The sequence below is a fragment of the Myxozyma melibiosi genome (assembly GCF_037950935.1).
Source record: "Myxozyma melibiosi strain Phaff 52-87 chromosome Unknown BZA70scaffold_15, whole genome shotgun sequence".
Classification (NCBI taxonomy): domain Eukaryota; kingdom Fungi; phylum Ascomycota; class Lipomycetes; order Lipomycetales; family Lipomycetaceae; genus Myxozyma; species Myxozyma melibiosi.
This window is the reverse complement of record NW_027042929.1, coordinates 1-252,251: the sequence shown is the minus strand read 5'-3', so window position 1 is coordinate 252,251 and position 252,251 is coordinate 1. Positions and strand designations below refer to the sequence as shown.

At 50.2% G+C, this 252,251-nt stretch overlaps 90 protein-coding genes and 1 non-coding gene across 91 annotated transcripts in view; 39 read left to right on the top strand and 52 right to left on the bottom strand.

The window, feature by feature from the left end:
• Positions 1-829, bottom strand: part of BZA70DRAFT_93682 (histone deacetylase domain-containing protein) — a 2,546-nt gene extending 1,717 nt beyond the window's left edge. The window contains exon 1 of the mRNA XM_064915549.1: positions 1-829. This exon is cut by the window's left edge and continues 303 nt beyond it. Within this exon, the coding sequence (XP_064765822.1) occupies positions 1-688 (688 nt within the window). The 5' untranslated portion in view covers positions 689-829.
• Positions 830-981: 152 nt separating this feature from the next.
• Positions 982-1,932, top strand: BZA70DRAFT_285028 (uncharacterized protein). The gene has a single exon (XM_064913663.1). The coding sequence runs from the start codon at positions 1,023-1,025 to the stop codon at positions 1,899-1,901; it is 879 nt and encodes a 292-aa protein (XP_064765821.1). The 5' UTR covers positions 982-1,022; the 3' UTR covers positions 1,902-1,932.
• BZA70DRAFT_285027 (uncharacterized protein) lies at positions 1,930-4,245 on the bottom strand. Its single transcript, XM_064913662.1, has 3 exons — positions 4,125-4,245; positions 3,810-4,013; positions 1,930-3,731 (listed from the first exon to the last, which is right to left on the bottom strand). Exons 2-3 carry the CDS (start codon positions 3,945-3,947, stop codon positions 1,959-1,961), a joined length of 1,911 nt encoding a protein of 636 aa, XP_064765820.1. The 5' UTR covers positions 3,948-4,013; positions 4,125-4,245; the 3' UTR covers positions 1,930-1,958.
• A 289-nt stretch (positions 4,246-4,534) lies between these two features.
• BZA70DRAFT_t94 lies at positions 4,535-4,606 on the top strand. The gene has a single exon. It is a non-coding gene; the product is annotated as a tRNA-Asp (tRNA).
• Positions 4,607-4,683: 77 nt separating this feature from the next.
• BZA70DRAFT_285024 (uncharacterized protein) lies at positions 4,684-5,873 on the top strand. Its single transcript, XM_064913661.1, has one exon. The coding sequence runs from the start codon at positions 4,962-4,964 to the stop codon at positions 5,775-5,777; it is 816 nt and encodes a 271-aa protein (XP_064765819.1). The 5' UTR covers positions 4,684-4,961; the 3' UTR covers positions 5,778-5,873.
• On the bottom strand, positions 5,874-7,235 carry BZA70DRAFT_285023 (inner centromere protein). The gene is made up of 2 exons (XM_064913660.1): positions 6,421-7,235; positions 5,874-6,366 (listed from the first exon to the last, which is right to left on the bottom strand). Exons 1-2 carry the CDS (start codon positions 6,954-6,956, stop codon positions 6,069-6,071), a joined length of 834 nt encoding a protein of 277 aa, XP_064765818.1. The 5' UTR covers positions 6,957-7,235; the 3' UTR covers positions 5,874-6,068.
• On the bottom strand, positions 6,868-10,181 carry BZA70DRAFT_93535 (uncharacterized protein). The gene has a single exon (XM_064915548.1). It carries the CDS (start codon positions 9,907-9,909, stop codon positions 7,024-7,026), a length of 2,886 nt encoding a protein of 961 aa, XP_064765817.1. The 5' UTR covers positions 9,910-10,181; the 3' UTR covers positions 6,868-7,023.
• A 1,069-nt stretch (positions 10,182-11,250) lies between these two features.
• On the top strand, positions 11,251-12,686 carry BZA70DRAFT_285019 (uncharacterized protein). Its single transcript, XM_064913659.1, has one exon. It carries the CDS (start codon positions 11,610-11,612, stop codon positions 12,657-12,659), a length of 1,050 nt encoding a protein of 349 aa, XP_064765816.1. The 5' UTR covers positions 11,251-11,609; the 3' UTR covers positions 12,660-12,686.
• A 481-nt stretch (positions 12,687-13,167) lies between these two features.
• BZA70DRAFT_285017 (uncharacterized protein) lies at positions 13,168-14,064 on the bottom strand. The gene has a single exon (XM_064913658.1). The coding sequence runs from the start codon at positions 13,922-13,924 to the stop codon at positions 13,322-13,324; it is 603 nt and encodes a 200-aa protein (XP_064765815.1). The 5' UTR covers positions 13,925-14,064; the 3' UTR covers positions 13,168-13,321.
• A 226-nt stretch (positions 14,065-14,290) lies between these two features.
• Positions 14,291-17,364, bottom strand: BZA70DRAFT_307718 (fungal-specific transcription factor domain-containing protein). The gene is made up of 2 exons (XM_064914837.1): positions 16,976-17,364; positions 14,291-16,895 (listed from the first exon to the last, which is right to left on the bottom strand). The coding sequence occupies exons 1-2, from the start codon at positions 17,121-17,123 to the stop codon at positions 14,368-14,370; spliced, it is 2,676 nt and encodes an 891-aa protein (XP_064765814.1). The 5' UTR covers positions 17,124-17,364; the 3' UTR covers positions 14,291-14,367.
• Positions 17,284-18,548, bottom strand: BZA70DRAFT_300277 (Arv1-like family-domain-containing protein; the record flags this gene model as incomplete). The annotated part of the gene is made up of 2 exons (XM_064914700.1): positions 17,284-17,364; positions 17,793-18,548. The coding sequence occupies 2 exons, from the start codon at positions 18,546-18,548 to the stop codon at positions 17,284-17,286; spliced, it is 837 nt and encodes a 278-aa protein (XP_064765813.1).
• A 203-nt stretch (positions 18,549-18,751) lies between these two features.
• On the top strand, positions 18,752-20,698 carry BZA70DRAFT_93499 (phosphatidylinositol-glycan biosynthesis class S protein). The gene is made up of 2 exons (XM_064915547.1): positions 18,752-18,944; positions 19,017-20,698. Exons 1-2 carry the CDS (start codon positions 18,879-18,881, stop codon positions 20,523-20,525), a joined length of 1,575 nt encoding a protein of 524 aa, XP_064765812.1. The 5' UTR covers positions 18,752-18,878; the 3' UTR covers positions 20,526-20,698.
• A 236-nt stretch (positions 20,699-20,934) lies between these two features.
• Positions 20,935-21,842, bottom strand: BZA70DRAFT_297631 (uncharacterized protein). The gene is made up of 2 exons (XM_064914570.1): positions 21,353-21,842; positions 20,935-21,284 (listed from the first exon to the last, which is right to left on the bottom strand). Exons 1-2 carry the CDS (start codon positions 21,768-21,770, stop codon positions 20,974-20,976), a joined length of 729 nt encoding a protein of 242 aa, XP_064765811.1. The 5' UTR covers positions 21,771-21,842; the 3' UTR covers positions 20,935-20,973.
• Positions 21,843-21,964: 122 nt separating this feature from the next.
• BZA70DRAFT_285008 (uncharacterized protein) lies at positions 21,965-22,963 on the bottom strand. The gene has a single exon (XM_064913657.1). It carries the CDS (start codon positions 22,800-22,802, stop codon positions 22,308-22,310), a length of 495 nt encoding a protein of 164 aa, XP_064765810.1. The 5' UTR covers positions 22,803-22,963; the 3' UTR covers positions 21,965-22,307.
• Positions 22,964-22,998: 35 nt separating this feature from the next.
• BZA70DRAFT_285006 (protein arginine N-methyltransferase) lies at positions 22,999-24,591 on the top strand. The gene is made up of 4 exons (XM_064913656.1): positions 22,999-23,343; positions 23,425-23,719; positions 23,782-24,116; positions 24,188-24,591. Exons 1-4 carry the CDS (start codon positions 23,083-23,085, stop codon positions 24,347-24,349), a joined length of 1,053 nt encoding a protein of 350 aa, XP_064765809.1. The 5' UTR covers positions 22,999-23,082; the 3' UTR covers positions 24,350-24,591.
• BZA70DRAFT_261153 (uncharacterized protein) lies at positions 24,592-43,344 on the bottom strand. The gene is made up of 24 exons (XM_064910894.1): positions 42,035-43,344; positions 39,635-41,969; positions 37,109-39,573; positions 36,352-37,051; positions 36,225-36,295; positions 35,517-36,169; positions 35,067-35,459; positions 34,113-35,008; positions 33,174-34,052; positions 32,780-33,115; positions 31,887-32,723; positions 31,800-31,821; positions 31,665-31,742; positions 31,434-31,614; positions 31,130-31,381; positions 30,415-31,067; positions 29,452-30,359; positions 29,070-29,393; positions 28,381-29,031; positions 27,937-28,308; positions 27,251-27,877; positions 26,913-27,194; positions 26,777-26,857; positions 24,592-26,720 (listed from the first exon to the last, which is right to left on the bottom strand). The coding sequence occupies exons 1-24, from the start codon at positions 42,961-42,963 to the stop codon at positions 24,723-24,725; spliced, it is 16,923 nt and encodes a 5,640-aa protein (XP_064765808.1). The 5' UTR covers positions 42,964-43,344; the 3' UTR covers positions 24,592-24,722.
• Positions 43,345-44,167: 823 nt separating this feature from the next.
• Positions 44,168-46,028, bottom strand: BZA70DRAFT_285004 (L-lysine 6-monooxygenase (NADPH-requiring)-domain-containing protein). The gene has a single exon (XM_064913655.1). The coding sequence runs from the start codon at positions 45,759-45,761 to the stop codon at positions 44,217-44,219; it is 1,545 nt and encodes a 514-aa protein (XP_064765807.1). The 5' UTR covers positions 45,762-46,028; the 3' UTR covers positions 44,168-44,216.
• A 1,353-nt stretch (positions 46,029-47,381) lies between these two features.
• Positions 47,382-49,041, bottom strand: BZA70DRAFT_285002 (RNA polymerase II transcription factor SIII subunit A-domain-containing protein). The gene is made up of 4 exons (XM_064913654.1): positions 48,590-49,041; positions 48,462-48,535; positions 48,375-48,398; positions 47,382-48,300 (listed from the first exon to the last, which is right to left on the bottom strand). Exons 1-4 carry the CDS (start codon positions 48,804-48,806, stop codon positions 47,590-47,592), a joined length of 1,026 nt encoding a protein of 341 aa, XP_064765806.1. The 5' UTR covers positions 48,807-49,041; the 3' UTR covers positions 47,382-47,589.
• A 28-nt stretch (positions 49,042-49,069) lies between these two features.
• On the top strand, positions 49,070-52,099 carry BZA70DRAFT_251773 (uncharacterized protein). The gene is made up of 4 exons (XM_064910716.1): positions 49,070-49,260; positions 49,323-49,668; positions 49,739-50,313; positions 50,374-52,099. Exons 1-4 carry the CDS (start codon positions 49,250-49,252, stop codon positions 51,842-51,844), a joined length of 2,403 nt encoding a protein of 800 aa, XP_064765805.1. The 5' UTR covers positions 49,070-49,249; the 3' UTR covers positions 51,845-52,099.
• A 24,971-nt stretch (positions 52,100-77,070) lies between these two features.
• On the bottom strand, positions 77,071-78,251 carry BZA70DRAFT_225235 (putative sodium bile acid cotransporter; the record flags this gene model as incomplete). Its single annotated transcript, XM_064910210.1, has 2 exons — positions 77,071-77,753; positions 77,828-78,251. Coding segments are annotated over 2 exons (1,107 nt in total), but the record flags the coding sequence as incomplete, so codon positions are not given.
• Positions 78,252-79,314: 1,063 nt separating this feature from the next.
• Positions 79,315-81,259, bottom strand: BZA70DRAFT_284922 (ribose-phosphate pyrophosphokinase 1). Its single transcript, XM_064913653.1, has 5 exons — positions 80,885-81,259; positions 80,770-80,821; positions 80,635-80,708; positions 80,477-80,548; positions 79,315-80,392 (listed from the first exon to the last, which is right to left on the bottom strand). Exons 1-5 carry the CDS (start codon positions 81,015-81,017, stop codon positions 79,470-79,472), a joined length of 1,254 nt encoding a protein of 417 aa, XP_064765803.1. The 5' UTR covers positions 81,018-81,259; the 3' UTR covers positions 79,315-79,469.
• Positions 81,260-82,520, top strand: BZA70DRAFT_284919 (uncharacterized protein). Its single transcript, XM_064913652.1, has 4 exons — positions 81,260-81,365; positions 81,436-81,847; positions 81,909-82,014; positions 82,087-82,520. The coding sequence occupies exons 1-4, from the start codon at positions 81,340-81,342 to the stop codon at positions 82,434-82,436; spliced, it is 894 nt and encodes a 297-aa protein (XP_064765802.1). The 5' UTR covers positions 81,260-81,339; the 3' UTR covers positions 82,437-82,520.
• Positions 82,521-82,529: 9 nt separating this feature from the next.
• BZA70DRAFT_93166 (P-loop containing nucleoside triphosphate hydrolase protein) lies at positions 82,530-84,624 on the bottom strand. Its single transcript, XM_064915546.1, has 2 exons — positions 84,104-84,624; positions 82,530-84,027 (listed from the first exon to the last, which is right to left on the bottom strand). Exons 1-2 carry the CDS (start codon positions 84,527-84,529, stop codon positions 82,624-82,626), a joined length of 1,830 nt encoding a protein of 609 aa, XP_064765801.1. The 5' UTR covers positions 84,530-84,624; the 3' UTR covers positions 82,530-82,623.
• Positions 84,625-84,660: 36 nt separating this feature from the next.
• On the top strand, positions 84,661-85,562 carry BZA70DRAFT_93106 (uncharacterized protein). Its single transcript, XM_064915545.1, has 3 exons — positions 84,661-84,987; positions 85,044-85,258; positions 85,338-85,562. Exons 1-3 carry the CDS (start codon positions 84,918-84,920, stop codon positions 85,470-85,472), a joined length of 420 nt encoding a protein of 139 aa, XP_064765800.1. The 5' UTR covers positions 84,661-84,917; the 3' UTR covers positions 85,473-85,562.
• Positions 85,563-86,010: 448 nt separating this feature from the next.
• Positions 86,011-87,516, top strand: BZA70DRAFT_300273 (uncharacterized protein; the record flags this gene model as incomplete). Its single annotated transcript, XM_064914699.1, has 2 exons — positions 86,011-86,178; positions 86,296-87,516. 2 exons carry the CDS (start codon positions 86,011-86,013, stop codon positions 87,514-87,516), a joined length of 1,389 nt encoding a protein of 462 aa, XP_064765799.1.
• Positions 87,517-87,583: 67 nt separating this feature from the next.
• On the bottom strand, positions 87,584-89,201 carry BZA70DRAFT_284911 (uncharacterized protein). The gene is made up of 4 exons (XM_064913651.1): positions 88,778-89,201; positions 88,663-88,708; positions 88,386-88,598; positions 87,584-88,332 (listed from the first exon to the last, which is right to left on the bottom strand). The coding sequence occupies exons 1-4, from the start codon at positions 88,784-88,786 to the stop codon at positions 87,626-87,628; spliced, it is 975 nt and encodes a 324-aa protein (XP_064765798.1). The 5' UTR covers positions 88,787-89,201; the 3' UTR covers positions 87,584-87,625.
• A 414-nt stretch (positions 89,202-89,615) lies between these two features.
• Positions 89,616-91,461, top strand: BZA70DRAFT_269706 (major facilitator superfamily domain-containing protein; the record flags this gene model as incomplete). Its single annotated transcript, XM_064911233.1, has 3 exons — positions 89,616-89,670; positions 89,744-89,864; positions 89,931-91,461. 3 exons carry the CDS (start codon positions 89,616-89,618, stop codon positions 91,459-91,461), a joined length of 1,707 nt encoding a protein of 568 aa, XP_064765797.1.
• Positions 91,462-92,250: 789 nt separating this feature from the next.
• BZA70DRAFT_284902 (UNC-50 family-domain-containing protein) lies at positions 92,251-93,834 on the bottom strand. Its single transcript, XM_064913650.1, has 6 exons — positions 93,472-93,834; positions 93,308-93,407; positions 92,896-93,167; positions 92,737-92,835; positions 92,604-92,683; positions 92,251-92,548 (listed from the first exon to the last, which is right to left on the bottom strand). The coding sequence occupies exons 1-6, from the start codon at positions 93,711-93,713 to the stop codon at positions 92,424-92,426; spliced, it is 918 nt and encodes a 305-aa protein (XP_064765796.1). The 5' UTR covers positions 93,714-93,834; the 3' UTR covers positions 92,251-92,423.
• Positions 93,835-93,881: 47 nt separating this feature from the next.
• Positions 93,882-95,854, top strand: BZA70DRAFT_312896 (uncharacterized protein; the record flags this gene model as incomplete). The annotated part of the gene is made up of 3 exons (XM_064915002.1): positions 93,882-94,124; positions 94,187-94,852; positions 94,914-95,854. The coding sequence occupies exons 1-3, from the start codon at positions 94,034-94,036 to the stop codon at positions 95,852-95,854; spliced, it is 1,698 nt and encodes a 565-aa protein (XP_064765795.1). The 5' UTR covers positions 93,882-94,033.
• Positions 95,855-96,033: 179 nt separating this feature from the next.
• Positions 96,034-96,434, bottom strand: BZA70DRAFT_229807 (ParB/Sulfiredoxin; the record flags this gene model as incomplete). Its single annotated transcript, XM_064910237.1, has 2 exons — positions 96,034-96,166; positions 96,229-96,434. Coding segments are annotated over 2 exons (339 nt in total), but the record flags the coding sequence as incomplete, so codon positions are not given.
• Positions 96,435-96,573: 139 nt separating this feature from the next.
• On the bottom strand, positions 96,574-98,816 carry BZA70DRAFT_93028 (beta-lactamase-like protein). The gene is made up of 5 exons (XM_064915544.1): positions 98,744-98,816; positions 98,438-98,680; positions 98,280-98,381; positions 97,552-98,221; positions 96,574-97,498 (listed from the first exon to the last, which is right to left on the bottom strand). Exons 2-5 carry the CDS (start codon positions 98,510-98,512, stop codon positions 96,714-96,716), a joined length of 1,632 nt encoding a protein of 543 aa, XP_064765793.1. The 5' UTR covers positions 98,513-98,680; positions 98,744-98,816; the 3' UTR covers positions 96,574-96,713.
• Positions 98,817-98,822: 6 nt separating this feature from the next.
• BZA70DRAFT_92973 (uncharacterized protein) lies at positions 98,823-100,512 on the top strand. Its single transcript, XM_064915543.1, has 2 exons — positions 98,823-99,533; positions 99,594-100,512. Exons 1-2 carry the CDS (start codon positions 99,004-99,006, stop codon positions 100,468-100,470), a joined length of 1,407 nt encoding a protein of 468 aa, XP_064765792.1. The 5' UTR covers positions 98,823-99,003; the 3' UTR covers positions 100,471-100,512.
• On the bottom strand, positions 100,512-102,696 carry BZA70DRAFT_92926 (Catenin-beta-like protein). Its single transcript, XM_064915542.1, has 3 exons — positions 102,655-102,696; positions 102,509-102,590; positions 100,512-102,454 (listed from the first exon to the last, which is right to left on the bottom strand). Exons 1-3 carry the CDS (start codon positions 102,676-102,678, stop codon positions 100,554-100,556), a joined length of 2,007 nt encoding a protein of 668 aa, XP_064765791.1. The 5' UTR covers positions 102,679-102,696; the 3' UTR covers positions 100,512-100,553.
• Positions 102,697-102,853: 157 nt separating this feature from the next.
• Positions 102,854-103,650, top strand: BZA70DRAFT_284871 (DNA polymerase epsilon subunit C). The gene is made up of 2 exons (XM_064913649.1): positions 102,854-102,988; positions 103,044-103,650. Exons 1-2 carry the CDS (start codon positions 102,908-102,910, stop codon positions 103,344-103,346), a joined length of 384 nt encoding a protein of 127 aa, XP_064765790.1. The 5' UTR covers positions 102,854-102,907; the 3' UTR covers positions 103,347-103,650.
• BZA70DRAFT_284869 (DNA-directed RNA polymerase II subunit RPB1) lies at positions 103,651-109,753 on the top strand. Its single transcript, XM_064913648.1, has 7 exons — positions 103,651-103,964; positions 104,048-104,080; positions 104,159-104,284; positions 104,407-104,479; positions 104,562-104,632; positions 104,698-109,129; positions 109,186-109,753. Exons 1-7 carry the CDS (start codon positions 103,911-103,913, stop codon positions 109,629-109,631), a joined length of 5,235 nt encoding a protein of 1,744 aa, XP_064765789.1. The 5' UTR covers positions 103,651-103,910; the 3' UTR covers positions 109,632-109,753.
• Positions 109,732-110,349, bottom strand: BZA70DRAFT_242182 (uncharacterized protein; the record flags this gene model as incomplete). The annotated part of the gene is made up of 1 exon (XM_064910558.1): positions 109,732-110,349. One exon carries the CDS (start codon positions 110,347-110,349, stop codon positions 109,732-109,734), a length of 618 nt encoding a protein of 205 aa, XP_064765788.1.
• A 76-nt stretch (positions 110,350-110,425) lies between these two features.
• Positions 110,426-111,826, top strand: BZA70DRAFT_92306 (uncharacterized protein). Its single transcript, XM_064915538.1, has one exon. It carries the CDS (start codon positions 110,511-110,513, stop codon positions 111,648-111,650), a length of 1,140 nt encoding a protein of 379 aa, XP_064765787.1. The 5' UTR covers positions 110,426-110,510; the 3' UTR covers positions 111,651-111,826.
• On the bottom strand, positions 111,826-114,617 carry BZA70DRAFT_92370 (PP-loop family-domain-containing protein). The gene is made up of 2 exons (XM_064915539.1): positions 114,388-114,617; positions 111,826-114,316 (listed from the first exon to the last, which is right to left on the bottom strand). The coding sequence occupies exons 1-2, from the start codon at positions 114,512-114,514 to the stop codon at positions 112,002-112,004; spliced, it is 2,442 nt and encodes an 813-aa protein (XP_064765786.1). The 5' UTR covers positions 114,515-114,617; the 3' UTR covers positions 111,826-112,001.
• A 39-nt stretch (positions 114,618-114,656) lies between these two features.
• On the bottom strand, positions 114,657-116,613 carry BZA70DRAFT_284863 (mis12-mtw1 family protein). Its single transcript, XM_064913647.1, has 3 exons — positions 115,342-116,613; positions 115,200-115,285; positions 114,657-115,146 (listed from the first exon to the last, which is right to left on the bottom strand). Exons 1-3 carry the CDS (start codon positions 116,131-116,133, stop codon positions 114,750-114,752), a joined length of 1,275 nt encoding a protein of 424 aa, XP_064765785.1. The 5' UTR covers positions 116,134-116,613; the 3' UTR covers positions 114,657-114,749.
• Positions 116,526-119,461, bottom strand: BZA70DRAFT_302677 (ATP-dependent protease La 2; the record flags this gene model as incomplete). The annotated part of the gene is made up of 5 exons (XM_064914743.1): positions 116,526-116,658; positions 116,720-118,424; positions 118,471-118,903; positions 118,955-119,108; positions 119,171-119,461. 5 exons carry the CDS (start codon positions 119,459-119,461, stop codon positions 116,608-116,610), a joined length of 2,634 nt encoding a protein of 877 aa, XP_064765784.1. The 3' UTR covers positions 116,526-116,607.
• Positions 119,462-119,622: 161 nt separating this feature from the next.
• BZA70DRAFT_92382 (uncharacterized protein) lies at positions 119,623-120,574 on the bottom strand. The gene has a single exon (XM_064915541.1). It carries the CDS (start codon positions 120,461-120,463, stop codon positions 119,966-119,968), a length of 498 nt encoding a protein of 165 aa, XP_064765783.1. The 5' UTR covers positions 120,464-120,574; the 3' UTR covers positions 119,623-119,965.
• Positions 120,272-122,396, top strand: BZA70DRAFT_261115 (putative nitrogen permease regulator). Its single transcript, XM_064910893.1, has 3 exons — positions 120,272-120,702; positions 120,751-120,821; positions 120,876-122,396. Exons 1-3 carry the CDS (start codon positions 120,687-120,689, stop codon positions 122,247-122,249), a joined length of 1,461 nt encoding a protein of 486 aa, XP_064765782.1. The 5' UTR covers positions 120,272-120,686; the 3' UTR covers positions 122,250-122,396.
• On the bottom strand, positions 122,297-126,917 carry BZA70DRAFT_92380 (SNF2 family N-terminal domain-containing protein). Its single transcript, XM_064915540.1, has 3 exons — positions 126,704-126,917; positions 123,572-126,635; positions 122,297-123,513 (listed from the first exon to the last, which is right to left on the bottom strand). Exons 1-3 carry the CDS (start codon positions 126,713-126,715, stop codon positions 122,345-122,347), a joined length of 4,245 nt encoding a protein of 1,414 aa, XP_064765781.1. The 5' UTR covers positions 126,716-126,917; the 3' UTR covers positions 122,297-122,344.
• Positions 126,918-126,950: 33 nt separating this feature from the next.
• Positions 126,951-128,552, top strand: BZA70DRAFT_269691 (putative zinc finger motif, C2HC5-type-domain-containing protein; the record flags this gene model as incomplete). The annotated part of the gene is made up of 3 exons (XM_064911232.1): positions 126,951-127,082; positions 127,140-127,441; positions 127,496-128,552. 3 exons carry the CDS (start codon positions 126,951-126,953, stop codon positions 128,550-128,552), a joined length of 1,491 nt encoding a protein of 496 aa, XP_064765780.1.
• A 203-nt stretch (positions 128,553-128,755) lies between these two features.
• Positions 128,756-129,613, bottom strand: BZA70DRAFT_300266 (ribosomal protein S6e-domain-containing protein; the record flags this gene model as incomplete). The annotated part of the gene is made up of 3 exons (XM_064914698.1): positions 128,756-129,290; positions 129,359-129,546; positions 129,608-129,613. The coding sequence occupies 3 exons, from the start codon at positions 129,611-129,613 to the stop codon at positions 128,756-128,758; spliced, it is 729 nt and encodes a 242-aa protein (XP_064765779.1).
• A 232-nt stretch (positions 129,614-129,845) lies between these two features.
• Positions 129,846-130,786, top strand: BZA70DRAFT_284851 (uncharacterized protein). Its single transcript, XM_064913646.1, has one exon. The coding sequence runs from the start codon at positions 129,907-129,909 to the stop codon at positions 130,780-130,782; it is 876 nt and encodes a 291-aa protein (XP_064765778.1). The 5' UTR covers positions 129,846-129,906; the 3' UTR covers positions 130,783-130,786.
• BZA70DRAFT_297598 (P-loop containing nucleoside triphosphate hydrolase protein) lies at positions 130,787-134,503 on the bottom strand. Its single transcript, XM_064914569.1, has 4 exons — positions 134,050-134,503; positions 133,824-133,977; positions 131,738-133,759; positions 130,787-131,684 (listed from the first exon to the last, which is right to left on the bottom strand). The coding sequence occupies exons 1-4, from the start codon at positions 134,350-134,352 to the stop codon at positions 130,834-130,836; spliced, it is 3,330 nt and encodes a 1,109-aa protein (XP_064765777.1). The 5' UTR covers positions 134,353-134,503; the 3' UTR covers positions 130,787-130,833.
• Positions 134,504-134,531: 28 nt separating this feature from the next.
• On the top strand, positions 134,532-135,983 carry BZA70DRAFT_284846 (phosphoribosyltransferase-like protein). The gene is made up of 3 exons (XM_064913645.1): positions 134,532-134,686; positions 134,844-134,935; positions 134,989-135,983. Exons 1-3 carry the CDS (start codon positions 134,616-134,618, stop codon positions 135,783-135,785), a joined length of 960 nt encoding a protein of 319 aa, XP_064765776.1. The 5' UTR covers positions 134,532-134,615; the 3' UTR covers positions 135,786-135,983.
• Positions 135,965-139,812, bottom strand: BZA70DRAFT_284843 (uncharacterized protein). Its single transcript, XM_064913644.1, has 4 exons — positions 139,795-139,812; positions 139,487-139,743; positions 139,117-139,419; positions 135,965-139,057 (listed from the first exon to the last, which is right to left on the bottom strand). Exons 2-4 carry the CDS (start codon positions 139,538-139,540, stop codon positions 136,109-136,111), a joined length of 3,306 nt encoding a protein of 1,101 aa, XP_064765775.1. The 5' UTR covers positions 139,541-139,743; positions 139,795-139,812; the 3' UTR covers positions 135,965-136,108.
• On the top strand, positions 139,588-140,763 carry BZA70DRAFT_91861 (histidine phosphatase superfamily). Its single transcript, XM_064915536.1, has 3 exons — positions 139,588-139,743; positions 139,795-140,451; positions 140,629-140,763. The coding sequence occupies exons 1-2, from the start codon at positions 139,716-139,718 to the stop codon at positions 140,427-140,429; spliced, it is 663 nt and encodes a 220-aa protein (XP_064765774.1). The 5' UTR covers positions 139,588-139,715; the 3' UTR covers positions 140,430-140,451; positions 140,629-140,763.
• Positions 140,691-141,498, bottom strand: BZA70DRAFT_284838 (Ctf8-domain-containing protein). The gene has a single exon (XM_064913643.1). It carries the CDS (start codon positions 141,132-141,134, stop codon positions 140,730-140,732), a length of 405 nt encoding a protein of 134 aa, XP_064765773.1. The 5' UTR covers positions 141,135-141,498; the 3' UTR covers positions 140,691-140,729.
• BZA70DRAFT_291888 (uncharacterized protein) lies at positions 141,440-143,927 on the top strand (the record flags this gene model as incomplete). The annotated part of the gene is made up of 4 exons (XM_064914338.1): positions 141,440-141,586; positions 141,670-141,754; positions 141,806-143,364; positions 143,550-143,927. The coding sequence occupies 4 exons, from the start codon at positions 141,440-141,442 to the stop codon at positions 143,925-143,927; spliced, it is 2,169 nt and encodes a 722-aa protein (XP_064765772.1).
• A 37-nt stretch (positions 143,928-143,964) lies between these two features.
• BZA70DRAFT_284835 (ribosomal protein S8e/ribosomal biogenesis NSA2) lies at positions 143,965-145,019 on the bottom strand. The gene is made up of 3 exons (XM_064913642.1): positions 144,997-145,019; positions 144,733-144,911; positions 143,965-144,668 (listed from the first exon to the last, which is right to left on the bottom strand). The coding sequence occupies exons 2-3, from the start codon at positions 144,845-144,847 to the stop codon at positions 144,187-144,189; spliced, it is 597 nt and encodes a 198-aa protein (XP_064765771.1). The 5' UTR covers positions 144,848-144,911; positions 144,997-145,019; the 3' UTR covers positions 143,965-144,186.
• Positions 145,020-145,089: 70 nt separating this feature from the next.
• On the top strand, positions 145,090-145,970 carry BZA70DRAFT_91865 (uncharacterized protein). The gene is made up of 2 exons (XM_064915537.1): positions 145,090-145,447; positions 145,513-145,970. The coding sequence occupies exons 1-2, from the start codon at positions 145,268-145,270 to the stop codon at positions 145,585-145,587; spliced, it is 255 nt and encodes an 84-aa protein (XP_064765770.1). The 5' UTR covers positions 145,090-145,267; the 3' UTR covers positions 145,588-145,970.
• Positions 145,971-146,419: 449 nt separating this feature from the next.
• BZA70DRAFT_291885 (uncharacterized protein) lies at positions 146,420-147,601 on the top strand (the record flags this gene model as incomplete). The annotated part of the gene is made up of 2 exons (XM_064914337.1): positions 146,420-146,710; positions 146,795-147,601. The coding sequence occupies 2 exons, from the start codon at positions 146,420-146,422 to the stop codon at positions 147,599-147,601; spliced, it is 1,098 nt and encodes a 365-aa protein (XP_064765769.1).
• A 307-nt stretch (positions 147,602-147,908) lies between these two features.
• On the bottom strand, positions 147,909-149,350 carry BZA70DRAFT_284831 (rab geranylgeranyltransferase alpha subunit). The gene is made up of 6 exons (XM_064913641.1): positions 149,287-149,350; positions 149,120-149,230; positions 148,914-149,038; positions 148,441-148,841; positions 148,201-148,383; positions 147,909-148,122 (listed from the first exon to the last, which is right to left on the bottom strand). The coding sequence occupies exons 1-6, from the start codon at positions 149,287-149,289 to the stop codon at positions 147,965-147,967; spliced, it is 981 nt and encodes a 326-aa protein (XP_064765768.1). The 5' UTR covers positions 149,290-149,350; the 3' UTR covers positions 147,909-147,964.
• A 113-nt stretch (positions 149,351-149,463) lies between these two features.
• BZA70DRAFT_284829 (uncharacterized protein) lies at positions 149,464-150,140 on the bottom strand. Its single transcript, XM_064913640.1, has one exon. It carries the CDS (start codon positions 149,718-149,720, stop codon positions 149,481-149,483), a length of 240 nt encoding a protein of 79 aa, XP_064765767.1. The 5' UTR covers positions 149,721-150,140; the 3' UTR covers positions 149,464-149,480.
• Positions 150,141-150,408: 268 nt separating this feature from the next.
• BZA70DRAFT_284828 (general substrate transporter) lies at positions 150,409-152,320 on the top strand. Its single transcript, XM_064913639.1, has one exon. The coding sequence runs from the start codon at positions 150,611-150,613 to the stop codon at positions 152,183-152,185; it is 1,575 nt and encodes a 524-aa protein (XP_064765766.1). The 5' UTR covers positions 150,409-150,610; the 3' UTR covers positions 152,186-152,320.
• Positions 152,321-156,367: 4,047 nt separating this feature from the next.
• On the bottom strand, positions 156,368-158,141 carry BZA70DRAFT_251713 (general substrate transporter). The gene is made up of 2 exons (XM_064910715.1): positions 157,906-158,141; positions 156,368-157,847 (listed from the first exon to the last, which is right to left on the bottom strand). The coding sequence occupies exons 1-2, from the start codon at positions 158,130-158,132 to the stop codon at positions 156,461-156,463; spliced, it is 1,614 nt and encodes a 537-aa protein (XP_064765765.1). The 5' UTR covers positions 158,133-158,141; the 3' UTR covers positions 156,368-156,460.
• A 1,523-nt stretch (positions 158,142-159,664) lies between these two features.
• BZA70DRAFT_284815 (hexose transporter) lies at positions 159,665-161,062 on the bottom strand (the record flags this gene model as incomplete). Its single annotated transcript, XM_064913638.1, has 1 exon — positions 159,665-161,062. A coding segment is annotated over one exon (1,398 nt), but the record flags the coding sequence as incomplete, so codon positions are not given.
• On the bottom strand, positions 160,792-161,458 carry BZA70DRAFT_284814 (uncharacterized protein). Its single transcript, XM_064913637.1, has one exon. It carries the CDS (start codon positions 161,351-161,353, stop codon positions 161,099-161,101), a length of 255 nt encoding a protein of 84 aa, XP_064765763.1. The 5' UTR covers positions 161,354-161,458; the 3' UTR covers positions 160,792-161,098.
• An 853-nt stretch (positions 161,459-162,311) lies between these two features.
• BZA70DRAFT_269676 (general substrate transporter) lies at positions 162,312-163,877 on the bottom strand (the record flags this gene model as incomplete). Its single annotated transcript, XM_064911231.1, has 1 exon — positions 162,312-163,877. One exon carries the CDS (start codon positions 163,875-163,877, stop codon positions 162,312-162,314), a length of 1,566 nt encoding a protein of 521 aa, XP_064765762.1.
• A 3,365-nt stretch (positions 163,878-167,242) lies between these two features.
• On the top strand, positions 167,243-173,332 carry BZA70DRAFT_91407 (CNH domain-containing protein). The gene is made up of 3 exons (XM_064915534.1): positions 167,243-167,634; positions 167,689-172,315; positions 172,369-173,332. Exons 1-3 carry the CDS (start codon positions 167,305-167,307, stop codon positions 172,890-172,892), a joined length of 5,481 nt encoding a protein of 1,826 aa, XP_064765761.1. The 5' UTR covers positions 167,243-167,304; the 3' UTR covers positions 172,893-173,332.
• A 1-nt stretch (position 173,333) lies between these two features.
• On the top strand, positions 173,334-175,489 carry BZA70DRAFT_91408 (Isochorismatase-like protein). The gene is made up of 2 exons (XM_064915535.1): positions 173,334-173,977; positions 174,034-175,489. Exons 1-2 carry the CDS (start codon positions 173,457-173,459, stop codon positions 175,289-175,291), a joined length of 1,779 nt encoding a protein of 592 aa, XP_064765760.1. The 5' UTR covers positions 173,334-173,456; the 3' UTR covers positions 175,292-175,489.
• A 1,281-nt stretch (positions 175,490-176,770) lies between these two features.
• On the bottom strand, positions 176,771-179,378 carry BZA70DRAFT_242238 (transcriptional regulatory protein; the record flags this gene model as incomplete). The annotated part of the gene is made up of 6 exons (XM_064910561.1): positions 176,771-177,282; positions 177,388-177,499; positions 177,584-178,111; positions 178,161-178,279; positions 178,409-178,600; positions 178,991-179,378. Coding segments are annotated over 6 exons (1,851 nt in total), but the record flags the coding sequence as incomplete, so codon positions are not given.
• Positions 179,379-180,006: 628 nt separating this feature from the next.
• BZA70DRAFT_91376 (plasminogen-binding protein pgbB) lies at positions 180,007-181,556 on the bottom strand. Its single transcript, XM_064915533.1, has 2 exons — positions 180,782-181,556; positions 180,007-180,724 (listed from the first exon to the last, which is right to left on the bottom strand). The coding sequence occupies exons 1-2, from the start codon at positions 181,180-181,182 to the stop codon at positions 180,088-180,090; spliced, it is 1,038 nt and encodes a 345-aa protein (XP_064765758.1). The 5' UTR covers positions 181,183-181,556; the 3' UTR covers positions 180,007-180,087.
• Positions 181,557-181,714: 158 nt separating this feature from the next.
• BZA70DRAFT_251704 (L-Aspartase-like protein) lies at positions 181,715-183,692 on the top strand. Its single transcript, XM_064910714.1, has 2 exons — positions 181,715-181,963; positions 182,243-183,692. The coding sequence occupies exons 1-2, from the start codon at positions 181,838-181,840 to the stop codon at positions 183,632-183,634; spliced, it is 1,518 nt and encodes a 505-aa protein (XP_064765757.1). The 5' UTR covers positions 181,715-181,837; the 3' UTR covers positions 183,635-183,692.
• Positions 183,693-183,769: 77 nt separating this feature from the next.
• BZA70DRAFT_251700 (putative phosphoinositide phosphatase) lies at positions 183,770-186,101 on the top strand. Its single transcript, XM_064910713.1, has 3 exons — positions 183,770-184,438; positions 184,509-184,614; positions 184,663-186,101. The coding sequence occupies exons 1-3, from the start codon at positions 183,911-183,913 to the stop codon at positions 185,988-185,990; spliced, it is 1,962 nt and encodes a 653-aa protein (XP_064765756.1). The 5' UTR covers positions 183,770-183,910; the 3' UTR covers positions 185,991-186,101.
• BZA70DRAFT_307699 (Pescadillo) lies at positions 186,102-188,311 on the bottom strand. Its single transcript, XM_064914836.1, has 2 exons — positions 188,109-188,311; positions 186,102-188,048 (listed from the first exon to the last, which is right to left on the bottom strand). Exons 1-2 carry the CDS (start codon positions 188,204-188,206, stop codon positions 186,176-186,178), a joined length of 1,971 nt encoding a protein of 656 aa, XP_064765755.1. The 5' UTR covers positions 188,207-188,311; the 3' UTR covers positions 186,102-186,175.
• A 178-nt stretch (positions 188,312-188,489) lies between these two features.
• On the top strand, positions 188,490-191,328 carry BZA70DRAFT_284798 (uncharacterized protein). Its single transcript, XM_064913636.1, has 3 exons — positions 188,490-188,627; positions 188,689-189,493; positions 189,549-191,328. The coding sequence occupies exons 2-3, from the start codon at positions 188,875-188,877 to the stop codon at positions 191,291-191,293; spliced, it is 2,364 nt and encodes a 787-aa protein (XP_064765754.1). The 5' UTR covers positions 188,490-188,627; positions 188,689-188,874; the 3' UTR covers positions 191,294-191,328.
• On the bottom strand, positions 191,329-192,687 carry BZA70DRAFT_261064 (programmed cell death protein 2; the record flags this gene model as incomplete). Its single annotated transcript, XM_064910892.1, has 2 exons — positions 192,491-192,687; positions 191,329-192,427 (listed from the first exon to the last, which is right to left on the bottom strand). Exons 1-2 carry the CDS (start codon positions 192,626-192,628, stop codon positions 191,330-191,332), a joined length of 1,236 nt encoding a protein of 411 aa, XP_064765753.1. The 5' UTR covers positions 192,629-192,687.
• Positions 192,688-193,081: 394 nt separating this feature from the next.
• Positions 193,082-195,105, top strand: BZA70DRAFT_284794 (uncharacterized protein). The gene is made up of 2 exons (XM_064913635.1): positions 193,082-194,180; positions 194,238-195,105. Exons 1-2 carry the CDS (start codon positions 193,179-193,181, stop codon positions 195,051-195,053), a joined length of 1,818 nt encoding a protein of 605 aa, XP_064765752.1. The 5' UTR covers positions 193,082-193,178; the 3' UTR covers positions 195,054-195,105.
• A 102-nt stretch (positions 195,106-195,207) lies between these two features.
• BZA70DRAFT_284792 (uncharacterized protein) lies at positions 195,208-197,485 on the top strand. The gene is made up of 4 exons (XM_064913634.1): positions 195,208-195,373; positions 195,438-196,913; positions 196,965-197,141; positions 197,201-197,485. Exons 1-4 carry the CDS (start codon positions 195,371-195,373, stop codon positions 197,336-197,338), a joined length of 1,794 nt encoding a protein of 597 aa, XP_064765751.1. The 5' UTR covers positions 195,208-195,370; the 3' UTR covers positions 197,339-197,485.
• BZA70DRAFT_284788 (uncharacterized protein) lies at positions 197,486-200,180 on the top strand (the record flags this gene model as incomplete). The annotated part of the gene is made up of 3 exons (XM_064913633.1): positions 197,486-198,777; positions 198,826-199,518; positions 199,577-200,180. Coding segments are annotated over exons 1-3 (2,000 nt in total), but the record flags the coding sequence as incomplete, so codon positions are not given.
• Positions 200,181-200,543: 363 nt separating this feature from the next.
• BZA70DRAFT_300255 (major facilitator superfamily domain-containing protein) lies at positions 200,544-202,263 on the bottom strand (the record flags this gene model as incomplete). The annotated part of the gene is made up of 4 exons (XM_064914697.1): positions 200,544-200,702; positions 200,736-201,851; positions 201,910-202,101; positions 202,153-202,263. The coding sequence occupies 4 exons, from the start codon at positions 202,261-202,263 to the stop codon at positions 200,544-200,546; spliced, it is 1,578 nt and encodes a 525-aa protein (XP_064765749.1).
• Positions 202,264-203,162: 899 nt separating this feature from the next.
• Positions 203,163-205,364, bottom strand: BZA70DRAFT_91137 (Metallo-dependent phosphatase-like protein). The gene is made up of 3 exons (XM_064915531.1): positions 205,256-205,364; positions 203,643-205,198; positions 203,163-203,582 (listed from the first exon to the last, which is right to left on the bottom strand). The coding sequence occupies exons 2-3, from the start codon at positions 205,191-205,193 to the stop codon at positions 203,553-203,555; spliced, it is 1,581 nt and encodes a 526-aa protein (XP_064765748.1). The 5' UTR covers positions 205,194-205,198; positions 205,256-205,364; the 3' UTR covers positions 203,163-203,552.
• Positions 205,365-206,612: 1,248 nt separating this feature from the next.
• On the bottom strand, positions 206,613-207,702 carry BZA70DRAFT_284777 (uncharacterized protein). Its single transcript, XM_064913632.1, has 3 exons — positions 207,538-207,702; positions 207,310-207,429; positions 206,613-207,234 (listed from the first exon to the last, which is right to left on the bottom strand). Exons 2-3 carry the CDS (start codon positions 207,382-207,384, stop codon positions 206,674-206,676), a joined length of 636 nt encoding a protein of 211 aa, XP_064765747.1. The 5' UTR covers positions 207,385-207,429; positions 207,538-207,702; the 3' UTR covers positions 206,613-206,673.
• Positions 207,703-207,822: 120 nt separating this feature from the next.
• On the bottom strand, positions 207,823-209,731 carry BZA70DRAFT_284776 (uncharacterized protein). The gene is made up of 2 exons (XM_064913631.1): positions 209,074-209,731; positions 207,823-209,002 (listed from the first exon to the last, which is right to left on the bottom strand). The coding sequence occupies exons 1-2, from the start codon at positions 209,460-209,462 to the stop codon at positions 207,964-207,966; spliced, it is 1,428 nt and encodes a 475-aa protein (XP_064765746.1). The 5' UTR covers positions 209,463-209,731; the 3' UTR covers positions 207,823-207,963.
• Positions 209,732-209,815: 84 nt separating this feature from the next.
• Positions 209,816-210,467, bottom strand: BZA70DRAFT_284774 (Lg-Hsp12p). The gene is made up of 2 exons (XM_064913630.1): positions 210,301-210,467; positions 209,816-210,234 (listed from the first exon to the last, which is right to left on the bottom strand). The coding sequence occupies exons 1-2, from the start codon at positions 210,308-210,310 to the stop codon at positions 209,918-209,920; spliced, it is 327 nt and encodes a 108-aa protein (XP_064765745.1). The 5' UTR covers positions 210,311-210,467; the 3' UTR covers positions 209,816-209,917.
• A 1,206-nt stretch (positions 210,468-211,673) lies between these two features.
• On the bottom strand, positions 211,674-214,128 carry BZA70DRAFT_91074 (fungal-specific transcription factor domain-containing protein). The gene is made up of 4 exons (XM_064915529.1): positions 213,948-214,128; positions 213,806-213,897; positions 213,394-213,751; positions 211,674-213,330 (listed from the first exon to the last, which is right to left on the bottom strand). The coding sequence occupies exons 1-4, from the start codon at positions 213,986-213,988 to the stop codon at positions 211,776-211,778; spliced, it is 2,046 nt and encodes a 681-aa protein (XP_064765744.1). The 5' UTR covers positions 213,989-214,128; the 3' UTR covers positions 211,674-211,775.
• Positions 214,129-215,547: 1,419 nt separating this feature from the next.
• Positions 215,548-217,242, top strand: BZA70DRAFT_300252 (general substrate transporter; the record flags this gene model as incomplete). The annotated part of the gene is made up of 4 exons (XM_064914696.1): positions 215,548-215,664; positions 215,728-215,870; positions 215,938-216,116; positions 216,155-217,242. The coding sequence occupies 4 exons, from the start codon at positions 215,548-215,550 to the stop codon at positions 217,240-217,242; spliced, it is 1,527 nt and encodes a 508-aa protein (XP_064765743.1).
• A 290-nt stretch (positions 217,243-217,532) lies between these two features.
• BZA70DRAFT_90937 (putative cytochrome P450 oxidoreductase) lies at positions 217,533-220,047 on the bottom strand. Its single transcript, XM_064915528.1, has 4 exons — positions 219,427-220,047; positions 219,081-219,365; positions 218,849-219,008; positions 217,533-218,788 (listed from the first exon to the last, which is right to left on the bottom strand). Exons 1-4 carry the CDS (start codon positions 219,639-219,641, stop codon positions 217,823-217,825), a joined length of 1,626 nt encoding a protein of 541 aa, XP_064765742.1. The 5' UTR covers positions 219,642-220,047; the 3' UTR covers positions 217,533-217,822.
• Positions 220,048-224,539: 4,492 nt separating this feature from the next.
• Positions 224,540-225,546, bottom strand: BZA70DRAFT_300250 (putative short chain dehydrogenase/ reductase; the record flags this gene model as incomplete). Its single annotated transcript, XM_064914695.1, has 5 exons — positions 224,540-224,577; positions 224,635-224,798; positions 224,860-225,104; positions 225,163-225,326; positions 225,396-225,546. The coding sequence occupies 5 exons, from the start codon at positions 225,544-225,546 to the stop codon at positions 224,540-224,542; spliced, it is 762 nt and encodes a 253-aa protein (XP_064765741.1).
• Positions 225,547-226,063: 517 nt separating this feature from the next.
• BZA70DRAFT_90854 (uncharacterized protein) lies at positions 226,064-227,665 on the bottom strand. Its single transcript, XM_064915527.1, has one exon. It carries the CDS (start codon positions 227,265-227,267, stop codon positions 226,392-226,394), a length of 876 nt encoding a protein of 291 aa, XP_064765740.1. The 5' UTR covers positions 227,268-227,665; the 3' UTR covers positions 226,064-226,391.
• Positions 227,666-229,226: 1,561 nt separating this feature from the next.
• On the top strand, positions 229,227-231,688 carry BZA70DRAFT_284748 (putative cytochrome P450 oxidoreductase). The gene is made up of 5 exons (XM_064913629.1): positions 229,227-229,686; positions 229,756-230,711; positions 230,765-230,822; positions 230,883-231,001; positions 231,069-231,688. Exons 1-5 carry the CDS (start codon positions 229,505-229,507, stop codon positions 231,353-231,355), a joined length of 1,602 nt encoding a protein of 533 aa, XP_064765739.1. The 5' UTR covers positions 229,227-229,504; the 3' UTR covers positions 231,356-231,688.
• Positions 231,567-232,980, bottom strand: BZA70DRAFT_90806 (uncharacterized protein). Its single transcript, XM_064915525.1, has 3 exons — positions 232,620-232,980; positions 232,058-232,545; positions 231,567-231,980 (listed from the first exon to the last, which is right to left on the bottom strand). The coding sequence occupies exons 1-3, from the start codon at positions 232,680-232,682 to the stop codon at positions 231,830-231,832; spliced, it is 702 nt and encodes a 233-aa protein (XP_064765738.1). The 5' UTR covers positions 232,683-232,980; the 3' UTR covers positions 231,567-231,829.
• A 298-nt stretch (positions 232,981-233,278) lies between these two features.
• BZA70DRAFT_269653 (general substrate transporter) lies at positions 233,279-234,993 on the top strand (the record flags this gene model as incomplete). Its single annotated transcript, XM_064911230.1, has 4 exons — positions 233,279-233,410; positions 233,485-233,627; positions 233,684-234,873; positions 234,938-234,993. The coding sequence occupies 4 exons, from the start codon at positions 233,279-233,281 to the stop codon at positions 234,991-234,993; spliced, it is 1,521 nt and encodes a 506-aa protein (XP_064765737.1).
• A 762-nt stretch (positions 234,994-235,755) lies between these two features.
• On the top strand, positions 235,756-239,132 carry BZA70DRAFT_90814 (uncharacterized protein). Its single transcript, XM_064915526.1, has 3 exons — positions 235,756-237,345; positions 237,406-238,683; positions 238,740-239,132. The coding sequence occupies exons 1-3, from the start codon at positions 235,897-235,899 to the stop codon at positions 238,926-238,928; spliced, it is 2,916 nt and encodes a 971-aa protein (XP_064765736.1). The 5' UTR covers positions 235,756-235,896; the 3' UTR covers positions 238,929-239,132.
• A 792-nt stretch (positions 239,133-239,924) lies between these two features.
• BZA70DRAFT_269651 (uncharacterized protein) lies at positions 239,925-240,662 on the top strand (the record flags this gene model as incomplete). The annotated part of the gene is made up of 3 exons (XM_064911229.1): positions 239,925-240,050; positions 240,301-240,324; positions 240,381-240,662. The coding sequence occupies 3 exons, from the start codon at positions 239,925-239,927 to the stop codon at positions 240,660-240,662; spliced, it is 432 nt and encodes a 143-aa protein (XP_064765735.1).
• Positions 240,663-242,031: 1,369 nt separating this feature from the next.
• BZA70DRAFT_284724 (uncharacterized protein) lies at positions 242,032-242,344 on the bottom strand (the record flags this gene model as incomplete). Its single annotated transcript, XM_064913628.1, has 1 exon — positions 242,032-242,344. A coding segment is annotated over one exon (313 nt), but the record flags the coding sequence as incomplete, so codon positions are not given.
• A 2,490-nt stretch (positions 242,345-244,834) lies between these two features.
• On the top strand, positions 244,835-246,209 carry BZA70DRAFT_284715 (uncharacterized protein). Its single transcript, XM_064913627.1, has 2 exons — positions 244,835-246,023; positions 246,045-246,209. Exons 1-2 carry the CDS (start codon positions 245,105-245,107, stop codon positions 246,080-246,082), a joined length of 957 nt encoding a protein of 318 aa, XP_064765733.1. The 5' UTR covers positions 244,835-245,104; the 3' UTR covers positions 246,083-246,209.
• The last annotated feature ends 6,042 nt before the right edge of the window (positions 246,210-252,251 follow it).

The following is a 252,251-nucleotide window of genomic DNA, read 5'->3' as shown; positions in this document are numbered from 1 at the left end:
CCTTGCTGTCATCATCGTCGACTAGCGTCATCGCAGCCCCGATTCCCAGCGCGGTAGCATTTAACCGCTGCGGCCGCTCGACGATCGATGAGAGATACCGCTTGGCAACCCATTTGCGCGAGAAAACGTGATTGTAAGATAAGGGCGACAACAGCAGCATCGTCTTTCCCGAGCTATCTTCTTCCTCCTTTGGCGGCTCCTCTGGCTCACGCTTGCTGCTGTCGTCGATTCGTAGACCGGAGATCGCGTCGGCAAGATCTATTGTTCCAGGCGTAGACGGCGCAGGTGTCTCAGGCGCGTTCTTCTCCCCCTCGTCCTCCATTTTAACAGGCGTCGCAGGCGTCCGTAGAGACTCTGCTCCGCCGAGGTGGATAGGCAGCCCAGGAACCCAAACGCCAGACTTACTCGCCTCACTCCCCCTCCCCATATCCGCCAACGTCTGCGCGACAAACTCGCGCTCTGCCTGCGACGCGTTATCACCGCCCTCGGCCGCGGCCCCTATCGACGCGCCTTCAGACGCGGTATTGTACGAGGCCGAGTCGCCTGCGCTGTAGGAATCGCTTGTCGATTCGGCGTAGGTGTAGAAAGCATCGTCTTCTTCGTCGTCGTCTGATGCGTTGAGCAAGTCCGTGAACGTGAACGAGGGGAAGGGCGGGTGCTGATCCGGAGCAGGAGGATCAGAGGTCATTGTGATAGTAAGTAGTTGCCTTTGCAAAGCGAAGAATAATTATCTTGATCTGCAAATCAGATTGTTTACGCGTTCCGAATACGGCCGACACGTCGCGCGTTGTGAGCCTTTGTGATCCAAACTAGAAGAAAAAAGGAAAACAATAACAGCCGCGATGCGATCAGGGCCCAGCGGCGATGTTTTGGTTTTGGTTTCGGGCAGCGCTGCGGGCAAGGGTTTGGACCCGGGAACCGCGACCCAGAATAAACCGCCGCCCCTGAACCACTTCGCCCGGCAATGACGCAACTGCCCCGCGAACACCTTCCGCTCGACAAGAAGAGAAGAGAAAGAGACCATGGCGACCGGAGTGCTCCACCAATACACCCCCAGGCTCGTTGCCTTTGAGTACGGCACCGCGACACACGACAACGTTCTTCTCTTCGTAGGCGGCCTCGGCGACGGGCTCGAGACAGTGCCCTACGTGCCGTTGCTCGCGGACAAACTCGCGCCGATGGGATGGTCCGTCGCGCAGGTCCTTATCTCGTCCTCCTACCGCGGCTGGGGCACCGGCACGCTCGCTCGCGACGCAGACGAAATTGCGCAGGCGGTTGACTATTTCCGTCGGCGGAAACCTGCAGGGAGCAAGATCGCGCTCATGGGACACTCGACCGGGTGCCAGGACACGATGCAGCTTCTCGTGCGCAGGTCATCATCATCAGACTCCACCTCCCCCCTCCTTTCCGGTGCAATCCTTCAAGCCCCCGTCTCAGATCGCGAGGCAATGCACCTTCTCTTCCCCGACCAAGCCGCCCCTCTCCTAACCTACGCTCTCGCGCAGCAAGCCGCCGGCAACGGCGCCGAAATCCTTCCCAAACGATACTCCGATCTCTTTTTCGACACCCCAATCACCGCCGACCGCTGGATCTCCCTCGCAAAAAAAGAAGGCGACGATGATTTCTTCTCCTCCGATCTTGACGACACCGTGCTCAGCTCGACGTTTGGCGCAGTGTCGTGCCCGCTACTTGTCCTTGTCTCGGGAGCGGACGAGTTCATGCCTGCTGAAGTGAGCAAACCGGATTTGGTCGGCCGATGGAAACGCTTCGTCAAGCCCGAGTATTGGGCGGAGAAAAGTGGTGTTGTTGCTGGTGGAAGACATAATCTCGGGCCTGGCTCTGCGTCCGACGCAGCTGAGGACGCCATCGCTCGCGTAGCAGCTTTTCTCTCCTCTTTATAACTACAATCTTACAAATATAAAGCATCATGTGAAATTATTGGTTTATTATTACTTGCTCTAAGCCGTGAAGTTATACTTCATCTTGTACGTGCTATACAGCAACTCCTGCGCCTCCAGCGCCTTCTCACTCGCACTCTGCTGTCCCTCCGCGCGCTGGACTGGGTAAAAGAAAAACCTCCCGACATAGGCCTTGTAATCCATCGTCGCCAGCGCCTTAGCCTGCTCCTGTGTTCGCTCAATCTCAACTTCTGGTTCAGGTTGTTTGCTCACTGCCGTAACAGGAATAGCAGCTGCAGTAGCTGTTATCTTGGGTGGACCACTGAATCCGGGAAGAGGTGTAACTTTGAATTCGGTCGTCTCTGTCTTCTTCTCCTCCGCCTTCTTCTCCTCCTTCTTCGTCGGGCTCTGAGGTGGACTCATCACCACGCTCTCACGCAGACTAGACGATTTCGAAGGCCTAAACTTGTCAAACGAAAACGCAGGCGGCGGCGTCGTCGTCTTTGCCTCCGTATCCTTCACCCCCACAGCCGCAGGGACCTCGTCAGGTTCCCTCTCTATCTTCTCCAGCGTCGTCAGCGGGCTACTCTCAGCCACCGGCGCCTTCACCGGCGTAGCCGTCGAAACAGCCTTCTCAAACGCCGACACCGACGCCCTCTCCTCGCTCGGCATCGTCCGCTCAATCTCCTCAATCGCACTCCTCTTCGCCACCGGCGTCTCGCTCGTATTCGTGCGCTTTCGCTGCACGCTCGCGCTCAGTCCCAGCACGGACTCCTTCCTCTTCGCACGCTTGGGCGTCCGATGAATCGTGCCCGAGGCAGCGTACGGGTTCACGAACGGACGGAGCGCAGGGTCGATCACGCGCTCGCGGTCTTCCTCGATCGCCGCCGCGACTTCCTGCGATGTGCCAACAGGACTGATTAGTGACAACAGAGTGCTCGCTGTCGTCGAGATTCGCTTCGGAGTAGGCGCGGGCACAACGGCGGCGGCGGCAGTGGCACCAGCAGTCTCTTTACTTTCTGATAAAGCTCGCGGAGAAGTCGACGAAGGCGAGGAAATCGCCGGAGTGGATGCGCTAGTAGCTCTAGGTGTACGAGCTCTGAACGGTGTCGAGTGCGACGGCAGCTCGACCTCGCGCGGGCGAATATGAGTAGGCGTCATTGCTCGCCGTCTCTGGGGCGTCAGGATCGGATTATACCGCGGCGCGCGCACAGTCTGCGACTCCAGCACCAACGGCCGGCGACGAGAAGGAGTCGCAAACGTCGGCACGGAAGGATACAGGCGCTCAGCTACCGACATTGGCGGCGTCTGCTCGCGCGGCTGTGAGATCTCTGTAGCCAAGGGCGAGCCGCTGGTTTTCGCCTTCTCATCCGCATTTCCGTTCTGCTCTTTTTGCGCCTCTTCGGCCGCCTGGCGTATCAACGCCAGCACGCCTTCCGTTTCGATCTCCGACAACGGTTCATTGCCTTTTATGCGGAAAAACTTCTCCAGCTTCTGAGTTGGCGACGAGGCGGACGGCGACTCTAATCCCCGCGACGGACGACTCGCTACCGGTGTCGCAGACTCTTCTGGATTGAATCTGAACGGCGACGGAGGGTTCGCAGATGGCGTGGTAAACTGCTGGTACGAACGCGGTTGCGCGGGCGAGAATAGGTATGGCAATTTAGAAGGCTTTGCCGTGCTTCCCTCGTCGGTCGATTTCTCAGTCTCGTCTTCTACCGCACCTGATTCCAGCCCATCTTCCGCCGTCTCCTCTTCTCCATCCTGCTGCTGTGGATTCCTGCCAGGCGTAAACATCGTCCAGATCTTTGAGAAAATACTTCCACCCGGTGTCTATCACCCTCGACCTCGTTAGCGTTCCACGAATCTCTCTCGACACCAACCGCCAGCACCCAACCCACAGAAACTTACCCGCGTAGGCGTCGCGCCGCTCTCATCATTCCTTTGCGCTGCTCGCTGAGGCGTGGCCGTCGCCGTCGCCGGTCTCGCGTATGGCTTCGTGCCGCGGGCCGAGTTGGTGAACGTTGATCTCGGGGCCTTGCGTTCCATTTTTATCGTGTCTATACTGCCCAATTCTTTTCTTTGCAATTTCAATGTAAACAGAGGCTGTAGTATCTGCGACGCAGTCAAGTCTTAGTAGACAATCAATCAATGACAGGTGCTCCTCAAAAAATAAACAAATCAAGATCCTCGACAAGCACTCCTCCCGCCATCCAAAACACATACCAAAAATCCAAACACTACCAAAAATATATCGTAACAAAGCCACACAGCACAGCCTTAGATTTAGAAAAAATCAAAGCCGAATCGGGAGACGAGACTATGCGCTTTGTGGTGTTAACTGGTGCCTGGCTCAGCGAAGAGAGCGTAGATTGTTTCTCGAGATGATTTTTGAGTACGAACCCCTTTATTCTTATCCAGCCCTTCCAGGTATTGCCCTGGTCCACCGTTCACTACAAAGCACCACATACCCTCTAAATATCATATCAATCCAATTTCCACATCTATTCCAAAACCTACAGAGTCTGAAATACCCTCCCCATCTCCTTCCCACCCAAAATCATCGACAAAACGAGCAAAACCTTCTACGTGCACACCAGCTTATAATGGCACATAAATTTTTTTTTGATAACAAGTCGGTAATAGTTTAGTGGCTAGAATTTCCGCCTGTCACGCGGGGGACCGGGGTTCAATTCCCCGTTACCGAGATAAAAGAGTCTCGCGACTTGTTTTCTTTTTTTTTTTTTTTTTTTGCGTTTTTGTTTTTTAGTTTATTGTCGGTGATTATTGATGAAAGCGTGTATATTTTTTTTCATTATAATTTTTTCTATATATTGTGTAGAGAGACGGGGTTATGTGTTGTGTATTTTCGAGATTTGAAGAGACTACAAAAAATCACTGATCCAGAAACTCTTGGGAGGAAAGCGAAACTTGGAACTCCCATCGAATTTTTTATTTTGTTTTTGAAGAACTTGGATATTCTGACTATTTCATCAGCCACTCCCCTCCACCCACCAAGGCAATCCCCTCAAATCAAGAAATCGAAACTATCTAGAACCAGAGATGGCATCAACAGCAGGCCCACAACTCAAATACGCCGACAGCTCGACCGACGAGCTCATGCGGGACCTCAACCGTCTCCCGCTCTTCATGACCGAGCTCGACCAGACCGACGGCGAAGGCGGCTCGAATCTGATGCTGGAGGCGCTGCAGGCGCTCGCGTACGAAGGCTCGCCGGTCGAGATTGCGCGGAACTTCAAGAGTCAGGGGAATGAGCGGTTCCAGGTGAAGAGTTTTAAGGACGCGGTGGAGTTTTATACAAAGGCGATTATGACGGGGCTTGGGAAGCCTGAGGTTAAGCCTACGCAGGGAGAGGGAGCGGACTCGACAAATTCCTCGCGGATCGAGGAGTTGCCGGACAACATGACTGCAGAACAAGAGAAGGAAATCGCAGAAGCATACTTTGACTCGAAAGCCACCTCGGGAACAAAGATCAACCTAAACACCACCGACACCTCCGAAGCCGCCGCCAAAGACGCCAAAGAACTGGCAGACATCGTAACCTCCTGCTACCTCAACCGCGCGGCCTGCAACCTCGAGCTGCAAAACTACCGCCGCGTGATCAACGACTGCGCAGAGGTGCTCAAGCGGCAGCCTGCAAACGCAAAAGCGTACTACCGCACCGCGAAGGCGTGTCTTGCGATCGACAAGATTAGCGAGGCGCAGGAGTGCATCGAGCGCGGGCTCAAGCTTGAGCCGAAGAGTTCGTATTTTAAAGAGCTGGGGATCAAAGTCTTTCAGAGAGAAAATTATTTGCTCAAGTTGGAACAGCAGCAGAACAAGCGCGAGATCATGTCCAAACACGTCGTGCATATATAATCTTCTACTCACTCCTGCATTTTTTTTGTACTGGCGCATTCATCGGAGTTCATCATCATTTATCACTTCTAATCTACATCCTACTTTAGGCCAATAAACAACTTTTGATAAATCCGTAATATGCTATTGGTATACTAAACTCAATCTTTTCACCTCCCAGAGGTTCAAATAAACGATATCTAATATCGATGCAGTCCAGAACCAGTTTATATCTCAAGCAAACGAAACGCACATCGTTCTTCGCGACAAAAACACAAAAACAAACACAATGATCAAAAATTACAAACATCATCACTCTGCATCCTGCTGCTGTGGCTGCGGTCGATTATACCCCATCTCTTGCGCATAGGCTTCGATCTCCTGCGGCGTCAGACGGTCATTGTTTGACCAATTGGCCGACGATGAGCGAGGTCGGAATCTAGCTGCCGACACGCCGGCTCGGTTCCTGAATACCTCCTCCATAGACAGTGGAGGAACAGGACCGAACACAGTGTCCGGATCGATCGGTTGCTGTTTTCGTAAAGTTTCTCTGAGGTATGGTGAGTGCGCCCAGTCCAGGATTACAGAGTCCTCCTCATCATCTTCCGATCTATTAATCTCTTGTTAGCAACTATACAAACTGCACAAATCACAAAGCACTTACTCGCTATAGATCTCGGGAAGAACAATATGATCTCCGCTGTTAACCGGCATAGCCGCCAGCTGCGACAACCGCACATGACTACCGTGCTGCGAAGCATTCTTCAAGTTAGGCCGACCAGGCGTGGTCGAAGGCAGCGCACCGTTTTCACCCGAATTGGTCGTCCGTCGCGCAGGACCGCCAACCGAGCCGGTAGCCGTCGACGAGGATGTAGGTTGAACGTTGCTCTCCTGGGACGACGCGGTCGAAGAAGCAGCACTGGCAGACCCAGCGAATCGAATCTTTTCGTTTGAGAACTTGACGCCCTCGACAATCGGCACCTGCCTTCCACCAATCGCTTTACTACCAGGCGCCGACGCACCACCGCCTTGCAGATGATCCTTGCGCACGACAGAGTGTCGCACTTTAGCCTCGATCGGAGAACCGCTCATTTCGTCCGTGCGACGACGCTTGCTCTGGTCTTGCATCGAAGCAGTAGTCGGCACAAGAGAGTTCTTCAGCCGACCAGGCTCTCCATCGATCTGGAAATTCCGCTTCATAGGCTTCGTCGCTTCCTCAATCTCGGTGCGCTATTAATATAAAAATTAATAAGACTCACTTTTCTTTTCAACAGCAGAAAGTACTTACCACCAAATTAGCAACTGCCCGCGTTTGAGGTACTCGACTATTTCTATTAGCCAGAGCAAACTTCCGACGCGCCTGTTCCTCCTCATCCGCTCTCTTCTTCTCCTCAGCCTGCTGTTGTTGCTGCTGCTGCTGCATCGCCGCCCGTCGTGCATTCTCCTGTCGTCGTCTATCAATCTCGCGTTTCTGTTCCGTCTTCTTCGCAGGCTGCGACTCATCCTCGTTGCTAACGCTCGGCTGTTGGTGCGCCACTTCAGCGGGAGCAGGTTCCTGAGAAGTGCTGGCAGGCACTGTCGCTGTAGCGGTCTGCGCGAACTTTCGCTGCTGCTCGAGCTCGCGTTGGGCTCCCATCGGCACACGAACCACCACCGGCGCCTGCTTGGCCCGAGTAGCAGGTTTGCGCACGACAGACTTGACACGCTTGGTTGTCGGTTGCTGCTTGTTGTCCCTCAGTCCAAGACTGCTACTACTGCTGGCTGATCCTGCCGTCGCAGAGTTGATAGCCGCGGCGGCAGCAGCCACAGTTCCTGCAGCAGCGCCGGTCGGCTTTGAGTGTGCGGGCGACAGCTTCAGATCTCCACTTTCAGGACCGCTGTCGAACGACGTCCGTTGAGTGCTTGCGGTCCCGTCTGAAGCCGTAGATGCTTGAGAGGTAGATGTGATTGAGGAAGCAGCAGCCGTCGAGCGGAAAGCGTTTGGCGCCTGAAACAATGCTTTGGCAGGATTAGATGCAGACATATACCCCTGGTTCGAAGACGAGGCACCTTCAGCGTAGCCATGGTTATTGGCCGGCCGACCTGGTGACCCTGCGTTATCGACGAGCAAAGCAGATATATCGGGGTACATGTTCTTGGATGCCTTCCCACTCGACTGCTCGGAGCTTTCTTTTGTCGAATTCTGCACTTTCTTTGCTGGACTAAGCGATCCCGCACCAGACACATGCACAAGCTCTTTCCCAGAACTAGACTGCTGCTGCTGTTTCCCACCAGATTTATTATTTGCTTCATTGTCAAATAGAAGCATCCGGGCACGCCTAAAGACATCAGCAGTAGAGCTCTTCATATTTCGCAGCGCGCTGGTCATCGGCGAGTGACCGTTAACCTGGACGGCGGCCGCAGCCGCGACGGCGATCGAGCTGGCTTGGTTGATGGTCAACTGCGACGCACTTCGACTGAGGTTTGAGCGCGCGGGTGACATCTGAAGACGGATAGAGGGCTGCTGACGAAGAGGGGAGACTGCGGTCGAGGTGGGTAGTTTCGATACGGTCTCAGGCTTCTTGGCTTGTTTGTCTTCATCACTCGCTTTTCGCTGAGGGGATGCAGGTCTGGAGACTGTGTTTCTCAGAGGCGATCGATTGCGAACGGGTGAGCCTTGAGGTCTTGTTGAGAAAGACATCGGTGGTCGGAGAGGCGACCCACGACCAGTGAGTGTTGCTCCATTCTGTGGACGCAGAGGAGAAGCAGGAGGCAGGCCGGTGACAACAGACTTGGTGGGAGACGACTTGAGTCTGGAGGAGGTAGTGCTGGTGAGGTATCTGGGAACTTCCTTGGTGGTCGTAGCAGTGTTCACCGAAGGGTTACGCTCAGACTCATCAGTGCCGTTCTTGGTCTCAGTAGTAGGGACAGCAGGACGAGCGTCAGACGCAGAAGCAGCTTGCTTGGTCTCTACCGCCTTTTCCAGCACTTGAGGCTCCTCCTCATTCTCCTCCTCGACAACAGCTCGCTGCGTGTCGCGGCCGGCTACCTTTTCAGAAGCATCTTTATACAAAGCAGTGTTCAAGAATCTGGATCGAGGTGCTGGCGTGGTCTTTGACAGAGGAATCCAGTCTTCTTCCTCGTCGTCGCGAGTATCGTCGCTATGACTCTGCAGATTGTTGTAGAGCATACGTGCCGGCGTCATCCCCGACTGCTGAGAAGTAGCGCTAGGCTTGACTACCGTCTTTTGAGTCTCGTCGGCGGCAGCGGCAGAGGAAACAGCAACAGGAGTAGACTGATTAGGCGCACTTTGCGGTGAAGAACGAGACGACTCGGATCTGTGATTTGAAATCTGCTGCTCGTCACTGAAATCCGAAGACTTGTGGGTCATTGATGACTTTGCACTGCTGAGATCCGACACACGTTTTCCAAGAGATTTCTTGGTGGTCAACGGTGCCTTTGCCGGAAGAGAAGCGAAAGTGACCTGAGGTGAAGCAGGCGAGTTTTTGAGCGGCACGGTGGTGACGGTGGTGGATTGGTGCACAGCAGTGGTAGTGGCCGGGACGGTAGCTGAAGAAGCGGTGGTGGAGGGCTTAGGAGTTGTAGGGGTCTGGCTCAAATTGTGGGTAGCAGGAGAGCGCAAAATGCCACGAGGGGAAGAGGCGACGGCAGGAGAGTATGGCTCGCGACGAGCGCTGCTCGCGCTGATTGGAGTAGAGCGAGGAGCAGGCTGATTGAAAGGGGTGCTTTGGGCGAGAGGATTGATATGCATAGGCGTGAAGGTGTTTGGTGAAGATTGAGGATGGAGACCAGAGCGATGAGCACTGGAGGTAGGGGCGGCGCTAGATCTGGTGTTTGGGGTGGTACGTGGATCCGCCGGGCTCTGCTTGTCGTTTGCAGAGTAGAAGGAGGCGTCATGCTGAGAGGATGAGAGTGAGCTTTCGCTAAAGAGACTCTGCAAAGATCTGTTTGTCTTGACGGGAGGCTGCATGTTTGAATCCAAAAAGGAAGAGTGGTGAGAAGGTGGCTGAGCGGGGGAAGAAGGAAGATGCTCGGAGCGGAAGGGAGACGAATTGTTATTTGATCTTCTGTCGGCAGGGAAGTTGACAGATTTGTTATCGTCATAGTGGACCGAGGTCTCGAGTTCGTCGAGGAGGCCAGAGTCGACGTCCATTGCTTCGGCTGGGTCAGAGTGGTGCGGAGAATGAGTGATGCTGCTACTGCTGTGATGGTCGAGAATGGAGCCATTGCCGGGATCGAGGGCGAGGATCTCACGCTCGCGGGTGCCAAAGAAGTCACCTTCAATGTAGTGATCATGGCCGGGAATAGGAGATGAGGAAGAGACAGGGTCGGCGGGTTCGGGAGCGAATTCGGCCACGGCAGAGAGGATTGACTGGCGGGCGAGGATGGGAGAGGTAATGAGAGAGGAGATGGAGGAGTTGTATTGGCGGCGGGGGCTCGAGTGCTGCTAGATGTGTGTGAGTAGACGTGATGAGATGAAAAGAATTGAGACGCATACCTCGACGTTTTCCTTGTCGTGAGCGGCGGGAGATGGCAGTGGTTTACTGCTGGACTTTAAGCGACTGTCGTCGATTGATTGTCTGAGGAATTAGAATGGATAGGCGACAGTGAGCAATGGGTTAATAGTAGTAACAACATACGGGACGAAGTTGGAGTCATGGAGGATGCCGTCCATTCGATCAGAGATCCAGTCGAGTTCATCGTTTGCGGCAAAGACAAAGTCTTCGTATAGATCGTCGACCATTTCCTGCGCGGAGGCGAGCTCGGAGCGCATCCATTGCGTCGACAGCATCGCGTGGACAGTGCGTTGGGTGCAGTAGAGTAAGGAAGGAGGGAGGGGGTGGAGGAGAGAGGTGAGTGTAGATGAGGAGTGGTGAGTGAGGATGAGTGAAGAGTATGTTTGTGTGCGTGTTTACGCGCGTTGCCGTGGTAACTGAGAGGTATGTAAATAGAAGGGGATTGTACTGAGTATGTAAGAGGTTAGTCATGAACAAGAACCAAGAGTAGCGGGTTAGGGTGTCAGCCTCGGCAGATTGCCGAGAGATGTCAAGACAGGTTGTATATTTGGGAGTATGAGGTGATATGAATTAAAGAGAATGAGTGGCAAAGTAGAGTAGAAGAGATGGATGATGTAAATACAGTATACAGCACAATAAGAGGGATCGAGATAGTAGAACGTGCAGAAGAGATCTGCAGGGCGGAAGCGAGGCGAAGATAAGAAGATCGCCAGATGTTCGATGAGGTTGCCACTGATTGAAGAAGTTATGAACAACAGAAGCAGTAATCTAAGCGGTTATAAACAGAACAGAACAACAACACGATATTCAGCAACTGTGAACAACTTCAGAACACCGGCCGAGGGTTCGGTCGGGCTCAGTCGGGCTCAGTCGGGCTCAGTCGGGCGCAGTCGGAGACTCAGCTGAGCACCAGCACTTTCACATGTAAAATGGCTGTGCGGCGCAGAGCAGAAACGCGCGGCTTTAAGTTTTCCTACCACGCTCACTGCTCTCCAGCCCGCATCGCGATCCTTGTTCCCTTCCTCTTCCTCGCCTTCACCACCGCTTCTCCACTCAGCTGCTCTGGTTCTGTATCCTTAGTTGGTTATTGTAGAAGATATCTCAGAGTCTTCTTCTTTATCGTCTTCACAGCCTTCACTTTCCTCTACTTCCTCTTCTCTTCCACCTCCGTGCCTCTGCCGATCGTAAGTCTGTCTCGCACCTCGCCACCCACCTTCTCTTCTTCTCGGCTTTAGACCCACTTTCACGTGTGTCGTTTTCTTATATATTCTCTTCTCTTCCTCTTTCTTTTCTCTTCTTCATCCTCATCTAACAAGCAAACCACATTCAGATCAAAATGTCCGAACCCGTCGAGACCCCCGAGGCCACTGCCACTGCTACTCCCTCCCTCTCCCCCAAGTCCTCCGCCTTCGTCTCCCACCTGCTCTCCTACCCCGTCGTCGGCGCGACCGTCTCCTACACTGCCTCATTGCCACTTGTGCAGCGTGCGTCTGCGACCGCAAAGCCGTACGTGTCAAAGTACGTCGAACCCGCAGTCGCCCGTGCGTCGCCCGTGCTCGCCCGCGTGGACATGCTCGGCGACTCGACGCTGTCGACGGTGGACAAGTACGTGCCCGCGTTCAAGTCGACGCAGGCGCCTGATATTCCGGCGCAGGTGCAAAAGTCTGTGGAGTCGGTGAAGTCGACGACGCACCTCTACAGCGAGGCAGCCAAGAGCAAGGTCAACGACACCGTCGTCGAGCCCACGAAGCAGGCGGTCGACAAGGCCAAGCAGCGCACTGCTTCTTTCTATGACGCCAAGGGACGTCCGTTTGTTCGCGCCAAGCTCGATCCCGTGCTTGCGCCTATCAACACTCGCCTGGTTGCGCTTGTGGATGCGTACCTGCCTGCGGCGAAGGCAGACACCGACGGAGCGACTGCTGCTGCGGCGTCGACGACCGCTAGCTCTGGAGCACCGAGCACGGAGCTGTCGAGACTGTACTACATTGGAGCTAATGCGGTATACAGAGTGAAGCCTATTGTGGAGAGCCGGGTTGCGTCGACGAAGGCGCATGCGGAGGAGAATGCGGCGTACGTGCTGTCGATTCCGCAGGCGGCAAAGTCGCGGGCGCTGGCGGTGTGGGAGGACAAGAAGAGTAAGACTGATATCAAGAGCAAGCCGTTGACGGGGAGATTGTATGTGTCGCTGTCGACAGGGAAGCAGCTTTTGTTTGAGGTTATTGGACTGGCGGAGGGATTTGCGCACGAGCAGTTTGACCATGCAAAGAGCTTGGCGAAGGTGCCGCTGGGGATCGTGCATGAGCACAGCAACGGCAAGACGGTGACTGAGGTTGTGCAAGAAAACGTGCCAGAGTCGGTTGAGGGCGTTGTTGCCGAGAGTCACTAGATGTTGTGTTTGTGTTTGTGTTTGTGTTTGTGTTTGTGTTTGTGTTTGTGTTTGTTTGATTGTGTTTGATTGATTGTATTCTCGTTATTACCTTGGGTTATGCTTATTGCTGGCTGGATATGAGTTTGATGTCCTCTTTTTCTCACGAGCCGAGGTGAGAGGATAGGAGAGAGAGATTGATAAGAGTGTTATATCTGATATCGGATGGATTCTTCCATCATTGTTTAGTTCAGGTGTATTTTAATGCGAATAATATGTTTCCCTACTTCTCCTTGTAGTAAAGTGTAGAGTAGTGTAGTAGTGTAAAGAGTGAGTGATAGCGGATCCCTAACCGCATGAGACTTAATTTACTACGTCATCGATGAGTAAGAGATTACATAAGATGACGTAGGGCAGAACTGAGGAGAACGTGGCCTTTTTATTTGTGTTTGCACCCTGCCGGTTACTGACTGCTGAGTTGAGATCGGATCGAGATCGCGCAGGGGCTTCTTTAGACCTCCTTTAGACTACGTGGAATGTAGATGATTTGACAATTGATTGATTTTCAATTATATTCTAACAATGTACAATGCAGTATTCAGGATAAGTAATCAATAGTAAACACCGGCCTTTTGTGGTTTTCTGTGTGTGTAAAAGGTGAAGTAGCGACGCGATGATGGTGCTTACCAGCGTCCACCCTGCTGGCCACCGTATCCTCCCTGCGGACCACCGGGTCCACCGAATCCTCCAGGACCACCGGGACCTCCAGGGCCACCGGGGCCGCCAGGACCACCGAATCCACCCTGCTGCCCTCCAGGACCTCCGAATCCGCCCTGCTGGCCGCCGTATCCACCCTGCTGTCCGCCGTATCCGCCCTGCTGACCGCCGAATCCGCCCTCGGGACCGCCGCGTCCGCCAGGGGGAGGACCACCGGGCCCGCCGAAACCACCCTGCTGGCCGCCGTATCCACCCTGCTGGCCGCCGTAGCCACCCTGCTGGCCGCCGTTGTGGCCGCCCTGCTTGTGCTCGCCAAACTTGTTGGAGATGAAATCAGTCAGGCCCGCGCCCGCGACGACACCGCCGAGGGTTCCGAGCGTGCCGTGGCCGGAGTTCTCGCCGACCTTGTGGCCGAGGAAGCCACCGGCGGCGGCTCCGAGCAGATCCTTTCCGAGACCGCGCTCGCCGGACTGGCCCTCGCCGCCCTGCTGCTGCTGGTCGTAGCCCTGGTTGTCGCCCTCGTTGGGACGGTAGCCCTCCGAGTTGCCGTAGAAGTCGTTGTTTGACATTGTGATGGTGAGATGTGTGGATGAGAGGGTCAATTGATCTCGAGTGAAGATGTGATGATGAGAGGAAGAGAAGAGAACTCGCGGAAAGGGGCCTCTTTATAGCCCCGACCCGCGGTGATTTCGGCCGCGTCAGTCACAGCCTTCGCCGCGTTTCAGGGCCACCGACGAGCGCCGCGCGCCGCTGTGCGGACGCATGCCGCCATCCGAACCCTGGCCCTGTCGCCCGATCGGGATTAGTGCCAAAGCTTGTTTGCAGGCGCTGCGGCCTTCCATTCGCCCTTCGACGGCTTCCACGCACAGCCTCAGCCCGCACAGCCCGCACAGCCGCTGCACAGCCTCTGGTCACGTGGATGTGACAATACAATGGCAGAAACGCATCATCGTCAACACCGACATCGTCATCACCATTTTATACAGTAAATATACACAAATAGTAGAAAACACTACTCCTCGTAATACTCCCGCCCGCCCCTCACGCTCGCCTCGTCCCGGCCCAGACTCCGCTGGATGCAGCACTTGAGCACATCGCACACCTCGTGCACAAGCTGCCACTTGCTCGACTGCAGCGCCTCGATCACAACCCGCAGCAACCCCACCGTCCTGCTCTTGCCCCGCAGCTTCGCCATCTCCCGCGCAGTGCCACACGCGCACATCCGCTCCAGAAACGCGCGGCCTGGCTCGGCCGCCCCAATCGCCCGCTCGTCCTCGCCCTCCGACGTCGACGTCGCGGGGACCCGGCCCGCCGCCGCCGCAGCCGCCACCTCGCGGTCCCGCTCGCCCAACGCACCCGACTCCGGTCCCTCGAGACAATACCCGTAAGCCCACACCAGCATCGCCGAGTGCGCGAGAATGTACGCCCGGTGCACGAACGCGTCCTGGCCCGCCACGTAGCCCTCGGCCCGGTAGTAGGACCCTAAGTCCCCGACCACGATCGCCTCGTACAGCCCCTGAGCCGCATGGAACGCCGCGTCCGGGGCCCGCTCCGATATCGCCCAGTCCGTCATCCGCCGCTTCGCCGCCGCAAAGTCTTCGTACCGCGTCGGCCGCCCCAGCACCCGGTGCACCCCGCAGAATATCTCGAGATCGTAGATCGACACCCGCATAGAGATGTGCGCCATGTGCCACATCGGCGGCACCAGTCGCTGCAGGTGCGCGCTGCTCCCATAGCCCCCTTCCTCGACGCTCCGCCCCGCCCGCTGCATCTCATGCTCCTCCAGCGCTGGATATCGCCGGTCGTAGTCCGCCTTCCAAAAGTCCAGCGCCGGCGCGAGCGTCGTCCGCCACGTGTCCCGGAACGCGCCCCATCCCAGCGACGATATCTGCAAATCGAGCTGCTCCATCTGATACGACAGCGACATCAGCCCGCACAGCAGCACCACGCTTCCAAACCGGCCCGTCGCCACCGACTGCTGGTTCAGCAGCTTCTTCAGCGCCTTCAGAAACGGCATCGTCGGCGTCCGCACCACATGGCTCCGGTCCCCTGGCACCGTGTCCCACGCGCTGTCGTCGCACGGAAGCGACAGCCGGATCTCGTGCGTCGACAGCACTACCGAGTGCGCAAACAATGCCGCATGACACACGTCAAGAATAAACGCCATGAAGGCCGCTCGCTTCGCCATCTCCGCATCAATCCACCGCTTCCACACCTCCGAGCTCCCGTCCATCCCGGCATTGGATGCCGTCGTGGACGACGACGACGTCGACGCCGACGTTGACCCAAGCAGCGTCGATCCTCGCCTAATCAACTGCAGCGTCGTAGCGTGATGGATATGCGCCCGTTCATGAAACTTTCGCGTAGACATTGTCTTTTCAAAAACCTCCAAAAACAGTAAACTCTGAATAATCCAAATCTTCGCCGGCGGATGAAACCCCGGACTCCCAAAAATCACCCACCGCAAGTGCTCCGCAATCTTCAGCGCCAGCCCGTGCGCTCCTCCATAGTGACTGCCTATCATTATAATACTCCACAGCAGCGGGCCCGGCGTCGCATCCGCTTCAAACGACGGACGGTGCAGGATCGGGAACTGGAAATGAAACCGGTCCCAGAATAAGTTGATGAACCGGTGGATCGCGTCGAGCTCCATGTCCGGCTCGCCTTCCAGCGACGGAATCAGCCCTAGTATGTCCAGTCTTTTCGTCTCTGACATCTGCCGCGTTGGCGGCGGCGTGGGCGGCGTCAGCAGATTAGGAAGATCCATCGGCGATTCAAACGCAGAGTAGAAACTAGTGGGGAGAAACAGGTCGCGCGTGTTTGACAACATGCTGTCTGAAAACAGCCAGTTGATCAAATCCGTCGTGTTCGACGCCTCGTTCGAAGGCGACCCGCTCTCCACCGTCGTCCCGGCCTGCTGCTGCTGCAGTAGACCGTGTGTGCTGTGCGGACTGCCAAGAAATCGTGGCGAGTTGGAGTGTGTCGACGACGGCGGGTTTTTGGGCGCATGCATTTGATCGTGCTCGCTAAACTGTGGAGAAACCGCGTGCGGGAACCGTGGACTCGTCATTGAAAATCGACTGCTAGCGTGCGCCATCGGAGATTGCCCGGGTAGATGATGATCGTGTTCACTAAACTGCGGAGACACCGCCGCTTGAAACCTCGGGCTCGTCATTGAGAATCGACCACTCGCAGCTTGACTCATCGGCGACTGCGCAGGAATATATACTGAATCAATCATCGGCTGCTGCTGTGGTGGTTGAGATACACTTGAAGTCGAGTACCTCCGATCAATGTCCATAGCATCCCCTCCAACCATACCCAAACCTTCCATCCCTTGTCGCTGTTGTTGTTGTTGCTGTTGTGTTGGATGAAGTATACCATCCTGTTGTAAACTCCCTGCCCTTCCCTGACTCTCCTCGGCTTCGTTCAGTTTGCTGCGTCGGCTGTGTCGTTTCATGTGCCGCAGTCGTAAATCGTCTCGCACAAACGACTTTGTACAATACGGCCATGTGCATCTGTAAATTTCTTTCGGGGAGTCTAAAATAAAACATTACCTAGTCAGTAATTCCTCCTTCCTTCCCTCAAAAATCAATAGAAACAAAAAAAAGTGGACCCACGATTCAGCTGATGCCGAGCCAAATGCTCAGGCCTCGTAAAACTTTTCCCGCAATCCGGCGCATCGCACGCATACAACTTCTCAAGTCCCTTGCGCGACCGCTGTCTCTTCCGCTTCGCACCCGACGGCGTCTGCTCCCCCTCGGCCATGCTGTCCGACAGATTCGGCTGCGCATCGCCGTGCTGCAACACGTGCGTCGAGGTCGAAGACGTCGACTCTGCCGGCGTGGTCGACGCTGCCGCCGACGCTGCCGACGACGGCGGGCCGGCGGGGTGTGTTGATTTCGAGGATATGGCAGTGACGTAGGGACTAGTCGCCGCCGCGGCGGGACCAGAGCTCGACAAAGACGGGTTTGCTAGAGCAGCAGCGGAAGGCGAGCGCGGGTTCGCGCTATTCGCAGGAGCGGTAGAAGAAGAATTGACGGTCGGCGGAAGCCTGTGCGGAGTCGTTCTAGACGGAGCAGCAGCTGTTTCTGACGGCGTCTGCGCCGAGTCCATTCTCTCGAACTTTCCCCGGGCTCTAATTTTGGTCTGCGCTGAGTTCCGGGACTGCGCTGCGCTGCTCTGCCCGGTGCTGGATTAGCAAAGATTGTGGAGTCAAACTGTGGCCTGTACCTGGCCTCCCACGCCCATCTCCGCACATCGCTTGCGTGGGGGTCAGATGAGTAATCGATTTGTCATGCGTACACATTCTCATTCAGTCATCACTACGGTCTGTAAATATATGAAAGACTGTAATTACCACTACCACTGCTGCTATAATACATGCTGAAATAATCCCTCGATCACACTCAGCTCATCAAACACACCGCCGCCTACGCTCCGGCTGATGAACGCCCACACCAGAATCCTCACCACCGCCCGCCGTACAAACACCGCAGCGCCCATCAGCGCAATCGCCTTCACATGCCCGCACATCAGCACGATATTCAGCGCCTCGATCGTGCTCACGTTCACCGCCCAGCCTATCGCCTTCGCCGCGGCAGGGATGTCGTACGTCCAGATCACCATCAGCATCGGAAACATCTTTGTCGCGGACGATATCAGCAGCGCTATCGTCACTATGTTTGGGTCGTATTCTGATTCTGACTTGCCGTCGTCGTCTGCCGTGGTCAGCCTCCTTCTCGAGACCGCATACCGTGCGAGAAATCGTAGAGCAAAGTGCGTGACTACCGTCTCCGTCACGCAGTAGGCTAGGAAAAACAGGTATTGGCCCAGCACGGGGAACTGCAGAATCCGCGCCTCAGTCTCCGCCCTCCCGCTCGAGACATCCATCCGCGCAGCCTCCTTCTCTACCCGCGCCCACGTAAGATACACATCAAACAGCGTAATCAGCAGGAAAAACCTGCGCACGGTCGAATGCAGGTGCGGCGAGATGGCGAGCCGGTTGAAGGCAAGGTGTCGGTAGACCTGCGGCTTAATGAGCACAAGGTCGATGAATATCAGCACGCTGTCGTGCTCAATGTATTTGTCGGCGAATTTGTTGCAGTTCGGGCATGCTGTCAGTCGGATGTTGTTGGACGAGTAGGCTGTGTAGAGGGAGGTTACCGGATGAGCGCATTCTATGCACATCATCTTGCGCGCTGCTGTTTGTTAGCTCTAGCTCTTCAAGTTTATCTGGATACAGCACGTACATAGTTGATTATCTATACAGTCCTGACCTGCCCGTGTTGTACTTCCATCGACGGCGAGAACACACTCTGCGCTGATAGAATCTCTCGATGGATTCCAGGTTGAGAGTTTCGGTCGCCAACGCGCAGCCTGCCCCTGAATAAACACAAACTTAGTCAACTGCCACCTACTCTTTCCACATCAGCATCAGACCATGCTGTCCTCTTTATAGAGCCTTATGAAGAGCAATTACAGATAGGAATAAGGAACCGAATACTATATACTGCTCTTAACATGGCTCTTTCTCCCGAACCTGCGGAAGCGGTTTCGCTCCGTCGGAACGTGGTGTTTTCATTTTGGGTATGGAGATCCCTTCCATACAGACCGACCGTCGAATCATGGCAAACATCTCACTAACTGCTCTTCTCACAGGCCGTGTTTTTATTTCTCGGACTTCCGCTCTGGTACCAAACCACCGCTATCCACAGAACTCCACTACCCCTCTCCAAGGTCCCAAAACTGAACGCGCTGCTCGAATCCGGACTGGGTCTGGCTGACCATTCGTTACCGATAGCCGTCAACCTCGACTCTTCATGTGTCGCTGACGCCGGCACTGTCGCAGCAGTAAACGAGCGACTTGGGCAGAGCTTACTAAAAAGCAGCGGAGATCGAAACCCGGCGTTCACTATCAAGGTAAGAGACAAAGCTAGCGACGAACAAGCCCACGCCGCGGTAGAGACAGCTTACGAAGCGGACTGTACCTGGACCAAAAAGACTCCCCTGCCAAAGACGCGCATCTCGAAAACGGATAAAATATCAATCTACATTCCCGAAGATGGTGGTAATCAGGTCGATCGAATCGTCGAGGGACTCGAGAGTATATTCAAGGCCGATATCTTGTTCTTCAATCGCCATCGTCTGGGATCGGTTGAGGACGCTCCGGGATCAATCTTAGTGAAGGGATCGCCTTACTCTGAGCAGGTTCACTTTTCGTTTACTCTCCTAGTCGCCTACGGACAGGATTCTGAGCAATCACTAGCGTCGCGCACAGACAGCGTTCTCGATTCTCAGACCCAGAAATCATGGCGCTCCCAGATATCAGCTCTAGTTTCCAGTTTAGAAAACAGTGAACTCAGCAGATATCTGTCGTCGATAACCTACGACTCTGACATTGGATTCCAGTACATCTCAAAGTCCGACGCGGACATGCTAGCCGGATCGACGGTCACAGCAGACCAACTTTCTTCCCTCATGGACTCATTCGAACTCCAGCCTGTCACATTCAAATCAGAAGACTCAGCCGAAGTCGGGTTTTTCCAATTCATCTATCTGCTCTTGCCAGACTCGGAAAAAACAACTCGCTCTCGTCCCATGAGTTTCACAATCGCAAACTGGGGTGGCGTCATCTTATCGCCTGCTCTGGAGATCGCGTCCGCGACCAAGATCTTTGAAAAGCAAATCGACAAGCTTCTTTCGCCCGTATCCTTCATTCTCACCGACCCCACCACCGGCTCCACCAGCACGCTCCGACCTATGCGGCACGAATTCGCCCGCATCGCAACAATCACAAACCTGCGAGCTGCAAGCGACACGCTCTCGGCTCTCTCGCACCTCGTCACTTCGCTCAAGGAAATGGCCGTTCCCCAGACCGTCCGCGATCTATTCGACAGCTCTTTTTTCGAATGGCGCGAGTCAGTCGCCGTCCTTCACGGCCGGAGGAGGGGCGCGTATAATAAAGTCTCTGAACAGCTCAGCTTACGGCGCGCAGCGGCGGCGGCTAGGGTGGCGAAGAAGGCGGTGTTTGAGAAGAATATGATGTTGAACATGTTTGTTCCGTTTCAGCATAAGGTCGCAGTGTATTTACCGCTTCTGGGACCGGGGCTTGTGCCGTTGTTTATTAGTTTGAAAAGGGTGCTGAAGGAGCGGAGGAATCAGCAGTGAGTTTTGTAATTATAGATCTTGCTTTGTGTAAGAAGGCAGTGAGTAAATATCGACATAAATACGAACACAAGCCAGCAAGACAGGGGAACGGAGCGGGTGCTGCAGGTAACCGTAGATAGATCAACGACAGCGTTGACATATACAGGCACCACAGAAATACTGAATTCCTACAAGGATCTACGATGCAGATTTACAGAAGAGATTGGGGTGATGGGAGCCACTAGCAATCTAATGCTAATGAGAAGATCCCTAGTGAACTCCCGTAATGAATTGTAAAAAAAAAGGGAAAGTGGAAAGCAAAAATAATAAGGAAAGGAACGCGACAAGCTCGACGAGAGGATGCACGCGTGAAAATCAAGCGACAGAGCCCGGTTCAATGATTCGCCTCCGGCTCTGCGCGATTCGGTACTTTTTTTTGGGTTTTGGCGGGATCAAAGATAACCCTATTTCACAGGAAAGGAAAGAATGATATTCCGAGCCAGTACATTGCAGAGGCCAAAGGTTTCAACGCCCGATGACGACCGTACAGCAGGGAAGAAGGGGGGCAGACAGACAGTAAGGTTACTTCTTTAGGCAGATACCAACATGTAGTTCGATGAGATAACTTCAGCAAGGGTATTCTGTACAGTGGCAAGACAGGAATACAGTAGAGGTAGACCACTTCTCTCATGAGATGTTGGGGTATTAGCCTGAGCAGTAGTCGAAGTATAGGACTCTTCTGGTTCGTTCCAGGAAGGGATATGCTGCGGGGGGAGACAGCTAGATCAACAAGGGAAAGTCAGTCACAGCTCAGAGGAACAAGGGAACAAGGAAGAGAGTATACATACGTTGGCTGCTATGACAGCGAAGCCTTGATAACCAGCGATTGAAAATCTCTATAAACAGAGCACGATCATAGGCAGTTAAAAACAGAAACCCGGACTCGATCCTGGCGGTTAATCCGTTGCCTAGCTGGTCCTTATTGTTGCCGGTTGTCGATACGAGAGGCGATATTGTCGTACGCAAGGTTGAGCGCGTTGGATAACATACGCGGGTCGGGCCGGCGGGAGTAAAAGAGCACCCTGTCAAGATGAAATTCGTTGATGTGCTCTTTCCATTGATCGTCGAGTTCGCGGTGTTCGTCGACATCGCAGGAGGGGCGGCGTCCGTTGCCTCTCTCGGCCGTCGAGGAGCTCTGCGATGAGGACTGCGGTTGCGCGTGCGTCGTATTCGGTGGGCTATCGTGCTTGGGACTCGCAGCAGCATGTTGCGATGCACGAGAAGAACGTGCTTTCTTCTTGCCGAAAAACACCATTGTTTGGGGTGGGGACACGAGAGAAAGTTGTTGCTGAAGTGTGGAAGTAGTGAGAGGTGAGGAAAGAAAAGAGGAGAGAAGGAGGAAGAGCGAAAGGGCGCCTTTTAATGTCTGCCATTGTGCCTTGTTCGAACAAGCAGAGAGCCTTGTAGGAACTTGCACTGGCACAGTGATGTCACACACACTTCAAAGCTTAATTCAGATCACGTGATTGGATCAAGCAAGCACTACTCGAACATACTGAGGACTACATTGGATGCACTTTTGAGATGAATTCAATTTATAGCGAAGAAGAGTAAGTATACATTATATAGAGATCAGAAACTGTCCAGGAAATGACAGAAAAGCCAGCACAACCACCTGCCCAGCGAGCAGGCCGCATCCTGTATTCTCGCTAAGCATATAATACACGACACAGAGACAGACCTCTGGCTCTTAGACCACAGCAAACACCTTAGAGTAACGCCTGAAACAATAAAAAGCAATATTCAACTGTACTGGAACTCTCCCAGCAGTGAATTTCCATTCCAGATATAGACATTTGCAAGTATCAGTTCGTCGCCAAGTTTGTTACTGACAAGACATGGCATGCGCGAATTCGTGCGTCCCTCGTCCTCCCAGGAATCTAGCCGCGACAGCTTGTCGGATGCGACAAAGCACAACGATCCTTCAACGAACGAGTCGTCGCTGCGTTCGTTCAATGCAGGCGCCACATAGACTTTACCAGGTCCGTACTTTGGGCGAAAGGTTTCGAATCCGGTCAACACGTAGTCCGCATCGGTGGTCATAACCGTAATGTCCCCTAATATCTCGCTCGGCGGTGCTCTTGACTGTGTGGGTATAAATACAGGTACAGACTGCGCATCAAAGTCAGTCGGATACGCAGGCGTTGATGGGGTATCTATATCTCCGGGAGTGCGCGGCGAGCTGCCCGAGGAGCAAGAAGAAGAATCGTCCCAGGTCTCAGGTAGCTCAAACTTCATCTCAGGACGCGAACTAGAAACAGACAGGAAGCAAGCGGTTGAGTGCACACTGTCGAGTGTTTGTTGACGCAGGCTGAAAGCGTTTGGTTGGGACTTTTCTACCAAACCCCCTTTACGTGTTTTGATTTCACGTTAACTTTTTACGCCGCCGCACTTTTCTCCCAACTTTTTTTTTTGTTTTCACAAAACTTATCAACCCAACTCTGCATCTCACATCAAGAAGAACCGCTCATTCCCTCTCCTCCATAGACTACCCACAAATTCTTCTAATACAGACATTATGTCCACCTCAGACTCAACCGCCCCGCAGGCTATCGGAGACGATGGCCTCACCTTCAGCGAGCGACACTACTTCTCTTCCTACGACCATTTTGGCATCCACGAGGAGATGCTCAAGGATGAGACCAGAACTCTTTCCTACCGAAATGCCATCTACCAGAACAGCCATATGTTCAGAGGAAAGGTTGTTTTGGATGTCGGCTGCGGAACTGGTATTCTGTCGATGTTTGCTGCTCGTGCTGGAGCTAAGCACGTTATTGGAGTAAGTTCTTCATTTAATCTCTGTTCCTGTTATAAGAGTTCCTCTTCCCCTGTTCTTCAATACTAAACTCGTGTTTAATAGGTCGATATGTCTACGATTATTGACATGGCCAAGAAAATCGTTGATATCAACGGCCTGTCTGATAAGATCACCCTCCTGAAGGGCAAGATGGAGGAAGTCGAACTCCCATTTCCCAAAGTCGACATCATCATCTCTGAGTGGATGGGATACTTCCTTCTCTACGAGTCCATGCTCGACACCGTTCTCTTGGCCAGAGACAAGTACCTCGCTCCTGATGGCTTGATCTTCCCCGACAAGGCGACTCTTCACATTGCTGGAATCGAGGACGGCGAGTACAAGGAAGAAAAGATTGGCTGTACGTACCTTCCAGGTACTTTAACAATTCCGAAGCACATTACTAACAACTCTTGATAACAGTCTGGAACGACGTCTACGGATTCAACTACACCCCCTTCCAATCCGTTGCCTTGACCGAACCCCTCGTCGACACCGTTGACATGAAAGCTGTCGTTACCGATCAGAGCACTCTTCTGAGCCTCGATCTCTACACATGTACCAAGGAAGATCTTGCATTTTCCAGCGACTTTTCTATTCGTGCCCGTAGAAACGACTTCGTGCATGCCTTCATCTCCTGGTTCGACATCGAGTTCTCAAAGTGCCACAAGCCCATCAAGTTCTCTACCGGCCCGCACGCAAAGTACACCCACTGGAAGCAGACCGTCTTCTACACTCGCGAGACCCTGACCATCAACGTAAGTCTCCCTATACCTAGCTGAACAGAGCCATTTTTAGCGGACCAATGAACTGACTTTGTTCTATCTAGTACGGAGAGGAAATCACCGGAAACCTCACCAGCAAACCGAACGCAACCAACCCCCGCGATCTCGACATCACCATCGATTACAAGTTCGAGCCCGAGCCGATTGATTCCGACAATGCAAACACGCGAAACGTCATAGGCCACTGCGAATACAGAATGTGCTAAGTTTTATATAGACACCGATAAAAGCGTTTGAGTTAAAGTTGTAGTTGTCATTTTTGCTTTCCAGTTTGGTCTAGTTCAGTTTTGCTTGGTTTATCTTGTCTTGTTTGATTTCTCGTTATACTTGCGCATGTACATTAGTTAATTCGATCCAGTTAGTGAAGTGAAATCATGATCACTGTAAACCGGGCGCATCCTAGAGCTATTTTGTCATCTAAACATATTTTTGGAATTGCATGAGTGTATTATTAATATAATCTCTAATTCACGATCCGAGTTGTATCATATAACATATAGAATTTTTGTATCGTTAACAATGCAGAAAAAAGTCATAAACATGTATAGCAAGAAAGCAAAAACAAACAAATCATCACAATCAGGCAGCCTGTGCCAATTCAGCATCAATCAAGCCTGCCATCTTCTCTATGAATGCATCCCCTTCCATTTCGTCCCCTAGAACACCCTCATGGTAGAACACTCCGATATCCACTCTACCGTCCACAAACGCAAACTCAACATCCAGGTTGAGAATAGAAGAGCTCTGCGCGCGATTTCCATCGACACACCGACCAAATCTATCATCTTCTCTCCTCACCGACCCAACCGTCCTATCAGACTGACGGAAAACCCCACGTCCATCACCGCCAATCTCGGAAACACCTTCCAACACGTTCACAGCGCAGTCAATATCGACGCCTGTCCACTCCTTCACCTGCCATAGCGCAACTTGAGACCGGTACCCCTGACTAACCTCTCTGAGCGAGTTCTGGATAGTTTTCGCGACGGTAACCAGAGCCTTTCCAGTAGTATCCACAATCAATGGGTGGATGTTAACTGTAGGGAACGCCAGGTCTAGAACCCCTGCGCAGTCAACTGTTCGGCCGGAATTATACATTCCAAACGCCACCGGTTCAGTGGTGTTTCGTACAATCTCGTCGTTGTAAATGACCGAGAACGCTGCAAGCAATAGAGTACTAACAGTTATGTCGTTCTTCTTCACAAATGAAGTCAGGCTATCCGCATGCTTAACCGCATTTCTTCTCAAAAGCTCGGCTCGAGAAGTCTTGAGCTGCACCTTTGAGATTTTCGGTACAGCTGCCATCTGAGCCTTCCAGAACTTGCCGTTGTCGTTCTCATTGGAAATGATTCCGTTGATGAACTTATCGCGCACCTGGCCTTCAAACTCAGGCACAGCAAGCCCCTCATACAACGCAGACAAACGGGAAACAATCATCCTAAGCGACCACGCATCGTACAAAGAATGGTGGATTGTCAGATAAATTGCCGGGTTCTTTCCAGACTGATAATGCAATCTCACTGGGACAACTCCAACGACAGCATCCTGATCCGGATCAAACGTATCGCCCGCAGAGCAGCAAACATCAGCATTCTCAGCTCTTAGAATCAGCTGCAGAACCGGATGTTTCTCAGACTGACTCGCGACAAACGTAGTGCGCAAAATAGGCTGTGTACGAACTAATTCCTTCCACGCTTCAAGAAGACGCACTTCGTCAATCTGATCAGCACACCCAAAGCAGAACGTGGGGAACAGTAGAGTTCGGCTCGATGACTGCCATCCCGAAAGCATATAAACTTGGCCGGAAGTAGCTGGGAGAACGGTTTCGATTGCACTGCGATCGATCCCTGTAGCACCCAGGATGTCTTCACTTAGAAGACTTGAGTAGTCTCTCGTCTTCTCAGAAGGCTCCATCAGCGATCGAGATTCCCGTGCCAACTGACCTAAGCGGTAGCTAATGGTACGAATATTGCCACAATTGATGATCTCACTCACGCTGATCAGTAACCCCTCTTGTCGCAAGAGATTCGAAACCTGGATACAGCTAATCGAATCCAGACCCATCTGGAACAAGCTCTGATCCTTCGATATCTCCTCAGTCGAGATATTTGAAACGCGCGACAAAACCTCTCTGATCTTGGTCTCGATATAACTCCATGAATCGGCCGAGTGGATATAGTCACGATGATACTTTTGTCTAGTCTGCACATCCAAGCTCACGAAATGCCTTCTCATCGACTCTGTATCCTCCATATTCACCGTCTGATTACCGGGCTCAATAGGAATCACATAGGAAGGTATCTTGCCGTACGTAAATGTACTCTTTAGAGCAGAAAAGATGATCGAAGAAATCATACTATAATCATGACTCTTGAGAAAAGCATACACAATCAACGACGAGTCAAGTATGAAGGTCTTAGCAGCAAAAATTTCTGTTGAAGAGCCACATATCACGTCGGAGATTGCGTTCGTGTCGAGACTTAAACCGTTGTAGCTCAGAATGGAACTGACCATGCCAAGATATAATAGCTTCCCTGAACTCAAGAGTCTGGTTCTAAGTCCCGTTCGAATAGGCGTCTATTACCAGTTAGCTGAGATTTCATCCCGTAAACAGAGTACAACAAAAGGCTTACCTGGCTATCGTATTTCAAAAGCGAAAGCTCACCAGCGCACCCGATCGGAAGCACAGAGCCGTCATGATCAACAACAAGGATCTATTGGCTGTTAGCAGGTTTCACATTTTTGGCATCTCATCATTAGCAGACTTACGGTCTTGATGGAATCAAGATCTGACAAGAAATCTTTCATCTCCGTCGGCAGCTCAACAGCATTGAAATCGGCGCGAGACAGTGTTGATCTCCCTTTACTGCCAACAAATTTCGATTCTGATAGGTAATCAGAGGAGTCGGTTTCAGAGACCATGCTGTAAAGAACACCATCAAGTTGCGCAGCCAGAACACCAACATCATCACTTGAGATCTCAGATGCTTGAGCTGCGACACTCCACCTTAGTCCATCGGGCAATTGCTCAAACTCCACAGCAACGGAATACTAGTTTTAGTTAGTATCAGAAAACTCTTCCTCGCACCGCAAAAAACCCGACTAACCTCAACTGCAGAAGAGCCATCAATTGACGTCCAGATCGTCGACTCATCAGGGGGCGGACGCTGAAAGATGAACAAAGTATCAAACAGTCGATGCCCTTCAGCTGCCGTTTTGTAGATGTCAATCAACGGACAGTACTGATAGTCTCGCGCAAGGTTGAAAAATGCGTGCACCCTGCCAATGATAGAGGTGAACGAGCCATTAACTGAGACCCGCGTGGGCACAGTGACCATGCTCGGGAATTGAACATTTTCGTCATCCTCCGTTGTTCTGCCAGACAAAACAGTTCCAAATGCAACGTCATTTGTGCCCAGATATCTTGAGAGCAAAATACTCCAGCACACCTGCGCAATCGTTTGCAGCGTTGTTCCGCGCTCTCTAGCAAATGCTAGGCATTGAGCAAGCGACAACTTGCTGCGCAACGAAGAACGGCTCATACCTCGGGAGGGTTCACTGGAGCCTGTGAGTTGACCTGATAGCTTAGGAAATCTTTCAATCTCAAACCCTGCAAAGGCTGAATTCCAGAAAGCTATACTTGATGCCTTTTGAGACTCTCCAAGCACCCTAGACAGTAGAGGAGCAAAGTGTGGCCGTTCTATACTGGCACCGCTTTTGTAAACGTTCACGACCTATAGTTCAGGGTTAGCACAGTTTCAACAGTCAATCAAGTCTGAAAGAGTAGTCATACATCATCCAAGAACAAACCGAGAGAATGTCCGTCATAAAGAGCGTGGGAGATTGTCAAGACTAGTGCCCTGCGAGTCTCAGACTGAGCAATACAGATAGATAAAGGAGGCGCAGGAAAATGATCGATAGCAGACGCCGCATTATCGCATAGTCCCTTCATCTCGTTATCCCAGTTTTCATCCGACAGCCAGTTTGAATCCCAAGCAAGATGATTAGACCTCAATACGATAAGACCGTAATGAGACTTTGGCTGCGGTAGCAGACCATCGAGCGTAATGAAAACTGACCGATAGATTGCGTTGGACTGTATCACCTTTTCAAATGAGTTCTGGAGACGTGCAACATCGATACCAGAATCCAACAGAAGAACATTCTGCAATAAGCTGGTTAGCACAAGCTTCCCAAAGATATATCAAAACACTTCCATAGTTTAGTTAGTACTTACTTGATTGACATACAGCTTGTTGTTTGTTGTCAAGGCTTGAAATATGATTCCGTCTTGAAGAGGAGTACAGTAATAAGCACCTTCGCAATCAGGCAGTGACGTCACGTCCCGCAAGAACTCTTCAATCGAGAAGTCCCGCGCACCATCCTTTGGTTTTGACTCCACATGCATTAATCGCGCATGCCATTGAGCCATAGCAAGTGCCGACGGATGTTTGAGAATGGTGCTCAGTGGCATCGAAATACCTCGTTTCTTTAGAGCCGAAGATAATCTGATGCCATCGATACTATCAAGTCCATACTGGAATACAGTCTTTCGTTCATCAATGTTCAACGGATCAGCACCAGCTATTTTGGCAATCTCATCCCTAATTGCAGTAACAATATCTGGGTCGACCTGATTACGTTCCAACATCTGCAGTTCTTCCGATTGTAATTCTCCCCGATCTTGCGCAATTGCCGATTGGGAGAGTGGGAGTTGAGCGTAAGCTCCCAGAGTAGATTCAGGATCGGACACTAAACGTTCAAGATTTTGGAGGATCTGTGACTGGAACTCTCTGGCGCCATCAGAAGTGAGGACTCTGTTCAGATAGCCGAGGTTGAATTTGACCTTTCCAGTTGATTCCGGTGAAACTTCGAAAGAGATAGGATACTGAAAAATATACGTTAGCAGCTGAAGATCATGAAAACAAAGAGCAATCGGTTACGTGCATCGGTTGTATACTCTCCAATCTCCTCGTTAATCCACAAAGAGTCTGCAAATTCTGACTCCTGATCTCCTTGAAACACAAAAACAGCATCAAAGAGGTTTTGATTGTTGGAAACGTTCACCAATTTTCTGATTTGGCGAAGAGGAAAATGCTGGAAAGCAGTTAAAGAAGACGAGTAGTCCTGCAATCTCTTCACCATATCCCTATGGCTTTCAAACCCACTGATGTCCAATGCAACCGGCAGAGTGTTGAACAAGGGACCTGCAACATCATCCAATGAATCCTGGAAAGATCGACCGGAGACCTGTGTATACACTCATTGTTAACATCACGAAACTCTGCAGAAGACCAGATATACATACCACAACACCGAAAGATATCACACTTCCCATAAGAGTAGCGAGAGAGAGCGAAAAAGCTGCTTGGAATAGAACCTGAGGAGTGCATGAAAGAGATCGAGCTGAAGCCTTAATAACATCATATGAAAAAGTAGAAACGAACGACAGCAACGTGCTCCTTTGATCGCCAACAGGGTTGTCCAAGAGAGGTCTCATTTGTAGACGAGAAAACATATCAGTCCAGAACAGCTCCGCTTTAGCTATATCGTATGATCGCTGCATACGGTAAACAGCTTCAACAAATGAGGGACGTTTTGGGACACCCAAATAGAAATAGAGCTTTACCACATCATTCAACACCTGCTGCAATGACACTGCATCATAGAGAGCGTGGAATATACTTAGAGTCAAAAGTCTCGACCCTGAGCAGCGAACAAGATGTAGAATCATAGGAGGCCTTGACAGTTGAATATTTGACCAATGATCGATCAACGAAGACTCAACTAGGCCGTCAATATCATCGCTATCTGTTGAAGACTCTATCCAGAACGGCTTCCAGTCGCGCAGAATCACTTGAAGAACTCCATCTGCGGTTTCCAGAAAGCAAGCACGTAGAGCCTGATTTTGGGATACAACAGTATTCCAGCAGAGCTGAAGACGCGCCTCATCCACTTCATCGAAAAGATTGAAGCGATATCGGTTGAGGTACATAGGAATGCGAGTTTCGGAGCTCATAGCACGTGCAATGATTCCTTCTTGCAAAGAGGTGCACGGAAGAATATACTCAATATCATCCGTCGCCAGATCCAGAGTTTGGCTGGCCTGGTCGTGGTAGTTTAGCAAATTGACTTCCTCGCTTTCACGCGTGAACTGTGCAGATTTTTCGGACGATTTGCTGGATAGATATGAAGCAAGAAGTCTTATCGACGGGTCTGTTGAAAAATTAGTAGAGAGGTCAGAACAACAAACAGATTGCTAGTTACTCACATTGCATAAGCGCGGAGAGCCTTATGGACGGAAACACCTGTCGTAACTTCTTCAATAGTGGGACCATAGAGATAGAATCCAAACCGCACTGAAAGAAAGTGGTGTTTCTGTCAATTGTGGATTTATCAATTCCATCTAGCGATTCAAGCTCTGCTAGTATGCGCTTCTCTGTATCTGTCCAGTCTTCATCTCCTGAACCTCCGCTTTCCGCATATTTTGCGATCTCATCCATATTAGCGTCACTGTAAAGCTTCGCCAAAGCTTTCACATCAACCTTGTTATTAACAGAAAGTGGAATTCGAGAGAGCGGGAGAATATATGTAGGAATCATGTAGTTCGGCAGCTTTGATAGACAGCGATCGCGCGCGGTCTGAAGCACATGACGTACGCTTTCTGAAGCAATAAGGAGTCCTTGAATCGGTTCAGAGTCGCGCACAACTATGAAGCTAACGAGCAGGTCGCGGTGGTTTGCAGGATGCTTCAAGATTAAGGTGACCGCATCGACGATACCCTCTTCTGGAGCCTTCATAACTGCATTGATCTCACCAATTTCCAGGCGCTGGCCGCGTAATTTGACTTGCGTATCTTTCCGACCTACAAAATCAAACGAGTCGTCTGAAAGAAGCCGAACAAGATCTCCCGTGCGATACATTCTGGTGGTGATTATAAATGATCAGTCAAAACTCCAAGATAAGATTAAAGGACGAGAACTTACTTGTCTCCTAGTAGATCACTATGCATAAAACAGAGTGCCGTAGTGTCAGGTTGATTGATATATCCATCGCCGACCAGGGCTCCGGAAACGCATAGCTCTCCTATGGCACCTCGAGGGACAGGAACTTCGGTCCCCGGATAAAAGACCGCACTACCCACATTTGAAAATTGACTTCCAATATTTGATGGTCGGATAGTCCTTGGTGCTCGTTGGCGCATAGTCACACCTATCGTAGCTTCCGTAGGTCCATATCTAATAAAGGAGTGAGCACATATTCGACCACAAGAAATAGATGAAGACATACGCATTGTAGATAACGCCTTTATCTCCCCAAGTATCCAGTACTTCCTGTTTGAGAAGGTCGCCTCCAGTAATGAATAAACCTCTACACAGAGACGGTGCAGTTTCGGGACTGACCAAAACCGCCAAAGAAGGGGTGAGATCTATATGAGTGACACCGAGAGCGCGAATGCTCAATGGTAGATCTGGTACAGTTAGACAATAGTACCAAGTAAAAGCAATTAAATTCACGTACCTTTCAATATAAGGTCTCGAGGCGCCGAAACTACTGCGATGCCGACTGACCAACTCCAAAACTGCTCAAGGACGCTCACTGGAATGCAATTAGCAAAATCGACCAAGCTAATATATATGATAGACCAATACTAACCATCGAAGTGAAACGAGGCAAACTAAAAAGGGAAGAGACAACATTAGTTTTGATCTTTGAATTAATATATCATAGGTTCATTTGTACCTGCATGAACTTTGAGCTGGAAGTCCATGTTCCTGCAAACTGCTGCTGAAATGCCAGCATGCCTTGTACAGCATTTTCATGCGACAACATGCAACCTTTCGGGTTTCCAGTAGATCCCGAAGTATAAAGACAATAAGCGGTATTCTCCGGTAATAAATCTTGTTTGAGCAATGGTGCCTCTGGTGACGACCGTACTATATCGATCGAGGTTGCGGATATCACCGGCACCTTTATCGTGCTCAGTGCTTCGAGCAGAGAATCACTGCTCAAAAGACATTTCACTCCAGCATCTGCACAAATATACCCTTTCCTGTCTATGGGGGAGGTAGGATCAAGAGCCAAGAAAGAACAGCCAGCCTTCAAAATCCCGACAAATGCAAAAGAGGCCTCTGGACACTTATCAAAACAGACGGCAATTCTGTCACCAGGCCTAACCTCAAAAGTTGTAAGCAAGAAGTTGGCAATCTTATTTGCTTCGCGATCAATGTCCCGGAAGCTCCATCTCGTAACTTCCAACTCATCTTCCTCAATTACAGTAGCAAACTCCAGAGCCGTGCGAGAAGGGTCTAGAGCAGCCTGACGCTCAACAAATTCATGCAAAAATCGAACATCCGTGGGAATCGAAGTAACGCGAGGGAGCAAAACAGAGCTCAAATCGACAGGAATGTGGGGGTGCACACAGATCTCTTGAGTGTGATCCAAAAAGTCTAGCAAAACACTTTCAAACTGTCTGAGCATCAGAGCCGCCTGTTCTGTAGGGACCAGCGAGTTATCATAAGAGAGCCGCGCCGAATAAGTGCCATTCATTGAAGGCTCAAGCTCCAAAGATAGCGAATACTGATTTGTCATGTGAGAATATTGTCCTGTCGACAAGAAAAAGCAATCATACATACCTCCGTAGTTCCTTTGTCCAGTACGTAGTTCCACGTCTTAATGCGGTTACTATCTGACTGCGTCTTCTGGTATAAAAAAACCGAATCGTACAGACTACCCCGCGAGTCGCTGGCTTCACGAATAGTACTGTATGGTGTATGTTGGAACTCCAAGATTTGGGTTGCTGTTTGGTGCACAGATCGGATATATTTTTCATTCGAACCATCAAGAGTAGATCTGAACGGCACAGTCGTGAGGCACGGGAAGACACTGGAGTCTGCACTTTTCAAACCTGTTCGTCCAGATAGGACTAAGCCAAAAAGAACATCTGTCTCACCAACATAAAGAGAGAGCAGCTGTAATATGATATTAGTATCAATAAATTGAATGAGCAACAGTCAGGAATCGACTCACCTTAGCCCACGCAGCAACGCAGATTGTTTGAATAGAAACGTCCAGCTTTGATGAAAAGTCCTGCAGAGTCTTCTGCGACACCGACAAAACGTTCTCTGTGCATAGCTTGGCAGAAACAGTTCTCTCACTAACAAACGGATTCAGGTTTGGTATCCGCGTCACTGGAGCATCACTGAGCAGACTCCGCCAGAAACTGGCCGACCCAGACGAGGAAGACTTCTGAAGCTGTAGTATCTCGTTCAGCGTATCTTTGAACTCGGGAGAGTATCCATTGGGCTCAAAATCTGGCTGACAAAGTTCTTCCATTTCACCCATGATCATCGATAATGAGTTGGCGTCAAAAATCGCATGATTTGCGGCGAACAGCAAAAAAGATTTTCCATCTCGCTCTGATATATATTCAAGAAAAACCTGGGGTTCATTAAGATGCTCCAATGCCACCTTGGAATAATTATCGCAAGTAACAGGCGCGTATGAACTGATGTCATCGACTACGCGCGATGCGAATCTTATATCCGATGTCCCGTAGATCAATTGGGCATATGCGAACCCATCGACCTCAATCTCTTTGAAACCCGTACGCAAGATGTCGTATTTCGAGTAGACTCTAGCCCATGCTCGGCGAACTCTTTCTTGTTCAACAGAATTGGGAATGCTCAGCACAAAGTAGTTGAAATACAAGGTACCTTCGCTGCTCTGGAACTGAGAAAGAATTCCCTCCTGAGTATGCGTGCACGGATAAATATGTTTGACATCGGAAGAAACATCGTCCCAAGCCATTTTGCGGCAAGACGTTTCGAAAGTCGAACACACATCCGTATCATCAGAGAGCTCCGAACTGGTCTCAACCAGGGCAGATAATTTCGAAATGTTCATGCACTAAAATTGAAATAGAAGTTAGCAACGGGCGCAAGCAGAGCTGAAGCATTTTCGACATACCTTTAAAACATCTAAGGCCGTCGCACGTAGCCCTGCTCTTCTCATAGCTGCGGATATTTGAGTAGCCGATATGCTATCCATTCCCAGCTGATAGATGCTCGTCTCCAGTTTAACCGTCTCAACAGGAAGTCCACTCACATCAGAGAATATCTGCTGTAACTTCTGCTGGGTCTCCGTTAGCTCCGCCATATCATTATCTGGCATGAGCTGATCTTCAACCATTCGAGAAACAAAATCATTGTAAATTCCTTGAAGACGCTTGCGAGATAATTTTCCAGCAGGTGACAGTGGGATAGTAGTTATGGGAATGAAAGCTGAAGGTACCATATACCGTGGAAGAAATGACTCGCAGCAAGTGCGCGCCAACGAAAGCGCCTTTGAAAGATCCTCGCCACTCTGGATAATTTCGCAGCCGTCAAGCGGACTACCAATACTGATGAAAGAAACCAACTGGGGCTGAGATGTCCCGAGGATGACTGTGCATATATCCTTGAGGTCAATGAGACCACTCGTCGACAGGGCTTCTCGTATAACGGCGTTCACTTCTTGAAGCTCAATACGAAGACCTCGGAGTTTCACTTGGTCATCTTTCCTTCCGATAAAATCAACTGTTGCACCCTCTAACATGCGAACCAAGTCACCTGTACGGTAAACTCTGGGATGATTTTCAGCACTGTTCAAATGAATGAATTTGCTAGCAGAAAGCTCAGGATTCTTGAAATACTCGCGAGCAACCTGATAGCCACCAATAGCTAGTTCTCCAACGCTGTAAGTTGGAAGTATTCGCTGGCTCTCAGGGTCCAAAACGTAGAATTCGGTTGTTCCAAACGAACGACCTACGATCGAGCTCTTGGTTCCTTTCAAGGTTTTGGTGATTGTGCAACACATCGCCGCTTCTGTTAGAAGAGTTAACAAAATGCTATAATCATACTAGAAAGCAACGTGACAACGTACCGGTCGGGCCATATGAATTAACACACGCACCATCCCATTCATCCACAACACTTTGCGGAAGCGCTTCTCCAATACAGTAGAGGCACTCGACGCATGCCACACTACTTCTTCGCAATGTCGAAGCCACGCTAGGTGTCAGATCCAGTAATGTGATTTGGAGCTGGTTGATAACACTTTCCAGATCTGAAATGACGTGACTTTGTTGGGCGGCACATAAAGTTAGGCCGTATTCCCAAGCAATAAAACAGTCATATATCGACATATCAAAAGTAGTAGACGCAAATTGAAGAAGTCGGCTATTTTCGTGATGTGGAAGAAGAGCGTCAGACGCAAGAATAGTCTGTACAGAATTTCTAACTTCTACCGAGACGGCCTTGGGCTTTCCAGTTGTTCCTAGACGTATGGTAGTTAGCTCCTGATAATCTTATAACTAAAACTATCCTTACATACCTGATGTATAGATCCTATATGCGGTCGCAGAATCACTATAGCCATCAATAACCCGATTATCACTTCCTAGATCATCAATATTTAGAGCAGACACATCGATAATAGAAACAGACAAACCACTCCCAGCAACCGCAGCTTCTATAGCTGACCTCGAGCCACTATCGACCAGAATGACGGAAGCTCCCAGCTCTGAGATCATATAAGCAACGCGATCAGAAGGGGTAGCTGGATCAATGGGGCAAAACGCTGCTCCAGATTTCAAGACAGCCAGCAGACTTGCATAATACTCAGGTGACTTTGGCAAACATAACGGAACAGACTGTTCAATAGTCACCCCATGTTCCAGGCTCAGATACTTCGAAAGCTTATTGGCCCACGAGTTAAGTTGACTATACGTCCACATTCGAATAGAGCCGTCCTCCTGCAAAAACTCCAATGCAGATTTGTTCTGCTTTTGTGAAGCATTAAGTTCAAAGCCAGAGTGCAGATATTTTGCAGTTACAATTCTCGACGCTGGACTGGAGATAGAAAGCTGTCCACTCGCAAGTCCCAGAAGATCCGACGGCGAGCTTGTCGGATGATCCACCACATTCTTAAGTAGACAGTCTAGAATTGAAAGAAGGTGCAAAGCCTGACTGACGTCCAAAACTGATCTATAATATTGAGATTAATTGATGGGTTACGTACATATTCGTTTGACAAACTTACCTGTCGTGCGAAGCCAAAAACTCGATAGAGTCATCTTTAATATTCCGGCGGATTTCAAGAATAACAGACATCTAGAAAGCAAGTTAGTTTTTCACTTCAAATCGATTGCTTAACAAAAGGCACATACATCGTTGTCATCTCGTTCACTGTGATATGACCAGAACGAATTGTTGAGACCGTCCGCATCGTCCGAATCAAGAACGCTCTGAATGACAACCATCGTGTCATACAGTCGTAAATTCGGATTTCCATCATTTGCGCGATTGTACTCCTTTATAACGTCCCGCATTGGCGTGAAGGGATATCGCGAGCACTCTGTTGACTGTTTCTCCAGCTCTTGTAGCGCATCTTTATTCGACTGTAGCTCCTTCAAGTTGCAGCGAATGGGATAACTGTGAAAAACTGGAGCAATTGTGTCTTGACATCCTGGGAAAGATGCACGTCCGCTTGTAATTGCTCCAAACACAATGTCAGATGATCCACAAACCAGCGCCATTAGCTTCGCCCACGAGGTATATACGGCTGCTGATAAAGAGACAGCCATACCTCGGCATTGAGCATCCACATGCGCCAAAGAGGAAGTAGATCGATAGATTGTGCTCATTCGTCCATTAGGTCTACCTGACAAACACGATTGCATTAGATCAGGGAACTCTTGTGGCTCGTAATGCAGTAAAAGATCCGAGTAATGGCGAACGCCCGCGCTAGTATCAACATTATGAATTGCGTATATCGCTGAAAGATATGAAGGTCTGGGATCCACCTTTCCGAGCGTTATGAGCTGCCAGACATCATTCAGAAGTAGGTTCAGAGCGTGTAAGTCAAACCTAAACGGAGTTAGTACATAGTCGGAAACCAAAAACAAATATAAGAAAGGGCCTTACAATGCATGATGAAATTCCATAGCCAAATAAGTTCCGTTGTCACATTTGAGCTCAGTAATGCGATATGGCGGCACAGACATGTCCTCGAACGCGATTTCACCCAAGGGATAATCAGATGGGTGTCTTAGCATTTTTTCGTGCCAGTGGCGACCAAAGTCTACGCCACTTTCTCGCAGGATAACTTGAGCAAACGAGCAATTGTACGAGTTTGCTCCGATGGGAATAAAACATGTACGCAGCATCTCCCTATGCGACGGCATAACGGCCCACGCATTCTTGATCAGCTCGGTATGATCTGGAGAAGAGAGCTTTAACACGAAACTACTCAGATATGATTTCTGAGATCCAAGTAGCATATCCTGCATAGAAGTCACCGGCAGAGTGCACTCGACTGAAGACACGTCAATCCCATGGCTGGTGATGAATGGTTCAACATCCTCAGCAAACTTTGAGAACTTGTACAGCATCTCGCGCTCACTCGGCCCATCGTTGAGCTTGGCTGACCGAAGCTTAGCTGCCAGTTCTGTAACGACTGTATCGCGACGAATGTCACCGATTGACAACAGGAAACCTCTTTGCAATAAGAGATTGATCAACTTCACAGCCAATACAGAGTCCAGTCCATAATAGAAAAGGGACTTTGTCTTCCGGATCTCTTCCAGTGTCAGACCCTTGATCAGCTGCACCAGCACTTCTGCTAGCAGCCGCTCATTCTCACTCCCTGATACAACCACAAGTTCATCTCGAGGGAAGTCGACTGTGCGCTTGTTTCCGTTCTCCATAAAAAGGCTGAGCTTTTTCAAGTCAGTCTTTCCGTTTGTAGTAATAGGGAACTTGGGAACAATAGCGATCGTCCAAGGCTGCATATAAACTGGCAATCTCAACTCCAAGCTTCGCCTGATTTTTGCCTCAAGAGCCGATGCCTCCTGTGATGATTGCACGAAAACGACAATACGACCATCCATCACTGTCGACGCAGACTCGAGCACGCCAGAAGTCTGCAAGACTGCAGAATTGATCTCGCCGAGCTCAACGCGCTGGCCTGCAATCTTCACTTGACTATCCAGACGGCCAAGATACAGAATACTCCCGTCAGCTAGCATTCTGGCGCGATCGCCAGTTCTATAGACACGGCCGTAGTCTTTCCCAAGATGTATGAACTTTTCGCGACTTAGTTCTGGGGCGTGGAGATAGCCAGCTGTGACTTGGTATCCACCAAACGCTAGCTCGCCAACGCTACCGATAGGAAGTATCTTCGTCGATTCAGGATCCAGAATGAAACACGACGTATTGGCGAAAGACTTTCCGATGTTGCGAAAGTCATCCTTTGGTGTCAAGCCCAATAGACCATTGCAGACATTTGTCATTTCCGTAGGTCCGTATGAGTTGGCGACGACAGCAGGTAAACCCCTCCAGAATTCAATGGTTGAGGGATTAATAGCTTCACCAGCGAAAATGACCAGCTCGACACCTCCCATAAAATCCTTTTCCAAGAGAGAACCGACTGTTGGCGTCATACTCAAATGGGTTATCTTTCGCTCGTGAATAACTTTCGAGAGCTGTGGAAGTATGACAGAGTTGGGAGCTGAAACCAATGTCATGTTGTTGTGGAAAGCATAAAGCACCTCAAAAATCGAGACATCAAAGCTGATCGAGCATAGCTGGAGCATTTTTGAGTCGCGTGAAGGAGCAGGATAGTATTGGGAAAGCAGGAGAATGTTGTTGACAACGCAATCATGAGGTACCACGACACCTTTGGGGGTTCCAGTGGATCCAGACGTGAAGATAACATACGCCACATCATTGGGAGAGATCTTCACAGGCGCAAGCATTTCTGATGGCTTTTTGATGTTTTGATAAGATACCACAACTTTAGAATTGCGAATTGACAAAGTTTCCAGTGTCTTTGAGATTAGACACAGTTTGGCACCTGCACTGGACATGACGATATTGATGCGATCGACAGGTGTGCTAGGATCAACTGGAACATAAACAGCACCCATCGACCAGATTGCAAGAACCACCACATAAAGCTCAATCGACTTTGGCAATACCACACCGACATAATCACCTTTGTCAATTCCACATTGCCGGAGCATAGAGGCATAAGACTGATATGCAGATCTCAGCTGGTCATAAGTCACCGATTCATAACCATGGTCATTCACTATCTCAATAGCCATTTTCCCAGAGTCAAAACCAACCAGATCAATAGCAGATAGACAGCCAGGATTGAAGCTGACTGGCGTGGGATTGCGTACTGAAAGCAAAGAATCATCGACTGTAAGCTGTTCCAAAGTCAATTTAAGAGAGCTTTCGTCACGGGTAAGCTGCTGAATATATTCATTGATCAACTTGAGAATAGATTCAGCCTGAGTTGACGCAATTTGATCTGTGTGGAATGTAATGCTTCCATTAACCAACCCAGTGCCAAATTGAGGCTCGAATTCAACAAGTAGCTCAAACTAAACCAGAATCCATTAGTAAGTCTTCCAATTCAATACGCATCAGAGAATCAATTCTTACCTCCAAGTGATCCAAAGAATCTATTATATGCACCATATCACTTTTTGTTTTGTCAGATTGCTGCCATACCACCAAAGTATGGAAAGCGTTGGCATGACTCCCCATCGTTTTTCCAACATCTGCCAAAGACACATCAGCATGCTGCATAATGCGTAAGGAAGCATCCGTCAGCTCGCGAAGAGTGTCGATTATGGGAGCAGTCAAAGGAACCCGAAGAGGAAGAGTGTTGATCATGGGTCCCAAAGCATCCTCTAATCCCGCTTCAACTAGCTGCGCTCGACGAGATATAACCGTTCCAAAGACAACATCGGAAGCATCGCTCTCAGCCTGGAGGATGCGCAACACCTGAGCCCATGCCAAATGAAATATGCTCTGAGGAGAGACTCGGTATTTCTTACTGAAGTTTTGAATATCCGAGAAAGGCGTGGAAAGTAGGAGGTGTGCTTTCTTTGCAAACGGAGTAGCAATCTCACTCCCGGGAGGTATGAGCTTCGGTAGTGTTGATACAGAGGCACCGTCCAGGTAATTTTTCCAGAAGTCGATACTACCTTCACTCCTGTACAATAATGGCACAGCATGCCTGAACTGAGATGAAGAAACGCGTTTGAGCTCTGGATCCTTGAGTGCTCTCTCCAGCTCGCCCAGCAATTTATCAAATGCCCAGCCGTCGTAAAGAACATGGTGAATCATGATATCTGCCAAACATTCTTGATCGGATGAGCCAGATCTGAGGGAGATTTGCAGCGGCGGTAGATCTACCCTCTCAAATCTATCACTTTCCGGACCGTCAAAAACCTGGAACGAGGAGTCACGGTAAACTATCTGTACAAACATTCTACCGTCTTGAACTTCAAGAAAACCGGTTCGCAGGATCTCGTGCTTGTCAATCAGGTAACGGAATGCCTTAATGATTGCAGCTTGTCCAGAAACATTCCTGATCCGGACAGTGATTCGATTGCTGTAAAGACGATGGTCGCGAGACCACTCGAACAGCATACCTAGCTGCAGAGGAGTCACCTCGTAAACTCCTGTTACACCCTGCGGAACGTCACTGTAGCTCTGAAGAAGATTATCCATTGGCCGGATCTCCTCACTCAGATGATGCAAAAAGGTGTTCGTGAGAGATCGAATAGAGTCAGCCAGCAGAATATCCACAACTCTGAACCGTTTTTCAGTGAATGACTGTTTCAGTAACGCTGCCAGACGCATGGCATGAATTGAATCGAGACCAATGCTTCTGAATGAAACTTCAGGTCCTGGAGAAACCCCTAAAATGCTGTGTATCGACTTTGCAATCGCACTTTCCGCTTCATTGGCGTACTCCACATCAGCCGTCTGCTGCAAGTTCTGGGCAAATTCCCGCTCGGCTATAGCTTTAACTAGCTTCCTGTTCGTTTTTCCAGATTCCAGAAGTGGAATTTTCTCGACAACGAAATAATAGTCAGGAAGCATATAACCAGGAAGAAACTTCTCGCAGTTCTCTCGCGCCGTAATAGACTCAGATTCGACAGCGACGACTAGCTGGCTGTTGAGAACCAGAGCGACGGCAGGCACGCGACAGGCATATTCAATCTCTCCAAGCTCGATACGACGGCCTCGAACCTTCACCTGGCCTTCTGCTATACGCCCAGCAAACGCTATACGGCCATTAGGTAGAACACGTGCTAAATCCCCGGTTCTGTAGCATAGACCATATTTCGAGTGATGCATGAATGCTTTGGCAGTGAGATCAGGTCGATTGAGATAGCCTTTGGAAACTTGGACTCCAGCAATAACAAGTTCACCCCGCCATCCAACAGGCAAGCAATCGATACGATCTTGAATAGATGAGTCGCATATCAAGATCGTGGTAGTGGTGAGGGGTACTCCGATATCGCTTTCATAGAAGTCACGACAAGTTCCTTCAGTCGCTGCAGTACACTGGATTGCGGCTTCGGTAGGTCCGTAAGTGTTATACAGAATTCTCGCACCTCCAAGTTTGTCGATTACGTCTCTCGTCAGCTTCTCTCCGATCGTCATGACGATCTTTAATGAATTGTGAGTCTCATAAGAGAGCAAACTTGCGACGGTAGGCGTTAGCTCACAAGCATCAACGTTCAACTTGAGTATGACATCTGAGAGATCTGTCAATAACAAGGAACGCGAGGCTGACACCAATGTAGCTCCACGGAACCAAGGGAGGAAGATCTCAAGCACAGAGACGTCGAAAGTCAGGGAAGCAAAGTTGAGAAATTTCTTGAAGTGCGGGACAAAGGAGTGCGCAAGAAGCGCCTGGCACGCATTCTTATGGGAAACGAGAACACCCTTCGGAGTTCCAGTTGATCCAGATGTAAACCTGCGAAAATTTAGTCAGAATAACGAACAAGCAACGTGTATTAGAGAGACTGTGGCGAAGCTTACATGCAATAAGCGATCGAGTCGCCATCGACAACCTTATCTTGATAAGGAGTGTCATCCTTACGATCGGTGAGAAGCTCATCATTGACAGCGATTGTACTGACATCAATGCCTCTAACCAAGCTCTCGGTTTCGTTGGTCACCAAAATGACGTCAGCCGCAGTATCGCGTACAACAAAGCTGATTCTTTCTTTCGGCGTATCGAAAGCTGAAAGAGGACAGAAGGCTTTCCCTGCGCGCAAAATTCCGAGAACAGCGATGTACATCTCAACTGACTGAGGAATCATCAGAGGAACCACAGACGCTTCGAATTTGACTAACTTTCTCGCTACCTTGGCGGAGAGGGCGCTGAGCTCTTCGTAGGAGATTCTGGTGATCTCTCCCGACTCATTCAAGAATTCAAGCGCAATAGAAGAAGAGCTGAACTGAGACAAGTTATGAAGAGTACCAGGACCCGGAAGCTCACGGCTAGGGAAGTTGAGAACACCTGCAGTCGTATTCTTATCGCGGAGCAACTGACTACCCATCTCGCCCACAAAGTCATCCGGAATCAAAGATCGGCGACACACAAGCGTTACATTCCCAGATGAGGAGAAAGCCGCCACAATATCGCAATCAGGAGGCAAATAGTGATCAACGTCGAACGCAACCGTGGTTCCGGAACGAGAGATTGAGTATGCATCTGGAGCAGGGTGGAGCGTGTAATCTGCCGATTCGGAGTCATACACGACGACATAGGTCTTAGATTTCTCAACGTAGGTAAAGACCACAGAGGACTCAAGAGTGTATCTGACCAGCAAATTGCCCCAGGCTCGAATGATATCAGCTTCGCACTGAAAGGAATGGGACAGCTCGTTGGAAGAGAAGGCATGATCCGTAATTTGCGTTGTATGCATCAGCGACGGGAACGGGGTAGGCGTGATTTCCTCCATGCTGTCGTTATTAGGCAGGTTGAAGAATTGGATAGTGGGATAGGAATTATCAGAGTGAGCTGTAAGTCCGGTTGGTGGTGTTGAAGTGGTAAGAGTCAGTGTGGGATATGGTTGATTTGACGCGTAACTTGATTTCACGAGAACGAATTTGGATTCAGGCGGTTATTCGACATCATCGATCTCGGAAGCAAAGCAAGCGTCTTCTCCGGCTGCTCTCGACCACCTTTGCAAGACAGGTGAGGGCTCTGTAAAGGTCAAAGCGAAGTGAACGACAAGATCAGAGGCTCTAGACTCGCTTCCGAGTAATTGCTGGAACCATGATTAGAGAATTTGAATTTGTGGAGGGTTTGTACTCAAACGAGCGCTTGGGCTTGGCTGCAGGTTACGTTAAATTAAAGTTTTGGTAACATTTTCAAGTAGGGTTTTACCTTTTTCCCCCGATACTACCATTCTGGTCTACCTTTCTCCGTCCGCGCCCCGGAATTATTCTCAAGCCTATTAAACTTTTGAACGCGATTTATATTGTTTATAACTTGGTTTCTACCTATATGGTGCTCTATTGAGCCTGCATTAGTCAAGTCCACTTTGTTCAATCATCATCTTGTCGATGTTGTTTTACCCTCGTTTCCGAATTGCGCAGCTCCCAGCGGACTAAATGTTACGCGCACGTTGCACAATATCACATGAAAAGCCGAATGCTTGGCGACGGAAAATGATGTTTCTCAAGTGGTGGTCTAGTCCTGGAAACAAAGTCCGTGTGAGCTTTCTCTCATCAGATTCGTGGCGAAGCAGCGCCGGCAAGCTGCCGTGCTGAGATTCTGTCTCTTTTTGATCATTTCATACCAAAAAATTACAGAGTTTGTACAGAAGTATTTGACATGGCCGTAATAACACAGCAGGTTTAGAGTTTCACCTCTTTTTATATTTCTTCTGCTGCGGCCTCGATTTGCATTCCTAATAAATGTAGAATTGCTATGGCTGCCAGGTTGGTACCTGTTAGCAATTTCCTTTACAGACGAACGGGCATTAAGGCGGTACCGCTATTTCCCAGAGACCAGATAGTAATCAAACATCACAAGTTGATCCTTACGAATCCCGCTCATCCTGAAGCAGTCTTGGCCAGAGCTATATCTGGACTGGGATAATAATTACCGCTATTTGTTTCAAAATTCTAAAGGATATACGATTACGTTTTTGTGCGACACTATAGTATGGTAACGATGATGTGATATTATAAAAAATAACTCTAGAATCTATAGTTTTCGGAAAGAGGTCTCCAGGTCCGACTTGAAGAGCTGATCAACGATTTCCTTTCCACGTAGAGCGAGAATAGAGAGCAACGTATCACTCAGCCCATGACTTTGTTCGCACAACCCTTGAACCCACACGCTCGCCTCGATTTTCTCTCTATCAAGTTTCAGTCGATATCCTCGATCGACTGCCGGCTCATTCTCATCCATCAGCTTGACATATTGTTTGAGGCTAGAAAGCAGGGCTCCACTCTCCGATACTCTATCATAGCCCGTTGCTGCAATCACATAATCATACTCCTTGATCTCGGTCTGAAGCTCCTGATCACGTTTGAAGTCCGCAAATAGATTGTCGACTATCTCAAGACGGACTCGTTTGCCGTCGAGAACAGATGCATCAGAAACTCTTCGGCTATTCAGTATAGCTAACCTAGCAGAGTGCCCTGGGAGCTTCTGCGCGTACAGCTCGTCGTATAGTCTGTCAATCAACTCAGAACGGACAACGCTGTAGTTTGTTCCCTTGTCCTCCTGAATGACCTTGGATCTCACGGATTGTGGCAGAGCATAAATCTCGTCTACCGCCGATGGATTGAAAATCTCGTTGACAAACGGGGTGTCGTCCGCAGGCCGCAGTGCTCGAGAAGAAAAGATCATATCCACCGCGGAAGACTCAGGCAGATTCGAGATCAGATGCATTGCAATTTCCGCCGCAGACTGGCCAGCCCCTATGACGGCAATCCTGATAGGGCCCTTGTTCGCATGAGCTACCAGACGAGGCATCACGTACATGAAACTTGAAGAGTGAAACATCAGAGAGTTCAGACTATTGTCAGAATCTTCGGACAATGCACCAGAACGCCCTCCGGTAGAAGTGATTGGTCCACGAGAGATCTTGGGGAAGAAGCCAGGGACCTTCGGTTGACCGCCAGTGCAGACTATGACATTTCTGGCATACCGATCCCTATTACCACCCTGATCGTTGACAGCACTGGAGACTCTCAGAAGTTTGATTGGCTCTTCTGACTTTCCATGATCGCCGTTAGGACCGTCGACTGGGGTCACTGACTGAGAGTATTCGCCGTAAGCCACTTGATTTGAAAAGTGATCCGCACACCAGCTCATGTACTCTTGATACTCTTCACGCAAAGGATAGAAAGTAGACTGATTGATGAAGTCGATCAACCTGTCTTTCGAGTGCAGAAAATTGAGAAATGTGAAGCGAGAAGTGGGATCACGCTGAGTCGCAAAATCCTTGATAAAACTGATTTGCATGCGGGCGGCGGGAATCAACATGCCACCATGCCAACCAAATCTCTGTTGCTTTTCGATGAAGAGAACCTTCGACAACGCTTCAGGAGAAGTATCCATGAGTGCAACAGCAATAGCAAGAGCTGAAGGCCCAAATCCGATACATATCAAGTCGTAGGGGTGCTCGAGTGAGCCGTCGCATAGGTCACGCTCCTGGTTGGAAGAAAGTGTCGGAGAAGAGACGGGCGAGGTCAGTGAAGAAGACGAGGTTGAGGAAAGGGACGAGTCGTGAGAAGCCATGGTGCAGTAGTATAGGTCCTATGGATTGATCCACCACCTGTAGAATATGCTAGAGGAGTAGTGAAATGCGAAGCGGACGGGGGCAGATTTTGTAGATTTTTTGGCATTGGGTCTGGAGCACGCGAGGACGGAGAGGTTGTGCTTTCAGGGGTAAACAAAGTATATTATGGTGTGGTGTGAACTGACTGACCTGGATGATGAAGCCGAGAGAGTATACTCGAGCCATCAAAAATTTAAAACAAAATTGAAATGCATTGGCTACAGTCGTGAACAGAAGAATTAAAGACTGGAACCTTGTACACTCATTAGCCATCATGGTCTAGATTGAAAACGTCATATCCTGTGGTTATGATACTGCAGGCGAACTGAAATTTTAGTTTTATCAGATCCCACAACCCTTTGAGTTGTGTTCCAGCTCCTGCCAGCAAAAGCCGAAAACGTATGAGGCAATTCCCTAGCACTCACAGAAAAGCTGACAGCGGGGAATACAGGATGTCAGGCTTCTACAGATTTTTTCGGTACTTGGTCTAGACTATCTCCACAATCCAAACACAGACTTCTGTTGATTGCGCGTACCTGCCCGATTTACGAAAGCCGAGCGGGGTCGGCAGAAAACGGTTTACACGACAGCAGAGATAGCTGTTTACTCTAAGTTCATAGTTCATGAAGAGAGACCTAATTTCGTTTGTGATAGTAGACAGCCTGTTTACGCCCGCGTCCGTATATTGGTGCTGTCCACATCAAAGCCGTCAAAATCGGACGACACGGCGCGCAATTTGATTTATCTGATCCCATAACCCTGACCACTGAGCTTACTGACATATGATATAGAAAGAGGTTACGGCTGACAATTCTGAATGGAAGTCTCAAGATGGATGACAGTGTTTGTTGTCTAGAAAATGAACCGTCAGAAGCAATGTCCTAACTTTTCGGTGACAACTAATGGTTTCCTCAGCAGTCTTGGACAGCAAAGCGTCAACAACCGCATGACCAGCGTCTCACCGCCTGATTTGAATTTGTATATGCTTGTCGTTTGGTAAATCTAGGCGCGAGGTGAGTTTTGCAGAATTGCTTGGAATCTGTAGGGCATTTGTGAGTGGACTTCGATACAAAATATGATAAACTGTAATTACTAAATAGTTGGTGATTGTAAATCTGGAAATCCAGCGAGCTTCCACATTTTAGCGGTGAAACAGAGTAGAGCACAGACCAGAAACCAGGGCTTTCCCCAAAATTGAAAGCATCTTAACCTTATATTCCGTCCCGATCTCGATGCTTTTTGCTAGCTATCCATCCAGTACCTCTGTACTCTAAATCGTTCGCGCCGTTCCCGAGCTCACAGCACTTGACCTCGGCTGCCGTCTGAGCCTTTGACATCGTGATCTGATGGGTATCCTCTTCGTAACCTTCACAGCCCTTGTACGCTGACATTATCTACGACATTATAGCAGAATGAGATATTCTAGAATATAATCAGTATCTAAATGGATAAAGCGTTCTCGACTTCCTTCTCCTCCGGGTTTGTCTACAGCGGCTTCGTCATTATTATAGCCCCAGGCCAAACGTGTTTTGCTGTCAGTCTTACGACAGAGACCACAATACTCCGCTGGAGTTCAACGTGCTGTTCTAGAGCGTATGACTTTCAACAAATGAAATTACTATATACACAAATACATGGCAGCTATAACCAGAAAGCTGCATACAACCTTGTAACGCCTCCATGCTCTCAAGAAGGGTCTTCGGAGACCAAAAGCTTATTTCCCAAACCTCCAGCGATCTAGCCGTCTGATGCAGCACAGTCCCAAAAAATACTCGCCCTCGATACGCTTCACTGGAAACTTCCTTTTCTTGCCTTCGGTATGAACGGCGACCCCACTGCCGGCTTAGGATTGTTAAAGCGAGTCTTGTCACCCTTGAGCTCCTTTCCGGGTACTGGACCTCGGCTCTGACATTTTCCAGTGAGTGGGGCGGGTTGCAAAGTAGTTTCACTACATTCGGCTTTGACATGCAAGTCGACATCCTCGCTTTTGATGCGTGCTTCATCATCTCGAGAACTCGAAGCCACATTGCCATGCTTACCCTTCATGCGTTCCAAAAGTTTTCGTTCCCGCCTTCGTTCGGCTTCTTCATGGCTGATAGGATAAACTTCTGGCATTGACTTGGTATGTAGATTGTGATTCGTAGGAGTAACCTGGTTCGACAAGGTCTCGATCCTGGCCCTCTTCACAATACTCATTCTCTTGAGAGCAGCCGGAGACGAAGGTAGCTGGGTGGTCTTTCGCTTCCTTTTGTTCTCCGGATCGGCATGAACATCCAAGGACACAATCTTCTGCTTTTTCTCAGCAATCCTGTCATACTCAGCCTTGATCTTGGCCGATGTCTGCTTCAGCCTTCTTTTCCTTGATTCCAAGAGTCTGAAATACTTTTTCCGAACATCGGAGTCTTTAACCCGGCTATTATCGATGGCTTGCAGCTCTGCACTGGAGAACGAGCTCGTGAGTAGCTCGTCCCAGATCTCGTTGGATTGCGGAACGATATGCTAAACACGGCGTAAAAATCAGTTATCAGTAATCAGCAGATTTGGAAAACTCGCGACGACTCGTATATACTTACCGGGCTATTGCGTTCTACCACCAACTATGAATTTCCAGCCGTTAGTAAATCAGTAATCGACACATTGCGCATTAAAGACTGGCTTACCAATTGCGTAGGTCCCATCCGTCGTAAAACCGCCTTAATCAGCCTATATGGTACATCCCCGATATCTGTAATCCCTGGTATAGAAGCGTTAGCTTGGTACCTAATAAACCTCACAACGGTAAACTTACTAGGAGTATTGAGAAAGCAAGCCTTCAAGCAAAACTCGCGCAAAGATCTCGGTCCATGTTTAGCTGTCTGGTGGTCTCCTAATTCTCTCAGTATATCTATCCTGACTGCGCTTAAGCCATCAGCGGGAGCAGGATAGTACTGATGATGCTGAATGGTCTCCGCGCCTTCTTGATCCAAAGTTGGGGAGCAAGATTGTAGCTCGTCAGTCTCAGACATAGCTGCTGCTCAGTATTCGGAATAGAAAGGGCAATCGATCAAAACTATGGGCTATCGTCCCATAATAAGCTATAAGGGATAATTCGGTATAGAAACAAGTAAACACAACAAATTATTCGAGGTCGTCGTCACCTGGGATTATATATATATTTGCTGACAGTCTCGCTCGTTCATAGGTAAGGGGCTTGTATAACTAATAACTACTCACTGGGACAACGAGCGGTGCGGCGCGTCATAAGCTCGCTCTGTGGATAAACATCTATCTATGTTGGGCTGACAGCCTTATTTGCTCCTCTATATTGATTCAACTCTACCAAAATGTCTATCATGCTTATTTTGACTTATGCAGATAGATTGAGGTATTGATTCTGTGATATGCGAGGTCTATTATACTTTTATACGGACTTCAATCGACGACGAATGCGTGACGATCCTCAGTAGTCATGGCTTCAGGGTATGAATACAAACTTTACCAGACAATGAGCGGAGTCCAATGTCTAACTACCTGTTTCTTAGCGGCGAGTCTACCGGGGCGAAGAGCAGAAAGTATTTTGACGATCGTCAGGTTTCTGAAGAGCAAGGCAAAGAATACGGCCCGTCTGAGTTTGGCAATTTTCAGCAATATTATCGAAACAAGAAAATAAAATTGCAAAACCACGATGAGATCTTGAAAAATTCTGGGCCTTCGGATGAATCTCAAAAGGACCACCCTCAGATATTCAAGGGGTGCTGTATCTATGTTAACGGATATACAAACCCAAGCATCACAGAGTTACATAGGATCATTGTTCTACATGGTGGAAAGTTTAGTCAATATCTTGACTCCAAAACCGAAGTAACGCACATCATAGCCTCGTCTTTGGTAAGTGCATCGAGTACAGGACCTGACATATAGCTTTTCTGACTTTTCTAACTCATTATCTGTCTATAAGACACCCAAAAAACTAGTAGAGCTCAGGACGTCTCGAGTTGTCAGTCCCGCTTGGATTGTTGACAGTGTCAATCAAGGCAGGCTGTTACCTTGGCATGATTTTCGAATCGGAATACCTCGTACAAGTCAGAAATTTCTGGAGACCAGGAAATGCGACTCTGCCACTACAGTTCCTCCCAGCGAAAGGGCACCCTTGGTCACTGATTCGCGGCAATCTGCGAAAACTGCAGCTGATCCAGGATTTTTGGAGAATTACTACAGTCGTTCTCGTTTACACCATCTTAGCTCATGGAAGGCTGAACTGCGCAGCAAATATCAAACTCTGATACTCAATCATGAGCAACAAGAATCTCGGACGGATAGCAAAAGTAGCATATCTCCCAGCGAGAGAGACGAGCCAACGCAAAGAGTCATATTTCACGTTGACTTTGACTGTTTTTTTGCATCGGTCGCGTTGAGGTCTAATCCGGAACTTCAGGGCATGCCCGTGTGTGTTGGAAATGGAGGGTCGCAAAATGCCGAGATAGCTAGCTGCAACTATATTGCCCGAAAACAAGGTGTCAAGAACGGAATGTGGTATGTATTAAGTCAGTTTGGTATGCTCTGGTCTTTGATTCTGATCATTTTGCATAATAGGATGCAGCAAGCAAAGCGCTTGTGCCCCGATATCGTGTGTATGCCTTACCAGTTCGAGGAATATGAGGTTGCTTCCAATCATTTGTATTCTGTCCTGTTGGAAAGCGGCGCCGATAAGATTGAAGCCGTATCGATTGATGAAGCACTTCTCGACATGACAACTGCCTGTACATCTGAGGGAGCCACGGATATAGCCGATCGAGCTTTGTTATTGAGCCAGGGTATCAGAAATCGCGTTTACGAATTATCCAAGTGCACAGTTAGCATCGGTGTTGGAACAAATATCCTTCAGGCTAAAATTGCTACCAAATTGGCAAAGCCTAACGGACAGTACTTCATTAATGAGACTGAGGCTCTCGAAGTTATCAGCAAATTGAGAATATCTGAACTTCCAGGACTTGGCCCATCTATGGAGTCGGCCATTCAGAGAAAAAGCCCTTCTATAAGAACAGTGAGTGACGCTAGATCTCTGGGCAAGGCCAGACTCCAACAACTTTTGGGGGAGAAAAATGGCGAGAAGCTTCTGAACTACTCGCGAGGTATCGACGATCGGGTTGTTGGAAGCATTTCTGAGCGAAAGAGTGTCAGTGTGGAAGTCAATTGGGGAGTTAGATTCTCATCTATCAAACAGGTTGAGGAATTCATCAAGTCTCTCAGTCAGGAGTTGTATCGGCGCCTGGTGAAATTGGGATCAAGAGGGGAAGCCCTTACATTAAAGATTCAAGTCCGTGCTCCAAACGCTCCTGTTGATCCACCAAAGTTTCTTGGCTGCGGGGAGTGTATTTCAATTAGCCGGAGTACGTCTTTATCGGGTGCATCAATTGACATAGATAAGATTGTCCATGCCGCTCTACCACTTCTCAGGAAGATGACTATGGTCGTCAGTGATATAAGAGGTATGGGTCTTCAAATTACAAAGCTAGCACCCTTCAACGACGATCGGAAAAGTACCCCCAAGGAGCAGATGTCTTTGGATATATTTGCTGGACAGGAAGATTCTTCCAAGCGGAATTCATTGGTGTCTAGGGATATGAAATTTGAAAATGGGTTTGATTTGGAATACGAAGATATCGACAATGACGAACTTCTGTCGCGTCCGGATGCTGCTAATGAATCTGATACGGATGCTCCCGATCCCGACATCGTTGTAGCTACTGATAGCAATGATGATACTGTTTATTTGAAGATGCTTCTTGAAGCCTGGCTGAACGATACCGCAGGATATCAGTATGGGCCTCATGACGATGATGTCAAGGTTTTCCAGGACTACTTGAGTTACCTCGTTTTACAAAAGAAAAACGTATGCAAAGCGCACGATTTGATTGATTGGCTGCGATTTTGTCTTGGTTCAAGGATGCAGAACGATGAAATGATGGACAAAGCTTATTATGTCGAAGAGAGTCTATACAGATGGCTAGATGTTGTCTGCTCTTATGAGAAAGATATATTCGCCATGACTGGCTTTCGTTGAATCTGGTGTGGAATTGATAGCAGTATTAGAAACAATATAGCAATCATTTACTACGAGGTATTTCCTTGGCAATCAAGTCAAACGGCAATGTTCGCCCAAAACTTCATAAAACTAGCCACTTTAATAGACTTGAACCCCAATTGTCACAATATATTTCATTGGCTAACTCAACAGGCAGTTTCCTGCACTGATCCTCCGAGAGCTGTATATTTTCTGTATCTTCTCTTGCAGACTATGGTACGGAACTCTACTGGACTGAAGAGAGGGTAGGAATCAGCAAAAAAGCTCGCAAAGCTACAGAACGATGGACCCAGGATGATTTTAGGCGCGTTCAGGACTTACAGAAATTGCAGCATTCGAATGCGAAGGAGCCATCCCTATAGGGGTCATCAGACTCCGACAACAAATGCGAATATATGCACTTCGATTGAAGACGCTCTTGAGAACTCACCCTCTCAGATGTGATACAGTTCCCAGCCACTCGGATGAGTCTCGCACGTCTCCTGTCTCGTCATATTGGTATGGGACCAGGCTGAGAGCAATAGAAATGACGAGGTGGCCTAGCCTACTTGCTGTGGACTATGAGGGCCACATGTTCAATGCCGAACGACGACCAAACGGTTTGATGCTAGAGACCTCCACTCTGACTCTTCCCGGAATATCCACTTTGACTCATCCCGGGGTATTCACTGTGACGGATCCCGGACATCTATAGCAATTTTGAGACACCGCTTTGAAAGAAAATCTTGGGAATCATTCAACAGCTATGATATCTATACTCGCTCATTTCCGCGATGCTGAAAATAATGCTGTTGACTGGGATTTCACTGTCGAATCCGGAGCATGAAGAACGTGATATTTTGAGCTTTCGGTCTGGTTTTTACTCTGCGACGATAACTGCCTTAGCGAAGGCCACAGCTTGGGCAACAAAACATCGACTGTCAAACGAGGCCATCCATTTCTTCACTGAAGTCCCTGCTGTCTTGAAACGCCTGGAGAAGCCTCGGCGCGCCTCAAATCAACGCCAAGCTACTGTGATCTATCAAGCCATCGATCGACTGTCTGAAATCAACACCAAAGTCTCTATCTATTGGCTTCGCTCCGCTACCAAAGAGTGGAGGGCAGCAATCGCGCCCTGGCCTCAGCAACTCAAGCAGCCTCGTCACCAGACCGCGTCAATCATGATTGCTCCTTGCGCTTTCTTTATAAGCTCGTCGATGACCTCGCTTTTGAGGAATGGAATGCCAGGTTTCAAGCTGCACCTCGATCAGAATATTATCAATATGAAGGCAAGCCTCGCCTCTTTATTGACATGCCACTTGGGAATATCCCTTGCAGCATTGCCAGCTGTAGTGTAAGCTTCCGGGCAGGACATGGCTTTTTCAACAGCTTCTTTGCAAGACATGGCAGAGAGCCTCGTCCTTCTCCTGAGTGTTGGTATAGAACTCTTCAGCAGTCAGTTCGGATTGTGCTTTTTTCTTGTCCCAAGCATAGAGATGCACGAGATATGGCCTTTGAAAGTATCCCTATTGCCGAACGCACGCTCAACCGCATTATATGGACAAAGGTCTTTCTGCACTCGTCAAATGTCTTCAAATGACCTACATCGACACTAGTCACTGGTATAATCGCCAAACTTCTCTTACACAGAGCCAATAGGATGAGTTATGGATCAATTTTCTGGTGAACTTAAGAGTGGGAATCGCCAATATTGAGGAGGAGTAGTAGTAGTGAGGTCTCTTAAGGGAGTTGATAGCTTGGAAAGATCTTCTTGAATCGGTTTTGGATTTCTATCTATTATTTAAAATATGATATAGTTAGTGAATTTTGCAAACTTTCTCTGTGTTATTTTTGGCTTGGAGAATTATTTGTTATTGTGACGCGATCTTAGGATCTATTTTGTTTTATATAGTGGTCAAGGGGGAGATAGTCTGTCATAATATAGCTGTAGCAACGGACTTAAGACAGAGAATTATCATCATCATCATCTGGTACTTTCCGAATCTTTCCAGCATTTTTCAGTTTCCGCCAGTCTCTTCCAGCATTTTCCAGTTTTTTCCAGCTCCTTCTAGCTGCTTCCAGTTCCTTCCAGTTACTTCCGGTTGCTTCCAGTTGCTTCTGGTTGCACCTGTTAGTTTCCTTAGGGTTTCAGTTCCCTCGAAGGAAACCCTTGATCCTACTGCATAATGGAACACTATTTCAACACTCCCACTTTCTCCATTATTCAGTTCATTCCCATCATTGGTCTGAGTTTTCCAAATTGCTCTCTTGCAATTCCTTTGGTCAAAAGGTCTGCAACTATATCCTTGGTTCCACATCCAATAATGTTGATAATGCCATCATGATTGATTGCTTGTCTGGTGAAGTGATAGCTAACATCAACATGCTTTGTTCTCTCATGAAACTGCGCATTCTTTGCCAATTTGATTGCTCCCTGGTTGTCTTCTGTGATTTGAATCGGCTGCGATAAATTATGGCTTATGGATTTATAAAGTCTTTTCAGCCAAACAACCAACACCAGAGTCTCTATCTATTGGCTTCGCTCTGCTACCAAAGTGGGGGGCAGCAATCGCGCCCTTGCCTCAGCAACTCAAGCAGCCTCGTCGCCAGACCGCGTCAATCTTGATTGCTCCTTGCGCTTTCTTCATAAGCTTGTCGATGACCTCGCTTTTGAGGAATGGAATGCCAGGTTTCAAGCTGCACCTCGATCAGAATATCATCAATATGAAGGCAAGCCTCGACTCTCTATCGACAAGCCGCTTGTCAATAATATCCCTCGCAGCATTGCCAGCTGTATTGTGAGCTTCTGGACAGAACATGGCTTCTTCAACAGCTACTTTGCAAGACATGGCAGGGAGCCCCGTCCCTCTCCTGACTGTTGGTGTGGAGAGCCACTGCAGTCAGTTGAGCATGTGCTACTTTCTTGTCCCAAGCACAGCAATGAACGAACTAGTGCTTTGGAAAGTATTATTTATATCGCTGAACGCACGCTCGACCGCATTCTATGGACAGACAAAGGCCTTTTTGCACTTATCAAGTATCTTCAGAAGACCCATGTTGGCACTGGTCACTGGTATCATCAGCAGACGTCTCTCACTCAGAGTCAGAGGGATGAGTTATGGATTGATATTTTATGGTGGATTTGAGAGCGGACATCGCCAATATTGAGGAGGAGGAGGAGTAGCGGTGAGGCCTCTTAGGGACGTTGATAGCTTGGAAAGTTATTATTCAATTTTTGAATTTTTATTTATTGAAATATGTCATAGTGAACTTTGCGAAATTTCTTTGTTTTATTTTTGACTTGGAGATTTATTAGGTTATTGATTTATTTGTTATTGTGACATGATCTTAGGATCTATTTTGTTTTATTATATAGTGGTGAAGGGGGTGTTAGTCTGTCATAACCTAGTTGTTGCAGCGGACCTAAAACAAAGATTTATTATCATCATCATCTTCTTCTTCTTCTTCTTCAGCCAAACAGCTTCCTGAGCTGCTAGCTTCAGTGCCATATATTCTGCCTCTGTGGTTGAGAAGGCAACTGATTTCTGGCGCTTGGACTTCCAACTCACTGCTCCACCTCCAAGGACAAAGACATATCCTGAGGTTGATTTCCGCTCATCAATATCCGTTGCATAAACTGTCATAACCTACTTGTTGCAACGGACTTAAAACAGAGATTTATCATCATCATCATCATCCGTTGCATAATTTGCATCTGAGTAGCCGGTAAGTAAGTTGCCATGGTGTCTGCTGAAGGTGATTCCCATGGATGCCGTTCCTTTGATATATCGCAAATTTTGCTTGTCCAGTACTGCTTTCCATAATCGGGGTTGAATCTGGAGACTTCTCCCGCTGCATTTGCAATGTCCGGTCTCGTCCGAATAGCCAAATAATTCAGGCTTCCAACAGCACTCTGACAGGGAATTTTCTCCATTTCCTTTTCCTCAGTCTTGGTCTTTGGACTCTTTTTCTGAGAGAGTGTAACACTCAAATCCACAGGCGTTGTGACAGGGTTGCTGTCTTGCATATTGAAGGTATTCAAGACTTCCTCAGCATATTTCTTTTGAAAAATTGTGAGAGTGCCTTTGGCTCTGTCTATAGTAATTTCGATCCCCAAGAAATAGCTTGTCTCACCCATATCAGTCAGTCATCTGGAACCTTTTGCACATGTTATCTTTGAACTTATTGATCGAGTCCAAATCCTTGCCAGTAATTATCAGATCATCAACATATACAGCAAGCAGTAGATTTGATTTGATACTTCTGTAAATGTCATAGTCATCGCTTGAATTGAATAAAATAAATTTATATCATAAAAATTTAAATAAACTTGTTTTAGATTATAAAATAATTCAATAAAAATATTACCAAAAGATAGATAAGGTAAAATAAAATAAGCACCTAAGAAGAAAACACAAGCTGAGGAGAAACCAATCTGTAGCAAGTAATCATGCAGCAGCTCATTCCAGCATCATGGTGCCTGCGGAGTAGCCGTGAGGCCTCCTAGGGACGTTGATAGCTTGGAAAGTTATTATTAAATTGTTTTCGATTTTTATTTATTTATTATTTGAGATATGTTATCGTGAATTTTGCGAAATTTCTTTGTTTTATTTTTGTATTGGAGATTTATTTGTTATTGTGACATGATCTTAGGATCTATTTTGATTCATTATATAGTGGTGGAGGGGTTGTTAGTCTGTCATAACTTAGTTGTTGCAACGGCCCTAAACGGAAATTTATCATCATCATCATCATCATCATCATCATTATCGTGGTGCCTGCTTTAGACCATAAAGACTCTGCTGTAATTGTTGAAGTTCTACTGCCTTTGCAGACATAAGTTCTCCAATGGCAGCAGCAGGAGAAGGTCTACTAGCGGTAGAGGAACTCATAGCGTCAAATTATAGTGAAGAATGAATATATTCAGAGGGCTACTCGTGGATCAGTAAACAATAAACAAGAGAACGGGAGTAGCCCGGAATAGTAAGGAGTAAGACTGATAGCATAACTTACCTACTCGTGGATCAGTAAACAATAAACAAGAGAACGGAATAGTAAGGAGTAAGACTGATAGCGAGTAGGAAAGGTGGATGGAGAGGCTCCTTATAAGCACAAAAGGGTGCGGCTCAAAGTTCAAAGACATAACAAAAACTTGGTGAGCGTTTTGAGCCGCACAGCAGCCGCACATAATAAAACTCTCTTTCCACATCAACACTTTCAACACAATAAATATAATAAAATCAATAAAAATAATATAAAACCCTATGAAAAAGGTTTGTAGGCACAACAAGAAATTGCGAATTTCAACAGTAATCTCCATACTTTCTTGCTGTTCTGAAAATATCTGTTCTGAAAATATCCCGGAGCATGATGATGATGATGATAATGATGATAAATATTTTTATTATAACTTAGGGTGCATTTGGTTGCACGCAAAATGTGTAACTATTTGGTCGAATCACAACTAAAAAAATGGATGTGACCCGAAATTTTGCACATTGCAGTTTTTTGCCCCAACCCTGAAATAATCCGCAACTTCGGGGAGCCCAGTGCCAGGAAGTTGCGTTACACAAGACCCTTAAAATTAAATGCAATGCCGGCACAAAGTCACCCAGGAGAATGTAAGCAATGGGGAAATCATTTTAATCATGATTTTAATCATGGAAAAGTTGTTTGGTTGGCAAAAAGCCGCAGTGCAATTATTTTGATTGTCAATTTTTAGTTTTGCAACCAAACACACCCTTAGTCTATTTGCAACAACTAGGTTATGACAGACTGTCTCCAACTTCTTCCGTCAATTTTTTTATCTCCATTTTTCTAATCCAACTTCAATTTTTCCATCTCCCTGATAGGATATCCAAGTATGCCTTGCCTGCCTGAAGTGGAGGACAAGCTATCCAGTAGGTGCTTCAGTTCAACCATTGCCAGAAAGGGAAGGCGTGTAGTAAAGTCCATAGTATTATCCATAAAATCCGGGGGACCAAGTCCTACTCTCAGATCATCATCAAAACAACTCGCAACAACAATCAAACAAGTAATATGGCAGAGGAAAGCTCGTCCTGGGACGGGCCGCCTGAAGCCTACTCGGAGCAGCCCCAGTCAGAGTGTACTGACCTGGTGGTGGCTCCAACCAGAGAAATGTTGAGTTTTTTGCCCTCAACTCCGACTCCAATTATTGGCCTCAAACGCCAGAAACCATCGGAACAATCGCCTACGCCGCCTCGTCCTGGTCCTCAAGCGATGCAGGAGACTGGATTGCCCCCTCTGCTTGAAAATGGGGACCCAGAAGAGGCTCTATTCGCTGAAAACGAATACAACGCGCACCGCCAATCATCGGATTTGACACCGGATGGACTGGCTTCTACGCCGCCCCATCGAATCCATGAAAGCGCGGAAGCGGGATCTACTGAATCTACGAACGCCAAGGACTACGAAACCATCTCGAACGACCTAATTGCCATCGAATCTGACGAAGATGCGATGTCTGAAGAAGGTGAAAATTTTTCCGCATCTCCAGATGATCCGACATCAACACCCCAACCGACACCTGACCGCGCCTCTGAGCAGGCTGGCCAAGACGCAGAGCCTTTGTTTACTGAATCTCCTTCCATTGAGGACCGCCTTGCCAATATGGAGCGTACCCTTGAAAGACTTCAGGCTGAGAATACTCGGCTTAAGGGAGCGGTTGAAACATTTTCACCCCCCAAGAGCACCTCTGAAAAAGATGCTCGATTTGAGAAGTTGGAGACGCTCTTTGAAGCAATTCCTGATGGGATGCAACTGCAGCTACCACCTAACCAATTGTCTAATGTTATTTCGATCATTGCCCAGCTTGTGAAAGTATATGGACTCGACATCACCGGAGTGATTAACCTTTTGAAAGCCATTAACGACTCTAACGAGAAGCACGCCATGGATAGCCAGGAAGAGGAGAGACAGGCCTCTTCAGCGAGCCCCAATACTGACGCCAATGCAAGGATTTCCGCCCCCAAAGCAGGAGCTAAATCAGGGACCCAGTCAAGCGCGCGAGCCAGCAATGTTGCCTCTCAATCCATTGCTCGCAAGCCAATTTCATATGCCTCCAAAGCTGCTGCTAACGTTGCTAAGACGGGAGCAACTTATACGTCTACTGCAGCAGCTGGAGCTGCGAACGCTCGCCCTTCCGGTGGAGAAGAATGGAACACTGTCAGCTCGTCCAAGGCGCGTCGAAACAGGGCCAAGTCTAATGCAGCAGCGCCAGCTGCACAGACGTCAAAGAGAGTCACTCCTTCTTTTTTGATTTTGACCCTGGCTGCACCTGCCGGCAGCATCGACGCTCGCTCCTTCCGCACACGAGTCAATAGTGCATTGAAGGATGCGAAAGCGCCTGATGAGATCCGCCTAGCCAACGTGACTCTCAGCCAGCGACAGAATCTTCTTCTCCATCCGAACTTGACTACGGAAACTGATATGTTCCTTGCCTACAGGGAGATCTTCAAGCAGGAAGCCGAAGCGGAGGGACTCAAAGTTGAGAGCGTGGAGATCCAGGAGAGCTGGCCAAAGGCGGTTATTCATGGCGTTAGCTTGTTGGATTACCCCGACAATGACGATGGACTCAAGTTTCTACAGGAGGAAATTGAGGGCTTCAACAAGGGAATCACTTTGAAGACTAGACCCTACTACTTGAGAGCGGATGAGACCCGAGAACATAAGGCATTTGGATCGGTAGTTGTGGCTTTTGCTACCAAGCGTGAGTTGGAAAAGGTTCTGGTGACAAAGGTTCAGCTGATGGGCCGCTGGCTCAGGACGTCTAGGTACACTCCTTTCAGGCCGATCGATCGATGCTCGAGATGTCAGTCTCTTGGCCATCAGCAGACCCGCTGCGCCCACCCAATCAGATGCGGAGTCTGTGCCGGCGGGCATACGACTCAGCAGCACCGCTGTGGCGATTGCGGACAACGAAAATGCGAGCACACCTTCTTCAAATGTGCCAACTGTGGAGGCCAACATGCCGCCTTCGACGACAAATGTCCAGAGTACATCAAAGCAAGGGACAGCTGGTCACGCCGCTTTGCCAGACAGCAGTCCGACGAGATGGAAATGGACTCGGAATCCTCGACTTCGGCTCCTCCAGCAACCTCTCCCTCGACCGACGATTATTCGACGCCCTCCCCTTCCACCGACGCCCAACAACTCAACAGCGGAATGCACCATGAATAGTTACAACCCAACGCCATATCAAATTCGAATCATTCAACACAACGCAGCTCATTCTTCCACCTGCATGACAACAGCCTTTCAAAACTTCTGCAACAAGGCCGACATCATCATATTTCAAGAACCCTACATCAACATCCAAAACCAAGCAACAATCACTCATCCATCCTATGACCTATGCCACTCAATCAACATCACAAGACAACGGCGTGTGGTCGCCTTCAAGCATCGCGAGAACCGCCATCTCAATATACGGGCGGCTAATGAAGGAATACCAGATCCAAACTACATTCAAGGCCTCTATGTTTCGACTGAAAAGATCCCAGAGTTTCTCCTCTTGAACATCGGGGGAGCAGTGATATGGCCCAGCGGTATGGCCGCTGCATTGCTCCCTTGAAATCCACGGTTCGAGCCCCGCTTGTGAGCTTTTCCTGGATTTTGGCCTAATATTGAACACCCCCAATTTTCACCTTGATAATTTTCAGCAAAAATGGTCCTGGTTGCAAAATTTATATTGAACCCCCCACTGCAGTAGCACCAAGTTTACAAGAAAAGCGGTGAAAGAAATGAGATCCCCAGGATTTTATGGATAATACTATGGACTTTATTACACCCCTTCCCTTTCTGGCAATGGTTGAACTGAAGCACCTACTGGATAGCTTGTCCTCCACTTCAGGCAGGCATACTTGGATATCCAATCAGGGAGATGGAAAAATTGAAGTTGGATTAGAAAAATGGAGATAAAAAATTGGCGGAAGAAGTTGGAGACAGTCTGTCATAACCTAGTTGTTGCAAATAGACTATAATAAAAAGATTCATCATCATCATCATCATCATCCTCTTGAACATCTACAACGAGCAAGATAGTTCCTCCCCCAATACCTCTTATACTGTCGAGCGTTCTCTGGTCAATTTTGTCCCACCTCCCAGGACAATCATGGCTGGTGACTTTAATGCTCATTCCTGGTTATGGAACTCCAGATTGACCAAGGGAGCAGTGATATGGCCCAGCGGTATGGCCGCTGCATTGCTCCCTTAAGATCCACGGTTCGAGCCCCGCTTGTGAGCTTTTCCTGGATTTTGGCCTAATATTGAACACCCCCAATTTTCACCTTGATAATTTTCAGCAAAAATGGTCCTGGTTGCAAAATTTATATTGAACCCCCCACTGCAGTAGCACCAAGTTTACAAGAAAAGCGGTGAAAGAAATGAGATCCCCCGGATTTTATGGATTATACTATGGACTTTACTACACGCCTTCCCTTTCTGGCAATGGTTGAACTGAAGCACCTACTGGATAGCTTGTCGTCCACTTCAGGCAGGCATACTTGGATATCCTATCAGGGAGATGGAAAAATTGAAGTTGGATTAGAAAAATGGAGATAAAAAAAAACAAATTGGTGGAAGAAGTTGGAGACAGTCTGTCATAACCTAGTTGTTGCAAATAGACTATAATAAAAAGATTCATCATCATCATCATCACGACTTTCAGCTGCTCAACGAGCCTGACAGGATCACCAGGCGAGAGGGAACAAGCTCCTCTGTCCTTGATCTTACTTTTGCTACTGATAAAATGATGGATGAGATGGGAGAGTGGGCTGTACTCGACAGACAACCTACAGGATCTGATCATGAAGTGATTCTATTTTCTGTGCTATCAAATGACCTGAGCTCGCCAACAAAAGAAGAAACATCGCGGCGGAACCTGAAGAAGATTGATTGGACGATCTTTACCGCCCGGCTCAAGGCTCTGGGCGCTGAATGGAGGGAAAGCATTAGCGCTTACAATTCTGATGATATCAACAACAATCAGGGACACACGGAAGCCCTCGCTTGCACAATGCGAGATATTATCAACCAAGCGGTGAAAGACTCGACGCCTGAGCTGAGGTTATGTGCAAGATCAAAGCGGTGGTGGAGCGACGAGATCAACCAAGCGATGAGGGCTTTTCGGCAAGCTCGGAATCGATGGATGCTGATGATGATGATGATGATGATAAATCTCTGTTTTAAGTCCGTTGCAACAACTAGGTTATGACAGACTATCTCGCCCTCCTCAACTATATAATAAAACAAAATAGATCCTAAGATCGTGTCACAATAACAAATAAGTCAATAAAAAATAAATCTCCAAGTCAAAAATAACACAAAGAAATTTCGCAAAATTCACTATAACATGTTTCAAATAAAAGATAAAATCCAAAATAAATTCAATAATAACCCTCCTAGCTATCAACTTCCTTAAGAGACCTCACTGCTACTCCTCCTCCTCATTACTGGCGATCCCCGCTCTCAAATCCACCAGAAAATTGATCCATAACTCATCCCTCTGGCTCTTAGTGAGAGACTTGTGCTCTTAGTGAGAGACTTGTGCGAATCGATGGATGCGAGACCCGAAAAATGTGGTGAAGCACAAGGAAATGAAGCGCCTCCGCTTTTGCTACAACAAGACAATTGTGAAAGCGCGCAACACTTCCTGGCGAGACTTTCTGGAGAATTCAACGGGAACTGAGGCCTTTGGTGTGCTGAGATATTTGAAGCCTCAGTCCAGCAATCAAACTCCTGATTTGCAGAAGTCTGATGGGGGAATGGCGACGAGTTTTGAGGAGAAAAGCCAGGTATTTCTTACCTCAATGTTTCCAGACCCGCCTGTCTTTGAGCCATCAGGCGCTGCCGGAAGCGTCAATCAGCATCGATGGGAGCCACTGCAAGAAAGCGAACTTAGAGATGCAATCATGGGCTCGAACCCCAAAAAGGCGCCGGGTCCTGATGGTCTTACCTTTGCTGTCTTGAAACGGGCTTATCATGCGATCCCCGACCTGTTCTTTCATGTCTTTCGAACGCTCCTGGACTCTGGCCATCACCCTCGAGCCTGGCGCGAGGTGATCTGTGTTCTGATTCCAAAACCGCACAAGCCAGACTACTCTGTTGCGAAAGCGTACCGGCCTATTTCTTTGTTGCAAATTGTCTTTGCCAGTGGAAGTTCCAGACATATTGAAGTTGTCAGAGTTATCCATTGATGATGATATTCCTTAAGTGTGCTTTGATAGATACTATGATATGTTGTTGATTGAATTGATATGTACAAAACAAGGGAGGGAGCTGGTCAATATATAGACAAAATAAGTTCATACAAAATTTATACAAAGTTCTTCAAGTATCATCTGATCAGTCATCTGACCAGTCATCTGATCAGTCATCTGATCTTTCCAGATCATTCCAGCTCCTTCCAGATCCTTCCAGCTCCTTCTAGCTGCTTCCAGTTCTTTCCAGTTCCTTCTGGTTCCTTCCGGTAGATTCCAGTTGCTTCCGGTCCCTTCTAGCTGTTTCCAGTTGCTTCTGGTTCCACCTAGTAATTTCCTTAGGGTTTCTGTTCCCTCCAAGGAAACCCTTGATCCTGCTGCATAATGGAACACTATTTTCAACACTCCCACTTTTTCCATTATTTAGTTCATTCCCATCATTGATCTCAGCTTTCCAAATTGCTCTCTTGCAATTCCTTTGGTCAAAAGGTCTGCAACCATATCCTTGGTTCCACATCCAATAATGTTGATAATGCCATCAGTGATTGCTTGTCTGGTGAAGTGATAGCTGACATCAACATGCTTTGTTCTCTCATGGAACTGTGGATTCTTTGCCAATTTGATTGCTCCCTGATTGTCTTCTGCGATTTGAATCGGCCGGTGTGAATTCTGGCTCATGAATTCATAAAGTCTCTTCAGCCAAACAGCTTCCTGAGCTGCTAGCTTCAGTGCCATATATTCTGCCTCTGTGGTTGACAAGGCAACTGATTTCTGGCGCTTGGATTTCCAACTCACTGCTCCACCTCCAAGGACAAAGACATATCCTGAGGTTGATTTCCGCTCATCAATATCCATTGCATAATTTGCATCTGAGTAGCCGGTAAGTAAGTTGCCATGGTGTTTGCTGAAGGTGATTCCCATGGATGCCGTTCCTTTGATATATCGCAAAATTCGCTTGACTGCTGTCCAGTGCTGCTTTCCATTATTGGAGTTGAATCTGGAGACTTCTCCCACTGCATTTGCAATGTCTGGTCTCGTCCCAATAGCCAAATAATTCAGGCTTCCAACAGCACTCTGATAGGGAATTTTCTCCATTTCCTTTTCCTCAGTCTTGGTCTTTGGACTCATTTTCTGAGAGAGTGTAACACTCAAATCCACAGGCGTTGTGACAGGGTTGCTGTCTTGCATATTGAAGGTTTTCAAGACTTCCTCAGCATATTTCTTTTGACAAATTGTGAGAGTGCCTTTGGCTCTGTCTCTGGTAATTTCAATCCCCAAGAAATAGCTTGTCTCACCCATATCAGTCATCTGGAACCTTTTGCGCATGTTCTCTTTGAACTTATTGATAGAGTCCAAATCCTTGCCAGTAATTATCAGATCATCAACATATACAGCAAGCAATAGGTTTGATTTTTTGCTTCTGTAAATGCCATAGTCATCGCTTGACTGAGAGAAACCGATCTGTAGCAAGTAATCATGCAGCAGCTCATTCCAGCATCGTGGTGCCTGCTTCAAACCATAAAGACTCCGCTGTAATCTCCATACTTTCTTGCTGTTCTGAAAATATCCTGGAGGAGGCTGCAAATAAATTTCCTCTTCCAATTTTCCATAGAGAAAAGCAGTCTTTATGTCCATCTGATGAATATGGTAGTCATTGATAGCAGCATGAGCCAAAAGGATCCTGATTGATTCAAATCTGACCACTGGTGCAAAGGTCTCATCAAAATCAATTCCATATTCTTGAGTGAATCCTCTGGCAACAATCCGAGCCTTGTATTTTGTGAGCTGGCCATCCTTGCCATATTTCTTCTTGAAAACCCATTTGGAAGTAATTGCTTTTCTCCCACTAGGTAGCTCACTCCATCTCCACACTTGATTTTCTTGTAGAGAATTCAGCTCGTCCTCGCAAGCCTTGCTCCAGTGTAACCATTCTGGGCTTGCCTTTGCCTGCTGAATTGTCACTGGCTCTGCCGTATCTTTTGTCCTGACTGCCCATGCTTGAAGACTGAGTGGATCCTCAGACTCACTTCTGTCACTCCTGTCGAGAATCATTCGATCGCTGTTGATCCTGTTGCCGTCGAGCCTTCGTTTCTTTGAATTTTCTCTGATGAATCGAGCATCATCGCCGTCTGACTCTTCTTTGTCGAGATCCATCTCATCGTCTTCCTCATTGTTGTCCTCATAATCGTAGTCATTGAAATCGAATATTTTGAGAGTGCCCTGGGAGTTTCTTTCATCCCTTGCAATTCGCTGTCTGATTCGTTCCTCAATGGCGTCCACATCACGGATTTGCCGTCTTCTCGGCCCTTGGTCCTCATTGCGAGTAACGACTCGCATCTCTCCTTGATTTTCCTCCAAGTCGTGATCAATTTCCATGTCTTCAGACTCCTGAGCCTCGACCGACTCATCCTGAACATCCTCAGCTGGTTCATCATTTTCTCTTCTCCTCTTTGCTGAATTGCCTCGGCAAAATCTCAGAGAAAATCATGGCAAATCGGATGGCGTTCATTGCAGAAGAGAATGGTCTCCTGGATCAGTATCAGATGGTGTTGAAAATAGTGTTCCATTATGCAGCAGGATCAAGGGTTTCCTTGGAGGGAACAGAAACCCTAAGGAAATTACTAGGTGGAACCAGAAGCAACTGGAAACAGCTAGAAGGGACCGGAAGCAACTGGAATCTACCGGAAGGAACCAGAAGGAACTGGAAAGAACTGGAAGCAGCTAGAAGGAGCTGGAAGGATCTGGAAGGAGCTGGAATGATCTGGAAAGATCAGATGACTGATCAGATGACTGGTCAGATGACTGATCAGATGATACTTGAAGAACTTTGTATAAATTTTGTATGAACTTATTTTGTCTATATATTGACCAGCTCCCTCCCTTGTTTTGTACATATTATTCAATGAACAACATATCATATTATCTATCAAAGCACACTTAAGGAATATCATCATCAATGGATAACTCTGACAACTTCAATATGTCTGGAACTTCCACTGGCAAAGACAATTTGCAACAGGTTATGAGCCCTGGCAATGACTCTTTGAAGTTACCAATCCTTAATGCTCTCAACTACTCTGAATGGGCTTTTGCCTTGAGGATGGTGATGGAGCAGAAGGGCCTGTGGGGAGTTGTGGGCACACCTTTGAGTGACCTTGACATAAAGTCACAAGAGGAGGATCCCCACTTTGAGTCAATCAACAGACAGGCTCTTATATTGATGATGGGCGCGGTACAAGTCAAGGATTATCGGCACTTGAAATGCGGTAATGCTAGGAAGGCTTGGAAAAATCTTCAGGGTGTATACATGAGTGATGCAGCAGGAGTCAAAGCCTCTTTGGTGGCCAAGTTGTTGTTCCTCAAGTTGGAGGAAGCAACACTTGAAGCCTTTGAGTCCTATGAGCGTGAGTTTATGGGGGTTCTTGAGCAGATGGACCAGCTAGATGTCAAACTTCAAGATGTCTATGCCTCCATTCTCCTCAGATCTTTCCCAGATGCACTTGAGGGCACTATCTCAGTCCTTGAGCAGCAGAAGGATACGCTCACAGTCCAGGATGTCTTCAGTGGAGTCAGGACCTCCCTGACCAGGAAGCCTCAAGGAAACCAAGGCAGAGGTAGCTTGCTTGCAGTGAAAGACTCAGGGAAGAAGAAACTGAAGTGTTATAAGTGTGGAAAGGAAGGCCACTTCAAGAGAGACTGCCCTAAAGGAAAGGATCAGAACAAGGACAACAAGTTCAAGATCCATGCAGCTGTGGTTAACAGCAACCTCGGTGCTGAACAGCGGGTGGAAAGGGCAGGGTTGGTGGCAGGAAATCAGTCTGGAAGGCTTGAGGATAGTGGGTGGTTCATCGACATGGGAGCCACCAGGCACATTACATCCAACAGAGCCGTTCTCCAGGATTATCAACCTCTGGAAGCAATATTAGAGGTTGCTAATGGGCAGTATATGAGAGCAGTGGGACAAGGAAATGCCTTTGCCAAAGTCCAGGACAGAGGAAAGGAATACACTGTGCCTCTCAAGAATGTACTGCATGTGCCTGAAGCGAAGATGGGTCTTGTATCTACCAGCATGCTGAGCAAGGATTCAGATGTTTGGACAATTGATGCAGGGCTGAAGTGTTTTGTGAGCACCTCGGAAGGACAGAAGATCAAGATCGGAACACGCTCAAAGTTCGAAGAGCTGTGCCGGTTTGATGGACAGTTTGCTGAAATTGATATCAACAAAATCAATGCAGTCAGTTCTATATGGCATCAGAGACTCGGACATGTCTCTGATCAGATCCTGGAGCAGATGCAAAGACACAGCACTGTCAAAGGTCTTGACACTCACATCTCAAGTTGCAAGTGCAATACTTGCGCTGCTGCGAAATCTCATCGACTACCATACAAGGAAAGCACTACCAAGACGACGCGTCCACTGGAACTCGTTCATACCGATGTTTGTGGACCAGTCTACAATTCCTTAACTGGTGAGAAGTATTTCATGACAATGATCGATGACTACTCACATTATGTGAATGTCTACTTCTTGGAAAATAAGTCGGACGCGGCAGAGGCTATCAGGACGTATATTCGTCAGTCTAGCAACAAACTAGGACAGACAATGGTGACCCTTAGGTCAGACAATGGCGGCGAATACACCTCGAAAGATCTGGAGAAATTCCTGGATGAACAAGGAATTGAGCACCAGACTACTGTTGCAGAGACTCCTCAACAGAACGGCGTCGCTGAGCGAATGAATCGGACTTTAATTGAGAAAGCATTGAGCATGTTGATCGAGGCAAAAATGCCGGAAAAGTTTTGGCCAGAAGCGATCAAATGCGCGGTTCATGTCGCAAATCGGATCACTAGCAGAGCTATAGCGCCCAACACAACACCCTATGAGCTCTGGTTTGGCAGGAAGCCTGATGTTTCCTACTTCCGGGTCTTTGGAAGTACGGCATGGATTCACAAATCGAAAACTCAGGCTGGTGGCAAGTTTTCCCCAAAAGGAATCCGAGGAGTGATGGTTGGCTATGCTGCAAACAAAAAGGCATACAGGATTTATATCCCATCACGAGGGGTAACTTTTGCCAGAGATGTTGTCTTCGATGAGACAACATTGGGGCTTGATTGGTACAAGCCTGCACGCTTGGATAGCGGGTTGGAAAGATCTTCAGAAGTTACAGTTGAACAACTTGGAGCCAGTATTGGTTTTTGGCCTCGAGTTCATCATCCATCCAGTGCTCTATCATCAGAAGATAATAGATCAAGTGGGAGAAGAGAAAATGATGAACCAGCTGAGGATGTTCAGGATGAGTCGGTCGAGGCTCAGGAGTCTGAAGACATGGAAATTGATCACGACTTGGAGGAAAATCAAGGAGAGATGCGAGTCGTTACTCGCAATGAGGACCAAGGGCCGAGAAGACGGCAAATCCGTGATGTGGACGCCATTGAGGAACGAATCAGACAGCGAATTGCAAGGGATGAAAGAAACTCCCAGGGCACTCTCAAAATATTCGATTTCAATGACTACGATTATGAGGACAACAATGAGGAAGACGATGAGATGGATCTCGACAAAGAAGAGTCAGACGGCGATGATGCTCGATTCATCAGAGAAAATTCAAAGAAACGAAGGCTCGACGGCAACAGGATCAACAGCGATCGAATGATTCTCGACAGGAGTGACAGAAGTGAGTCTGAGGATCCACTCAGTCTTCAAGCATGGGCAGTCAGGACAAAAGATACGGCAGAGCCAGTGACAATTCAGCAGGCAAAGGCAAGCCCAGAATGGTTACACTGGAGCAAGGCTTGCGAGGACGAGCTGAATTCTCTACAAGAAAATCAAGTGTGGAGATGGAGTGAGCTACCTAGTGGGAGAAAAGCAATTACTTCCAAATGGGTTTTCAAGAAGAAATATGGCAAGGATGGCCAGCTCACAAAATACAAGGCTCGGATTGTTGCCAGAGGATTCACTCAAGAATATGGAATTGATTTTGATGAGACCTTTGCACCAGTGGTCAGATTTGAATCAATCAGGATCCTTTTGGCTCATGCTGCTATCAATGACTACCATATTCATCAGATGGACATAAAGACTGCTTTTCTCTATGGAAAATTGGAAGAGGAAATTTATTTGCAGCCTCCTCCAGGATATTTTCAGAACAGCAAGAAAGTATGGAGATTACAGCGGAGTCTTTATGGTTTGAAGCAGGCACCACGATGCTGGAATGAGCTGCTGCATGATTACTTGCTACAGATCGGTTTCTCTCAGTCAAGCGATGACTATGGCATTTACAGAAGCAAAAAATCAAACCTATTGCTTGCTGTATATGTTGATGATCTGATAATTACTGGCAAGGATTTGGACTCTATCAATAAGTTCAAAGAGAACATGCGCAAAAGGTTCCAGATGACTGATATGGGTGAGACAAGCTATTTCTTGGGGATTGAAATTACCAGAGACAGAGCCAAAGGCACTCTCACAATTTGTCAAAAGAAATATGCTGAGGAAGTCTTGAAAACCTTCAATATGCAAGACAGCAACCCTGTCACAACGCCTGTGGATTTGAGTGTTACACTCTCTCAGAAAATGAGTCCAAAGACCAAGACTGAGGAAAAGGAAATGGAGAAAATTCCCTATCAGAGTGCTGTTGGAAGCCTGAATTATTTGGCTATTGGGACGAGACCAGACATTGCAAATGCAGTGGGAGAAGTCTCCAGATTCAACTCCAATAATGGAAAGCAGCACTGGACAGCAGTCAAGCGAATTTTGCGATATATCAAAGGAACGGCATCCATGGGAATCACCTTCAGCAAACACCATGGCAACTTACTTACCGGCTACTCAGATGCAAATTATGCAATGGATATTGATGAGCGGAAATCAACCTCAGGATATGTCTTTGTCCTTGGAGGTGGAGCAGTGAGTTGGAAATCCAAGCGCCAGAAATCAGTTGCCTTGTCAACCACAGAGGCAGAATATATGGCACTGAAGCTAGCAGCTCAGGAAGCTGTTTGGCTGAAGAGACTTTATGAATTCATGAGCCAGAATTCACACCGGCCGATTCAAATCGCAGAAGACAATCAGGGAGCAATCAAATTGGCAAAGAATCCACAGTTCCATGAGAGAACAAAGCATGTTGATGTCAGCTATCACTTCACCAGACAAGCAATCACTGATGGCATTATCAACATTATTGGATGTGGAACCAAGGATATGGTTGCAGACCTTTTGACCAAAGGAATTGCAAGAGAGCAATTTGGAAAGCTGAGATCAATGATGGGAATGAACTGAATAATGGAAAAAGTGGGAGTGTTGAAAATAGTGTTCCATTATGCAGCAGGATCAAGGGTTTCCTTGGAGGGAACAGAAACCCTAAGGAAATTACTTGGTGGAACCAGAAGCAACTGGAAACAGCTAGAAGGGACCGGAAGCAACTGGAATCTACCGGAAGGAACCAGAAGGAACTGGAAAGAACTGGAAGCAGCTAGAAGGAGCTGGAAGGATCTGGAAGGAGCTGGAATGATCTGGAAAGATCAGATGACTGATCAGATGACTGGTCAGATGACTGATCAGATGATACTTGAAGAACTTTGTATAAATTTTGTATGAACTTATTTTGTCTATATATTGACCAGCTCCCTCCCTTGTTTTGTACATATCATTCAATCAACAACATATCATATTATCTATCAAAGCACACTTAAGGAATATCATCATCAATGGATAACTCTGACAACTTCAATATGTCTGGAACTTCCACTGGCAAAGACAATTTGCAACATCTTCAACAGCTACTTTGCAAGACATGGCAGGGAGCCCCGCCCCTCTCCAGACTGTTGGTGTGGAGACCCACTGCAGTCAGTTGAGCATGTGCTTCTTGCTTGTCCCAATCACAGCAATGAACGAACTAGTGCTTTTGAAAGTATTAATATCGCTGAACGCACGCTCGACCGCTTCCTGTGGACAGACAAAGGTCTCTCTGCACTTATCAAGTATCTTCAGAAGACCCATGTTGGCACTGGTCACTGGTATCATCAGCAGACATCTCTGACTCAGAGCCAGAGGGATGAGTTATGGATTAATTTTATGGTGGATTTGAGAGCGGGCATCGCCAATATTGAGGAGGTGGAGTAGCTGTGAGGCCTCCTAGGGATGTTGATAGCTTGGAAAGTTATTATTGAATTGTTTTGGGTTTTTATTTATTATTTGAAATAGGTTATAGTGAATTGTTGAGAATATTGCGGTTCTAATGGTATATTCGAATTGACTGAAACCTTGTGCAACCAATCTTGCTTTGAAGCGGTCAGGTTTCTTTGCAAAGACCCAACGACATCCCACAACGTCCTCAAATGTCCCATTCAGTTTATGTGCCTTAAGCTCCTCATCAATAGCAGCAAGCCATTTGTCCTTGTCATCATTTTTCAAGACCTTGGATGCAAAGTCAAGCCAGTCACTATCTATGAAGACAATCAGTCAGCTATCCTTTTGTCTAAGCACAGCTCCAATCATCAACGGACCAAGCACATTGATATTCGCTATCATTATATTCGAGAGAAAGTTGCTGCAAAGGAGGTTAAGGTGGAATATCTGAATACACATGAACTGATTGCAGATATGCTCAAGTTGTGGCGGTTCTGGTGGTATATTTGGGAAGATTGTGGTGACTTTATTCACAAAGTTATTGCACATTTTGTGGTGAGAAAAGAGAAGGAGTTAAGGTTGTGTATCGTGCCACATCAGTGTGGCGTGTGAGTGTGGCGCAAGACAGTTGTTGAACTCTGGTGCCCTTGAGATGGATGTTAGGGCAGAGAAGGTCTTTGGGAAAATTTTGTACATAAAAAGGGCCCCTCCTACCTTCCTAGCTCGTTGTCAGAAAACCATACGACAAACCAAAGCTAATATTTCTGATCAACGACTAGGTGAGGCTTCTTTGTATTATTGTCAGAAAACCATACGACAAACCAAAGCTAATATTTCTGATCAACGACTAGTTAATAATATATTGTCTACTCTATCACTATGAGCGTCCCTGAAGAATACAAGACTCTGGATACTTCCTTTAAGGAATGCACTGCCAGTTTCAAACATGAATTATGCGAAATTTCTTTGTTTTATTTTTGACTTCTTCGAGATTTAATCGTTAATGACTTATTTGTTATTGTGACACGATCTTAGGATCTATTTTGTTTTATTATATAGTGGTGAAGGAGGTGTTAGTCTGTCATAACCTAGTTGTTGCAACGGACTTAAAACAGAGATTTATCATCATCATCATCACTTGCCTGAACCTTCCAGCATCTTCCAGTTACTTCTGGTTCCTTCCGGTTCCTTCCAGTTGCTTCCAGTTGCTTCCGGTCCCTTCTAGCTGTTCCCAGTTGCTTCTGGTTGCACCCAGTAGTTTCCTTAGGGTTTCAGTTTCCTTCAAGGTAACCCTTGATCCTTCTGCATAATGGAACACTATTTTCAACAGATGTAAAAAACTCTCTTTCCACAACCAGACTTTGAACACAATAAATTAAATAGAATAAAATAAAATAAAATAAAACCCTACAGAAAGGTTTGTAGTCACAACACAAAATTCTGAATTTCAACACAACGCACCAGGGGCTTCTTTTTTTTTCTTCTTTCTTTCTAAGTAACTAAGATTGAAAGATTCATTGTCATCATTATCAGCGTCAGAGGCTTCTAGACAGCTTGCATTGGGACAAAGTCACATAAATATTCATCAAGGAAGCTCTCCGAATCCATTTCTATAGTCATTGGCTGATAATGAAAGATGTGGCATGATTGAGATCCAAATCCTCTTCATCAGAGTCCAGGTCTTAACAACTTCATGGCGCAAGTTCCTTGATTTTTAGCTGTCGAATAGACAAAAATAATTGCTTAAGGGAAGGAGGCTCTGCTACAGGACAGGAAGGACATAATTTGACAAACGAGGGCAACGTTAGAGAGCAATCCCTGGTGGAAACACATGAAAGGGGTGGAGAGACTGGACGACGCTGTAGCAAGTGTAAGAGGATGAGACATAATGCATGCACTTATAAATAAGATGCAGAAATGTCCACTCTCTAGTATTTTGAATCCTCTATCATCGATCTGTGGTTGCGTCATCATTATTTTGATGATAGATGTGGCTGAAAGTGCACGGAACCTTATCAACTACATCATTTGACATGATTAAAACATATCTCAAATAAAAGAAAAAAATCAAAAAAAATCAGTAGTAACCTTCCAAGCTATCAACTTCCTTAAGAGACCTAGAGAGTAGTGGTATGGCTCAGCTGTATAGATGCTGCATTTCTCCCTTTAGATCCATGATTCGAGCCCCGCTTGGGTGCTTTTCCTGGATTTTGGTCTAATAATGAACACCTCTGATGACTTTCAGCTTGATAATTTTCAACAAAAATGGTCCTGGCTGCAGAATTTGTACTGAAACCCCCACTGCAGTAGCACTAAGTATACAGCAAAAGCAGTGAAAGAAGTTAGATATCTTGAACTTTATGGATTATACTTTGGACTTTACAGCAACACCTTCCCTTTGTGGAAATCATTGAATTGAAGCGATAGTAGCCCCCCCCCCTCCCCAGAACTTCGGGCAGGCATACTTGGATACACTATCAGGGAGATGGAAAATTGAAGTTGGATTAGAAAATGGAGATTTAAAATTGCTGGAAGAAGTTGAAGACAGTCTGTCATAACCTAGTTGTTGCAAATAGACTATAATAAAAAGATTCATCAACACCATCATTATCATCATCCCTAGTATAGTAGCACCAAGGCTACACAAAGTGGTGACAGAGATAAAATTCCCTGGATTTTTTGAGTTTTATACAATTATACTATGGACTCTACATCAGCATCTTCCCTTTCAGGAAATGGTTGAAGAAAGGCCCTTACTAGATTGCCTGGCCTCCTCTTTAGGCAGATATACTTGGATATTTCAAACGAGGAGATGAAAAATCGAAGCTGGATAAGGAAGTGAAGGCAGAAATAAATGGTGGGAAAAATTGGAAACATTTTGTTATAACCTAGTTTGGGTATAGAGAGTATGATCGAAAGATATTAGTGTCATCAGTAGAAGGCCGAAGCTTGCTTTCATAATTCTTGGGACTTCAAACTTGGCATTCCATTCATTGAGAGTGCGGCTATAGACTAGCTTATTGACAGAGTGCAAGGAGTTGCTATGACTGACACCTTATAGTGAATTTTGCGAGATTTGTTTTTGTTTTCTACCTTGAGATTTGATGATTTCTTTATATTACTGTTACGTGATCTCAGCGAAGGCCACAACTTGGGCAACAAAGCATCGACTGTCAAACGAGGCCATCCATTTCTTCACTGATGTCCCTGCTGTCTTGAAACGCCTGGAGAAGCCTCGGCGCGCCTCCAATCAATGCCAAGCCACTGTGATCTATCGAGCCATTAATCAACTGTCTGAAATCAACACTAAAGTCTCTATCTATTGGCTTCGCTCCGCTACCAAAGTGGAGGGCAGCAATCGCGCCCTGGCCTTAGCAACTCAAGCAGCCTCGTCGCCAGACCGCGTCAATCATGATTGTTCCTTGCGCTTTCTTTATAAGCTCGTCGATGACCTCGCTTTTGAAGAATGGAATGCCAGGTCCTCGATCAGAATATATAAGCGAGCGCGTTGCTTGTGCCACATTTTGTTCAACATGAGTTGAAATTTGAGCTTGTTGTCGAAGAAAATACTGAGCCAGCTCACTTGATGGACCGGCGCTATAACGTGCTTGTTGTATACTGACTACGAAGAAGAGACTCATTATCACAATCGTTGTCCGTCCTAGAGTGTCTCGTACATCTCTAGAGGCTTTAGGATGCTGCCAGAAACAGAACTTCTGACGCTCTTTGGCACAGAGAGAAATTGCGCTGAAAGCACATCAACACGAGCGGCTATGTCACCAAAAGATGTCAGCGCTTGAGCTGTTTGCGCTTTCTTTACAGCAGCATCGAAAAGCTCGCTTCTGGCGAACGGAGAGTCGATATCAGTGCGAAACTTATAGAGAATTGTTATAGCTGACTCAATTTCGACGGCTTGGACGGTAAATACACTGCCATCAAACTAGGTGATTCATACATGGCTTTAAAGAAGAGGTAGCAATACTGTGCGCCTTCAATGTCGTCTAGACTACTTGTTAAAGACCATTCAGCTGGATTTCCAACCCCAAAAGACGACTGAGACATTCAATGTTGGGAAATATCCGCCCTGGCGCGTTCCGGACATCTATAGCAGGCTTGAGAAATTACCAGAAAAGGAGATTTTGGGAATCATTGGCGAGGGGCTGGAATATCTACACTCGTTGATTTTGCAACGCTGAGGATAACGCTATTGGCTGGGCTTTCACTGACGAGTATGGAGGCTACTTCAGGCATGATCAGTTCGGCATTTTGGGCTCTCAATCTGATCTTTATTTTGCGGCGATAACCGCCTTAGCGAAGGCCACAACTTGGGCATCAAAACAAAAACTGTCAAACGAGATCATCCACTTCTTCACTGATGTCCCTGCTGTCTTCAAGCGCCTGGGAAAGCCTCGGCGCACCTCAAATCAACGCCAAGCTACTGAGATCTATCAAGTCATCAACCGACTGTCTGAAACTAACACCAAAGTCTCTATCTATTGGCTTCGCTCCGCTACTAAAGTGGAGGGCAGCATTCGCGCCCTTGCCTCAGGAACTCAAGCAGCCTCGTCGCCAGACTGCGTCAATCATCAATGCACCTTGCGCTTTCTTTATAAGCTCGTCGATGACCTCGCTCTTGAGGAATGGAATGCCAGGTTTCAAGCTGCGCCTCGATCAGAATATTATCAATATGAAGGCAAGACTCGATTCTCTATCAACAAACCCCTTGTGGATATCCCTCGCAGCGTCGCTAGCTGTATTGTGAGCTTCCGGACAGGACATGGCTTATAGTCCCTCTCCAGACTGTTGGTGTGGAGTTCCACTGCAGTCAGTTGAGCATGTGCTTCTTTCTTGTCACAAGCACAGAAGGGAACGGAAGAGCGCCTTTGAAAGTATCCCTATGGCCGAACGCACGCTCTACCGCATTATCTGGACAGACAAAGGTTTTTCTGCACTTGTCAAGTATCTCCAGAAGACCCATGTTGGCACTGGTCACTGGTATCATCAGCAAACCTCTCTCATACAGAGCCAGAGAGATTAGTTATGGATCAATTTTTTGGTAGATTCGAGAGCGGGCCGTGCAAATTTCGATATGGATGAGTAGCACTGAGGCCTCTGAAAGAAGCTGATAGCTTGGACAATTATTATTGAATTTTTTGAATTTTTATCTATTATTTGATATATGTAATAGCTGGTGAATTTTGCGAAATTTCTTTGTATTATTTTTGACTTGGAGATTTATTAGTTATTCGTTCGTTTGTTATTGTGACACGGTCTAAGGATCTATTTTGTTCTATATAGTGGCGAAGGGGAAGATAGTCTGTCATAACCTAGTTGTTGCAACGGACTTAAAACAGAGATTTATCATCATCATCATGAGGTAACAGTACTAATAATCATTAGTGAAGGGCAGAGGTGAAGTTGTATTCTATATATATAAACAAATGATATGATGATTTGCTAGAAATCACAAAAATGGTTGAATGAATTAAAAAGTATGAGAGCACAGAAAAACTCACGCCCAGCGCCTGCATTATTGTACCCAAAGAATGTTTTCCACCCTTGCATGCATGCTAATGGTCCAGATGGACAACATAAAAACACAAAAATAGAATCACGTATCAAAAACAGAAGCCAACCAAGCACATGAACAAAAAAATCGCTGAAATGACAGATTATGTATGATGATAACTTCCCTTCTCCACATCCTCTACTTTCATGTGAGCGAGTTCCGGCTCGCCGACAGCAACATCTATTTCACCGGCATCTTGGCTTGACCGCATAACCTCAGATGATGGGTTGTTTGACGACTCGCTAGCTTGCATCCCATTAGGCTTCTCAGCCATCAAGGCATTTTTCTTGCTCTCCTCCTCTAGTCTAGCTTCCTCTTCTTCGTCGGCAACCCATCTTCTGAACACTGGAACCGACAATGAAGAGAAACAGAGCTGCTCGATTTGATATAAGATAATGGGAATCTGAAGCATCTGCTTTGCCTGGTCATTGATAGAGGAGTGACTGTAGAGAGCGTTGATCAACGGAACTCCGAGGGCTGGTGTTTTTGCAGGAACAACATAACAGATCGCAATAGTGTCCCGCTTGTTAAAGCGGAAGAAGCCAACAAATGCATCAAGGTACTTGTTCTTGAAGCGTAGTTTGTGTGATCCTCGGGTAATCAGCAAAGTCACGAACAGGAAAAACCAATAAACGCCAAAATTCTGCATGAGAACAAGTGCTGTAGTCTGTGAACTCGACTCGTCAAACGCGCCGGTGTAGAAGCAAGACGAGAAAGTACTCCACATGATGAGAATCAGGAACACTTGACTGAATTTGTTGATTTTGAATTTAAGCGCAAACCACGTCACTTGTTTCTCAAAAAAGAACCGCAGGACCTGGCCGACGAAGAGAGGAACGAAGACTGTAAGACCAAGCTGTTTGAAGACCGAACGATAGAGCGTGCTGTATCCGCCGCTCGACTTGCCCGCAGGTCGGAAATCACCCCATTTGTCCGTCGAGGACATGTACATACTGATGAGCGCCGGAGAGAGTACTGGAGAAAGGAGGTTGGCTAGATTAGACGTCGTTAATATATCATTCACGTACACAGACAATGACTGTAACCAGAAATCGGGTCTATCATACCAATGGTAACTTCCACTAGTGTCGCAGCATGGTTTCCGTGGGCGTTACGCGTAAAGACGACGTTGGAACCGATTGTAGTAGGTGTGCAGCCGAGAAGGATAAAGCCGGCGATGACAGCGGTGCTGAGATGCGGGTCGTCTGACATGAGGGCGGCATATGCGAAAACGAAGAGAATGCAGCTGGTGAACATATATGACAATATTTGAGCAACGAGATGGACCCGGTAGAGCGTTGCGGATTTTAGGAAAACTTTTGAATTCATGGTGAGGCCGGAGATGAAGAAGATGAGGGCGGGGCAGACGTAAACGATTGAGTACTGAGCAGCTATCCAGCCGCCTTTGCGACCGAGGTTGGGCACGAGGTAGGCAATCAAGATGGCAATACCGAGGCAGACGAGGAACCACTGGTCGAGAACCATGTTCAGGTAGTCGCGCCAGGTCATCTTCTTCCACGCCGCCCAAAAAGACGACGCGAAGGCCTTCAGCTTTGGAAACATCGGTGTGAGAGGACAGGGAACAAAGCACGAATTCTTAGAGAGACTGAGAGTTAGTCCGGAAGTCCATGAATATTCACGAAGAAAGAAGGCTGAGAGCAAGGAGTGTAGTCGCGGGAAAGATGAGCAATTCCGAGATTATTTCCAGCCCTTTAGCACCAATTGAGGAGGCGTGGAGCTTACCGGAGATAAAGAAGCAGGCGATAGAGGGCAGGCCAGGTACTACTCCAAAACACAAGCGACCTAGTTGTTTCCCCACCGAATAGTAGAGATACTGAAGAGAACCAACGCGAGTCAGACGATAACAGACAGGCAGCAAGGAGCAGAAGACGAAGGAGCAGAACCGCGAAGGTTGACGGCGGGCGGTGGAGACGAAAAAAGATGCAATCGTCGCGGAGCTTTTGTGCGCCGCCGACCCCCCCGGCCGGATACCCGCTGATTTGCCCTAACCCTGGCCGCGTCTTCTAATTCTTTGTTATACTCGTCGATCTATTGGTGCGCTATTTGTCGCTCAGAAGTTTAGTTAGTATAGCATGTGATTGAAGTTGATCTTGTGTATATTATTCTATCTGATATATATTCCTCAATTCCGAGATCTTCCAACCGGCGCAAATAGCTCATTCGCGCGTTTATCATCAAAGCCGGCCAAAAAGGGACCCCGGCTTCGGTAATGTGATTGTGCGGCTCAGGTCCGATTGCCATTGGGTTAGGTTTCATGTAAGACCGGTTTCTTGCAGAGCATCCCATCGGACAGAGATCCAGGGCGCGTGTTCTGCTCCCCGGACTCCGTCTTACGGACTCCTGCCTTTTACAGACTCCGCGCCAGTTTCAATACACTTAGAGTGTAATAAATCTGGCGGCTCTTGCTCTCCCAGTGCTCCGTTAGAACGCTTTCTCTGGATTGAAACAGCCGCCAACAGGCATTTGTTTCGGAGAAAGATTCTGCAGCCCAAAGACTGCATCACTGGTTTAACTACGTCTTGCACATAGTGCAGTAAAGTAATAACGTCAATCAGATTGCAAACTCCTAAACAGCATAATCACAAATGTAAAAAATAAATGTATATGTGAAGATCAGGGAAAAGTCAGCAGGTCATATGTTCTTATGATCCCGGCATCTTCACACTAGCTCTTGATGTGGCAACACATCTAGAGCGTCATGTAGTGATCAAAAAGCGCAGAGATGCTCTCACCGTAGTGATTTCTGCGCATGCACTCGGCCAAGATAGGCGAAATATCAATCACTATCAGCTTATTGTGGCTGTTGCGACGAGCAGACGGAATCGGGAATGTGTTTGTGACCACGATCCAGTCAATACACCGCGATTTCTCCATCTCTTCCAGAGTATCATCGCCAAAAACACCGTGTGTCGCGATAACGTAAACGCTCTTTGCTCCACAGTTCTTCCGGCAGTGCTCCGCAGCCGCAATAAATGATCCAGGGCGATCAATCATGTCATCGACAATAATCGCAGTCCGGTCCTTAACATCACCAACCAAAGTGATCATACGTTCAGCATCCATCTGCTCGAAATTATCCTCATCATCAGATTCGACTGCATCGATTGTTCCTCCAAGGGCCAGATCCGTCTGTGATGCTATGGAATAAATCGACGACTGCATCGGGTCGAGCTCGGAGTGTGAGCCCTCCGTTGATTCCTCGATAGGTGCTTCATAGTCGTCATCAACAACATGTCCTTGGACGACTCGGGCTGATCTGATTTCAGACATTGACATATGATCCTCTTCCTGATCTTCCTCTTCTTCTAGTATAGTAGGCGAAGCACGTGAGATGGGGAAAACATTTCTCCGACGTCTATCAGTGTGGATCATTGCGAAATCAATCTTGAGCGCATCCGCAAGCGCTGTAACTCTCTTGGTTCCACCCGGGTTCTTCGAGACCACAACCGCGTCCCGCCAGTCAGGAACGTTATGCCGGATCCAGCGAGCCAAAGTAGGGCCCGCGTGCAGGTTATCGACCGGCTTGGTGAAGAAGCCCTGCATCTGCGCAGCGTGCAGATCCATCGTGATAACATGATCTGCGCCAGACATAGTAAGGAGATTCGCAATCACTGTAGTTGTGCAAATTAGTGGTTAGATAACTTTGATTTCATGCTTCATTGACTGTTAAACTCGATCGAGAAACAATAACTTACTTCTAGCAGTGATTGCACCTCTATGTTTCTTCATCTTACTCTGTTTTGAGTAAGGAAAGTAAGGGACGACAGCTGCAAGATGCGTGAACGACATATTAGCAGCCGACAGTAAAAATGGGGCCATAGGCGACCTCGCTTGAGCGGCTTGTAGGACCTACCGGTGATCTTGTTCGCAGAACCTCCCCTGCACGCCGCGATCATGATCATAAGCTCCATGATATCATCGTTTATCCTTGACAAGGGTTAGATTCAAAACGTGAGCCTCTTTCTGGTGTACAACGAGCAGTACTAACCGTGATGATCCGCTCTGAACAATATAGACATCTTCGTCCCGAACAGACTCTCCTACAGTGATTTCAGCATGTTGGAGACTTCCCACCGCATCGCAGAAACGTTCAAGACACATACCCATAGACACTGATGTTTCGCCATTTGCAAACTTCTGCAGAGTGCATTTCCCTTCCTGAACCCCAAGCCTCTCGCAAACTAGCTTGCCGAGTTCTGGATGCGAGGATCCGACAAAGATCTTAGATTTGCGCATGATGATGGATCCAAGGCCAGACCAAAGAACTCGCTCTAATATCTATCCGAAAGAACACCGCTGATAGAAAAGAGAAAGACAGCTGGGGACCAGGCAGAAGCTGTGACGATTTGCGGACGAGCTTCTGAGAAGCTTTAACTTGAGGATTTTTTTTGCACGCGCTCACAGATAAACCTTAATCTGAATATTTCTTGTCGACTGTCAACGCAACTCGCGTGATGTATAGACACTTGTGCTGGGTTTAGGGTTTGTTCTCTGCTTGCTCCTCCACCACCGGTTCTGTGTTAACGTTCGATCTGATTCGTGTTTTCTTGTAATCACCATGATCCATCAAGAGAATATAAAAATGTATGGTAGCTGTTTATACTCAACTCGCATCTCTGTCTTGACTCTCTCTCTGACCAACTAATTCTTCCAGGGCACCGCATTCTCGGACGCCGTCTCCCGGCAGATCACCCTCTCCCACCAGAACGCGTTCAGTATCCCGAGGACGGTCTCTCTCTCCCCGACCTCTCTCAGACGCCGGCTCTTCCCGTAAACGGATTTCGCGCGGATCAGCTTCCCGCTCTCCCTCCCGCTCTCCTATCCGCAGTCGCAGCCGCAGTCGCGGCCGCAGCCTATCCCGCTCGCGCTCTCGAAGCTACAGCTCAGCCTCGCGGAGTTACTCGCGCTCGCGATCTCGATCTCGGTCGTACACCCCTCGGAGTTATGATTCCCGAAGCTTGAGCCGTAGTAGGAGCAGAAGTCGATCTCCTCCGTACCGGGGAGGCAGAGCCAGATCGCCTGCTCGCTCTCTGAGCCCCAGGGGTCCTGCGCTCATGCCAAAAAGGGTAAGTGCAGTACAGCAACGAACTTTTTGGTATTCTTGTTACTAACCTCTCGAATAAACAGCTCTGTATTCAAAAATTATCCCCGAGTGTTAACGAAAGTCATTTACGTGAGATTTTCTCGGCATATGGTCGAATCACTGACCTATTGATTCCACGCGGTCCTAGAGGTTCGTAATTCAAATTAATGTGAGGTCAGATTAGCTACCATTTTTTGCTGACAATACACCCCCTCTCACCAGGACACCGCGGCATATGCTACATGTCCTTTGAGACCGAAGAAGAAGCCGACAAAGCGATTGCGCATATGGACGGTGGTATAATCGATGGCTCCGAAATCGACGTCGAACACGCGACACCTCCTCCCCGCGCAAGAGGTCCTCGGAACGGACCTGGCCCGCGTAATGGCGGCGGTCCCCCACGGGGCGGCCGACGTGGTGGTTGGGGCGGAAACGGGCGGATGGACAGCTATGTCCCCGGAAGGTCTGGCGGCCCGGCTTCGTCTGGTCGGAGGTGGTCGCGCAGCCCGCCACCGCGGCACGGAAATGGTAATAATTATAGAAGTCGGAGTCCTCGTCAGGGATTCAGATGAACGCGCGCGTGTACGTTGTGATTAGAAGGAGGCAGGGGTGGTGTATGTTATCTTAGCTGAATGGATTACTATAAAAGCGTGATTACCAGCTTATATTAAGGATTATAACAGATTATATACATTCGGTGCTTCTAGCTGTATTGTATTGATCATATATGTACAAACCGGCCATATTGTCTGGAACCTGCTAAAGAATACACGTCACTTTAGCCTCCTCATGTGGAGCACCCTCCTCGCGAGGATTCCTTATAGCCTCTTCAATCTCATGAGCCGACAATGGCCGACACAAAAACTTGAGGTCATCCAGACTACTAGCCTGAATCGCAGCCATCGCGCCGAGAACGTAAATCTGTCTCAAGCCTGGGAAATTGATGCCACTGATCTGCTTAGCGCCCGAGATCAAGAAATCAGGAAACTCCGGAGACTCATTATTCTTTTCGAGAAAGATGGACTGTGTCGCCGCCAAATCAAGGTCTTCAAACCCTCCATCCGCGAACGGGCGAGATTCTTTCATCGTTAGAGAATCGATTGCGATGACGGTTTTTCCCTTCTCCATCAGAGCAGCGATCAACTTTCTCTTCGAAACAGTGTCAGGGACGATAAGTAGTGTCTTCTTGATCTGTCCTGCGTCGAACTCGGAAATCAGGGCTTTGAGATGGCGCTCTGTAATCGTATCCGTAACCACGTCGTGGTATTTTTTGGCTGGTTTCCAGCGAGCTCCAGCAGAGAGAATCGAATTTATGTGACCTTTCTCGACAACTTTCTTGTAAGTGATCTTGATAGGAAGATTTTTCTCTGTATCCTGGCCCGAGTCGCGTTTCGAAGGCTGAGAGTTCGGGACTGAATACACTTTCAACGGCGCGCCGTCCATCCATTCTGTCTTTGCAAGCTTTTTGACTACATCTTGACCAATAGCCCTCGATGAAGACAAAGCAACGTTGATCAACGGGAGGTCGAGTGAATAAACTCGCAAAGCCTTTTGCCGAAGCTTCGTCAGGTATGTCATAAGCTGATTGATCATCCGTAAGGGCTCCATTTTCCGGAGCGTTTTCCCCGACGTCTTTCTCTTGATGTCCAATTTCGTCTGCTTGTCGACCTCGTCGATAACAACGGTTCGCACAAACGCGAGGTGCAGGAGTTCGCGCTGCTGGTCGTTCGAGAGGATTTCAAGCATCCGCCCAGGGGTAGCGATGAGTATATGGGGCACAGGATATTGGCGCAGCAAATCAACTTGCTGCTGTGCGGCATGGTCTCCGGCTCGGCAAAGCACTTGCACAACTTGGGGGATAGGAACGGGTGCGTTGCCTTGCCGCAGTGAACTGACAATGATATCCATATACTGATGCGCAAGTTCGATCGAATGAACAAGGATCAACGAGGACACGCTCGGTATTGGTGTCTTGTACCTAGGCTGCGAAAGAAGATGGAGAACAGCCGCGAAGGACTTTCCGGTGCCAGCGGGAGAAACTCCGACGAACGAGCAATTCTGCAGAAGAGCATCTAAGAGCTCTTGCTGGACCGTTGTCGGATGAGTGACTTCTGGATATTTGAGCTTTAAACTCCGTAGCACTGCTTCCCTTAGGTTGAAGTCCTGCAAATGTGAACAATTATGTGTCAGTAACGAGTCTCACTTTGCTTCAAAAGTAGTAATAGATTTCCAAACTCACCTCAAATCGCTTTCGAGGATGGTCCTTGAAATATTCATTCGTCGTCTTTGCTTCTGGTCGTTCAGGCCTGGCCTGCTTTTCCTCTGTTGTATTATTTTCATCTCGTTGTTTGTCCTCCTCTTGTGCCCCCTCTTCTGCCTCTGTAAACACAGGCGCACTCTCATCATCAACTTCACTCGCCCCTTCTGCCTCCAATAGCTCAGATGCAAGCGGTGCGCTGTCTTCCGAGACAGATCCGCTCTCAACATCTGGTGTATTTGTCGTCGACGTCGAGTACAGTTTCCGCGGATCACTCCTGCTGCGATCAACAGCTCTCACTCGTTCGACCAAACAGATCGAGCCTCTGCACTGCCTCAAGCTAATATTCGCTATGCACCGAGCAGGACGTATTGTCCCCACCGCTCTTCGCGCGGCCCGAGAAATCATTTTCCTTTGTCTATAACCTGCGTCGACCAACGTCTCTAGCAAAATCAAAAAAAATCCTGAAGGTTGGGAGTTGGGAGTCGGAGCGTGAGTCAGTGATTAGTCATCCAATTGAGTTGAGAGCGCTGGTTGATGGGCATATGACGCGATAAGGCAAAATGATACAAACCCAGGTTGGGATTGGTCACGGACCAGCGTCGTTTTCCCGACAAAGTCATAAGACCAATGATGGTTGCTGCGTTCTCTTTTTCCTGCAGGATATGAAGTGATGGAGACTTGAATTTGCGTATTATTTTCCATTATTTTGCTGAAAGAGTATACGAAGCACAGATTATCGCGAGACTTCAGGGGGTTGTTTGTTATCTACCTCGTCCGATAAAGATAGAAAAAGATGTCGTCAGCATCAGTGGTTTCCTCCGACGGACCGATAGACTCAAAAGTCGACGTTCTGCAGCTTCCCGGTATGTGAATGAAGTAGCAGATCTCTCGGTGTATATCATCATACTAACACGATGAGCGGTTACAGCGGACCTGCGGCGGCAGTTCTACAAAGACCTGCAGAGCCTGACACAGTATGTCGATAGAGACCTAAGGCAGAGAATCACATCCGTCCACGCGAACTCGAAGCATATTGCGACGCAGTCAAAAGAGATCAGAGTGCGGACCGGTGCGCTTGCAAAGGACGCTACAAAGTGGGAAGAGTTGTCGGGAAAAGCAACACAGGCGTTGAAGGTATGTTTTAGCTTCTGCCCTACCGCTTGAGTGTTGAAGTGTTTTGAAGCAAGATTGCTAATATGTTGGTGGTTTGTAGGAAGCTGGAGACGTACAGAACTGGGCTGAGATCCTGGAGGTCGAAATCAGCGCGCTCGAAGAGACGATGAGAATAGTGCGAGGAGAAGTCGACGACGAAGATGAAGAGGACGCAGCATTATCGTCGAAATCATAGCGCAGTTATATCATGGCAGCTGATTGCAGCTGGATATGAATGCATCATAGTCGAGTAGCTTGGTAGTTGGATTATCTGGTTGTTTACATTTGGGAACGGAGTTTGGGGTGCTTGGAGACATTGCGACTGGCTTTTTTGTATACATACGGTCAAGTTATAATCGTTATTTGGAATCTAGGATGGTGTGTTTGACAACATTGACAGACTGTTTGAGTACAGCAGTGGAAGGCGGGCGGGAGACGGGAAGGATAGATGGGGATGCTGTACATGGAATGGATTGTATGTGCCTTGTCAGCGGGGTATATTATGAGCTCGTTATACTCCAAAGCTGCACAGACATTGGTCTATAGAAGCTATTGATATCTTACGACGCATAATAAATGATCATGTTTCTACACCGTCTTTTATAATTACACAGAGGAAGTAGATTAGTGGTAGAGCTAAACCCTAAACATAAAAACCACTGACCGACGCCTCCAACGTCATAAAGCAAAATTATCAAATCCATCCAACCACTCCGTGCATTTATCTCAGAACCATGGCCTCCGCAACATCTTTGGTGAACGACCGAAAGTCGCTATTCATCGCATTCGCCGCGCTGGCAGCTACATCAGCGGCCTCGGTTCTCTGCACGCTCACGGTCCAGTCCTGGGACCGCCAACGAAAGCTGCGCGAGCTGAAGGAATCAGCGGCGTACTTTGACGAGGTTAATTCGTCGACTCCGCAGCTTTTGTCGCACGTGAACTCGTCTTCGGACGAGGCGTCGAAGAAAAAGACGAAGAAAATCAAGTTGAATGAATTTGGCGTGCCGGTGTCGCATCAGGGTTCGTTAAATTCCATCTCGGAGCACGATGAAGACGGACAAGAGAAGGAGTATGATCCGGTGCTGATCGACGAGCAACTTGCGCGAAACCGGGTCTTTTTCGGCGACGAAGGGCTGAGCAAGATCCGCGACGCGTTTGTGATTGTGGTTGGCTGTGGCGGGGTGGGAAGTTGGGCGGTGACGATGCTGGTGCGGTCTGGGGTTGGTAAGGTGCGGATCATTGATTTCGACCAGGTCACGCTTTCTTCGCTGAACCGGCATGCGAGCGCGACGCTCGAAGACGTGGGGACTCCGAAAGTGGAGAGTTTGAAGCGGTATCTGGCAAAGATCGCGCCGTGGGTGAAGGTCGAGGCGAAAGTTGATCTATGGACGAAGGAGAGCGCGGGCGAACTGCTAGAAGGAAAGCCGACTATCGTGGTGGACGCGATCGACAACATCGACACGAAAGTGGATCTGCTGGAGTACTGCTACCGCAATCAGATCCCCGTGATTTCAGCGATGGGAGCAGGCTGCAAAGCCGACCCGACGCGAGTCCAGATCGACGATATCTCAGGCTCGGCCGAGGACCCGCTCGCGCGATCTACGCGGCGGAGACTACGGATGAAGGGAATCGTGACCGGGATCACGGTCGTGTACTCTTCCGAAAAGCCAGCGCCGGAGAAAGCTTCGCTGCTGCCGCTCGACGAGGCGACGTTCAAGCAAGGCAAGGTCGAAGAGCTCGGCGTGCTGCAAGATTTCCGCGCGCGGATCCTGCCGGTTCTGGGGACGATGCCGGCGATTTTCGGGTTGACGGTGGCCACGCATATCTTGACGCACATAGGCGGCTACCCGGTCGGCGAGTACATTGCGACCAAGAACCGGATCAAGACGTACGACACGGTGCTGCACCAGTTATCAGGGCAGCGGATGCGGACGGAAGGCGTGCAGGTTCTGCCGTTTGATATCGAGGATGTGGGGTATATGATTGAAGAAGTGTTTCGGGGCCGGTCAGTGATTTCGCGCGAGAGCGGCGCGGGGAGGATCGCGTTGTCGAAATGGAGGGCGGAGGAGGGATGGACGATGCAGAATGTGGTGTTGATGACGAGGGAGGAGATGAAGAAGCATGAGCAGCGGGTGCTCAAGGGTGGGGAGAAGGTCGAGGAGGTGTATCCGCAGTCGGTTTTGGATTTGGTGGAGCGACGATTCGAGGAGGAGAGGACGTATTCAAAATATAGAGAGTAGTTGTTAAGAGCTACGTCGACGGTGTATTCTAGTGTATATATTTTCTAGTGGAAAACTTTTTTGAATGTATTACATCAAGTAAATTGTAACTCCTAAGGTATAAAATAAGTCACCGCCGATTGACGGCAGTGAAGCCGCCTCCGAAAGAGACGTCCTCCATTTCCTCATCTTCAATATCCTCATCCTGAGCTCCGCCATCTTCTGTTTGAGACACGATCGGGGTATCTTCCTCGTCGTCGTCTCCGTTCGCGTCGTCAGGGATGGGTGATCGAGAAGAAGGACCAGCGCCTCCACCACCACCGCTACTGCCACCACCGCCGGATCCAGCGCCAGCACCAGAGCCAGAGGTGATGTTCGATACGGGGGTGACGGGAACCGGAGGTAAGCTTCCGGGCGCGACGTAGGCCTCCATTTCGCGATTGTAGCGGGCCTTTTCGGCGTCGTAGAGTTCGTAGTACGGTTTGCGGCCATCGTCGCCTAGATCACGCCAGGCTTCGGCCATGGCTTTTGTGAGGTCGAAGTTTTCGCCGCCGTGGGCGATGCCGTCGGCTCGGACTCGCTCTTTTTCATGGTCGCAGAAGATGATGTAGGCGTTTTGCGGGCGCTTGGGGGCGTTGGGATCCCTCGGGGGCTGCTTTCGCTTGGATGTAGGGACGGAGTTGGGGGCGGCGGAGGCGGAGTGGGGGGCGGGGGAATTGGCTGATTTTGCGGTGGCGGAGTGGGCGGAGATGGAGGTGAATCCGGAGACGTGGTCTTTGGATGAGGGGGAGAGTGAGCCGTCGGAGTCTCGGCGACGGTGCTTGTGAGTGCGGGGGGCTATAGAGTAAGAATCAGAAGGGGTGAGATGGAGAGGATTGATGGAAGAAGACATACAGAAGGAGGAGGGGATGGAGAGCCCTCAGAGTCGTCGACTTTGAGGATGGTTCGCTCCTCGAGTTTTTCGAGCAGGAGGGCGCGTTCTAGGCGCATACGCTGGACGGCGCGCTTTGAGCGGGCGATGCGAAGGGAGAGGATGTCGTTTTGATCCTCAATCTGGGATATGCGTCGCTTGAGATCTTTGCATTTCTGTTTGTATTTAATCTCTGAGGGGGGAGGAGGGGTTAGAGGAGTGTGATGAGGAGGATAGTAGGGAGGGGATCGACGTACCTTCGGAGAGCGGGATGGAGGGGGCAGCGAGGGTTGATTTCGGGGGCTGCAGGGGGTTAGTATGGCAAGAGAAGAGAGAGAAGAGAGAGAAGAGGAGGATGAGGATGAGGAGTACCTTTGACATTGTGGATGGGAATGTGATTGAGGACAGAGGGTGATGAAGGGAGGAGGAGGGCGGAAGGAGTTGCGGTTGAGGAAGTTGTCCTGAGGGCGTCGAGCGCTGAGTTTTGAGCTGAGCTGAGCTGCGATGGTGACGCAGCAGCGGGTTTGTTTACACTACAATTGATGTTGAACTGTTCATTCAATGATTAATCAGTGTCTACAAGAACGAAATATATCGAGAACAGTCTTTATTATAATAACTAACACCAGCTACACAGCACCTCTTCACTTCATACTGAGTCCTAAAAGGACGAAATCAAAAATTATAAAGCCCAGACTACCCGAAGATAGTTGGCAGTCGCAGAAAATCCGCGCTGTGCAATGCAGACTCCGCCACCGGCCATCGAGAATTCTTGAGCTCCGATGACGCTTTCAGGTAAGTATGAAGAAAAGAAGAAGAGAAGCGGCAAGAGGAGGGAGAGGAGACTCCTTCTTATACTCCGCCAAACCCTACACCCCTGGCTGTTAGGGCGCAACCCTACACTTTACTATTCTGGGGCCATCTGCACCCGCTGCATTCCTCAGATAAGCTAAGCCGCAGGCACACTTTGTTTCTCTACTTGTGCCCCAACTCCCTCACTCTCTGTTCACACTTCCGTTATCGCCTGGCCGAACACGAGCAACACGAGGCCGCCGTAAGCAACGAGCTGCTGGTCAAAGCCAAAGCCAAAGCCATCACCGCCCTCCACCTTCGCCATCTTATCCTCCTCCTCCTCTTCCCTCCTTCCTATCCTCTTCTCTTCCTCTCCTCACCTCTCCTCACCTCCCCCTCCTCTCCTCACATCCTCCCAATGTTCGACAAGCGAACTGCCCGCTACGCCTCCCTCGTAGCCGACTTCTGGGTTTGTACGTTATCATCCCTTATCATCCCCTCCACCCCCATCCCGTTATCGCAAACTAACCACAACAACCCCGACAGCCCTCGGCTCCGGAACCCACTATGTCTACTCCGCCTACGGACCTCAGCTCGCTGAGCGTCTCGGTTTCTCGGCCACCCAGTCCTCAGTCATCGCGACCCTCGGCAGTGTCGGGGTCTACCTGTGCGTCCAAACCTCTCTCCTTCCTCTCCTCCCGTAAACCTCCCTACTGACTCTGACTCCTCTCAGGGTCGCCCCCGCCGCCGGTGTCGTTATCGACCGGAAGCCTCCCCATATCCCCATCACCATCGGTGGCTGCATGATCCTCTTCGGTTACATGATGATGCGTTTCGCCTACACCTCCGAGCTGCGGTCTGTCGCCTTCGTCGGAATCTTCATGATCGTCGCCTCCGCCGGAAACACCTTTGCCTACCACGCCTGCGTCAAGTGCGCCGCCGTCAACTTCCCCCATAAACGCGGTACCGCAACATCCATCCCCGTCGCGGGATACGGTCTCTCCGCCCTCTTCTTCTCCCAGATCGGAAATGCCGCATTCCCCGGTGACACCGGTCGCTTCATGCTCATGCTGCCCCTTCTTTCCTCCGGCCTCGTCTTCCTCGGTCTCCCCTTTGTCCGCAACATCACCCTCGACAAGATCGCCGACTCTGAAGTCGCCGTCATCCCCGATGACATCCAGTCCGTCGAGACCGATGCCCTCATCCGCCAGACCACCAACTCCGCCTCCTCAGTCAACGAGAAGAAGTCCTACGCCGCCATCTCCGAGTTTGAGCACGAGAGCGCCCAGTCTGAGGTTACCGACGAGGAGGCCTCTATGGCCGACGAAATCGTCTACGCCCCCGACGACCCTGATGAGATCGACATCCACGGATGGGCCCTTCTCCGTGACTTCCGGTTCTGGACTCACTTCACCATCTTCGGTCTCATGTCCGGCTGCGGTCTTATGTACATTCTCTCCGACGGATACGTCCTCCGTGCTCTGTTCACCTACCGCAACCCCTACATCTCCCCCCAGGATCTCCTCACCAACCAGGCTATCCAGGTCTCGCTCGTCTCCTCCTTCTCGTTCATCGGTCGTATCATCGCCGGATACTGCGCCGATCGTCTCGTTCGCCACGGATACCAGCGCATGTGGGTCATCTTCGTCGGTACCCTTTGCTTCGTCCTTGCTCAGATCGGTGGTCTTACCATCACCTCTTCCCGTTTCATGTGGTTCACTTCGATCTTCAACGGTATGGGATACGGTGCTCTCTTTGGCTCCTACGCCTCCATCATGTCCGAGGTCTTTGGCATCAAGCGTTTCTCCGAGAACTACGGTTTCCTCACCATCTCCACCGTCATCGGCTCTGATGTCTTTGCCTTTGCTTTCGGTGCTATCTACGATGGCAACAGCTACTTCATCCCTGAGGATGCGTACATGAACTACCCCGAGTACAAGGGCGACTTCAACTCCTCCTCGCCTTACTACAACATGACCACAACCTACCAGTACTTTGACGAGTTCACCAACACCACCATGCGGAGATTCGGTTCCCAGGTCGGCCAGGTCTGCGACAAGGGCGTCGACTGCTACCGCACCGCCTTCATCATCACCCTTCCTTGCTCCATCGTCGCCACCGTCTTGTCCATCCTCCTCATCCGTTACGAGAACCGCAAGAACACCAGACTCGCCATGGAGCAGGAGGCCATGCTCGCGGCCGGTAACGCAAAGTCGCTTGCCGAGTCCTCGGACGCTGATGCTACCCTCGTCGCCGGGCAGTAATTTCGCCACCCTGCACTTCTCTATCTCTCCTACCCTTTTCTCTCCTCTATACAATCCACAGAACTTCCTCCTTTGCAAGGAGAAAGGAAAATATCGTCATTACACCGCTAATGACCTCTAGAAATCTATTGCATATGATCTCTTTTTTCTCTTTTATTGATTTCTCTACGGATTAAATGATTGGCTGTGGTTCTTCATTCTTCATCGGTGTTTCTTCCTCTTTTCTTCTTCTTTGTCATGATTGCTTCATTCTCATGCACTTCTATGTTCAAATCTGCTATAATATCAATGATGAAATTGTGCATTCTTATCATTATTGTTGAGGTTCTCGGAGGGGTTATTTTCATTTTTTTCACTATTTTTTTATCTATTCATTCATGTTAGGAAAGGAGTTGAGTTTGTATTTCTGGTTGTACCTCGGTTTTTTCCTTCTTGTCTTTTTCTAATTGGTGTCTCTTCTCAAATGTGGACCAGACACCGTCAACAATTGTCAGCTTCATCGACTGTGATGAGGACGACAGAAATTACCAAAGACACAAGATAATCTTTTTTTTTCATTTCAAGACGGTTGGGGCTTTCTTCTATGTCATTTTTCAAAACTGTTTTCTATATGCATGCGTCTGTCTGTTCCAAATAAACACAGGAAACCCTGTCTACTGGTGATGATAATGCTTTTTTTCGGCGGGTGTGGGGTCTATATATTGTCAGAAGGATAAGATATTCTCTTCTCCTGTCTGGGTTTTGTATCTACAAGTATGCTGTTTGAAAGTAATTTGCTGGCTCGGATCGTGTTGTATCTATCTAATCAACCTCATCAATTTCTATTCCGATCAAAAAAAAAACTATAAATATGCTGCTTCTAACAGTGTTCTTGTCTTGTCTGACTGAGCTCGACAGTACCGAGTCAATGAATAATATTGAAAACTGATATGCTTAATGTATGGGAGAAAGTATAGGATCTCTTAATGGAAGTAAAACCTCACGGCATGCTTCGCGACATTAAAGCCAAACAGACTCGCGAGGAAGAGCACGACGAACGCCAATATCGGCACAAGTATGATCTCTGTATGTTCCAAAAACGGTAGTGCTGCAGAGAGTTAGTACGCAGAGATCTCAGAGGGGGGAAGAAGTTGAAGACGTACAGCTGTAGCCAAGGTATGTGATGACGACGTAGTATGAGAAGGCGCCTAGGTAAAGGAGGTTTCCGATGAAAAGGGATATCCTGGTATAGTGTTAGATCGCCGCGATAAATCAGTGGAGAGCACGCGAGCTTACCAATTATCCTTCACTATTATTGGCAGCATGATAAACTGCAGCACGTATAGGCAAAACCATATTATCAGGAACGAATTGCAATGCACATCAAAGCAGTAACTAAACTCAAGTCAGTCAATTACTTCCACTACCGAGAGAAAATCGTCAAGTTATACGTACGCCCACTCCAGCTTCGTATCGCTCTGCGTCATCGACATCATTCCCCGTCCACTACTCCGCTGCCTTAGAAATTTATTCACCAAGACCCATCCGAGCGTCGAAATGATCGCGCCGACCGCCAGGAAATCGATAAGCACGATATTGAACATCAGCTTGATGATCGGGAGGAATCCCGGCGAGTACGCGATTCCCCAGGCTATGGCTGACAGCATCAGAAAGCCGGAGAGGAGGAGGACGAACGAGGGATCATCGCGTGCCCATGTGTTTTTTGTCTCTATGGTGAGTCAATATTTTTGTTAGTCTTTTGAGATAGTCTCTCTGGTGGTCTTGTGTAGATGAACGTACGTTTCTAAATGGTGATATTCATTAGATTAGGTGGGCAAACCGACGAATCCAAACCACAAACACTTACTCTAAAATACATCTGTCGATACACCTTTTTCGGCGCAATAAACAGGTAGCATATCTCCCATATCGCAGTCTCGAAATCCAACGTCGGCGGTTTCAGCAGCCTATTCAATCCGATAGTAAGCAAAGTGACGACACCCCAACGATACCCCAATCGCATCTACTCACCTCCGCAGCACGACCGGTAACCGCGACGATCCGATATGTGGCGTTGTATTTGACCGATTCAGGCGCGGGTACCGCCGCGAGGAGGTTATTGATGATGTAGGAGACGGCGGAGAACCTGCGAAACGACCGATACCAGGTCCGCCGGGGCTGTCCTCGTTCACGGGCAGAATCGAGAGGCCGGAGGGGCCGTCGCCGTCGCCGATTGAAGGTGTGAGAGCTCTTCTGATTGAGTGGAGCGCCATTCAGAAATCGACAGTGTATTTATGATAATAGATGAGGATAATGAAAAGGGTGTTTGAGGGATATGGAGAGTGTGGAGAAGATGTTTGGATTCCAGGATTCAGACGGGTCGTGGCGAGCAACAAAGCCAGCCAGCCCTGCGGCTTCATTTGGAGCTTCAAACCTTGATAAATAATTTATTCCTTTAAATGTCCAGATATTGCTAAATACCTGATATTCTCTTTTAATAGTCTATTAGTTGATTCTACTGGACGTTCAGGTTAGCTGCGGAATTTTTATTGCATGGCAATTGCTATCTGAATTATAGCGAGCAGAACAGGAGATGTCGGGCTCTACGAATGATCTGCTTCAACTTGCGCAGTGGGTTGTCTCGAAAGGTGGTTTCTGTTCAGAAAATCTATCGTTTTCAATAGGTAAATATCTCTTACAGCTGTTACTACTTCTATCAAGGACTACTTCTAAGCAAAGACCATAGACGACAAATCTGGATCAACCGCGCACGCTTCTTCCCTCATAAACGCCAGCGAAAGCAATCCTCTCCCTATACTTTCCTGCCCCCTCAGTCTAGTCATTGATTTCGAAAAGGCTGCTACATATATCTGGGGAACTAGCTCAGCCTGTCCGATAAAGTCTGATCCGGTCATTGCAGTCCGCATCTATTTATGTCTCCAGCGTCTCGAGGGGGAAAATGCAGAGTATTTTCCATACATCAAGACTCTGCCGTCTTTGTTCGGCACTCCGATCTTCTTCACGGCAAATGAACTTGATCTCCTGCGCGGAACAAATCTATACGGCGACGTCGAACAAAGAAGAGCAAAATGGATCACCGAGCACTCAGAGATCCTTCCCCACATCCCCGACACCTTCGACAAGTCCAGACTGACGTCCGAGCTGTATCTATGGGCATGCACCGTGCTCACCTCGCGCTCGTTCCCGTCAAAGATCGTGTTCAATACAGCTGCAGAGGAAGAAGATTCCTCGTACCCGGTGCTGATTCCTTTGGTTGACTCGCTGAATCATTACCCACGAACTCCGGTCGTGTGGAACGTTGATCCTTCTTCGTTTGCGCTGGCGGCTGCGACTACGATCGAGGAAGGGCGGGAGATTTTTAATAATTACGGACCTAAAGGCAACGAAGAACGTATGTATTTTTTGAACTTGAATAATACTCTGGGATTGTATACTGACTCGTATCTGTTTAGTGTTGATGGGATACGGATTCTGCTTACCCGATAACGAGTTCGATCTCGTTTCTCTCAAACTGAGACTCCCGAACCTGACTCCTGATCAAATCGCAATCCTACAAACGAGCCCAGACACCGAAAACAGCGGTATATTCTACCTCACACTAGCCCATCCACTCCCCGACTCCTTGGTCCGTCTATTCTGCGTCAACGTCGCGAACGAAGCCGAGTTGGAGCACATGAAGTCGAATACAGAGACAGACAGTCTCCGTTGTAAGCTCGACGCTCTGATGAATCTCAGCATCGCTATATCTAGAAAACTCTCGGGTCACCGGCTTCCAGAGTTGCGAGACGAGTCTAGCTCCACCGAACGGAATATTTACCTCTATATATCTGGCCAGGTAAGGATTCTATCGGCATGCGCTGCTGCAATCTACAGACAGATTCTCGACTCTATAGCACCGAGGTCCAGCGCTAGTTTCAGTTTCGAGAACGAGAAACTTCGGCAAATAATAAAAGCAGAACTGCCGAGTTGCGGATTACATCTCGAGACTCTTGCTGCAGACGCGAGGTTTTCGCAGTTCTTCAACGCGGTGAAATCAGTACATTCTGATTTCCTAACCTCGGAAATGGACGAACTATATCTCTCGGTTTTCATCGCACATCTAGCTATACTCAGCTACTCCTCCGACAAGGCATCGCCGTACCGCGAATGGATAGAATCGATGCGAACGCGCTATGACGACAAAGAAGAGCCGGATGCAGATGCCGCGGATCAATTAGAGTATATGGACGACATACTGCAAAACTTGGCAGAGGTATGTCCCGAGGTTTTTGCAGGAGACGCGTGGTCGCAGACGCTGCTGGCATGGGCGATGAAGGTGGTGGGATCTGAGGCTGTGTATTTCCATTACGAGGAGCGGAGCGAGCCGATGCTTGTCGTGATAACGGGGAAATGAGTGTATCCGCTGTATGAAATGAAATCTATTGTATATACCCGAAACATAACACCTATTCTATCAATCGCCAATATTCAACTATATGATACAACCGACAATGCTAAAAGATCCTGCGATATCTAAGCCGCCGTAGGCGCAGACTCAGAATCACCTTCTGGTACACTACCTTCCGTCGGTCGCTCTTTAAACATGTTCTCAAGACTGCTGCCCACGTACATTGTAAGCATCGACTCTGTGACCGGCACGACTTTGCATTTGACCATTTTCTTCCCTGTGCGTTGGTATGCTTGGAATCTGTGGCATCCTCCGAATCTGAGTGGTTCATATTAGCAGCCCGCATACACACACCGAGTGAAAAGAGCAAGGCTACTTACCCGAAATACCACGACTTTCCATTCTTGCGCACCGTCAGAACGTCAATTGGCGGTAACCCGTCATCCAGAGCTTCCGGGTCTGTGTTTTTCAAAGTCTCAATCATCCGAGAAATCTTCTCCTCGTCCAGGACAGGAACAATGGGCCGCCGGATCGAGTCGAATGGCAGGTATTGGATTCTGTTGAGGTTGCCGGTTTGAATAGACATGTTTGTGTGCTATGCTGTGTTGCTGTGTTGACTGCGGTAACCGACAAAGGACGCTTCTGCTCTCGTTTATATCAGTTCAACAGCAAGTATGATATAGTAATAAAAGTTCACGAGACCTGTGGTGAAAATGGTGGCAAGTAGTATCAGCTGAGAAGGGCTATCAGTAAGCTGCTCGCGTAAGGACTAATCCTCCTCCGAGTCTAGATGAGAGCGCCGCACGACCACCCACCTCGCCGCAATGACGTCAGAATATTTCTCAACTCCGAAAAGATCAATGATCTAGAAAGAAGGTATTCTAGTTGCTTTTGAGGTTTGAATATTTGTTGTGTGAGTTGTGGCCTCGGCTGCGTCCACATGCGCTAGTTCGTTCAACCGTCGCTTTTTGGCGGCTGCTTTGCGTAGGATCGTTAATGCCGTGGTGGTGCACGCTGTTTGACTGCTTTTCTCTTTTGAGCCGGAAAAAGAGGCTTGTTCTGGCTCTGAGGAGACAAATGATTTGCTTCTCTTTGAAGTAGTGGTTCTGGGAAAACTGTTGTCGATCGACTCGCTGTACTGAGTCGGTGATGATACCGAGGTTGTTCTTTCCGCTTTGACAATCCCAAGTGAAATCGACTGAGAACAGGACAGTTGAGGCTCCATCTTAATCGATTCATCCCGCAAAAACTTTGACAAAAACATACTCATATCCGTCTTCTGCTTCCTAGCCATCACAAGCTTCGGCAGCTCATAAACGTCAAAGTAGTGATATATATTCTGCGAGCAAAATTTCCCAAATAATCTCTCCACCGTCAGATTTTCTTCGTAAAAGTAGTCGCTTACGACGCAGGGGTACACGTCGAGCGGAGAAAATAGGCTGACGAGATCGCATAGCTCTGAATATGAAGAATGTCGCGAGTATGGGACTCGTAGGACTTTGGGCTGGAGGTTTGCTGGGGTACTTTCTGTATTTGCGGAGAGGAGAATGGCCTGGTTTGCCGGATCTGGTTCGGATTTGATTTTGGATCCAGCGATGTAGGCAGAGGTTTGTGGGAAGGCGATCGGCTCGGTTGCTGGTACTCCTATTTCTTTGAATAATCAGCATTGTGACACAGCTTAACTAGCTGAGAAGAGAACTCACCAATATATTCATGCTCATCCAGAAAAGCGGCACCCAGCTCAGGCACCACATTAGAAACAGTCGGAACGACATGTACAACCTTTGTACTCTTCGCTCGTCGACCATCACATTGATACCCCAGCTCGCAGCAGTGAAACCGCGACTCGAGCGGCTCTTCAGTAAGACACTGCAGCATTCCATATTCATACTCGCCCCGTCTCGCCAGTCTTTTGAATATCCGGTATCGGTAAGGGTCGGTATGAATCTTTGTTCTGAATGCGGCCGCGATGGTCATAATAAGCTGTTCGTAGCCAAAGGTCCATGCATTGAGATGGAAGACTGTATCTGAAGGATATTCTCTGATCTTGCGAATAAGACTTCTCGCCCCTTCTGCTTTCGTAGGAAAGAAGTAATGACAGCTCGACTCCCGCGAAACAAAACTCGTATCGAGATACACCGTCGATATCTGCTTCTGTCCAATAGTATACGGAATAAAAAACGGGTTCTGCGCAAGTTTCTGCAGCCACCATGGCTCGGCTCGTAGATCGCCGGTGTAGAGAATCGAGCTGTGGTCGTCTTCGATCAGAAACATGGTCGAGCCGGGACAGTGGTTTGCTTCTGTGAGGGTTACTGTGATGGTTTTTTGTGCGTCTAGATCGATCGTGGTTGGTGTATCGTACGGGATCACGCGCTGCAGTCATAAGTCAGTCACAGTTGATAGATAGTTCTCAAAGAGCGGAATCAGTTACCATAACTTTCTCCAGATGAGCATACATCCTCCTATTCTCCATCTCGATTCCCTCCCGCAAACCTTGAAGCCTGACAGTCTTCTTCTCAAGCATCAAAACAATCTACACAACACCAAAGTAAGCGCTATCCAGCTCCTCGAAACGGTTATCAAGCATACACTCTTCGTAGCAGCAGAGCAATATATCAACGGTCCATTATACCCCTCCAGACCCTGCAAATGGTCGGAATGCATGTGCGACAAAAAACATGCTTTGGGAGGAAGTGTTCCCGGGTCGATTCTGAAGTAGTCGACTATATCATGAACGTCAGCTCAGTCGCGCTGCGGAGAGGTAGATGGTTAAACACAAGCTCTCGTACTTCGAATCTCTGGGAACTCCCGCGGCACGCCTTTGAAGGTACTCTACCACACAAAAGTCAGTACAGTATTCCCTTACCAAAGCCAAATCTCAACCAGACAACCCACCATATTCCCATTAATTCAGCAAAGTCAGTAGTAACTCATCTAGTCAACCTCATCACTTCCGCGCTCGCCTCTTGCGCGTTTACCAAAAGCTTTTTTCAGGAAGCTGACGCGCGCTCACGTGATTGAGAATCCCTACAGAAATGCGAGCCGCACGGGCGGGAAGAAAAGGAAATTGAGCTTCCCGGTTTGCTCCATATGAGCTGATTTTATTTTAGTTGCATACATACGGCTGGGAAACTACAGCCAGAGCATACTAGATAATGTGGGGTCTTATTCCGCGCTTGTCGCGTTTGTCGTCGCTTGCGTATTGCTCGCGACGGGCGGTAGCACGGCAAGAGATAGCTAGAAGATGGTGTGCGACGCACAGCGATGGAGACAAAGATCAGGTAGCTGCCGAGACTGAAGCGACTTTTAAGGATCACCGACGGATTGGACTTCAACAAGAGCTATATATGATTAACGAGCATACCCCCGGCTCGATATTCCTGCTGCCGCACGGGACCAGGATATACAACCGCCTGCTGCTGTTCATCAGAGCGCAGATGAAGCAGTTCCGCTTCGACGAGGTGGTAAGTCCGATAATCTACAAACGAGCACTGTGGAACACGAGCGGACACTGGGATAAGTACAAGGAAGAGATGTTTGAGGTTAAGGGACGGAGCGAGGCCGACTCGGAGCAGTACGGACTGAAGCCGATGAATTGCCCGGGCCATTGTCTGATTTATCGACATATTGATCGGTCGTATCGCGACCTGCCTATTCGCTATGCCGATTTCTCCCCATTGCATAGGTAAGCAACATACTTTTAATCACACTAACTGATTTCAACTCACTCTAACTAACATTTCAGAAACGAATCGACTACTACAATTACCGGCCTCACCCGCGTCCGCCGTTTCCACCAAGACGACGGCCACATATTCTGCCGCGTCGACCAAATCAGCGTCGAAATTCAACAAGCCCTAAAACTTATCGACGAAGTCTACAAAGTCTTTGACGTGCCCTCCTACAGACTCCTTCTCTCAACCCGCCCGGAACAATACATCGGTTCGCTGGAAGACTGGGACCGCGCCGAATCAGCCCTTCGCGAAGCGCTCGATTTCTCCGCGCACGACTGGAAACTGAACGAGGGCGACGGCGCGTTCTACGGCCCCAAAATCGACATTCTTCTCAAGGACCAGAACGGGAAAGAACACCAAGCAGCCACGATCCAGCTAGACTTCCAACTACCGCAGCGGTTCGATCTCAAGTACAGAGGCGAGGACGACTCGACCGAGCACAGGCCGGTTATGATCCATCGCGCGGTGTTTGGCTCGCTTGAACGGTTTCTTGCGATCCTGATGGAGCAAACGCAGGGAAATTGGCCGCTGTGGATCAGTCCGCGACAGGTGCTCGTTTTGCCAATCACAGACCAGCACGCCGCGTACGCTGAAAAGGCACAGTCGATCCTCTCGGGTCTGCCGCTGGGGGCGCCGACGCGGCTGCTGGATAGTAACGCGGAGACGTTTTTTGTCGATGTTGATGATCGGTCGGAGACGCTGGGGAAGCGGATGAGAGAGGGTATTCAGAAGGGGTATACGTATCTGGCTGTCATTGGCGACAAGGAAGTCGAGAGCGGAACGATTAGCTTGAAGAAGGCCAAGGGGGGAAAGAAGAGTAAGCAGATGACGTTCACTCTTGAGGAAGCACGGAAGTTCTTGGAAGACGAGGTGGCGCAGTATCATTGATGACAATCTCTTCACTTTACACTCGTAATTGTATATACATTTATTCTACCTACTGTACATTTTTAAGACAATAGCAACATCTACTACTGGAGAAAGTCAATCAAGACCGTCAACATCTCACTCTGATCCAGCGCTTCAGCTCTCTGCTCTGCCTCTTCTTCCGTCATCTCTTCATCATCCCCGACCTCGCCCGGCGTAATATCCTGTTTAAACGCGGTCAACGTCGCCTTCAAATCTGCAAACGACGTCCCTTTTTTTTTCAAGAACTCGACAATGTGCGTCTTGATCCCTAGATCGCCGTCATCGTCTTCGGCTACTAGCCAGGCGAGAATGGTGTCGATGAGCTGTAAGCGGAAGACGCCGTCGTCCATCCGGCGCAGATACCACTCTGCCTCGTTTGCTTCCCGATCAGCTTCCCAGTCCTCCAACAATTCAGGATTGGATGGTTTTGTCTTGACAAATGCGTCGCGCTCGGCGTTGATTACGATATCAACCCGATCGACGCGCTCGACGGTGATGGTGCGGAACAGCATCAGACGCCCGAGTTTCTCATAGTTTTTCTCGACGAAGCGGGCTAGTAGCTTCATCTTTTGCTTGGAAGATTCGCCTAGGTTTCGGAGAAGCGAGGAGATTATACCGAGCACTGCATCGAGTGAGACATGGGCATCGCCGCTGCGTCGTTCGCGCGCTCCGTGGTTTTTGGCGTCAGTGAATCGCGAGGACATAAGTAGTTTGAATAAAATAGGCAAGCCGTCGTTATTGACAAAGTCAAGTGCCAGCGGTCCGGATGCGCCAGAGGCAAGGGCATAGTCGAGTGTTTTGATGGCGCGCGACTTGCCGTGCTTCCCGCCGCTTTTGACAAAGAGCAAGAGGAGGTCGACACCCTCGTTTTCCAGAAACTTGTCCTTTCCTAGCGGTTCCTGGACGATGACTGCGAGCGCATCAAAGATGTTTTCGAAAAACTCGGTCTCTTCGACTTGCTCGGCTGGAGGATCGAAGCGGCGGTAGGGCGAGAGCGCACGCAGGAGAACGTCGACGCCGGCGAGTTCACCGAGTACGCTGTCGTTGTAGACTTGGTTGATGAACTGGATCCGCGAGACGTGAGAGTTTTGCAAGATGATTGACAGAACCTCGGCAGCGTACTGCTTATTCTGAGAGAGAGGTTTTTCTTTGACAAGGATTCGCTGTAGCAGCCAGGGTAGTAGACCGGTGTCTCCCTGTTGCCGAGCTGCAGGAGAGGTGTTGATGAGTAATTTGTCGGCGGTGCCAGTCAGAGCAGTCAGACTTTCGATAACGCTCAGGATCTGGAAAACACCCGCGCGTTCTGCTTCGACTTCTTCACCCTCTGTAGTTTCCTGGTCTTCGATTCCACGAGCGCGCCGGCTGTCGTCTAAGCGTGAGAGATTTGTGATTAACGAGTCGACAAGACCAGCTTCAAACATGCCATCGATAAGGGCACGAAGATCAGTTTCTTCTGCTTGCGTGTCTTCGTCAATGAGCTCGTCCAAGACCTGGATTGCGTCGACGACGATATCTGAGTTTTCGTGCGCCAGTAAGGCTTCGAACGCGTCAAGGCCTTTCTGCTCGACAAAGATAGGGTAGAGATCAGTATGTTCGGTCAAGATCGAGAGGCTCTTGACAGCCGAGTCTAGCTCAGCTTCAGATTCGAGGAATTTCTGCGGCGTGTCGGAATAGCGAGCGCGCAGCTGCGCGTTCTTTTTGATAAGCCGATCTAGCTTTGTGACTTGCTTGCGAACCCAGGCCGAATCAAATTTCTCTTCTTCGGCAAGATCCTGCTCGACGGTGTCGACGTAGTCCAGAACGTCTTTTTGGTTCTCGGTGAGTCCGCCGCCGAAGAACCTGCCGCCTTCGTCGTCGTCGTCGGGCAGATCAGAGACGGCGGCCGAGTCATCTTGGCCGTCGTCTAGTTTGTCTTGGACTGTGGAGGGTAGATCATCGTCTGTGCTATTTTTGTATTTGTCGACTAGAGAGGTCAGCGGTGAAGAGGAGAGAGTGGTGAGGTTGGGAGAGAACATACCGAGGTTTGAGAGCTCGTCGAGCCTGCGCTTTTTTGCTACAGGCACATTACTGCTGTGGGAGGAGGTAGAATCTGCGGTGCGCTATGAAGAGAAAGAGTGAGCAAGGAGTAAGAAAGAGTAGAGGTTAAGAGAAAGAAGTGCCCACCTTGAACAACGAATCGATATTCATCGTGTTATGGCAGCCAGCACAGCAGAGCAGAACCAGAGAAAGGCGATGACGGTCGACGACGGAATAAACAGCAAAGTTAAACCTTAAGCAGTCAGCGATTACGTAACTGCGGCAGATCCAGGCGCGCAGACGCAGCTATAAAAGCAAACTTCGATTCCTGTTTCCTCTCCGCCGCCCGGCTGCTGTTGCCCGTACCCTGCTGCCCACCTCTTCACAACTCTTCGTCAACATGAGCAACGTCGCCGAGCCCGCGCCAGAGGACAGGAAGCTGTCGGCTGCCGCTGTCCAGGTCAGGACGCGGTTCCCTGTCGTATGTTTGCTGTAGTGCTTTTGCTTCTGCTGTATTGTTGCTGACACTACTCCAGGCGCGCATCAAAAAAATCATGCAGGCAGACGACGACATCGGCAAAGTAGCCCAGGCCACTCCTCTCGTCGTCGCAAAAGCTCTCGAACTCTTCATGATCTCTCTCGTCCAAGAGTCCTGCGACCAGGCTCGTCTGCGCAACGCCAAACGCGTCTCGCCCGCCCACCTCAAGCAGGCCGTACTCAACACCGAGCAGTTCGACTTCCTCGCAGACACCGTCTCAAAGTACCCGGATCCCGTCGCTGTTCCTGGCGAGAAAGAGCCCGGCCCGGGTCGCGGTCGGCGGCGGAAGACTGCCGAGTAGTGCTTCTGGTTGCATTTTTGGGACGGCGTTTGACTTGTTATGACTTGTTTCCTTGTTTACTCGTTTATTGGTGGTCGTGTTCGATACTGTGAGCGTCTATGCTTATATCTTTGCTGCTCTATGACTAGTCGGTCTGGAACCGGCAACAACGTGCAATTGCAGCAATTCTGTATGATAGAAGACGAATAATGTACGATATCCTATTGTGCTCTCCACGTAGCCCCTCAAACAAGGTTTATAGGCCCTAACCCACTATCATTTCCCCGGCGCAGAACTGAGCACGGCAGCGGATTTCTGAGTCCGCCGCATTTCTTGTTTTGCCTTCTTCGCCCGCCTCGAAACTCGCCTTCTGCTACCACGCTCCACCACCCGGTCAGTCTCTGATCGTCCATCCCCATCCATCCCTCTTCTTCTGTTGTTGAATTTCCCTTGTGTCGTCGTACTTCTTCTGCCTGTTTCAGATCAAGGACCTGCGCGAAGGGATCTCTGGGATTGAAAAGAATAGGACGCTCTGTTTGAGCTTGTCTAGAGTACTCTCGTCTCGCTTTATCTCCCGTGGCAAAGATGAGCGGCACGCTGTTTTCGTACTCTTCGGCTCCGGTGAAGACCGTGAAGGAGGTCTGTGTTGATTTGCTTTGTTCGAATGCTCTTGAACGAGCGAATTTGCCATAGTGACAGTGGGCTAACCGTCTCTTGTTTAGATCCAATTCGGTATCCTGTCACCTGAGGAGATTGTATGACCCCTTTCAACTCACCACCTCCACTCCGAAATCAGAAAAGAATCCTTACTAACATTTTTTCAACTTCTAAAGAGGGCCTTCAGTGTTGCCAAAATCGAATTCCCGGAGACGATGGATGAAACTCGCATGCGTCCCCGGCGCGGTGGCCTCAACGATTCGCGCCTTGGCTCCATCGATCGCAACTTCAAATGTGAAACCGTACGTCTGCAATCAAATTCAATTTAGTGTGGAATTATGAGTTGGTGGCAAAATATAAGAGAAAAGAGGTTATGGGATCTGTGTTATGGTATCTTCATACTGACACGCATTTTCGGATTTAGTGTGGCGAAGGCATGTCTGAATGCTGTGGCCACTTTGGTCACATTGAACTTGCCAAACCGGTTTTCCATATTGGTTCGTTTATTCTTCTTGATCCTATCGCCCTCTCTCATCTCGAGAGAGTGCATTTAGAATCAAACTAACCCCGCCACTTCAGGTTTCATCAGCAAGATCAAGAAAATCTGTGAGGCTGTCTGCTTTCACTGCGGAAAGCTGAAACTTGATGAAGTAAGTCTCATCTACTATTCTCCTTGACTATATCAAATTTCTGGAAATTTACTCTGTTTTTAAAGAGCAATCCTGCTTTCGCCCAAGCCATCAAAATCCGCGACCCTAAACGCCGATTCCAGGCGGTTTGGTCTCTTTGCAAGGCCAAGATGATGTGCGAAACTGATGTTCCGAACGACGACGAAGAGGCCTTTGGCGAAAAGGCTCCCAAGAAAGTCCTGCACGGTGGCTGTGGTAACGCTCAGCCTACTATCCGCAGAGACGGACTCAAGCTGTGGGGTACTTGGAAGAAGGATAAGAACGACGAGATGGATCAGCCCGAGCGGCGCCAGCTGAAGCCCCAGGAGATTTTGAACGTGTTCAAGCACATCTCTGACCAGGACCTCGACCGCCTTGGTCTCAACGCCGACTACGCCCGACCCGAGTGGCTCCTGATCACCGTTCTCCCCGTCCCTCCTCCACCGGTCCGTCCTAGTATTGCTATCACCGAGGCTGCTCGTGGTGAAGATGATTTGACTTACAAGCTAGCCGACATCTTGAAAGCAAACGCAAACGTCCGCCGATGCGATCAGGAAGGTGCACCCGCTCACGTTCTCAACGAGTTTGAGTCCCTTCTCCAGTTCCATGTCGCCACTTATATGGACAACGATATCGCTGGTCAGCCTCAAGCTCTCCAGAAATCCGGCCGTCCTGTCAAATCCATTCGTGCTCGTCTAAAAGGAAAGGAAGGTCGTCTCCGAGGTAACCTCATGGGCAAGCGTGTCGACTTTTCGGCTCGTACTGTCATCAGTGGCGATCCCAACCTGGCTCTTGACCAGGTCGGAGTGCCTCGCAGTATCGCCCGTACACTGACATACCCGGAGATTGTGACGCCGTACAACATTCAGAAGCTTACTCAGCTCGTGCGAAATGGTCCCAACGAGCATCCTGGTGCAAAGTACGTCATCCGTGACACTGGCGAGAGAATCGATCTGAGATACCACAAGCGGGCTGGTGAGATTACTTTGCAGTACGGATGGCGTGTCGAGCGTCACATCGTCGACAACGATCCAGTTTTGTTCAACCGTCAGCCGTCTCTGCACAAGATGTCTATGATGGCTCACAGAGTCAAGGTCATGCCTTATTCGACTTTCCGACTTAACTTGTCTGTTACATCGCCCTACAACGCTGACTTTGATGGTGACGAAATGAACTTGCACGTTCCTCAGTCGGAAGAAACTCGCGCAGAACTTATGACTATTTGCGCCGTGCCTCTTCAGATTGTGTCGCCGCAGTCCAACAAGCCAGTTATGGGTATTGTACAGGATACTTTGTGCGGTATTCGAAAGATGACCAAGCGAGATACATTCATCCCTTACGACCAGGTTATGAACATCCTTTATTGGGTGCCAAACTGGGATGGCGTTATTCCGCAGCCTGCTATCTTGAAGCCGCGACCGTTGTGGACTGGTAAGCAGATGGTTAGTATGGTCATTCCTAAGGGCATCAATCTGCAGCGTTTTGATGATAAAAACACTCTGCTTTCGGTCAAGGACAACGGTATGATGATTGAGAATGGTGAGATCATGTATGGTGTTGTCGATAAGAAGACTGTCGGTGCTACTTCTGGCGGTCTGATTCATACCATCATGCGTGAGAAAGGAGCCTATGCGTCGCGCGACTTTATCGGTGGTGTTCAGACAGTGGTCAACTACTGGCTTTTGCACAATGGTTTCTCGATCGGAATCGGTGATACGATTGCTGATGCAAAGACTATGCGCAATATCACAAACACAATCTCGCAAGCCAAGCGCGAGGTGCAGCAGATTATTTTGGATGCTCAGGCCAATAAGCTGCAACCCGAGCCTGGTATGACCTTGCGAGAATCGTTTGAGCAGAAAGTTAGTAAAGTGCTAAACACTGCTCGTGATACGGCCGGTCGTTCGGCTGAAACCAGTTTGACTGAGGCCAACAACGTCAAGCAGATGGTTGTAGCGGGATCCAAGGGTTCGTTCATCAACATCTCGCAAATGTCTGCTTGCGTCGGTCAGCAGATCGTCGAAGGAAAGCGTGTTCCGTTCGGCTTCTCGTACCGTACACTGCCGCACTTCACAAAGGATGATTACAGTCCCGAGTCGCGTGGCTTCATCGAGAACTCGTACTTGCGTGGCTTGACCCCCCAGGAGTTTTTCTTCCACGCCATGGCTGGTCGCGAAGGTATCATTGATACTGCTGTCAAGACTGCAGAGACGGGATACATTCAGCGACGATTGGTTAAGGCTCTTGAGGATGTCAGCGTGCAGTATGACGGCACTGTCCGCAACTCGCTGGGTGATGTCCTCGAGTTTGCGTATGGTGAAGATGGAATGGATGCTACGTTTGTCGAGAAGCAGTCGATTGACTCAATGTCTGGCTCGAACGATCGGTTTGCGCAGAGATACAAGATCGATCTTATGGATCCCGCATGGGCGCTCAAGCCATCGCTTTTGGAGAGCGGCAACGACATCATTGGCGACGCTGATGTTCAGGCTGTGCTTGATGATGAGTACAGTCAGCTTCTTGCTGACCGGAAGCTGTTGCGAGAGTTTGTGTTTAAGAATGGTGAGGACGCGTGGCCACTGCCGGTGAACCTTCAGAGAATTATTCGCAACTCGCAGCAGATTTTCCACTTGGACAGTCAGAAGGCAAGCGATCTGACGCCGGCAGAGATTGTTGACAAGGTTCGCGATCTTTGCAAGCGGTTGATTGTTGTGCGCGGAGATGATCCGATTGTGCAGGAGGTGCAGGAGAACGCGACCACGCTGATGCAGTGCTTGGTGCGGTCTCGGCTGGCGTGCAAGCGCGTGCTCGAAGATTACCACCTGAACCGGGTTGCGTTTGAGTGGGTTATTGGTCAGATCGAGGCACAGTTTGCGAGATCTGTGGTCGCACCTGGAGAGATGGTTGGAGTTATCGCTGCGCAGTCTATTGGTGAGCCGGCTACGCAGATGACTTTGAACACTTTCCACTATGCTGGTGTGTCGTCGAAGAACGTGACGCTTGGTGTGCCTCGATTGAAGGAGATTTTGAACGTGGCGAAGAACATCAAGACGCCGGGATTGAGTGTGTACCTGACGCCTGAATTCTCAGCCTCGCGAGAGATGGCAAAGACTGTACAGTCTGCGATTGAGCACACTACGCTGCGCACGGTGACGGCGGCGACGGAGATTTACTATGATCCAGACCCGCACTCGACGGTGATTGAAGAGGATAAGGATACTGTGGAGGCGTACTTTAGTATTCCGGACGAGCAAGTGGAGGCTACGATCCACAAGCAATCGCCGTGGCTATTGAGATTTGAGCTCGACCGAGCGAAGATGCTCGATAGAGAGCTGACGATGAGCCAGGTTGCGGAGAAGATTATCCAGGACTTTAAGGAGGATCTGTTTGTGATTTGGTCTGAGGATAACTCTGAGAAGCTTATTATCCGATGCCGAGTGCTGAGAGACCCGAAGAGTATTGACGAAGAGATTGAGACTGAAGAGGATACGATGCTGAAGAGAATTGAGGCACATATGCTTGAGTCGATTTCGCTGCGTGGAATTGAGGGAATTTCGCGAGTGTTTATGATGCTGTACGAGCCCAATGTCGCGGGACCTAACGGCGAGTACCGGAAGGAGAAGGAGTGGGTGCTCGAGACGGATGGTGTTAACCTTGCGGAGGTTATGGCGATTGACGGTGTTGACTACAAGCGGACGTACACGAACTCGTTTGTTGAGGTGCTGTCGGTGTTGGGAATTGAAGCGACACGACAGGCGCTGTACAAGGAGATTATGAACGTCATTGCGTTTGATGGTTCGTATGTGAACTACCGACATTTGTCGTTGCTGGTTGATGTGATGACGGCACGGGGACATTTGATGGCGATCACGCGACATGGAATCAACCGAGCGGATACGGGAGCGTTGATGAGATGTTCGTTTGAGGAGACGGTTGAGATTCTGTTGGAGGCAGCGTCAGCGGCTGAGCTTGATGATTGCAAGGGAGTGTCTGAGAATATTATGCTTGGACAGCTTGCGCCTCTGGGAACGGGAGACTTTGATCTGATGCTGGACGAGAAGATGTTCAACAGCTTGCCGGTTGATTATGGTGGCGTGGGAGCTGGAGTTGGGATGGGCATATCGAATGGCGCTGGAGATGGAGCCGCGACGCCGTACGACAGTCGGTCGCCGGCGTACTCTGAGAGCAACTACCTTGGGTCGCCGGATCCGGCTGCCGCGTTTTCGCCTATTGTGAATTCTGGACTGGACGAGCGTGGAGGGTTTACAGAGTATGGAGGAGGATTTGGACAGAGTCCGTATGGAGCGGGCCAGTCGCCGGGATATAATCCGACGTCGCCGTTTTCGTCGTTTGGAAGTACGAGTCCGATGACGTATGGCACGAGCCCGACGTCGCCAGGATACTCGCCTACGAGTCCGCAGTATAGTCCGTCGTCGCCCGGAATGACTAGTCCAGGGTTTGCGACGTCGCCGAGATTCTGTATGTATTCAAGTGTGTTGAGTGTTGAGAGGGAGAGGTTACTAATGTTTTTTTAGCACCGACGAGTCCTGGATACAGTCCTACGAGTCCTTCGTACTCGCCAACGAGTCCGTCATACTCGCCGACTAGTCCGTCGTACTCACCCACGAGTCCGTCATATTCACCGACGAGCCCGTCGTACTCGCCTACGAGTCCTTCGTACAGTCCTACTTCGCCATCGTACAGTCCTACGTCGCCGTCGTATTCGCCTACGAGTCCGTCGTACAGTCCGACGAGTCCTTCATATAGCCCGACGAGTCCGTCATACTCACCTACGAGTCCGACGTACAGTCCCACGAGTCCATCGTACTCGCCTACGAGTCCATCGTTTTCGCCTACGAGTCCGTCGTATTCACCTACGAGTCCGTCGTTCTCACCAACAAGTCCGTCGTATAGTCCTACGTCGCCGAGTTATTCGCCGACGAGTCCGCGGTACTCGCCGACGTCGCCGCGTCAGTCTTAGTCAAGAGTATTGAGTCTAGTCTTAAAGAGTATTGAGTAGTGTTTTAAAATGGAGAAGTTGTTTGTTGTATTGTACACGTATATTATATAAAGAAGAAATATCAGCCTAATACCGAAGTCTTTTGCTTCTTTTTCTTTGTAGCGGTCTTTGAGTAGTTTCTCCAGTTGTTTATGCGGTCGTCTCTTGTGTCTTCCCAGAGCTTCTGCTGATCCCGTTTCCGTTTCCGTTCCTCGATCTCGGACTCTTCCTTCTCGCGCTCGCGTCCTTCCTCCTTCATCGCGAGCTTTGCCTTCCGTCGTCGCCGTAGTTCGGCTTCGACCAGCACCGCCTTCGTCCGCTCGCGCCAGGACGCTATGAACTCCGGCGTCGTCAGATCCGGATGGGACGTGGACCACCCCCGTTCCTTGATCAGCAGTTTACGGGCATCAGCGATGGCCTCATCCAGCAGCACGCGCTTCTTCTCATCCATAAGCTCGGCCTCCGCTTTCTTAAGCCGATTAAACGCCTCGGGCGCGTCCGGGTTCGTGGTCTTGTCGGGATGGATGAGCAGGGATTTGCGGCGGTACTGGGCGCGGATGTCGGAGGGCGGGCAGCCGGGGAGGAGGTCGAGGATGGAGTAGGGGTCGAGTTGGAAGCAGGCGAGGATGCGGTTGATTTCTTTGTCTTTGTTAAGAGAGGCGGATTCGCGCGCGAGAAGCGCGTCGATGTCGTCTGCCATTGCTGTGGTGTTGTTGTTGTTGTTGTTGTAGATGGAGATGAGTATATTGTAGATATCTGAGTGCTGGGTGAAGAGTGTGGCGATGGGAGGTGTTGGGTTAGGGACAGGATCTGATACTCACGATTCCCCTCCGCGACCAGAGATCATTCACACCAACCGCAATGTCCTCAGCTCTGCAGACCGCGATCGTGCTCGCCGCGCCGTTTCTGATTCCGCGCGCGATCGCCTATTACCAGCGGCGGTCTGGGAATAATCAACAAAGGCGGACGAGGACGGTGACTGCGCTTGCGACCCGCGATGCGGTGGTGCTGGCGCTGTTTGTCGCGGCTGCTGCCGCGCATCTTTTACATGCGGGCGTGTATCTTAGGCATCAGCACGAGATGCAGAATATCTTTGTCCGGACACAGGTAGATCTTTACACGCCCGTGAAGCGACTTGAGCGAATACTCGTTGCAGCAGGCGGGATGGACGAGTCCACGCGCGTGTTACTCGAACATCTCAAACCACCTTCCTCGCGCGCAATCTACGCGACCTACGGCGCAGACGCGCTCGTGAACTGCGACTGGTGCGCGTCGGGGGATGATTTCGCCGCGGACGAAGGGCTGGCGTATAGGATATACCTCCTTCCGAGGCTGCTGTGGCCGGGCATGGCGCAGCTGGGTGTCTTGGGATTCGCGACGAGTTTGGCGTCGGCGGGTAGATTGACTTCTGCGCGCACGCCGGCTGCGTTTGCGGTCGTGTTGGTTATGCTGGCTGTTGTGTGGAGATTGTTTACCTTCTCGCTGTCGGCGAATAACCCGCCCTCGCCGTTCGCGCAACATAGAGAACCGACATATCTCCTGCACGACCTGCTCACGCAACGCGACGGCGCGCTCGCGCTGATCGACCTCGTGCTCGCGTGTCTCGCCTATCTCGCATGCACGAACCGGCTCTCGCTCGGTACAAGCTCAGACCTGGTCGCCGTCAGCGCGGCAGCTGATTCCCGCCGCCGCGAGCTCGCGCGGCTGTTTGGCGAGCTGCAGAGGCAGGCCGAGGGCACACTGCACACCTGCCGCAGCGGGAATCTCGTGCGTGCAGCGGTGCTGGGGGATGACAAGTTACGAGAGCAGACGGCGGCGTTTTGGGATGAGATTGCTGCCGAGGAAGGAGAGTTGTTGAGAGACGAGGAGGTCGAGCGCGCGATGAAGGGTGCGAGGGAGGAGGCGGTTGCGAAGGGGATGTATGAGAAGATTGATGCGGATTCGGCGGAGTATGCTGAGGCTATCGTGCGGGTTTCAAAGACGGGGTTTGGGAGGGCGTGAGTTCTTCATAGCAGCTTGCTTGTGGTTTGTTATATAGCTTGTTTTGGTTTATGTGCATTGCTTGGATATACATCGGATATTTATTTACATCATGGTAAACTCTCAACCACCTCTGCTTTTCACTGTCGGGCGTAGCTTAGCTTGCATTTCATCTTCACAGCGGTCTGATTTTGCATCTTCATTTCAAAATCGTCTTGGTTATGTACATTGATATATATAATCAAGTATTTCTAGTCACGGCAACTCTCCACTGCTCTTTAAGTCTCGGGCGTAGCTTAGCTCATAGTTCATAGCGACTTAGCTTGCATTTCATTTGTTATGTACATTCTTGATATATACATCAGTCATACATCACGACAAATTCTCCAACCACCTCTTCTCCTCCCTCTCCGGATACTCCTGCCTCGCCAAATGCGCCAACGGATCCTTCATCGAATACTGCACATGATAACTCGTTCCCTCCACCAACTCCCCCCCGGCCGTATACTCCCCCGCCCGGAACCCGATCGTGGGGATCATCACCATCCGCGCGAGTTCCGGGTCGTGAAGGACAGGTAAGGTTGTCACCGCGTCCACGCCCGACAGGTCGCTGCCGCGCGCATGCAGCGGGCGGACGCATGCTGCGCGTTTGTCGACGTATGCGAGGTTTGTTTTGCCGCCCATCTTGCCGATTTGGTTGATGTCGTCTTCAGTCATCGGTCGGATCAGCAGATTGATCGTCTTTTGCTTCTTTTTCTCGTTTTCCGATTCTGATGTTTTCGGTTGTGGTGAAAACTGCGTCAGCTCCACGCCGTTGTTGATATGTAACTGCTCGTCGATATCAATCCGCTCGAAAACCTCCGCCTCATCAATCACTTTCTCCCGCGCCGCCGCCATCTGCGCCTTCACCCTCTCCTCCGCCTCGTTATTGTACATCGGATAATACTCCCCGAAACTGCCCCCCGTGAGATTGATCCGCGCGCGCATCCAGATCCGGTTATCCCACAGCACCCATTCAGACCACGGATACCGCTCGCCTTCGATCTCGGACGGGATCCGCAGCACGCGAGTTGGCATCGCAAAGCTGGGGAATGGTTGCCGCGTCAGGGTCCAGGTTACCACTCCTTCTAGCTTTGATTTTCTTGGTGCTGGTGCTGGTCTTGGTTTTTCTGTTTCTTCCTCTTCCTCTTTGGGTGGTGATCTCTCTCGCGTCCGCGCTGCTTCTTTTGCTGCTTTCCCTGCTGCTGCTTCCGCTGCTGCTTCCTCCTTCGCCTTCTCCAGCCGTTCATGCTCCTTCCTCTCCTCCTCCACGATACTCGGCAAGAACGAAGGATACTCACTTCCATCCAAGCTAAAATTAACTTTATACTTTGTATTCCCCGGCAACGACTTACTCGGCGCCGTCGCCGTATTGTGCAAATCAAAGATATCGTACGCACTATCGATCGCTGCCGACAACTCTTCAATGTCCATGTTAGGTTCATCCGCCGCCTCAAGTTTCAAAACCCCCTCGTGAGCCTCCTTAATCTCCTGTCTGCGCTTCTCTCGCTTCTCCCGCTGCTGCTGCCTCAACCACTGCTTTCGTCGCGTAGTAGTAAGCTTCACCCGCCGCTGCCACTGCACGCTCATCAGAAACATTTTCTCGGCCGCGGTCGTGCCGCTCGCTCTGCCGGGCACAAACTCAAACAGCGACCGCGTGAAACTCGCCGTCTTCCAGCGCGGCACGTCCGAGTTTTCCTGCGGGGCGACCATCTCGGTCAGCATGAGGACGAACCGTCTGATGACGCGCACGTCCACGCCGCGGAAGATGAGCGGGTATAAGTACGAGTCCTGCAGGGATCTGGTAGACCAATCCGGATCGTCAATCACGCTCGGGAACGCGGACGTCGCGGTAAAAGTGGGCACGTACGTCCACCTGACCGCCATCGTCGTCGGATCAAACTCGAGATGCCCGCGCCGGATCTCGGCCTCGAGCAACGACCTCGCCGCATCATCCAGCCTCGTCCGCTCTGAATTCTGATCCGCGATCGTCCACGCGAGCGACTGCGGCTGCAGCGCGTAGGGAAGTCTGTCTGGCTGCGAGATGAGCAGTCGGATGGCGTTGCGGATGGTGTATGTCGGGTCGTGGTTCGTCGCGTCTTCGAACCAGCGCACGTTGGCGTGGTTGCACGTCGCCATCAGGCTTGCTTTCCGCCAGCCCAGCAGCGGCCTGACCAGCTGCAAATCCGCGCCGCCGAACGTTTCCGCGCAGGACGGGAGAGGAGCGAGTTCTTTCATCCCGCCTAAACCCGACCCGGTACGTCTCCTAACCAAATTCAAGATCGCGGTCTCGACCTGATCATCCCACGTATGCGCAATCAACAGATGCTTAACCTCTCTCTTCACCATATCCTCAACCAACACACGATACCTCTCCACCCTCGCCGCGCGCTCGACGATCCCGCTGTGCGCGCCGAGGGCATCAAACCTCGCGTTGTGTGATCGCCAGTCGATCTTGAGCACGCGGTGGTCTGTGATCCCGATCGTGTCTCGCAGGACTTTAGATACCTGCGCAGCTTCGTCTGCGGACTCGGGGCGCAGGCCGTGGTCGACCGTGAAGGCGACGAGACGGCTGCCGTGTAGTTTTGCGAATTCGTGCATGAGGTAGGCTAACGCCATCGAGTCTACTCCGCCGGATACCGCCAGTCCTGCGGGTGTTAGCATATCCATAGTCCACTTCCTCACCACCAGCTATAAGAAGAAATAAGAGAAAACCCACCGAAAACACGCGGAATCTTGGACTTAAACAGCCTCAGCACCGTCTTTGCAAACTCAGCAACCTCAATCGGCTCGGCCTTGCCCGCCGGCAACAGCAACGGCCTCATCGCTTTCCTGAACAGCGACATCTTGCTCTCTTTCTCTTCTCCCTCTGCAGTTAGATAGCAGTAGTAGCAGACTAGATACAGTGGAGTGCGCGGGTTTAGATGAAAAGCAGGTTGGTGAGCGGCGGTGAGAAAATATTGCCACGAGACCCTCAGGGGCGGTGACTCTTAACTGTGAACCTCCCATCTATTGTACATCCTAAACAACACAAAACATAACTAGAATACAATACAATACAATACAATACAACACATTAGATCATAACCGGTCCACCTTCGACAGCGACCGCAGCACATCCCGCATCTCGAGATCCTCCGTCCCGGCAACCTTCTGCGCCTGCCTCTCCTTCCTCTCCACCACCCCTGCCGCGTCCGCCCGCACGCGGTCCGCGTACTTGCCCGCTGCCCGCGCGAGCTGCTCGATACTGTGCATTCCGTGCACAAGCTTGTCGGTCTCAATTTCCACATTACTCGCGCGGTCTTTGAGCGTGTCGAGCTTGGCCTCGGCGGCGGGGGTGGAGGCGGCTTCTTCCTGGCGCGCGAGGAAGGTGGCTTCTTTGGGGAGAAGGAGGGAGACGTCGATGTTTGTCGAGGGGGGGATCGGGGGTTTGATGTCGTTCTCTACTTCTGTCCATGCTTTCTTCTCGGCGCGTAGACTAGACATGGATGTTAGAACAAGTAGTTGTAAATAAAGAGTAAGAAGACATACCGCTCCAGACGCTTGGTGAACTCGTCAATCTTCTCCAGGTTGGCAACGTTCTGCGGATTCGGCTTCTTTGGCAAGTCTTCCTCGTCCTGTGATAGTTTTGATTAGCAACCCTCCTCTCTCTGTTGATACAACTCACACTTACAGGTCGGCTCCACCAGCTGGTTGATATCCGTCCGTCGGTCAAGTCCTTCAGAATCTCCTCTTCAATCACCCTCGTGATCGCAGTAGCAGGCGCCCCTCCTCCCCGCGCCCTATTCGCTCTACTACTCTTCTTATCCGCCTCCTTCTCCTCCGCCAACACCCGATGTCCACACCACGACAACAACTGCCGCATGCGATGCGGATCCGGCAGGTCCGCGTCCAGATGCTTGAAAAACTCGTCTGTTTTTATATCCGCGTGCGGAACGGCGACAAGCCCGTTGCTGAGCGAGCTCGCGCGCTTGCCCCGCATGCCGAGACTGCTTCGTCGACTGCCTTGCTGCTGGCGAAGTTCTTTGTTGCGTCGTATCATTGGCGTGTCTGTCAACGGCAGCGAGACTATCGTGGTTGAGCTTTCGGGTTGCTCCTCTTCGTCGTCATTGAAGCTGAAAAATTTCGTCTCTTTCTTCTTTATCGTCTTTGTCGTCTTCTGTGTCTTTGCTGCTTTTGTAGCAGCAGCAGGAGACTCCAGCACCGGCTCAGGCGGCGGTAAATTCCTCACGCGCGTAAACATAAACTCGCCATCTGCCTCCGCCGCCACCGGAATCGGATTCCGCCGTGTTGACTTCCGTGTGCTTTGCTGTATCCTCGAGTCTGCAGCCACCGCTGCCGCGCGTCGTCGTTTGGTGGTTGATTCAGGTGGTTGTTGTTGTTGTTGCTGTTGTTGCGCGTTCTCTTTGTGTTGGGAGGGGAGGTCGCGGGGTTTGCGCTTTGTGCCTGCTAGTGTTGACTTCATGGCTGCTGATGTTGTTGTAGATGTTGTAGAAGTAGTAGTTGTTGTTGTAGAGGTAGTAGTAGTAGTAGTAGTAGTAGTAGTAGTAGTAGTAGTAGTAGCTGTGTTGTGCTGAGAGACGCGGTGATCGCGATAGTCGCGCTTCTTCACAAACGCAGCTCACCAGATCTTTCTATCTCTTCAATTCACAGTATCCTTCACTTCTTCAATTATCCTCTTTTCCTTTCTTCCCTCTTCTCTTCTCTTCTCTGCTTCTCTGCAGAAGTACTCGCGGTGCTGTTGCGAGTGTGAATGCCTAGCTGTTGTTGTGTTTACAAATCTTGTTTTGGTTCGTGCACTTTTCGCGGTGCAGTTGTGCTGCCCTGACCCTATGACTTTCTCTTCTTCTACTTCTACTACTACTAACTACTTGATATAGATATAAGCAGTGTATTAGATATAGATAGATGATAAAGAATAAATAGCTGATGCTGTAGCCTACAGCCGACTCTCGACTATCGCAACAGGACGCACCGTCTCCGGCCAAATCTGCAAAAATTCGTTAGCACCCTCCTCTCTCATCATCAATCATCACATCAAAACAACTCACCTCCGCAAGCGCGTCCCAAATACTAAACAAATAAACAAACACAATCTCCTCCTTCACATTCGCCGGCATCTCATGCTCCACATCCTTCCGATTCCGCGCCGGCAGCAAAATCTTCCTGATCCCGGCCCGGTGCGCGGCAAGTACTTTCTCCTTGATCCCGCCTACGGGAAGAACTTGGCCCCGCAGCGTCATCTCGCCCGTCATCGCTAGGTCGGCTGGGACGGCTTTCATCGTTAAAAGAGAGACCAGCGCGACTGTCATCGCTACGCCCGCCGACGGTCCGTCTTTCGGAATCGCGCCGGCGGGTGCGTGCATGTGCACGTCGAATCCGGCGAGCGGATTCTCAGTCCGGGAATCAACAAGCTGCAACTCAAACCCGTGCGCGCGCACCCACGTCAGCGACAACATCGCGCTCTCTTTAATCACCGCCCCCAGATTCCCCGTCAACTGCAGCCCGCCGCCGCCACTAGAACCCGAATAATACTTGCTAGCTTCGATGAACAGCAACCCGCCGTTTCCAGACCCCATGTACGCAAGTCCCGTCACGACACCCGGCCGATTCTCCCGGTTCGCAATCTCGTTCTCGAATTTCTCCATCCCGAGATATTTCTCAATCTCGGGCTCCGTCACCACCGCCTCGTACTTCCCTTTAATATCATCATGCTCGATCTCATCCTCGTAGAGCGACGCAAACTCAACAGCCTTACCCCGACACACCGACGCAATCTCCCGCTCGAGATGCCGCACGCCGGCTTCGCGCGTATAGCACGTCGCGATCTTCAGCAACGCATCGTCCGTGATCGTGACCTGGCCTGGCTCGAGTCCGTTCGCGACAATCTGCTTCGGGATAAGGTACTGCTGCGCAATATGCTTCTTCTCCAAGTACGTGTACCCCGACAACTCAATCGTCTCCATCCGATCCAGCAGCGGCGCCGAGATCGTCTCGAGCGAGTTCGCGGTCGCGATAAATAGCGTCTTGGACAGGTCGATCGGGATGTTGATGTAGTGATCCACAAACGAGTTGTTTTGCTCCGGATCGAGAACCTCGAGCATGGCCGCAGACGGATCGCCATGCACGCTGTTCTCGCCAAGCTTATCAATCTCGTCGAGTAAAATCACCGGGTTGATTACCCCCGCCTTGCGGTACGCCTGCACAATCAAGCCCGGCATCGCACCCACGTACGTCCGTCGATGTCCTCTAATCTCAGCCTCGTCGCGCACACCCCCAAGACTAATCCTCGCAAACTTCCGTCCGAGCGCGGTCGCGACGCTCTTCGCCAGCGACGTCTTGCCTACTCCGGGTGGTCCCACCAGCAACAGTATCGGCGCTTTCTCAATCACGCTCTTGTCCTGCCCGCGACTCTTCAGTCTGATGACAGCAAGATACTCAATCAGCCGCCGTTTGACCTGGTCGAGCCCGTAGTGGTCATGATCGAGCTGTTCTTTCGCGGCACGGATCATCGCCCCGTCGATCTTGTCGTCCGTCGCTGTCGACCACGGCACTTCACTCAGTGTCTCTAGATACGTCCTGCACACTTGGTATTCAGCCTGCGTCGGCTGCATCCGTTTCAAGCGTTTGAGTTCGCGGGTTACGACTTTCTCCGCTTCGGCGGGGAGGTTGGCCGATTCCAACTTCTTCGTCAGCTCTTCAATGTCTTCATCTTCATTTGCTTCTGCGTCTTTGTCTCCTAGTTCTTGGCGGATACTACTGTCGTTAGCAAATGCAGTTTATAAGAATAGTAGATACGTACGCTTTAAGCTGCTGACGAAGAAGAAAATCCCGCTGCTTCTTATTCAGATTAGTATCAACAGAAGTGTTAATCGACTGCGAAATCTTAAACATATTAATCTGCTGCGACAACAACTCCACCGCCTTTGCCAACCTCTCCTTCGTAGGTTCGATCGCCAGCAGCGCGATCTTCTGCTCGACCGGCACATCGAGCGTAAAGACAAGCAAGTCCGCGAGCTTGCCCGAGTCTTGGAAACTCGAGTGGTTGACGACGGATTCGAGTCGTCGGATCGCGCGCGGGTTGGTCGGGAGGGTGGCGGCGAGGGGCGGTTGCGAGGAGGAGGAGGGGGAGGAGGAGGAGGAGGAGGAGGATTTGAGGAAGGTGATGAGGTCGCGCGCGAGACGCTTGAGTTGCGCGACGAGGGTGTAGGTCGGGATATCGGTCGCGTCGAGGGCTGCGGCTGTCAGCTGATACTCTAGAGAGAGACAGAGAGAGAAGAACTTACGTGCGTCGATGAAGTGGGATACGTTGGCGGTGTAGTATGGCTCAGCAGAGACGAGGGAGGTGATGCGGAAGCGGGAGAGGCCTTCGAGGACGACCTGGAGCTGGCCGGTCGGGCCACGTTCGATGCGGACGACGCGAGCAAGACAACCAAAGTGCTAGAGGGAGTTAATGAGTTAGAAAGAGTAGGAGAGAGTAAAAGAGAGTAAGATAGACACACGTGGATGGTAGATAGGCCATGCTTGACGATCTGCTTATCGCTATCGGAGTCCGTAAGTCCGTCGGTGGCGGCCGAGTCACTAGGAGCAGCTCCTTCAGACTGCGTTGCATTGACGAGAGTCACGCAACCCACAAGTCGATCCCCGGGAGATGCGAGTGTCTGACGATGAAGGGCGGAGATGAGGACGGCGTTGTCGGGGCGGGTGACGCCGAGGGCGAGGACGACGGAGGGGAGGAGGACTGTTGGTGGCGGGAGGAGGAAGAGGGGGAGGGAGGGGGGGTTGGGTGCCATGGTGACTATAGTGCTTCGATGAGAGTAGAGTAGAGCAGATAGAGGAGGATATGATAGAGAAGAAGAGAGGATAGTAGAGAAGAGGGTGGTGAAGAGAGGATATCAGATCAAAGCGGTGATGGAGGAGAAGTTCACGTGACGAGCAAATATACGAGACCGAGCCGAGGCGCCTCTCGATGAGCCGAGACCTGGGTGTGTGTATTGTATTGCTGTTGTGTGTTGTATTGTTGTTGATATTGTGTGTTGTTGATGTTGATATTGTCTGTATCTGTATCTGTATCTGTATCTGTTGTGGGTTGTTGTAGTGTGTATTTGTTGTTGTTGTCTGTTCTGTTGTGTATCTCTGATCTCTATCTGATCTGTATCTGATATCACTGAACACTGCGATATCATATCATACCAATACCAATACCAACAGCCTGACGATGCTATTGATATTGATCAGGTTGTTGATATTGATATCCACACCTGTCACATCAGCAAACCAGGACCGAGATGACCAGATCAAGCCTTCTTCTTCATCTCCTTCACCATCATCCGAACCCACTCCTCATCCTTCGTCTTTGACTTCTCCTTCTTCTCCTTCTTCTTCTTCTTCGACTCTGACTCTTTCGACACCCTGTTCTTGTCCTTCAACTTCCTCTCCTTCTTCTCCTTCTTCACCTTCCTCACCTTCTCCTCCTTCCTCTCAGTAACAACAACACTCTCCTCTATCGACCCCGCCAACCCACTCCCCTTCACAAACATCTTATACAACGGACTCTGCACAACCCCTCGAATCTCAAACCTCTCCTCCTCCTCCTTCTTCTTCTCATACACATCCAACCCCTGCAACCGCCCGTCAAAAACCCGCTCCCACCAACTCTCGTGCTCAAGCGACTTGTTCCCCAGCCCCTTTGTGTCTTTCTTGTGGTGCATCAGTATCGGCTTGGCTAAGCTGTCCTTCTTGAACCCCGTCCCCGGTGTCCAGCCGTAGGACGTCAGATATCGCGTCGAGTTCATCGCTGCTGCTGCTGCTTCTCAGTTGCTGCAAGGTCGGTCAGGCAGTGATCCAGCAATTTTTTATTTCGCCGCACGAATAGAGTTTGGTTGTTATGTAAGGGATTAGTAATGATATCTACCCTCACTTCACTTCACCACTTCACCACTTCACCATCAACACCTTCTTACCATCATAACAACTACTCCACAGTATAGACAAGGCTGATATTCATTATAGAAGACGATGGCGGACTTTGGAGGTATCTACTCTTCTTCTCTCTTACTTGTATCTACTCTCACACTCGCAGGCTTCCCGCCCATCCTCTCGCTCTTCTACACCACCTTCCATCCTACCGAAGGTGCCAAAGTGCTCTTCCAGGTATCCCTCTACTCCTCTCCTCTGTTCTCTATCCACCCGCTAAGAAGTATTCAGGTCCCCCCCGGCAGCGTCGTCAAAACCTCCGACCCCGCCGCCCTCGCATCCCCCCTCTTCGACTTCGACTCCATCAACTCCTACCTCATCCCCCGTCCCCAGCTCTGCAACAAACTGCTCACCCTCCGCGTGAACCGGTTCCGCATCGTCAGCCACCCGGTCCACATCTCGTCCTCGGTCTACCCGCGGAACTCGTTCCTCTTCAACTTCTGCTTCGTCTTTGACCAGGCCGCTGATGTCGCCGCGTACCTCCCCGTCGTGCGCAAGCTCGCGAAAATGTTCCGCGCGCTCGAGCTCCAGGACCGGTTTCTTTCCAACCTGACTCCCGAGTCCGACACCCTCCGCGCGGTCGTCGACCAGGTCTTTGAAGACCTCAACAACTACTGCGAATGCTTCATCCCGCTCGACGACGACTCAAACTCAATCAACATCAAACTGTTCCCGCTGCACCCACCCCCGCCAAACATCAGATCCTTCCACGTCCCGATCTCGACCGTCCGGCTCCGCCAGCTCATGGACGTCAACTGGGACCCGACGATGGAGAAAATCGTCGACCACATCGACGGCATCAACTCCGTCCGCCGGATCGCCGCCATCGCAGACACAGACTACGACCTCACCCGCCGCTGCATCCAGCACCTCATGTACTACAACTGCGTCATCGTCGTCGACATCTTCCAGTTCTCAAACCGCTACGCCGTCACCGCCGATATCTCCGCGTTCGTAAACGACCCTTCGATCGCAGCAGAATGCCAGTCCTACGTCGCCGCCCCTCCCCTTCGGCACCCCTCCTCCGCCGCCTCTGCTCTAGCAGGCCTCCTCCTCCGCCGCCCTTCCGCAGCAGCAATCTCCCCCTCCTCCTCCTCAACCTCCTCCTCCTCCCCCTCCTCCTCCGTCGGCTCCCGCTCAAACCTCCCCTCCACAACCCGCAAACGCAACGCATGCGACCTCCTCGAACTCTACTGCTCGCTTAACAACGGTCTCTCTGTAAAAGACTGGTACTTGGCTAACCGCGACAGTCTCCGCGGCATCGACGTGCGGCGGTTTATCTCGTTTGGGATTATAAAGGGGTTGATATACAGAGTAAATTCCTACCCCATCCTCGAGCGGGGTGGTAAGCCTGCTGCCCTACAAGATCTTCTCAGCGGCAAGAGCACTATCAACAAAACACCCGGATCACCGACTATCTCCCTCGACGAGCCGCTCTCGGCTGATGATACAGCACCTGTTGACCCCGTCGTCGAGCGAAGATTGAGGAAATTGAGTCGTAGGATTAAACACTTTGACGACATCTGTACCGATCTTCAGGTTTCCCGCGAGCAGGTCCTAAACACTCTCAAACGATACGGCGAGGTCTCTCTCATTCACGCCTAACTCTTCTTTTTCTTCTATATTTGTATTCATCATGTCTCAGCTTTTGTATTTTTTTGTATTCCTGTATCACGGAGTTTGGAGTATCATAATAACATCTATCCCCTCGCCCAATACGACACCTCCCCCCTCTCCCCCGCCTCCTCTCCCGCCGCCATCTCCTTCGCAACAACCTTCTCCCCCTTCCCGCCACTATTCAAACTCGCCGCCGCCGCCGCGTTCTCCCCCGCGCTCGCCCCGCCCTCCATAACAACCTGCTGCACATGCATCTTCTGCTTCGCCCGGTCCCGCATCCGCTCCTCGATCGTGCCCCGCACTAGCAGTCTGTACACCGTCACCTGCTTCGTTTGGCCGAGGCGGTGCGCACGATCCATCGCTTGCGAATCAATCGTAGGGTTCCAGTCCGAGTCGTAGAAGATCACCGTGTCGGCGGCGGTAAGGTTGATGCCCAACCCGCCCGCGCGCGTCGACAGCAAAAACACAAAGAGCTCGGGCTTGGTCTGCCAGTCATTCACCAGGTCGCGGCGGTCAGACAACTTCGAGCTGCCATCCAACCGCACGTACTTGTACTGCCGATACGACAAAAACTCCTCCATCAGATCCATCATCCGCGTCATCTGGAAATAAATCAGCACCCGGTGATCATTCGCCTTCAACTCCGTAAGCAAGCTGTCCAGCTTCAAAAGCTTGCCAGAGTCAGTCACAAACTTCGACATCGGCGGCACCCGGATCGGCGAAAACCCAACCACCTCGCTCGACGGCTCCGGAAGAAGCTCACCAGGCGGCATCTTCGCCCCCGCGTTAAACAGCTCGATCTCGCCGTGCGCGCTGCGCGGGAACATCACCTCCGCCAACGGCCTGCAAAACAGCACGTCATGCCACGCGTTCGCGAACCCGCGGTCGCCGGGACATAAAACCTCGGTCGGAGGCGCGACGACGTGAGGGTCATACATCGGCGGGAGTCTGTGCATTTTCTTGTCGCGCGTGTATTTGTGCGAGATTTCTGCGAGCCCGAGCATGTGGTTCGTCGTCGTCATTTGTAGAAGTGGTTTGGTGGAGTTGGTGGAGGTGATTAGTAGCATTCGGTGCGCGGGGTCGTAGCTTGCTGCTGCTGCTGCTGTAGTTGAGGAGTCGTACTCGAGTGAGTGCCAAACGAACGGCGGTTTCTCGTGCTCTGAGATTGACCTCGTCACGATATCAGAGTGGAACGCGCGCGCCACGTCGTTCGCGCTCGCGTCCACAAACTTCAACCATGAAAATGCTTTGTCTAAACACTAGTTAGTCTCCCACTCATACTTCCTACTTCAGAAGAAAAAAGTACTCACTCAAATCCTCATTCTCGTGGATATAGTCCGCCTCCCAGATATTAAACAAATGATCCAAATACCGCCCTCTGAACCCCGCCCGTCCGTTCCTCCCGACGACATAATCAAGTCCGTCGTGATAGACCAGCCGCGGAAGGACGTACTCGACCAGGTTATGAATGCAGTACTGCACATCCAGCACATTCCCCTCTCTCAAGAACGACCCTGTTCTCGCAAACCGGCTCAGCGCAAGCGGCGACCGCGTATCCGACCGCTCGAAAAGGTCGGGGTGGTTGCATACCTTGCGGAACTGCATCACGAGGTTCATCAGGTTCTGAGTGCTCGTGCTGTTGTTATTGCTGCTGCTCGCGCCGTTCTGCGAGTCGTCGAGCGCTTCGGCTTGGTCCATTAGATCGTCAATCTTAATCTGCGCTTTCAACGCCCGATACATTTCCCGCTGGCGATACGTGAGGTCGCAGAACACGTCGATCTCGATCTTATCCCCGAGCTCGGACTGCACGTGTTTCTTCACCCGCCGGAGCATGAACGGCTTGAGAATCATATGTAGTCTCTTGAGCTGCTCCTCGTTCAGCTGCGTGTTTGACGTCGCGTGCGACTCAATGTCTTTGGAAAACCACTCTGAAAACTCGTCGTGCGAATCAAACAGCGTCGGCATGATGAAGTGCAGCAGCGCCCAGAGCTCCTGCATCGAGTTCTGGATCGGCGTGCCGGTTAGCAGGAGGCGGTTGCGGCACTGGAATCCGAGCAATGACTTCCACCGCGTGGAGGAGGAGGATTTGATTGCCTGTGCTTCGTCAAGGATCATGTACTGCCATTTAATCCGTTGGAAGTACTGCGCGTCCGCGACAATCAACTGATACGAGGTGACAAGAACATGGAACGGTGCGTCGCGCGTATACGTCAGCTGCTTGCGATCCCAGAACTTTCTCAAGACCTTCCGATCTTTTGCGTTTCCCCAATACGGCAGCGCCTTGAAATCCGGCACGAACTTTGAAATCTCCTGCTGCCAATTATGCAGCGTCGACGCGGGCGCAATGACCAGGAACGGACCCCAGATGTTGTGCACTTCGGCGAGATAGGCCATGACCGAGATACTCTGCACGGTCTTGCCGAGGCCCATTTCGTCAGCGAGAATGCCGTTGATGCCTTGCTCGTAGAGATTCACGAGCCAGTTCAGACCTTTAAGCTGGTAGCCCTTGAGTGCGCAGGACAGCAGCTTTGGCTGCTCGATCTCGAGGTTGCCGAACGTGGTCGGGTTCTGGAAATTCATCTCGCCCGTGTCCGCGTCCACATCTGTGTCGACTGCCGCGGCAGTCTTTCCCGCGTCGAACGTCTTTGCGCGGTTCTGCGCCGAGACTACGGCCGAGTGCGCGTTGTGCAATGCCGCCTGGCGCAGGTCCTCGTCCGCGGCAGCGTCAAAGTCAAGCTCGGAAATATCCCGCTTCTGCGCGTCTTTAATCAACTCTGGCGCGGCCTCGTCCGATCTAGATGGAGTGCTTGACGCAGGCTTCGACACAGCATCATCCGAAGCGGACTCGGCCTCGATCTCATCAGTCTTGATCTTGCGCCCGATAAAGTGAGAATAAAGCTCGGTCTGGGTGATGAGAAAGTTGAGTTTCCTCGCCTGCCGTCTAGCTTCGCGCGCTTCCTCTTCCTTCTTCGCCTTATCCAACGCTTCCTTCTCCGCGCGCCGACGCAGATCCCGTTCCTCGCGCTCGTTCCGTTTCCAATACACGAGCATCTCGCGCATCGCCCGACGCGCTTTAGCTTGCAAATCCTTGACGTTCTTGTTTGTGCGGAACTGCCAGCGCCGAGCCTCTTTAACAGCCAGCTGCGCCGTCTTGCGCGCGTTGTTTTGCTTGATCGAGACCGAAGACGAGACGATGCGGGCCACGCGCGGGATATCCTTGCGCGCAATGTCGCGCCAGATGGTGTCGTACATTGTCGTGTATGATTTCTGGTACATTTTGACCTCGCGCGCGCTCGGCATCGCGGGGGTGGAGTCCGCTTTTGAGGACTTTTGCTTTGATTTCTCAGTGGTGGAGTCGTCTTTGGATTTGTGGCCTTTTCTGCGGGAGGACGGGGGTTTGGATGAGATCGTGAGTTTAATGCGGGAGCCGTTTGTTGCCGATTTCTCTTTTTTGGCGGTCTCGTCGTCCTCCTCGTCGTCTTCATCTTCATCATCCTCGTCCTCGTCCTCGTCCTCGCCGGCACCATTAAGATCAATGTCTTCTATATCATCATCCTCCTCATCGTCCTCCTCATCTTCATCGTCCTCATCGTTATCAGCCGCGTCAGGATCATCAAGCGCACGCTTGCTTGCGAGCGCCTTTGCCTGCTGCCGACGCCTAGCTGCCGCAATCGCCGCTTTCGAGCGCGGCTTTGCGCCGTTCTTCGCCGACGCCGACGCGTGCTCATCGAGCGCGGCAGCCGCGCGGTGCTTCTTTGATCTATCCGAAGACGCGATCGCGGCGGCGGACGAAGAAGTCGCTGCGGAGGCGGCGGCTTTGCGGCGCTGTTTTTGCGCGCGGCGGAGGTTCCGCTTGCGTTCGCGGTCGGCTTCGGCTTCGTCGCGGAGGACGAGGGCCATTGCTTCGTCGTGGAAGAAGGAGTGGGCTTGAGCGCGGCCGCGGGAGGTGGCGGAGTGCAGACGGGAAAGGAGGTGGTGCTGGAACGCGAGGGAGTGACGGAGGCGGGAGCGGGCGGCGACGGCGGAGACGAGGTCGAGGCGGCGGTGGAGGGAGGAGAGGTAGAGGTCCTTGTCGTGGGCGAGGGCGGCGGAGGAGGAGGAGGATGAGGAGGGAGAGGAGGATGAGGAGGAGGAGGAGGAGGAGGCGATTGAGGCGATTGAGGCGGCGGAGTCGGAGTCGTCAGAGGACTCGGTCTCGTCGGGGTCGCGAAGGGAGGGGCGGTGAGCGCGGGTGGAGCGGCGTTTGGAGGGAGCTTGCGAGGAGGAGGGAGGAGGAGAGGAGACGCGACGGGGACGTTTGCGGGAAGGAGGAGCGGAGGGAGGAGGGTCGTCGGTGTTGAGGAGGGCGGAGATCGACATGGCCGCGCGGGGGGTCTGTCTTGTTAGTTGAAGAAGAAGGTGATGATGATGATGATGATGATGATAAATATAAAGAAACACACCTGATCAGCCATTGTAGAGATTAATTGAGGATGACCAGCGATTAAACAGCGCTGATTAGAGAATGAAGAAGAGAAGAAGAAGGAAGGAGGCGGGTCTGTGACAAAAGGGATTGGACGACGATGATGCGCAGAAGTGGACGAGTGCGGCTGCTGACTGTCCTTCTATCTTAACTACTTACTACTTATATCTACTTATAACTACTTATATCTTATATATATATATACAGTATACAGTATACAGATACAGATGGACTCATTCCTAGCAACAGCAGCAAGAAACCTCGGCCTTCTTCTTCCTCTCGAGAAAGAGACGCGGATCGAGATTGTTTCCTACGCCTCGTCGCTGCCTGATGCTGCTTCTGCTGCCACTTATTTCCAGGTATCTTCTATCTTTCTTTGTATTCGTGCTGTTCTTGAATGATTCTGATGTGTTTAGGAACTACTTGGAGATGCACCGGGTGTAGTCGAATTCATCGAAGGCTTCTGTTCTCGTCGGTGGTCTTCTTCTTCTTCTACTCCTCCTCCTCCTCCTCCTCCTACCCCCCCTCCACAGAAATCAAAGACAACACAAAAGCAGAAATCAACACAGAAATCAACGCAGAAATCAACACAGAAAGCCAGCATCTCTCAACTTCTCGCATCAGCGCAAACTAAATCCCTCTCAAAAAATACCATCTCTTCGTCTCAGAAGACCTCATCTTCTACATCTGCGCCTACTCCTCATACAGTTCACCATCCGTATGTCTCTCTATTACATGACATATCTCCTCACTTACTAATAACTTTTCTTAGAACCGCCGACAAACAACTTACATCCTCCGCCCTCGACAAAAAACCCCCACCAAAACCCTCCTCCTCAATCAAATCCGCGCTGAAAGAGTCCTCCATCAAACTCAAGTCTCTCCACGACATCGACTCCGCCCTCCGCCAACTCGAGTCCTCCTCCTCCTCCGCAACCCACCCCTGCAACTGCCAAGCGCAGCGGCATCCGCTGCTCGAAGTCGCGCCGAACTGTCTTAATTGTGGAAAGATCATCTGTGTGAAAGAAGGGCTTGGGCCTTGCTCGTTTTGTCATACGCCGCTGCTGACGGCGGATGAGTACGCCGCTATCGTCACTGAACTCAAGCAAGAGCGCGGGAAGTTGAAGACCGAGATCCATAACGACCAGCAACGGGCAAAGAAATCCTCCAAATCAACCCAGATCTCAAAGACCTACTCTGGCTCCGCAGGCGGCCAACCCCATCTCTCCGCCTCTCCCTCCCCTTCCCCTTCTCCTTCTTCTACAACACCCCTCCCCGGCCTCGAACAAGCAACAGCCCAACTCCAAAACCTGCTCCACTTCCAATCCACCTCCGCCCAACGCACCCGCATCATCGACAACGCAGCGGATTTTGACCTGCCCACCTCCTCCTCTTCCTCAGACAAATGGCTGACCCCCGTCGAGCGCGCCTCTCTAATCAAGCGTCAACAGCGCACATTGCGTAAACTACGCGCGAGCGAGAATAAACGCAATGGAAGGGGGAGACGCGTGGTGTCTATTGATTTGAAGGGGAATAAGTTGGTCGTGGGCGATCATTCAGAGACGGATTATTCGTCTGACGAGGATGATATTGAGGAGGAGGATGAGGTCCAACATATCAAATCCCAGACTGGGTTTGTGGAAAAGATATGGGATCCGGAGTCTACTACCGACAGCTTCATAAAGCCTGTCTATTCTACTACTTCTTCTTCTTCTACTACTACTACTAAAGGAAAGAAGAAAGACGCGACTCCTCTTGCTGTCAAAGAGTATCTCGACTCTGAGGTCTCTCTATCATCCAACCCCATCCGCATCCAGGATGATGAATAGAGATAGTATTTATCCGCATCCAGGATGATGAATAGAGATAGTATTTATCCGCATCCAGGATGATGAGTAGAATAGATGAATAGATAATAGATGAATGGATAATAGATAGACAGATATATAGATATCACTTACTTTTATTATCAATCATATACATGCGAAACCCTTTTTGATACAACACAACATACAAGTTCCTTTCTCTCCCTCTAAGCCTTAATAGTCGACGCCGCCCGCAGAGACGAAGCCCGTCTCTTCTTAATCTCAGCCCGCTTGGCCTTACCCTCGCTCACACGCTTGGCAAGCAACTGAGCGTACTCAGCAGCAGCCTCCTTCTGAGCCTCGGCCTGCTTGATCTTGAGCGCATGAAGACGACGCTTGCGCTGCAGGGTCTGGGGAGTAACCAGACGCTGGATCTTGGGCGCCTTGGTGTACGACTTTCCGTTCTTCTCAATCGTGCGGCGGACAACGTACTTGCGAACGTCGTCCTCCTTGGTCAGACCCCAGAACTTGCGGATCTTTGACGCACGCTTGGGTCCGAGACGCTTGGGGGCCTCGGTGTCGGTCAAGCCAGCAATGTCGGACTCGCCCTGCTTGACGATCGCGAGCGAGAGCACGGCAAGGTCGTTCGCGACAATGCAGCCACGGACGGACTTGCGCTTGCGCTCACCGGTGCGACGGGGACGGTAGCAAGACACGCCCTTGGTGAGAAGAAGGCGGACACGGGACGGGTGCATGACTCCCCTGTTGTTGTTAGCCACTCCTTCTTTCGTCCTCTAAATCAAGTCTAAATCAAGATATCGGCCACATACTGCTTCATGGGAAATCCCTGCTTGTCGTTTCCTCCGGTGATCTTGAACAGATATCCCTTGAACTCGTCGCCGACGCTGTCGCCCTCGACTTCCTGGCCGATGCGCTTCTCGAGGAAGACGTGAGTGCGACGCTCATCGTCAATCTCAATCAGCTTTTGTGTGCCGTTGGCGGGGTAAGAGATGTTGAGCTATAAGCTGTTAGTATGATCTTCCTGTGATAATACCACAATCATCATCAATATCAGTTACCTTCATGTTGTGTGTTGTTGTCGAAGAAGCAAACTGCTGGCGGCGATGTTGAACGTTCGTGACTTCGCTCAGTGAACATCAGCGGCGCTGAGTCGTCGGCTCAGTCTGATAGCAGTCACGCAGTGTAGGGTTGAGCCCTACAGTCACGTGCTCATTAATGTCAGCGTGTGGGTGTTGTGTGCTCATCACGTGATACTCATCTCCCAATTTTCAGTTCCTCTCTTTATGTCCTGATATCCTGATATTGTCCTGATATCTGTATTCTTCCTATATTCTCTTCTTATAATAGGTATCTAAGGATGTTCGCGGACTCCCTCGCGGCCTCCCCCGACCTCTTCGCCCGCGTCCTCCCGAAAGTCTTCCTCGACAAACACCTCGCCCTCGACCCTCCCCTCCGCCCTTCTCTCCGCCCACCGCTCGCCTTCCGCGACTGCAAAATCAACACTGACGCGATCCCAAACACCGTCGGCTCGGCGGTGGTTCGCATGGGCGATGCCGTCGCCATCTGCGGCATCACCGCCTTCGTCCACGACGCTCCTTCCTCCTCCTCCTCCTCCTCCCCCCCAACGCTCTACACAAACATCGATCTCGTCGGCAGAGGATCTTCCCCCCCGCTGCCAGAGTACATGGCCCTCTCGCACTCCATCTTCGAGGCCGCTGCTGCTGCTCGTCTCTATGATCCCGCGCAGCTCCGCATCAACGACTTTCAGACTCTGGTTCTCCAGGCTCAGATCCAGCTGCTCAGTCCAACCTGCCAGGCTGACGTAGCCTGGGCTGCTCTCGTCTCTGCCCTCCGCTCTACTCTACTTCCCACCATCCTCCCTTCTGATGACACTGATATCAACAACAACGACTCCGACCCGCTCTTTTCATCTACACAGACAACTCCTCTCCTCCTCTCCCCCTCATACACCTCCTCCCTACCCTGGTGCATCAACTTCGGCCTCGCCCGCGACAACCTCATCCTCGCAGACATCGACGGCAGAGTCGAAGATCTCTCCATAGACTCCCGACTAACCCTCATCCTCTCTGCAACCACCGACGACGACAGTCTCATCTCTGTCTCCCTCTCCTCCGGCTCAAACGCATTCACTAAACAGATCGTCAAGCAATGCGTCGACCTCGCTCGCTCTCGCGCTGCTCAACTTGATCGCATCCTACTCAGTCAAATATAGCTGTATATTATCTTGTTATCTTGTACTATATCTAATCATCGCATCGCATCACTATACTCTCTCCCTCAACCTCTTCCCCACCTCCACATACTTCCTCAACCGCCCAAAATCAGCAGCTCCCCCCCTCTCCGGCAAAAACCCCCCAGAGAAAATACAATGCACGCTCATCTTCTCATGAAACGTCAAGTCCGGCAGCAACTTTGGCGTAATCAAAAAATACTGACTCGCGTTCTCCGCACACGCAACCTCAACCATCCGCCTGTGCACCATCCTCTCGTTCCGCGGATCCATCCCCTGGTTGATCTCATCCACCACCCTGAACGGCGCCTTCGTCACGCACTGCAGCGCCATCAGGTAGAAAATCGTAGACACAGACCGCTCGCCTCCCGACTGTCGCTGATGCGTCAACAGCTGCAACTGCTCGTTCTCCCGGAACCGCACTTTGATATCAATCCGCCATTTCTCGTAATCCTCCTCATCCTTGCCCACCCCGACCGTCCCCGCACATCCAATCGACCGAAACGCCTCTGCGAACTCGTCCGAGATCCGGCCCACAAGCGCATCAAGCTCTCGCTCCCACCCGCTCCGAATCTCTCGGATCCGCGCTTCAAGCTCCGCGACTTTGCCGCTCCCAATCTCGACTTTCTCCCGCAGCTTTGCAATCTCCCGCGCTCGCCGCTCGTACGTCTCGAGCACATGCGCGTTCCCGCTAAAGATCTGATTGAGCTGTTCGTCTACTCGCTCGGTCTCGGCTTCGATCTCTGAGCGATCGATGCGGTTCTCGTCAATCATGTATTCCTCCACCAGCGCGTGATCTTCCTCCGACAGAGACGCCAGATGCTCCATCAGTCTATCTTTCTCTTGCACCGCCCTCTGTCTCAATTCTCTCGTGATCTCCCTCTCTGCATATCGTTAGTCTCACTCATACTATCAAAAACAAAAAAAGTCGACTCACGCGCTTGCACCGCCGCCTGCACCTCAACCAACTCCCTATTCGCAACCTCAAACCGCTCATTCAGCACCTCATAATCACTCTTCCCCTTTTGCTCCGCAACAATCCTCCCCACCAACCCCACCTGCATCTTCGCAACCTTCCTCGTCTCCTCCACCAACTCAACCGCAAACCTCTCTCTCTGCCCCGCAATCTCCTCCAACTCCCGCTCCCGCTCCCGGATCCGCTCTGCAGTACTATCCGGCGCCTGCTCAAGCTCCTGCAGCTGAAACACGAGGTCATCCAGCTTCGCCTCCGTGCTGTTGTACTTCCTCTTCAATCCCTGCCATTCCGTAAGCGCGCTCTGGATCGTATTCTTCTCTGCATCCACCGCCTTCCGCATATCATTAAACTTCCTCATCTGCGCGCGCTTCTCCTTCGTCCGCTCCTCCGTCTCTGACCTCTTCTGCTCCCTCTCCTTCAGCCGCTCCATCAACCGCGTCTTTTGCGCCTGATCAACCCCCCCGCTCACCAGCGCGACCGGACTCCCGATCTTCTGGTTCGACTTGAGCAGCTCCCTGCTCCCGTACGCAGACTGCTTCACGTAGATCGACTGCCGCCCGCTGATATACTTTTGAATCAGCGGCGCCCCGTCCGCGCGCTTCGCCGCGTCCACTTTGTTCACCTGCGCAACGCTCAATTCGCGCCGGCTGAACGCGACCATGTTGATCGACGAGGTGTGGTACAGCATGTTCATCACCGCGTCCGGCGCCTCGATCAAATCGCTCACGACGCACTCAAACCCGAGACTCTTCAGCTTATTCTCATCCATCAGCCGGCCCCACGACTCCAGCCTAGGGCGATCGGATTTAGAGTACTCCGCCACCGCGACCGACAGCTTGTTCTCGTCCTGCACGTGTTTGTTGAACAACACATAATCCTCGCGATTCATGCACGTAAACGTCAGCAGCGTGTTGCGCTTCGCAACCGACTCCACCGCATACGTCAGACTCGCGTCTTTCACCCGCAGGCTCATAATCGGCGGCTCGTAAATCTCCTCCTTGAACAGATTCTTGTTCTGCCTCAACCACTTGATCGCCTCCCACGTATCCTTGTCGATCTTCTCCACCCGCGCAAGCCGCTGCACGTCCACGCTGTTCAGACTCGTAAGCTGCTTCTTGAGATCCTCGACCTCCGCCGTCGCGCGCTTGTTTTCTTGATCAAACGAGTTGGCCTCGTCGCTGATCTTTGTTCGTTGCTCTTCAACCGTGCGCAGCTTCTGCCGCGCCTCTTTCAACTTTGCCTGCAGTTCCTCGCCCGTCTTCTCATCCGGCTTATTCTTCAACCTCTCCCTCGCCGCGCTGATATCCTTCTTCAGATCTTGGATCTTGGTCTTTGTTTTCTCGCGCTCCTTCCCGATCGATTTGATCTCAGACTTCTTGGCCTCCACCTGCGTGTTGAACTCGTCTTTCTTGCTGATTTTCGCATCTAGCTTCTTCATCGCTTTCGAAACCGCAAGCTTCTGCCGTTCAACCTCCGCTCTGAACTCGTCCAGCTTTGTCTTTGCCGCATCCCTCAACTCCCCTGAAGGTCCCGTGCGCGCCTCGAGCTCGTCCTTGATCGCCTTCAACCTTCTCCCCTCCTTCTTCGCCTCAGTCCCCTTACTCACCGCCTCCTGCATCACCGCCGCCGGCAGGATATTCTCAAGGTACTTCCTGCGCTCCTGCAACTTTGCGCGCTGCTGAAACCGCTCTACCTCCTCACGACTCCGCTCCTGCACCTGCACCAACTTCTCCAACTCCTTCTCGTTCGCACTACTGCTCCGCGCGAGCGCAGTGTACTCGTTCTGCAACTTGATCAGCTCTTGGTGCTGCGAGAGCATCTCCGCGGACCCTGTCGCGCGCTCGGTTTCTTGGAGAAGAAGTTGCGGGGACATGTGCGCGAACTCGGCGACTTTGTCTTGGGGGAGGAATTGGCAGAGATTGTCGATCTGGATCGAGAAGGAGTCTGTCAGGTCTTTGACCGCTCTAGCCGTCGTGTGTTTGCCTACTTCCATTAGTCTCCTCTTGTTCAAAATGTAAATAGAAAGAAGTAAAAGTAGAAGTCATACCATCAATGTTCCATTCAGACCGGTTGTCGGAGAATATCGTGCGCTCGATCGTTCGATTAGGCTCACCCGCGTGTCCTTTAATCTCAATCAAGATCGTGCCGCGTTTCTTGCCCTGCTTCACAAACTCGCCAATGTCCTTCGCCCGGCCGAGTAACTACACTCATCTCCATTAGCCCTCTCTTCACTTCCTCAATGTAAAAGTGCACTGTAGTGTAAAGGTACTCACCTCCGGCTTGCCCCCCAGCCCCAGCGCAATCGCGCACACAAGCGTACTCTTGCCCGTCCCGTTCGGCCCAATAATCATATTCATACTCGGCCCAAGCCAAAACACAACATTCGAATACGTCACGAAATCAACCAGCGCAACCCGCACAATCGCGCCCGGCGCGTGCCCGTCGTTGTTGACGCGCTCGTCAGGAGGGTCGAGACTCACGCGCCGTCGCTTCGACGCGACTTCTTTCATTCCTCTTTCTTCTTCATGATAGAAATCCGTGTCTTCGTCACTCTGCTGCTTTCGTACAAAAGCCATCGCGTTCTACTCTTCCTGTGCTGCTGCTGCTGCTGCTGTTGATACTTCTGCTGCCGGTAATCAGAAGCAGAGACGCGACCACCTCCCCTTCCCAGGTCACATGACATTTCACGTGACATTTAAAATAAACTTTAAAGACACCCGAATTTGCAGCTCTTTTTGCTCCCAAATTTTCTGATCTTCGTTTCTGCTTTATATCCTCAGAAAGACAGTAAAGAAGACTAGAAGACTAGAAGACTAGAAGAAAAGATACAGCAAAGAGAATGTCGTCGAATTCGATAAAGCTGCTTGCGGGAAACTCGCATCCTGAGCTGGCGAAGCTGGTGAGCATGCGGTATGTCTTCTTGCCTTGTTCTCTGCTTATTAGAAGAGGTTGCTAACCGGTGCCCGGATCTGCTGTCTTTCTCTCTTCTTGTTGCTGTGTTTTTGTTTGTAGGCTGTTGTTACAGTGCAGAAACACAGCTGGAAGAGAGAGACAGTCGGGCTTGCAGACTCGGAATCGAGCTCGCGAAAATCGCAGTCTTTCAATACTCCAACCAAGAGACCTCGGTCACCATCGGCGAGTCTGTTCGTGACGAGGATGGTACTATTCTCTCTATTACGCTACTTAATCTACACGTCTAACACCATCTCTAGTCTTCATCCTGCAGACCGGCTGCGGCGAGATCAACGACAACCTCATGGAGCTCCTCATCATGATCAACGCCTGCAAGACCGCCTCCGCGCGACGTATCACCGCCGTGATGCCCAACTTCCCCTACGCGCGCCAGGACAAGAAAGACAAGTCGCGCGCGCCCATCACCGCAAAACTCATGGCAAACATGCTCCAGACCGCGGGCTGCAACCACGTCATCACAATGGACCTCCACGCGTCCCAGATCCAGGGCTTCTTCGACGTCCCCGTCGATAACCTCTACGCCGAACCCTCGGTGCTCAAGTACATCCGCGAGTCCGTCGACTACGCCAACGCCGTCATCGTCTCCCCCGACGCCGGCGGCGCGAAGCGCGCGGCTGCGCTCGCAGACAGACTCGACCTCAACTTTGCGCTCATCCACAAGGAGCGACAACGCGCAAACGAGGTCTCCCGCATGGTCCTCGTCGGCGACGTCGCGGGCAAAGTCGCCCTCCTCGTCGACGACATGGCCGACACCTGCGGCACCCTCGTCAAAGCCGCCGAGACCCTGACCACCCACGGCGCCGTCGGCGTCGTCGCCATCGTCACCCACGGCATTCTCTCCGGCAAAGCATGCGAGCGCATCTCCGCCAGCAAGCTCACCCGCGTCATCTGCACAAACACCGTCCCGCACGACGACAAGAAGCTCATTTGCCCGAAACTGGATACAATCGACATCAGTCCGACCCTGGCCGAGAGCATACGTCGGTTGCACAACGGCGAGAGCGTGTCCTATCTCTTCAACCATGTTCCTTTGTAGTTTCATCTTTAGGCGTTTGTTTTGTTGATCTTGTCTGTAATATTTTTTTTTATTCTTTTGATTCTTTTGTAATATTGGTGCAATAAACTTCCCTACTATAAGTATTCCATATATATCTACATTTATATGATCATCTTTGCGATGCTCTCATGTCTGTGTTATAATTTATGATCTTCTTGGTGCAATAAAACTTCTCCATTTCTAAATAAATATATATAGCTACATCTAAGCATTTTATATGATTATCTTTGTGGTACTTCAATGAATGTTGTAATATTTCATTTGTTATCTTCTGGGAAACTTTTCTTATATCCTATAGCTATCTAAGCATTGACAAGCGCAATTCCAGGCGTACCAGGCACCGCCGCCTCCGCCTCCTTCGCAAACGCAATCGGCGCCTCCTCTCCCGACAGAATATTCTTCGCGCTCGCGCTTCCCTCGGAGAGCACATACGCCTCAATACTCTCGCTCCCGACACTGCGCTGCAAGATCGGCAGCGCAGCACGCACGGTCTCGACCTCGTCGAACGCAAGCTTGCGGTTGAACACCACCTCGGGCGATTCCTTCCCGCCCGTCAACCGGTACTTGAGATGGTTCACGAACGGCATCGAGCGCTTCATGTCGCCCAGCTTCTGCACCTTCTGCGTCAACTCGGGCGAGAACTTGAGACTCACAGAGTCAAACGCATCCCGCACAAGGTCGAGGTACTGCTCCTGCCAGCCCGGGTATGACAGCGCAACGTAGATCGTCAGCTTGGTGGGCTTCTTCGGGTCAAACGTCACCGCCTTGCCCTTCTTCTGCTTCTTGATGTTTGCGCCCTCGGTCTCGCGGATCGATCGCGACACGTCGCGCACGTACTCCAGCGCAGCCGTCAGCCCGTTGTCGATCTCCTTGCTGATCTTCGGGAACAGCGCAGATTGCACCGTCTCGGGCTTCTTCAACACCTCCAGCCACAGGTACTCGGCGAAATGCGGCGCAACAGGCGTCAACAGCAACGCCTGCGTCTCGATATATCGCACGACGAGGTCGCGGTGCATTCCGCCCTCGTACGAGGCCGCCTCGCGGTAGTAATCGCGCGCGGCCTGGAAATCGTACAGACCGGTCTTGATCGCGGCCTTGAAGTTTGTCAGCTTGTAGTTTGTCTCCGTGGCCTCGACCAGCACGTTCATCTCGTTCTCGAACGCGCGGTCCAGGAACGAGTCTTTCGAGCCCGTGCGCAGCTTGTCCAGGTTCTCCATCTGGTTCTCGCACCACTCGCGCATCGTGTACAGACGCAGGATCATCGCGTTCGCGTTGGCTTCGTCAAAGTTGGCGTCCTCGAACGTGTCGCCCGCGTCAGCCAGCGCGATGCGCGCGCAGTCGGCGCCAAACTTCTTGACAATCTCCTTGAGCGTCAAGAAGTTGCCCACACTCTTTGACATCTTCTCATTGTTGAGCAGCAAGTGTCCGTTCGTGCGCACGCCGCGCGGCCAGAATTGCTTGGGGAACAAAGCAACGTGGCAGTACAGGAAGAAGGTCAAGTGGTTGTTGATCAGATCCTTGCCGGAAACACGCACGTCGAGCGGGTAAAAGTACTCAAACTCGCGGCGCATCGCCGTCAGCGTCGCCTCGGGGATCGTCGTGTTCTTCGGGTACCCGGCCCGGCAGAACAAGTAGTCAAAGACCTCGTCCGTCATCTGGTCGACGCCGATGTCACCCAGACCCCGCGTCTTGCCGTAGATGTCGCCGTGCAGGTAGTGCGCGATCGTGTAGTACGCCATGTAGACGGTCGAGTCCGACAACGACTCGACGAGGTACTGCTTGTCCCACGGCAGACGGGTGCCGAGACCGTACGAGCGCGCGCAGGCCCAGTTCTTGAGCCAGTCCAGCACTTTCTCAAACGCGTGGCGCGACTCGGACGTGTACGTGTTGATGTTGTTCAACAGCGACAGCGTCTGGTTCTTCCACTCCTCCTCGCCGTAGTCCATGTACCACTGGTCCTCGAGCGAGACCACGCACTCGTCGCCACTGCGCGACATCACAAGTCCCTCGGGCTCGTTGTAGACAAAGGCGTCGCCGGCCGCGATAAGGTCCTCCTTGACCTTGTTCTTGGCAACCTCGACCTTCTCGCCCTTGTACTTGCCGATGATCATGGTGCCCTGGTAGAAGGCATCCTTGTACGCAATCTCCTTGGCCTTTGCAAGCGCGTCCTTGTCTTTCGGCGACTGGATCTTGAGCTCCTTGACGAGCGCGACCGCAGTCATGTCGCCGTAGGTCGGGGTCGAGATGATTGGCACGGGGTCGAGCGACGCCCACTCCTTTTCGATTCCGTAGAACTCGGGCTTCTTGGCAAGCTCGGTGACGGTCGCGAAATCGTCGGGCGAGTCGGACGGCACGGAGGTGACGACGCCGGTACCCTTGGACGCGAGAATGGTGTCCATGGGCAACAGGCGAACCTCGGGGTAGACGCTCAAGGGCGCGTTAATGCGGGCGCCGATCAGAGTCTTGCCCGAGATCTCGGTGACGAGCTTGGCCTCGCCGCGCACGGGCGTGATCTTCTGGAACGCCATGTTGCGGGCGGCACGCGGGGTGCAGATGTAGTACTCGGTCTCGGAGATCTCGTAGAGGCCGTAGTTGATGTTGGGGCTCACGAAGCAGCAGGTCTGGCCGTACATGGTCTCGGGACGAAGGGTGGCGGCGATCAACGAGACGGTCTTGCCGTCGGGGTTGAAGGCGGCCTTGTCGAGGACCTCCTTTGCGGCCGCGGGCCACTCGAGAACCTTGATCTTGATGCCGGTGTACTCCTGCGGGTTGACACCTTCGCCGCTCTGTCGGTCGTGGTCCATACACGGCTGGCCGTCTTTAGGCGAGTAGATGGTGTAGCGGAGACCGAACTTGACGTGGTTGAGCGCCTTGAGCGAGTTCATCTGCCATCTGACGAAGGCGTCGTAGTACGGGTTCGCGTCGGTGGTGACGAAGCTGCGGCGCCAGTCGATTCGCGAGCCAAAGTCGTTGCAGTCCTCTTTGCAGAGCGGCGGGAAGAACTCGAGCCAGTAGGAGGAGTCGGCGAACTTGTGGACCTGCTCGCGCGGGATGCCGAGCTGCAGCATGATCTCGAACTGGTACTTGCCGCGGCCTTTCTTCGCGGCGGCTTTGCCTTTAGTCGCGCGGAACTTGGTCGGATCGGTCTTTGCGGCTGCGGCGACGACGGCTTCTTCTTCCTCGGGAGGGACGTTCTCGTCGAAGTTTTGTCCAAACATTTCGATTTCGCGAGTGAGTTTGTCGGCGCAGGCCTGAGAAGAGAAGAGTCAGATATACAGCAAGTGCGATAGGGGAAGAAGAGGATATATACCTTGATTGGCATACCAGTACAATGGAAGCCGAAAGGGAACAAGGCTCTCTTGCCCAGCATGCGCTCGAAACCGGCCTGGAACTCGACCTTACTCAAGGTATAAGCATGGCCGGCGTGCAAGACACCGTTCATGTAAGGATAGGCCATCATGCCCATGAACTTTGGGTATTTCTCCCACATCTCGGGCCCGGTTGTTCCGCTGCACTCGGCGAGCGTGGGCGGGTTTGTCTCAAACACTTTCTCGTCCTGCCATTTCTTTTGGTATTTCTTTTCATACGCAATCAAAGCGTCGCGTTTCTCGGTCTGGGGAAGAGTCAGAGGAAGAAGGGAAAAGAAGCAGTGATCGACTCTGTCGGCGATATTTACTCACGTTCTCCATCACCAGCGTCTTGGGCGCGGCGGCAGCTCCATTTGCAGGACCCATGATTGAAAGCAGCAAACAGAATAGCAGCAATTATTGTAGATATTTCTTCCGCAGTTGCCTGAAGAGGTGAAGCAGAAGCAGAAATTATTTTCCGAGGCCTGGTCTTAGGGTTTCAGTCACGTGCACTCGTCCTCTATAAAGCAGCGAGCTCTGCAAGTTTTCTCTTCTCTCCACGATGCTGCTCTTCCTCGTTCGACACGCAGGTAAATATGCCCCGATGAGCACACTGGACGAGCGCTAATCTGTCGTCAAAGAGTCGACGGACAACTACCGACGGCTCTACTCCGGCTCCGGGCGGGATGTTGACCTGACCGTCCACGGTGCGCAGCAGGCGCAGGCTCTTGGAGCACGGCTGAAGAAGGACAGGACGCCCGCGAGCAGGATCATTGTCTCGACCATGAAGCGCACGCGGGCGACTGCTGCGCCGATTGTGGATGCCTGGCCGGACGCGGAGGTGGTTTACTCGGACTTGATTGTCGAGCGACACTTTGGCGGCGCCGAGGGGCGGTCGGTGTTTGGTCTCGACAGAGAGCTGCTGCAGGATGCCGAGACCAGTAGTGCGCTGACGAGGCGCGTAGAGGAGTTTTATCAGACGATGCTCCTGCCTCTGCTGGTTGAGGACGCGGGCGATGTCGTTGTTGTCTCGCACGGGGCGACGACAGCGCAGTTACTCGCCGTCATCTTTGCGGATCTGCATGCGCGAGTAGCTGCGCCGCCGATGCTGGCCAACTCGTCATATCACGTTCTCGATATCGATGGTACTAACAGGAAGTTGCGGGGAGCTGAGTTTAACGTAGAGTCTCATCTGAGCGGTGTCTCGACCGCTCGAGCTGCTGGAGGAGTCAGCAACGCGAACCAAAGCCGGCTGGACTCTTTTTTCAAAAAGTAGCAGCGAGTCTGTGAAGTAAAAGGTATGTGCTGTCTTTGTTTGAGCAGTGCTGGATTGTATCTACATGATGAAAAAAATATTCACAGACCTGATCCGATGCTCTAAGCATTTGAGGATACTAATATTGCCTTTTCTGATTTAATGCAATCCAGCTGGTGCTTCTATTGTTGTTTTGCAGCAGTTACTAACGTGATGATAGGTTATGTAAGTGTCTTTACTGTATAAACAACTTGTAGCAATATATTCTGTTTTGATAATACATAAACTCCAAACTCCAAAAACAATAAGATCATAAACGCGTCAACTCCTCCTAAAACTGACGTCCTGCACCAACGGCTCCGGACGCGTACTAAACACAATCTTCTTCCTAATCACCTCCACAATCTCCACCGCCTCCCCGTCCGGCGCGCCATGCTCGCCCTTCCCGTCGTCCGTGATCTGCCGTCTGAGCAAACCGACAGGAGGTTTGAGATCCACGACCGCGCCCTCCATGCGCTGGTGGTTGCCGATGTACAGCCAGACGGTTGATTTCTCGAATACGAGGCGGCCGAGGGGGTCTGAAGAGGAGGAGGAGGTGGTGGAGAGGTGGAGAGTGCCTTGGATCTCGACGAGGGCGAGGCCGGAGGGGGTTTGGAGGACTTGGGGGAGGTTGGGGATGGACGAAGGGATGGACGGACGCGTCACTGAGAGGGTAGCTGAGGGCATGTGAGGTGCTGGTAGAGTGGTGATAATGAATAGCGAATAGTAGTGAATAGTGAATAGAACTGTTATCAATGACAATAGCAGATAATTGTAGAATGTAAAAGTGGTGAAGAGCAGTTGTGGATGTAAAATGAATAAATCGAAATAAATCCAAAAATCGAATTTAATCCTCAACTCAACTCAACTCATCGCCTCGTCTCCACCAACATCAACAACTCCTCCTCTCATCTTCACCACCACCACTCCAGCAACTACTCCAACACCTACTTCCTGCAATAGAAACACACACACACACACACACACAAAGCATGGCCGCGCTGGCTTCAATACTACAGCGCCTGCTCCTCGCCCAATTCGTGCACAAAGAAGGCGACTCCTCCTTCCCGCTCATCTCCAAATCCCTTTCTTCGCATCCGCTGCTGCGGGATTCGGGACTCAAGCCTATATCTGATAAAGTACGGGTTCGGTTTGTTTGGATTTTTCTTTTTATTTCTCTGTGGTTTTTTAGAACGTGCAATGGCTGACGGGGCGGGTGTAGGAATGCGAGGAGTTGTATAATGCCATGCTGAAAGCAGAAGGCCTCGAACGCCAACCCAGCACCGGCATCGGCGCCGACGTCGAACGTATGCTCTTCTTCAATCCTCCTTCATCTTCTACGACTAACAAAAGCATAGCCTCACCATCCGTCATCAAACTGACCGAACTCCTCTACAGCCGCTACCGCAAAGAGCTGATCCAGCAAGTCCGCCAGGACGAGCAGGATTACCGGAAATACCTGCGCGAGATCGAGGAGATTGGAAGAGGGGAGTGGGATACGCGGTTGCAGGATTTGGAAGCGATTGCGTTTCAGCAGACGCAGACGCAGGAAGATGAGGAGGACGAGGATGAGGATAAGGATAAGGAGAATGCGTCGCCGGCAGTTGTTGCTGAACCCGCGACGACAGCTACACCAGCAGCGGAAGCAGCCACCACACCAACAGCAGCAGCAGCAGCTACTGCAGAACAACCCGCCGACGCGCAAGACCAAGCAGCCTCACAAGCAGACGAGTTCGTCGACGCAAGAGAGGAATCCACCGGCCTCGAAGACCTCGAGATGAAAGATATCATGGACGACCTGCTCGCAGAGGACGCGGCCCAGCCACAACCTCCCCCACCGACTGACGACACGAGCACCAGCCAGACGCAAGAACAACCGTCGAGCTCGGCGGCCGGCGACGGAAGTTCAATGGCCGTCGTACCAAACGAATCTACAATCTCGATGCCAAACTCATCCACCGCAGCAGCAGACTCCTCATCCTCCTCTCAAATCCAAACCCCTCCCCAGCCACAATCAACATCCAACGCGGTCCTCACGGAAGAAGACCTCCATCTCGATCAATCCGCGCTCGACTCTGTACCTCCTAGCCTCGCCTCGTCTGATAAGCTGGGGGATGGCGAGCAAGAGGACGTCGAGATGGCTGACGCGCCGCCGTCGTCGTTTCCAACTTCTACCACGAAGACGCAGCAGCAGGACGTGCAGGCTACGAGCGAGGATATGGAGCGGACGGTGTCACCTGATGAACCACTTCAAGCTGCTGCTACAAAGCCTGAGATCGCAGCGCCTCAACCCGCGCAGATTCCACCCCCACCAGCACAACCTGAGCACACAGTCTCTACAGAAGAAGCCATCGCACCTTCAGAAGATCTACCCTCCCCACCACAACAACAACAACAACCACCCTCTCCATCACAAACCCCGCGCACAAGATCCTCAAAACCAGACACGACGACGACAACGCCCGCACTCCCCGCCTCCGTCGAAGAACTCAAGCAGCAGGAATTAGCACAGCAACAATCTAACGCGACGGATACGGAAGCTACAGAGTCGCTTGCGGATGAGGCGAATGAAGAGGTAGCTGAGGATAACGCGGGCGAGAGTAAGATTGAGGAGACTACGGAGGTTGTGGAGGATGTTGAGTCTACTGCTGATGCTGATGATGATGCTGCTGGTGAGGAGACTGCGGCGGAAGAGCCAGAAGTCGAAGCGCAAGCTGTGAAAGAAGAGCAGGAGGAAGAAGCTGTGGAAGAGCAGGAGGAAGAAAAAGAACAAGAAGAAGAGGAAGAGGAAAAGCCTAGGACGCGCCGCCAGCTCCGGGCGAAAGCAGAGGCAGAGATGGAGGTGGAGGCTGCGTCTGAACCTGCCGAGGCAGAGGCAGAGGCAGAGGCAGAGAACGAAGAGGCTGCAGAGGCAGAGGTGGAGGAAGAAGCAGGAGAGGAAGAAGAAGCAGAGGAAGAGGAAGAGGAGGAAGAAGAAGAAGAGGAAGAGGAGCCCAAGACCCGCAAACGCAAACACCAAACCTCCCCCCCCGCCTCCGACAAATCCTCCCCACCCCCTCAACAAGCACACCCACGCCCTCCACCCGCGCCCCGAACCGCAAGTTCCAAGCGCTCGTGACCCCTCTCCTCTCCAACATCTCCTCCAACCGCTCCGCCTCCTTCTTCTCCGCGCCCGTGTCCGAGAACGACGCGCCAAACTACCACAGCCTGATCTACCAGCCCACCGATCTGCGGACGATAAAGTCGATGGTCAAGGACGGGCGGATCCAGACGTCGAGTGAGTTGGAGAGGGAGGTGATGAGGATGTTTGCGAACGCGGTGATGTATAATTCGTGGGAGTCGGATATTAGTGAGTGGAGTAGGGAGATGCAGATGGAGACTGAGACTTTGATTGCTGTGTTTAGAGGCGCGGAGAGGAGGGGATTGAGCGGGACTCCGCAGCCTACGCCTGGGCCGGAGATGAAGAGGAGGAAGAAGTAGTGTTGAGTGTTGAGTGTACGATAGTGTATGATAGAGAATAAGAACTGAATTGGACTTCCTACTAATGAAGAAGAACGTTTACTACAGAAGCACTTGAACTTATCTCTAGTGGATAAGTCTACACATTCATTGAAACTTTTAATTGAAGATAATTACATGCGAACACATCATTGTACAATAATAGGATACATGATGAAACCTAGAATAATCCCATTTTATTTTGTATGACAAAAAGTAAACCCATCTATACAGAGTACATTTACTTTCTGGCCTGCATTCTGCGGACGTAGAAAGCAAGCTCGTCACCCTCCAAGATGTATCCGTCGCAGCGACCGCTCTGGCCAGGGCGCGAGGAGACGGCGGCGTAAAGACGACCGGCAGAGAACTGCGACTCGAGCGCGGGCGCGACCTTAGCGTTGGCCTGTCGGGCGGCCTGCTTGGCGGTCTTGGTCACAGCGGTCTCGTCCTCCTTCTTGGTTCCCTTCTTCTTGCCGAGAGTCTGGCCGTACTGGGCCTCGTACCACTGACGGAAGGGAGTGGCATCGATCTGGACAATAGCCGACTTGGTGAGGGTGTTGGTGCGGATAAGTTCGTTGTTGGAAGGATGGAAGGCGACGTTCAAGATTCTGGTCTTGCGCGAGATTCCCTCGGAACCCCACGAGTAGTTACCAGTCTCAACACGCAGAGCGCGGAACTTGGTGTTTCCACCCCGGGTGCGAACACTGTGGATGCGCTTGGCTCCTATAGATATTGTGTTAGTCGAGGTTTTTTCTTCTCTCCACATCAAAAGCAACAAGACACGAACCGATACGGGTGTTGGCGGGCTGACGTCCCAACTCGAATTTCCGCTTCTTGCGGTACGAAGCACGTTTGGCACCGGTGTGCGAGCGCTTGTGGCGCGAGTCTCTGGAGATACCCATGCTGAATCTGCTCTGGAGGATGAGTGTTAGGAGGAGTGTTTGCTAGTTTTCAACGACGACAATGCTGATTGAAATGAATAATCGAGTGATGCTGATCTGAGTATTGCTCGCCGCTGCTGTTTGAATCAAATAGAAGGGAATCCACGTACCTTTTGCTGTTGTCGAGAAAAGAGCTGGGTTTGGCTGGCTGGAGAGTGAACTGAGAAGGAGAGTCGAGCGCTTGAAGCCGGTTGCGATGACTGCGGACGCGGGTCGCTGAGCTGTGACTGCTTTTAACCCTACATTAACCCTACATCCACGTTCAGAACCCGTGCCCTGAAAATAAATGTCACGTGATATGAAATATTTGTCTTCGCTTGTTGCGCCACTGCAGAGAGAAGAAGAGCAGAACAAACAGTTATAGTAGAGAACACAGCAACAATGTCAATCTACGACCAGGTCGAGATCGAGGACATGCTCTACGACTCTGACCAGCAGCTGTTCACCTACCCGTGTCCGTGCGGCGACAAGTTCCAGATCACGCTGGTTGACCTTCTCGATGGCGAGAACGTGGCGGTCTGTCCGAGCTGCAGCTTGATGATTCAGGTTATTTTCGAGCCGGTGTGTATTCGTTCTTACTAATGTCTTGTGTGAGGAAGAGGTTGCTGATGTTGTGTGGTGTCTAGGAGGATCTTGAGGAAGTCGCTGCTGAGTCTGGATTGGAGGTGCCGGCGTCGCAGCAGGTTGCTGCCTCGGCGTGAGCGGTATTCTGTCTGTCTGCAGCGGTCTGCAGACGATAAAGAACAGTCATGCCGTTCTTAGTATCTGTTGGATATACGGTATGATACTGCACTCAAGCAGTTAGCAGTCAGCAGCCAGTAGTCAGCTAGCCGAGCCGAGACGGGTTGGTTCTCGTCCGACTTCTACGATGAGCACATGCTACATGAGTACATGCTACATGAGCTACAATGCACAGTGAACAATGCAGTCAATCACCGCAGCTTATTGATCGCTGAGTCTGCTCCAACAGTCTGAAAGCAGTTCGTGAACAACCTGCAAGCAATCTACAGGCTCCCGCTCTACGCTACGGCTCCACCAAGTCACTATCAACGTGCATCTACTCACACGCCCTCACAACATCAACAAAAGCTCATGGCGGTATTGGTTCTAAAAGTTCTCATTCCTTGTCTTTGTCTTGTCTTGTCTCGTTGAGTCTGCAGTGTATATATCTCCAAGAAAGTTCAATAGTGACGTCCTCAGGATCTCTAAACTCTAACGTAGCAACCAGGGTCATCCACCGCCGAGTGCCGGCCAGTCCAGCATCGTGAAGCGTAGTCTCAGACAAGCACAGTAAACAACAAGAGAAGAGTCACGAGAACGAACAACACGGCGGCAACGACGGAGAACCGGAGACGGAGAACCGGAGAAGGAGTTGACGGAGGCGGTGGGAAGACCGGCGCGGTTGAGCCGGCAATGCCCGGCAAACTCTGTTTGTTTCCCTGTTTATTCTCTCCTCCTCCTCCTCTTTATCTTCCTCGTTTCCCGCGCTCTCTTCTATTGTTCCGAGAGTAAGAAGACTTGAAGAACATCACAATGCCCCGCGAACCAACCCGTCAGCTCACATTCACCGTCCCCGGCTCGCGTCCGCACTGGCACTACGACGCCGTCACCCTCCCCGTCGGGCGCAACCAGCTGCTGATCAAGATCGAGGCCGCGAGCTTTGGCTCCGTCGATCTCGCGATCCTCAACACGACCAGTCTGTGGGGGTCTGTGGGCGAGAAGGGGCTTGGGCGTGATTTTGCGGGTACGGTGGTCGAGGTCGGGAGTAGTTTGAAGGGCAAGTGGAATGAGGGGGATAATGTCTGCGGCATGTACTTTCATCCTGTAAGTCTCTACTCTACTCTACTCTACTTCTACTTCTACATTATTGCTGCTGCTGCTATGCTTCTGTATACTAACTACTCTCAGTACTACGCCGGCACTATCGCCTCGCACATCGTAATCAACCCCAACACCGACTACATCGTCACGCGACCAGACTTCCTCCCTCTCTACGAAGCCGCCGCCTTCCCGCTCTCCTTCACAGTCGCCTACCAAGCGCTCAAGAACTCCAAGCTCACGCAGTCCTCCACCGTCTGTGTTCTTGGCGGCGCGACCTCCGTCGGCATGTTTGCCATCCAACTCTTGAAAAAGCACTTCCTCGTCAAGAAAGTGGTCGCCACATGCTCACCCGCCAGCGAGTCTATCGTGCGCTTGCTCGGCGCGGACGAGACGATCGACTACACGCAGCTGCGCGGACCTCATCTGATCTCGGCCCTCCTGCGCGCGCTCGCGGGACCCTACGCGGCAGAGGACGACGAAGTGATGTCGAAAGACGCGATCGCGCCGGCGGCAAAGTCCGGCTTCGACTTTGTCCTCGACACCGTCGGCACCACGCCCTACATGCTCCAGCACCAGGCCGAGCTGACCCCGGCCAAGACAGGCTGGTTCGTGTCGACGGTGGGCGACGCTGACGCGCAGGAGGGTTCAACCTTCTTGAATTCGTACAATGCCGGCCGGTCGCTGTTTGGCGCGATCGTCGGGCCGCGGTATAAAGTGCAGTACGCGGTCTCGAGCAAGGAGGCGCTTGAGCTGGCGGTCAGTTTGTATCAGCAGGAGCGGTTGAAGATCGTGGTGGACTCGGTCACGCTGTGGGGGGATTTTAAGACGGCGGTGGATAAGGTGAAGAAGCGGACTGCGAAGGGCAAGGTTGTCCTTAAAGTTGAGCCGTTCTGATGATCTTGTGAGCTTCGTTTTGATTCCATGTGTTTTGATTCTGTTTGTGTTGTGTTTAATTTGGTTGGGTCGTATATGTATAATACCGCGTAATGAGATACATTTTATAAATAATGAGAACATTGATTATAACCTATTTTAAGACGGCGGTGGATGAGTTGAAGAGGACTGCGAAGGGGAAGGTTGTTTTAATGATGTTGTGAGCTTTGTTTTGATTCCATGTGTTTTGATTCTGTTTGTGTTGTGTTGTGTTGTGTTGTGTTGTGTTGTGTTGTGTTTGATTTGGTTGGGTCGTATATGTATAATACCGCGTAATAGGATACTTTTCAAATAAGACAATGAGACATTATATAATGAGAGTGATTATAGACTAATCCGAGCCCTCCAATCCTGATACCGTTTCCGCCTCATCGGATCGATGGTTTCCAATTTTTCCAGATATTCACCTACCGATTTGTCGATTTCTTGACCAGTCAAGTCGGCTAGGAAATTTTTGTAGAATGCAAGGGAATGCAGACACCCTGAATATCATTAGTTTGAGTGCAAGGAAGAGGAAGAGGAAGAGGAAGAAGAGGAAGAGGAGGGGGAGGAGGACATACACTTGCTATCAGGTTCGACGGCGAGGAGTTCGCTGATTGAGGTAATCTCCTGATGAAGTAGCGCGGTGCGCTCGGCAATCGAGAGGGCGACGATGTCGGAGGAGGTTACGAGCCAGCGGTGGTAGAGCCAGACGCTTTGGTCGTCGGGGTCGGTGTAGATTGCCTGGGTTATCAGGTATATTTCTGATTAGTTAGTGTGTGTGTTTAGAAGAGTAGTCTGATGAGAAAAGTAGGTGGTACCTTTCTTGAGCAGTTCTCGGGCATCCAACTCCGGATCTTCCTTCACCAACCTCGGAATCAACTTTGTGCGATTATGCCACGCCGAGAAATTCGAGAAATCATTGTTAATCTTCGCAGTAGTATACTCAAACTCGCTCCTATCCCACTTCATCTTCTCATCATCCCTGCTCTCAAGACAAGCCACGATCCCGCGTCTATACTGCCAGCCGTGGAAATTCCTCGCGTCCCGCTCGAGCATCATCGTCACCAGCTTGAGTTCGCGCGCGTAGTCTGGCGCGGGGGAAGTGTTTAGACACCAGCGGCGGTGGTTCCAGATCCAGTAGCATTTGGGGAATTCGCGGAGGCGGGAGAAGAGGAAGTCGAGTTCGGAGTCGAGGCGGGCTGTTATTTCGGCGGGGGGACTGTGTGTCTGTCTGTTAGATTTGAGGTGAGATGGGGGGGGGGGGGGGGGGGGGGGAGGAGGGTGGACGTACAGGGATTGAAAGATGTGGAGAAGGATCTCTCGTCGATAATTCCAGATTGTATAAAACTCCGGATTCATCTTCAACAGCGTCGTCGTCAACTGCAGCGCAGTAGACGAATACTCCTCATTTTTTCTCTAGACAATTACATCAATTAACCCACCATAGTCATAATAAATCAAATAAATCAAAGCAAAGCAGAAGAGAAGAGGACATACACTACCACCAACTCTCTCGACAAGCGCGTTATACTCGATAATCTTACTCGCTTCCTTGCGTTTCTTTGCCGCCTGCGCTTCGGCGGTCGTGCGCACTCTTTTGACGCTGTGCTGAGGGGGAGTTAGTTTTGTAGATAAAAGGGATGAGGAAGGGATTGAATGCGTACCATGTTGAGGAAGAGGGAGGGGGGGGTGGTGAGGGGTGAGGGTGGAGGATTGGATATGACGATGGTTGGCTGCGGCTTGGTGAACCTTCGGTGCGGTGTCTAATTGATGATTCAAGAGTAGAGCACTGCACATGGCTGCAGGATATTGTTTGTTGTTTATTTACTACAAAAAAATAGAGAGAATTTAAATAAAATTAGAATAAAATAAAAATAAAACAAGAGACTATTGGAGAACTACAGCAAGAATTATAGTAAGGTGGGCATTGGGGTGTAGGTAGTGGTGGATGCAGATCATAAGATAACTCGGACAGCAGATGCAGATGATTGCTATAATTGCACATTGGGTGATTAAGTATAGACAGAGAGATAATCAGAAATAAAATGTTCTGATATCTAAGAGACAGCAAGATAACTAGACAACAGACAACAGGCATCAGGCCATCTACACCACACTTTTAATCAGGTAAATATCATCTCGAGCACCAGTCAAGACGCAGCTTGTCGGACAGCAGCTGTCGGATGACCAGTTCACGTAAGGAAGGTGTCTCCAGACGACGTCATCGGAAGAGGTGGTGAAGGCGGTGGAATGGAGACAGGAAGAGATGGAGAGGCAGAGTGTGGGGGATGCAGCCACGGTTATTGAAGCTGTTGATCACACTAGTAGTTACTGAGCAGACAGAACAATAATGTAATGTAATGTAAAATAGTAACGTAATGTAATGTATTAACATCAGTCTATTAACATAAACACAACAATAGAACTACTACAATGCTCCTTCTAATTACTATAACAACAACTCACTCAACACCGCCGACAATGGGATCCTCGGATGCATCCACCGGAAGCACAGACCTTAGTCAGCCCCCACCCCCCACGTGCCCCCCACACCCCACCCATCGCCATTGATCAGAGTAGAAGCAGAGGACTAACAGAGCAGCAGAAGAGCAGAGCGGATATCCGGGCGACAAAGCGCTGTTACTGAGCCGAGCACCGACTCTTTGACTGCTCACTGACTGTTGACCAGGTTACCGCACTCACACGCAGCAACCCCGGACCTCGTTCGGACACTCAAACTCTCTTTAGACTTCCTCCCCACACTCTTCCTCCCCTCCTCCTCCGACTATCCCCCCACACTCAGGCACCCGTCTCCTCTGCTCTTCTCTGCCCCGCCATCCTCTTCCGTCCGTGCACTTTCGCTTTCATGCACACCCTACCCGTCGCCTGACCTCTTCCGTCCGGTCCGCCTATATCTACCCCGGACTTTCCTCTATCCCTCCTCTATCCTCCTCTCCCTCATCCCCCATCAACTCCTCCCTCTCCACCATGTCGGGCATCAACTTCAGAATCTACGTCACAGCATTCACCGCCTGCGTCGGCGGCCTGCTCTTTGGCTACGACACCGGCTTCATCGGCTCCGCCGTCCAAATGGAGTCCTTCCAGCGCGACTACGACATGAACGCAAGCAACAAAGCCAACGTCAAGTCAAACGTCGTCGCCACCCTCCAAGCCGGCTGCTTCTTCGGCACGATCGGCATGTGCTTCATCACCGGCTCCTTTGGCAGAAAGAAAGGCATGGCCGTCTGCGCCCTCATCTTCTGCATCGGCGCTATCCTCCAATTCATCGTCGTCGGCAACCGCGCCTTGCTCTACACCGGCCGCGCCATCTCCGGCCTCGGCGTCGGCGGCGCGTCCATGATCACGCCTACCTACCTCTCTGAAGTCTCCCCGCGCGAAATCCGCGGTAAGCTCGGCACCGCATACGGCTGCTCCATCTTCTTCGGCATCCTCATCTCCTACTGGATCGACTACGGCTGCGAGCGCGGCCTCGACCCCAACGGCCACAACCAGTGGCGTGTACCCATGGCCCTCCAGCTCGTCCCTGGTGCCCTCCTCCTCTTTGGCTCGTTCGTTCTTAAAGAGTCCCCCCGATGGCTCATCAAAGCCGGTCGCCGCGAGGAAGGTCTCGCGAGTTTGTCCTATGTTCGCAAGGCATCTCCAGAAGACCCCGTCCTGCAGCAGGAGTTCCAGGACATCTGCTTCTCGATCGAGCAGGAGATGGCCGAATCTGAGGGCGCCTCGATTAAAGAGCTCTGGGAGCCAAAGTACCGCATCCGCGTGCTCATCGGCTTTACCGTCATGGTCTGCCAGCAGTTTGGCGGCACAAACGCGCTCACCTACTACGCCCCCCTGCTGTTTGAGGAGGTTGGTCTTAGTGGCACGTCCTCCTCGCTGTTCGCGACCGGTATCTACGGCATCGTCAAGACCGTCTGCTCGCTCATCTTTATGTTTGTCTTTGCCGAGCGCCTCGGTCGTCGCCTGCCTCTCTTCATGGGCGCCTGCGGCATGTTTGTCTGCTTCCTCATCGTCGCCCTCGTCCTCGCCACCTGCCCCGTCGACCCCAACGCCGCCTCGATCTCGTCCGCATCAGTTGCGATGATGGTCTTCATCTACCTCTTCTGCGTCTGCTACGCCATGTCCTGGGGCCCCATCCCCTTCACCTACGTCTCCGAGATCTACCCGACCCGCATCCGCGACTACTGCGTCGCCATGGGCCTCGCCACGCAATGGGCCTTCAACTACGTCATCTCCCGCATCGTGCCGATCGCAATGGACTCCATCGGCTGGCGCACTTTCCTCATGTTTGCCATCTTCAACGCCGCGATCGCCATCTTCGTCTTCCTCGTCGTGCGCGAAACCCGCGGCGTCGCGCTCGAGCAGATGGACGATATCTTCTCGACCGGCTTGCTCATGAAGCCTAGTCAGTGGAATCTCAACATGCCAAAGTCGACTGCGGTTATTGATGAGGAACTCGAGATGGAGCTCGGGCGCGAGCGGGACGCGAAGATTGATGCTGGCGCGCATCTTGAGACTGTGAAGGTCGATACGCGCAAGGATTGATTGTTTTAGTTGTATAGCTGTATCTTGTATTTTAAGGTGTTTTTTCTTTTTCGTTCATCTGTTTTGGTTAAAATTTCATTTGTATATTTTATAGTCTTCATGTGGTTTGGGAATCAATTTCATTATCATCATCTACTCTACCTACTCTACTATCCTCCACTATACTCTACAGATAAGATAAAGCAGCACACACCCGACAATGAAAATACCAGCTTATGTAACTCTCTCTTCTCAGAATTCCGCGTGGGATTCGCCCCACGTCGTAGGCCCCCCATACCCGCTCTCTTCTCTTCCCTTACCGCCTTCCCGCGTTCTTCGGAAGAGGTGGCGCGATAAAGTTAGAAAAAAGGAAAAGAAGATGACAGTTTTCCGGGCCGGCCGTGCGCGCGGAGATGAGGTGAGGTGAGGTTGAAGCGAGGTGGGTGGCCCCCACGATCGGGGGGAGGATGGGAGGACACCCCACGGCGAGATGGCGAGGGGTGAGAAGTGGTGGTGATGAGGGGGGGGGGGGGGGGGGGGGACACCCCACTCGTGGGTGTCACGCTGTGGGCTTGGTTGCTGTTTCCTGCTCTTCCTCGTTTACTGTCTCAGACACTGTTCAGAGAGGTGTTGCCGTTCGTTGATGATGCTGGATTGAAGTTGAGCATCTGAAGGTGCTGTCGACTCTTTGTCGATCTCTTTCTGTCTATCTGTCTCTCTGTCCGTAGGTGTTTCTAGCTGCAACATGCACATCATACAGCTTATCATCATCATCGTCGTCGTGCTCCATCCTCAATTTCGCAAATTCCTCGCGCACGGTTTGATATCCTCCGTTCGTTATACCGGTACCGCTGCACAACACGGTCTTGCTTCACAGCTCGAGCTTCTTCTTTTCTTCTTCCGTTTTCAGTTCTTTGTGCAGATAGCGGGAGATATACGCTCTTATCTTCCTTTTACAATGTCCTCCTTTCTTCTTTATACCGCTGCACGACATATCCCTCATTCACAGCTCGAACTTCTCCTCCTCTTCTTTCTTTCTCACCTCTTAATTATTTGCAGACAGCGGAGATATACGTGCCTTATCTTCTTTCTTCTTCATACCGCTTCTTTATACCGCTGGACGACATGGTCCAGATTCACAGCCCAAACTTCTTCTCCTCCTTTTCTTCCTTTTTCAGTTCTTTGCAAACAGCAGCGGAGATATACTTGTCTTACCCTCCTTTTACAATGTCCTCCTCTCTTCGTTGACCGCTGCACATCAGTCCTCATTCACAGCTCGAACTTCTCCTCTTCTTCTTTCTTTCTTTTATCTCAATTCTTTGCAGATAGGGAAGATTTACGCGCTTTTATCTTCCTTTTCGCAAAATCCTCCTTTCTTCTTTATACCACTGTCCTTCTTCACAACTCAAGCTTCTCCGTCTCTCCTTTCTTTATTCTATACAAACGGCGTTTAAATGCCTGCTCCTATCTTCTTTTACGATTCTAGTGCTGCTGTCGGCTTAGTTCGCCTCTGTCTAGGTGATTGCGGAAATGATTACGTCTCTCGTCTTATCTTTCAATAGTTACTCTTATAACACGCCTCCTTCTATCTTCGTTTTAAGCAGACAGCGGAGATAAACGATCTCTCATCTTCTTTTTTAAAATTTTAGCTGCCGCTGCTGGCTTAGTTCGCCTCTGGCTAGGTGATTGCGGAAATGACTGGATCTCGTCTTCATCTTTCACTTTTTATAGTTCTTTCATATCGCGATAATAAATTGTTGACAAACACCTGTTATACACTCAATATTACCACTTGACTCAAAATCACAGACAACGACATCCCAGAGGAGCTAATACTTCGGCTCCACCACTCCCTGCGCCTCTGCCTCTGCCTCCGCACCCACCGCCGGCTCGGTCACGGCAACCGTGCCCGCGGTCGACAGGTGCTTGTCGTGCTCGATTATTATCTGTTTCTCGTGCTTTGATGTGAGCGTTCTGTTTGTTGCCAACTCCGCGACGTCGACTTGGAGGTCTTTCATATTTAAAACTAGTATTTTCTAAGCTTGCTGTCGAGCGACGGAAGTAAATATCAGTTGAATAGTCATCTCTACTCTGTATAAACTACCGCACAAAGCGACACAATACCTCAAACGTATCTAAACAATTTATTGAGCGTGGTAATTATCCATAAACGGAAAAAATCACGAAACGGGCGGCGCGTCAAGTGCGTGTTTACTTTCGGCCAAAAGTAGAAACCCTATTACATCAGACACGCGCCCGCCCGAACCATGATCCGCACATTTCAGCGCGCCCGCCTCTCTTCTTCCTTCTCTTCTTCCTCGCCCGGCACAGGTTTTCGGCTCCTGTCCCACCCCAGCGATTTGATCTATTTTCCAGCAATAGATCGGGATTATCGGCATCCCGCGGCTCTCTCTCGACGGCAAGAACATTAGGCGGAGGTTGATGGAGGTACGTTTTGATCTTCTTTCTTCTCTCGCATGCAGGGCACCTCGTGAAGTCGCCAGAAAGCAGCCTATACTGCACAGGTAGCACTCTTAGAGAGTGGCATCTACCGAAGTGGTAGCATTCTCAAAGAAGTAGACTGCACTGTTCCATGAGCATTTCCAGAGAAACTGCCTATGCGTGTGTAGCGTTCTCGTACTGCGAGCAGCCTGCACTGCGCCAGGTAGTACTCTCTGGGGGCGGCTATCACTGGAACAGATCGCGCGCCTTTGAGGGTCGCATAATACCCAGGTAGCGTTCTCTAAGAGTGGCCTACACCGCAGCAAATAGAGCAGGCTTTCTGGGGCAGGACCTCGAGAAGTAGGGGAGTTGCATATTCCGGTCCGTTTCCGTGGTTGCACTGCCCCAAGAGTGAGCGTCGTACCATGCACGCGAGAGAGGAAAGGGAGAGAGAAGCTTACTCGACCAAGCGGTCTGGTATATGACTTGCGCGCGCAGATACCGGGTGAGTTCGCTCGAAGGCACTGTAATGCCGTTGTCGGCCCGGTCCCTCTGCGTGGCCGTCTCATGTACGCGCCGAGGATCCTGCCTGGTCAGGGTGGACGCGGTTGGTTAGGGCGGCCAATCTGATGAGCTTCTTCTTTAGCCAGGTTGCTCATTGGATTTAAAACGTCTTCGTTGTCGCGTCTCTTCAGCAAATGCAACTGGTAAGTTGCGCCGTCGCAAGGGAGCCCCGAGACGACGGTTGTTGAAGAGAGTCCGCACGACCAAGCGGTTCAAGCGCAACGATGACAATCCACCAATACGGGGGCGGTCCATGACTGCCTTCTGGGTGAAGTCGGGTTTTAGTGGGTATGGCGATTTCGAGAGTCGCAGAGTCCCACATAACTCTTGAGCAAGAGTCTAATCATCTCTTGCGAAGGAGTATGCGTAATGCATTCTTCCCGATCCTGGCACCAGTCGCTTTATGCGCGCTCTTCCTGTCTCTGTCTTTTCTGTATCTGCTTCTCTGATGTCGTTCTGTTCTGATTTATGCTGACAAGCTGTTGCGCTGTCTTGTCGTACTGTTGTGTTGTTATATTGTTATGTTGTACTTTCACGTTGCTTTGTTGTTGTACTTTTTATGTGTTGTTTCTATATTTCTTAGCAGAGAGCAGAGTTGTTTGTGTATTTGATGTATCAAGAGCGCGCGGCGGTACCGTATTGCAAAACCAAGAAAGAAAAAAAAATTCTTTCCTTTTGTTTTATATCTGATGCTTGAACAGTGGTCGTGAGGATCAAACATACTAACAGTGGAATTTAGGGAGAATGTATATGCTCATGTATATCTATAGCCTTCGGCCAATATGCAACAGGTAGGGCACGATTGAGATCCAAATCTACTCTATCGGAGACTAGGTCTCAGCTACTTCAGGAGGCAAATTCGGAGAGCTGCAACTGTCGAATAGACGAAAGTACACGCTTTAGGCACGGGTGATTTGATAGACGAGAGAAACGCTCGAGAACAAGCACAGGTAGAAACGCGTGAAGGGGGTGGAGAGCAGGCGAGCGCTGAGGCGACCGGAGGACGCTGTAGCAAGTGGAAGAGGAAGGGACATAATGCACTCACCTGTGACGAAGATGCAGAAAGTCCACTCTATGAATAGTTTAATAGATTTGACTTGTTGTGGTTGCGTTTAATCACCTCTATGATAGGTTTGGTCAAAAGCGCGCGGAACTCTAGTGATGCGCGAATCTTATGAGAACGACGTTACTTAGAATACGTTTGATAAATTATAGTATTACCGACTAACACTTGTTATACACTCAAAATTACTACTTCAGACTCGACATAACAAAAAACATTCAGAGCGGCTAATACTTCGGCTCTTCCTCGCCCTGCGCCGGCGCCTCTGCACCCACCGCCGGCTCGGGCGCGGCAACCGTGCCCGCGGTCGACAGATGCTCGTCGTGCTCGATCGCCATCTGCTTCTCGTGCTTGGACGTGAGCGCTCTGTTTGCAGCCAACTCCGCGACGTCGACCTTGGAGGTCTTCCATGGCGGAATGTGTTCTTCCCAGATAACGTCGATCTCCTCGAGCGTCTTGCCGCGGGTCTCGGGGAAGAGGAAGAAGACGTGGATGGTCATGCAGACGCAGAAGACGGCGAAGATGATGTAGGTCTTCCACTGGATATTGCGGAACGCAGGCGGCACGAAGAACGCGAGCGCGAAATTGAAGATCCAGTTCCACGCCGCGCAGAAGCCGTTTGCGGTCGCGCGCTGGCGCAGCGGGAAGATTTCGGAGACGTAGATCCAGATTCCAGGGCCCCAGGTCATTGCGAACGAGGCCACGAAGAGGTAGTTGCACGCGATGATGCCCTTTGCTGCGTTCTTGTGCGGGACCGTCCAGCGGATGTTTGCGTTGCCGTTGAGTTCGTCGACGTAGTGGCCGTACTGCGCCATGAGGCCCGAGACGGCAAACAGCCAGATGCACTGCGCGATCGCGCCGTAGATCAGGAGCGGGCGACGGCCCCACTTGTCGATGAAGAGAAGGGCGGGAACGGTCATCACCATGTTGATCACGTACTGGATCGAGGAGGATACAAGACCGGTGTTGCCGGTGTAGCCCGCCATCTCGAAGGTGTAGACGACGTAGTACATCATGACGTTCATACCCGTCATCTGCTGCCAGATCTGCGCGGTCACGCCGACAAAAGTACGAAGACGTGATCCTTTCTTGAACAGATCGCGGTATCCGAGCTCCTTGCTGAGCTGGTCGATGCGGACAGCCTCCTTGAGCTCCTGCAGCTCGAGATGCACTTCAGGCGTATCCTCTGCGCCGTTCGAGCCCTGCACATGACGGATGATGGTCGTCGCTTCCTCCCATCTGTCGTTAGACGCCAGCCATCTCGGCGACTCGGGGAAGAAGAACAACGTCGCGAGCAGCAACGCGCCAGGAACCATCTGGATACCCCACGCGGTGCGGAACGAGGCCGGGCCTTTGATGAACGAGCAGCCGTAGGAAATGTAAAACATAATCATGATACCCCAGGTCACGGCCCACTGGAACAGACCGACGAGACGGCCGCGGATGCGCTTGGGCGAGAGTTCGGAGAGGTAGACGGGGACTTGGGACGAGCAGACGCCGATGGCGACGCCGGAGATTAGACGGCCGCAGATGAGTTGGGCGCGGTTCTGCACCGAGCACTGGATGGCCGAGCCGATGATCCAGATGATGGACGCAGCTTGGATAGTGTATTTTCTATATTACCACTATTAGCACCCCTCACAACATTATAAAGCACAAGGGTCAAAGGTACCTTCCAATCTTATCAGAAACAAAACCAGAGCAAAGCGAGCCGAGGAACGAGCCACCGGCCATGGACGCAGTGATGCCGCCCTGCTGGACGGAGTCGGGGGAGTTGAAGAACGCGAGGTAGTCGTCGTCGCTGACAAAGGCCGAGACGGAGGAAATGTCAAAGCCAAAGAGCATGCCACCGATCGTGGCCGAGGCGGCCACGAGGTAGGGGTTGTAGATTGGTTGCATGGTGGGTTGTTACAGAGCAGAGAGGAGGAGGGGGAGGAGGACAGGGATATGGGATATATATAGGAAGGAGATGGAGAACAGTCACGGCAGACGACAGATGACGACAGACAGGTTTTTTCTATTTTTTTTCCCAATTTTCTGATGATTTTGATTTTGAATTTCCGTGTTCGGCTAGAGAAGAGACGACAACGGTTCGAAGATCCAAGACAGACGGACGATGGTCACGCAACTGCTCTACTCCGCTCTGCATGTGCTGCAGAATACACATATTGACAGTTGTATCATGCATCTTCATACACTGCTCCGCGTCTTATTCTCCCACATCCAGCGCTGACTGCAACATCTCTCTTGCAGCAAAGGGCGAAACAGTACAATCTCATTGTGAGAAATGCGGGGAGGGTGGAGGAGTGGAGCTACGTCAGAGACTAGTCCCAAAGCGGACTAGTGAATCGGAATTTAGTTGACCCAGATCCAGCAGCGAAAATCGTTGACCCCGCGCGGAGAGAAGAGGCGGGCCAAGGCCGGACTTGGCGGCCGTAATGATCCGGGTGAGACATCTGTGGGCCGGAGCAGCCAGCAGCTGTGGAGCTCTAGTTTACAAGTGACGACGTTGAGTAGAGCGGAGAAGAGAGAGCGGAGAAGAGAAAGAGGCGAACAGTGCGGAGAAGAGATGGCTCAGCCGCGCCTGGGACGAACAATAGCAGCCAAAGCCGAGGAGGAAGTGCGCATCAGAAGTCACGACAGAATAGCAGCAGAGCAGCAGAGCAGAAGCAGAATAAAGTAGTGCGCTTGCGTTTAGCAATGAAGCGCGTGACGGACAGCAAACTCTCGACGGCGAGAAAGTTGGAGAAGAACGAGGATGATTAAGAGAAAGAGAAAGAGAACGAGAGACAGACAGGACAGGAACAGAACAGAACAGCGTAAGCTCTTCGTGTGCTGCTCGCCCTCCCTTCTCTCACTTCCTCCTTCTTCTTTACTACACATCGACAACAACCACTACAAGCACAAGCACCCACCCACCTCATCAAAAACCACGAAACCACCCTGCAATAGCATCTTAAGCAGCAGCAACAGCAGCAGCAACGTCACCTCGGAAATGACTCGTCACATGCATCCCCGTCGGACATGGATTAATTGACTTATTTTTTTCCTCCTCCTTGACTTAATTTATTTGCCTTGATTGTGACGATCTCAATCCGCATCAAGCAGCTTTCCGTCTCAATCCAGAAACCTTAGCATCCCTTTGCTCCTCCGCTGCTCCGTTGCTCCGCTGCTTCTCCGCTGGCTTTTGCTCTTCTATTGCAAGAAAAAAGTGAACGTGACTTCATTCAGAAAGTTTATGTCGTTCGTGTTGTTTCTAACTTAATCGTCGTTTAATCAGCACAAGATTATTCATGAAAAATATCCTTCGACTTAAGATTACATTAAACCCACTATTAACTAAACAAAAACACAACTAAATATAAAACAAGAAATCATAAAAGCGCCAATTCTCCTCGAATTTATAACCGAAACCTAGCATCTATTTTTCTCTATGCAGACTGGTGCGTCACCGCCGCCTCCGGTCGCGCCAACTCCTGCATCTCCGTCGCCGTCTCGGCAGTCGAGACATTCGACGACATCTGCTCGTGGTGCTCGGTCTCGAGCGCAGCGGTCTTCTCGTTCTTGCTGGTTAGCGCGCGGTTGGCGGCCAAGTTCGAGACGTCGACCTTGGCTGACTTCCAGGGCGCGACGTGCTCTTCCCAGATGATGTCGATCTCCTCGAGTGTCTTTCCCTTCGTTTCCGGGAACATGAAGAAGACGTTGACGGCCATGCACACGCAAAAGACGGCAAAGATGATGTACGTCTTCCACTGGATGTTTGTGAACGCGGGCGGGACAAAGAACGCGAGCGCAAAGTTGAAGATCCAGTTCCAGGCGCCGCAGAAGCCGTTGCCGATAGCACGCTGCTTCATCGGGAAGATCTCAGAGACGTAGATCCAAATACCAGGACCCCAGGTCATGGCAAACACCGCCACGAAGAGGTAGTTGCACGCGATGATTGCCTTTGCGGCAGGCTTGAAAGCCACGTACCATCGGATGTTTGTGTTGCCGTCGAGCGCGTCGACGTAGTGGCCGTACTGCGCCATCAGTCCAGAGACTGCAAACAGCCAGACGCACATGCCGATAGCGCCAAAGATGAGAAGCGGACGACGACCCCACTTGTCGATGAACAGCAGAGCGGGAACGGTCATCACCATATTAATAACGTACTGGATCGACGACGAAACAAGCATAGTGTTGCCTTGGTATCCCGCCATCTCAAACGTGTAGACGACGTAGTACATCATAACGTTCATACCCGTCATCTGCTGCCAGATCTGCGCCGACGCACCAACGAACGTGCGTAGCCGCGATCCCTTCTTAAAGAGGTCCAGATAAGACATATCCGCAGACTCCTTATCAATTCTTACCGCCTCCTTCAACTCCTGGATCTCGACCAAGACCTCATCGGAGTCGGGTCCACCATAGGTACCCTGCACGTGTCTGATAATCTCAAGCGACTCTTCCCATCTGTCGTGCGCGGCAAGCCATCGGGGCGATTCAGGGAAAAAGAAAAGCGACGCAAACAGCAGCGCGCCGGGAACCATCTGCAGACCCCACGCCAGTCTGAACGACGAGGGTCCGTCGATGAACGTGCATCCGTAGGAAATGTAAAACATAATCAAAATTCCCCAGGTGACAGCCCATTGGAACAAACCAACAAGCCGACCACGGATCTTCTTGGGCGACAGCTCAGAAAGGTACACGGGAACTTGGGACGAGCAGAGACCGATAGCCAGACCGGAGATGAAGCGGCCGCAGACCAGCTGCGCGCGGTTTTGCACTGAACATTGGACTGCTGATCCAATCATCCAGATCAGTGATGCGAGTTGAATCGTATATTTTCTATAAACCTAGTTAGTCATAGCTCGTCACCCTACCTGTCATGAGAAAACAGATTGTACACACCTTCCAATACGATCAGAGATAGAACCTGCAGCGAGCGAACTCAGAAACGACCCACCAGCCATGGAGGCAGTGATACCTCCTTGCTCCGTGGAGTCGGGATAATTGAAAAACTTTCGGTAGTCGTCGTCGTCGACAAAGGCAGACACCGACGACACGTCAAAGCCGAATAGCATACCACCGATCGTAGCCGCAAAGGCTACGAGGTATGGATTGTAGTAGCGAGGTAACATACTGCTGATAGTAGTTATTGCAATTGTATTTGTACTTGTAATTGTTGTGATTGACAATGTAGAAAGTAGGTCGAGTGGAGGAACGAGGTCGTAGTTATATAGACATCGACAGACTGGCATCATGGGTTGTGGAGACTAGTCCGGGGTCAGGTGTGGGCGGCTCGGTGGCCAGTTCTGACGTCATCGGAAAAACGTTCTCCCCATCCGCATATCCATCCTCTCACTCCACTTTCCATCCCACTCTCACTCTTATGCCTCATGCACTCCCGGCGCATCCCCGGAGTGCTCATGAGTAGTTTGTCACATATTTTGTCAAGCAATTCAATAATACTCTTGCTAAAACCACTGTAGAAACAGACAACAGAAAAGAGCTAGAACGTTCTAAGAATCTCCCCCACTAAACTCAAACTAACTTACTAACGAGCGGCAACTCGGCAGAACCCGGATCGCATTCTCGACCTAAGCCCGCCCGGCTCCGGCGGATCCAACAATGCCTCGAGCCCACAACGCCCTTCTTCACTTTACCACAAACGCATTAGGGCTTCTTCACTTGACTACAAAAGCACTAGGGCCTCCCGCCGCTTGGGGAAAAACAGCTAGCGCGTTGCTATAATCGTGCTAGTAGCTTACACAGCTGAAGCACAACACCGTTATGACGTCATTTGGAGAGCATGACCGGTCAAGTGCTTTGTGCTGTGCTGTGCCGTGCTGTGCGGGTCTGTTGAGGGTCTTTCTATTTTCACTGTGGAGATGAAGTCGAGATGATGCATCATTTTTGGAGGTCTCGGCTGTCAGTAAAAAATAAGTCAGCGTGTCTCATCTCGTCTCTTACGTTCCGGTAGTTCTCTACTTGGCTTACTTGGCTCCCGCACTTAATAAAAAAATAATTCTATCCGATTTCTATCTATAATACAACCAAACCAAATCGCAAACTGTATGAAAAACCACATAATTACATTTAAACAGAGGCGATCTCCGTCTTCTCCTGCTCGGCGCCCTCCGCATGCTCAACCTCGGTCGACTTCTCGTTGTTCGCCGACGCAAACTGTCTGTTGGCCGCGATATGCGAGACGTCGACCTTGGCAGACTTCCACGGCGCGATGTTCTCCTCCCAGATGATGTCGACCTCCTCGAGCGTCTTGCCCATGGTCTCGGGGAACATGAAGAAGACGTGGATGGCCATGCAGATACAGAAGACGGCAAAGATAAGGTAGGTCCTCCACTGGATGTTTGTGAACGCGGGGGGCACGAAGAACGCGATTCCAAAGTTGAAGATCCAGTTCCAGGCACCGCAGAAGCCGTTGCCGACCGCGCGCTGGCGCATGGGGAAGATCTCAGAGACGTAGAGCCAGATACCAGGACCCCAGGTCATGGCGAACGAGGCGACAAACAGGTAGTTGCAGGCAATAATCGCCTTGGCGGCCGTTTTGTCGGGAACAGACCAGCGGATGTTTGTGTTGCCGTCGAGCGAGTCGACGTAGTGGCCGTACTGCGCCATCAGACCGGAGACGGCAAACAGCCAGATGCACTGCGAGATGGCGCCAAAGATGAGAAGAGGACGACGACCCCATCTGTCGATGAAGAGAAGGGCGGGAACGGTCATCACCATGTTGATAACGTACTGGATCGACGACGAGACGAGACCGGTGTTGCCGGTGTAGCCAGCCATCTCGAAGGTGTAGACGACGTAGTACATCATGACGTTCATACCCGTCAGCTGCTGCCAGATCTGCGCGGTAACACCGACAAAAGTGCGAAGACGGGATCCCTTCTTGAACAGATCAAAGTAAGTGACACCGGCCGAGAGCTGGTCGATCCGAACAGCCTCCTTGAGCTCCTCGATCTCAAGACGAACCTCGTCGGTGTCCTCCTGGCCGTAGTTGCCCTGCACGTGGCGGATGATATCGATCGACTCCTCCCATCTGTCGTTGGACGCCAACCATCTCGGCGACTCGGGGAAGAAGAAAAGGGTGCCGAACAGGACCGCGCCGGGAACCATCTGGATACCCCATGCGGTGCGGAACGAGGCCGGGCCGTCGATGAACGTGCATCCGTACGAGACGTAAAACATAATCAAGATACCCCACGTCACAGCCCACTGGAACAGACCGACGAGACGACCACGGATCTTCTTGGGCGCAAGCTCAGCAAGGTACACAGGAACCTGCGACGAGCAGATACCAATCGCGATACCGGCAATCAACCGACCACACACGAGCTGCGCGCGGTTCTGCGACGAGCACTGGATCGCGGCGCCCACAATCCAAATCAGCGAGCCGACCTGGATAGAGTACTTTCGGCCGATAGTATCAGACAGCTTTCCCGCGGCGAGCGAGCCCACGAACGAACCTCCCGCCATCGAGGCGGTGATTCCACCTTGCTCGGTCGAGTCGGGGTAGTTGAAGTATTTCTTGTATGTAGCATTGTCGACAAACGCCGACACGGACGAAACGTCAAAGCCAAAGAGCATACCACCGATGGTGGCCGAGAAAGCCACCATGTAGGGGTTGTAAAAGTGCATCATCTTGCTAATGTGTGGAGAGAAAACAAGTATAGCGGGGGAACAAGAGGCAGACGGCGGGGAAGCCATCTTTTATAGGCCGCGCCGGCCCATGGGGTTGCGCATGCTGCACAGGCGGCCGAAAAAAACTTTTCGCGGGGCTCCGCGTTTACGTTCTCGACAGATATGGAGAGCCCTACCATCAGACCATGTCGGGAGAACCAGGAATGAATAGTTCCGAATGCGTGCGGGTGGGTGAATAGCAAAGCCAGCTCGCGAGCAGCAGGACAAAAGGGTACGAACGGCGACGGTACCCGGTGGATGCGGACTAGGCCGCATTTGGAATTATGGTCCGTGCCGACGACGCAGCCGGAACTAAGTTGTTGCGGCCCCGGCCGGCCTGACAGGGCTCCGGTCCGTTTGCCACCGCCAAAGTCGCCCCCTTCCGTGTCCTATTTCATGGAGCAGGGCAGCTTGCTTCCCGTTTTGTTCTGTTCAGAGGGCCGCCAAGCAACGAACAACAGATTATGAAACAATCGGACCCTGCAGAGGTGAAAAAAACGGGTATCGGAGATGGTGTCTGAAGCAGAGGCAGAGCAGCGTCGTCGGAGAATATCAAGAGCTCAGACGTCGAGGGTTCAAACTGCGTCATTATGCACCTAATCCGTATCCCTGATCGCCATCACACCAGCTGCAGGTCTGCCTGCAGTTCTCTTTTCTTCTACTTGCTTCTTGTATGACTTAGGCGTGTTTTATGAAAGCTGCTGTTTGCTAGGAGGCGGAGATGTGTATGGGTAGGGACGGGTGTAGAAGGCACAGAGGGCTAATGAGAAGGCCGACGACAGAAAAATTTAAGGTTTCCGGCGTGAACTTACTTCTCGCCATATGCCTCTTTTTATTACAAACACCTTCCCCTTGCCAGAAAAAAAGTCATATGGCGTGGTAATATCTGTTCGAACTGAGAATATGACGTGTAATCTGTAGACAGTAGAAGCCAAGCGGGGTGGGCTAGGCCAGCGAAAGAGAGCGACGACGGCAGCACACAGCACAAGAGAGCGGCATCAGAATCCCCAAAAAAGCCTAGATTCAGCAGATCCGAAGAGTGACTGCTAATTGCTCCAGCAGCCTGCTAGTGGCTATTACTAGTAGTAAGCGGATCACTAGCCTACAGACCAGCAGCAGACAAACGAACCAAGCATTGACCCAAAAAGCTTGCCAACGCCCCCCACGCCGTGGTCGTCGCAGACAAAGTGACAAATGAGCTGCGGAGCTGCGGGCAGTTAGCCCGCTCGACGAGGTCACACGACTTGCTCGTCAGTCAGAGTTCTTTGATGCTGGCTGCGTTGCGCTGGCTGGCTGTGCTGCACTGCGTTGAGCGAGCTGAGCTGAGCTGTGCTATTTCTGTTGCTGGATGCTGTTCCCTTTCGACGTTATTCAAGGCGGAGAGTGTTCTTCTATTTATTGTAAAAGCTTTCTCTATCCACAAACAACCACTCGTATTACCCCACCCTCCTCATTATCCTCAACAAACCGACACGAATAATGCAGAAAATACCGCTTTCTGCAGTCTCCGCCGGAAGACGGAAAAAGAGAGCTATAAGCATCCAGACGATATGGGTGCGCCGCACGCTAACCAGCCCAGGTACCGGCTCCTCATCAGGTTGGTACCTGGCTCCCGCGCGAAGATTTGTTGAGTGGTCGGGCAAATTTACTCTTTCTGCGTCGGGTGCTGCTCCATCTTGTTCTATGTGCAGCTGGTTAGTTGTACATGGATTATTACGACTATATGTTTATATCAGGGCTTTGAATGCTGTTGGACCTCTTGGTTGTGTGAAATAGTAAGGAAATGGAATGGCGATAGAGACGGGATGCTGATCCGCGATCGACAGACAGCCAGCCAGACCTGTTGCCGTCCATAGGACCATAGGACGGACATTGGACGGTCCGGTAGTGGCCTGCTCTGTAAGCAGCCTGCTGTCTTCCAGACTCCTTTTGTCGTCTTAATTTATCCCGTAATTACTGATATCAATCACCAAGGACTTCTAAGGCTAGTCTTCGAGTTCTCGCCTATGGAGCGACGGGCCGTATACCCTCCGATATTCCGTGCCTGTCTAGAGACGAACTTTTACTAAGAGGAGAGGGAGCTTGAAGACTGCTAAATCACTCAGGCGTCCTGACCAGACCCCGCTCCTTCTCCGCGCTGGTACTTGCTTGGTGGACTATGGCATTCTACGCGATTGTTATCATCCCTTGAAACTTCAGTCCTGACCTTTTCACCTGGCTGTAATATTAAAGCGACAGTAATGAAAATAGTATTCCAGACTCCACGAGGAAATGATTGCCTACTTCTCTCCTCAGTCTTTTTCTCAGTCTGACTTCACGGCCTAGCAGACATGTTCGCTCCAGAGCTGCAAGCAGGGTTAGATTCACCTAAGCGCGTAAGCGACACCCTCGGCGCCCCGGCACAGAATCACGCTAGCAGCTTAATAACGCCCGCCGCCGGAAGTGTACGAAAAAGTGCATTTCCATGTCTACTTGAATACGATTACTAAGGCGCTTGGACCAGCGTCGCTATCTTGACTAAAGGGTAGCTAAGCCGGTTGCGGCTCCGGAGGACTTTCTGTTATCGATCGTGTTCGCTGAGCTTTGGAAGAGATGCAGGGACGTGGGGTGGGGTCGCGGCAATCCGGTCAAGTATAAACTATCGATTTGGCGAAGTAAACGGCCGCAACGCGGAGACGAAGTTCTTCAGACGACAGATAAATAAACACTCGAGATTAAAAGTCGCTCGCCGATCGACACTGCCACCTACCGCTTCTGATTCATCGCCATACCTGCCTTATTTGCATCTGCTGGGTTTCATCTTGCATCTATTTTCTGATGACTTGAATTCTTTCGCGCAATGTTTCATACACGGCTGATTGCTGCTGATGAATAGTTGGGAGGACTGGAGTATTTTGATACCGGAGGACGCGCTGAACATCAAACGCGCTAACACCAGTACACCAGTCAACCAACAATGATTCGTCAACACACACAGCTAACACCAGTACAGTCATATATAGTCACTGGAGTAATCTCAATAGACATAGATGCTGCTGCTGCTGCACCGTAATGAATAGTTGGGAGGACTCGATCATTTTGATACTGGCTGATGTGCTGATTATCAAACGCGCTGGCAACCAGTACACCAGTCAACGAGCAACGATTCATCAACACACATAGCTAATACCAGTACAGCCATATAGTTACTGGAGTGATCTTAATAGAGACATCTGTGCTGCTGCTGGTGCGCTGATGAAGAGGCATTGCTACAAACCCCACACATCAACACATTAAAGTTTAGCCGCAGACCGAATGTAAATAAACAATTCAGAATCATCAAATCCATACACGAACGACGGATTCACCAAATCCACGATCGTCAAAAAGAAAAGCCAGCAGTCACTAAATGCGTTCAGCTGCTGATCGGCGAGTCCCGCCACGAAGAGCGGACTCGTTCGACAACAACAGAAAACTGGATCCTGCAGGACCGCCCTTGCCGCCCAAAGTCCCGCTCCAGCAGCAATCTAGCTCCACCGCCGGCCGCGCCAACGATGAGAACGTGAATCCGGATTACAGCAGCAGCGCGAAGGATTTTAGCAGGTATGGCGGGCTTGTCGGGAGTTTACCGCCAACACCGGCGCCTGTGAAAGCGAAACCAGTCAGTACGCATGCTGTACGCGCGAGTAATGAGCATCTCAGGCCGCAGCCCAATCCTCAACCTCAACCTCAGAACATGGTTAGTTTCTATTATTGCTGCTTTTACTCACGCGCTATCTAACTCTATTGTAAGCTCCGGACGTGGTCCCAACACCGGCAGGCATATCGAGCGCCAATCAACTATGACGCCGATAGCACGGTTGGATCGGGTTCTGATGACGATGACACGCTCACGCACGTCTCTACCGGTACCGAGCGTCTGCCTTTCATTCGAGAAGAGACTCTGGGACCGCCTTTTGAACGACGACCGAGCTCTAGACAACCTACGCAGGTGCAGCACACGAGAGAATCCCATGTCCCGCCTCTGCCTCCCAAGGGAACTCCAATTACCTCAAAGCAGCCTTCCTTGAGATCCTTCCAGCAGCAACAGCAACCTCAAAGTACACCGTCCCGACCGCTACCGAAGCAGTCGTCAACACCCCCGGTGTCGACCCCTCCTTCTGCTCTTGCTCATCGATCGCTGCCGACAACACCACAGTCAATCATCCAATCCCCTCCTCTGATCCCGCCGCACGCGACCCAAGGCAGATCGCCCTCGCCCACGAAGCAGTACTCTCCAGCTAGTCCGTATACCCGACGACCAATTACTACGTCGCGTCATCAGACCTTCCAATCGACGCTGCCGACTACGCCCACGGGACGATCCCCACCCATGCCGCCAGCTCCTCAGCACGCGCCTCCGCAGCCTCCTGTACCTCCTCCGCACAGTTTCAATAAGCTCGGGCTCGACTCTTTCATCCCCGAGGACTCGCAAGACAGTGGACAGGACTCAGAATGGGCACCGCGGGAAGATCTGAAGTACATGTCGTTATCCGATCTGAAGCAGAAACTGCCTTCTGCGCAACCTCAGCCTTACGCTGCACGTCCGTCACTCAATCTCGATACGACTACGAGGATTCTGCCAATGAACCCTAGTCTCACCTCGGTCTCTCCTTCGCGCTCTTCTCATAGCTCGCCTTTGACGCATCACCATCTATCTACCCCTCCTTCATCTACTCGCGAGTATGACGACTACACACGACTCCCTGCTGCCGCCGGCATGCGTATATCAGACGTATCTCCCACGCGCAGCGCAGGTTCATACTCAAGCTCCCCAGTCAATCTATCACCCGCCCGGTCAAATGACTCAAGCAGAAGCCCAAACTATGGCTCCTCGCCCGGTGAAATGATGTCTGATGACGAGCTCTACCAATCTCGAGGGAGGTGGTCGCAGTACCAAACCCAGTCCTCGCCAGTGCCGTCTCCGCCGAGGCACAGCAGCGGATTTGGTTATGGCAATCGCAACTCGACTGGATATTATGACTTTGACAGCTCACCTTCGTCATACGACAATAACGCTTCTGCAATCCCACCGACCCCGCCACCCCATACTTCGTTCTGGAAATCTGATTCCTCCCCAACCCGCTCTCATCAACCAAATTATCCCGCGCGGGCAAATACTACGGGCAGAGTGCCGTTGAGTGCCGACGGAAATCTGAGGGCGCAATGCGTCAATATCGTCGATTCGGTCCACCGACAGGAAAGAAGAGCGCACGGATCACTTCCAGGTGGTATCTATGAGGAGACAGATGAGGAATATGGGTCGCCGTTTATGGCAGGAAACTTCCAACGAGACTTCTACCAGACAGAGGTATACGACCCAGCAGATAGGTCTCAGCTCGATCTGTTTAACGACCCGGAAGATATGGAGTATGAAGAATATTTTTTGGAAGAGGAAAACCCTCGAACTAGCATCATTCCGGTCGCAGGAACAAAATACGAGTATGTGCCGGAGCCTCAGGTCTATGGTGAGGAGTACGAAGAGGGGTCGGACTATTATGAGCAGACGCCTGTACCAACGGCTCCTCTTAATATTGTCAAGCCACCTGCTCCCCCACCAAAACCTGTTCCGGCTTCGCCTGTTCATTCTTCGCCTGTTCATTCTTCACCCGTTCATTCCTCGCCTGCTCATTCTTCACCTGTTCATTCTCCGTCTACTCAGTCCGCTCCGCCTCCGGAATCTCGTCCCGAATCACCGACCGAGTCAGCGACATCGACACATGCTGATAATAATGCGATGAAGCGGTACGGTCTACCGACGTCGATTCCTGATACGAGTTTCCGAGCCGGGTCGATTCTCCGTCATACTGCACCTTCAGACACTGATCGCACAAAAGCGAACGACGACAGCCTACGACCGTGGGCGTTGTCTGATGTCTACAGATCCGTTCGAAAGATTATGTCACAGGAAGCGAACTTCATGCGCGAAGAAACCGTCATCAGCAGCATGGGTGAGCTATTCAAGAAGCAGCTGCCGATGCTAAACACGATTGTCGCTGAAGATTGCGCGATCGCGATGATCAACTCATTCATGATGCATGGGGTGATGGAGCGGATTGGCGTTCACGTTCGTGTGCCAGAGGACGACGAGAAAGATTACCAGACAAAACTTGCAGATATGTCGGGCGTGCTTCCTTTGCTCGCCGGCCATGGCTGCTATTCTCAGTGCTGGCGAATGAAGGAGAGTGGTATTTCGAGCTACAGATGCTACTCAAAGACGTGCTCGCTGACCGCCCGCAAAGCAGAGACGAGAAAAGTGTCTATGAAGTCGTTGCAGTCGGCTGATAACTGGTCCGAGGCGGTGCCGGAGGATGTCAAGGCCGGGTTGTCAAAGACGGAGATTGTGCGGCAAAACATCATGTTTGAGTTCATTGCCTTGGAAGGACAGTATCTGGCGGATGTGAAGGCACTTTTGAAGAACTTTCGAGATGTGCTGCTCACGCCATCGGGGACCAGACAGCCGATTGTCTCCAATCCCAAGAAATTTGTGAAGGATGTGATTCAGAATTCGGAGGAGATCATGAAAGTGAACGACAAGTACCTGTACCAGCCGCTTCTCTTGCGACAGCAGGAGGATTACGTCGTCAGTGGAATCGGCGATATCCTCATCAACTGGATCAAAAAGGCCTCAGGCCCCTACATCAAGCATGGTTCAGGTCTCGGCCGAGCACTAGAGTTGTACAATGACGAAAAGAGCACGAATATCAGGTTTGCGCAGTTTGTGAGCGACTTTCTTTCCAAGCACCCTCGAAGCGGTATATTGGCTGTTCACACGCGGTTAGTAAGATATCCACTTCTGATCCGGCGGATGATTGACGATGGACGGCCGATGGCTATGGAAAAGACGTTTCTCGAACGAGCTTGCGGTAGCTTATCAGAGCTTGGCCATAGTTTTCAGACGACGTTCAGTACTGCCCAGCGCCGATATATCTTGCAAGATCTTGAGGACTCGATCCGATTCCCAGATTCGAGATTCCGAAGAAATCTAGAGCTGGACTCGAAGAACCGGAAGATCATGATGCGAACCGCTATGGATATACGGATTGGCAATGGGAAAAGGCAGGCTTTGTTTATGATTCTACTGGATAATTTCTTGCTCATCACTAAAGAGATTACAACAAACGTGAACAAAGTGCGCTACGACGTCGTGACCACGCCGATCCCCATCGATCTGCTTATCCTTGTCTCTGCCTCGGACGAGGGCGCGTCCACATCAGGCTTTATGAATCTGCCAAAGTCGGCGACGATGCCGAACCTCAGCGGCGCAATGTCAGGTTCATCAGCCGACGAATCGACAAAGAAAGCCGAGAACAAGACGCTCTATCCATTCCGCGTGCGGTTCCTTGGTCGCGATGGCGGCATGTACACTATGTATGCCAAGACGAGCACGATCCGCGAAAACTGGTGCAGCTCAATCATGCTTGCGAAGAACAAACACGCGCTATCGCTGGTTTCGCTGCGAAGCGAGCCGTTTGCTTTAGAGGTTGTGTCGGACATGGCTTTTGCGTATGACGGCGCGCCTCCTGAGCTGCCGTTGATGGCAACGGGTACCGCGATCGAGCGCGCGCTGAGGAAAGCCGAGTCGGACCAGAGCATACCGGCGCGGAGCACGGCGGAGCCTATGATCAAGTCGCGGGTGAATTGCGCGGCGTCGTTTTATACTGAAGATCTAGGTGCCTATGCGCGAGCGATGACGTCTAACAGTCAGTCGCGAAAGGCGTTCGTGCTGGTCGGATGCGAGTTTGGTGTGTATCTGTCGGACGGTACGTCGCGACTATGGGCTCCGGTGTTGGCGCTGCCTAAAGTTCGACAGATACAAGTTCTGCCAGAGTTTGGACTTGCGATTCTTCTCTCGGATAAGACGCTGATGGCTTATAATCTTGAAGCGCTGCTTGTTGCTAACCCGTTTGAGCTTGCGAATCATCTGCTGAGTCCCGCCGCTCGAGTTGAGAAATGGCTGGCGACGAAGAAGGAGGCGGAAGTGCTGGCGCTGATGCCGCAGCAGATCAGCGAGACGCGCGAGATTGCATCGTTTTCGATTGGCGTGCTGCATGGCCGCACGGTGATTGTTTGCCGCAAGCGGCAGCAGACGACGACGGCAGCGGGATTGGTATCTGGTGACGACGGCGTGTCTATTTTGAGGGTGTATGAGCCTATCGCTGGAAAGTCAATCACGTTCTGGGCTGAGGATATCGCGCAGCCTGCAAGTGATGGAGCGGCAAGATATGAGCGTATCTTGGGCTTGCGCGGGGATGTGAATGGGTATGCGGGATTGAAGAGCGGGAAAGACTTGATGCGCGAGACAGATTTGATTAGTACACCCAAGCCATGTCTTGACACTACGGTTCTGAAGAAGATGATTGTGCTTCACACCGTGAAAGGTACGTGGTACGCTTTAGCTACGGCTTCGGATGAGAGCTAACGAGTACTTTAGGCTTTGAGATTATGGGGTATCCGAGCAGACTATCAGCGGCTGTGCCAGACTTGAAAACCGGGACAAACGACCATATCCGCAAGTTGCTATCAAGCTCGCACGGCGGTCGCCCTGTACCACTTGGATTCTTCAAGGTGTCTGATAACGAGTTCTTGCTTGCGTACTCGACACTGTGTCTTAAATGCGATCGGACGGGCACGTTGTCGAAAGGACGAGTGATTACGTTCAACGGACGGCCTAGACAGGTCACGTTCGCGAAGCCGTACATCTTGGGATTTGACAAGGACTTTATCGAGATCCGGCACGTGGAAAGCGGTGAATTGAAACAAGTCATCACCGGGACCGATATCAGGTTAGTGAGTGCGCAGACATATGTGGGAGCACCGAATCGGAGAAGTGCGCAAAAAGCAGGGTTGGCGAGAGCAAGAGAGGATATTGTGTTTGTGATGGCGCATCCTGAAGTTGCGGGACGGCAGTTGGTGATGAGGATTGATTTCAACCGGGAGATGATTGCTTCGGCTTGAGCTTTTTTTTTGTTTTTACATTTATACCTTTTGCTTATGTGCACCGACATTTTTTTCTTATGTATAGTTTGTATCACTGGAGTTTTGCTTATTTGCGAGTATGGTATAGGGGATCTGTTGTATATTATAGAATATGATGGTGTAGAGGAAGACGAAAAGAGATTATTGCCATTTCCCGATCGAGGTGAGCCTCCGGCGGAAGCATAAATGCCAAGGACTTTGGGATGTGAGATATCGCCCGATAAGCGTAATCTTGCTGATTGCTGGTTTTAAATGGTCGATTGTCAAGTAAATAGAGCAGAGGATGTTTGAGAAGGAATACAATTGCGATGGTAGAGGATTAGTAGTTATTAGACGTAGGAATAGTAATTGACAGTTGGAGGGGAGGTGGTGAAATGAAGGAGGGCGACGGAAAAGCCCGAGGACTCATCTTTATCGCGTTGACTCGCCTCGCTGATAAACCTCCACACAACTCTCCATCTCGACTCTTCACCAGCCCACTCTCTACCTAGCTGTCCCTCTATTTCTAACCCCACCTCTCTTTTTCTTTCAGTGCACTACACAATGACGTTCACAGCACCGCTCACCATCTCCACCGCCAAACCAGCGCCGTTCCCACTGCCTGCAGCGCGAACAGCGTTGATAATCATCGACATGCAGCGCGACTTTGTGCTTCCCTCCGGCTACGGCGCGATCCAATGCCCCTCCGCCGAGGTCTTTGCGCAAGTCTCGGGCCTGATCGGACCCTGTCTTGACGCGCTGCGGGCGTCGCGCAAGCTGGGTATGACGGTCGTGCATACGCGCGAGGGACACGTGCCTGATCTGTCTGATTGTCCGCCGACAAAGACGGATCGTCAGCGGGGCGCGAATACGCGGCATTTCCTGACGATCGGGGAGGAAGGGCCGATGGGGCGATTGCTGGTCAGGGGAGCGTACGGGCATGATATCGTGGACGAGCTTAAGCCGAGGAAGGATGAGGTCGTGCTCGATAAGCCTGGAAAAGGATCTTTCTTCAATACGGATTTGCATGAGATATTGGTCGCGAGGGGGATCACGCATATCTTGTTCGCCGGAGTCACCGCCGAGTACGTCTTGCCATCTCTCTCTCTTTATCTTGTACTCACATGCTAACAGACCGTAGATGCTGCGTAGCCTCAACCTTCCGCGAAGCCAACGACCACGGCTTCGAATGCTGCGTTCTCACCGACTGCACCGGTGGCTTCAACTCTGCAATCGTGTCGGCAACAATGGACATGTTTTGCGCATACGACGGTCTTCTCGGTTACGCATCGACGTCTAAAGCCATTGCCGCTGTCGCAGCCGACGCGCCCGCGGGCGCACTCGCTGTTTCCGAACCTGCTGTTGCGCAAGGGTCGAAGTTGTCGCTGCTCGAACTGCATAAGAAATATCTCGCAGGTGAGACTGTCAGCTCGACGCTGGAGTCCCTTCCTACTCCCGCCTCGTCCGCAGCTCTGGAATCTGCAGCTGCACTCGACAAGACATCCGAAGTCGACATCGACGGCGCGCGCGACCTCTCGCTTCTCTACGGCGTGCCGTTCGTCACCACCCCCGAGTTTTCTGAATCCTCCGTCGTCGTCCAGCAAATGCTCGACCAAGGCGCCGTCTTCCTCGGCTCCGTACCCTGCGCCGCCACCGCAGTTGCCTCCGGCGCTGCTACATTCGGACTCTCGACATCGTCGTCTCCGGCTGCTACCTCGCCCGCCTCCTTCACGGTTACTAAAAACTCTCTCTCGTCAGCAGGCGTGACCCTCCCGTCCCCTTCCTTCTCCACCTTCACAATCCACGCGCCCTCTGTGCTCGACGCGCGCACACTCTGGAGCACCCTCGTCCGCCTGCAACCAACCGACTTCGCCGCCGCGGCCGCAATCCAGCATTTCCGCGAACGCCCGATCGTCTACGTCGACTACCGCGGCTTCGAAACCGGCGGCCTGCGCTACGCCGTCTACGAAACCACCCCTCCCTCGCTTGCGTTTTTGGAAAAAGTCGAAAAGATTTTCAGCAAGTCTCTGCCCGGCCGCAAAGTCGACTCAGAATGCGTCTCGTCCTCGTTCGCGTCGGCAGCTAAACTCGCGAGCTGCGCCGAATCCGTGCGTGCGCTCGAATCCGCTCCCTCATCGTCCGCAACCATCTCCGCTCTCGACACAATCAAAAACATGCACGCGCTCGCGCTCGCGTCGTCGTTGTTCACGAAAGCGTTTGACAACGGGATCGAGTCGCCTGACGTCCTCCTCGCGCCTTACTCGGACGAAACTTTTGTCGCTGTCGAAGCTGTTGGCGGGTGTGCGGCCGTGGTTGCTGGTGATGTTGTGGTCGTTGGCGCGAAGGGACTTGATGGACGGGTTCTTGATATTGCGGTGTTGGCTGAAAGTCGGCTGTGATCATCCATCTCTTTTAGTCAGTTATGATGATTTTATGATGTGAAGAAAAAAACGAGTATTATTGTTATTATTACTATATCAAGGTTACAGGACAAGTGCTTGATGCTTATTACTTTTATCCTCATCCTCATCCTCAAATCGGAATCAACCAAAAACACGAAAAAACATCATCATCATCAGTCAAGTACTAGAAACAACAAACAGATCAAAAGTCATCAAGAAAAAATTATTAGACATATATAGAAGAAACATATGACAACGCCTCACCCTCCCAAGAAGATTATAGAAAATATAAAGAGAATCATCCAATCTAAGAAAGAAACATCAATCTATCCGATATATAGAAGAAATAGAAGAACAATTAGTAAAACAGATTAAAAAAAACATAGTAGCATCTTAAAGCCAATCAGAGTCCTCGGCTTCTTCATCCTCTTTCTTAGTCTGCTCTGCCTTCTCAGAACTCTCTCCCCCCGCACTACTCCCGCCCCCATTACCATGCTCCTTCGTCCCATCCTCAGCAGACGTGCCTTCTAAAACACTGCCATTGCTATCCCGATGCTGAGGCGACTCTCCCAACGGCTGCTTGGCGGCTTCCATCCACGGATGGGAAATCATATGTGTATTGAAAAACTCCAGGTTATCGAGCTCGTCAACGCCCGTGCTCGCATGCTGATCAATCACATGGCTGCGGCCGTCGGTGACGAGAGAAGTGAAGAAGATGTCGTTCTCGTTTGTGTGGAGTAAGGCTGATTGTCCGCTGGATTGGAAGCCTGGCTGCTGCTGTTGCTGTTGCTGTTGCTGCTGCTGAGGCGCCGCGCGGGCGGGTAGAATCTGTGAAGCCAGGTGCTGTGGGTGGAGAACAGGACCGTGAGCGCTGGGTAGGATCACAGGCTGGTCGGAAGAGAAATCAACGGTAGAGGAACTAAAGATGTCTTGACCAGAGTGCGTAAGATGAAGCGACTGCTGCTGTTGCCGTTGCTGTTGTTGTTGTTGTTGCTGTTGCTGCTGTTGCTGCTGCTGCTGGCGCTGCATATGGAGCTGCTGCTGAAGTTGTTGTAGGTGGTGCAGCGGATGCTGCGTAGTCGGCGCTGGTGGAACCGGGGGAATCACCTGGTGCATCGTGATTGGCAGTTGCTGAAGAACTCGCTGCGGAGAAATTTGCTGCTGCTGCTGCTGAGAAAGCTGTGCGGATGATGCGGCTGGGAACTGGAACTGCATCTGCTGCTGCATTTGTTGGATCTGCTGCTGCTGTTGCTGTTGCTGCATCTGCTGTATAATCTTTTGTTGCTGCTGAGGCTGCATCGTAGTCGTGGCGTTGTAAAGCCCCGCGTTTGACGCTGGCATCCTGCTTGCACCACTCGAGCTCGTAGGCCCGGAATCAGACCCGTTTCCCGCGTTTCCCGTGCCATTTCCAGAAGAGTTGCCAGAAGCTGCCTTATTGCCCTTCTTACCGAGCTCGTTCTTCAAAAGATACTTGCACTCCTCGACCCACAAGATTGCGTGCTGCAGAAACTCGGCTCCGCGGACATTCACTTTTAATGTCCACTGGTACTCTGCCAGTTTTTCCTGGCAAGCAATCTTGTCGGCTTCGTTGGTAGCCAGCAGCATCAACATGACACCAAACGTGGCGATAATCGCGAAATTGTTCTTCGAAGCCGCGTACCAAAACGTCTGGATGTGTTCCTGCTTCAGACTGTTTACAAACTCAACCGCAGACACAAACTCTGCAAACGCAGATCGGTAGACGAGCATATAAATCTCCGACAACGCAGGAGACGCCGTCCGATCGATACGTTTCAACGCCCTCAGAATCGGACGAAACAACGCAATCTGAGTAGCATGATAGGCAAGATGCAGATTACCGCTCGCACTGAGCTCACCCAGAGTAATGTTCTCCATCCGAAGACAGTCCGGCAGGTTCTCCAACCAGTCCTTCAGGCGGATCTGCAGAGGCCTGGCTTTAGCGAGAATACCCTTCATTCGGTCCTCGTCTGACTTTGCCACCCGCGTCGGCTCGTCAGTGGGCTCCTTAGTCTTTTCGAGCGGCTTATCAGCCGCAATAGCCTCGAGATCGTCATTGAACAGATCGAGCATACTCCGCGCACTGTGAAACTGATCCAGAATCTCGCTCAAGATGATCGTCAGATTAACGAGCTGCATAAACATGACCTTGCCAGTCTCCCGATTGACCATGCCGTTGTTCTCGTCCTTTGCGCTAGCAAATACAACATCCGGATCGTCATCGTCGTCGTCAGCTCCAGGATTCGTACTACCGCCGCTGGCGAGCAAAACTCCGTCGTCATCAGGGAAGTTCTCGTCAACAAGCGGACTGACAGTCCAATTGATCTTGTGGATCTTGGACGGACGACCGTAGGTCAGCGCCATCCATTTGTCTTGGATATAAAGACCCCAAGCCAGACGCTTGCGCAATCCGCGCTCCCATTCGGGGATCTCCCACCGGGTAGGATCCATATGAAGCCCGACCTCTTGCGCGACAGACACGAGTTCTCCGAGCATTGCCCACGAATGACTAGGTCTGGTGACTTGGTTTCGGAAAGTTTGATGCTGGAGAAGAAGGATGCCGGCTTGGACGGTAGATAGTGTCGGTCGATCGATTTCGCGGTACAGGTTGATCTGAGCGAGGGCTTCCAGTGCAGACTGCGGAGGTCGAGGGAAAGGGACTAGGTCGGCATCGTAGGTCCACCAGTTGATGGCAAACACGTAAAGACCGGCGAGCAGAGACGGCGAGAGTTCTGAGGGATTGCGGTAGTATTTTTCCAAGAATTCTTCCTTGTGGAGGATTGGTAGAGAGGCGTGGACCTATAGAAGTTAGTACTGTGTGTTGAGGAGAATAGTGGAATGGACGTACGATTCTGAAATAAAGGCCAACAAGCTGTCTGCCAAAGTTTCCAATGATATCCTGGATCTTCCTGACTTCTGCCAGATTTCCACCGATAGTATCGTCCCGCCCGCTGGGATTAGGATGCCCTGTTCTAAACAGATTCTCACTCTCAAAGACGACAAAGGAGACCTGACCGTGGCCGGTGTTGATAGGCTTGAAATCATTGGTGGTGCCGACTCGGTGATTGGCACGGCTCTGGACTCTTCTGATCTGACGCTTGGTGAGGAAATCAGGGCCGACTGCGGGTAAGGATGCGCGGTCACGGTTATCGAAGCCGTAGTAGTCCATCAAGATAGGATCGTGCTCGGCCGAGGTTCCAATGTATGAAATGTATCTGCGGCACTGGAGTCCAAGGGTGTTCTGGAGCAGGGTGTCGGGCATGAAATCATAGTCGGGGAAGGGAGAGTCTGGGGTGGATGCAGACAAAGCAACAGCGGAAGAGGAGGCACCGGGATTAGTTGCAGAGGTGGGAGTGGACGCGGAGGCAGTCGTCGGCGCGCTGGCGGGGTTTGCTGAGGCCGCTGCGGCAGTTGCAGGCTCGGCGGCGACGGGAGCAGCAGCAGAGGCAGCGGTAGCCGCGGTGGTGACCGACGCAGCGCTGGTTTTACGAGAGGATGTTCTATAGTGCAGAGATGTTAGACCGGTGTGAATTGAAGGAACGAGATAGAGTGCACCGTACCTGACGACACGCGAGCGTTTGGCAGACGGCGTGGAAGTAGTCGCATCATCCTTTTCAGGCGCTAGATTTAGAACACCCGACATGCTCTTGAAAGACGGAGCTTGTGAGGGCGATTGACTGACGTCTGCAGAGACAAGCGCATCATCTGCATCCGACTTTTCCTTATCCTTATCTTTGTCATCTGCGGCCGACGACTTGACATCGGTATTTGCCTCAGGCGCAGTGGGCGCGGAAGATTGCGCAGCGGCAGAGGAGTCGGTGGCAGCGGAGGAGGCAGCAGCAGCAGATGCAGCGGCGGTAGAGTTGCTCCCGCTGTTTCTGCGCTGTCGCTTTCTCGGCACGGGATCTTTGCTGAATACGCATTCGTAGTTGTGGAAGCGGCAAAGGAAGCAGACGCTGTCGTTTTCGGAAAACACGCAGCGGGACTTGCGTCTGCGACAGCTGTCACAGGGTCTGTCGGGCCGCTTGAGACCGGTCTTGCTGTGAGTTGTCTGGACGACGAACATGGCGGGGACCGAGAGGAGGAGAGAGAAGAAGAGGTTGGGGGAGGTGAGTGGTAGTTGAGGAAGGGATGCTGACGGACCGGAGGTTCGCGCCGCGTTGATGGAAGATCCGAAGCGAAGAGAGCTGATCACAAACAAGAATACAATGAACAGCAGCAGAACAACAACAACAACAACGCTCTCTAACCAGAGAGCTCTAACTAGAGAGGAGAAGGAAGAGAGCGAGCGAATGTGGAGAAGAAGAGCGAGACAGCGACGAGGAGAAAATGAGAATTTAAGGTTTTTTGCTTCTTTCCAGCGGTGCGCTGTTTTGGGAAACCCTCCGCCCTACTTTGCGATGACTAATCGGCTGCTGGCCGCTCGCTGGCAAAGGTTTAATTCCGCTCAGACCAGAGCTTCGAGCTTCCCCAGACTCAACTGCTGCTGCCTTGCTCTGTTAGTATTGATAGAGGAAGTAGATGTAGAGAACAGACATCTCTACACACAACCCAGCGTACTCTCTGCAATACACGATCGACCGAGCGTCGGCAGCGGGTACCTCTCTGAATGAGTCAGACGAGGCGTTTTAGGGCCAGCGTAGGGGCCCGAGCAAATGACATCTGCCAGCTTCCGAGCTCGGATCTCGAACATTCGTATTTGGGATTATGTAAGGGATGACTATATATTAGAAGTAGAGTAAGAGACAATAGAATTATAGAAGATATCTAGATATCTAGGTGGTGTAGCTGCCAATGACTATATCAGCTAGGACAGGTCGGTGGTCGCTCGCATGATATTCGTTGTCGAAAAAGTTCTCCTCGACGCGATAATTCTGCGCAGACCAGCCCCCGTTATTACCCGCCATAATAAAATCAATCCGCCCGAATGAATCGCTATCGCCAATTTCATAGAACCCGGCAAACGTCGCATGATGGCCGGATCTGAATCGCGGAGGGGTGACGGTGAGCAAGTCGGTGAATGCGAACGAGTCGGAGAGGTCGGAGGCGTAGTCAGAGGTGAAGGTCGAGTTCATCGAGAGCATGTCGCTCTCACCCGTCACAATCTCGTATCCGCCAGAGTCATCGCCCGAGCTCTGGGAGTTGAAATCACCAAAGAGAAGAACAACGCCATCAGAAGCCTCGGCCTCGTACGCACCCGCATAGCGAATCATAGATGCGGCATACTGACGCGCGTCGTCAGACTTGTCATCCCAGTGAGTGCACATTGCAGTAAACGGCGAGCCTGCGATAGTTGTCGTAAAGTTTCCAATAGTAACGATTCTCTTGCTTCCTGCACCATCGTACTTTGAAGCCTCGTAGGGCGTCTTGCTGAGCCAGAGATGCGAAGAAGATACCAAATTCACACTCTCCCTAGTCACAGTATTAACAGAAATATCACTGACTTATATCAAAAAGAACAGCACTCACGTCTTGTAGAAGATAGCAGAGAACTCGCCAGACTGCACGCCATCGTCGCGTCCGACACCGACATAGTCATACCCATCAAGCAACCCATGCAAATCACGAACCTGCCTGACAAGCGCCTCCTGCACGCAAAGAACATCAGGCGCATTAAACAAAACCTGATTAGCGACCTCGACCCGTCTCGTCGACCACGCCTGCTCGGAATAGGTCGAGTAGTAGTCGAGCTCGAAGTCGTAGGCAACGGTCTTGTTCAGACTTGCGAATGTTTTTGCGGGCGTGATGGTGTTGGATTTAGAGTCATAGCGCAGGTTGTAGGATTGCACACGGATTGTGTCGTTCACAACAGTAGCCGAGACGGCGGCGATCAATCCAGAGAGTGCGATGAGGCAAGTATTGAGTAGCATTGTGTTGTCTTCAGATAGAGATACAAGCAGCAGACACAGACGCAGACAGACAGACAGACAGACAGAACAGCAGACACAGCTGATAAAGACAGGGCCACGAGCTGATTCAAGGAATTCAGCGAAAGCCACAGGACTGAGGAACGTGCAACAGAGGTCGGCAGGATTGGCTTCCACTCCGCAGTGACTGCCCTACACCTAAGTCGCCTAGACCGCGACAATAGTTGATTATGAGAGCATTGGTTGATTATCAGAGCATATACTGACACACAGACAGAATATAACAATCACTAGCACTCAATTGATCAGACATTCTCTCATATCGAGACCAAACAGAACAAAAGCAGTCGTCAGCTGGCTTGGCCCAGACTCGGCAGCTCCGCAGAGCAATGTTCAGCCAGAAGACGAATAGCCAGCACGTGGAGTAACCTGATTACATAAGCTCTGACATATCAAAATGACTAAAGCCTTACTAATCAAATGACGAGGTTCCGACGCGTTCCGAGAACAGACCCGGAATGCGCCGGCGCGCTTTGACTGGTTCTCCGGCGGCCTCGACCAACTTCTCCAGCTTTCCGTTGATTCTCTTCTTCTTCCAACCTCCTCGTCTTCTTCTTCCTCATCCTCCTCCTCTCCTCCTCCTCAATTACAACTCACAATGTCGGCCGTCGCTCGCACCCTGCGTCGTCAGGCTCCCGCTGCCTCCCGCGCTCTTCTCGCCCGCTCATCCGTGAAGGCCTTCCCGGCCCTCACCCGCTCCTTCTCGGCGTCGCCTGCTTCCTGGGTGAGTCGTCTCTTCTTCTTCTTCTTCTTCTTCTCCTCCTTCTTCTCTACCGCGGATCCCGATATATAAATCAATTGTCGTGACCAAGTCAATCCCGGGTGCATGCTTAATCATCATCCCTCACGTGTGCGGCCGGACATGACTCCGCGCTATCTTCGACTCCACTTCTCCACATCCTCTCCTTCTTCCCTCCTCTCCTCCTCTCCATCCTCTCCTTCTCTCTCTTCACCTCTACTCTCTCTCATCCTCATCAATTCCTCTCTAATAATCACCATGCAGGCTCACCGCACCGAGACCGATGCCTTCGGACCCATCGAGGTCGACTCCTCCCGCTACTGGGGTGCGCAGACCCAGCGCTCGAAGCAGAACTTCGATATCGGCGGCCCGACCGAGCACATGCCTCTCCCAGTCGTCCGCGCCTTTGGCATCCTCAAAAAAGCCGCCGCCGAAGTCAACCTCCGCTACGGCCTCGACCCCAAGATCGCTGAGGCCATCAAGACCGCCGCGCAGGAGGTCGCCGACGGCAAGCTCGACGACCACTTCCCCCTCGTCGTCTTCCAGACCGGCTCCGGCACCCAGAGCAACATGAACGCCAACGAGGTCATCTCCAACCGCGCAATTGAGCTCCTCGGCGGCGAGCTCGGCTCAAAGACTCCCGTCCACCCCAACGACCACGTCAACCGCTCGCAGTCCTCGAACGACACCTTCCCCACCGTCATGCACATCGCCGCCGTGCTCGAAATCACCCAGCGTCTCCTGCCTGCCCTCACCGACCTCCACGCCGAGATCCTCAAGAAGGTCGAAGAGTTCAACCACATCATCAAGATCGGCCGCACCCATCTCCAGGACGCGACCCCGCTCACCCTCGGCCAGGAGTTCTCTGGCTACGCTACCCAGCTCGAGTACGGTATCGAGCGCGTCAAGACCACCCTCCCCCGCCTGCGTCTGCTTGCCCAGGGCGGTACCGCCGTCGGAACCGGTCTCAACACCAAGAAGGGCTTCGACGTCGCCATCGCTGAGGAAGTCACCAAGCTCACCGGCGAGCAGTTCTACACCGCCCCCAACAAGTTCGAGGCCCTCGCCGCCCACGACGCCATCGTCGAGGCCTCCGGTGCTCTCAACACCCTCGCCGCCTCGCTCTTCAAGATCGCCCAGGACATCCGCTACCTCGGATCCGGCCCCCGCTGCGGATACGGCGAGCTCTCGCTGCCCGAGAACGAGCCTGGTTCGTCGATCATGCCTGGTAAGGTCAACCCTACCCAGAACGAGGCCCTGACTATGGTCTGCGCCCAGGTCTTTGGTAACCACACCGCCATCACCTTCGCCGGTGCCTCGGGCCAGTTCGAGCTCAACGTCTTCAAGCCTGTCTTGATCCGCAACCTCCTGTCCTCCGTCCGCCTCCTCGCCGACGGCTGCAAGTCCTTCAACCTCCACTGCGTGCAGGGCATCAAGGCCAACGAGGGCCGCATCAGCCAGCTCATGAACGAGTCCCTCATGCTCGTCACCGCGCTCAACCCCAAGATCGGCTACGACATGGCGTCCAAGGTCGCCAAGAACGCCCACAAGAAGGGCTTGACTCTCAAGCAGTCTTGCCTCGAGCTCGGTGCTCTTTCTGAGGAGGAGTTTGAGGTGTGGGTCAGACCCGAGAAGATGATCGGTCCTTCTGATTAGATATAACAGCCATTTTAATCTATAAAGACTCTTTCATAATAAACATACTTACGTACACAGACATCTACACTAAACCCTCGCATTGTAAGCACAACGTAGCCGCATGCCTGCACAGACTTCTTGCCTCTGCTCCGCCCTGCCGAACAGCAAAAGGCCAGACCACAGCGCCCGTCGAGCAATTCGTTGACGAAGCTACTGAAGTCTTGTAATAACAGAGACTGTGCTCTGTCTGCTAATACTCTGCCTGAGCGCGACGATACGGAACTAGAAAAAGCCATGTCGGCCCCGCTGTACGTCTCGTCTTACTCCTCCTCGACCGAGATTCAGTTCATCAACAACCTCACCTCGCCGCCCACCGTTCTCCATATCTCAAAGCCTATTGGGGAGATCTCTGTTTCAAGAAGTGCGTATTTCTACTTTATATTCGACTGCACTTCCTTCCATTCTTCTATACTCACAAGCAATTGCACTCCAGTCGATGGTGAAACAGACAAGTTCGCGACCTTTGGCCAGTCCCTGCCCGGAATCTTAGGCATCGTCCGTCTCCGGTTCGGGAAATACGTCATCGTCATCACAAAGGCTGAAAAGATCGGGTTGATCAAAGGCCACGCCATCTACCAGATCATCGACTTCGAGTTCATCGCCCTACAAGACGGCGTCGTCAGAGACAAAGACGAGGCTGCGTACCTCGCCCTTCTCAAGCGCGGTGTCAAGGCTGGGCCGATGTATTTTAGTTATACTTGGGACCTTTCCAATTCTATGCAAAGACAGAGCAGTTCTACTGATTCTCCTGTTTGGATGAAAGTGCGTCCTCTACTCTTTTCATAGTCTCTGCCATAGTCCGACCACACGACTCTAACTCTCTCTCCTCTAGGCCGACGACCGCTTCTTCTGGAACAAGTTCGCCATATCTCCTCTGATCGAATTCGCCGACTCAGACCCCGAAGTATCCCACTTCATCCTCCCCGTAATCTTTGGCTGTATGTCCCCCTCCTTCCCCCTTCATCTCATCTCTGCTAACAAAACAGACGTCAACCTCACGAAAACCTCCCTGAAATCAACCGCCTTCACCTTCGGCCTGATCTCCCGCCGCTCGCGTTTCCGAGCTGGAACTCGGTACTTTTCCCGCGGCATCGACGCCCAGGGAAACGTGTCAAACTACAACGAAACCGAGCAACTCGTCATCCTCGACGAAACCGCCCAGTACACCACCTACTCCTTCGTCCAGACCCGCGGCAGCGTGCCCGTCTACTGGGCAGAGATAAATAACCTGCGGTACAAACCCAAGCTCCGAGTTTTCGACACCGCGCTCGAGTCCGCCAAGCTTCATTTCGAGACACAAAAGAAATACTACGGCCGCAATTACTGCGTCAACCTCGTGAACCAGGCCGGCTACGAAATGCCCGTGAAATCCGCGTTCGAAACCGCAATCACAAACCTGAACGACCCCGACGTCCTGTACATCTACTTTGACTTCCACCACGAATGCAAAGGCATGAAATGGTACCGCGTCCAGCTCCTGATCGACAAACTCATCGGCCTCGGCGCGGGTGACATGGGCTGGTTCCAGTCCGTCGAGTCGCCAGAGAAATCCACCACGATCGTGCAAAAGACCCAGAACGGCGTCGTGCGCACAAACTGCATGGACTGTCTCGACCGCACAAACGTCGTGCAGTCCACCCTCGCGGGCTGGACCCTCCAGCGGCAGTTGATTGACGCGCGGATTTTGGCGCCGGCCGAGCGCTGGGAAGAGGATGCGGCGTTTGTCTCGGTGTTTAGAAACATGTGGGCCGATAACGCTGATTTCATCAGTAAAGCCTACTCTGGAACCGGAGCCTTAAAGACAGACTTTACGCGCACGGGCAAGCGCACAAAACAAGGTGCGCTGCAAGATCTGCGCAACTCGATCGAGCGGTACGCAAAGAACAACTTTTTCGACGGCCCGCGCCAGGACGCGTACGACTTGTTCCTCGGCAACCATCTCCCGTACGAGGTCGCCGAACCGCCCTTCCGCGACCACCGCCCGCTGCTCATCCAATCGATGCCGTACGTAGTCTACGGCGCGATCATGATGATCATGGCCGCGATCTTCCTTCCGCGCGCGAACGACGCTCGTCTGTCGATCCGGCTGTTTATCCTTATTTGGCTGCTCGTCCTCAGCTACGCGATGTGGTTCATCGCGGGCCACGGCCTCGCGTATGTAAACTGGCCACGGCTCGTGCAGCTGGACTATGTCGGCGAACAGGAGGTTGTTCATGCGGGGACTGGGAAGATTAAGGGATGGGTTATGTCTGAGAAGACAAAGCTCGAGAGCCGGATTAGAGGTCTTGAGGAGGGTAAGAAGCGGACTGAGTAGGATATACATTTGTTCTAGATCGGGTTGCCGTTGTTGAATGTAACGCTAGATGTCGCTAGATGTAACGCTAGATAGTCTGTTTTTTTGTTTATCAAATGAGTCGTCAATGTAATCAATCGTCAATGTAAAAACTTTTATTAAACCAAACAAAACAACAAAACAACGTGCTATCTATCGCACTCTCTCTATTTCTTCCCCTTCTTCCCGCCCTTCTTCTTCTGATCGCCATCATTCAAATTCGCCGTCGCCTTCGTCTTCTCCACCTTCCGTCTCTTACTCTTCAGCAAATCCTTCTTCTGTTCCTTCTTGTTGATTCCGTACTGCATCTGGTTATACAGCTTCTTCTGCTTATTCGTCATCATGATCTTCCGCAGCTCCTTCTCCTCTCTCGCCTGCTTCTCCGCCGCGGATAACTTTCGCGCGGGCTTCTCGTCCGCTGCGGCGGCGCGTTTGCGTTTCTTGCCGGCGGGGGCGGTAGAAGAAGAGGAGAAGGTGACGCCCTTGGCTTCGGCTTCGAGTTCGCGCTGGTGCGCAAGCGCTTCGTCTTCTTCCTCGTCCTCGTCCTCGTCGCCAGCAGTAGTAGCGACCAACTCCTCTTCCTCCTCTTCCTCATCCTCGTCGCCATCATCCACGTCCATCTCACCATCAACGCTCTCATCATCATCCTCATCGTCCTCCACGGCGTTTTCAGGATCATACCCAACCGCATCGCCCCACGGCGACAAATGCGGCGGCAGCGTCGCTCCCACCGCGTACTCGTCCACCGGCAACAACCGCCCTTTGTTCAACGAATCAAAGACCCACTGCGGCTGCACGTATATCCTACCCGGCACGCGACTCGCCAGCACAGGCCGGTCGCAGATCTGGTGCGTGACACTCTTGACAAGGTTCTCGACCTCGAGCTTGCGCTGCTCGACCACTTCCTCATCCTCGTCGTCCACGTACGAGTCCAGCGCGGACTCGGAGATCACGCGGCCGCCGAGCGAGAGGATCGCGAACTCGAGGATATCGAGCGGTACCTCGCGGCCGACGTAGATCGTGAACGGCGCGAGCAGCGATTTGAGCGCGTCTTCCGCACTGATCTCGTCCGGCTGCGGGAGGATGTCAGAGACGGCAGAGGTGGTGGATGGAATCGCAGTGAACTCATCGAGCTTGGCTTCGGAGGCCTCCTCGGCCTCGGTCGTCTCGTCCTGAGCGGTGTTCTCCGCGTCGGCGTCGGCCTCCTGGACTTTAGAGATCGCAGAGGAGATGGTCTGCGCGCGAGCAGTCATCTCAGATTCGCTGATAGCCGCCTTTGCAGACTCGTCTGCCTCCGCGCTCTCAGCGTCCTGAACCGCAAGCAAGTTCTTATCCTTCTTGCTCTCCAAGATGTACGCCGACAACCCTCCAACACCCTCCTCCTTTGCGGCGTCGATCTTTGGCGGATAGACAAGCCCGGCGTCAGCGTAGAGCTTGTAAAGCACAAACTGGAGCAGCGTGACGTAAAACTCGAGGAAGGTGAGCATGATGCGGAAATCGATATCCGTCGGGATGTTTTGCGGGAACTTGAACGGCACGAGCCAAACCACTTCCTGGCCCTTGATCTCGGCCTCGTAGTAGACGCCCTTGATACTCACAAACACTTTTCTCAGCGCGCGCTCGCGAGCAACGTAGGCCATCCACTGATTACAAAGCCTCTCGGCATCAGCCGTGATCTTTGCCGACACCCGATCGGTGGCCGGCATAGCGGCAAACAAAAACAGCATGCTCAGCGCGTCGTCGAGATCGCGGACGGCATCGAGAAAGGTCGGATACCGTTCCTTGATAATCCGGTCGAGCGTGTACCGCGGCCGATTGTCGTCCAGCTTCTTGGCGTCCGAGACGTCGCCGCGGCCGAGGGCGCGCGAGAGCTTGCGCGCAAAGATCTTGTGCTCGCGGAATTTCTGAATCACGGGCTCATGCAGAAGGTATTGGATGTCTTTGGTGTAGTAGAACGTGGTAGGCGCGGTCGAGCCTTTGTTTGCCTTCTTTGCGGATCGCGGGGCACGGGGGTAGATTCCCTTGAAGATACAGATTCGTCTAGAGTATAATTATAAGCTTCCTATCCAGGTTAAAACAGAAAGTAGAGAAGAAAGATACCTGAAATCAGCGAGCGAGAGCTGAAGTTTCTTCACCGCCTGCGTGCGCGTAATGAAATTCTTAGCGGCACCAGCCTGATGTCTCTTTTTGATCCTCATGATGTCTTTCTAATATCCCGTTGCAGCAAAACTGTAGTAGTTTTACGTGCGTGCAGTGAGAGAAATAGGGAAACAAAAGGTATTTGCTGAGGGAGGAGGATATTTGGGAGCACCGAATCTGAAATTTTTTTGAATTTGGGAGTTTTTTTTTTCCTCGTCACGTGGACAGAAAGTTCAAAACAGCGGCGGGGTTCTGCAGGGGCGTCGTGGTTTGGGAGCCAGAATAAGCAGCGGAAAAATTTGGAAGAGGTTTGGGAAGACTCGGGTTCTCGGGAATCTTTATTTGAAACGGAGCAGGACTGTTGACTGTTTTTTTTGTCTGCAGAAGGAAGAAGGAAGATAAGGAGAAGCTATAGTTGAGAAAGAAGGGACAATGAGTGCGCGGTTAAGGAATATGACGGCTATAAGGCTCGGTCAGGCCGTAAGTGCTTCTCAGATTGATATACGACTTATTGATACTTGTACTAACACCTTTCTTCCAGAGAAGAGCATTTTCCTCGTCATTTGTCACTGCGAAACCACCGCAGGGAACTCAACCAAACCAAAATAACAATGCACCGAACGCTAAAAAAAAAGACAACACGCCGGTAGGCGGTTTCGGAACCGACGCTCTCTTTGGCAGTTACCCAACTGCTCCGAGGAGCCAGTCGAGACATGTGTTGGGGACGATGGATACTGAGAATATGAGCTTTGATGATCGGCTGACACAGGCAACTACGGATACTGCGGCTGTCAACACGAGGGGACTGGGATATGAACATTTTTTTAGAGATAGACCTAGACGGGCGCAGAGTAATTCGAGGCCCATGCGGAGTGGTGCGATGAACATGCAGCTTTCGCATGAACGCGAGGAGAATGTTGATCTTGACTATCTTAGTACCGAGACTGAAGACTACCTCGGTGGATCAAGGAGGAGCGAACAAGACGAACGCCGACGGATGCTCGAGCGAGACCGGGAGCGAAGCGAGATGATGAAGGAGCGCGCTAGAGAAAAGAGACAAGCAAAGGAAGGTTCGCGAGGCAGAGACAAGCCTTTGCAGAATGCTACGGATGACGCAGAGCTCACTATAGCGGATATCCAGGAGCCTGAGATTGTTCCGAGAACGGTGGAGAAGAAGAAGCCGAAGCAGGAGAAGAAAGAGACGCAAGATGACTGGGATGTGAGGAGACTTGTTGTTCCGCCGACAATCTCGGTGCAGAAACTCGCGACTCTTATTAAGGTCACTCCGATGCTTCTTAGGAACGTTATGAGGAATCTGGGTTACGATAATCTCGCGTTTGACTACAGTAAGTCTTTAACTCGCTCTTCAACAATGACTCCGTAGCTAACTTCATTTTCTAGTCCTCGACTTTGAAAACGCAGCTCTCATCTGCCAAGAATTCGGCTTCGAAGCCAAAGAAGGCAAAAACATCGACATCTTTGCACAGCCCCTCCCGCTAGACACGGAAACACTCCCGACCCGTCCTCCGTTTGTCACAATCATGGGCCACGTCGACCACGGCAAGACCACGATTTTGGACTATCTGCGCAAGTCTGCGATTGTGGAAGGCGAGCACGGCGGAATCACGCAGCATATCGGTGCGTTCTCGGTGCCGACGCAGAGCAATGACAAGACAATCACGTTCCTCGATACGCCGGGACACTCTGCGTTTCTAAAGATGCGGCAGCGCGGCGCGAACGTGACTGACATCGTTATCCTTGTCGTCGCGGCAGACGACTCGGTGATGCCGCAGACGATCGAGGCAATCAAGCACGCGCGCAACGCCAAAGTTCCCATCATCGTGGCCGTCAACAAGATCGACAAGCCGAACGTGAACGTCAATAAGGTTTACGAAGATCTGGCGGTGCAGGGCGTCATCGTTGAGGAATACGGCGGGGATACGCAGGCGATTAAGGTCTCGGGGTTGACCGGCCAGGGCATCGACGAGCTCGAAGAAGCGATTCTCGCGCAGGCTGAGATTCTCGACCTGCGTGCGCCTGTTAATGGTAAGGTCGAGGGATGGGTTGTCGAGTCCGAGGTGATTAAGGGCCGCGGAACGGTTGCGACGGTGGTCGTGCGACGAGGACAGCTGGTCAAGGGACTGGCGCTGGTAGCGGGTACGGCGTACTGCCGCGTGAAAGCACTGCGGGATGAGAACGGACGCATGATGCCTTTCGCTGGACCTGGGTTCCCTGTCGAAGTCGAAGGGTGGAAAGAGCTTCCGGAAGCAGGCGACGAGGTGCTTGAGGCCGCAGACGAAAAGCATGCGCGGCTGGTGGCGGAGTTCAGGGCAGAGAACGAGGTGCAGCGGGTGTTGCTTGACGATCTCAATGAGTTGAACGACCGACGACAGCAGGACCGAGACAACTACAGCCAGCGCCTGGAGCATGAGCGAACGACGATGACGAACAAAGCTCGACAGAAGCGCAGACGGACTCAGACGTTTTTGGTCGACCAGAACGAGGACGGGGACGTAAAGTATCGGAATTTCATTATAAAGTGCGATGTGATGGGGTCTGTGGAAGCGATCATTGACTCGATCTCGACGATTGGAAACGACGTTGCTAAAGTGCGCGTGGTCCACCCCGAGTCCGACCTTGGCCCGCCGACTGCGTCGGATGTCGCGCTCGCAAAGACGGCGGGAGCGGATATTATCTGCTTCAATGTGAAGCCGGACCGCGAGATCAAGGCGTTGGCTGCGAGAGAAGGCGTGAAGCTGGTGACGCACAATGTGATTTACCATCTGATTGAGGACGTGACCTCGCGCACGGCGGAGCTGCTGCCGCCGATCAATGTGAAGAAGACGGTAGCGGAGGCGGAGATCCGGATGAAGTTCGACGTGACGGCGAAGAACGGGCAGATTGTGTCGATTGCCGGGTGTAGAGTGATTTCAGGGACAGCGAAGCGGACGTTGAATGTGAGTGTGATGCGCGGGGACGAGGAGTTTTATGACGGGACGCTGGAGGCGATGAAGCAGGGCAAGAAGGACGCGAGCGAGGTGCAGAACGGGAGTGAGTGTGGCATTATGTTTAAGGATTTCAGGACGTTTGAGTCTGGTGATATCGTGAGGTTTTACACTTTGACGCAGACGAAGGCGTATTTGTAGTTTGATGGCTGTACATATTTTTCTAGATTATGAATACTACTTTCGTGTCTCTTCCCATTGTACACCGATCCATTCCTCGGCATACCCAACGCCGTGCTTGTCAAGTGGCGGAACACAATCCTGCTTGCACGTAGCGACGATTATAGTCCCCCACTCCATACCATTGAGCATATCAACACCACTGCTTTCTTCTAGAACTTGGATCGCGTGCGGCATGAGCTGGAACTCAAACACTCGCTCACCGCCACAGAGACTACACCGGGGGATAAGGCTGGAGGAGTACGCGCCGCCAGCCGACCGGGACGTGATCTGTCGGGCCACGGCGTCGGATTTGGAGTAGAGCAAAGGCGCAGCCGCGCGTTCGTAGCGGACGACTTGCTCTGGATTTTCAGCGACGGTATCAGCAAACTTCTGAAAGACCTTGTCGATCGCGTTAGCCCCGTCTGCGCCGCCGGCCCCAGACTCAGGCATCGAAGACCATTCGTCTGCTTCGGAGGAGTTTGCGTCGAGTAGCTCGAAGCGCTGGTTGATTTCGGCGGGGGCGGATTTGTCGGGAAGGTACTCGTTTTCGACGTAGAGGAAGTATGGCATGTACTGGTCTTGGGGTTGTTCAGGCCAGGGCTCGGGGGTGGGTGGTGGGTGTGGGGTGCTGTCGATGTGTGTTTTTGCGAGGGAGTCGGTGAGTGAGGAGTCGAGACTTGCGACGTTGCTCCAGGAGGTGGTGGGTTGGGGAGGAAGAGTAGATGTTGAGGAGGAGGGGGTAGGAGTAGCAAACGGGTTATCGCCAAAACCGGATCCAAATAGAGCACCGCCGATATCAGCCTGCATCTCTCTTTCTTTCTGGACCTCTCGTGCCTGCTCTTCAGCCTTACGTTTCTTCTTTTCCTCTTCCTCGCGCAAATTATCAGCGACCCGCTTCATTTTCTCTTGGTTATGCATGACGCCTCTGAAGACGCGGGCGGATCCAGGGATACGACGACAGCGGGGCTCTTTGCATGCAAAGAGGTAGACGACGCGCTCGTAGAGGGTTCCGTCGAGAGCGGCGTAGGCCTGGATGAGTTGGTTCATGATCTTTTTGCAGTTTTGGCAGCGAGCGAGGGATGCTGATGGTGGGGAGTCGGGGTTGAGCCAGATCTGTAAGAAGAAGTTAGCAGAGTGAAGGCAGGAGAGGAGAATAAGGTGGGATGGGATATGTACAGGAAGACCACCGATACGGGTGTCGAGAGCGGTGGCGGTGGCATCGGCAGGCTCGTCGGGGTAGCCTAGAAGAGTGCTTGTTTTTCCGGTCTGCGAGACGACGGAAGCGTCCGAGTCGGAGTCGTAGTCTGCCGACATGTCTGTTTGCTTCTGATTGAGTGGGCGGTGAACTGGAGATGCAGTTGCAGCGCGGGTTGTTGGGAGTAGAGAATATTTTTTCAGGGGTCGGAAACCCTACAGAAAGATAGAGTAAGTAGTCACGTGCAGTGTTAGTAAGTAATGAGTAATGTTAATGACAGAGGGATTAGTAATGAGCACGGCTAAGAAAGCTAAGAACTAAGAACGGCTTGGAACAGGTGAGGCTGAGGAGGGACGAGCTTAGCAGGGATTTGAAGAGAGCCGAAACCTACGGAAGAAGTAGGGAAGATAAGAGATGGTGAATATAACAGCAGTAGTATTATATCATTATATGTAATAATAGAACATATAAACAAACAACAACAACACACTTATCAATACAAATACAAGCAGCCGGCAGCTCGAGGGGGATCTCCACCCAAACCTGAAGCGGCTGTAAAGAAAACCTTATTCCGCCTCGAAGCTCAGCTGCTTTGGGAGGAAGCAGCTCGCTATAACTTGCGCTCCTCCTCCTTCCCTCCATCGCCAACCCTTCTCTTCTCAACACACCATGGCCAGAGGAAACCAGAACACAGCCGAGGACGACGTCGTCCCGATGCTGCCCGGCGCGGCGCCAATGCCCGTCAGCGACCCCGGCACTTCCATCTACGCAAACCCCTACGACAACCCGGACGTCCACGACCGCAACGCCGACGCTGAAGTCACCGAGAAGGGCACACAGCTGTCGAAGGGATGGGCTGCCTACCTTCTCACCAGACGGATCATTGCCATCGTCTTTTTCGTTGTCGCCGTCATCGTCGGCATCGCCGCCGGTGTCGTGGTCGCCAAACGGCACCGCGATTACGAGCAGAGTTTGCTGGACGGAATCGGTTCAGTCACCTCTTCTCCTTCTCCTGATGCCAGTAGCGTCCCCGAGCCACACTTGGGTGGTGGTATGATCTCTAATGATGTCAGTGCGTCTGTGATTGACGGTTTCCAGGGGACCGGATACGGAGACTCTGAATATGTCAACTTATTGACCGTCTACGCCGATAAGTCCATCGAGACCACTGCTCAGCAGGCAATCATCGACTATGGCACTATCGAAAAGTCGTTCTGCATCCCTGAGAGCAACGTGGCGGGATCCATGGCGCCGTTTACCTCCACCGACGCTGACGGCATCGACGACGAGACCGGCACGGAATTGTTCGAGTACGCCAGATGGACCGACGGCTCTCGCGCCGGCTACGTTCTCAACGGCCATTACTCGACCGACAACACCAACGGAACTGTCTACACAAAGGCTACCCTCAGCAAGGACAACGCTGGCAACTACACCGTCCGTGCTTCGTTCAAGGTTATTCTTGATGACGAGTACGCTGATGGAAACAACTATACTGCTGTCGAGTTGACTGTTCGTCAGCCTAACAGCAATAGCTCTTATTCTGATATCATTGGACAGTGGGCTATTCCTCAGTACCAGATCAATGAGCAGTCATTCAACAGTGAGACTGTTGTCTTGATGGTTCCGTTTACTGTGCAAGAAGATGGCGATGTCTATGTGTTTTTCAAGGTATTTATCTCTCTTATTCTACTTCTTATCTCAAGACTATACTAACAGCATCTGCAGGCCACGACATCCTTCCAAAAAACATTCGTCTACAGCTTGACGGTGGCGTCGGACGACGAAAACTCTTGCAGCTCGTCCGACCCGACCTACTCCAACTATCTTGCTGGCGAGCTCAGCACCGACAGCTTTTTGACAATCCAGTCGGTTGCCAACGAGACAGATGATGTGCCGGACTCGTACATCGACAGCTATTGCACGCCCGACAGCACTATCAATCACGCCCATTTCACAAAGTACTGGGCGTCGTCGTCTTTTGAGTTTGATGATAGTTCACTCTCTGCGTCTTTGATCACATGGGGAGACGATTCAAAGGGCGGTATTCATCTGTCGGGCCTTGATACGACAAAGGACGATTCTTTGGAGCTCTTGGTCAACGACGGCGTTGATAATATCGATTTCAACCAAACGATCGCGATTCGCGCGACTTTTATGCCCCAGATTTATGGCGACTACCGAGACGCGCTCGACCTGAACGCGTTCAGGTTGATGGTCAAGATGGGCAACGGTACCTCGGACGGCCTTGGCACGTCGCTTGTGGACGTCAAGGTCAGTCAGACGGATGCGTACGCGTTTGGATGGAACAATACGGTTGTGACGATGATTGGCAAGTTCACGACGCTGGCCGAGAACGACACCACGGCTGATGCGCAGAAGATGAAGATCTATGTGGGAGCGACTCTGAACAGGCAGGATACGTATGTCTTCACGACGGCCATCTACTCAAACATCTCGGACTCGTCGTGTGGATTCATGGATCCGAAGTATGAAAGCAGTGTGTTTGAGGGGATGTCTTTTAAGACAATGGAGAGCAGTTGAGTATGAGTGCAATTAGCTGTAGTTTGAATATGATTTCTGTATAATCCTTAAACCCTACAAACGCCCTATTGTTACTAGAATTCTATTATTATCTTCTTATCGAGTTTCAAACCCACGTGACCATGTGGCTGGCCGTGCGATGGATGGCTGTGCGCAGAGTGGCGGTGCAGACAGTAGCCGCTTGGGGAGTTCGCGAAGAAGCTGAAGGGTTTGTGGTTGTGGAGGCTTTTGCTGCTATTTAAACCACTCCGCCCGGGCTGTTCTGAGAGAGAGTATTGTTGTTGTATCTGCTGTTGTATCTCTTGTTGTATCTCATAATGGTAGTTATCGTCTGTTTATCGTTATCACTACTCTGTTATACTAATTGCCGTGCTAATTACTCAGGAATCACCCGCTCCCTCACCACCCCATTCCACCAGAACCTCGACATCATCCCTCGAAGACCCCTTCTCCGGCCACGACCATGCAGACTACGAACAGGAATTTGACAGTCTGCCAATGCTTGACCGCGACGCAATGGACCTCCCCATGCGCGCGCCCGAAGCCGACCCTATCGACCTCCCCATGCGCGACGGTTCTTTAGCTGAAGTAGCGTCCCCCGAAGGCCCCTTTCTCGACCGCTCCGCGATCGGATACTCGCAGGTTCCTACGGTTGACGCCGAGAAGATGTATAGCTTTGCGCCGCCGACTGTCAGCATACGAAAGACCCGTCGTCGCATCTGCGGCCTTTCTATCGCTGTCTTCTCAATCATCCTCGCGGTCGTGGTGCTCCTCATTCTCGGCCTTGGCCTCGGTCTAGGTCTCGGGCTGAAAAAACACCAGGCGGTTTCCTCCAACGAAGATACCTCGACTGTCCATATCTCGAGCAAAGTGACGGAGGCGCGGGCAACGCTCGAGTCTGGCTCAAGTCTCGCAGACTCGTTCTGCAAACCGAAATCTTCGCTCTTTAACGATACGATCCCGACCTTGAAATCGTGGAATCAAAGTCAGGAGTTTGATGCGTTTGTGACCACCACTTGGACCGATGGGTCTGCGGGTGGTGTAAAGCTGTCATATACCCCTGACAGCGACGACTACTCAAACATCCTCCCCTACGTCTACAAAAGCGACTACCTCGATCTCGACATCGAATACGGCGTCAGAGTCACGTTGCAGATCTTCCTAGATGACGGCTACGACCCTAGTCTCGACCTCATCGCTATCCAAGCCCAGGTCAACGTCGGCCAAGCGTTAACCCAGTCCACCTCTGTTGTCTGGAAATGGAGCAATCTCCAATACGAGCTCGACGCCAACGGATACAACGCCACCACGTTCACCATCCAGGACGTGTTCACCGTTCCTTCAACGATCGACGTCACAGATTCCTCTCATTTCCAGTTTCTGATCTACATGTCTCCCTTCAACCAAACCGGTTACGTCCTCTCCGCCTCGATCTTCAACTCAACCGATACAACCTGCGACGGCGATGATCCAAACTACCCAGCCTTAGACCTGGACTACGAGCTCGACCAGGAGACTTCCACGATCATGGTCCAGTCGAATAGTAACGTGACCAAGTTTGACAAATCTGCCGAATCTCTGTTTTGCTCGTTTGACTCTACGATTTTGGGTGAGGACGTCGCGAACCTTACTATGGGGTGGTACTCAATCTCGCGAGATGATGACGGCGAGACGAATTTCTTTGATCAGATTATTTGGGAGGACGACAGAGTCGGAGGATATGGTCTGCAGTCAGAATCTGGCGATCGCGATACTTGCCGGTCTTGGCTTTCGATCACGAAAAACCTTACTATGAACGCAGGTTATGGTTTCAAATTCTCCTTCAAGACGATCTTGAGCTCGTCGTTCGATTCTTCTGCTGTATGTTCTACTTTTTATTTTTGTTATTTATCTAGTGCTAACATATTATAGGATCGGGAAGCTATTCGGGCTGTAATCTTCCCTGAAGAGGACTCAAATTCACCGGTTTACGAGGCGACTCTTATGCAGAACGAAATATACGAGTATGGATGGAACGATACAGTCGTGACCGTGCAAGTATACTTCATCTCTTCCGACAAATACAACAGCACCGTCTTTCAAGTATACGTAAGTGCCAGTGCCCCAATGTTTCCTCTGTTTAGTTACTAACACACATTCATCTATAGGGACAAGACGTAGACCAAACCACGTACTACTTCCTCGTCGACGTCTACGCCGACGGGAAGGATACATCCTGTGGCTTCACAGACCCGGATTACGTCCAGTCGTCGATAACGGGGCTGTCGAGCTCTGACGGCGATTAGAGTGTTTGTTTGTATTTTGTACTTTATGTTTCATGATTGGTCGGGTTTCTCTGCATTGGATTGCGCGTGTGCTTTATTTTGTTGTAACTTCTATATATTTTTGATTGTATGTATTTTCTATCTCTAATATCAGTATAATTTCCATCAATGATAGTCTTTCGTAGGTCGCATTCTTTAGAACAAAGCACTCAGCCGTGCAGCGATAAGCCAAGCCAAAGTTTCATCGCATCAAAGTCAAAGTCCAAAAATAACATTCGGACTTCACAATTAAAGCAGCCAGCAGCCAGCATCCCTCTCCTTCTCTTCTTCTCTTCTCGCTATAGATGAATGACTGTCGGTGACCAGAGCTGGTTTCTTTTTTTGCTTTTGTATTGAAGAAATAAGGAGCTGAGAGGATACAGGATGGTGAGTTGGATGGCGTTTACGGGTGTTAAATGGTGTGGACTGACATCATCGCCAAGCAGGCAGAAAACGACGCAGCAGCAGCAGCAGCAAACAACTCGAATACAAGTGCAAGCAGCAACAATGAACACCAACAGACTGAAAACCATGAAGACAGTAATCATCAAGACAGCACAGCTGCATCGCAACAGCTCAACTCACCCACCGAGAGCGAAAGCTCAGAAGGTGTCTTAGCTTCCACCTCCACCGGCACCACCGCCCACGATGACCACGACGACGACGACGACAACCTCTCCAAAACAGCGACGGAGACGGACGAGACAGACGCGCAGCCCGAAAAACCAGGACAGGAGATCGATCCCGCTATAATCCTCCCGCAGCTCATTCACAAGATCGATCCTCCGACGCAGCAGATTCGACGGGTCGAACCGAATGTTTCTACGAAGATAGGAACGACGTCAAAGAGACGGATATGTGGGATCAGGTTACCGATTGCTATCTGCGCTCTTCTTTTGATTGCTCTTGCGGTTGGGTTGGGTGCTGGCCTCGGCGTTGGCTTGAATAAGAATAAAAGCAGTAGCGCATCAACTGCTCCCTCATCGCCATCCTCCCCTGCCTCCTCCTCCTCCTCGACGTCAGCTTCCGCCACCGAGTCATCAACCTCATCCGCTACATCCACCGCCACCGTCGTCGCTCTCCAAGCCGCGACCGAGACCCCGACCGCGCGAGACACGATCTCCGAGTACGGCTCAGTCAAGTCCTCATTCTGCACCCCCGACGCCAGCATCCTCGGCTTCCTGCAAGCGAACTTCACCGTCGAGCTCATGGATTTCCAGTTTTACTCCTCGTACTGGCTTGATGGCTCGGACGCTGGGTTGGTGAGACAGATTGCGACTGCGAAGGATGATGTTGCGGAGATCACGGGCGAGGAGGAGGTTACTAGTGTGTTTGCGACGTGTCAGGTTGATTCGGGTCGTGAGTATATATTTCGAGTGTCTTTGAAGTATATTATAGACTCGGGATACAACAAGTCTGAGGTATGTCTTTTTTAACCCACCGTCGATCTACATACTGACTCTTAACAGGACTTGACCGCGTACTACATCTCCATCGTCCTCGGCTCTACCTCAGTCACCGACGACCTCTACCCCTTAAACACGACCATCGTCTCCCAGTCCGAAGCCATAACCTACAACGACACGACAATAACCCTCGAGCGCCGACTCACGATCCCCGACTCTCTCGACATCGCCAACCCAAACAACCTCCTCGTCACCTTCCAAGCCACTTCAGCCTACCAAACCACCTATCTCTACCTGATGACCTTGACCCCCGCCGCAAACGAGACATGCAGCGGTCCAGATCCGGATTTCAGCACGCGGCTGGTAAGCCCCCATGACGTCGACGTCGACCTCGTTGTTCGCGCAAACAGCGACTTTGCAAATATCTCGGCTTTGTCGACGACGATCGAGAGCAGTTACTGCATACCACCTGGAAACGTCACTCTCTCGCCTCGCTTTGAGTCTATAGACGACTGGTCTTCAGTCTCTGCAGACGTGGGTAGTACGACGTTCGCGTATACTTCTCTCAACTGGACAGATGGTTCGAGCGGGGGCGTCTATCTGGCTCCGATCACGGTCGACTTGCTTAGTGGTTCTGAGACGCAGTCGGATCCAGTGAGCTTGTATCAAAGCTTGCAGCTCAATTCTAGTACCGAGTATAAACTCCGACTAGCTTTTAAAATCGTCCTGCTGAATAACTACGACGACTACTCTTCGGTAAGATCTCTTCTTTCGGTGTCAGACGCGAATATCGCCGACTAACGCACTCATCCAGGACATCCCCGCCATCGCCATCTCCGTCCCCTCCTCCTCCTCCTCCTCCTCCTCCCCTCTATTCCAATACACCCTCTCGCGATCCGAAGTCGACAGTTTCGCTCTAAACGACACGACAATGACCGTCATCGGCACCTTCACCGCCGACTCAGACGACGGCACCGTCGTCCAGTTTAACTCCTCGGCTGTCATGCAGTACTCGTTCTTGTACCTCGCGAGCGTGTACACTGATACCGATAACTCTACGTGCGGATATTCGGATCCGAATTATGAGCTTTCTGCTGTTGATATAAGTTTTGATGATTAGTCAATAAGCTGATGTTTTGTTCACTTCACCGCCGACTCAGACGACGGCACCGTCGTCCAGTTTAACTCCTCGGCTGTCATGCAGTACTCGTTCTTGTACCTCGTGAGCGTGTACACTGATACCGATAACTCGACGTGCGGGTATTCGGATCCGAATTACGAGCTTTCGGCTGTTGATTTGAGTTTTTAAGAATGAGCTGGTGGTTTGTTCACTTCACCGCAGACTCAGACGACGGCACCGGCGTTCGGTTTAACTCCTCGGCTGGCATGCAGTACTCGTTCTTGTATCTCGCGAGCGTGTATACTGATACCGATAACTCTACGTGTGGGTACTCGGATCCGAATTACGAGCTTTCGGCTGTTGATTTGAGTTTTTAAGAATGAGCTGGTGGTTTGTTCACTTCACCGCAGACTCAGACGACGGCACCGGCGTTCGGTTTAACTCCTCGGCTGGCATGCAGTACTCGTTCTTGTATCTCGCGAGCGTATATACTGATACCGATAACTCTACGTGTGGGTACTCGGATCCGAATTATGAGCTTTCGGCTGTTGATTTGGGTTTTGATTAATGAACTGGTGTTTGTACTTTTGACATGTTCTTGTAATTTTGTATAATAGGCGACAGATTTAGTTAAACACGGTTCTTACTCAACGCAACAATCTCACAGCTCTTTGACCACCGTCGTATGGCGATGCTTCTCCTCCATAACAGAGTCAGACACCTCAGCCCTATACCCCGCCTCGTCGCCAACCGGAATAAGCACGTCCTCCTTATCGATCGCCAACCCAAGCTCATTATAGACCTTTCCGCGCTTCTTTGCCTCCCACCGAACATAGTACCAAAACATCGGCACCGTGAGCATCGCGAGCCCGTAAAACATCGCAGAAATCTGGTATCCGACCGGATAATGCGGCGCCAGGTTGGTAGGGTACATCACGAGCGGCAGCCAGGCCGACATCGCGTAGTTGATTGTATTCCCGAATCCGACCACGAGACCGCGCGTTTCGGCGTCGTCTTGGAAGGCTTCTGCCGCCCAGGCAATCACAATCGGCTGGTACCCGAAGCCCGCGTAGTTGAGCAGCTGCACGGCGAGCTTGAACTTGTACGGGATGTTCCACACCGCGAGCACGATGTTGCAGAAAAACGGGACGATCATGACTGCGAACGCGAACGGGCCGCGGCGACCGGTTAGGTCTGAGAGCATAGAGAACGTGTACGTGACGACGATCGAGATCGCGTTGCCGGCAGTCGGCAAGATGTTGATCATCTCGACCGAGAACTTGCCGGTCGACTTTAGCCAAAGATTGAAGTATCCCGAGCTCGATCCGAACCCGGCAACGTTATACGGACCTTGAAAGACATATGCTCGAGGAGACATGAAGAACTGCAGCAGTCGCTTTGCCGTAATCGGCCGCGGCGGTTTCCGACCGATCTTTGCCATTCTCGCGACCGCGTACTCCCTGTCTTTCTGGCTCAGCCAGATCGCTCTCGTGGTTGTCGGAAAGTCAGGAATGCAAAAGTAGCCCATGCAAGCGATCGGCACAGAAATCACACCGTCGATAATAAACGCCCATCGCCATCCGGCAATCCCCAGATGTCCGTTCAAAGTCGCGTAGACTCCGGACTGGATGTACCCCGAAAACATGCCCGCCGCCGAGCTGGAGACTTCAAAAAGAGCCATACGTTTGCCCATCTGGTCGGGATAGTACCAGCTACCGAGAATCAATGCGAATCCGGGGAAGACAGTAGCTTCCGCCAAACCGATGACGAAGCGGATTCCGTAGACTGTCTTTGCGTTCTGAACCGCAGCCAGACACATTACAAGAATACTCCAGACGAGCTCGCAGGTGGGAATGAAGATAGATGCGCGGGTCCGGTTGATGATGATTTGGGATGGGATGGATCCAATCAGATAGCCAATGTTGAAAAACGTGGTAAACAGATTGCGCTCTTGACCTTGAAGATTCAGCTAGAGTCAAACATTAGCAAACCGCAAAGTAAAGAGAGCAATTGAGAGTGGGCCATACATCTTCTTTCATTCCACTAACGTATGCATTCGAAACATTACCCTGGTCCAAGTACTTTACGACATAACTCAGCAGCGAGTACGAAAACAGAAAGAAATCCAGCCGCTGGATAAACCGTCGCTCCTCCGGCTCCAACTTGAACGAGTCCCAAGCAAATCCCACGATCCGTCGCCATCGGGGAGGGTCATATGGCTTGCGGATAGGTGTCGGTGCAGATAGTCGTTGCTCGCCTTTTTCGTCCACGTCGTCGTAGCAGTAAATCGCGGTCACGTCGGGCGCAGGGATCTCCACGTCGACATCAGATGATGCGATAGACGACGATACAACTGCGGTCTCTTTAGTTTGCGTCACCATTTCTATGAGTAGTGTATATCTGTGAACAAGACTCAGACGCTACATATCGGCCGCTCTTTATATCCCGCCATTTCAGACTCACCTAGAGCACGTCTTACTTTGACAGGTCCGCCCTTCAAACCTGTGACGGCCTCGAGAGATAACAGCAGAGATAGGCTAGTGAGTGCCGACAGCACTAAACTCTTGAACCCAACGAGTCATTGTGCGGAGCACCTCGCCCACGCTATCTTGTAGCCCCAACATACCTGGCTGCCTCGATCAAGACAATGGATGAGAACCGCTCTCTGCCGAGTAGTCTCGTAACCATCTTGTCTAATCGCAAAAGCAAAGCTCACTGCAGAGCATAAAAGCGAGCAATAAAGCAATATCGAATAACGATTGCAGCGCGGTAAGCCAGCAAATTAACCCCGCTGACAGGCAACGTGTGCCTGCGAGGATCAAAGGCCCGCCTCGCCGATAAGCAAAAATCCCGATAAGAGCCATTCCATTATCGCGGTTCAAGGAAAGCATACGTCACCTTCTCCCCCCCTCATCATTTTATACGCAGATGATCAATCGTGGAAATATTCACTATGTTGTTTTATTCTTTCATGATGCGCAATATGAAGATGTGTGTAGATAAGGCATCCGTGCTCGAACAAAGGAAGGAGATGATGGTCCATGCCTTTCTTTGTGCAGGGCGCAGGGAGAAAAGTGGCGCACTCCGGTCACGTAATCGCTTTATCCTGCCGCACAATTCTATGGCAGTATTAGTAAATCGCTCTCTGTAAATAACATCTTCTGTTAACAATTGTTATTCTATCAGCTAGATTTTGTATTATCGGTACTGCATATCTTAGATACATTAACGGGAGAAAAGATGCCGCTAACGGCGAAGCTTGGGAGACTGGCGTTTTTATGGCTTATCGCTCGGGCCCCTCGCCTGCTGCTATCTCTTCATCATCCAGGGTTGATCTCGCCAAGATCATAGCTAGGCAAGTTAAGCATTCGACTGGCACTCATCTGGCACTCATAGTAGCATCCAGCCTATAGCTAATATTTTAAAGTAGATTTATTTTCTTCGAGGAAATAAAACGAGGAAGGGAGGAGGGGAGGAGGAACAAGAGGAATCAAAAACAAAAGATAAGACATTGCGCCGATAACGATAAAAACAATTCAAAACCCACTCATAAACCTTTGCCCATATCAACACAAACTTGAAATCATAATAAAGCATGGAGGTCGCAAATAGATATAGTAAAAAGACATGAAAAACCGTTTGTACCTGCCAGATTGTTATCAAAAGAGGTCTAAAAACTTTGCGGGACTTGGGATGCAGGCTATTCAGATATCATCGTTAGTACTTGCAATGTCTTTTAATAAGGGCATCAACAACTTACCGGGCTAGAATGCATCCCGTTCTTGCGCTCATATCGACCCCGTCGCATTTCCTGCTTCAACGCTGCAGAATCCAGAGGCTTCAAGAGCTCAAAACTACACAGCAGCTCTTCAGAGACCGACATCACCGCGCCCCAGTTATCAAACTCGCCACAGTAATTCGGCGCCGAGAAAACCGTGACCAAAGTGCGCTCGTTGAAAAACTCGTATCCATCTTCAACAACCATGTGAGCACGACAGACAAGATCAAACTCGAATTTGGTTAGAAACTTGTTAATCGCCGATTTTCCGAAACAATATGAAACACCGCGTTCGTTATCTTCCCACTCATTCGGCGTATCTGTCGGATCTGACCAAAGAAGATCGTTCAGTAATCCATAGTCGGGAACATCAGTTGGTCGAACAATGTCACGGATTTCATCCATCGAGTTCAGAACTGGCGACAGGCCCCCATGAACGCAAAAGATTTTGGATGCAACGATGGCCGCAATAGGTAAAGTGTTGAAACAGTCGATAAATGTCTTCCAGATCTTGATCCCACATCGCCGCTTGCATTCGTCGTAGAATCCATACACGCGAGTCACATTCGCGCACTCGTGGTTTCCCCGTAAAAGAAAGAAATTTTCTGGATATTTGATTTTGTAGGCCAGAAGAAGTAGGATAGTCTCAAGACCCTGCTTCCCTCGATCGACGTAATCTCCCAAGAACAAAAAGTTCGCAGCAGGAGGAAACCCGCACATCTCAAACATTCTGATGAGATCACCATACTGACCATGAATGTCACCCACTATCTTCACCGGCGGCGACAACTCAATCAATGTGGGCTGAGATAAGAAGATCTCTCGAGCGGTGCGACAGATGACTTGAATTTCCGCATTTTTCAAGCATACATTTTTGGTGGCTTTCCCAGCATAGCCCACATCCAACAGCCGTTGAATGATCTCATCGATATCAATAGTCGAACTGATCTCTGGTCCATGAGGAAATCCTGGCGACAGTGATGAGCCAGACCGAAGTGACATCGCATTGACACCTTCTTCAATGGCCGACGTATTTATGTCAGACACGCCACTGACTCCTCGACGATAGCTCAAGTTTTTCTTTCCAGCTTCTGGAGAGAGATGATCACCATTCGTAATGGCACCGGCCCTAGCATCCTGACCGGTGGCCGAAGAGCTACTACCAGATCGGCCATGCTGTCCTCCTGGAGATGTCGAACCGTCGTTAGACAAGTCAACTGATCGTCTGATTAGAATCGGCTCCTTTGGCTCGTGTACTTGCATCGATGGCGGCAGATATGCGTTGTCGAAACCGGCAGACGTAGGACTAGTCAGATCGGTGCTCGTAGTCACCACACTTAATGTTTTGTTTCCCGCATCCGGTGTAGCTGAGCTAGTAGACGGGGAGTTATTCGTGTCGGATGACGTTCCTATACTCCCTAGCTTTGGCCGTAGAGACCTAATTGACTTTGAGGATCCCTGCGTATCCGTTCGGGAGAAGGATGGATATGACTGCAGACCGTCATTCCCCTTTTTTGAAGGTGTGTTGCCCATTTTATCTATACTCGTGTCAGTACGTCAACAGGCTCAAAAATACAACACAGTGGAAGCCATACACTAGTATTCGATAATCCAAAAGATTACTTGAGCAGCAATATTTTCGTATAGATGTTACAATCGATCTGTAGCTTTCAGAGGATCTCGCGGCACAGGCGGAATAAGGCGGGACTATGATCACCGGAACATTAGCACACATGTCTTCAATACTCACACCTCTATCAAAACTAACTGGGCACGTCTTTGTCTTCTTCTGATCTTTATGCGTGAAATAACGCTACCAGAGCGGCTCAATATTGCGTGAGGAAGCCACGACGTCGACGACCTTCGGCTCGTAGAATGAACCTGCGCCAGCACACTTCGTGATCCCATGGCAAAGTGCTATTGTCGTAGTATTCAAGAAAGCAGCCCCAAATCACAACTACTGTTCTGAGCTGACGAACCGACGGCAGCCAATCACCAGTATCATCAATAGAAATCTGATCGACTGCCCGCCAACCCCTTGCTATGAGCAGAGAGCAACGACCCTTTTTGATCTCCAAGAAACACAATAGAAAAGCACAAACCTTTTAAAGAGTATGATATAACGAATGACTTTATAAAACGATAATGAAGGAGAGTAGCGGCAGATGGACACTCAAGGGCAAAAATGGATGACGGTAGAGGACGGAACTGAGGATGACTCACTCGTGTATGGCCGATATATACACAAATGAAAGATATTCAACAAATCTGGCAATAGCCATATATCTGATCAAGCTTCCTTGTTCCCTGGTCGTTGAAACGTATTCTACAATCTGGGGAGAAGATGCAGGATGTTTGAGGGATGGACGGAGTGAACTAGCGATCTAGCCATGTGCGGTGAGTGATATTGGCGGAGAGCATATTTGGTACCAGCCCCTTGTGATTACAGCTATTTAGATCGTATTCCACTCTATTTTTTTCTATTTTTTTATCTTCCAATACTGCAGTTAACTGCAATGGATCAAGTTGACCAGGAGTGCCTACTAATTGAATATCTAGATACTAATAGTAATCACGAGTACGTCTACTGCAGGCTACAGCCTCTCGGCCCGCTGGGTAGTTTCTCTGCATTGGATCCGGAAAATTATTCTGAAACAACAAATGTACGCTCCCTTTTTTCCCCACCAACACTATCTTCTCTCTGGATCTGATCTATGATGAATTCATATGCTAAATACGTCCGACAATACTCTTGGGGAACGAAAATATGAATCGCTACTCTGACTTGATGAACCAGAGAAGGAGATAGAAGTGACTTACGTGTCGTCCCCGTTTCAAAGTTACTAATTCGAAACTATTTCTTTTAGGACGTTTTCACCCTCTCGGCTATCTGTTTCATACACTTATCTGTCGAGGCAATTATTGGAACACCGCCGAAGTAGTTGATGACAATGAATTTATTTACAAAAACTTCTAAAACTTCTGGTCCAGCCGTAAATACACAAACACCAGTTCACTCTCCCTTCTTCAGAATCTTGGCCTCGGCCCGGTGCTCCAGCTCTTCAAATTTATGCTCCGCTTCCTCGAGAACCGCTATTCCTTCCGGCGCAGGCACCGCACTGAACCAAGACAAGAACGTGTTCCAAGCGATCGAGACAACGTTGACAAACAAAAGTCGGTACTCAAGCGGCATGAATCTGAAGTTGACGATCTGCACAGCCGGCCAGACAAGATAGTTTCCCATCATTGTAGGGTAATACTTGGCTTTGAGCTCGCCTTTGATAGTCTCGAAGGAATGGCCCTGTAGAACCCCCATACTGACGTAGAAAGAGGCAATGCCGAACGGGGCCCAAATCAGCTGGTCGGCCGTCATTCGCGCTAATGCTTCAGTGAATGGCTTGCCTGGTACGTTTATCTTTGTGCCAATCAGTTTGTACCATTGCGATACCAACGGTGCAAACACGACACCACCGTGGAAGACCATTCGAAGAGTACGAACGTAATCGTATTTTCCACCGAGTTCTGGATCTGGCGCTATAACCTGTGCAAGTCCATCACCGACACCAAAAAGGACCTAAACAGTTTTATTAGCATCCAATCGTTCGAGATATATTTGTAATAGAGAGTAGTCAAAAGTGGTAGATCTTACTCCAGTCGATGTACACTGCGTGAGAAGAGGGCGAGCAGCCAGTCTTGCGTTGTACCACTTGTAGAATGAAGCCATGCGCGCGAATAAACCAGAAAAAGGCACTCGATAATTTATAGATACCTGTAAATGATATGACAAGCTATTAGTAACTGACGGAGCATACAGAATCCTAATCTCGCCTCGGGCGGGATCTGGGAGATTGGTCTGATAGCAAGATAAGAAACTCACAATACGATATTACACAGAAGCTTCGGGCCCGCCGATTTCGAGATAAACAAAAATAACAAGCCGGCGGCAATAATTGTCAGAGATATCTGCTATGTTATCGCTTGGTATACTGTATAAAGAGACAATGAAAGGGTTGGAAGTGTAGCGATCGCTGGTTTAGAGGGCTCGAATAAAAGAGTTTACTCGATCTTCCTCGAAGGAAGTGTGACGTCGCCATTGTGCTTATCGGCCACAATGAATCATCACTCTGTAAATCCCAACACCCAACTCCATCAAATCTGAAAAAACAGACCAGCAGTATCCAAACTATTGAACTAGATCTACTTTACATCAAAATATAATATGCATAACATAAGCAAAAACAATTCCAGTTATTGTTAAAAAAAAACAAGCTGTATTCAAGTCAAAGGAGAGAAACAAATGCATCTAATTAAAAAGGTCATTTAACGCGCCAGTAATGTCGTCCGATAACCAGATCATCGGCCTATAAAGTGGAGGAGCACCTTCTTCAGATCTCAAAGCACCCACAAAAGAACACCACACAATAGGCTGACCTTCCAGCGTTTTCACAACTTTCCGATCCAATGCGTCTACATCAACATCATCAACTGGTAGCTTCATCCTCATCGAGCTAACGTAGAAAAGTGTACGCGGCCGGTAGTAGACCACACGTAGATTCCTGGTTTCCCGGCAGATCGTCGACAGCAGCCGTAATATCTGATCTATGAGCTGGTCGATGACGTCGAGATTGAGGTCGAAGGAGGGCACAACATATTCATCCATCGATCTAGCAAAATCGTGAAGAAGTGCTTCTCGATGCTGCTGGTATCCAACGGTACTTTCAAGCGCACCCCTAGACTCTTGATTCGCAAGCAGCTCGCTGGGAAGCAGGGCTTCGACGGTCATGCATCTCCATTTCACGACATCTTCCGGTGAAGACGTTTGCTTGATCTTGCGCTCTACTTCGGATTTGAGCCATTTGGATGTCTCAAGATCGATGGCAGGATGCATGTAGGTGCTAAACACACTCGCGATCCAAGCTGCGATTATTCCACGACCTATATCTTGGGGACGTAACGAAGCGGGTAAACCATCGGCAAGCTTTGATACGTTCCATGCACCGGCTCGTTTCAATCTTGAGGAAATAGATTCAACAGATGCGTCCATTGACTGGAAAAGCTGCATGTACTGTGCATCATCTAGGATACAGCTCGACATCTTGATATTTCTCTGAGCCAGCTTGATGCTCAACTCATTGACCTTCTCTTTCTCAGTGTTGAGATCGTCTCTAAGCTTCACCACATACTTCTTTGATTTGTTGTAGTCCTTTCCAAGTCTTTCCACAGAATCTGCAAACTTGGGCGATTGTGGATATGCCTTCCTGAGCATTTCAGCGATTTGCTTTGGTGGAATGTCTTCGGCAGAGGACCCTGCGGTTTCTTTTGACGTTGGATTCTGAGAAGATCTACACCCCCGCCGAGTTAGAAACACTGTCCGTGATGTATAAAAGAAGTAACGCAAAGAAAGAGCACACACCTAGGTTCGGGGGAGCGACTCAGATCGCGTTGAGATTTCATAGCCTCTGGAATATGAGGTGCGTTTTTCGCCGGATACGTTAATGCCGGAGTTTTTGAAGTTTCTCCGGAAGGCGGCACAGCCAGCCGTGTGTCTTGATCCGCTCTATCTTCCTTTGCGTCTCTGGAAGAGCTTGGTAGAGGGGGCAAAGGCGCTTGGAGCTTGATTTGGCGGTCCGAGGTGCTTTCGTGAACACCATTCGCGGCGGCGATTGGCTCTGAGTAGGCTGATCCTGAAGCTCCAGAAGGCTGCGTGCTGGCTTTGGATTGCGAGCTGTTGCTTCCACTGTCCTTACTGGCCGACTTGGGTTTTGTGCTCAACACATTGTTGATCTTTCGAAAGCTGTTCATGATCGGATGTGTATGAGATTGTGCAGTATGCGCTTGCTGAGTTCTTCGGTGTACTAAAACAATGCTGGCATTCGCCTTATAAACTTCAATAAACTGAATCTTGCACACAAAAGCAGCTATATATGAATTGGAGGAAGGAAGGACGAGACAAGACGATATTTGAATGCGTGGTTTGCGTCGGGCTGTTCTAACAATACGTACGATTGGCGCTCCGTATCTTGGCTTCAGCGTGAAGCGGCTCAACCAGCAGGCCTTGGCCTGTTAAGAACCGAGCCGCTTGGTGGATGAATAAGCAGCTACTTTACTTATTACCTAATATCTTACGAGGTTTCTAATTTGATCTTGAGCCGAGGTTTTTTGGAAAACAAATTGTATTGATTACTATACTAAACTAACTGCACAACATTGTGCAATTGCAATTACCGGGATTGGAGGTAATCCACAGACAAGGTGTTTTACTTCTTGCCAGAGATGTACTCCGAAGCCTGGTTCAAGGCATCCGTAGCGGTCTGCTGAGCGCTGGCAGCGTACTCCTTGGCGGTATCGACGAAGGACGACGCGTTGGAGTCAGCGGACTGCTTAGCATCCGACGATCCACCGGTGACGGTGTCGGCAGCAGACTGGAAGGGAGACTTGGTGTCCTCGGGCTGGACCTCGCGGGCAACCTTGTCGTAGGCACCAGTGGCGCTCTCCTTGACCTGCTCAGCGTACGACTTCTGCGAGTCGGGAGTGAGGGTCTCCGAGACCTTGTCAGAGACGGGTTTTCGGCCAGCTGTTTGAAACACTTCAGTTAGACATCACATTTCAGAACCATCAAGCAGAAATAGGAAATACATACTGTCAGTCATTTTGAAACGAAGTGCGGAACGCGAGAATGATCTTTTGAAGGACTGAATTGTGGGCAACGGTGTTGGCTGAGAGGCTTTGATAGATGATTTACTTCGGACGAAGGTTGATGATCTGGTTGAAACGAACTGGGGAACAGGAGGTGATTATATATGCAATTGTGTGCCCGATGGACGAGACGACGTCATAAAGCCTCCATCCGAGTGATCAGCGGAGGCAGCCGAGTGATCGGCGCGGATTCACGCACTTCGAGAACATCCCGTGACTGAATTATGTCCCGTTGTAGTCTGCTCTTTCTATTTCAAAGTCAATTCTGCATATAGATAGACTATAGATGTGCATTGTATTTTATCGGCAAAGCAAAAGCTATTCAATGCTGTTGTCTCGACAGTTTGAACAGCTTCCTTGAGATAGCACGATCTAGATATCCCAAAGCCGAGACGGGTGGGAGATCCAGAAACCCTTACCCGATCCCTGATAGACCGCAGATCGTCACCCTAATCCGTCATCGAAGCTCGTCATCCGATGATCTTCTCACAGCAAACCAGCCCAGGCCCCACTTTTCTCGCTCAAAAACACCTTTCCTCTGTTTGCCAGATCTTGCCACGGCTACAAACTATATCACATATTGTGACTATCTCTCGGGCTTCTGCGGCCTCGCGAACAGAACAGCCGAACAGCGGGAGCACTAATCGGTCCCTGACAAACACGGCTGGACGTAGAGCGAACAATTCCAAGAGCCTAATGCCTACTGTTTTGCATATATGGTACAGTAATAATCCATTGAATGCATAGAATAACAGCACTCACAATTATAGCCCCCGACTCATAAAATTGATCGCCGGGATCACCTGCAGCGGATGTGAGATGCTAACAGACCGCTGATCCTACCAATGCTCATAAGCAAGACCCGAGCTGTAGCTAGGTGACGTAACGGTCTAAGATCGCTTACTGCCGACTGTCGGCAGCTGCTAGTCTAAACGCTGAGGAGGCTAAGCGGTAGGAAGGTTGGTCGGTAAGAAAGCTCCGTCAGAAAGGCTATGTCTCAAAATAACCTCGCCGAGTATTAACTGGACACGTCATTCTCTCCATGCGTAACAACATATGGAACTAAGACGCTCAACTTTTACAGAAGCCTCTGTCAGCATCTACCATTTCATTTCCTATAACAGGCTCCCAGATGGCTGTCGTCAAGAGCCTGACTTGGCACGTAAATGGCTCGCGGCAGATCGGAGAGTGAGATCTTTCGTGAGCGCTAAATGATAGCTGCTGCTTTCGCAAGTTGATACGATCACCGTCAAGTAAACACATTAAACTCGACTGAGTCGTAACACACCGAGCCGTGCCTTTCTGGTATCAGCATGAGAATGAATAGTCGGATCATGGCAAGGTTGACCTCCAACTATGAGCAGAGCAGAAAACTGCTAATTCACGTGACTCCCACACTTAACACTAATCTCACAATCCCTATATTCTGATATTGAAGAAGTTATCTTCTTCCGGCGCTGAGAACGGCGCAAGTGCAGACACATTGCAAGACGCCGCCCGGTCAGGAGACGCAGAAAAGAAAGGGCTCCACCAGTCATCAGGACTGATTACATTCACATCCCGACCCAATCTTTCTTCCAAAGTGTCCAAGTCGAACAACAATGTCAGCGGTGTACCCCAACACTTGACATAACTATCATACACATCTCTCAGAAAGGTGTATTTCTGCTCTGTAACAGCAGGAGCAGAGTCCCTCTGAAACACTCGACGGAATACCTGCATCGACGCTGCAAACCAGATAGTACTCGAAAATAGGGGATTCACATATTGCAAGTATTCTTCGTTGCAAGTCGCCAGCATATCATATATATTGTCTCCTGAATGTAGACACGTATCGAGCCCTCGTCCATACACCTCAGCTGTGGTAGGAGTCGAAAAGCCAAAAAGTTGCTCGCTAGGCAGCAGCAAACGAACCTTGCCTTCAATCGCATCTTGAACAACATAAATATGATAGATCATAAACCTCGCATGCTCAATCGTCAAAAACAAGCTGAACTTCTCGCTCGCTATATGTCGAGCGGGCTCCGCCGCTGTTTTGCGCAGATTGGTTAGATCGTCGAAACCGCGAAGTGACTCTGGCATTTCATTGCATGCATCTCTGAAAGCAGCGACAAGATTTGAGAATTTGATCCAGTCTTCACCAGAGCATTTCGTTTTGTAAGCGTTTTTGAAATACTGAAGCAAATGGGAAACCTGGTCATCTTGATCAAGATCTAGGAGAAGACCTTGTATATTTCCTCGGCTTAGGACTTGTGCTCCGCACATCAATGATATAAACAGGATGCGCCACGCTGTAGGACTTTCATTCTTAGACTCAACCAGCATCTTCCAGCGCATACCAGGTTCACTGCTAAGTAAACAAGATCTCTGATGATGCGCAGTAAACCAACATGAGTCAGGAACAGGCAAATAGGTATCGATGAAATGACTGTGAACAGCAGTAGGCAGCCGCAAGATAATTGACGCATAAGCATCCATCTCCCATAGTGCCCACCAGCATCGTCGCCTTTCTTCCTTCAAGATCCAGGATCTGATAGACGACTCGTCCGACGGAGGCTCATTCGTCCCTTCATAGTCAATGAGATGGAGACGTAGCTCGTAAGCAACTCGAATCGACATTCCAAGCAGTCTCCAAGAAGTACCACGCACTCCAGCGATGAGCTTATAAAACACCGCTAGGGTCATTGCTTGCAACAGACAGAATGGTGGCGGCTCATCGGAGCAAACTGCAAGCATCTCGTCAATGAGTTTTATAGAGATCTTGTGAAACTTCTGATGACTCTTTTGGCCATCAGAGCTGTCATCCGGGAATAATCCATCCGCTGAAGAATCCGGGAATCGAGTCGAGATCGAGAACATCGCTGCAAGTAATGCGACCAGATAACGGTAGTCAGGGATGTCTCTGATTTTATCGCAGAATGTGGGCTTATGAAATAGAGAGAACCCGACAAAGTTTGCAAAGTATTGACCAATCCTAATGTAATATCTGTGTCAGAAAGTCGACCAACTGCTTAGTTCTATAACTGATAGTACTTACAAGCGCTGTACAACATTGATGCTGAGGCCGAGCTCCTCGCATGTCTGGGTAAGAACGTTTTGAGCGCAAGCCAGCTTGATCAGAAATTCATCTGAAGACGAGCCACTATTGCTCATTGAGAGTTGGGCAATAAAGCTCTCATGTTTCGGATGAAACATTGAAGAAACCGCGATTGCTCTCACAAAATTGAACGCTCTGTCGTTGGATTCTGCTATGCCTTCAGCCTTTGCGTTTGGAATCACGAACTTCTCTGTGATGGGTTTAGACAACAGCGCTTCAGGCGATCCAGAGGAGGAAGATATGGACGGCCTAGCTTCTGGAGAGCGATGACTTTTTTTCGATCTTTTGATTTTAGAGCCTGCTTTCAGTCAGTACACCATGAACAAGGCTCGTCATCTATTGCTTCACTTACCCAGCTTGGGTCCTGGCTTAAGCCTGACATTAGGGTAAGTGCAAGTCTGCGATGTATCGCGGCAGACTTTGCAAACGGGATGTTCACGATCACTAAAGAACGTTAGATTGATAGGCTGGCTACTACGGGTGAGAGGACAAACCATTTCAGTTTCCTTCTATAGATCATTATTCTGTTAGCCATACAAATTGGGTGTATCAAAGTAAAGTTGCGGACAAGATTTCATACTTCCTACACATGAGGCATGCGAGATCTGTCTTGTCAACGGTCATATCAGATTCACTTGAGCTTGAGTGCGATTTATCCATATCGAAAGTAGTGGATTTAATCTACTTTAGAACATTCAAATAGACAAAGAACAGCATCCCATACGCGGGCGATGATCGGGGATGGCATTCACATATATAAAGTGGTTTGAAATGCGGGGTAGAAGATATGGATCGGAACACGAGCGGAGCTGGGACTAAGCGTCACATCCGGAGTTAATAATAAGAGAATTCCACCGTACAGTCAGCATCCAGTCATACGGCCGGGTGACGCCAGTCTCCTGTGTAACAGTGCGTCGCCGCCCGCAAAAAAAACGGGGACTTTCGTAAATGATAATAAAACTGAATGTGAATCGGTTGGTACCCCTCAGGCCGTGCCTACCGATCATAACAACCCCTACACAAAGCATCACGACAGAGTCAGCAATCATAGGTCTGGAAAAGACCACTAAGCCTTTGATTACTAGAAACAACGCTCATCAAACCCACGACTAGTCATAAATATATCTTGTTACTACTATATCTCATACTATGAGTGCATCCCCAGAACTTGGCAGACAGTTACCGAATCTTGGGAGATCCAACTCCTCAACTATTACAACATATTAAGTACAATGATGTCAGACATGAGAGTATAATTGCAAAGTCTTCCTGTTTAACTTCCAACTCTTACCCTTGACCATACCGAAATGCGATGGGCTATTGAAGATTCCACTCTGATCTCTCTTTATTGACTGCAACTTGGAGTTTCTGTGAGCTTCCTGTCACTGAGCGTCTGGCCCTGATATTCTCAATATCTAATGTGATAACATATGCGCACAGTTGCATCAGGTATTCCTGTGTTTAGACTGTTTGATCCTTTCTGGTGAGGCAGGTAGCGCTATCATGCTCCCGCTGCTCCTACGCACCTCCGGTTGAACTTCGGCAGGCTCGCCAGATAGGATAGCGCTATATCTGATCCTTTTGTTGGTAGATTTCACGGAGTGATTCGGAAGTGCGCTGTATACCGGTGATTTGTCCCGGAGGTGGCTGGAACTCGCTGAAGTTGAATTACGTTGAAAAAACCGAACTAGCACCGAATCATATAAATTTTGTTCTCAAATGCGGGGCAGCAGACTACTGTCGACACAGAGTCGCTATTAGCGTTTGACTCTCTAACGTGGTATGAAATATTATCTCAGTTAGTGTTCAACAGGCTCTCCGCATACCCTCATCTCCTCACGCAAAACGCAAAACGACAATGAAGCTTTCTGCTTGTCGCCCACTTATTGTTCTGATCATGGAATCATACCGTCGTCTTGAGCGGGGTAGATGATTGCGGATGATCTGCGGCAATACACCACGTTTTTTTGCGGGGGAGTAGTCAACTACCAGCCGACTCTGTGAAAGTGGAAGTTTGCTATAAGTTGAGATGAATTGCCTTTGCTCATCTAGATCACACATCTGGCTCTTAAAGTGCAATAATACGTTATAGTCATGACTTTGAATGATCCCAAACCCGAGTCCCGGCAAGATGAGTTTTCGATCAGCCATATTGAAAACGGAGATCAATTGGCGAACCACTCCAAATTTCCCAGTCTTTTGAACTTCTTGGTAAGTCCCTTTTCTCCCGTTTGAGAGTTACATCATCAACTGTTGTCTAATGTTATGCAATAGATTGTCCTTACTGCTGCAATCTCCAGTTTTCTATTTGGCTATGGAAATAACGCGGTCGCTGGAAGCTTGGCCCAGCAGACATTTCTTGCAAAGTTTCTGAGTGGACCAGATTATACCGCCATCATTGATGGTATTGAGTCAGTGTAAGTGAGAGATTCTTCATTTGTGTACAGTAGTACTTTTATAACCTGCAATCTAACTCCTGCACAGGTTCTTCGGCGGAGGTTTCATTGGAACGGTGCTGCAAGGAGCGATATCGGACAAGTTTGGACGCAAGATATGCGCAGAGACGGCTGCCATCTTGATGATCATATCCGGAGTTCTCAGTGCTGCGAGTGTTAATCCCGCCATGTTTATCGTCTCCCGAGGATTCTGTGGATTATCTGCCGGTATGATCTTGGGAAATATGCCTGTGTATATGAGCGAGATATCGCCCCCCACGCGCGTGGCCTGCTAGTCGGAATGCACGCTACATTCATTACAATTGGATATATTACGTGCGGAGTTTTTGCGGTTATTTTCAACTTTGTGACATCATCTATTCAATGGCGTCTGCAGTTTATCATGCTGATCTTTTTTTCGGTTGTTTGCGCCATCACAATCTTGATCCTTCCGGAATCTCCAAGATGGTACGTCGAACAGGGAAAGAAAGAAGAAGCTCTTGCAGTCATGGAGCGCCTTCATCGCACCAAATCAGATCCGACGGCAAAACTTGCTCGAGCAGAGTTTCACCAGATTGTCGCCCAAGTTGAGGAGGAAAAGAAGCTTCCACACAGCTGGTGGTATATCTTTTCCAACGCCCATCTTCGCAGGCGGGCCTACTGCTCAATCCTTGCATTCGCCATGGTTCAGTCCAGTGGCCTTTTGGTTATCTTCAATCTCATGCCTATTCTATTCGCATCACTTGGCTTTGACAATCTCATGCAACTAGGACTATCTGTTGTTTGGGTAACGTGTGCAACGATTGGAGCGTCAGTCAACTCCTTGATTGTGGATAGAGTAGGTCGGGTTACGCTTTTAGTTATCGGCGGATATCTTTGCACTATAGCCATGGCTATTCAGTGTGCCCTGCAAAAATACTACCTTCATTCGGACTACAAGCCAGGAATCAACGCTTGCGTGGCATTCTTTTATATCTTCATTCTCTTCTACGCTGTTACTTGCGATGCTACCGTCTATGTTTACAACGCTGAAATCTGGCCAACTCATTTGCGCAGCAAGGGCGTCACATTTGGTCTCGGTTCCTATTTTATCTTTGGCATTGTTTACAGCAGCCCTGCTTCTCAAGCCTTTGATCAAATCGAATGGCGATACTATCTTGTGTTTATCTGCGCGACCTTTGTGGCAGTCAACCTTATCTGGTTGACCTTCCCCGAGACTAAGGGGTTATCTCTTGAGGAAGTCAACATTAAATTTGGAGACACTGTGCAGGTAGCCTTGACAGATATTCGTGTGGATCCCTATAACGTGCCCAAGCCATATCCAGAGAAGACCGAGAATGATTCAAGCTCTTGATCAGTCTTACTGCAATATTTTCTTGTTTGTATTTCTTTTGTCTGATGTCTTGATTCTTTCCTGCTTCTTGTTTCTAATTTCCTGCTTTTTGTTTCTTGTTTCTTGTTTCTTGCTTTTTGCTTATTGCTGCTTGTGTTCAACTGTTGCTCCGTATGTGAACAAATATAGGAAAGTGAAGTGCAACACCTCTATAGTTCTCTCGTTCGGCGACCGGGAGACCGAGAGCTGAAACGCAATATCTGTGTTTCAGTCGTTAGTTTCTCTCGCGCTAAGTGCTTTGGTAGGAAGGCCGAAGAGTCGAGTAAAGCCTCCTCATGTGCTTGAACTTGTACTTTGTTGAATAGCTTCTCTGGTCGCTAAGATGACTAATGGATCAACGCTCTTTTACTAATGTGATGTTGCGCAGAAAAACGATAGCCTGTTGTACGCTGAGATAAGTTGTTAGGCTGAAGAAGAATTTAATTCACTGGTAGTACAATTATCACTATTGACTAATTCCGAGCAACACAAATAAATTGAATCTCAGCACAACGCTTCACATTCGGTACATATGTTCAGTACAAGGCACTCCTGAGGCCACCTACTCCCATTTAGACATAAACTTCATAGCACCCGCCAATTCTCCCTGGACAGTCTTGAGGTGCTCGGGGCTTCGCGGCTTGACAGTGACTTTGTAAGGAAGAGGACGAAGTAAAATTGCAGAGTTATAAGCCTCGACATCCAGAGGGATCACATTACCAGAAACAGGATCCACGGGTTCAGAAAGCTCAAAGGCCCACAATAGTTTGGCAACTATACGCCACATATTGCGCTCGGCCAAGTGCATTCCCGGACAGATCCGACGTCCAGCACCGTACCCATAGTGATCTCTGTTGTTGTAATCGGGCGAAGCGGCATAGTCACTGGCAAGCTTTGGATGATCCAGATATCGGTCGGGGTTGAATTTATCATGGTCAGGATACAGCTTCTCGTCATGATGAATAGCCCATACACCGACGAAGCAAATTGTTCCCTTAGGGATCAACATGCCATCATACCAATAGTCTTCAGTGCAAAGATGCGGCAATCCCCCGGAGGCAGTAGGACGCCATCTCATTCCTTCTTTCACAATGCAGTTAATGTAGGGCATCTGGTCGAAATGAACGGCAAACTGTGGGCTCTGGCTTGCATCGCAAATTGCATCAATCTCCTTTCTTGCTCGCTTCTGAATCTCGGGATATTTTGCGAGCGCCAGGATGAGGGTCAAAATTTGATTGGCGGTCGTATCTGCTCCAGCCTCCAGAAGTTCGCCGAAGAGATTGTTGAACGCATGCTGAGACATAGGCCATCCCTTTTGAGCATACTCGTCAAGCTTGGTATCAATGAAGCAGTCTCTTCGGATCCCTTTGGCTCTGCGCTCGTCGATAATGGCTCTTGCCTTGTCCCACATGTCATCCATCATATCGCGACATTTGTCGGCACGCTTCTTCCATTTGCCAGGGAAATACTTCAAAATTGGAAATTCATCGATAGGTGGATTAGCTCCCGGCTCTTCCGCTTCGATCCACTAAGAGTATCGTCAATATCAAAATATAGAAACAACTCAAGGTAAATAAGGGTTACTCACAACATCCATTAGATCATTGAAATCCTTGAACCAGAAAGAGTTGAGATCGGTGATACGTTGACCCCAGATAAGAGTGCAGGCAACGGACGTCGTATACAGCTTCGCATAGTCCATTATGTGATCCGGATATTTTAGGATGTTGTTCAAGAAGATAGCAGCTCTAAAATATTAGTCAGGTTAGTAACCACGGGAGATATTCTGCTGCATCTAAGGAACTGGGTGTAAATCATACTCTGCTTCCTGGACCTTCCAGTGTTTCTCATCCAACAACGCCGGAGCAAGGTTTCTCGTGACCACCGCGCGCTTCTCTCTCCATGAAGGAGAAACACTTTCGAGCTGCACATGATCACCATGGGTGATATAATTCGTCACGTAGTTGAAGGGTCTGTCGGAGAAGGTCTTGCCTTTCTTGTCCATCATGGCATTGACGGACTTCTTGTCGCAGCAAACAACCATGTTGGTAGGTCCGACTTTGAGAGAGAAGACTGGACCGTACTGATCGGCCCATTCGCGATATCTAGAAAACTGTTGATTAGAAACCTCCCGAGACATATTCTGAAACATCTGTAGCACGTTACTTTCTGCCTATTCCCGTGGTTGGAATCTGGAGTGCGTTACCAAATATCGGGATGGTAGGAGGTCCAGGAGGCATGCGAGGATCACGTCGGCCACTTCTGAGTATCTTGAATACAAGATAGGCCACAACAATAGCTCCCAGAACAAACGAAGGAGTTTGGTAGAACGGCACAGCCGAGGGCTTGATGTAACTATAAAGATCTGCTTTGACTGCCATTGTTTGATGATAAAGATAGCCCAGATGTCAAATGGAAGTAGTCGAACCAGTCAAGAGAAGAAATGGCTGCGATGAGTTCCAGACCACGCCGCTTATATGTGCAGAGCTTGTGCTATCTTCAAAATTGGCCCATCAGAGAAGTCAAGCAAACCTCGGACGGACTGTTGATGGATGTGGGGGGAACATTGATAGCCTCTTTTACGTGGATGATAATATCAAGCGGAACTGCGAATTCGCGAAGAAAATAAGCACCCTGGCGAAATACCCGCGCAAAGTCCGGGTTATTCGACACCATGTGTTGTTGTAAGCTTCACGATGACGTAACCATCCCTACAAATGCCCGACAAAGATGTGGTGTTAGTGTTTCTTTACTGCCAAACATTGTCACTTGTGTTGAAATCAATCCTCCATTCCCCGTTGGCAAAGCCAAGTTTCAATGAGAATTGAGACTGCCCGTCTGAGTCGCCTCTCCACTACCAGCAAGCTAGATCCCGCCTGCAAATATGAGTTTGTCGAATGAGCGGGGAAATCTCAAACTTTAACTTTTTGAACTTTGGCCTGTCAATATGCTTTTGTCGAATAAGAGGGGTAAAAATTCAACTTTCACCTTGTACGAGGACCCGTTGACTTCATCTTCTTCTATGCGACGCGCAATATTATCGCATCCCACAGATTTATTGTTTGGCTTGCAATGTGTGGAGTACACATAATCATGTCTGATGAAGATCAGCAAGACTAGACCGAAAGCGGGCAAGCTGATCCCGATCGGTCAGAGAGATTGATCCGAGTCATACCCGACAATGGCCCGTAATATTAGGCTAGCGAAAATGTGGAGAGAGAGATGCGGGGTCCAGCAATAAGAAACAGTCCAGTTATGTACAGCTGACAAGACTTGATCGGTTTCTTTTTACTGGCTGTTATTTCTGAGTCCCACAAATATCAAATATATAGTAAGTAGCCTCAAGTCATACATACAGCTTTGTGGGTAGTAATAAGAAGTTATCAACACCCTCTCTAACTAGAGTCGTTTGGGTCGCACAGGCTTAAAAGAGGCTCTGTGCGACTTGACTAAACTACATCCGTTTTAACAGGGTGTGGCGCGTGGGCCTCACCGCCACAGAGAATAATAGTATGTGCGTAGGTTTAGGGTTTTTTTGTATGGAGGCGCCTGGTAATTCCCAGACTATGATCACGTGATTCAATCCCACTCTACCATTCTTCTAACTAGTCACTACAACCGCGCCCTTTTTCCACCTATCTACGTCCACCTATCTACGTACTTGCTCATTCTCATTGTACTAGTTTCTGGCTAAGAGGGTTATTTGTTTATTACTATTGATATCAAGTCGAGCAGAAACTCTGAGCAGCCAGCGACAACAGCAACAACAGAGCATCGATTAAGCGAAACAGCAAATCACAACAACAACAACAACAACAACAACAACAACAGCAATCAGGCTGCCTTCTTCGTCTTGTAAATCCGATATTTATCCAATGACATATCAAGTTCCTTTCTCTCGGCTTCCATTTCTCTAACGACAACTCGTTCTGAGGCGCCTTCTTCAATCCTGCGTTCAATGATGTCCATAAGTTGTTTGCGACGCTGGTAAAATTTCTTGTCCTTTCCTGAACTTCTCCATCGCACGCCGAATCTCTTTTCCAATGAAGTCACTGACGGCCTGTTATAGAGTCCTTCCTTCCACTCAAGCCATGCATCGGTAACCGTCGTCAATGTTCGGCTCATCACATATTCCTCCACAGGCTCCTCCACCGGCGCCTCATGCTCGACGATAGGGGCGTTCAATACCACCCCGGGCGTTAGCAGGTATCCACGCGGAGGCGCATGCCCATGGACAGAAGGAGCAGCAGACTGTTGAAGAGTCAGCGCACGTGCCCCAGTATCGGTTTGATCGGTTTGCTGCGGTGGTGGCGGAGCCAAAGGAGGATCTTGGGAATGTTCTTGACCGTTTTGGTTGGGCCACTGCACGTCTTGGGAATGTTGTCCGCTCGAGGCAAGAGCAAGCACCTGACTCATTTGGGCCGACAGTGTCATCATTCCTGCCACAATGCTCGCCAAACTCTGCTCTTGTCTTGCTTGTCCTTCCTCCAGGTTGGCTAATCTCTCCTCTTGTCTCTCTGATTTTTCAACCAGGCTCGCGAGAAGCTGCTCCTGTCTTGCTTGTCCTTCCTCCATGCTGGAGATTCGCTGCTCTAGTCTCGCGGACCGTCCACTCGCCTCCGCTCCAATTCGTTCCAGCACTCGCGCTATCTCTGGCACAGTATCCATTATGCGCAGTGGCAGTGGCGCTTCTTCCGCAGCAGCATCATGCGCCGTACACACTTCATCTGCAAAAGCTTCAAAATCTGGATGCCGAAAAACTTGGTGTCTAAGTATCGGCAGGTTCGGAAATTTCCTTCTGAGTATTGCTGCATCTTGCAAAATAACTGATCTGCATTCGTTTAGGATTTTGAGAAAACTTTGTGCTGCAATATCTGCCTCAACTTCCGGATCTCGTTCGCGGAACCGTGCAAGCCATCCGTCAACTTGAGGAAAGATCATGCTTCGGAGCGTTTCGGGTGGGTCAACCATTGCTCGAGGAAGGTAGTAACTCCCCGGCTCACCCCGAAATCCTGCTTGAATCTTATTTGCTTGCAACGGAATTGAGTTCAGGTACGAGACATTCAAGGAATCGCCTCGCCAGAGCCCCTTGCGCTCAATTTCCGTGTCCGCCCCTCCTCCTATCGACAAGAGCCGGGTACCGGAAGCTCGGCCACTGTGTGTGATTTTTGTGGTTGATATTCCCAGCCGCTCGAAAGTTTTCTTGATAGAGGTATAATGGCCCGTCTGAGACATCTCGGCGTCGGTGTGCTGCTTCGAAGCTGCCGTGGCGATCAACTTCTTAAAGTACCAATTCTCGCGACTGTGGAAATCCGGAAATGGTTCGTTGTTGACTTCAAACCTCTCAAACAGATGAAAGGCGAGTGCATTGAATGTGCAAAGAAGAGGATCTCTATGACGCATGACTGATACGTATCGGTGCTGACCATTTTTGTTTGTCTTTCCTTGATCCATCAACATTACCAATGTTCTCACCGGCGTCATATCAGGGGTGTCCATAGGTTGGACGAAGAAGTCGGGGAGCTCCGCGCGCCGAATACTCTCGCCCCGGAGCAGAAAGTTATGGCTCATCAAAACAATCAATCGGTTTCTCAAATCATATTTTGTTGCCCTTGCGGCCCTTCCGGGCGATCCCAGGAAATCCTCGTTCATCATCACCAGTTCCTCGGTAGTGTAACCATCGTTCATTCCCCCAGCCTGTCTGTCAACAAGGTTCGCGCGATTTCTTTGGGCAGTCTGGGCCGCATGGGTTTTCAACAATTTCCGAACCGAACTGCCTCTGGGATTCGGTTCAGTGCTCAATTTTTGCTCGACCTGTGTGGTCCACAGATTGACTATCGCTGCGACATACAACTCCACTGTTGATTGCGAAATTTCCTTATCGCCCCTCTGAGATTTCCGACCGACTACTTCGTCCGAGAGGAAATGCACGAGCTTCCCCTGGGTGACTATAATATCATAGCCCTTTGTCTGTAGCCAATTCAAGAACTCGCGCTGCTTTGGCTGGTAAGCGCGGTTGGTGTTCTTCGATCGTATGCCCCTATGATTCACATCCACCTGGTCTATTCTTTGTCGTTGTTCATTCATAGTCCTTTCTAATAGAGTCATAGGAGTATCTTGGTCGGGGTCTGGCTCAATGCCCTGCATCGAATCCGTCGCGCTCATGTTTTGCTGTCGCGAATCAAGTAATTTCTGATAGTGAAATAAACTGAATTGAAAATTGTTTCTGAAGGGTGGGAGGGTGAAAGGTGAGCGGAGATGAAGGGGAAAAAAAGAGAAAAAAGAGAGAAAAGAGGTGCGTTGTAGAGATAGAGAAAGCAAGGGGGTGGGTGTGAAGTTCTGTACTACAAGCCGCAACCGATCCATTAGCTAGCTATCTGGGACTTTTACTGCAACGTTTTCAGCGCTAAAGCTGCTGTTAGCTGCTCTATTCTGAATAGAAAAAATAGATATGGCTATTTCCATGTATTTAATGATTCTATATAGCTACAAATCATTTACATTTGACCGCAGGGAAAGCTATGATCGTCTACAGACGGACGAGCAATTTGAGATTTTCCTTTGGCTGGCAGAGTCCTGCTTGAGAGCACCGCCGCAGCAAAGAAAACTCTAATTCCACCGTACAGTCAGCAGCCAGTCATACGGCCGGGTTACGCCAGTCTCCTGTGTAACAGTGCGTCGCCGCCCGCAAAAAAAACGGGGACTTTCGTAAATGATAAAAACAGTTCACATGATTACACCAGAATTGCACTTTGTTAGAACGGGGAGAACAATACCGCCCACCACATTGTAGACATATTAAAGCTATGATTGTCAGCGTCCACGCGATCATGCCGTTTTAGACTGTAGGGAGAGCGGTATCCAAGGGTAATCATCCCCTTCACCGTTGCCAGGATGTGCATCCACGCGCCGACCACCGCCGCTGAGATAAGCCAGCTCTTTGATCTACGGAAAACCGTTTGTGTTCAACCATCATACAAGAAGTTGCGGGGTTTAAGTAACCCCTTACATGCGGTCGGTTACCCTAAGAAGGGTCTGCAGGTAAATTCGCCATCGCCAAGGTCATAAGAGGCCCTGCATATCAGAGAGCACCACGAGACCCACATCTACAGCAACACTATTTATATAATATTACTATTTGCTTCATCATTTGATAGGAAGCTTCGTTCCATCTGTGCCTGTATTCATGTGGTAACTGATGATATTGAATTGCAGTTTTATAATAGATACGATTCTTCACCGCGATTGAAACGCGTCTTCATGCTGATGCAATATGGCACTAACACGCGCTGTAGCCGCCGTCTACAGTCCACTGAGCTATATTATGATGATTTAGTCGTCGGCTGCTACCAAGGAACTGGGCGGGAATCTTACCTCCGGTGACATAAGATGCATCGTCACTTAACATGAAGCATAAAACTTTAGCAACCTCGTCCACATCACCAAGGCGCTTCATGAGAGTACTGTTGTATATGGAAGCTGCGTCAAAGAGTCCCTTCTTTTCTCCGTCTCGAATAATCGGCGTATCGATTGGTCCTCTTATTCAGAGTCAGCCGGGCAGGAAGATTTCCAATCTCAGAAACCAAAGTCATAACTCACGGTAAGATTGCGTTGATTCGAATACCCTCAGTTCCATACTCACCAGCTGCAGACAATGTCAAGCCAATGACCCCAAACTTGCTGGACGAATATGCAGAGTTATTCGGAAACCCGCGCAGACCAGAGGTGCTTGCGACATTGACTATCGCTCCCCCAGGTCGTGTCATTGACTTTAGCTGAGCATGCATACAGTTCATAACTCCTGTTAAGTTGACACCAATCATGCGATCCCAATCACTGTGGTTCTATAATATAAATCAGCCATTGTGTGTTATCACTGTCATTTCAAACATATTCTCTCACCAGACTTGCCACATTACTGCCATCTCCTCCCGCTAATCCAGCCACGTTTGCCGCACCATCGAGTTTTCCAAACTGACTTACAGTCTCCTCAATCCACTGATCAACGTCTTCCGGTTTTCTCACATCAAGGACTGTAGTCGTTATCTTTGACTGATACCGTTCGCCTACAGCCGGGATGTCAGTCGTACTAAATCGGAGAATGGATCTCAATTGATTTCGGAGAGGTCACTCACACAGTTTTATAGTCTCGTTAAGACCAGCTTCATTGACATCACTGATTGCAAGACCTCCAGCGCCCAAGCTTGCCAGTCTGATCACAGTAGCCCTTCCGATGCCAGAAGCGGCGCCTGAAACGCTGTAGATTCTTCCAGAAATTCCGGCCATATTGTTCTATCAATAGTTCAGTTCAATTAGAACTGCAGCAGTGCGATTTGTGAGTTGCAGAAAGCAATAGTAGTAGAGCTGCCTAGACTACCTATGCATGGGCGATCGATCAATTCTCACTGATGCGCAGATAGCTTTTTAAGTAAGGGTCGGTCGCTGAGAAAGTAGTTAGTCTGCAAGATCGCGAAAGTATTGGGCCGAAATTGGGTGACCAAGCATAACCCTCAATCGTCATTATTATTTGCTCATATAAACCGTCCGAGAAAAAGATTGAATGGGCGGGCATACAAGCTGCGCACGGCATCTTGGTGGGCGAAACGGAACAGCAAACTACTAAACTATGTCTTCGCTCAAAGTTAGTCACGCCGCATCGTGTGGGGTAAAAGTAGGTTATATATAACCTATTGGCCGAGATCAGCCCGACCCTCGAGGGGATGATTTGATCACATGATAGTCGTAATTGAAATCTACTGCAAATTGGCATGGTCGGGGGGACAAGCTACTGATCAGAAAGTGAAGGCACAGCTCGATTTTACTCGACCACCCTTTTCAATATTATTATTATCGACTGGTGTAAGTGGTCCTCGGGCTTTAGCCTAAACCTGGAAGCAGGTCTACATATTCGCCGCAAATCAATTGTTACACAGCGTACAAAGAGTAGGACAAGATATATTTTCAGCAAGACGTCACAACCATCACAACAAGTTAAAACTCAACAGCCCGAGTACCAAAGTAAGTAGGGGAAACCACTTCCATAGAATCGAGATTAAAAATAAAATCAAGTCACATATCAAATTATCTCGCAGTAACTCCACCTCGTAAAATCGATAGTGCCAAAGTGGTGATTATTCGTCTTTAGCCGTCGATGCCCCGTTGGACGAAGTTTGATCAAGGTAGCCTGGTGCCCTAGAGCCTCGGGCGGCAGCCTCAGGGTCCCCGGGAATTCGGTTAGGGAACAGATCAACAATCTGCTCACCTCCTTCCGGCTCAGAGTGGATTGCACGCATCAAGAACACTGCGTCAATGGCCAGCTGGAAGCAGAAAGTGATACCAAGAACCCAAAAGGCAATGGCACCGTTATATGCGCCGGCGCCGTACTTGCTGAAGTGGATGCCAGTTGAGCCCGACCAGAAGAAGGGGACAATAAGATTGTAGACAGCAAGCTCCTTGGGAAACAAAGGCTTCTCGCGCTGATCAATGATGATTGCATACGAGAAGCAGAAATTCTGCACCATGAACGTTTCCCACGGCATTAGAGTGCAGATCCAGAAGAAGTCATTCAGAGCCAAGGTAATGTCAGGATTGCGCTCAGGACGGTAGGATGTCGTGGCCAAGATAATTCCGGGTAGAATAAACGTCCAGAGACCAGCGGCAGCTGCACTCAGCTGGAGTTGCTGAACGACATAGTGGAGGTTCGGCACACGGCGCATCTGACTGGAAACCGCCGCGCAGAAAGGCATGTAGAACAGTCCGGAAAGAGTAATCAGTGATGCTCCAATGCGAATCCGATTGGTGTGAGCTCGATAGTGATGAGCTACCTCCTCAGCAGACCAGTAAGGCTTGATCGGGGAAACAAAATCCGCGGCAACAAAACCAAAGAGAAATAGCGCAGAAGAGAGAATTCCGCTAAGAGCACAGTAATACTGAAAAGCATGGGGAGACATCCAGCGGGATTGGGCTACATTAGCCCAATATCTGGTGAGCGAATCTGGACGGCGCATGATAGAATAGTGATAGTCTTGATGGCAGTTGTTTGGACAGGTGAGTAGATATTCGATAGGACAAAGCTTTCTGATTCCAAGTTTTCCGGATTTAAAAGCAGCCAGCTATGACTGTTGCCTTATACCTGCAAGTCAGCAAGAGTTTTGTGGTGAGGCAACAGGCAGACTTCTCTCCGCTCAATAACCCGATGGAATGATCTCGGTTGGACCCAAATATAAGTGATGCATGCAGCGTCGATCTGAATCCCAAACTGCCCGAGCAGCCTTTTTTACAAAGCAAAGCAACAAATTCATATTTTTTCTCACGCGAAGAGGAAAAGAAGAGCAAATGGTGACATTTTCGTATGAACGATGGACGTGACCGTGCAAATGTGAAAAATTAATCAATTACCGTATACGCTCACTGTATAATAGAGTTTGCAGTGTTGTCGAGTCGTCTCTAAAGTGTGTCGACTGAAAAGTGCTCGTAGCAATAGCGAGAAAGCTAGTTTGTCTCTGCCCAAAGTTAAAGCAAGGGCGGGGTAAGCCAATTCGCACACCAGAGTCAGCTTTCAAAATGTTCCGTTGTCGACGTCATTCACGACTTTAGTTGAGACGCTTTAGACCGAGAACAGAGAAAGCATTAGAAACAAATGTGAAAGCAAATGATCACATAATTTACGAATTATATTCCGACAACGTAAGTTAAACAGTTGGTCTGTAACGCTATGGCAAATCAACATCTGTTCTAATCTGACGGCCCTACTGCACACAACTGCGGATATGGCCAGAGCTTCTGTGGCTATAAATCTACAAAAGCTACGGAGTAGCGGTAGTCTAGCTGCCCATTCAGTATGGTAAAGACGGCGACTTGATATATGATGTGAATTGGTTACGACTGTATGTATTTGCCTTCCAAGCTTTGGCTCTATGATAGCGTTGAATCTCTTACACTATAATGCTTACCGATGTCAAATCTATCGTCAAAATATGAACCAAAAAGATTACGGAGACGATGCTAATATGTATCAAGGAGAAACACTTACTTTCTTCCCTCAAACTCCTCTAGGGACCAGGTTTAGTAAGCTCGAAGTTGTTAGAGGGATGATGAAATTTGGTCAAGCTGTTACGAGCAATGGTGTGGATTTCTTTCGCTTGTTGACATAGATTTGAACGAGGTGCCACGTTCCAACAACGATACTGAGCATTGCCACATAGTGTGTTATTTCAAACGCAGGCATGTCTGTACACTCGAACTATGACAGTTGCCTTCTACTGTGACAGCCAGCCTATATTGCGAAGTGTCCCAAAAGAAGGGCTCCAAAGTAGATAAATAGAGAACAAAGTGATAGGGTTTGTGTAGCCTAATTATCAACAATTAGGATTGAGATTACTGCAAAGCTACTGTATACTTATAGATCAAGGTCTCTGTGTTGACGCTTATCATTATGGAGGTCCTTACACACATTCTCCCCAACTCCTGAGAAAAATTTCGCGTTGATCTCGGAGTATTCTGCGTTGATCGTTCACTAAGAGTACCGGCCAGATCCGGCGTTAGACGAAATTCCAGATCAGTCACTAAATTTATCGTTAGTGAAAGCTGTCTGGCTAAAAATACATAAAATATCTATAACATAATCATCTTTAGGGGAGCCTGAAAAGGAGGGAGTGAGCTCAATATTGCGAGACTCGGTGAGAGTTGATGGGGATGCCCCTGATCACAAACGCTTCTGCTTTGTTTTTGCTAGCAAGCAAGCATATGATATACTTACTGTAAAACTACAGACTCCTCTTTTGAAGAGTAGGCTAGTGAGCCAGTAATTAATTTGATGGCCAAGTAAAGAGGGCGAAGCGCAATACATCGCAAAATATGGGCGAGAGGCCTGCGGTGTATTATGTTAGCGAGCTGTGTCGACATTTATGCAGTGCAGTTGAAAATAGGGTTTTTGTCAAAATTTCAACGGAGTTAACACAACTCCGCATAGTACCTAGCTAGTGGTCACCTGTTTCCCACCTCAATATCGTATTTCGAAGATAGACCATTGGCTGATACAGCCGGGGTCCGCCCGGTGTATGGCTAAAGGTGATAATTACTCCGATGGATAAGCTTTTACCTGATCCGAGACCCATTCTCTGAGATATTATTTATACTGTTGTTGACTCCTCTTCGCCGCTTCACCTATCCACTATATCATCAACGTATCACACTCGCAAACCTGTGGACTATTATTATTTCCCTTGGTCATTTCTCGCTACAAATGTTTACCAGTATGGCGGTTTCTATCAATCCCGCAATCGCAGTATCCCTGGGTCTGATAGCTTTAGTTGTTTTCAAACTGAGCCAGATTGGGAAGCGACTGCCCAAGATGCCCCCCGGCCCGCCAACTGTTCCTTTTCTCGGGAACGCTCACCAGATTCCTGCGGACGGATTCTATAAGAAGTGTGTTGCCAATATCCTTTGTTGTGAAATGCACTCAAAAGACATTTACTAACGGACCTTATTGCTCAGAATGAGAGATTGGGCTGATATTTATGGGCGTATATTCTCGCTTACGGTTGGTCCCACAAAGATTGTTGTTTTGTGCGACAGACAAGCCGTGCGCGACTTGATTGACGCAAAGTCCACCATTTACTCGGACAGGCCTCCAGATTACGTTGGAGGATTGCTCACCGGGGGTGATCACACGCTTCTGGATGATTACAACGCGGTGTGGCGCGAGAAGCGCAAGCAGATGGCTCGATGGATATCGCCCAGAGTGATCGACGAGAAGCATGCTCCCATGCAAGAAGCAGAGATCAGATGCTTTTTAGTCGGACTTTTGGAAGACCCGGAACATTTCGCTGAGCACATCAAAAGGACGACTGCCTCTGTTGCGAGCATCATTACGTACGGTCAGAGGGCTCCGACGATCGACCATCCGTACGCGACACAGGTTTTTGATATTATGCAGGAATGGACAGAAGCCATGGGACCTGGTGCAAACCCTCCAGTTGACGTCTACCCGATCTTCAAGCTTATCCCGACACGTTTTTCCTCGTGGAAACAGAGAGCCTATCGCGTTAACAACAAGATGGATGTGATCTGGAGCCGAACCTTGAAAGCAGTTCGTGAACGTCGGGCAAGAGGTGACAAGAGAGACTGTATGGCCGATTCAGTTTTGGAGGAAGCTGAAAAAACTCCCAATTATGTTTTGGGTGAGCATGCGATCCAGAATCTGCTGGGCGAGACTGTTGAAGGCGGTGCAGATACTACGACTGCGCAGCTCTTGACATTTGTCTTGGCAATGGCTACCTATCCGCGGGTACAGGAGAAGGCTCAGGCCCTCATTGATGAGAAAATCGGATCTGGAAGATCTCCACAATGGACGGATTTCAACGAACTGCCGTACATTAATGCTATTGTGAAGGAAGGCCTCCGTTGGAGACCTGTTACCAGCGTGGGATTTGCTCATAGAGTTCGCGAAGGTAAGCAGTCAGTATATTTTTGTAAGGGAGCAGATGTTAACTTTTCAAAACAGACGATACTTACAGAGATATGCTCATCCCTAAGGATTCTACCGTATTTGTTGGTGTTTGGTATGTTGTGCTTCTCTTCTGAGAGGGTCACCGATTTTACAGAGATGCTAAGATGACTAGGGCGCTTAATCATGATCCTTCCCATTTCGAGAACGAGTCGGAATATTGGCCCGAAAGATATGAAGGGTTCAACAAATTGGCAGATAGTTATTCGGGAAGTGGCAACTATGAAGGAAGAGGTGAGTGATCCAGCAGCTCGTAATATTACAACGGCCATATTCTTACTGACACCTACAATCTTTGCAGATCACTATACTTACGGCGCTGGTAGACGTATATGTCCGGGAATACATCTCGCTGAACGCAACCAATGGCGCAACATTGCTAAGATCCTTTGGGGTTTCAAAATCTCGCTCCCCAGGGATCCTATTACCGGCAAGGAAATCCCGATTGATGTCAACGCGTACAAGGCCGGTCTTGCTCAGTCGCCGCTACCTTATAAGGTTGTTTTCACACCTCGCAGCCCTGAACATGTTGCTACTATGCGTCGCGAATGGTCCGAAGCGCAAGAGATCTTGAAGAAATGGGAATAGCTGGAAGCCATTTGCTAAACCGTTATGCAGTGAAGTGCCTTAGTATTTGACCCAGTAATCGATTTTACGTTTAGTTCAATGTGATATTGTATAACCTATATTTACTTCCATATATTCAGTAAATCGTCTGCGGATTTCAGTGAAGGCAAACTATGGATTGATAATAATATTATTGGACACTGAAGTCACTTCTACCGAAGACTACCAATTGTAGTCTTGAGAATGTAGACATGCCTTAGAGTACTTCGGCAGACCACGATCCTTCCGTTTCTGCTATTGACCAGTGTACACATAAGGCACTACATACCGAATCTTCGTCTACGACTTATAAACAATATTGAATAAGGAAAATGTATTTCGAACTGATAGCACATTTGAATACTTCAGTAGTAAGGTCAATGCAAACACATAGACTAGCAAAGAGTTGGCTGACACTCTTTGAGAAAGACCTCGTAAATACAAAGGGCTTTGCTCCTATGCGGTAGGATATTTCAAATCCAGATGCCCATTGAAAGCTCCCGCTTTATACTTGTCGGTTTTGGATACAAGAGGTTTCACTTCATCGATAAGTTTAGCAAAAGCCTCGGACTTCTCGAAAGCTGCGTGAGTATCAAGCGTTCGTACTCTGGTTTAATTGAAATAGGTTAGCTATGTGAGAAAAATCAAAACTTAACGCTATAGATACTGTTGTGATATACATACCTCACCCACAAGGTTGCCATAGTTGGGAATCTGATTTCTTTCAAAACGATGGCACTCTGGACGGCTGCATCAAGCTCACCAGATCTGTAGCTGTTGACGAAGCTCAACAGTTTGTCCAAAATCTCAGGGCGAGTCTCTTCCGTAGTAGACCAAAAATGGTAGACTGCGATAATGCTGTCTTTGGCATCCCTATCAGGGTCGTTGTCGCGCTTAAGAAAGCCACCAACAAGATCATAATGATGTAAATCATAGTCGCGACTGTCTAGTCCTTGCTCGTGTTTGAGAAGCTCGTCCGAATCAATCAAAGCGCCTTGCTCCTTGAAGGTATCGGTCTCGAAGTGACCAATAAAGAACCCCACCGCGTGCGTATATCCTTCCAACCCGCAAATAGTGTCTGGGTCGCCTTCCAGTGACGAACCCCAATAGTAAGTGTCACCAAGCTTCTCGGTGGCGGACACAGCGCATAGGCTGACAATTCTTTCTTTCCACTATCATGTACTAAAGGTTAGTAAGGTCGCTCTACCAAAAAGATCAATATGTTTCAACCATATCACATGCATACCAAAGGAAGTGCGTTATCTCTACCGGTAACACGGGCAACAACAAAGAACTTTGTGCCAGACATGATGAAGAATTGAATAAAGAGTAAAATGTTAAGAGTCGATACTAGTGTACAGAAGGATGTACAATCATTTTTCTGATCCCTAAAGGGATCTGTCGTTATATACTTCCCCCGGCTGTCGCTGACTAGCTGCGCATTAAACAGCGGGGTCAAATCTTGCTGTCGTTAAGAATCGGATGAACCAACGGTCCAATTTCGGATCCATGATGGCTTTCGGTGTTAAATATGAGAGTAGAGTAGGGTTCTGTATATGAGGATTGCCCTTGAGTGCTCCGGAGATATCAAATGCAAATGAGGGGTACGCGGGGTATGCGGGGTATTGCTGTATCGAGAACAACCCGGATTTAGCCCGCGCCAGCACTTCTATGTCACCAGAAGAAATCTTTACGGTGTCCGATTTTCTGATTCTGTTAGTTAGGCCTATCGTCACAGCAATATCAAGGACGCCTAACTGATTTAGCTAGCGAAGGCGACAAGTGGTGCAATCTACAAATATGACATACATCTGCACATAGCCCCGCTGACGACTTGATAGCTTGACAAGAACTGCTCTGTGCTCATTGCCAATTGTTACCTGCTTCTCGATTTTTTTAAATCAAATGCATCAAGCCGAGGACGAGGCCAAGACCGCTGTGGATGAACTGGAAACAGTGCCGGAAATCTATCTCGAAGACGATGCTGATGGCGTACCGGTATCGCATTCCCGGTTTCCCAGTCTACTCAATTTTTTGGTGAGTCTCTCAGAGTATATCAGTTTCCAGCATAGTAAATTATCATATTCTTCATATTCTAATAATCATAGTAGATTATTCTTGTGGCAGCGACTTCTAGTTTTCTTTTCGGATACGGAAACAATGCAGTTGCCGGAAGTCTCGCTCAGGAGTCTTTTATTGAAAAGTTTCTGAGCGGCCCTAATGCCAGCGCTCTGATTGACGGAATGTCCGCTGTGTGAGCAAATCAAGTCCCTATCCAGATGCTGTACCTTTTTGCTAATATCTTCGCAGATTTTTTGCTGGCGGATTTATCGGCACCTTCATCCAAGGCTACGTCTCCGATAAATTCGGACGACGCTTCTGCGCGGAGATGGCAGCACTATTTATGGTACTCTCTGGTGTTCTTGGTGCAGCAAGCGTAAACCCAGCAATGTTCATTGTTTCACGAGGTATCTGTGGGATATCTGGAGGAATGATTATGACAAACATGCCGGTTTACATGAGTGAAATTGCCCCCGCCCACGCACGTGGGTTACTAGTGGGAATGCATGCGACCTATCTAATTCTCGGATACATTGTCTGCGGACTTGCTGCGCTTGGATTCAATTTTATTACCAAGCCAATCCAGTGGCGGTTGCAATTCATCATGCTCACCTTCTTTGCTGTCGTCTGTGCCGTTTCTGTCATGTTCATACCGGAGTCGCCAAGATGGTATGTCGAGCAGGGACGTTTGGAGGAAGCGACCGCCATTATGGAAAGGCTACATCGCACCAAAGATGATCCGACCGCTCGTATGGCGCGTGCGGAATTTGCGCAGATTGTGGCCCAGGTTAATGCAGAGAGAGACCTACCTCACAGCTATTGGTATATTCTGTCTAATCCGCATCTGCGGAAGCGTGCCTATTGCTCAGTTTTGCTATTTGCAATGGTGCAGTCCAGTGGCCAGCTGGTTATATTTAACCTCATGCCAATTCTTTTTGCAGGACTTGGCTTTAACAATGTATTGCAGCTTGGGCTTTCCGTTGCCTGGGTCGCTGTAGCAGGACTCGGAAGTACAACCAACGCATTGATTGTGGACAGGGTTAATCGAGTCAAACTGCTAGGAATATGCGGATATCTTATGGCTATAGCAATGTCAATCGAAGCAACACTTCAGAGGTTCTATCTCAATTCTGACAGTAAACCAGGAATGAACGCTGCCGTTGCCTTTTTCTTCATTTTCATGGCATGTTATTCTTTTACTGCTGACTGCGTTGTTTATGTTTACAACGCAGAAATCTGGCCGACTCACTTACGAAGCAAAGGTGTGACATTCGGGTTGGGTGCGTTCTTCTTGTTTGGTATTATCTATAACAGTCCCTCGGCGCAGGCGTTTGAATCCATCGGCTGGAAATACTACCTTGTGTTCATTTGCATGACTCTTGTCTGCACAACTCTGATCGTCTTCACGTTTCCTGAGACTAGGGGTCTTACGCTAGAAGGTAGGAAATTGCATGCCATCTTCACCTTATCTTCTAAAGTCATTGCTAACTTAGTACGTTCCAGAGGTGAATAGCAAATTTGGCGATCAAGTAGAGCTTCCAATGACTGCTCTGAAATAGTCTGGTAAAGCACATGATTCTCTATCGATGATGATTAGGATTAAATATACTCGAATATAGGGACATATTGAAGACTGTATAGGTTGTAGTAGTTATAGATAGTGCACGTTACTTTAATAGCGTGAGGTGGATGCGCGGGCGGGTTCTGGCGAGCACTGTTCCCCAACGCAATTCACTCTCGATTTGCTCAAAAGATCTCGCTCGATATAATCAGACTTGGATTGATCATCTTGCTATTATTATATATAGCGCCTGCGTTTGGACAAGTGATGTGGCTACTGAACTGCTGAAATGGATTGCGTGGGAGGCGAAGTAGCATGCTATAGGTGGTTCCCTCACTGCCATTGCAGATGCAGGTGAGCCTACTTCACGTGATCTGATCCTGTCTCTCGGCAGCAGCATCATCATCGAAGAACGGCTCATGCGACATACAACTGAGCCGCACACTCGCTTCTGAGAGTCCTCGGGGACGCTAGATGGCGGTGAAATAGAAAAACTGCATTCTTCTACCTTCCTGGACTTCTGTGGATGATAAAAGTAGATCAAAAGACTGATGTAAAGGAGAGCTACACAGCAAGCATAAATAGAAGCTCTAAGAGTTAGTGTGGGCTCAGAGATCATGGATTAAATAACAGCATTCGCTCATAGCGAATCGGCCTGGGAGACACATTATAAGCCCTCGTCCACCCATCGCCTCTCTTCCTCTCCTCTCCTCACCGCCGTACAGTGTCCCCCCTTCCCCGTTTGTTTCAAACCGTGAAGTCTAGCTCTACTGCAATCCAACCTACAAAACAACCTTCCAAGCTTCCCTTTGCCTCTCATCGCTGCCCCCTTCGTTTTACCTATCCAGATTATTGAAAGAGCGGATCCCGAATCCGAGTATATTCTGAATAGCTGGCCACCATGAGATTCACATTCAAGTTTACCCCCACCAACCTCAACCTTTTCTTCTCTACCGATCCCCAGGACGCCGCTGGCTCTGTGCATTTCAACGTTCTGCAAACTCCTCAACGCATGGAGTTTCAGTTCATGCACAACAGCAACGTCTCCTTCCCCTCCTCTACAGTCCCCAGCGCTGAAGTCGACTCGGACTACTACGACACCACCTACGCCGACTACGACTTTCCTACGTCATCTTTCGAGGTACTTCCTGACAATAGTATATCCGAGGAAACCTCCGGCCAGCCTGACGCGTCCGAGTCCACTATCAGCAACGAATACCGTGCTAGCTACGGCAGCACCCACGTCGGTCATTCCGACAATCTTGAGACGATCGACTCTGCTCAGTCCATTGATCAAGCTGAATCCGACCCCCAGAGCGCGACTGGCTCTGACGATCTCAGCTCCCCGTCGGAGCAGTCTGCCAACGAGAACGACGACCCTGCAGAGCTTGAGCCCGCGACGCTCGCTACTGCCACGCCGCCCTCCGCTGATTTTCCCGTCAGACAGCCGTCCCCTGAAACCAGCAGCCGTGCTCTTACTGCTCGCGAGATCATTCTGGCGATGATCGGCCACCATTCCGTGACTCGCGACGCGTGTTTCGGAAGCGGCACGCAAGCTCTCAGTCCTGGGCAAGCGGCCGGTCGTCGTATCCTGGATCTGATTCAGCCCCCCAGACTCACCCCAAGACAAGCAGCCGGTCGTCTCATCCTCGCCCTGATCAAGCCCAAGTCGAGCATCGATCATGGAACTCTAGACGTCGTCAAGAATCGTGTTAGCAGCGTATCCTCGGATCCAGCCATCGTGTCTTTTGCTCGCGACACCAAAACAGAGTCTGAGCAGCCAGCGGGCAGCTCCTCTGCTTCCACGCAAGAAAACGATTCATCTTCTGAGATACTCATCCAGAAACATAGATCCTTTAGTGCTCCTAATCGTCCGTCCGTTCCCATTCGCCGCTTCTACCGCTTCTCGAGCTTTGCGGGCAACTGCACCGAGCCTCTCGACTACTTTGTGTGCAAGGCGCCGCACAGCGCTCAGACTCACCGCGCCGCCGCCGCAGAGTCGCAGCCGGCTGAGATCAAAGTCCGTCACCAGCTCAAGTCTTCTGAGCGCAAGAAGAAGAGTTATGGCGAGATCAAGAGCAGCGTTGTCGCGACTACGACGAAGGAAGACTCTACAGCTCAGCCAGAGTTAGATTTGCTCTCTCAACTCCCGATCGATTCCGTCCAGTTGCTCGTCGAGAAGTTCGAAGCACTGCAAGCTACGGTCCCCGATCCTAAATTTCTCCACTCCAAGTTCTACCGTTCTCGTGCCTCTAGCAGATCGGTTTTGTCTGGGATCCGGGAGAACGTGGCGGACGGCCCTTCTCAAAAGGCTAGCGAGCCTGTTGTGCCCGAGAAGGCCGATGAGCCGGTAAGCTTATTTTGGTCTCTCTTTTTTCCCACGCCAGAAGCGATACTGATTATTTTACAGGAACCAATCGTCAATGGACCATCTGAAGCCATCCAGGAGGATCACCTTGCTGGCTCTGCAACGGTCTCGACCGGTATGCAGCTGGTATTGCGACATGGAGCCTACCACTTGGACAACCCTGCGCCTGTATGCCGTCGAATGGTGCTTCCTGATTGGGTCCTCCTTGGTCTCCAGTCTCCGTTCAGGCCGTCCATCAGCCGCGAGCTTGCCCTATCTGTTCGAGGTCCTCTAGATCTGCTGGCGCCGCCAGAGTTGTCTGCCCTCGTGCTTTATCGCTCTTCGTCCAGACAGGCTCCGCTCGCGCTTCCTCCGGCACCCGAACCGGTATCTGACCGCCAGCTTGTGCTCTACAGACAGAGCACCTTCGAAGCCGTTCTCCTGTCTTCGCCAGAGCCGGTCCGAGACCGCGGTTTTGTGCTCTACCGAGCACTGACGGTGAAGCAAGGCTTGCTCTCCCTGCCCGCACCAGTTCATCTCTCCTTGCGATCCCCGTTCGCTAACAGAGCATCCGCTCTTATTATGCACGCGCGATATGCGTGCTGCGAGATCATCGCTTTCGGATTTGTTTACTCCGTTGCCGCCCTGGCTTTTTTAACGCACTTGGCGCCCACCGTTCTACGATATACGGGTCAGACGGTCTCATTTGCTTGGGGGATTATTCTCGCTATATTCATCTCATTCCGAGGAGAGTTTCGCTATCAACTTCAGTTGAGAAAGCAGAAAAAACAGGCTGCGCTTGACTGTAGATCCCTTGTGATCTACCGGCCTCCCCCCGCTTCCTTTTCCTCTATCGTTATCCCGTATGTTACTGCGCTGGGCAGTCTTTGTGTACGTGGAGGAAGAGTTTCCAAAGCCGTCGCTATTTCCATGGTTTCCAGTCTTTCCGGTTTTGTGGATCTCAGCTTCAAAGCTGTTCTTGTGGTGATAATTATTCTGCTGGCAGGACTCGCCCGCGGTCTCCAGAGATCCTTCCAGCTTGTCCGCGTTTCGACTACCGCGGTACGCACCTTCGTCACCACTAACGGGTCTTCTATTTATTCTCTTTGGCGGTTTATTTGGTTGGTTTATAATTTGACTGTAAAGTACCGGTTCAACATGGGAGATAGGCAGCTCTCTGAACTTTTGGTGCTTTTGCAGGCTAATTGGCGTGTGTTTGGGCAGTTTTTTGTTATTATGGTTTCTTTTTTCCTTTTTTCTTCTATTCCCTATTTTTATGATGATTCTCAGCAGAGAGAGCAGAGTCTGCAGACCGTGCAGGGTATTTTTTCAGACGAGACGGTAAGTCCTCCAGCCTACTTTTCGAAAACGAATCTCAGCTGACAAGATGACATTAGTTTGAAACGCACGACAGAGAGCTAGAGCAAGAGAAGTCTATCGCCGCGGCCGCACCCACGACCGGTGGTGCGAGCCATATCGATGCGCGACCTTCACTTACGCTGACTACAGAGCTTGCTATCGTGAGAATAAACCCCTGCTGCTGTTTTCCGTTGAATGATACTGATATCTGTGATAGTCGAGTATGAAGGACAGTAGCCCGGCTACTGAGTTTTCTTCTTTGGAGCTATCGCCCTTCTCTAGCCCGTCTCTCCCAGCCTCATCGCCAGCCTCTTCGGTGCCTTCGCCTGACACAGTCCTGGAGAAGCCCGAGCCCTTCTCTCAATACGGCACGGAGGAGGTTGTGTCCCACGACGATGAAGTGGATTATGAGATGGACTACTCCCCTGCGATCCCCGATGAGATCGAATATAGGGGGGAGGGCGATAGCTCGATTCATACGAACTGTCCCTCCGACTGGTACTTTTCCGATTACGAGCAAGTCCTTGACGGAGCCGATGGTTCGCACTATCAGATTTCTGACATGGAGCCGTGCTTGTCTATCTTTTTGGTTGACGAGTCTACCATTCCGTGGTAAAGCGGCTTCAGTGGTGGGATGAGGGTATTACTACTAATTCCACGCACATTTCATTTCAGAAGCATCCGCTTTTGGACCTTCGCATTCGCATACAACATTGCATATACCACTGCATTTGCATACAACATCGCATACAGCATCGCATACAACATCAACTTTGGACACATCACCGCATACAACATCGCATACACTTTGGCTACAACATCGCATATAACACTGCATATCACTTGGACACAACATTGCATACGACATTGCATACAACACCGCACTCGCATACAACTCTGGACACAACATTGCATTCGCATACAACTTTGGACACAACATCGCATACCACTTTGGACACAACCACATCACATACCACATCGCATATCACTTTGGATACCACATCGCATACAAAACATCATATTTGCATACAACTTTGGACACATCGCATACCCCATTTCATACCCCATTGCATACGACATCGCATTCGCATAAAACACCGCATTCGCATACACCTTTGGACACATCATCGCATATCACTTTGGACACATCATCGCATACAGCATCGCATACATGTTTGGCTATACTTGCATACAGCACTGCATATCATGCTACCTGAAACACTATGTGCAACGCTACACTAGTGGAGGATGATAGAAATACCAATCTACGCAACACCCCACACGACCAGGAATCTGAGGAACAAGGAGAAGATCGAGAACACATACCCGATATCGAGTCTCTTTCTACTGTCTGTCTGCCGTCGGTCTGATTTTCACCATCTGTCATGGTGCCTCGCTTCTGCTACTGCTTTACGTGCTGATTTCCCAAAGCACTGCTCTGCTTGTGGGAAATCAATCACGAATACTCTGCTGAAACCGAACTACTGCTCTAGTTCGGTATTTCTTCTCTGCTGATCATCATCATTTTTCTTCATCCTTTTTCTTCTTGGTCATAACTGTAACTGCCTACTGTTATGACTGTTACTGCCCTTTTTCTAGTTTATTACTCCTATCAAATATCAAGTATTATTATTATTATTATTATTATCATTCGTAGTATTAATATATCAATACGACAGAAGCTTTGTAGACGTAGTGAAGTCGTGAAGTCGCAATTAAAATCCTTCTATCCGTTTGATCGAGAAGAATTCACTCGAAATGGCTCCTCCCGTATCCACGGCCAAACTCACCGCCCCGGAGACCACCCCCATCGCATTACCGACCAGCTTGGTCCCGAAACCGCTTTGGGTGCGATCCCTGCCGCACTGGTCCTCTCCGAGTTTTCTAATGACGGGTCCCCTACTATGAATATGACGATCCGCTTCATCGAGCAGATTCAGCAGATGCAGCGCCAGCTGTAGGAGATTCTCTTGTCGAGACTGGACACGCCCTCTTCCTCGGGTTCCGTGGCTCGAGTCCCGCATATAGTACTATAGTAAGCGCAGTAAGGTCTTGAAGCGAGCGGACGCGAGGTTTGGGTGGGTGGTGCAGGTGGGCAGCGTCAGTGTCAGCGTCGAGGTAGAGAAATAATACGGAACCAAAAGAGCGACGCATATCAAGCCAGAGCCGAAGAAGACCAAGGGTACAGAAACATAGTACAAAGAAAAAAAAAGCGGCGCAGTTAGGTATTGAAGCGGTTCAATTGATTGAAGAGCGTGCAGTTCTACACGTTTGGCGAGTATGAGATACTCCTCTTGGGTTTGAGAGAAGAGTGGGCGCGCTTGGGCTGAATGTCGAATGAGTGGGAATGATACTGAATAGATGATAGAGAAGTACTGAGGAATTGCTAGTGCGTCATGGGATCTACGAGGTGTTATCTACAGGAGAGGAGCGATTTGAAAAAAAAAAAAGGTAGACACTAGCAATCAAATGCGGTTCAGAGATGATCCCTAGTGACAACCCGTTGTAGATAATATTGATGAAAAGCAAAAACGAAACTGAAAAGACTTGGAAAAGGGTCCGACGAGGACTTGAAAAGCGTGATATACGCGCGGGAGAATCAAGCGACAGAGCCCAGTGAGTGATTCGCCTCCAGCTCTGCGCGATTAGGTGATTGTTTCTTTTTTTTGGTATTTGGCGGGATTAAAGATAACCCTATTTCACAGAAAAAAAAGAGAGGGTATTCCGAGCCAGTACATTGCAGAGGCCATTGGTTTTAACGTCCATAGGCGACCGTACAGCAGGGAAGGTGGTGGTGCAGACAGACAGGTGGGTTACTTCTTGAGGCATATACCAACATGTGGTGCGATGAGATGACTTCAGCAAGGGTATTCTGTACAATGGGTATAAGACAGAAACGGGGAGGGGTAGACCACTTCTCACATCGGATGTTGGGGTATTAGCCTGAACAGTAGTCGAAGTATAGGACTCTTCTGGTTCGTTCCAGGGTGAATAGATATGCTGCAGAAAGGGTGGACTAGAAAGGGCAACAAGGGTCAGTCGGAGAGTTGCAGAGCAAAGCTAACAAGGGCATATACATACGTCGGCCGCTATTATAGCGAAGCCTTCACCAGCGATTGAAAATCTTTATAAACAAAGCACGATCACAGGCAGTTAAAAACAGAAATCCGTAGGATGATCCGGTGCCTAGCTGGTCCTTATGTTGCCTTTTGTCGATGCGAGAGGCGAAGTTGTCGTAGACAAAGTCGAGCCCGTGAAATATCAGGGCGTCGTTGAGGCGGATGCGAGAGAGAACCACGTTAAAGACCGGGGATTGTCTCTCTTCGGGGATCAAGTCGTCGTCGTCGTGGGCGGCGAAGCAAGTGCTGGGCTGAAGGCGTCCGTAGCCTCTCTCGGTCGTCGGATAGCCCGCAAAAGCAGATTCGAGCCGCGGTTGCGCGTATGTAGGGAGATGTCGGCAGCGACGGTGCATGTAGAACGCAGCAGCAGTATGCGATGCACTGGAGGGGCGTGTTCCCCTCCAGTGCCGAAAACCATTGTTGGAAAAGCACGGGAAGGGTGGGTGTTGCTGAAGTTCTGAAAGTAGTGAGAGGTGAGGAAGAAGAGAAGAAAAGAGAGAGCGGCAGGAGAGTGGACTATATATATAATTTTCCATCCTTGTTCAAACAAAGGCGGGCGGCCTTGTTGCTCGTAAAGACGCGTTCTGAAGGTAGTCAACAAGGCTTTTGTCACTTGTTGCAATACAGTCACGTGACTGTCTATTGCTATGGTCCACACAGCGTTATCGCCTATTGGTAGTACTGTGCTCAATTTGTTCTCCCTCGTTGGGTGTCAGCTCTCCTAAACGTTTGGAGCCGCAACTGGAAAGCAGAGATGGTCAACGATAGCTCGCTTGCATTATTTCAGGGTTTTGTGTAGATATCTCCTTCTTCTAAAATGTTTCCAACCGTTCTACATAGCTCAGACCCTACACAAACTCCTCTAGCTCAGCAGGGTTCAGATACAAGGCCGCCCTTGTTCGAACAAGGCACAAATGGTCAACACAAAAGGCCTCGCTGACTCCATCTATCCTCATTTCTCGGCACAACTCAATACTTTCTTACCTCAGCAACCACCTTCCGCGCGTCCCTATTCCCAACAATGGCTGTCGATAAGAAGAAAACACGTTCTTCTCGTGCATCGCAACATGCTGCTGTGTGCCCCAAGCACAATAGACGACCGATTCCGACTCATAGGCACCCGCTTCTCTTGTTGCAAAGCAACTCGATGACTGAGAGAGGCACCGGGTGTCACTTGCTCCGCAACGCGACGAAAACTACGTCTTCGAATCACAATGGAAAGAGCGCATCAACGAATTTCATATCAACAGGGTGCTCCTTCTTAACCGCTCCCCTCCCAGACGCTCATAAACAATGAGCTAAAATGCCGCGCACGATAATGCCGCCTCTCGTGCTGGCAAAAGCAACATCAAGGACCAGCTAGGCAGAACCGCAGGATCTAGTCCGGGTTTCTGTTATTAACTGCCTATGGTCGTGCTCGCTCGAAAAGATCTTCGATCGCTGGTTATCAAGGCTTCGCTGTATAGTAGCCAGCATATGTATAACGGTCCTATGATCCCCCTTTCCTTCTCTCAAGTCTCTCAAGCTTTACTGACTTCCCCTTGTTCATCTAGCTGTCCCCCCGCAGCATATTACATCCTGGAACGAACCAGAAGAGTCCTATACGTCGACTACTGCTCAGGAAGATACGCCAACACTCAAGAGAGAAGTGATCCACCTCTACTGTGTATCTGACATATGCCATTGTACAAGATACCCTCGCTAACGTCATCTCATCGGACTACATGCTGGTTTCTGTTTAAAGAAGTAACGCTACTGTCTGTCTGCACCCCTTCCCTGCTGTACGGTCGTCACTGAATGTCAAATCATTGGCCTTTGGAAAGTACGCTCGGAATACCCTCCATATCCTTCTGTGAGACAGTGTTATCTTTAATCCCGCCGAAAATTATCGAATTGCGCAAGACTGGGGGCGGATCATTATTTCCGGACTCTGTCGCTTGATTCTCGCGTGTGCAATAGCTCGTGTTATTTCAATTTAACACTCCTTTCAGTTTCCTATTACTGGTTCTGTTTTTGGTTTTGTCTTTGTCTTTGCATTTAAAATATATTCGGGGTCATTGTAGATCATTTTGATTGCTGGTGGCTCCCTTCACCTTATTTATTCTGTAGCCGTGTTTGTAGATCGCTGTATAATACTGCAGCATTTAATATACATCACCCCTCGCTCCTATAAAAGTCCATAAATATGCAATCACATTAAATTTAGTGAAGAGCTACACATCACCAGTCTGTTGGTGCATCCTTGTGTAGCTTGCTGCTCTGGATCGCCGTAAAATGTTGATTTATTATGATTCACAGAAGTGGTGTCCTCAGCAGTTCTCAGCTCAAAATGCGACATCAGCAAGTTGACATCGGCGTAACGAATGATCTCTAATGTCGGGATTTATTATTATTATTATTATTTAAGAGTTAAGATTTATTATTATAAGTACCGGTCTAAATTGTATTATTATTTAATATCCAGAAGAAAGTGACCAAAGAAATGACCAAAGCCGCCAAAAGCTGAAGCACTGATTGTGGGACTGGGATTGCTACAAGGCAAACCCTAATTATCTGAGACCATGTTCTCACCTCCCAGCAACTCTCTCTTGTTCAAAAACAGCTCGAACAGCGCGAGGTACCGTCGCATCAATAATATATCGTGCATGATGATTTGATTCAAACAACGAGTCTGGCCTGTATGGATATATTGTTACCGGTTTTACGAATACCAGAGACAGGAAAGGAGAGGCCGGCGGCAAGGAGAATGACTATCTTGCTAGTTTTCCGGTCAACAAGGCTTCGACTTGCACAGCAATCACGGCCTTCTTTCCGTACCTGACGAAGCCACCCTTTGCCCTTCATTTTTAGCTACCATGTGCGGCCTCCTGCCTTGTTTGCTTGCTATGCCTGGTTATAAAATGTACGTCCCACGCCCTTCTTTCCTTTCTTCTTCTCTCCCCTCATACCTTTCCTTTCGATCAGCACCTCGTTCCCAACCTTCGGCTCTCCCAATGACCATGGCTTCTTTTGATCTTTATAGTGATCAAGCTGTCCTCGATCTTCTTTTCTCTTCCACTTTTCTCGATCCTGTGCCGCCCACGGAAAGTCCACCCGCGTACGAACCTGTTCAAGGACGCGAAGTCATAGACCACTCGAACCCCTTGATCCGTTCGCTCGTTCGGCGGATTCCACACACTCCCGGCTCACACAGCACGTTGGAGTCTTTTGAACTCCACCTCCCGCAGGTCTTGAACGATTTTCTGAACCGTCAAAGATCTCTTACGCGAGAGGGCTTTGAACGCATGGTCAACACACCCTATCCCGAACGACTTTTGAGTAAAGAGGGCTGGCGCTTAACTCATGAAAACATGTCCACGGTCACCTTCTCGTCTCTGTTAACAAATATCGACGTTCATTGCCCTTCGTTTGAATTCATCCCTTTCAAGGCAGTGGCAGATGGTCGACTCAGCCTTCGCCAATTGGACTCTGCTTTGACGACCTTGATGCGCGACTACGAGCGTATCAATCATCTCAGTCGCTGCTACTCCATCTATCTCACAATTGACCCCGACCACAGACAGATCAGACAGGAGTGGGTCGACGCCGTTCTCCTACAGCATAGGTTATCTCTGCTTGGAAACACGCTCATGCGCGAAGATTGCGAGCGTTTCTTGGGCAGGCTTGCTAGAGTCGATCAAGTCGGCTACGGCTACAGGTTTCGTGCTCTCGTCACCGCTTCATTGAACAAGTCATACTTTGAAGATGAGCTCGTCTGCCCTGAATATGCTGAGAGCGTTCCGGAACAAGGATACCGAAGAACCCATCCCCACGGCGGCTTCACTGTGTTTTCAGATGCACTAAAGCTCTCCGTATCCCCCAACGATCACAAAAATGTGTACCAGGTGTGCAGAGAGATAATCTGGTTCAAAATGCTAACGCCAAGTCAGCGCGAGATGTTCCAGATGCTGCACGATGAGATGAGGGCCGTTTTCTACATTGTGCATCCAGAGCACGCGCCTCCGTCTTATGACCCGGAACATCAACAGACCCCAGTTGAGAATAACGAACAATTAGGCGCTGTCGGATCTCCTTTGTCTGTGAGCAGTCAGGTTAATCCAGCCAAGCGCGTCGCCGACACGGATGCAGATGCAGACCTGCGCCCAGTGAAACGACGACGATGCTTGGCTGGTAGCGAAGGAGACCACAGACGCTGTCCCTTTAGTTAATTCGATTCTGCGGAAGTTTCAAGTAGTGATCACGGGGATGGTTTTGGAGGATAACATCACATGGACGATCGCAACGAGTGTCATCTCTAGCTCTTGCCGACTCGTCTGATCCTTTTAGTTTCCTGCGCGCTCACTCGTTTATCTGTTTTTTCTGTCTGTGTGTCTGTCCTTCTGTCGGCCTGTCTCAAGCATCTGCTGTCGGCATTGTATTATGTGAACGTTCTTGTTTTTTGTATAGGCATTGTTTTGTGTAATATATTATCATCATTATTATTATTATTGTACCTTGTAGTTGACACTGCTCCAACAATCCCATGAGAACTGCGATTCACTACGTTCTCGAGATCTAGTTGGAAGAGCAGTTGATAGAGATATTGTTTATCAAAAGCAGCAGCAGACACATGGCGCGTCAAAAAGTAGAAGCATGCGACCAGCAGATCGTGGTCAATGCTATGTTCTCGGCTTTGACAATAACTGTTTAGCGCTTCCGGAGAGTTTGGCGCAACTCGACGCGACTACAAGGGATGCCACTGAGAAGTGCACAGCTCGATGCGTTCAGGGTATCTGGTCCGGTGAGCGACCAGGAAACGTTGATCCGACAAGGTTAGAATTGTAGACGTCAAGGTGAGTGCAAGAAGAGGTAAGATAAGCGTGAGGTAGGCACTGGATGAATGTGGGTAGGTAAGCATCCTGATCGTCGGGTAAAAGCAAGGGCCGAGGATAAGACAAGGACACAAAACCTCGACGAACAAGCAGTAGCGGAAGAAAGTGGTTTCAGTCGTCTTAGAGACGTGGCCTATTAGTGGTCTCCATCTTCACTCGTTCTGTGAGATTCACCCAAGAGCTTGCGCCTTTGTCGAATCCTGGAATAGGAAGTGTAGACGTAGGGGAACGGAGGCATGAGAGGATAAAAGACGTAAGCGTGATATTAAGGGCGAGGAGAGGCAGTATCAGCGTCAAAAACAGCGAAGCGTAAGGGCGAAGCACATGAAACAGGAATCGTTGACAAGCTCGGCGCACGTCCGGAGACTGGCTCGGGAGGTTGGCTCTTAGCAGGTAGCAACGATAAACGAGCTAAAGCTAAGGGACTAAGTAGCGTGCTTAGGAGACTCGGTTGAGGAGCGTGACGCTGGACGCGCCTGGCACGTCCAAAAAGACTTGACCAGACAAGAGCTAGGAAGCGTGAGTCGGACGGACCTGGAAGCATGGGAATAGGATCAAGAGTAAGGAGAGGAAAGTGCGCTTGGTAAGCGTAAGGGCACAAACCAGGTTACAATGGCAAAGGCGCGACCAACAGCACGCCACAGAGTAGAGCAGAGCCAGCGTTGGGTAAGCTGAAGTACAGAAGACAAGAAACGAAGATAGAAGCGCGACAGACAACAAGAAAGGAGAGGTGAAAGCGCGAAGAAGGAAGAATGCAAGGAAAGCGAAGCAAGAGGCCAGTGAGGTCTTGAAGAGCGTGTGGTTGACGGACGGGACCAAGGAAGCGTGACTGTAGCGTTAAGGTGGCGTGTACAATGAACTTTGCTGGTGAGCGTGCAGTAAGCGCAGTAAGGAGCTGAAGAGAGCGCACGCGAGTTTGTGAGGGTGGCGCAGGTGGGTAGCGTCAATGTCAGCGTCGAGGAAGCGCAAACAAGGTAGATTAACACGGTAACAAAAGGGCGGCGCACATCAAGCAGCAGCCAAAGAAGGAGATCAAGGGTACAGAATCATAATACAATGGAACCAAAGCAGCGCAGGGAGGTGTTGAGACGGCTTGGCTGAAGATCGTGCAGTTCTACGCGTTTGACGAGCTTGGGATACTCTTGGGATTGAGAATGTGTGCGCACTTGAGCTGGAGGTTGTTGGAAAGCACGTCGCACGCGGACACAGTTTGTAAAAAATAAGACGAACGTTTGAAGGGACTGGCGCTGGGAAACGGCGAGGAACGTTCAGATGAGAAGACCGGGAAGCGCGAGCGTTGCGATAATGAAGGGTAGTTTAAGCGTCTGGTCTTGGACGAAATGGAAAGTGTATAGAAAAAAAAAGTAGCTAAACAGTAGCGACAAGAGCGAAGAGCAAGACAAGAGGGCGGGAAACAGGGAATAGAGAGAGGTGTAAAGAAAAACAAGAGCGGTACCTCCAAGTGCGTAAGCGTTCAGCAGGTGACCAAGTAGTTAGAGCACATAAACGCTGAATAGTTCAATAGGGGAGTGAGTAGCCAGCGCCGGTATAGGCCGACGCGTCTGGGGGGATTCCAAGCAAAGGCAGGTTTCTGTGAGGGCAAAGCAAGCAGCAAGGCAAGCATGCATACGCTACTGGGAAGTATGTTATCATTATAATTGTATTTATTATTCGAAATATGACAAGGAAGTGAGAAGGACTTGTATATAGGGGACAGTGAAAACAAGAACAGACTCGATCTTACCGCAGCTGTAGTGCTGGGAGAAGCGTATGGGCCGCTGCGGTGACGATGATGATCAGCAGCTCGAAGCGATGAGGGTCAGTGTGGGCAAGAGTCAAGAGAGGCAGAGTTAGCATTGGGTATGCACAGGAGCAACAGGAGCAATGGGCGAGATCCAGAAGCAAAGATAAGGGTACAACAAAACAAACAATATTCTCCCGAGGTGGTATTAGCGTAAGAGCGAGGATGGTCGAGGAAGCGTAACAGAGGTTGGAGAAGGGAAGCGTGAGAACGAGGGGCAAAGACAGCGGGATAGTGCAGGTGAAAGTAGTTGAGCGCGATCAAAGGGACTCAGCTGGGAGTTTGTGGATGGGTTCAGTCGTGTGAACTTGGACTAACAACAGCGGCGTAGACGTAGGAAGACGAAAGCATAAGAGCCAAGGAAGGGGGAGAGTGAGAGGAGGCAGGGAGCACGTTAGGGTCGAGGAAGCGTAAGGGGGAGCGGGTTGAGGCGAGGTGGAAGCGAAGGCGTAGGCGTGAAGCGTACTAGGAGTGGAGGCGAGTGTTGGGCAAGAGCAAGAGCGGGACGAAGACAAAGGCGAATGACTGTGTTCAGTCCTGTGAGATAGCACTCTGGACGGTGGAGTGGGGAGGGTGAGAGCGAGGGCGAGAGGAGCAAGCGAGAGACAAGGGAGCGGTAGCGCGAGACAGGGTCCGCGTCGAGATTAAGCAAGCGCAGGGGCGGGTTGGGTCGGCGTTGTTGAACGACAAGAACGAAGAGAGCGAGCGAGGGACAAGGGAGCGGTAGCGTGAGGAAGAGAGGCAAGGGCAGGGAAGAGTGAGGAGAGACAGCGTGGCGTCTATTGGGGAAGCGCAAGGACAGGTCGTGTCAGGGTTGTTGAGAGGCACAATGAAGAAGCATGCGAGAGAGGGACCGGGAAGTGGGAGAAGGAGTGTCGGCGTCGAAGATGAGGAAGCGTAGGGGTAGAGGCGAGGCGAGTGTAAGGAGAGGTGCGAGAAGCGTGGGGAAAGTGCAAGAGCAGGATAGAGAGCAAGGCGGGTGAAAGTGTTAGGCCTGGGAAGCGTGAGAGCTGGGAAGCGTGAGAGTGAGAGTGAGAGCAAAGGAGGGTGAGAGGAGCGGGTGAACGTCGAGGAAGTGTAAGGGCAGCAGATGAGAAAGATAAAGAAAAGCGTGGGGAAGTAGGAAATAAAGAGGACGCAGCAATGCTAAAATATTGTGGTGGACTCGAGCTGATTTTACAAAACTTTAATACGCTCCAAAGTAGTTACATAAGCAGATTGTTGGCTCTTACTAAGAACTGAAACTTGGCCGGGAGATCTCGCAAGTAGGCCTCAAAGATCGTGATAGTGCGGCTCAGGCGGTAGCTGGGAGACTGCATCGCCCAACCAGCAATTCTGAGCACTATAGCAGCAAGCGACGAAGAAAATCAAGGAAAGAGAGAAAGATAATGGAAGAGCACAAACGCGGACAGCAGAACCAAGCACAGATACTACACAGGTGAGCGCAAGGGCAGGTAACAGATAACGAAGCGAAGGCGCGACAAACAACACGGAACCGAGTAGAGCAGAGCCAGCGTTGGGCAAGCAGAAGTACAGAAGACCAGTGAGTAGCCAGCACAGGTGTGGGCCGACGAGTCCGTGGGGGTTTCAACGAAAGGTGGGACTCTATAAGGACAAAGCGAGCAGCAAGGCAAGCGCGCCTACACTACTGGGGGGTATATTGATGATGATGATAAATCTCTGTTTTAAGTCCGTTGCAACAACTAGGTTATGACAGACTATCTCGCCCTCCTCAACTATATAATAAAACAAAATAGATCCTAAGATCGTGTCACAATAACAAATAATCAATAACAAATACATCTCCAAGTCAAAATAACACAAAGAAATTTGCAAAATTCACTATAACATATTTCAAATAAGAGATAAAAATCCAAAAAAAAGTCAATAATAACTATCCAAGCTATCATCTTCCTTAAAAGGCCTCAGTGTTACCCATCCCACTCCAGGTCACCAAGTCCTACTCTCAAATCCACCAAACGATTGATCCACAACTCATCCCTTTGGCTCTGTGTGAGAGCGATTTTCTGATGATACCAGTGACCAGTGCCGATGTGGGTCTTCTGAAGATATTTGACAAGTGCAGAAAGACCTTTTTCTGTCCACAGAATGCGGCTGAGCGTGCGTTCGGCAATAGGGATTTCTTCAAAGGCGCTATTTCGTTCATCTCTGTGGTGTGGACAAGAAAGAAGCACATGCTGGACTGACTGCAGTGGGATTCCACACCAACTACTGGGGGGTATATTATCATTATAATTATATTTACTATTATTCAAATATGACAAGGAAGTGAAACGGACTAGTATCTGGTAGACATGGACAGTGAAAACAAGAACAGGCTCGATCTTAATGCAGCTGCAGTGCTGGGGGCAGCATATGGGCGACTGTGGCGACGATTATCAGCAGCAGCTTGAGGCGTTGAGGGGAAGCCTAGGCAAGAGTCAGGAAAGGTAGCGTTAGTACTGGGTAAGCACAAGAGCAGGTGACGAGATCCAGAAGCAAAAGTAAAGGCGCAACAAAACAAATAATACTCTCCAGTAGAGGTGGGGTCCGGCGTGAGAGTAAAGAACCAGATTGAGGAAGCGTGAGATAGGGAAGCGAAGGGAAGCGTAAGAACGGGGGGCAAGAAAGCGGGAGAGAGCAGGTGAAGGTAGCTGAACGCGTTCAGATGATTCACCCAGCCGGGAGTTTGTGGATGGGCTCGGTGATGCGACTTGGACCAAGACTAACAACAGCAGCGTAGACGTAGAGGAACGGAAGCGCAAGAGGAAAGGAAGGGGGAGAGTCAAAGGAGGCAGGGAGCGCGTCAAGCTCGAGGAAGCGTAAGGGCGAGCGGTCGAGGCAGGGAGCACGTCAAGTTCGAGGAAGCGTAAGGGCGAGCGGTCGAGGCGGGGGTGGAAGCGAAGGCGTAGCCGTGAATCGTAGGGGTGGAGGCGAGTATTGGGTGAGTGCAAGAGCTGGACAAAGATAAAGGCGAATGACTGTGCTCAGTCCTGTGAGGTTACACTCCGCACGGTGGGGCTGGCTTTGTGAGAGCGAGAGCGAGAGGAGCAAGCGAGGGACAAGGGAACGATAGCGTGAGAAGAGACAGGGTCTGCATCGAAGAAGTTGAGGAAGCGCAAGCGCGGGTTGTGTCGGCGTTGTTCAACGACAACAACGAAAAAAGTGAGCGAGGGATAAAGAGCGGTAGCGTGAGGAGGAGAGGCAAGGTCAAGGAAGAGTGGAGAGAGAGAGCATGGCGTCGATTAGGGAAGCGCAAGGGCGGGTCGTGCCGGGGTTGTTGAGAGGCACAATGAAGAAGCATGCGAGCGAGGGACCAGGGAGTGCGAGAAGCAGTGTCGGCGCGTCGAGGATGAAGAAGCGTAGTGCAGAGGCGAGTATAAGGAGAGCTGCGGGCAGTGTGTAGTTACTCATGAGGAGGACAAAGACAAATGCGAATGACTGTGCTCAATCCTGTGAGGTTGCACTCTGGACGGTGGAATAGAGGAGTGTGAAAGCGATACCAGCGAGCGAGGGACAATGTAGCGGTAGCGTGAGCAGACAGGTTCGCCGTCGAGGTTGGGGAAGCTTAAGGGCGGTTCGTGTCGGGGTCGTTAGAGGACAAGAACGAAGAGAGCGGTCAAGAGAGAGTGAGGCGAGTCAGAGACGGCCTTGAGGGAGGTTGAGGAAGCGCAAGGGTGGGTCATGTCAGGGTTGTTCATAGGACTTTGAATGAGCGTGCGAGCGAGGGACCAAGAAGTGAGAGAAGCAGTGCCGCAG

Coding starts and splice junctions, on each gene's coding strand:
- BZA70DRAFT_92370 (XM_064915539.1), bottom strand. CDS start 114,514: ATGTCGCTGTTCAGGAAAGCGATGAGGCCGTTGCTGTTGCCGGCGGGC. Junction 114,317..114,387: donor CAAGATTCCGCGTGTTTTCG/GTGGGTTTTCTC, acceptor TAACACCCGCAG/GACTGGCGGTATCCGGCGGA.
- BZA70DRAFT_284814 (XM_064913637.1), bottom strand. CDS start 161,353: ATGTTACCTCGCTACTACAATCCATACCTCGTAGCCTTTGCGGCTACG.
- BZA70DRAFT_285004 (XM_064913655.1), bottom strand. CDS start 45,761: ATGGCTTCTCACGACTCGTCCCTTTCCTCAACCTCGTCTTCTTCACTG.
- BZA70DRAFT_92973 (XM_064915543.1), top strand. CDS start 99,004: ATGTGGGGTCTTATTCCGCGCTTGTCGCGTTTGTCGTCGCTTGCGTAT. Junction 99,534..99,593: donor GATTTCTCCCCATTGCATAG/GTAAGCAACATA, acceptor CTAACATTTCAG/AAACGAATCGACTACTACAA.
- BZA70DRAFT_284871 (XM_064913649.1), top strand. CDS start 102,908: ATGAGCAACGTCGCCGAGCCCGCGCCAGAGGACAGGAAGCTGTCGGCT. Junction 102,989..103,043: donor TCAGGACGCGGTTCCCTGTC/GTATGTTTGCTG, acceptor ACACTACTCCAG/GCGCGCATCAAAAAAATCAT.
- BZA70DRAFT_90937 (XM_064915528.1), bottom strand. CDS start 219,641: ATGGCAGTCAAAGCAGATCTTTATAGTTACATCAAGCCCTCGGCTGTG. Junction 219,009..219,080: donor TGGAAGGTCCAGGAAGCAGA/GTATGATTTACA, acceptor CTAATATTTTAG/AGCTGCTATCTTCTTGAACA. Junction 218,789..218,848: donor TCAATGATCTAATGGATGTT/GTGAGTAACCCT, acceptor CGATACTCTTAG/TGGATCGAAGCGGAAGAGCC.
- BZA70DRAFT_251773 (XM_064910716.1), top strand. Junction 49,669..49,738: donor ACATCATAGCCTCGTCTTTG/GTAAGTGCATCG, acceptor TCTGTCTATAAG/ACACCCAAAAAACTAGTAGA. Junction 50,314..50,373: donor GGTGTCAAGAACGGAATGTG/GTATGTATTAAG, acceptor TTTGCATAATAG/GATGCAGCAAGCAAAGCGCT.
- BZA70DRAFT_90854 (XM_064915527.1), bottom strand. CDS start 227,267: ATGCGCCGTCCAGATTCGCTCACCAGATATTGGGCTAATGTAGCCCAA.
- BZA70DRAFT_261153 (XM_064910894.1), bottom strand. CDS start 42,963: ATGGAGGAAATCACGCCTACCCCGTTCCCGTCGCTGATGCATACAACG. Junction 35,460..35,516: donor ATATAGGATCTATACATCAG/GTATGTAAGGAT, acceptor CCATACGTCTAG/GAACAACTGGAAAGCCCAAG. Junction 30,360..30,414: donor GCTCTCCGCGCTTATGCAAT/GTGAGTAACTAG, acceptor ATTTTTCAACAG/ACCCGTCGATAAGACTTCTT.
- BZA70DRAFT_91408 (XM_064915535.1), top strand. CDS start 173,457: ATGACGTTCACAGCACCGCTCACCATCTCCACCGCCAAACCAGCGCCG. Junction 173,978..174,033: donor TTCGCCGGAGTCACCGCCGA/GTACGTCTTGCC, acceptor AACAGACCGTAG/ATGCTGCGTAGCCTCAACCT.
- BZA70DRAFT_251700 (XM_064910713.1), top strand. CDS start 183,911: ATGTCGGCCCCGCTGTACGTCTCGTCTTACTCCTCCTCGACCGAGATT. Junction 184,439..184,508: donor ATTCTCCTGTTTGGATGAAA/GTGCGTCCTCTA, acceptor TCTCTCCTCTAG/GCCGACGACCGCTTCTTCTG. Junction 184,615..184,662: donor CCTCCCCGTAATCTTTGGCT/GTATGTCCCCCT, acceptor CTAACAAAACAG/ACGTCAACCTCACGAAAACC.
- BZA70DRAFT_284922 (XM_064913653.1), bottom strand. CDS start 81,017: ATGCGCAAATCTAAGATCTTTGTCGGATCCTCGCATCCAGAACTCGGC. Junction 80,549..80,634: donor TTCTGCGAACAAGATCACCG/GTAGGTCCTACA, acceptor CGCATCTTGCAG/CTGTCGTCCCTTACTTTCCT. Junction 80,393..80,476: donor AGGTGCAATCACTGCTAGAA/GTAAGTTATTGT, acceptor GCACAACTACAG/TGATTGCGAATCTCCTTACT.
- BZA70DRAFT_90814 (XM_064915526.1), top strand. CDS start 235,897: ATGAGATTCACATTCAAGTTTACCCCCACCAACCTCAACCTTTTCTTC. Junction 237,346..237,405: donor CCGAGAAGGCCGATGAGCCG/GTAAGCTTATTT, acceptor ATTATTTTACAG/GAACCAATCGTCAATGGACC. Junction 238,684..238,739: donor GTATTTTTTCAGACGAGACG/GTAAGTCCTCCA, acceptor AGATGACATTAG/TTTGAAACGCACGACAGAGA.
- BZA70DRAFT_93535 (XM_064915548.1), bottom strand. CDS start 9,909: ATGGACGTCGACTCTGGCCTCCTCGACGAACTCGAGACCTCGGTCCAC.
- BZA70DRAFT_307718 (XM_064914837.1), bottom strand. CDS start 17,123: ATGGCCGAGGGGGAGCAGACGCCGTCGGGTGCGAAGCGGAAGAGACAG. Junction 16,896..16,975: donor GGCTCGGCATCAGCTGAATC/GTGGGTCCACTT, acceptor GTTTTATTTTAG/ACTCCCCGAAAGAAATTTAC.
- BZA70DRAFT_284846 (XM_064913645.1), top strand. CDS start 134,616: ATGTCGTCGAATTCGATAAAGCTGCTTGCGGGAAACTCGCATCCTGAG. Junction 134,687..134,843: donor GCGAAGCTGGTGAGCATGCG/GTATGTCTTCTT, acceptor TCGGGCTTGCAG/ACTCGGAATCGAGCTCGCGA. Junction 134,936..134,988: donor GTCTGTTCGTGACGAGGATG/GTACTATTCTCT, acceptor CACCATCTCTAG/TCTTCATCCTGCAGACCGGC.
- BZA70DRAFT_284863 (XM_064913647.1), bottom strand. CDS start 116,133: ATGAAGTCAACACTAGCAGGCACAAAGCGCAAACCCCGCGACCTCCCC. Junction 115,286..115,341: donor CCAGCTGGTGGAGCCGACCT/GTAAGTGTGAGT, acceptor AAACTATCACAG/GACGAGGAAGACTTGCCAAA. Junction 115,147..115,199: donor TTCACCAAGCGTCTGGAGCG/GTATGTCTTCTT, acceptor ATCCATGTCTAG/TCTACGCGCCGAGAAGAAAG.
- BZA70DRAFT_284748 (XM_064913629.1), top strand. CDS start 229,505: ATGTTTACCAGTATGGCGGTTTCTATCAATCCCGCAATCGCAGTATCC. Junction 229,687..229,755: donor GCGGACGGATTCTATAAGAA/GTGTGTTGCCAA, acceptor CTTATTGCTCAG/AATGAGAGATTGGGCTGATA. Junction 230,712..230,764: donor TGCTCATAGAGTTCGCGAAG/GTAAGCAGTCAG, acceptor TTTTCAAAACAG/ACGATACTTACAGAGATATG.
- BZA70DRAFT_93166 (XM_064915546.1), bottom strand. CDS start 84,529: ATGATTTCTCGGGCCGCGCGAAGAGCGGTGGGGACAATACGTCCTGCT. Junction 84,028..84,103: donor ATCCTCGAAAGCGATTTGAG/GTGAGTTTGGAA, acceptor TCACATTTGCAG/GACTTCAACCTAAGGGAAGC.
- BZA70DRAFT_91074 (XM_064915529.1), bottom strand. CDS start 213,988: ATGGCTAACAGAATAATGATCTATAGAAGGAAACTGAAATG. Junction 213,752..213,805: donor TAAGCCAGGACCCAAGCTGG/GTAAGTGAAGCA, acceptor GACTGAAAGCAG/GCTCTAAAATCAAAAGATCG. Junction 213,331..213,393: donor ATCAATGTTGTACAGCGCTT/GTAAGTACTATC, acceptor ATATTACATTAG/GATTGGTCAATACTTTGCAA.
- BZA70DRAFT_285002 (XM_064913654.1), bottom strand. CDS start 48,806: ATGTCTGAGACTGACGAGCTACAATCTTGCTCCCCAACTTTGGATCAA. Junction 48,536..48,589: donor TTGCTTTCTCAATACTCCTA/GTAAGTTTACCG, acceptor CTTCTATACCAG/GGATTACAGATATCGGGGAT. Junction 48,399..48,461: donor GGATGGGACCTACGCAATTG/GTAAGCCAGTCT, acceptor GGAAATTCATAG/TTGGTGGTAGAACGCAATAG.
- BZA70DRAFT_284843 (XM_064913644.1), bottom strand. CDS start 139,540: ATGGGTCCTGCAAATGGAGCTGCCGCCGCGCCCAAGACGCTGGTGATG. Junction 139,420..139,486: donor AGACGCTGGTGATGGAGAAC/GTGAGTAAATAT, acceptor ACTCTTCCCCAG/ACCGAGAAACGCGACGCTTT. Junction 139,058..139,116: donor GTACTGGTATGCCAATCAAG/GTATATATCCTC, acceptor TTCTCTTCTCAG/GCCTGCGCCGACAAACTCAC.
- BZA70DRAFT_92926 (XM_064915542.1), bottom strand. CDS start 102,678: ATGAATATCGATTCGTTGTTCAAG. Junction 102,591..102,654: donor ATATCGATTCGTTGTTCAAG/GTGGGCACTTCT, acceptor TTCTCTTCATAG/CGCACCGCAGATTCTACCTC. Junction 102,455..102,508: donor CGACGAGCTCTCAAACCTCG/GTATGTTCTCTC, acceptor TGACCTCTCTAG/TCGACAAATACAAAAATAGC.
- BZA70DRAFT_93028 (XM_064915544.1), bottom strand. CDS start 98,512: ATGCATTCCGACCATTTGCAGGGTCTGGAGGGGTATAATGGACCGTTG. Junction 98,382..98,437: donor GCTCTGCTGCTACGAAGAGT/GTATGCTTGATA, acceptor GGTGTTGTGTAG/ATTGTTTTGATGCTTGAGAA. Junction 97,499..97,551: donor GGATGAGCATGAATATATTG/GTGAGTTCTCTT, acceptor GATTATTCAAAG/AAATAGGAGTACCAGCAACC.
- BZA70DRAFT_91865 (XM_064915537.1), top strand. CDS start 145,268: ATGTCAATCTACGACCAGGTCGAGATCGAGGACATGCTCTACGACTCT. Junction 145,448..145,512: donor TTCAGGTTATTTTCGAGCCG/GTGTGTATTCGT, acceptor TGTGGTGTCTAG/GAGGATCTTGAGGAAGTCGC.
- BZA70DRAFT_91861 (XM_064915536.1), top strand. CDS start 139,716: ATGCTGCTCTTCCTCGTTCGACACGCAG. Junction 139,744..139,794: donor CTTCCTCGTTCGACACGCAG/GTAAATATGCCC, acceptor CTGTCGTCAAAG/AGTCGACGGACAACTACCGA.
- BZA70DRAFT_93106 (XM_064915545.1), top strand. CDS start 84,918: ATGTCGTCAGCATCAGTGGTTTCCTCCGACGGACCGATAGACTCAAAA. Junction 84,988..85,043: donor CGACGTTCTGCAGCTTCCCG/GTATGTGAATGA, acceptor TAACACGATGAG/CGGTTACAGCGGACCTGCGG. Junction 85,259..85,337: donor AAGCAACACAGGCGTTGAAG/GTATGTTTTAGC, acceptor GGTGGTTTGTAG/GAAGCTGGAGACGTACAGAA.
- BZA70DRAFT_284911 (XM_064913651.1), bottom strand. Junction 88,599..88,662: donor CTCCATCCCGCTCTCCGAAG/GTACGTCGATCC, acceptor CTCCCCCCTCAG/AGATTAAATACAAACAGAAA. Junction 88,333..88,385: donor ATCCCCTCCTCCTTCTGTAT/GTCTTCTTCCAT, acceptor CTTACTCTATAG/CCCCCCGCACTCACAAGCAC.
- BZA70DRAFT_285017 (XM_064913658.1), bottom strand. CDS start 13,924: ATGTCAAACAACGACTTCTACGGCAACTCGGAGGGCTACCGTCCCAAC.
- BZA70DRAFT_284776 (XM_064913631.1), bottom strand. CDS start 209,462: ATGAACAGCTTTCGAAAGATCAACAATGTGTTGAGCACAAAACCCAAG. Junction 209,003..209,073: donor AGTCGCTCCCCCGAACCTAG/GTGTGTGCTCTT, acceptor GCGGGGGTGTAG/ATCTTCTCAGAATCCAACGT.
- BZA70DRAFT_284831 (XM_064913641.1), bottom strand. Junction 148,842..148,913: donor CTCCACATCTTTCAATCCCT/GTACGTCCACCC, acceptor ACAGACACACAG/TCCCCCCGCCGAAATAACAG. Junction 148,384..148,440: donor CCGAGAACTGCTCAAGAAAG/GTACCACCTACT, acceptor CTAACTAATCAG/AAATATACCTGATAACCCAG.
- BZA70DRAFT_284829 (XM_064913640.1), bottom strand. CDS start 149,720: ATGCCTGTTGTCTGTTGTCTAGTTATCTTGCTGTCTCTTAGATATCAG.
- BZA70DRAFT_91137 (XM_064915531.1), bottom strand. CDS start 205,193: ATGGGCAACACACCTTCAAAAAAGGGGAATGACGGTCTGCAGTCATAT. Junction 203,583..203,642: donor ACGGGATGCATTCTAGCCCG/GTAAGTTGTTGA, acceptor ATATCTGAATAG/CCTGCATCCCAAGTCCCGCA.
- BZA70DRAFT_284869 (XM_064913648.1), top strand. CDS start 103,911: ATGAGCGGCACGCTGTTTTCGTACTCTTCGGCTCCGGTGAAGACCGTG. Junction 103,965..104,047: donor CGGTGAAGACCGTGAAGGAG/GTCTGTGTTGAT, acceptor TCTCTTGTTTAG/ATCCAATTCGGTATCCTGTC. Junction 109,130..109,185: donor TGCGACGTCGCCGAGATTCT/GTATGTATTCAA, acceptor ATGTTTTTTTAG/CACCGACGAGTCCTGGATAC.
- BZA70DRAFT_251704 (XM_064910714.1), top strand. CDS start 181,838: ATGTCGGCCGTCGCTCGCACCCTGCGTCGTCAGGCTCCCGCTGCCTCC. Junction 181,964..182,242: donor CGGCGTCGCCTGCTTCCTGG/GTGAGTCGTCTC, acceptor ATCACCATGCAG/GCTCACCGCACCGAGACCGA.
- BZA70DRAFT_297598 (XM_064914569.1), bottom strand. CDS start 134,352: ATGGCTTTTGTACGAAAGCAGCAGAGTGACGAAGACACGGATTTCTAT. Junction 133,978..134,049: donor GGCTGGGGGGCAAGCCGGAG/GTGAGTACCTTT, acceptor AGATGAGTGTAG/TTACTCGGCCGGGCGAAGGA. Junction 131,685..131,737: donor GCAGGCGGCGGTGCAAGCGC/GTGAGTCGACTT, acceptor AACGATATGCAG/AGAGGGAGATCACGAGAGAA.
- BZA70DRAFT_93499 (XM_064915547.1), top strand. CDS start 18,879: ATGGCTCTTTCTCCCGAACCTGCGGAAGCGGTTTCGCTCCGTCGGAAC. Junction 18,945..19,016: donor ACGTGGTGTTTTCATTTTGG/GTATGGAGATCC, acceptor CTCTTCTCACAG/GCCGTGTTTTTATTTCTCGG.
- BZA70DRAFT_285019 (XM_064913659.1), top strand. CDS start 11,610: ATGTCCGAACCCGTCGAGACCCCCGAGGCCACTGCCACTGCTACTCCC.
- BZA70DRAFT_285027 (XM_064913662.1), bottom strand. CDS start 3,947: ATGGAACGCAAGGCCCCGAGATCAACGTTCACCAACTCGGCCCGCGGC. Junction 3,732..3,809: donor GCGGCGCGACGCCTACGCGG/GTAAGTTTCTGT, acceptor CGAGGGTGATAG/ACACCGGGTGGAAGTATTTT.
- BZA70DRAFT_284777 (XM_064913632.1), bottom strand. CDS start 207,384: ATGGCTTCATTCTACAAGTGGTACAACGCAAGACTGGCTGCTCGCCCT. Junction 207,235..207,309: donor CGCAGTGTACATCGACTGGA/GTAAGATCTACC, acceptor AAAACTGTTTAG/GTCCTTTTTGGTGTCGGTGA.
- BZA70DRAFT_284919 (XM_064913652.1), top strand. CDS start 81,340: ATGATCCATCAAGAGAATATAAAAAT. Junction 81,366..81,435: donor CATCAAGAGAATATAAAAAT/GTATGGTAGCTG, acceptor TAATTCTTCCAG/GGCACCGCATTCTCGGACGC. Junction 82,015..82,086: donor GATTCCACGCGGTCCTAGAG/GTTCGTAATTCA, acceptor CCCTCTCACCAG/GACACCGCGGCATATGCTAC.
- BZA70DRAFT_284792 (XM_064913634.1), top strand. Junction 196,914..196,964: donor CGTCGTTCGATTCTTCTGCT/GTATGTTCTACT, acceptor AACATATTATAG/GATCGGGAAGCTATTCGGGC. Junction 197,142..197,200: donor GCACCGTCTTTCAAGTATAC/GTAAGTGCCAGT, acceptor ATTCATCTATAG/GGACAAGACGTAGACCAAAC.
- BZA70DRAFT_307699 (XM_064914836.1), bottom strand. CDS start 188,206: ATGAGGATCAAAAAGAGACATCAGGCTGGTGCCGCTAAGAATTTCATT. Junction 188,049..188,108: donor CTCTCGCTCGCTGATTTCAG/GTATCTTTCTTC, acceptor ATTATACTCTAG/ACGAATCTGTATCTTCAAGG.
- BZA70DRAFT_285008 (XM_064913657.1), bottom strand. CDS start 22,802: ATGAAGTTTGAGCTACCTGAGACCTGGGACGATTCTTCTTCTTGCTCC.
- BZA70DRAFT_92380 (XM_064915540.1), bottom strand. Junction 123,514..123,571: donor CCACGAGAATGAGGATTTGA/GTGAGTACTTTT, acceptor ACTAGTGTTTAG/ACAAAGCATTTTCATGGTTG.
- BZA70DRAFT_284794 (XM_064913635.1), top strand. CDS start 193,179: ATGGCCAGAGGAAACCAGAACACAGCCGAGGACGACGTCGTCCCGATG. Junction 194,181..194,237: donor ATGTCTATGTGTTTTTCAAG/GTATTTATCTCT, acceptor CAGCATCTGCAG/GCCACGACATCCTTCCAAAA.
- BZA70DRAFT_297631 (XM_064914570.1), bottom strand. CDS start 21,770: ATGCTGCTGCGAGTCCCAAGCACGATAGCCCACCGAATACGACGCACG. Junction 21,285..21,352: donor TCGCTGTCATAGCAGCCAAC/GTATGTATACTC, acceptor TTGTTGATCTAG/CTGTCTCCCCCCGCAGCATA.
- BZA70DRAFT_285024 (XM_064913661.1), top strand. CDS start 4,962: ATGGCATCAACAGCAGGCCCACAACTCAAATACGCCGACAGCTCGACC.
- BZA70DRAFT_284838 (XM_064913643.1), bottom strand. CDS start 141,134: ATGCCCTCAGCTACCCTCTCAGTGACGCGTCCGTCCATCCCTTCGTCC.
- BZA70DRAFT_284851 (XM_064913646.1), top strand. CDS start 129,907: ATGTTCGCGGACTCCCTCGCGGCCTCCCCCGACCTCTTCGCCCGCGTC.
- BZA70DRAFT_251713 (XM_064910715.1), bottom strand. CDS start 158,132: ATGCAACCAATCTACAACCCCTACCTCGTGGCCGCCTCGGCCACGATC. Junction 157,848..157,905: donor GTTTCTGATAAGATTGGAAG/GTACCTTTGACC, acceptor GTGGTAATATAG/AAAATACACTATCCAAGCTG.
- BZA70DRAFT_92306 (XM_064915538.1), top strand. CDS start 110,511: ATGTCCTCAGCTCTGCAGACCGCGATCGTGCTCGCCGCGCCGTTTCTG.
- BZA70DRAFT_92382 (XM_064915541.1), bottom strand. CDS start 120,463: ATGAACTCGACGCGATATCTGACGTCCTACGGCTGGACACCGGGGACG.
- BZA70DRAFT_261115 (XM_064910893.1), top strand. Junction 120,822..120,875: donor GTGCCAAAGTGCTCTTCCAG/GTATCCCTCTAC, acceptor AGAAGTATTCAG/GTCCCCCCCGGCAGCGTCGT.
- BZA70DRAFT_284835 (XM_064913642.1), bottom strand. CDS start 144,847: ATGGGTATCTCCAGAGACTCGCGCCACAAGCGCTCGCACACCGGTGCC. Junction 144,669..144,732: donor GCCCGCCAACACCCGTATCG/GTTCGTGTCTTG, acceptor CAATATCTATAG/GAGCCAAGCGCATCCACAGT.
- BZA70DRAFT_91407 (XM_064915534.1), top strand. CDS start 167,305: ATGCGTTCAGCTGCTGATCGGCGAGTCCCGCCACGAAGAGCGGACTCG. Junction 167,635..167,688: donor AACCTCAACCTCAGAACATG/GTTAGTTTCTAT, acceptor CTCTATTGTAAG/CTCCGGACGTGGTCCCAACA. Junction 172,316..172,368: donor TGTGCTTCACACCGTGAAAG/GTACGTGGTACG, acceptor CGAGTACTTTAG/GCTTTGAGATTATGGGGTAT.
- BZA70DRAFT_285028 (XM_064913663.1), top strand. CDS start 1,023: ATGGCGACCGGAGTGCTCCACCAATACACCCCCAGGCTCGTTGCCTTT.
- BZA70DRAFT_285006 (XM_064913656.1), top strand. CDS start 23,083: ATGTCCACCTCAGACTCAACCGCCCCGCAGGCTATCGGAGACGATGGC. Junction 23,344..23,424: donor GAGCTAAGCACGTTATTGGA/GTAAGTTCTTCA, acceptor CGTGTTTAATAG/GTCGATATGTCTACGATTAT. Junction 24,117..24,187: donor GCGAGACCCTGACCATCAAC/GTAAGTCTCCCT, acceptor TGTTCTATCTAG/TACGGAGAGGAAATCACCGG.
- BZA70DRAFT_91376 (XM_064915533.1), bottom strand. CDS start 181,182: ATGCTACTCAATACTTGCCTCATCGCACTCTCTGGATTGATCGCCGCC. Junction 180,725..180,781: donor TCTGCTATCTTCTACAAGAC/GTGAGTGCTGTT, acceptor TACTGTGACTAG/GGAGAGTGTGAATTTGGTAT.
- BZA70DRAFT_90806 (XM_064915525.1), bottom strand. CDS start 232,682: ATGTCTGGCACAAAGTTCTTTGTTGTTGCCCGTGTTACCGGTAGAGAT. Junction 232,546..232,619: donor GAGATAACGCACTTCCTTTG/GTATGCATGTGA, acceptor AGTACATGATAG/TGGAAAGAAAGAATTGTCAG. Junction 231,981..232,057: donor ATGGCAACCTTGTGGGTGAG/GTATGTATATCA, acceptor CAATTAAACCAG/AGTACGAACGCTTGATACTC.
- BZA70DRAFT_284798 (XM_064913636.1), top strand. CDS start 188,875: ATGGATACTGAGAATATGAGCTTTGATGATCGGCTGACACAGGCAACT. Junction 189,494..189,548: donor TAATCTCGCGTTTGACTACA/GTAAGTCTTTAA, acceptor TTCATTTTCTAG/TCCTCGACTTTGAAAACGCA.
- BZA70DRAFT_284902 (XM_064913650.1), bottom strand. CDS start 93,713: ATGGCGCTCCACTCAATCAGAAGAGCTCTCACACCTTCAATCGGCGAC. Junction 93,408..93,471: donor TTACCGGTCGTGCTGCGGAG/GTGAGTAGATGC, acceptor CGGATTGAATAG/GCTGCTGAAACCGCCGACGT. Junction 92,836..92,895: donor GATACGAAGCTGGAGTGGGC/GTACGTATAACT, acceptor ACTTGAGTTTAG/TTACTGCTTTGATGTGCATT.
- BZA70DRAFT_285023 (XM_064913660.1), bottom strand. CDS start 6,956: ATGAAGCGGAATTTCCAGATCGATGGAGAGCCTGGTCGGCTGAAGAAC. Junction 6,367..6,420: donor CTTCCCGAGATCTATAGCGA/GTAAGTGCTTTG, acceptor AGAGATTAATAG/ATCGGAAGATGATGAGGAGG.
- BZA70DRAFT_284715 (XM_064913627.1), top strand. CDS start 245,105: ATGGTCAACACACCCTATCCCGAACGACTTTTGAGTAAAGAGGGCTGG.
- BZA70DRAFT_284828 (XM_064913639.1), top strand. CDS start 150,611: ATGTCGGGCATCAACTTCAGAATCTACGTCACAGCATTCACCGCCTGC.